This window comes from Scyliorhinus torazame, chromosome 7 (genome assembly GCF_047496885.1).
Source record: "Scyliorhinus torazame isolate Kashiwa2021f chromosome 7, sScyTor2.1, whole genome shotgun sequence".
Lineage (NCBI taxonomy): Eukaryota > Metazoa > Chordata > Chondrichthyes > Carcharhiniformes > Scyliorhinidae > Scyliorhinus > Scyliorhinus torazame.
Genome location: NC_092713.1, coordinates 118,069,996 through 118,358,353, shown reverse-complemented (window position 1 = coordinate 118,358,353; position 288,358 = coordinate 118,069,996). Strand labels below are relative to the sequence as shown.

Genomic DNA, 288,358 nt, shown 5'->3' with positions numbered 1-288,358 from the left:
CAGCGCCCCATGTGCGACCCGCAGACGCCGCCATTTTGGGTCCCGGCTACCACGAGGGGAGGAAGGGCGCCACCATCTTGGACCACCCCAGACCTGTACGACGCATGGGGGCGGCCATTTTGTCCACCCCCGCCGCCACCTTGTGACCCCCCAGCCATGTGCGATGTATGGGGCAGCCATTTTGTTTATCCCCGACGCCATCTTGGACGGCAACAACGGACCCCAGTGTCGACGGTTCAACGGGGTTCGAGGAAGACGCCCCACTACTACAACCACGTCTCGCTTCAATAACGCACGATCAAGCTCGACCCCGGACACTCCAGATGACGACGACAACGGTGCTAATAAACGGGCACGAGACACCATGCCTAGTCGACTCCGGGAGCACGGAGAGCTTTATCCACCCCGACACGGTACGACGCTGTTCCTTGACCACCTATCCCAGCGCACAAAAGATTTCCCTAGCTGCAGGATCCCACTCCGTACAGATCAAAGGTTTCTGCATAGTTACCCTAACGGTGCAGGGGAGGGAGTTCAAAAACTACAAACTACACGTCCTTCCCCAACTCTGCACCCCCACATTACTGGGATTAGATTTCCAGCGCAATCTACAGAGCCTTACGTTCAAATTCGGCGGCCCAATACCCCCACTCACTATCTGCGGCCTCGCAACCCTCAAGGTGCAACCCCCGTCCTTGTTTGCGAACCTCACCCCGGATTGCAAACCCGTCGCCACTAGGAGCAGACGGTTCAGTGCCCAGGACCGGACCTTCATTCGGTCCGAAGTCCAGCGGCTACTAAAGGAAGGCATAATCCAGGCCAGCAATAGTCCCTGGAGAGCACAGGTGGTAGTAGTGCAGACAGGGGAGAAACAAAGGATGGTCATAGACTATAGCCAGACCATCAACAGGTACACACAACTAGACGCGTACCCTCTCCCCCGCATATCCGACATGGTCAATCGGATTGCCCAATATAAAGTCTTCTCCACCGTGGACCTCAAGTCCGCCTACCATCAGCTCCCCATCCGCCCAAGTGACCGCAAGTACACAGCCTTCGAGGCAGACGGGCGATTATACCATTTCCTAAGGGTCCCATTTGGCGTCACAAACGGGGTCTCGGTCTTCCAACGGGAGATGGACCGAATGGTTGATCAACATGGGTTGCGGGCCACGTTCCCGTATCTCGACAATGTAACCATCTGCGGCCACGACCAGCAGGACCACGACGCCAACCTCCAAAAATTCCTCCAGACCGCCAAAGCCTTGAACCTCACGTACAACGAGGACAAGTGCGTTTTCAGCACCGACCGGCTAGCCATTCTGGGCTACGTAGTGCGCAATGGGATAATAGGCCCCGACCCCGAACGTATGCGCGCCCTCATGGAATTTCCCCTCCCGCACTGCTCAAAAGCCCTGAAACGCTGCCTGGGGTTTTTTTCATACTACGCCCAGTGGGTCCCCCAGTACGCAGACAAGGCCCGCCCCCTAATACAGACCACGACCTTCCCTCTGTCGACAGAGGCTTGGCAGGCCTTCAGCCGCATCAAAGCGGATATCGCAAAGGCCACGATGCGCGCCATCGATGAGTCCCTCCCCTTCCAGGTCGAGAGCGACGCCTCCGACGTAGCTCTAGCGGCCACCCTTAACCAAGCGGGCAGACCCGTGGCCTTTTTCTCCCGAACCCTCCACGCTTCAGAAATCCGCCACTCCTCAGTGGAAAAGGAAGTCCAAGCCATAGTGGAAGCTGTGCGACATTGGAGGCATTACCTGGCCGGCAGGAGATTCACGCTCCTCACCGACCAATGGTCGGTAGCCTTCATGTTCGATAATGCACTGCGGGGCAAAATCAAAAACGACAAGATCTTAAGGTGGAGGATCGAGCTCTCCACCTTCAACTACGAGATCTTGTATCGTCCCGGAAAGCTGAACGAGCCGTCCGATGCCCTATCCCGCGGCACATGTGCCAACGCACAAATTAACCGCCTCCAAACCCTCCACGAGGACCTCTGCCACCCGGGGGTCACTCGGTTTTTCCACTTTATCAAGTCCCGCAACCTCCCATACTCTTTAGAGGAGGTCCGTACAGTCACAAGGGACTGCCACATCTGCGCGGAATGCAAGCCGAATTTTTTCAGGCAGGATGGTGCGCACCTGATTAAGGCTTCCCGCCCCTTTGAACGCTTTAGTCTGGATTTCAAAGGGCCCCTCCCCTCCACCGACCGCAACACATACTTCCTTAATGTGGTGGACGAGTACTCCCACTTCCCATTCGCCATCCCCTGCTCTGACATGACCGCGGCCACAGTCATTAAAGCCCTGAACACCATCTTCACACTGTTCGGTTTCCCCGCATACATCCACAGCGACAGGGGGTCCTCTTTCATGAGTGACGAGCTGCGCCAGTACCTGCTCAGCAAGGGCATAGCCTCAAGCAGGACGACCAGCTACAACCCCCGGGGGAACGGGCAAGTAGAGAGGGAGAACGGCACGGTCTGGAAGACCGTCCTACTGGCCCTACGGTCCAGGGACCTCCCAGTTTCACGGTGGCAGGAGGTCCTCCCGGACGCTCTCCACTCCATCCGGTCGCTATTATGTACGAGCACTAATCAAACGCCTCATGAGCATCTCCTTGTCTTCCCTAGGAAGTCCTCCTCTGGAACGTCGCTGCCGACCTGGCTGGCAGCCCCAGGACCCATCTTGCTCCGAAAGCATGTGCGGGCACACAAGGCGGACCCGTTGGTTGAAAGGGTTCACCTCCTCCACGCGAACCCGCAGTACGCTTACGTGGAGTACCCCGACGGCCGACAGGACACGGTCTCCCTGCAGGATCTGGCACCCGCCGGCAACACACACACCCCCCCGACACCATTCACCCAACCCCCCCCCCCTTCCTGCCACCGCCGCACCCCGCGACCGCCCCCTTCCCAGGAGGATCGGTTCCCCTCCCCTCAGGCCCGACCAAGAATAAAGCCCAAGCTGAAACCGTAAGGCTCCCGGAGACGACAACACCGGAACAAGCACCATCACCACCACCGGGGCCGAGGCGATCGACACGGACGACCAAACCGCCCGAACGACTCGTGGCGTCGATCTAAATCAATATATGGACTTTTCACAAGAACATTTTGCTTTTTCTCCCGATACCTTCTGTAAATAGTTGAAACAGGACAAAATTGTACATACTGTATTGCCATATGAATGTTTTCCTCCCAGGACCTGCCCTGCAAACCCTTACCACCATGCGAAGCATCACCCCGCCGGGTTCATTTTTGACAAGGGGTGAATGTGGTAGTATGTATTAGGGGTCATGTGGGACTGGAAGCCCTAATGTCATTGGCTGACAGATCCCGGGTCCTGGTTGGCCGTTGACCTCTAGCTCCGCCCTGAAGGCGGAGTATAAGAAGCCGGAGTCCTCCCCCGCAGGCCATTCTATTATCGAGCTGCGGGGGAACAGACACGCTTAATAAAGCCTCATCGACTTCACTCTATTCGTCTCTCGGAGTCTTTGTGCGCTACACACAGCTTGGTATGGAGCCTGCTCTACCCAAGACCGCAGGAAACTACAAAAGGTTGTGAATATAGCCCAGTCCATCACGCAAACCATCCATTGACTCTATCTATAATTCCGGCTGCCTCAGAAAGGCAGCCAGCATAATTAAGGACCCCACGCACCCCGGACATACTCTCTTCCACCTCCTTCCGTCAGGAAAAAGATACCAAAGTTTGAGGTCACATACCAACCGACTCAAGAACAGCTTCTTCCCTACTGCCATCAGACTTTTGAATGGATCTACCTCGTATTAAGCTGATCCTTTCTCTACACTTTGTTATAACTGTAACATTATATTCTGCAGTCTCTCCTTCCTTCCTTATGTACGGTATGCATTGTTTGTACAGCATGCAAGAAACAATACTTTTCACTGTATACTAATACATGAGACAATAATAAATCAAATCAAATCAGAGATCGGCCTACAAGACCCACACGACTCCGGGTTCTTGTCCCGTTTTAGAATCAAGGAGATGGTAGCCTGCAACATCATCTGGGACAGCACCCCTCTGTCCCTTGCCTCATTAAAAACCTTGACCAGCAGCGGCCCCAATATCCCGGAGAACTTTTTATAAAATTCTACCGGGTACCCATCCGGCCCCGGAGCTTTACCTGACTGCATGGCCTTTCAGCTCTCTAATAGCTCCTCAGCTCTGATCGGGGCGCCCAGCCCTTCTACTAGCTCCCTACCCACTTTTGGGAATGTCAGGCCGTCTAAGAAGCGGCTCGTCCCCTTCGGCCCCGCGGGGGGCTCCGAGCTATAGAGTCTGCTATAAAAGTCCTTGAAAGCCCCGTTCACACGTGCCGCATCCCCTACCAAGTTACCGCCTCCATCCACCACTTTACCTACTGCCCTAGCGCCTCCCTCTTTCTGAGCTGCTGAGCCAGCATCCTGCTGGCTTTCTCCCCATGTTCATATACCGCACCCCTCGCCTTTCTGAGCTGCTCCACTGCCTTACCCGTGGACACCACCCCAAACTCTGCCTGCAGCCTCCTCCGTTCCCTCAAGTGCTCCGCACTCGGGGTCCCCGCATACCTCCTGTCAATCTGCAGGATCTCCGCTAACAGTCGGTCCGTTTCTGCCCTGTCCGTCTTGTCTCTGATGTACCATCAATGACCACGAGACAAAAATGGTGAAACTATTGAGGCTTTATTGCACAAGATATTGAGCCTCTTGCAGCTGGAATCAGAATGGAAGCAGCGCAGGAGAGCATACACTTTTATACAGCGCCTGCTGGGAGGAGCCAGCAGGCTGGGATTTGCTGTGTTACCTGTAGTACAGTGGCAGTACCGTAATACGTGTAGTGTGTTACCAGTGGTGTTTACCACAGTCTCTGTGAGCCCGGATTGAAATCAGCTCCCCTCTCACCACTGCCTTGAGCGCCTCCCACACCACCGCTGCTGAGACTTCCCCCGTATCGTTGACCTGCAGGTAGTTTTGTATACACTTCCTGTTCCTCTCGCACACCCCTTCGTCCACCAGCAGTCCCACGTCCAGCCTCCACTGCGGGCGCTGGAAGCTCTCTTCACTCACCTGTAGCTCGACCCAATGCGGGGCATGGTCGGAAATGGCGATTGCCGAATACTGCACATCCACCACCCCTGTCAGTAGATCCCTACTCAGTATGAAAAAATCGATCCGGGAATAGACCCTATGGACGTGCGAGAAAAAGGAGAACTCCTTCTCTGTCGGCCTTCTAAACCTCCACGGGTCGACCCCCGCACCCCCTCCCATCTGCTCCATGAACCCCCTCAGCTCTTTTCCCATTGCTGACACTCTGCCCGTTCTTGAGCACGACCGGTCCAGCCTGGATCAATAACTGTATTGAAGTCCCCTCCCATGACCAGCTTGTGGGATTCCAGGTCGGGTATCTTCCCCAGCACCCTCTTTATGAAATCCGCATCATCCCAGTTTGGCGCATATATGTTGACCAGGACCACCTTCCTCCCTTCCAGCTTACTGCAAACCATAACTTGCCGTCCTCCCCCGTCCGAAACAATACTCCCCACCGCAAACTGCACCCGCTTGTTCACCAGAATCGCGACCCACCTGGTCTTAGTATCTAGCCCTGAGTGGAATACCTGACTAACCCAGCTCTTCCTCAACCTAATCTGGTCCGCTACCTTCAGGAGTGTCTCCTGCAGCATTATCTCGTCCGCCTTTAGAGCCCTAAGATGCACGAACACCCTTGCCCTCTTCACCGGCCCATTTAGCCCTCTGACGTTCCACGTGACCAGCCTAGTTGGGGGGCACCGTGCCCCCCCCCCATGCCGGTCAGCCATCCCCTTTCCTGGGCCTGCCCCCAGCCCCTGCCCCGCACCTCTGTAGCCCCACCTCCTGGCAGTGCCCATCCCCGACCTCTTCTCCGCTTCTAAAATCAAATCCCTCCCTCGTCAGCCGAACACCGCCCCCCCCTCCCCCTAGCACCAACACTCTGTCACCTAACCCCATCCCTAATCTGATTGTATACACACCCCCCACTGTGCTCCCGCAGACCAACTCACCCAGCTAGCCTGGTGGCCCACAGCTCCGGCGCCAGCATGTCTCCCACCTATTGTTGCCAACTGCCCTCCCCGCCCATCGAAACCATCGCCTTCATCAACCCAGCCCCGAAAACCATCCACTTTAAGAAAAAGATGCCAACCAAAGTCAGTGTAAAGAAAAACAAAGCCAAACTCTCGCCATAATACAGACCAAAGTAATACTACTCAAAATAATACAAAGTCAAAAATTCCGACCACCATCCCCCTCCCAACACAGAAAACCGACCGAAATCGAATAATTTTTTGAAAAAAAACAATCCCCCTACTTTCCCCTTCTTAAACAGAGCACAGTTATTGAAGAGAAAAAGCCAAGAATGAAAATGAACGAACGAATAAATCAGTGCAAACAGCATTTAAAACGAACAGGAAAAACAGCTTCTCAAACTTAGAGCAGAATGTTCTCAAGTTGGCACCAGTCCTTTCCTCCTGGCGAACTCCATTGCGTCCTCGGGCGGCTCAAAGTAATGATGTTGGTCCTCATGTGTAACCCAAAGTCGCGCCGGATACAACAGTCCAAACTTAACCTGCTTCTTGAACAGGATCGACTTGACTTGATTAAAGCCTGCCCTCCCAGTTCTCCCAGTGATCCAGAGAAGACACAGCCAGAGTGAGACACAACCAAGAGTGAGTTTGGGAATTTGAAGCTAGGTGGGAATTCGAAGCTGGGTTGGGAGGAGGTGCTTTTTATCCCTGGTAAGTAGTTTTTCTTTTTTTTCCCTTTTCATTGTCTAATTTATTTATTTTTTCTTTCGTTTTTTGGAATTGTAGTTGTATATGTTTACCTAAGGTTTAAGACATGACAGGAGATCCCAGACCCGTGTCATGCTCCTCGTGTGCGATGTGGGAGCTCAGGGACATGTCCACTGTCACTGGCTCCTTCACGTGCAAGAAGTGTGTCCAGTTGCAGCTCCTGTTAGACCACGTGACGGCTCTGGAGCTGTGGATGGATTCACTTTGGAGCATCCATGATGCTGAGGACGTCGTGGATAGCACGTTTAGCGAGTTGGTCACACCGCAGGTGAAAGCTACTGAGGGAGATAGAAAATGGGTGACCAAAAGACAGAGCAAGAGTATGAAGGCAGTGCAGGTGTCCCCTGCGGTCATCTCCCTGCAAAACAGATATACCGCTTTGGATACTGTTTCGGGAGATGGCTCACCAGGGGAAGGCAGCAGCAGCCAGGTTCATGGCACTGTGGCTGGCTCTGCTGCGCAGTTGGGCAGGACGAAGAATGGCAGGGCTATAGTGATAGGGGATTCAATCATAAGGGGAATAGACAGGTGGTTCTGCAGATGCAATCGAGACTCCAGGATGGTATGTTGCCTCCCTGGTGCAAGGGTCAAGGACGTCTCAGAGCAGCTGCAGGACATTCTTGGGGGGGGGGGGGGGGGTAGGGTGAACATCCAGCTGTCGTGGTGCACATAGGCACCAATTATATAGGTTTAAAAAAATGGGACGAGGTCCTACAAGCTGAATTCAGGGAGTTAGGAGTTAAACTAAAAAGTAGGACCTCAAAGGTAGTAATCTCAGGATTGCTACCAGTGCCACGAGCTAGTCAGAGTAGGAATGTCAGGATAGATAGGATGAATCCGTGGCTCGAGAGATAGTGCAAGAGGGAGGGATTCAAATTCCTGGGGCATTGGAACCGGTTCTGGGGGATGTGACACCAGTACAAACCAGACAGTCTGCACCTGGGCAGGACTGGAACCAATGTCCTAGGAGGGGTGTTTGCTAGAGCTGTTGGGGAGGGTTTAAACTAATGTGGCAGGGGGATGGGAACCGATGCAGGAAGTTGGAAGGTAGTAAAACAGAAACAACAGGCAGTAAGGGGGAAAGTGTAAGGCAGAAAAGCCATAGTCAAAAATCAAAAAGGGCGACAGTACAAGGTACAGTGACTGAGGGGAGCTCAGTGAATAGGCCCGGTAATACTAAAAGGAATAAAACAGGAAGTAAAAACATTAATCGTAAGCAACGCGGCAGGTTGTTACATGAAGATATGGGTTCAACAGCAAAGAAAATTAGGAGAAAAGTTAAGAGGAAATATTACTTAGGAGAGGTTACTGATCGAGGTGTTAAGATTCAAAACAGAGGTAAAAAAGCCAACAGAAGTGTACTTTACCTGAATGCTCATAGTATTCGGAATAAGGTAAATGAGTTGATGGCGCAAATCATCGTGAATGACTGATTTAGTGGCTATTACTGAAACATGGTTAAAGGATGGTCACGACTGGGAGTTAAATATCCGAGGGTATCAAAATATTCGGAAGGACAGAGTGGATGGTAAGGGAGGTGGTGCAGATCAGTTATTTAAGGATGACATCCGGGCAATAGTAAGGGATGACATCGGTGCTATGGAGGATAAGGTTGAATCCATTTGGGTGGAAATCAGGAATAGTAAGGCGAAAAAGTCACTGATAGGAGTAGTCTATAGGCCACCAAATAGTAACATTATGGTGGGGCAGGCAATAAACAAAGAAATAACGGATGCATGTAGAAATGGTACAGCAGTCATCATGGAGGATTTTAATCTACATGTCGATTGGTTTAACCAGCTCGGTCAAGGCAGCCTTGAGGAGGAGTTTATAGAATGTATCCGCGATAGTTTCCCAGAACAGTATGTAATGGAACCTATGAGGGAACAAGCGGTCCTAGATCTGGTCCTGTGTAATGAGACAGGATTGACTCAGGATCTCATAGTTAGTGATCCTCTCAGAAGGAGCGATCACAATATGGTGGAATTTAAAATGCAGATGGAGGGTGAGAAGGTAAAATCAAAGACTAGTGTTTTGTGCTTAAACAAAGGAGATTACAATGGGATGAGAGAAGAACTAGCTAAGGTAGACTGGGAGCAAATACTTTATGGTGAAACATAAAGGTGAGGAACAGTGGAGAACCTTCCAAGTGATTTTTCACAGTGCTCAGCAAAGGTTTATACCAACAAAAAGGACAGTAGAAAGAGGGAAAATCGACCATGGATATATAAGGAAATAAGGGAGAGTGTCAAATTGAAGGAAAAAGCATACAAAGTGGCAAAGATTAGTGGGAGACTAGAGGACTGGGAAATCTTTAGGGGGCAACAGAAAGCTACTAAAAAAGTTATAAAGAAGAGTAAGATAGATTATGAGAGTAAACTTGCTCAAAATATAAAAACAGATAGTAAACGTTTCTACAAATATATAAAACAAAAAAGAGTGGCTGATGTAAATATTGGTAATTTAGAGGATGAGAAGGGAAATTTAATAATGGGAGATGAGGAAATGGCTGAGGAACTGAACAGGTTTTTGGGGTTGGTCTTCACAGTGGAAGAAACAAATAACGTGCCAGTGACTGATAGAAATGAGGATGACAGGTGAGGACCTTGAGAGGATTGTTATCACTAAGGAGGTAGTGATGGGCAAGCTAATGGGGCTAAAGGTAGACAAGTCTCCTGGCCCTGATGGAATGCATCCCAGAGTGCTAAAAGAAATGGCTATGGAAATTGCAAATGCACTAGTGATAATTTACCAAAATTCACTAGACTCTGGGGTGGTCCCGGCGGATTGGAAATTAGCAAATGTGACACCACTGTTTAAAAAAGGAGGTAGGCAGAAAGCGGGTAATTATAGGCCAGTGAGCTTAACTTTGGTAGTAGGGAAGATGCTGGAATCCATTATCAAGGAAGAAATAGCGAGGCATCTAGATGGAAATTGTCCCATTGGGCAGACGCAGCATGGGTTCATAAAGGGCAGGTCGTGCCTAACTAATTTAGTGGAATTCTTTGAGGACATTACCAGTGCGGTAGATAACGGGGAGTCAATGGATGTGGTATATCTGGATTTCCAGAAAGCCGTTGACAATGTGCCACACAAAAGGTTGCTGCATAAGATAAAGATGCATGGCATTAAGGGTAAAGTAGTAACATGGATAGAGGATTGGTTAATTAATAGAAAGCAAAGAGTGGGGATTAATGGGTGTTTCTCTGATTGGCAATCAGTAGCTAGTGGTGTCCCTCAGGGATCAGTGTTGGGCCCACAATTGTCACAATTTACATAGATGATTTGGAGTTGGGGACCAAGGGCAATGTGTCCAAGTTTGCAGATGACACTAAGATGAGTGTTAAAGCAAAAAGTGCAGAGGACACTGGAAGTCTGCAGAGGGATTTGGATAGGTTAAGTGAATGGGTGAGGGTCTGGCGGATGGAATACAATGTTGACAAATGTGAGGTTATCCATTTTGGTAGGAATAACAACAAAAGGGACTATTATTTAAATGATAAAATATTAAAACATGCTGCTGTGCAGAGAGACCTGGGTGTGCTAGTGCATGAGTCGCAAAAAGTTGGTTTACAGGTGCAATAGGTGATTAAGAAGGCAAATGGAGTTTTGTCCTTCATTGCTGAAGGGATGGAGTTGAAGACTAGGGAGGGTATGCTGCAATTGTATAAGGAGTTAGTGAGGCCACACCTGGAGTATTGTGTTCAGTTTTGGTCTCCTTACTTGAGAAAGGATGTACTGGCACTGGAGGGTGTGCAGAGGAGATTCACTTGGTTAATCCCAGAGCTGAAGGGGTTGGATTACGTGGAGAGGTTGAGTAGACTGGAACTGTACTCGTTGGAATTTAGAAGGATGAGGGGGGATCTTCTAGAAACATATAAAATTATGAAGGGAATAGATAGGTTAGATGCGAGCAGGTTGTTTCCACTGGCGGGTGAAAGCAGAACTAGGGGGCATAGCCTCAAAATAAGGAGAAGTAGATTTAGGACTGAGTTTAGGAGGCACTTCTTCACCCAAAGGGATGTGAATCTATGAAATTCCTTGCCCAGTGAAGCAGTAGAGGCTTCCTCATTAAATGTTTTTAAGATAGATAGATAGTTTTTTGAAGAATAAAGTGATTAAGGATTATGGTGTTTGGGTGGGAAAGTGGAGCTGAGTCCACAAAAGATCAGTCACGATCTCATTGAATAGCGGAGCAGGCTCAAGGGGCCAGATGGCCTACTCCTGCTCCTAGTTCTTATGTTCTTATGTTCCTCTTGGCCACCTCCCCGCTTAAATCTTGGTACACCCGCAAAATGCTGTTGTCCCACTTACAGCTCCGCATGCGCTTGGCCCACAGGAGAACGCGCTCCTTATTCAGGTACCTGTGGAACGTGACCACCATCACCCGCGGGGGGGGGGGGGTCTCCCTGCCGCGGCTCCCTCGCCAGCGCTCTGTACGCCCGATCCACCTCCAACGGTCAGGGGAAAGCCCCAGCTCCCAGCAGCTTCTGGAACATGTTCGCCACAAACTCCCCGGCATCAGCCCCCTCCACGAGGCCAACAATCCTTAGGTTCTGCCTATGGGACCTATTCTCCAAATCCTCTACCTGTTCCAGCAGCCTTTTTTGCCGGTCCCTCAGCATCTCCACCTCCATCTCCTCCGCCGTCTGGTGTTCCTCCTGTTCAGCTAGCGCCTTCTCCAGTTTCTGGATCGTCCGGTGCTGGGCATCTAGCCTCCGCTCCATCCTCTCCACCGTTTCCTTAATCGGGTCCAGACATTCCCGTTTCTGTCTGGCGAAGCGTTCCCGGATGACCTGCATCAGCTCCTCCGTTGATGGTTGGGCCCAAACCCCGGGGGTCTGGACACCGGCCATCTTGTCCGCTGCTGCAGCCAACACCCAGCTCGAGCCTGTCTTTTTGTTTCTTCCCTTTCGATCCCTTCGGGCTCTCTGTTCCATAAACCAATATATACAACAGACACTTGTTCACTGCTTCTTCAAGTCCAGCGCTTAAAAACGCAAAAAAAGTCAGGGGGAAAGGTCCAAATGTCTAGCCAGAGCGGGAGCCACCAAATGTGCGACCTACTCCCTCATAGTCACCACCGGAGGTTGACGAGTTAAACAGATTTTTGATAAACAAAGGAGTCAAGAGTTAAGGGCAGCAGAGAGGATAGTGGAGTCAAGGCCTCAATCACACAATCAGATCAACCATGACCTTATCAAATGGAGGAGCAGCCTTGATGACTGAATGGCCTACTCCTGCCTTTATTTCACGGAAGTTCCAGATCTCACAGGTGAATCAAATGCATCCATTAATCGATAAAGTATTATAATAAGAGGCAATAAGTGAACATCCCATCACTTGCTCTTTACAACAAATTATTCTGTGCAGTTTCTGCAAAAAATACAATTGCAATATTTTGGAGAAATCTGATTTTATATGTTGTGGAAGTAGTGACAACCTCTAGTTCTTTGAAGAATGAAGACTTCATTCTATTTGACTTGTTTCCTTTCACCCTAATCAGGAAGTCCATGATTAGGAACTTCCCCCTATTGTTCCATTCTGTTATATCATTACAAACAGCCACTGACACTGGCATGTTTCTTGTATTTTGTTCTCTCTAGGTTCCAGGAAGCCTCTTTACATAATGCTATTTCACGATCATTTCGTAGGAGATGTGCCTCTGAAACTATCAATGTGCTATGTCTTTACTTCAGCCTCTCCGCAATGCATTCCACCATTCCTTCTTTAAAAGCATATTGCAAACATTCAATTTCTTTTTCTTTTAACTTCATATTTTGTGTTTTTCCTGAATTTTGGAAAGCTGCCATTAACTTTCATTGAATAAACAAGCAAGCAGCCAAAGGCAGAAACATAATGGCTGGAATTTTCAATGGGAAACCCCATGGAAAATGGTGGGGCCAGCAGATCCCACCGTCTGCCACCATGAAACTCGCGGTGGGTTGCATGGAAATCCTGCCTGATATGGCTGCTGTACTTGTTAAGATTTACTTTGGGCGTGATTCTCCAGCCTTGTTCCACTCACGCTCAAGCGAAACAAGGTCAGTGAATAGGGGGAGAGGCCAAAAACAAGAAGCACGCAAGGCGGCAAACAGTTCGCGGGCCAGACGAGGCTGAGGAAAGGATGGGTGGGACAGGTGTTTCACTCGGGGTTAGACTCCAAGACCAGAGGGGTGGCCATTTTGGTCAGTAAACGAGTGGTGTTTGAGGCAGGGAGCATCGTGGCGGACAAGGGGGCAGGAATATAATGGTGAGTGGCAAGCTGCGGGGGGCCCGGGTGGTGTTAGTGAATGTATATGCCCCGAACTGGGACGATGCGGACTTTATGAGGCGCGTGTTGGGAAGGATCCCGGACTTGGAGATAAGTCACCTGATAATGGGAGGGGACTTTAATGCGGTCTTGGATCCGAGCTTGGACCGTTCCAAGTCCAGAACGGGAAAGAGGACGGCGGCGGCCAGGGTCTTGTGGGAGTGTGGTATTATAGGTATTACGGTACCTGATAGGCTGGAGCACCATTGGTGGAAGCTGTATGCTTTCTATTGGTGGGGATGTATGGTAGCTCCGCCCTGCTATGCGGGGTATAAGAACCCGTGCCGCCCCAGCAGCCTTCATTCTGTACCTGAGCTGCTGGGTGAAACATCTAGCTTATTAAAGCCTTCAGTTGGACTACAACCTCGCTTTAGTGGTCATTGATCGTGCATCAATTTAATAAGCTAGTTTTTTTAAGAAGAAAGGATGGAGCTCCGAATCAAGCCGGAGTGTCTGCAACTCAGCCCCCACGCGGTAAACTCAGCGGCAATCTTCAAGCACTGGCTGCCGTGCTTTAAAGGGTATCTCGGGATGGCAAGTCCTGCACTCAAGGGTGAGCCCGGAGATTTACACCCTCATCGAGGAAGCGGAAGACTTCGATGCAGCACTAGAGCTGCTAAATGGACACTATATTCGCCCGGTAAACCAGGTCTACGCCTGGCACCTGCTTGCAACAAGGCAACAAACCCCTGGGAAATCGCTGGAAGAATTCTGCCGTGCACTCCTGGTGTTGGGGAGAAGCTGAGGCTGCCCGCAAGTTTCGGCGAGCGAACACACTGAACTCTTTGACCGGGTTGCTTTCGTGGCAGGTATGCTATCCTCACAAATCCACCAGCGACTGTTAGAAAAAGATACTCTGGGACTTCCGGGTGCGGCGATGACCAGCTGAGTCGCACGTTTCGGCAGCTCCCGGTGAAACGGACTTTTGGGCTCTTGATAGGAGCCCCAACGGCAATTTTGACGGCTAAAAACACTGTGCGGTAAACCAGAAGGGAATCCCCCCTGGATACGGATGGAAAAAGGAGGAGAAAGTGGCCGCATTGCAGTGGATCCTTCAGAACAGCGGCAAGGAAGGCAAGCAAAAACCAAGATGGCGTCGGAAGGTGGCAGTTTAACATGGGGCCCTGAACAACAAGAGTTCTTGAAATGCTGTGTGGAAGAGCTCAAAAAGGAAATGAAGAAAGAGCTGTTGGCCCCGATACTACAGGCGATCGAAGGGCTAAAGGAGGAACAAAAGACCCAGGAGCGGGAGCTTCGGGTCGTGAAGGCAAAGGCAGCCGAGAATGAGGACGACATACAGGGCCTGGTGGTGAAGACGGAGACGCATGAGGCACATCAGAAACGATGTGTGGAAAGGTTGGAGGCACTGGAGAACAATGCAAGGAGGAACAACCTGAGGATTCTTGGTCTTCCTGAAGGTGTGGAGGGAGCGGACATCAGGGCATATGTGAGCACGATGCTGCACTCGTTTATGGGAGCGGAGGCCCCGGCGGGTCCGTTGGAGGTGGAGGGAGCATACTGAGTGATGGCGCAAGGGCCGAGAGCAGGAGAAATTCCCAGAGCCATAGTGGTGAGATTCCTCCGTTTTAAGGATAGAGAAATGGTCCTTAGATGGGCAAAGAAAACTCGGAGCAGTAAATGGGAGAACGCGGTGATCCGCGTTTATCAAGACTGGAGTGCGGAGGTGGCGAGAAGGAGGGCGAGCTTTAATCGGGCCAAGGCGGTGCTTCATAAAAAGAAGATAAAATTTGGAATGCTGCAACCGGCAAGACTGTGGGTCACATATCGAGGGAGGCACCACTACTTTGAGACGGCGGATGAAGCGTGGACTTTTATTGTGGAAGAAAAACTGGAATGAGCGGGTTATTAAAAAGAACGTTTGAACAGAGTGGTGGGGCGAATGTGGGGGGCAAAGAGGGGGGTTAAAAAGGGGGGAAAGAGGAGTTTTATGTACTAATCCTGCGATGTGGTAACTTTTCTCTCTCCCACAGGTGGTGATGGGGGGAGGAGGGGAGGTGGAGGAGATGGGGTGTTGGCCATTGGGGGCGGGCCAAGGGAGAAGCGCGGACTTGGTTCGCGCGCTATGATAATCATGGCGGGAATAGAGAAGCAGGAAGGAGGGGGCGTCGCACGGTGCGAGCCGAGGTCACGGGGGGAAGCCGAGGTCGGCCAGCGTTTGCTGACTTCTGGGAGCAACATGGGGGGAGTAATTACGCTAGCGGGGGATCTAGCGGGGGGGGGGTGGGAGGGGGGAATTACTGGGTTGCTGCTGCTGGGGAGAGGGGGGAGCTGGTATGGGAGGGGATGGGCGGGGGCGCACCGCCTGGGGGAGATACAGCTGCGTGGGAACCGGGTGAGGAACTGGAAAAAGGTGATGGCTAATCGACAAGGGGGGGGGGGTAGGAAGCCCCCCAACTCGGCTGATCACGTGGAACGTGAGAGGGCTGAACGGGCCGATAAAGAGGGCACGGGTACTCGCACACCTTAAGAAACTTAAGGCAGATGTGGTTATGTTACAGGAAACGCACCTGAAACTGATAGACCAGGTTAGGCTACGCAAAGGATGGGTGGGGCAGGTGTTCCATTCGGGGCTAGATGCGAAAAACAGGGGGGTGGCTATATTAGTGGGGAAGCGGGTAATGTTCGAGGCAAAGACTATAGTGGCGGATAACGGGGGCAGATACGTGATGGTGAGTGGCAAACTACAGGGGGAGACGGTGGTTTTGGTAAACGTATATGCCCCGAACTGGGATGATGCCAATTTTATGAGGCGGATGCTAGGACGCATTCCGGACCTAGAGATGGGAAAGCTGATAATGGGGGGAGATTTTAATACGGTGTTGGAACCAGGGCTGGATAGGTCGAAGTCCAGCACTGGAAGGAGGCCGGCAGCAGCCAAGGTACTTAAAGATTTTATGGAGCAGATGGGAGGTGTAGACCCGTGGAGATTTAGCAGACCTAGGAGTAAGGAGTTCTCGTTTATCTCCTATGTCCATAAAGTCTACTCGCGAATAGACTTTTTTGTGCTGGGAAGGGCGTTGATCCCGAAGGTGAGGGGAACGGAGTATACGGCTATAGCCATTTCGGATCACGCTCCACACTGGGTAGACTTGGAGATAGGGGAGGAAACAGGAGGGCGCCCACCCTGGAGAATGGACATGGGACTAATGGCAGATGAGGGGGTGTGTCTAAGGGTGAGGGGGTGCATTGAAAAGTACTTGGAACTCAATGATAATGGGGAGGTCCAGGTGGGAGTGGTCTGGGAGGCGTTGAAGGCGGTGGTTAGAGGGGAGCTGATATCAATAAGGGCACATAAAGGGAAGCAGGAGAGTAAGGAACGGGAGCGGTTGCTGCAAGAACTTTTGAGGGTGGACAGACAATATGCGGAAGCACCGGAGGAGGGACTGTACAGGGAAAGGCAAAGGATACATGTAGAATTTCACTGCAGAGGCACAATGGAGGAAGGCACAGGGTGTACAGTACGAATATGGGGAGAAGGCGAGCAGGTTGCTGGCACACCAATTGAGGAAAAGGGGAGCAGCGAGGGAAATAGGGGGAGTGAGGGATGAGGAAGGAGAGATGGAGCGGGGAGCGGAGAGAGTGAATGGAGTGTTCAAGACATTTTATAAAAAATTATATGAAGCTCAACCCCCGGATGAGAGGGAGAGAATGATGGGCTTCTTGGATCGGCTGGAATTTCCCAAGGTGGAAGAGCAGGAAAGGGTGGGACTGGGAGCACAGATCGAGGTAGAAGAAGTGGTGAAAGGAATTAGGAGCATGCAGGCGGGAAAGGCCCCGGGACCGGATGGATTCCCAGTCGAATTCTATAGAAAATATGTGGACTTGCTCGCCCCGGTGTTGACGAGGACCTTTAATGAAGCAAAGGAAAGGGGACAACTGCCCCCGACTATGTCTGAAGCAACGATATCGCTTCTCTTAAAGAAGGAAAAGGACCCGCTACAATGCGGGTCCTATAGACCTATTTCCCTCCTAAATGTAGATGCCAAGATCCTGGCCAAGGTAATGGCAATGAGAATAGAGGAATGTGTCCCGGGGGTGGTCCACGAGGACCAAACTGGGTTTGTGAAGGGGAGACAGCTGAACACGAATATACGGAGGCTGTTAGGGGTAATGATGATGGCCCCACCAGAGGGGGAAACGGAGATAGTAGTGGCGATGGATGCCGAGAAAGCATTTGATAGAGTGGAGTGGGATTATTTGTGGGAGGTGTTGAGGAGATTTGGTTTTGGAGAGGGGTATGTTAGATGGGTGCAGCTGTTGTATAGGGCCCCAATGGCGAGCGTGGTCACAAATGGACGGGGATCTGCATATTTTCGGCTCCATAGAGGGACAAGGCAGGGATGCCCTCTGTCCCCATTATTGTTTGCACTGGCGATTGAGCCCCTGGCGATAGCGTTGAGGGGTTCCAAGAAGTGGAGGGGAGTACTTAGAGGAGGAGAAGAACACCGGGTATCTTTGTATGCGGACGATTTGCTACTATACGTGGCAGACCCGGCGGAGGGGATGCCAGAAATAATGCGGATACTTGGGGAGTTTGGGGATTTTTCAGGGTATAAATTGAACATGGGGAAAAGTGAGTTGTTTGTGGTGCATCCAGGGGAGCAGAGTAGAGAAATAGAGGACCTACCGTTGAGGAAAGTAACAAGGGACTTTCGTTACCTGGGGATCCAGATAGCCAAGAATTGGGGCACATTGCATAGATTAAATTTAACGCGGTTGGTGGAACAAATGGAGGAGGATTTCAAGAGATGGGATATGGTATTCCTGTCACTGGCAGGGAGGGTGCAGGCGGTTAAGATGGTGGTCCTCCCGAGATTCCTCTTTGTGTTTCAGTGCCTCCCGGTGGTGATCACGAAGGCTTTTTTTAAAAGGATTGAAAAGAGCATCATGGGTTTTGTGTGGGCCGGGAAGACCCCGAGAGTGGGGAAGGGATTCTTACAGCGTAGCAGGGATAGGGGGGGGCTGGCACTACCGAGCCTAAGTGAGTATTATTGGGCTGCTAATATTTCAATGGTGAGTAAGTGGATGGGAGAGGAGGAGGGAGCGGCGTGGAAGAGATTAGAGAGGGCGTCCTGTAGGGGGACTAGCCTACAGGCTATGGTGACAGCCCCATTGCCGTTCTCACCGAGGAACTACACCACAAGCCCGGTGGTGGTGGCTACACTGAAGATTTGGGGACAGTGGAGACGGCATAGGGGAAAGACTGGAGCCTTGGGGGGGTCCCCGATAAGAAACAACCATAGGTTTGCCCCGGGGGGAATGGATGGGGGATATGGAATGTGGCAAAGAGCAGGAATAACGCAACTGAAAGATCTGTTTGTGGATGGGAAGTTCGCGAGTCTGGGAGCGCTGACCGAGAAATATGGGTTGCCCCAAGGGAATGCATTCAGGTATATGCAGCTGAGGGCTTTTGCGAGGCAACAGGTGAGGGAATTCCCGCAGCTCCCGACACAAGAGGTGCAGGACAGAGTGATCTCAAAGACATGGGTGGGGGATGGTAAGGTGTCAGATGTATATAGGGAAATGAGGGACGAAGGGGAGACTATGGTAGATGAACTAAAAGGGAAATGGGAAGAAGAGCTGGGGGAGGAGATCGAGGAGGGGCTGTGGGCAGATGCCCTGAGCAGGGTAAACTCGTCGTCCTCGTGTGCCAGGCTAAGCCTGATTCAGTTTAAGGTATTACACAGGGCGCATGTGACTGGAGCACGGCTCAGTAAATTTTTTGGGGTGGAGAATAGGTGTGCGAGGTGCTCGAGAAGCCCAGCGAATCATACCCATATGTTTTGGTCATGCCCGACACTACAGGGGTTTTGGATGGGGGTGACAAAGGTGCTTTCAAAAGTAGTAGGGGTCCGGGTCGAACCAAGCTGGGGGTTGGCTATATTTGGGGTTGCACAAGAGCCGGGAGTGCAGGAGGCGAGAGAGGCCGATGTTTTGGCCTTTGCGTCCCTAGTAGCCCGGCGCAGGATATTGCTAATGTGGAAAGAAGCCAAGCCCCCGGGGGTGGAGACCTGGATAAATGACATGGCGGGGTTTATAAAGCTAGAGCGGATTAAGTTTGTCCTAAGGGGGTCGGCTCAAGGGTTCACCAGGCGGTGGCAACCGTTCGTCGAATACCTCGCAGAAAGATAGATGGAATGGAAAAAAGAAGGCAGCAGCAGCAGCCCAGGATCGGGCGGGGGAGGAACCAGAAGGACTCTCAGGGTTGTTAATATATACTGTATAATATGTATAGGTCGTTGCTACAGATAATTATATATTGGACTGTTAAATTATATTTTTGGAGAGTGTTACTTGTGATAAGGCAGTTGCCAATTAGGGTTAGTTTTCATTTTTGTTATTTATTATTGATTCATTCATTTTTTGTTTATAAAATAGGTCATTGTTATTATAATATTGTGTAAAGGATGCACAATGTACTGTGTTGGTTGACCAAAAATTTTCAATAAAATATTTACAAAAAAAAAAATGAAAAAGATACTCTGGGTCTCAGGGAGGAACAGGCCCTTGCAGGCTCCCTGGACTTGGCCTCCAGGAACGCCCGCGCTTACGTTCCCGACCGCGCGGCAGCCCCCTGGGCAGCATGGAACTCCTCCGCGGCCGACCCCGACACTACCCCCATCCCCCCACAGGCCTGCGCTGCAAGGCAGCCTGACAACCCCGGGGGTCCCCGCTGCTACTTTTTCGGGCAGGCCAAGCACCCCCGCCAGCGCTGCCCGGCCCGCGCATCCACCTGCAAGGGATGTGGCAAAAAGGGCCATTTTGTGGGGTTATGTCAGGCCCGTGCGGTTGCCGCGGTCTCCGGCGGCGAATGCGGACCGCAACCACAAACTTCTCCACGGTCCCTGTGCGACCAGCGGTCGCCACCATCTTCCTATTCCAGGGCCACGTGTGGACTCCGGGCGCCGCCATCTTGTTCCGCGGACGCCACGTTGGAGGGATGGGCGTCGCCATTTTGTTCACCCCCAGCCATGTGCGACCAATGGGAGCCGCCATCTTGGATGAACCCCCAGGACCTCAGCTCGGCTGACCACGCACTGCCCGAGAGAACTCTCAACTGCTGCAATTAGCCTTGGTGACCCTGGGTCAGTCCCAGCCTCGAACACTCTCAACTGCTACAACGACCGTATTCATCAACGGGCACGAGACGCCCTGCCTAATCGACTCTGGGAGCACGGAGAGCTTCATACACCCTGACACGGTAAGGCGCTGTTCTCTCCTCATCCACCCCGTTAATCAAAAATCTCCCTGGCCTCCGGTTCACACTCAGTGGAGATAAAGGGGTTTTGTGTAGCAAACCTCACAGTCCAGGGAAGGGTGTTCAAAAATTTCCGTCTCTACGTCCTTCCCCACCTCTGCGCGGCTACACTCCTGGGTTTAGACTCCCAGTGTAACCTCCAAAGTCTAACCTTCAAATTCGGCAGCCCTATACCCCGCCTTACTGTCTGTGGCCTCGCAATCCTTAAGGTCGACCCACCTTCCTTGTTTGCGAACCTCACCCCGGATTGCAAACCCGTCGCCACCAGGAGCAGACGGTACAGTGCCCAGGACCGGATCGTTATTAGGTCAGAGGTCCAAAGGCTACTGAGGGAAGGGGCCATTGAAGCCAGTAACAGCCCCTGGAGAGCTCAAGTAGTGGTGGTGAAGACCGGGGAGAAGCATAGGATGGTCATCGACTATAGTCAGACCATCAACAAGTTTACGCAGCTGGACGCGTACCCTCTCCCCCGCATATCCGACCTGGTAAACAGGATCGCGCATTATAAGGTCTTCTCCACGGTGGATCTCCAGTCCGCCTACCACCAGCTCCCCATCTGCACTAGTGACCGCAAATACACTGCCTTCGAGGCAGATGGGCGGCTCTACCACTTCTTAAGGGTTCCCTTCGGTGTCACCAACGGGGTCTCGGTCTTCCAGCGCGAGATGGACCGAATGGTTGACCGGTACGGTTTACGGGCAACATTCCCGTATCTCGATAATGTCACCATCTGCGGCCACGACCAGCAGGACCATGACACCAACCTCCGAAAATTCCTCCACACCGCATAAATCCTTAACCTTACGTATAACAAGGATAAATGCGTGTTTAGCACCAACCGCCTAGCCATCCTCGATTACGTAGTGCGAAATGGAGTTATAGGCCCCGACCCTGAACGCGTGTGCCCCCTTATGGAGTTCCCCCTCCCTCACTGCTCCAAGGCCCTGAAGCGTTGCCTAGGGTTTTTCAGCTACTACGCACAGTGGGTCCCCAACTATGCGGACAAGGCACGTCCCCTGATCCAATCCACAGCTTTACCCCTGTTGATAGAGGCCCGCCAGGCCTTCAGCCGCATCAAAGCAGACATTGCAAAGGCCACAATGCACGCCATTGACGAGTCCCTCCCCTTCCAGGTCAAGAGCGATGCGTCCGACGTAGCTCTGGCGGCCACTCTCAACCAAGCGGGCAGACCGGTGGCCTTCTTCTCTCGTACCCTCCATGCTTCCGAAATCCGCCACTCCTCAGTCGAAAAGGAGGCCCAGGCCATAGTGGAAGCTGTGCGACGTTGGAGGCATTACCTGGCCGGCAGGAGATTCATTCTCCTCACAGACAAACGGTCGGTTGCTTTCATGTTTGATAATGCACAGTGGGGCAAGATAAAAAACGACAAGATCTTGCGGTGGAGGATCGAACTCTCCACCGACAACTACAAGATCTTGTATCGTCCCGGGAAGCTAAATGAGCCTCCTGACGCCCTGTCCCGCGACAAATGTGCCACCGCACAAGTGGACCACCTCCGAGCCCTCCACGAGGACCTCTGCCACCCGGGGGTCACTCGCTTTTTCCATTTTGTCAAGACTCGCAACCTGCCCTACTCCATCGAGGAGGTCAGGACAGCCACCAGGGACTGCCAAATCTGCGCGGAGTGCAAACCGCACTTCTACTGACCAGAGAAAGCACATCTGATAAAGGTTTCCCGTTCCTTTGAACGCCTCAGCAGGGACTTCAAAGGCCCCCTCCCCTCCACCAACCGCAACACGTACTTCCTGAACATGATTGATGAGTACTCCCGGTTCCCATTCACCATCCCCTGCCCCGACATGACCGCAACCACCGTCATCAAGGCCCTCCATAGCATCTTTGCACTGTTCGGGTTCCCCGCTTACATACATAGTGATAGGGGGTCCTCCTTTATGAGCGACGAACTGCGTCAATTCCTGCTCAGCAAGGGCATCGCCTCGAGCAGGATGACCAGTTACAACCCCCGGGGTAACGGACAGGTAGAGAAGGAGAACAAATGTTCTGGAAGACCGTCCTACTGGCCCTACGGTCCAGGAACCTCCCAGTCTCCCGCTGGCAGAACGTCCTCCTGGATGCCCTCCACTCCATCCGGTCACTGCTTTGTACGACCACCAACCAGACACCTCATGAACGTCTCCTCATCTTTCCAAGAAAGTCCTCCTCTGGGACCTCGCTCCCGACCTGGCTGGCAGCATCCGGACCCATCCTGCTCCGAAAACACGTGCGGGCGCACAAGTCGGACCCATTGGTCGAGAGGGTCCATCTGCTCCATGCTAACCCCCAGTACGCCTGCGTGGTGTACCCCGACGGCCGACAAGATACGGTCTACCTACGAGACCTGCCGCCCGCCGGAACCCCACGTAAACCCCAGCCACCAGTCCCACCCTCCCCTCCACCGCAGCACCTTACAGGAGGATCGGTCCTTCCGCCGGCCCCATCTAGGCCCCACCCCCACCGACGTTCCCGCAGGCGCTCCCTTCCCAGGTCAACCGTTTTCCCCACCAGCGCCGTCTAGGGGTGCCGAAGCTGCCATGGAGATCAAAGCCACGCTCCCGGAGTCACCACCGAAGCTCCGACAATCGCAGAGGACGGCCAGGGCCCCCAATCGACTGATTGCTTCATTTTAAATTGTAAACTGTAAATGTAAACCATCAAATGTACATAGCTATCAGAATTGCAAATAGTTACAAAACGCTGTACGGAGGTATTACGGTACCTCCATAACTAATTCTACCACGTTGCCATGTTTGTAGTATCAGGCCACCACCCCGCTGGACTCTTTTTTAACAGGGGGTGAATGTGGTATTCTAGGTATTACGGTACCTGATAGGCTGGAGCACCATTGGTGGAAACTGTATGCTTTCTATTGGTTAGGATGTATGGTAGCTCCGCCCTGCTAGGCGGGGTATAAGAACCCGTGCCGCCCCAGCAGCCTTCATTCTGTACCTGAGCTGCTGGGGGAAACATCTAGCTTATTAAAGCCTTCAGTTGGACTACAACCTCGCTTTAGTGGTCATTGATCATTCATCAGGGAGTTCATGGGCCAGATGGGGGGAGTGGACCCCTGGAGGTTTATGCGGCCAAGGACGAAGGACACAGTAGCATTGTGGTTAGCACAATTGCTTCACAGCTCCAGGGTCCCAAGTTCGATTCCCGGCTTGGGTCACTGTCTGTGCGGAGTCTGCACGTTCTCCCAGTGTGTGCGTGGGTTTCCTCCGGGTGTTCCGGTTTCCTCCCACAGTCCAAAGATGTGCAGGTTAGGTCGATTGGCCATGCTAAATTGCCCTTAGTGTCCAAAATTGCCCTTAGTGTTGGGTGGGGTTACTGGGTTATGGGGATAGGGTGGAGGTGTGGGCTTGGGTAGGGTGCTCTTTCCAAGAGCCGGTGCAGACTCGATGGGCCGAATAACCTCCTTCTGCACTGTAAATTCTATGAAATCTATGACTTTTCCTTTTTCTCCCATGTCCATAAAGTTTATTCGCGAATAGACTTCTTTGTGTTGAGTAGAGCGTTAATCCCGAGGGTGGAGGGGGTTGAATACTCGGCCATCGCGGTCTCACCATGCCCCGCACTGGGTGGACCTGCGACTGGGGGCAGAACGGGGTCAGCGCCCTCTCTGGCGACTGGATGTCGGGCTGCTGGCGGACGAAGATGTGTGCGGGCGGATAAGGATGAGTATTGAGAACTATGTGGGAGCGAATGACACAGGAGAGGTGATGGTGGCAGTGGTTTGGGAGGCTCTGAAGGCGGTGATTAGGGGAGAGTTAATCTGGATAGTTCGTCCCACAGAAAGAATAAAGAGAGGGCGGAGAGGGAGAGACTGGTGGGAGAGATACTCAGGGTAGATAGGAGGTACGCGGAGGCCCCAGAGGGGGGCTGTTGAACGAGCGCCGGAAATTACAGGCGGAGTTTGACTTGCTGTCCACGGGGAAGGCGGAGGCGCAGCTGAGGAAAGCGAAGGAGGCAGTTTATGAGTATGGGGAGAAGGCGAGTCGGATGCTGGCGCACCAGCTGCGCAGGAGGGAGGCGGCCAGAGAGATTGGGGGAGTGCGGGATAGGGAAGGCAAAATGGTGCTGAGCCCAGATAGGGTGAATGAAGTCTTCAGGGAGTTCTACGGGAGGTTATACGAGTCGGAACCCCCCAGGGAGGGGGAAGGGATGAGGCGGTTCATGGACCGGTTGAGGTTCCCATGGGTGGAAGCAGAGTGGGTGGAGGGACTGGGGGCCCCGATTGAGTTGGAGGAGGTAGTCAGGGGGCTGGCAGGCATGCAGACGGGCCAGGCCCCGGGCCTGGACAGCTTCCCCGTAGAATTTTTAAAGAAATTCTCAGAGCTATTGAGCCCGCTCCTGATGAGAACCTTCAATGAGGCAAAGGAGAGAGGAACCCTCCCCCTGACAATGTCGCAGGCATTGATCTCGCTTATCCTGAAGAAGGAGAAGGATCCACTTCACTGTGGGTCCTACAGGCCGATATCGCTCCTGAACTTGGATGCCAAGCTGTTGGCAAAATTTCTGGCCACCAGAATAGAGGACTGTGTCCCAGGAGTGATTGGGGAGGACCAGAAGGGTTTTGTTAAGGGCAAGCAGCTGAACATGAACGTGAGGAGGCTCCTGAATATTATCATGATGCCCTTGGAGGGGGGGGGGGGGAGGTGGAGGTGGTGGCTGCGATGGACGCGTAGAAGGCCTTTGGCAGGGTGGAGTGGGAGTATCTGTGGGAGGCGCTAGGCAGGTTTGGATTTGGGGAGGGATTTATAGGGTGGGTCAAGCTGCTGTATTAGCCCCTGTAGCAAGTGTGTCCACAAACCGTCTAAGGTCGGAATATTTCAGGCTGCACCGGGGGACGAGACAAGGGTGTCCCCTGTCCCCGTTGCTGTTTGCCCTGGCAATTGAGCCATTGGTCATTGCGCTCAGGACTTCAGGGGATTGGAGCAGGCTGGTGCGTGGAGGGGAGGAGCACCGGGTCTCGCTCTACGCGGATGACCTGCTGTTGTATATTTCGGACCCGTTGGAGGGGGTGGGGGAGGTCATGCGGATCCTGGGGGACTTCGGGAGGTTTTCGGGGTATATGTTGAACGTGCGGAAGAGTGAGCTGTTCGTGGTCCACGGTAGGGGGCAGGAGGAGAGACTGAGGGAGCTCCCGCTCAGGATAGTGGAGAGGAGCTTTCGGTACTTGGGAATACAAGTGGCCAGGAACTGGGATGCCCTGCACAGGCTCAATTTAACCCGGCTTGTGGAGCAGATGGAGGGAGAGTTTAAAAGGTGGGATATGCTCCCGCTTTCCCTGGTGAGACGGGTGCAGACTGTGAAGATGACGGTTCTCCCCAGGTTCCTCTTCGTCTTTCAGTGCCTCCCATTTTCATCCCCAAGTCCTTCTTTAAGCGGGTGAATAGGATTGTTACGGGATTTGTGTGGGCGAATAAAACCCCGCGAGTCAAAAGGGTATTCTTGGAGCGTAGCCGGCAAGGGGGGGGGGGGGGCGGGGGGGGACTGGCTCTGCCGAACTTCTGCAGTTATTACTGGGCGGCCAATGTGGCCATGATCAGGAAATGGATGATGGGGGAGGGGGCGGCGTGGGGGCGGTTGGAGGCGGCATCGTGTAGAGGCACCAGTCTAGGGGCACTTGTTACGGCTCCGCTGCCGTTCTCGCCGGCGTGATACACGACTAGTCCGGTGGTGACGGCAGCACTTAGGATCTGGGGGCAGAGGAGGAGACACAGGGGAGAGGAGGGGGCCTCGGTGTGGACCCCGATACGGAATAACCACAGGTTTGCTCCGGGTAGGTTGGACCAAGGCTGGTACAGGGCAGGTATTAGGAGGATGGGGGACCTGTTTATAGACGGGGTCTTCCCCAGTATGCAGGCGCTAGAGGAGAGGTTCGGCCTGCCCCCGGGGAATGCGTTCAGGTACCTTCAGGTTCGGGGTTTCCTTAGAAAACAGGTGGGGACATTCCCGCGGCTGCCCCCACGCGGGATCCAGGATAGGGTGATATCTGGCGTCTGGGTAGAGGAGGGGAAGGTGTCGGACATATATCAGGAGCTGCAGGAGGTAGAGGAAGCCTCAGTGGGGGAGTTGAAGGATAAGTGGGAGGAGGATCTGGGCGAGGAGCTGGATGAGGGCCTTTGGGCCGATACCCTGGGCAGGCTGAACTCCTCATCATGTGCCAGGCTCGGATTAATCCAGTTTAAGGTGGTGCATCGGGCGCATATAGCGGCGGCAAGAATGAGTACTTTTTTTGGGTGGAGGACAGGTGCCCGAGGTGTGCGGGGAGTCCGGCGAATCATGCCCATATGTTTTGGGCATGCCTGGCTCTTAAAGGATTCTGGTAGGGGTTTGCAAGGGTGATGTCTAGGATTTTGGACGCTCGGGTGAAGGCGAGCCCAGTGGTAGCGATATTTGGGGTGGCAGAGGATCTGGGAGTGCAGGAAGCGAACGAGGCTGAGGTATTGGCCTTTGCCTCCCTGGTAGCCTCCGGAGATGGATTCTGTTAATGTGGAGGGACTCGAAAACCCCGAGTGTGGAGACCAGGGTTAGCGACATGGCGGGGTTCCTCAGCCTGGAGCGAATAAAGTTCGCCTTGAGAGGGTCCTTGATGGGGTTCTACCGGCGGTGGCAATCTTTCCTTGACTTTCTAGGAGTGCAGTAATTGTCAGCAGCAGCAGCATCCTGGGGGGAGGGGGGTACTGTTGATATATTGTGAGTTGGGCATGGAGACAGACACCTTGTTCTGTTTAAAAAAATTGTTTTTGTTTTTTCTGTTGTGTAAGTAGTTTCATTGTAAGCTTTGGGCTATGTTTATTGTTATTTTCTATTACAATTTGTATTTCTATTTTTGTTGTGTAAAAACGCTCATTGGAAAAACTTTAATAAAACATTTATTAAAGAAAAAGGTGATGACTTCCGGGTGCGGCAATGACCAGCTGAGTCGCACGTTTCGGCAGCTCCCGTTGGAACGGACTTTTGGGCTCTTAATAGGAGCCCCAATGGCAATTTAAACGGCCAAAAACACTGTGCGGTAAACCAGAAGGGAATCGCCCCGGACACGCATGGAAAAGGGAGAGGATAGCGGCCGCATTACGGAGGATCCTCTGGAGCAGCGGCAAGGAAGGGAAGCTCAAAGCAAGATGGCGTCGGAAGGTGGCCGTTTGTTATGGGGCCCGGAGCAACAAGAGTTCCTGTGGCGCTGTGTGGAAGAGCTGAAGAAGGAGTTGAAGAAGGAAGTGTTGGCCCCGATATTACAGGCGATTGAAGGGCGAAAGGAGGAGCAGAGGACCCAAGAGCTGGAGCTTCGGGTCGTGAAGGCAAAGACTGCTGAAAACGAGGATGAAATACAGGGCCTGGTGGTGAAGGCAGAAACGCACGAGGCACAGCACAAAAGGTGTGTGGAGAGGTTGGAAGCACTGGAGAATAACTCGAGGAGGAAGAATTTAAGAATCCTAGGTCTTCCCGAAGGCGCAGAAGGGGCGGACGTCGGGACATATGTGAGCACGATGCTTCACTCGCTAATGGGATCGGAGGCCCCGACGGGCCCTTTGGAGGTGGAGGGAGCCTATCGAGTTCTGGCGCGAAGACCAAAGCCTGGAGAAATACCTCGAGCTATAGTGGTGAGGTTTCTCCACTACAATGACAGAGAGACGGTCCTCAGATGGGCAAAGAAAACTCGGAGCTGTAGGTGGGAGAACGCGGTGATCCGCGTATACCAGGATTGGAGTGCGGAGGTGGCGAGAAGGAGGGCAAGTTTCAATCGGGCTAAGGCGGTGCTTCACAAAAAGAAGGTTCAATTTGGAATGTTGCAACCGGCGAGACTGTGGGTCACACACCAAGGGGAGCACCACTACTTTGAGACGGCAGAAGAGGCGTGGACATTCATTGTGGACGAGAAGCTGGAATAGTCTGGCGAGAGAAAGAGCTTCTGAGACAAAGTGATGGGGTGATTATGTGGGGCGAGGAAGGGGAAGGGGGGGTGGGGAGGATTTTTCAATTTGTTAATTCTGTGATCCTGTAACTTTTCTCTCTTCCCCATGTTGGGGGGGGGGGGGGGGGGAGTATGAGGAACTGTGGGTGCCGGTGGGACGGAAAGGAGAAGGAGAAGGGAAATGCACCATTAGGGGCGGGGCCGAGTGGGAAACACGGGCTTTGTTCCCGCGCTATGGTAATTGTGGCGGGAACGGGGACGCAGGAAGGAGGGGGGACTCGCACAGTGGGGGCCGAGGGCAAGGGGGGAAGCCGAGGTCAGCCAGAGTTCGCTGACTTCTGGGAGCAACATGGGGGGTGCAACTACGCTAGAGGGGGATCTAGCGGAGAGAAGGGGGGGTTAACTGGGTTGCTGCTGCTAAGGAGAAGGGGGAGCTGTTATGGGGTGGGGTGGTCGAGGCGGGAGGGCACCGTCGGTGGGATATACGGGTACGTGGGAACCGGGTGAGGAGCTGGGTTAAAAAAGGGGATGGTTAGTCGACAAGGGGAGGGGGTAAAGAGCCCCCCAACCCGGCTGATCACGTGGAATATGAGAGGGCTGAACGGGCCGATTAAAAGGGCACGGGTACTCGCACACCTAAAGAAATTAAAGGCAGATGTGGTTATGTTGCAGGAGACGCACCTGAAACTGATAGACCAGGTCAGACTACGTAAAGGATGGGTGGGGCAGGTGTTCCTTTCGGGTTTAGATGCGAAGAATAGGGGGGTGGCTATCTTAGTGGGGAAACGGGTACTGTTTGAGGCAAAGACCATAGTGGCGGATAGTGGGGGTAGATATATGATGGTGAGTGGCAGATTGCAAGGGGAGGCGGTGGTTCTGGTGAACGTATACGCCCCGAACTGGGATGATGCAAATTTTATGAGGCGTATGTTGGGACGTATCCCGGACCTGGAGGCGGGAAAGTTGGTAATGGGGGGAGACTTCAATACGGTGCTTGATCCAGGGCTGGACCGGTCGAGGTCCAGGACCTGGAGGAGGCCGGCAGCGGCCAAGGTGCTCAAGGACTTCATGGAGCAGATGGGAGGGGTAGATCCCTGGAGATTTAGTAGGCCTAGGAGTAAGGAGTTCTCATTTTTCTCCCATGTTCACAAAGTATACTCACGGATAGACTTTTTTGTCTTGGGAAGGGCACTGATTCCGAAGGTGACAGGGACAGAGTATACGGCCATAGCCATTTCGGACCACGCTCCACATTGGGCAGACCTGGAGGTAGGAGAGGAAAAAGAACAGCACCCATTCTGGAGAATGGATATGGGCTTATTGGCGGGTGAGGGGGTATGTCTAAGGGTGAGGGGGTGTATCGAAAGGTACTTGGAGCTTAATGACAACGGAGAGGTTCAGGTGGGAGTGGTCTGGGAGGCGTTGAAGGCGGTGGTCAGAGGGGAACTGATATCCATAAGGGCACATAAAGGGAAGCAAGAGGGTAAAGAAAGGGAGCGATTGTTGAAAGAACTTCTGAGGGTGGACAGGCAATATGCAGAGGCACCGGAGGAGGGACTGTACAGGGAAAGACAAAGGTTACATGTGGAATTGACCTGCTGACCACGGGTAAGGCAGGGGCACAGTGGAGGAGGGCACAGGGTGTACAGTATGAGTATGGAGAGAAGGCGAGTCGGCTATTGGCCCACCAATTGAGGAAGAGGGGAGCGGCGAGGGAGATAGGTGGGGTGAGAGATGAGGAGGGAGAGATGGAACGGGGAGCGGAGAGAGTGAACGGGGTGTTCAAGGCATTCTATGAGAGGTTATATAAGGCTCAGCCCTCGGAAGGGAAGGAGGGAATGATGTGTTTCCTGGATCAGCTGGAATTCCCGAAGGTGGAGGAGCAGGAGTGAGCGGGACTGGAAGCACAGATTGAGATGAAGGAGGTGGTAAAAGGGATTGGGAGCATGCAGGTGGGGAAGGCTCCTGGACCGGACGGATTCCCGGTGGAATTTTACAGGAAATATATGGACCTACTGGCCCCGCTTTTGACGAGAACCTTTAATGAGGCCAGGGAAAGGGGGAGGTTGCCCCCGACTATGTCGGAGGCGACGATATCGCTCCTTTTGAAGAAGGAAAAAGACCCGCTGCAGTGTGGGTCCTACAGGCCCATTTCCCTTTTAAACGTAGATGCTAAGCTCCTGGCCAAGGTGATGGCGACGAGGATAGAGGACTGTGTCCCGGGGGTGGTCCACGAGGATCAAACTGGGTTCGTTAAGGGGAGACAGCTGAACACGAACATACGGAGGCTGCTAGGGGTGATGATGATGTCCCCACCAGAGGGGGAGGCGGAGATAGTGGTGGCGATGGACGCCGAGAAAGCATTCGACAGAGTGGAGTGGGACTATCTGTGGGAAGTGCTGAGGAGATTTGGTTTTGGAGAAGGGTATATTGGATGGGTACAGCTGCTGTTTAGGGCCCCGGTGGCGAGTGTGGTCACGAATAGGCAGAGGTCTGACTACTTCCGTCTTTATAGAGGGACGAGGCAGGGGTGTCCCCTGTCTCCGCTACTGTTTGCATTGGCGATTGAGCCCCTGGCCATAGCACTGAGGGGCTCCAGGAAGTGGAGGGGAGTACTCAGGGGAGGAGAAGAACACCGAGTATCATTGTATGCAGATGACTTATTGCTGTATGTTGTGGACCCAGTGGAGGGGATGCCTGAGATAATGCAGACACTCAGGGAGTTTGGGGAATTCTCAGGGTACAAATTGAATATGGGGAAGAGTGAGTTGTTTGTGGTGCATCCGGGGGAGCAGAGCAGGGGAATAGATGATTTACCGCTGAGGAAGGTAACAAGAGACTTCCGGTACTTAGGGATTCAGATAGCCAGGAGTTGGGGAACCTTACATAGGCTTAATTTAACACGATTGGTGGAACAGATGGAGGAGGATTTTAAGAGATGGGACATGGTGCCCCTGTCACTGGTGGGTAGGGTGCAGGCGGTCAAAATGGTAGTCCTCCCGAGATTCCTTTTTGTGTTTCAGTGCCTTCCGGTGATGGTCACGAAGGCTTTTTTTAAGAAAATCGAGAAAAGTGTCATGAGTTTTGTGTGGGCTGGGAAGACTCCGAGAGTGAGGAGGGGGTTCTTGCAGCGTAGCAGGGATAGGGGGGGACTGGCACTACCGAGCCTAAGTGAATACTACTGGGCCGCCAATATCTCAATGGTGTGTAAGTGGATGAGAGAAGGGGAGGGAGCGGCGTGGAAGAGATTGGAGATGGCGTCCTGCAAAGGAACCAGCCTACAAGCACTGGCGATGGCGCCGTTGCCGTTCTCCCCGAAGAAATACACCACAAGTCCAGTGGTGGTGGCAACACTGAAAATTTGGGGGCAGTGGAGACGGCATAGGGGAAGGATGGGAGCCTCGGTGCGGTCCCCGATAAGAAATAATCATAGGTTTGTCCCGGGGAGAATAGATGGGGGATTTGGAGCATGGCAGAGAGCTGGGATTGTGCAACTGAGAGATCTGTTCATAGACGGGACGTTTGCGAGTCTGGGAGCGCTGACGGAAAAATATGGGTTGCCCCAAGGGAATGCATTTCGGTACATGCAACTGAGGGCTTTTGCGAGGCAACAGGTGAGGGAATTCCCGCAGCTCCTGACGCAGGAGATTCAAGATAGAGTGATCTCAGGGACATGGGTGGGGGATGGTAGGATGTCGGATATATACAGGGAAATGAGGGACGAGGGGGAGATCATGGTGGATGAGCTGAAGGGAAAATGGGAAGAAGAGCTGGGGGAAGAGATTGAGGAGGGGCTGTGGGCTGATGCCCTACGTAGGGTAAACTCGTCGTCCTTGTGCGCCAGGCTAAGCCTGATACAATTCAAGGTTTTGCACAGGGCACATATGACCGGAGCAAGGCTCAGTAAATTTTTTGGGGTAGAGGATAGGTGTGGGAGATGCTCGAGAAGCCCAGCAAACCACACCCACATGTTTTGGTCATGCCCGGCACTGCAGGGGTTCTGGGTGGGGGTGGGAAAGGTGCTTTTGAAGGTGGTGGGGGTCCGGGTCGAGCCAGGCTGGGGGTTGGCTATATTTGGGGTTGCAGAAGAGCCGGGAGTGCAGGAGGCGAGAGAGGCTGATGTTTTGGCCTTTGCGTCCCTAGTAGCCCGACGAAGGATATTGCTTATGTGGAAGGAAGCCAAACCCCCGGGCGTGGAGACCTGGATAAATAACATGGCAGGGTTTATAAAACTAGAACGGATAAAGTTCGTGCTAAGGGGTTCGGCTCAAGGGTTCACCAGGCGGTGGCAACCGTTCATTGACTACCTCGCAGAACGATAAAGGAAATGGGAAGGTGACAGCAGCAACCCAGGGGGGAGGGGGGGGGGGGAGGGAGGGCTTGGGTGGGTCCTCCGGGGTGGTTTTTGTATAGATATTTGTACTTGGTTATGTATATTGGATTGTTTGATTTTATTATCTGGAGAGTTATTATTTTTGTTGTGGCAGTTGCCATTTAGTTTATATATTATTTATTTACTTGTTAAAACGGTCACTGTTATTTATATTGTTTTATTGTTGTAAAAAGGGAAAACCTTTGTATTGTTTTGTTTGGCCGAAAAATTTGAATAAAATATATATATTTTTTAAAAAGGTGATGGTCTCTCTAAACTTTTACGCTAGTGGGGACCTGTCCGGCATCCAACAGACCTTGTTGTACAGGTGTGTCCGCGCTGTCACGGAGGCCCTGTATGTCCAGTCGGCGCAATACAACTGTTTCAATGGTAGCATGGTAGTACAGTAGTTAGCACTGATGCTTCACAGTTCCAGGATCCTCAGGTTCGATTCCCAGCTTGGGTCACTGTCTGTGCGGAGTCTGCACGTTCTCTCTGCGTATGCGTGGGTTTCCTCCGGCTGCTCCGGTTTCCTCCCAAAGACGTGCGGGTTAGGTGGATTGGCCATGCTAAAATTGTCCTTAGTGTCCAAAAAAGGTTAGGTAGGGTTACGAGGATAGGGTGGTGGTGTGGGCTTAGGTAGGGTGCCCTTTCCAAGAGCTGGTGCAGACTCGATGGGCCAAATGGCCTCCTTCTGCACTGTAAATTCTATGACTCTATGACTGAGCCCACCAGGATGCCCAAGCAGCTGGGTTCGCCGCCATCAACGATATGCCCTGGTTCCAGAGGGTGATCGATGGGATGCATGTCCTCCTACGAGTACCTGCAGATGACAGGCCACTCTACACAAACTGAAAGGGAGCCCACTCGATGAACGTGCAGTTGTTATGTGACCATTAGCTGCGCAACATGTATATCTGCACCCGACACCCGGGCAGTATGCAAGACATCTTCATCCTGGCACACTCGACGATTCCTGACATGTTTGAGATGCTGGGAGGTTGGCTCCTGAGTGACAGGGGTTGTCCACTGCAGTCTCGGCTGATGACATCTTTCCGAAGGCCACAGACTGACGCAGTAACCCACTACAACGACGTCCATGCAGTGACCAGGGAGGTGATCGAGCGGTGCTTTGGCATCCTGAAGATGCGGTTCAGGTTCCTGGACCGCTCTGGAAGGGCCCTCCAGTATGATGCTGAGAGGGGCGCACGCATCGTGGCGGTCTGCTGCGTCCTTCACAACTTTGCACAGCAGAGGTGCGACGTGCTGGAGAAGGATGAACACCAGTCCCCGTCCAACGACGAGGATACGGGGGGAGAGCAAGGATGGATAAGACATGAGGCACAGGCAGGCACGAGAGGCCGCACAACGTGTGTGCCAGGGCCAACGCGCACGGAACGCTCGGATCGCTTTCAGGTTCATCGACGTGGGGGAGGGGGGGTGGGGGAGAACTGGCTTGGGGCACAGACACCACCTCCCAACCCCCTCACCTGCAACCCCCTCCATGATACATACCAGTGTACAAAACAAGGTCATGTGTGGCCTCAGCCGCTTGTTGCCACCTGAGGCCCCATATACAATGCGAGTTGTGTTGTGGAGCCATATGTATCTTGGCACTGCGAGCGCCAGGAAACATGCGGTTAAACACGCTCGCAACGGGACTTCCTTCCCAATTAGTTAATCGAGCCCCATGTCAAACCATTTACTGCACACATCCTGGTAGAATTTTGTCACACCGAATCGAACCGCTAAGCCCTCCTTCTCAATCTGGGCATTGTTTTGTTCTGCGTCAGAAAGGATCTTTGAGGCAAAGGCGTTCTGAACTATCTACCGTCTTGGAGGTGAAAAGGGCCCCAATTCCGTTAGGGGATGCATCCTAATGTGGACTGGTCCATATTGAAGAACTTAACTTAAATGAGTATGCCACCACCGTCACAGACTTCAGCAGCAAATGTGTGGTCGACTGCGTGCCAAAGAAAGCAGTTTGTACGTTCCCCAACCGGAAACCATGCCTCAATCGCGAGATTGACTCCCTACTGAAGGACAGATCTGAGGCATTCAAGTCAGGAGACCCTGACCTATACAAGAAATCCAGGTACGACCTCCGCAAAGCCATCCAAGATGCCAAGAGAGAGTATCAGATAAAGCTAGAGTCACAGACTAGCGTTACAGACTCTCAGCGGTTGTGGCAAGGCCTAAACAACATAACGGGCTACAAAGCGAAGCCGAGCAGTATCTCCAGCATCAGCGCACCTCTCCCCGATGAACTCAATGCATTCTATGCTCGGTTCGAGCAGGGAACCAACGATCCACTGTCGAGTGCCTCAGCAGCCCATAACACACCCATACCCACCATCACAGCTTCCGAAGTCAGATCGGCTTTCCTGAAAGGGAACCCTCGGAAGGCAACGGGTCCGGACGGGATCCCTGATCGTGCATTCAGAGCCTGCGCGACCAGCTGGCAAATGTGTTCGTGGACATCTTTAACCTGTCCCTACTCCACTCCGAGGTCCCCACCTGCTTCAAGAAGACCACCATCATACCGGTGCCAAAGAAGAACCAGGCAACGTGCCTCAACGACCACCGTCCGGTGGTCCTGACTTCAGTTGTAATGAAGTGCTTCGAGAGGTTGGTCATGAAGCGCATCACCGCCATACTCCCAGAATGTCTTTATCCACTGCAATTTGCATACCACCGCAACCAGTCCACAACAGACACCATCTCCCTGGCACTACTCTCATCCCCAGAGCATCTCGACTACAAGGACTCCTACATCATTTATTGACTACAGCTCTGCCTTCAACACCATAATCCTAGCCAAGCTCATATCAAAGCTCCAAAACCTAGGACTTGGCTCCTCACTCTGGAACTGGATCCTCGACTTTCTAACCCACAGACCACAATCACTAAGAATAAACAACAACACCTCCTCCACAATAATCCTCAATACCGGGGCCCCGCAAGGCTGCGTACTTAGCCCCCTACTATACTTCCTGTACACACATGACTGTGTGGCAAAATTTTGATCCATCTCCATCTACAAGTTTGATGACAATACGACCATAGTGGGCCAGATCTCAAAAAACGACGAGTCAGAATACAGGAGGGAGATAGAGAACCTAGTGGAGTGGTGCAGCGACAACAATCTATCCCTTAATGCCAGCAAAACTAAAGAGCCGGTGTTTGACTTCAGGAAGCAAAGTACTGTACACACCCCTGCCAGCATCAATGGGGCCAAGGTGGAGATGGTTAGCAGTTTCAAATTCCTAGGGATAAACATCTCCAAAAATCTGTCCTGGTCCACCCACGTCGACGCTACCACCAAGAAAGCACAACAGCGCATATACTTCCTCAGGAAACTAAGGAAATTTGGCATGTCCACATTAACTCGTACCAATTTTTACAGATGCACCATAGAAAGCATCCTATCGGGCTGCATCACAGCCTGGTATGGCAACTGCTCGGCCCAGGACCGCAAGAAACTTCAGAGTCGTGAACACAAACCTGCCTCCCGTCCATTGACTCCATCTACACCTCCCGCTGCCTGGGGAAAGCGGGCAGCATAATCAAAGACCCCTCCCACCCATATTACTCACTCTTCCAATTTCAACTTCTTCCATCGGGCAGGATATACCAAATGCCTGAGAACACGCACGAACAGACTCAAAAACAGCTTCTTCCCCGCTGTTACCAGACTCCTAAATGACCCTCTTATGGATTGACTTCATTAACACTACACCCTGTATGCTTCACCCGAAGCCGGTGTTACCTAGTTACATTGTGTACCTTGTGTTGCCCTGTTATGTATTTTCTTTTATTTCCTTTTCATGTGCTTAATGATCTGTTGAGCTACTCGTAGAAAAATACTTTTCACTGTACCTTGGTACACGTGACAATAAACAAAATCCAAATCCAAATATGTCACCACGATTGGATTCCTTGGGTCAAAATGCATCAAGAGATTTGATGACTGTAATGTTAATTTCACAACTCAGAATGTTTCCTCTTGAGACTCCCCTCCATTGCCACCACTAATTCTCCCTTAATGGCTGGTGTAGTAGTGCCAATTCTTTAGCTAGATCTAAAGTATGCTGTTCATAGTAATTGACCATGCCAAGGAAGGACTAAAGCTCGCTGACATTTGTGGTTGCAGGGACATCCTGTATGGCCATGACTTTTATTTCTAATGGGTACAACTCTGTCGCATCAACGCGAAATCCTTCAGGGACCTGATAAGTACATTATTCGCATTTTAGGTGGACCCGTGCATCACAAAACATCTTTATTACTTCCTCTAGGCTGTCCTTGTGTTCTTCTGGTGTAGTGCCGGTGACCAGCATGTCCTCAGGTAAACCATCACTGTGGGAATTCCCTGGAGCAGATTTTTGTTCATGCGCTGGAAGACAGCGCAGGCTGAAGCGATGCCCAACAGCAGTCTGATATGCTGGAAGAGGCCTTTATGAGTATTGATTGTTGCAAACGTCTGAGATCCTCATCAAGCTCTAGTTGTAGGTAGGCGTGACTGAGGTCCAACTTTGAATAGGTGAGTCCTCCTGCCAGTTTGGTGTAGAGGTCTTCAATTGGAGGAATTGGATATCGATCGACTTGGGCAGCCTGGTTTATGGTCAGCTTGCAGTCCCCCAAAATTCCTTATCAACGAATCAGGTTTAAGGGCGAGGACTATCGTCACTGCCAACTCTGAAAACTGAACTGGCTTGATTATACCCAGCTCTTCCAATCTCTTTAGCTCTGCTTCAACCTTCTGGTGCAATGCGTATGGCACTGGTCTGGCTCTGAAGAACTTGGGTGTCGAATCTGGATTGACATACATCTTGGCTTAATCTTGCCCAATTCTTTGTGGAAGTCAGTGTCATGTCTCCTTAAGACATTTCGGAGGATTCTGTCAGATATTTTGAAGATTTCCAGGCAGTTGAGCCTAATCTCCTGTAACCAGTCTCTTCCCAACAGACTGGGTCTAAGTCCTTCCACCACATCCAAAGGCAGATTGGCCTCCTGCCCTCTGTAAGCCACTGGGATATTGGCTGTTCTGAGAATTTAAAAAATCTCCCCAGTGTATGTCAAAACTTTAGCTGTAGTACTCTTCAAACTTAAAGACTGTGTTCCTACATGCAGGTATTGGACGGTCCGTTCACCCACTGCATCGAAGTCCTGGTATCCACTTCCATTTTAAGGGATTTTTCTGGATATTAAGTTTATGGATCGCACAAACCAGCCGGTCGTGTACATGTCACGAAGCGCGGTCCAAACTCAGTACTCAGCACGCTGGCGAAGCCTGGCTAGAAAACTGAGAGAGACTCTTCATGGTCCCTCACTACAGAGTTCAACTTTTGTTTTTATAAATTTAGAGTACCCAATTCAATGTTTTTCCCAGTTAAGGGGCAATTTAGCGTGGCCCATCCACCTACCCTGCACATCTTGGGTTGTGGGGGCGAAACGCATGCAAACATGAGGAGAATGTGCAAACTCCACACAGACAGTCACCCAGAGCCAGGATTGAACCTAGGACCTCGGCACCATGAGGCAGCAGTGCTAACCACTGCCCCACCATGCTGTCCAGAGTTAAACTTCTAACATTTGAGGATAATCGAGGACCTTGAGTTATAATGTTCTTTAACCAATTTCACGATCCAGTCAAAGATCTTTCAGTCAGATGCCTCCAGGGACGTGAGGTTCCTAATCAAATTGTAGGTCTGGGAGCTCGCAAACTGTCAGAAGTATCACCTTCTGCTTGTCCTAGCGTGTGATCTCTTTTGCGGTAAAGAATAAACTGAGCCATTCGATGTACATGACTCAACCCCTTGGTCAAATGGGTCTAGTTTCCCAATGATAAGCCTTCCCACTCACGGTTTAAAAAATGTCGACTCTTGCTGAAGCTTCACTTACTCAACTGTTCCTTCCTTCCACACACCCCCCCACCCCCGATTTACGTTGACTGTCGACTGTGATAGAAAACTATTACCTCATCGCCAATGTGGTGGTTCGAGCCATACACTGGAGGCTTCCAAAAGTAAAACAAAAGGCTTTATTGATGAAATGCAAAGGCAGTAAGAGGACAGGCACAGAACACTATACATTTTTTTAAAATATATATATTTTATTGAAAATTTTTTTCCCTGAGCAACATTTTTCCCGCTTACAAAACAAGCGAAAAGATAACAATAACAAAACAGAAATGTTTTAACTTTTTAACAATAATAATAATATACAAGTAACAAAACCTCGTACTCTATTGACCTATACTCAACTAAGCCTCCTCCCCCACCTCCCCCCCCCCCTCCCCCCTGGGTTGCTGCTGCTGGTCATCTGTCTTCCCTCTAACGTTCCCCTAGGTAGTCGAGAAATGGCTGCCACCGCCTGGTGAACCCTTGAGCCGATCCTCTCAGGGCAAACTTTATCTGCTCCAGTTTAATAAACCCCGCCATATCGTTTACCCAGGCCTCCAGTCCGGGGGGTTTCGCCTCCTTCCACATGAGTAGGATCCTGCGCCGGGCTACGAGGGACGCAAAGGCCACGACATCGGCCTCTTTCGCCTCCTGCACTCCCGGCTCTTCCGCAACTCCAAATAGAGCTAACCCCCAGCCTGGTTTGACCCGGGCCTTCACCACCTGCGAAATCACTCCCGTCACTCCCTTCCAATACCCTTCCAGTGCTGGGCACGCCCAAAACATATGTGCGTGGTTTGCCGGGCTCCCGCCACACCTCCCACATTTGTCCTCCACTCCAAAGAACCTGCTCAATCTTGCCCCCGTTATGTGTGCTCTATGTAGCACCTTATCAGAACACTATACATAAGACCCACACTGCCTGGGGTCCTGCTCCCAGGGACATGTACAACTTCCCACTGGCTGGGGTTCACACTCTCCCGTGCGATTGGCTCCAAGACAGTCACATGGTCCATGGTGCCCACCTCCTTAAGGGACCACCCTACCACAATGGTCATAACTTATTGTAATGCCTGTTGAGTTACCTTGTTATTAGTTATCTAATATTTCTTTTTTTTCTATTTTTATTCAAGGTCTTTTAACAAAAATATACAGAATATCAGAAGAACAACATATTAACCCAATAAACAACCATAACCCTTCGGCCCCTTGACCCCAACCCCATACCATATCCCACCTTCCCCATTTTAACTCCCTTACCCGCCCTCCCCACCCCAGAACCTCCCCTGCCCCACTTCCTGATCCCTCAATCCTGCTTGACAAAGTCAATGAATGGTTTCCACCTCCAGGTGAACCCTTCCTCCGACCCCCGCAAAGCAAACTTGATCTTCTCCAATCTCAGGAATTCTGTCAGGGTGGTCACCCACACCCCTGCCTTTGGCAGCTCCGAGTCCCGCCATCATAACAAAATCCATCTCCGGGCTAACAGGTAGGCCAATACATCGGTCTCTCTCCCTCCCTGGGCACCCGTGTCTTTCAACACACCAAGTATTACCAACTCCGGACTCGGGGCCACCCCACATCCAGCACCTTGAACATAATATCCGAGCCACTGCCAGAGCCCCCTCAGTCTTGGACAGGCTCAGAACTTGTGGGCGTGATTCGCGGGCCTCCCCGCACACCGCCCACACCTATCTTCCACCCCTCTAAGATCTTACTCATCCTCGCCACTGTCATGTGGGCCCTATGTACCACTTTAAACTGGATGAAGCATTGCCTCGCACACAAAGAGGATGTGTTCACCTTCCGCAAGGCCCCAGCACATGTCCCGGCCCCCATCTCCCGTCCCAGCTCCTCCTTCCATTTGCGCTTAACTTCCTCCACCAGGGAGCTCTTCCTCTCCAGCAATTCCTTATAAATATTCAACACCTTTCCCTTCCCTATTTCGTCCTCCGACAAGAGCTTGTCTTGCAATGCCGGAGGCTTTTAAACACAAATATACAGAAAGTCCTCACAAAATCCTGAACCTGCAGGTACCTAAAACCATTCCGTTTGGGCATAGAGTCATAGTCTACAGCATGGAAACAGGCCATCTCCCCTGCTTGTCCATGCTGCCCAGCTTCTATCACTAAGCTAGTCCCACTTGCCCGCATTTGGCCCATATCCCTCTATACCCACCCTGCCCATGTAACTGTCTAACTGCTTTTTAAAGCACAAAGTTGTACCCTGCTCTGCCACTACCTCTGGCAGTCTGTTCCAGATGCTCACCACCCTCTGTGTGAATAAATTTTCCCTCTGGTCTCTTTTGTATTTCTCTCCTCTCATCTTAAACCTATGCCCTTTGGTTCTAGACTCCTCTGCCTTTGGGAAAAGGTGTTGACTATCTTCCTAATCTATGTTGCTCATTATTTTATAGACCTCTATAAGATCACCCTTAAGCCTCCTACGCTCCAGGGAAAAAGGTCCCAGCCTATTCAGCCTCTCGTTATAACTCAGACAATCAAGTCCTGGTAGAATCCTCGTAAATCTCTTCTGCACTCTTTCTAGTTTAACAATATCCTTCCTATAATGGGGTGACCAAAACTGAACACAGTATTCCATGTGTGGTCTTACCAAAGTCTTGTACAACTTCATCAAGACGTCCCAACTCCTGTATTAAATATTCTGACCAATAAAACCTAGCATGCTGAATGCCTTCTTCACCACCCTGTCCACCTGCGACTCCACCTTCAAGAAGCTATGAACCTGTATTCCTAGATCTCTTTGTTCTGTAACCCTCCCCAACCTCCTACCAATAACTGAGTAGGTCCTGCCCTGATTTGATCTACCAAAATGCATCACCTCACATTTATCCAAATTAAACTCCATACAATTTGTCCAACTCCTCTTGCCCTGCAAATTTGATCCCGATAAACAATCCCTGAAGTACTCAATCCTCACCTGCCGCCACGCCGGGAAACCCGCATGCAGTCTCACCACCATGAATCTATGGTTGTCACAGACGATGTTCACAACGACCTACCCTCCAACCCCAAGTGCTGCCTGCACTGCCCAACACACTTAAAGCTGACACCACCCTGGGCTCGTGGAGTACCTGGCTGGTGAGAATGGCAAAGGTGCCAACAACAAAGCCCTCAAACTCGTTCCCCTCCAAGATTCCGCCTCCACCCATCCCTAGACCGACCTCTCCGCCACAGCCCATTTTCTCACCATTGCAATATTTGCCACCCAATAATAATTTGGGCAAGGCCACACCCCCCCCCCCGCCCCCCCACAGAAACCTGGGCAGCACCGTCATTTTCACTGTCTGCACCCGCCTAGCCAGCAATAGCAGCAAAACATCCCACCTCTTAAAATCCGCCCTCATCCCCTCCAACAATCGGGCCAAGTTCAATCTATGCAGCTGTGCCCAGCTTCATGCCACCTGAATACCAAGGCACCTAAAGCTCGTCCTCACCACCCTGAATGGTAACTCCCCTAACCTCCTTTCCTGCCTTTGATCAGGAATACCTCATTCTTTCCCATGTTCAATTTATATTGAAAAAAAATGATAGGCCTGCTCGTCCTCATGGTTCTTAAAAATTCTTAATTTCTTATATGTGCCACATCATCAGACTAAATGGGCAGCATCTAAATCAATGCAATCCAAAGTCCCAAGCTATTTTATAATTTCAGGTTTTGCTAATAAGTGGTATTGAATTCTTATTCTGCCTTGAAAGAGCCTGCATTCCTGCTGCACTGATTGCTCACTTTGTTGTTATTTCCAATTGATACTTTACCTATGAATATTTTTCAGACTCTGTATTTGAGCAAAATATAGCTAATTCAAAAGTTTAATAAGCAATCCTGACAGAGAGGGAACTTAACTGGCTGACAAGGCAAAAGTCCCTGTGCTTGATGATTTGATCAAATAAGGAAAACAATGTAATGTGTTCTTCCTGACATTTCCGGCATTTCACGAAAAAAACCCTAACTAAACAAAATACTTATTTAGGAAACATTGCTTCCTTTGAGGATTCATGTGTTCAGAGAATTGAATACAGCAAATACGCCCACCTCCCCTCCATTCCCGCCCCACACGCACAAGGACACAATGCCAATGAAAATTAGTATAAGCTGGGATTTTCCAAGTAAAGCTTATGAAAACATACTTTCTCAGGACCCTAATTCTCAAGACGCGCCAGCCTGCTTTTGGATAGCATCCGTGCAGAGCACCTTTATTAATTGTTTTAATTAAGTGTATCCAATTCTTTTTTTTCCCCAATTAAGGGGCAATTTAGCATGCCAATTCACAGTGCATCCTCAATGCAATCAAAACTTTTGCAAAAATCTTGTTTTAATGTTTTATCATTTATAATTGTGGTGGGCACTTGTGGAATTTCAAGGAGCTGTCGCATTCTGGAGGTGGGCCCTCGGTAAAGCAGCAATCATAGATCTCATAGAATTTACAGTGCAGAAGGAGGCCATTCGGCCCATCAAGTCTGCACTGGCCCTTGGAAAGAGCAACCCACTTAAGCCAACGCCTCCACCCTATCCCCATAACCCCACCTAACCTTTTTGAACACTAAGGGCAATTTATCATGGCCAATCCACCTAACCTGCACAACTTTGGACTGTGGGAGGAAACCAGAGCACCCGGAGGAAACCCACACACACATGGGGAGAACGTGCAGACTCTGCACGGACAGTGGCCCAAGCCGGGAATCGAACTGTGAAGCAATTGTGCTATCCACTGTGCTACTGTGCTGTACACGCAATTATAGAAGTGGGCTAACTACACAATGGCCATGGGATGTATTTTTAGGGTGGGGGTAGTGTGGTGGTTGGGTGCCTGTGGCATACCCCTCACAAACATCTGATGCTTGACACTTTATGCATTTTCCAATTTTTAAAGTAAACTTTTTATACGTAATTAACATTTTCAGATATGTCCAATGTTTGATGTAAAATAATATGCCCCACTAAGCTGGATTGCAAACTATAATAGTGATGTAATGTTGTAGTAATTTACTGCACTATCAACTAGAATCTTGTTTCTTGCTTCGAACCATAGAATCATAGAAAGCTACAGTGCAGAAAGAGGCCATTCAGCCCACTGTGCCACACTAATAGAAAAAATAAACTAGCTGCTCATTTTAATCCCACTTTCCAGCAACTGGGCCGTAGCCTTGCACGTTACAGCACTTCAGATGCAGATCCAGGTATCTTTTAAATGAGTTGAGCTTTTGGGCCTCAACCACCAAGTTAGGCAGCGAATTTCAGAGACCACCCACCATATCGGTGAAAAGATTCTTCCTCATGTCCCTTCTAATCCTCCCACCAATCACCTTAAATCTATGACGGTGGTAATTGACCCCACAGCAAGAGGAAACAAGTCTTTCCTGTCTAGGCCCCTCATTATTTTGCACATCTCATTTTAGTTGTGTTCTGAAGAAAACAACCCTAACCTTTCCAATCTCTCCTCATAGCTGCAATTTTCAAGCCCTGGCAACATTCTTGTAAATCTCCTCTGCTCTCTCTCCAAAGCAATTATGTCCATCCTATAATGTGGTGACCAGAACTGTACACTAACTTCCAGCTCTGGCCTAACCAGTGTTTGTTACTGTTCCATCATTGCATCCCTGCTTTTGTATTCAATACCTCACCCAAACTCTGCGCTAATCACTCACAACTGACCATGCATTCTTCTGCACGAAGAACCTCCTCTGAGCACTATTTAAAGGATCAATCATCCAACTTTCAAAGAACAAAGAACAATACAGCACAGGAACAGGCCCTTTGGCCCTCCAAGCTTGTACCGGTCATGATACCAATCTTGGACGAAACCCTCAGCACTTCCTTGTGCCGTATTCCTCTATACCCAACCTATCCATGTATTTGTCAAGATGCCTTTTGAACGCCGTTAATGTGTCTGCTTGCACAACCTCCCCGGCAACGCGTTCCAGGCACTCACAACCCTCTGCATAAAACAATTGCCTCGTACATCTCCTCTAAACATTGCCCCATGGGCCTTAACCTTATGCCCTCTAGTGACTGACCCTTCCACCCTGGGAAAAAGTGCCTGCCCATCCATTCTTTCCATGCCCCTCATAATCTTGTAGAGCTCTATCAGGTCACCCCTCAACCTCCGTCGTTCTAATGAAAACAGTCAGAGTCTATTCAGCTTCTCTGCATAGCTAACACCCTCCAGACCAGGCAACATCCTGGTAAACCTCTTCTCCGCCCTCTCCAAAGCCTCCACATCCTTTTGGTAGTGTGGCGACCAGAATTGCACGCAATATTCCAAGTGCGGCCTTACCAAGGTTCTATACAACTGTAGCATGACTTGCCAGTTTTTATACGCGATGCCCCATCCAATGAAGGTAAACATTCTGTATGCTTTCTTGACTACCTTGTCCACTTGTGTTGCCACTTTCAAAGATCTGTGGACCTGAGCGCCCAGATCTCTCTGACTTTCTACATTCTTAAGGGTTTTGCCATTTACAGTATATTTCCCCTCTATGTTAGACTTACCAAAATGCATTACCTCACATTTGTCTGGACTAAACTCCATTTGCCATTTCTCTGCCCATCTCTCCAACCTATCTATGTCCTGCTGTATCCTCTGACAATCCCCATCACTATCTGCCGCTCCACCTACCTTGGTGACCAAACCAGTTCTGTATCCATCTCACCACCTCATCTCTGATCCCAAAGAACAAAGACCAAAGAAAAGTACAGCACAGGAACAGGCCCTTCGGCCCTCCAAGCCTGCACCGACAAATGTGACTTTTGTACCAGTCTGCCATTAGGCACCTTGTCAAAGGCTTTACTGAAGTCCATGTAAACAACATCCACTGCCCTCCCCTCAACAATCATCTTTGTCACCTCCTCAAAAAACTTGATCAAGTTAGTGAGGCACGACCTCCCCTTCACAGAACCATGCTGTCTATCACTAATCAGTCCATTTGTTTCCAAATGGGTATAAATCCTGTCCCTGCGAATTCTTTCCAATAATTTACCTACTACCGACGTGAGGCTCACCGGCCTATAGTTTCCTGGATTATCCCTGCTACCTTTCTTAAACAGCGGTACCACATTAGCTATTCTCCAGTTCTTTGGAATCTCACCTGTAGCCAATGAGGATACAATGATGTCAGTCAAGGCCCCAGCATTTTCCTCCCTTACATAATTTAGTATTCTGGGGTAAATCTCATCTGGCCCAAGACTTATCTACCTTAATATATTTTAAAAGACCCAATACCTCCTCCTTTTCGATGTCAACATGACCCAGACTGTCCACACATCCTACCCAAGAACCATCTTCCACAAAGTCCTTTTCTTTGGTGAACACTGATGCAAAGTACTCATTTAGTACCTCACCCATTTCCTCTGGCTCAACACACAGGTTCCCCCCACTGTCCTTACGTGGTCCAATACTTTCCATGGCCATCCTCTTGCTTTTTACAAAATCTTTGGGATTCACCTTAACCCTACTTGCCAAGGACTTTTCATGACCCCTCCTAGTCCTCCTAATTTCCCACTTCAGTACCATCCTACTTTCTTTATATTCAAGGGTTGCGACTGATCCCACCCTTCCATACCGTACAAAAGCCTTCTTTTTCTTTCTGACAAGGTTCAAAATATCCCTCATTATCCAAGGCTCCCTAAATTTCCCACACTTAATCTTCATTCTCTCAGGAACGTGACTGTCCTGAATCCTAATCAACTGTCGCTTGAAAGACTCCCACATGTCCGATGTTGATTTACCCTCCAACAGCCGCACCCAGTCAAAGTTCTTCAATTCCTGTTCAATGTTATCGTAATTTTCCTTTCCCTAGTTTAGCACTGAGGGTTACCCTCATCCCTATCCAAAAGTATCCTAAAAAGTGTGGAATTGTGGTCACTACTCCCTGTCCAGGCTCATTCCCCAATACCAGATCCAGTACTGCCCCTTCCCTAGTTGGACTATCTACATATTGCATCAAGAAGCCTTCCTGCATGCACCTTACAAACTCTGCCCCATCCAAGCCCCGAGCACTAAGTGAGTCCCAGTTAATATAGGAGAAATGAAAATCCCCTACCACAGCAACCCTGTTACTTTTGCACCTATCCAAAATCTCTCTACCTATCTGCTCCTCAATCTCTCCCTGGCAGTTGGGGGGGCCTGTAATAAACTGCCAACATTGTGATTGCCCCCTTCCTGTTCCTGAGCTCTACCCAGATTGCCTCATTGTATGAGCCCTCCAAAGTGTCCGCCCGCAGTACGGCTATAACATTCTCCTTAACCAGTAATGCTACTCCCATACCTCTTTTACATCCCCCTCTATCTCTCCTGAAGCATCCATATCATCCAACGTTCAGCTGCCAATCCTGCCCTTCCTTTAACCACGTTTCTGTGATAGCCACAACATCATAATTCCAAGTACCAATAAGTGCTCTAAGTTCATCTGCCTTACCTGCTGTAGAAATATACTTCAGACCACTGTGTTTGAGCAGACAGGGTGATGTTGTTCTCTTATTTATGTGCTCTATTTCCCCTTCAGATTTTACACCATCTAAGCTAGTGCTCTGGTGCCCACCCCCCTGCCATACTAGTTTAAATCCTCCTGAGTGACTCTAGCAAAACCTCCCAGCCAGGATATTGGTGCCCCTCCAGTTTAGATGCAACCCGTCCTTCTTGTACAGGTCACACCTGCCCTGGAAGAGATCCCAATGGGCCAGAAATCTGAAACCTTCCCTCCCACACCATCAATTTAGCCACGTGTTTAGCTGCCCTATCTTCCTATTTCTAGCCTCACCAGCACGTGGCACAGGAAGTAATCCTGAGATTACAACCCTAGAGGTCCTGCTTTTTAGCTTGCTACCGAACTCTCTGAACTCCTTCGGCAGGACCTCATCACTCTTCATTCCTATGTCATTAGTACCTATGTGTACTTGGCATTGTCCTTGACCTTGGCACCAGGGAGGCAACATTCCATCCTGGAATCTCTTTCACGTCCAGTGAAGCATCTATCTGTGCCCATTACTATAGAGTCCCCTATAACTATCGCTCTTGTGCACTCTGCCCTCTCCTGCTGAGCAACAGAGCCAGTTGTGGTGACACTGTTCTGGCTGAGTTGTTTCCCCCTGATAGATTATCCCCCCCAACAGTATCAAAAACGACATACTTGTTAGAGAGGGGGACAGCCACAGGGGATTCCTGCACTGACTACCTGCCCTTTCTAGCGGCCATCCATCTGTCTGCCTGCACCTCGGGTGTGACCATGTCTCTATAACTCCTCTCTTTGACACTTTGCCTCACCTGCATGCTCCTAAGTGCCTCCAACTGCTCCTCCAACCGAACCACGCGGTCTGTGAGGAGCTACCATTGGTTACACGTCCTGCAGATGTAGTCGACTGGAATGCTGGATGAGTCATGGATCTCCCACATCTCACAGTTAGAGCACTGCACCCCGCTAAGTGACATTTAAGCACCAGTTAATTCAAAATAAATACTCAAATTGTTATTAGATTAAGTTACAAATAACTATATGGCCCCTGGCACTAGGGTTTTACTGTAAAATTAAATGCTAAATACTAATTTCTGCCCTCATGTTGAATCCCAAATTTCTTTATCCGTCAGTCTGGCCTCAATAAAAGTCGAGATGGATTTGCAGGTATAACATTAGTTATTTTATTCAGCTTGCAAGCTAAACTTAGTCCACAGTGATACAGATAACATGTTGCTCTCTGCAGCTCCGGGACTAAGTGAATGTCCCAGACAAAGAGATCAGTACTGATACATTCAAATGGCATCAAGTTTCACATACTCGACACCCATAGGTCATCCTATGTCCCTACTGACCTGTTTGATCTATTCTGATTGGCTCACTTCCAATCCCTTTCTCCGGCCCCTATCAATGCAGCATCACTCTCATAGACACACCTCTTCCTGCTTTTTTCCATGCGGTCTAAGATCCTTTGTCTCTACTTGCCAGAATCAAAGTGGTTTATTTCTACATTACATTAACTAATATCTCTAAAGTAACTATTTTATATCACATTCGTCACTCAGGTTTAGTTATTCCTCTACCTGGTTAAGTAATTAGTTTAAATTAGTTTTTTCAATGTTTTTTTTCAAATTTCACACAGATCCCCTACCAGGCAATCGGGTCACAGCTTTACTGTGACGTCACTTCTCAGCCCCCCACCCCACATACAATTTGAAAACACAGAGACATAGAAACAAAATACCACTTACCTTCCCAGACTGCACTCAGGATTTCTCCTGCTCAGCTCCCAATATGAAGGACTTTCCTACCTTACCCGCTGCACACCAATCAGCTCTCTCCCTTGTAGTCACCTGCAGCAGGGCAAAGCCGCTCACTGGTAATTTGAGTGTAACAAATTAAGGCATAAAAGCACCTCCTCCCACCCAGCCTCGAATTCCCACCATCTTCAAATTCCCAGCTCCCAAACTCATTCTTCGATACTTTTGACTGAACCGCTACTCTGCTAAGGTTTGTGGAAATACGGTTGTGTACTTTAGGAGTTAGGTGAGGCTTACGTGCTGGATTTGGAAGGGAGTGTTGCAGAAGAGTTTTGTGACCTATGCACAGAAAGGCTGTTACAATTATGGGCTGCAACATTAAGGGGCATGGCGTCGAATGGAGGTACCTCATGGAGGTGCTGGAATGGCTAGGGTTCACCTTGTGGATGAAACTGCTATACAGCGCTCCCGTGGCGAGTGTACAGACAAACACCACCAGCTCTGAAAATTTCCGGCTGCACTGAGCTACAAGGCAGGGTTGTCCATTGTCCCCGCTGTTACTTGTCCTGGCAATCGAGCCACTGGCTATTGCTCTCAGGTCAGCGAAAGAATGGAGAAGCATCCAGAGTGGAGCGAGCACAGAGTCTCACTCTATGCGGTTGACCTGCTCCTCTGTGTCTCAAACCCCTTGGCCGGCCTGGAAAAGATAATGGAACTCTGAAGGGTTACAAACTTAACCTGAGCAAGAGCGAAATATTCCCCGTGAACCCCCATGGGGAAGAACCAGAGCTGGAAACGTTGCCATTCAAATGGTCCAAACCAAGTTCCAATACCTGGGGATCCAGATAGCCCATGACTGGACACGGATCCACAAGTGGAACCTGTCGAGTCTAGTGCAAGAAGTAAGAGAGACCTGAGGAGTTGGTCTCACTCCCGCACTCCCTGGCGGAAAGAGTGCTGACAATAAAAATGAACGTGCTGCCAAGGTTCCTTTCTTATTCAAATCCCTCCTGATCTTCATCCCCAAAGCCTTCTTCACCATGGTAGATAAGTTAATTATAGCGTTGCTTGCGTGGTTCTCACCCCACCACCCAAAATGATGTGCAGGGTCGGTGGATTGGCCATGCTAAATTGCCCCTTAATCGGACAAAAGAAAGAATTGGGTACTCTAAATTTATAAAAATAAAAGTTAATCATGGCATTTGTGTAGGTTAGAAAAAACCCCGGATCCGCAAAAGCATCTTACAAAGAAGGCAGAGCACGGGAGGCCTGGCACTGCTGAACCTCCTACTCTCCCACTGGGCAGCGAATGCAGAAAGGGTGCAGGGGTGGCTGGGAGAACAGGGGGCGGAATGGGTGCAGATGGAGGAGACCTCCTGTATTGAGCCATCCCTCCGTGCACTGGACACGGCTAAATACTTGTGGAGCCCGGTGGTCGTGGCCACACTAAGGACTTGGAACCAACTAAGGCACCATTTCAAACTTGGTGGCATGTCCAATGGTGACATTGCGGCCCCCATCTGCAAAAACCATAAATTCGTCCCGCCAAAAATAGATGCCACCTTCAAAATGTGGAGTCAGGACAAAGGGGTACAAGATGGCAGAGGACGGACCGCATGGTGGGGCCGCACTACTTACGGTGGAAAAGATGACTGAGGTGATGGCTGTGGAGCTGGAGAAGCGGTTTGCGAGGCACATGAGTGGCGTTGAGGAAGGAGATGGCAGTCGCACCGAGATGGAGGAGGCAATCGTCGCGATGAGGGTAGCTGTGGCAAAGGCATTGCCGAGGTGAGAGAACAAGGTGAAAAGATGAAGAAAGCGGAGGAGGCCGTGTCACAGCATAGCGATCAGCTCACCTCGGTGGGGGTCAAGCTGCGGAGGGTGGTGTGGGTCAACAGAGGGCTTCGAGCAAAGCTTGAAGATTTGGAGAACCGCTTGAGGTGCATAACCTCTTCACCAATCCCACCGTCAAGTCCTGGTATATCCGAACTCTAGCACCAGCCCATGGCACCTCCCGCTTCTGTTTTGCCCAGCTTAACACCCTTTCCTTCAAGCAATATTTATGGAAGCAGATAATTACTGCTCTTGGTGGCTCATTTACTTTGGGTTTCCCGAGGGTGTGGGATCACCTGGGATCTGTTCACTGACAGCAGCTTTCCGAGCCTGGAGGAGTTGGAGGAGGAATTTGAGCTACCCGTTGGGAATGGGTTCCAGTATTTGCAGGTGAGGGACTTTGTTCGGAGGCAGGTATCGTCCTTTCCTCACCTGCCGCCCCAGGGGCTACAGGACATGATGGTGTCAAGAACAGGGGTAGGAGAGGGGACAGTGTTGGAAATTTACAAGGCACTAATGGACTGGGAGGGAGCCCCGCTAGGGGTAGTGAATCACATGTGGGAGGAAGAGTTGGGTAGGGAGTTGGAGGCTGGGTTGTGGGAGGATACCCTGAGGAGAGTGAATGCATCGGCGTCGTGCGATAGGCCTTAACCAGTTTAAGGTGGTACACAGGGCGTGGTCAAATTGAAGGGGTGGAGGATAGGTGTGGGCAGTGTGCGGATGGGCCTGAAAATCATGTCCATAGGTGTTGGGTGTGTCCAAAGCTTGGGGGATTCTGGCAGCGGTTCGCCGATGTTATGTCAGAGGTCCTGAAGGTGAAGGTGGTCCCGAGTCTGGAGGTGGCAATCTTTGAAGTGTCAGAAGACCGGGAATCCAGGGGACGATGTCTTAGCCTTTGCCTCCCTGGTAGCCCGGAGACGGATATTGTTGGAATGGAGGGACTCGGGGATGTGAGTGAGTGACCTGGCGGAGTTTCTCAGGTTAGAAAAAATAAAGTTTGCCTTGAGGGGTTCTGTTGAGGGGTTTGCCCGGAGGTGGCAGCTGTTTATCAACTTCTTCGAGAGAAGTTTTTTTAAATACATTTCGAGTACCCAATTGTTTTTTTTCCCCCAATTAATGGGCAATTTAGCGTGGCCAATCCACCTAACCTGGATATCTTTGGGTTGTGGGGGTGAAACCCACACAGACATGGGGGGAATGTGCAAATTCCACACGGACAGTGACTCAGGGCCAGGATTCGAACCAGGGTCCTCAGCGCCACAGTCCCAGTGCCACATGCCACCCTTTTCTTTAAGAAAAGTTAAGATGTCAGCAGTAGTTTGCATTTCAAACTCCATACCAGGTTTTCCAAATGACAATTTTAAACAAAGTATCCACTCCAGTTCCAACAGCTAATCCAGCCTTGGATTTTACACCAACCCCTTTAAGATTTATTTGTCTTGACTGCTGTGAAAACTGCTCACAATAGTTTTAACTCTTGATTCCCAGACTGTATTAAAATGGCATCAGATGTTTGATTTAACTTTGTAGGCTGCTGTCCCACTTTAAATCTTCCTACTACAATTGTCTCTTTAACTCAGAATATTACGCTTCGTTGAATTCATAGAACATTACAGCGCAGTACAAGCCCTTCGGCCCTCGATGTTGCGCCGACGTGTGAAACCACTCTAAAGCCCATCTACACTATTTCCTTATCATCCATATGTCTATCCAATGACCATTTGAAAGCTCTTAGTGTTGGCGAGTCCACTAATGTTGCAGGCAGGGCGTTCCACGCCCTTACTACTCTCTGGGTAAAGAACCTACCTCTGACATCTGTCCTATATCTATCTCCCCTCAATTTAAAGCTATGTCCCCTCGTGCTAGACATCACCATCCGAGGAAAAAGGCTCTCACTGTCCACCCTATCCAATCCTCTGATCATTTTGTATGCCTCAATTAAGTCACCTCTTAACCTTCTTCTCTCTAACGAAAACAGCCTCAAGTCCCTCAGCCTTACCTCATAAGATCTTCCCTCCAGACCAGGCAACATTCTGGTAAATCTCCTCTGCACCCTTTCCAATGCTTCCACATCCTTCCTATAATGCGACGACCAGAATTGCACGCAATACTCCAAATGCGGCCGCACCAGAGTTTTGTACAGCTGCAACATGACCTCATGGCTCTGAAACTCAATCCCTCTACCAATAAAAGCTAACACACCATACGCCTTCTTAACAACCCTCTCAACCTGGGTGGCAACTTTCAGGGATCTATGTACATGGACACCGAGATCTCTCTGCTCATCCACACTGCCAAGAATCTTACCATTAGCCCAGTACTCTGTCTTCCTGTTATTCCTTCCAAAATGAATCACCTCACACTTTTCTGCATTAAACTCCATTTGCCACCTCTCAGCCCAGCGCTGCAGCTTATCTATGTCCCTCTGTAACTTGTAACATCCTTCCGCACTGTCCACAACTCCACCGACTTTAGTGTCATCTGCAAATTTACTCACCCATCCTTCTACGCCCTCCTCCAGGTCAGTTGTAAAACTTACAAACAGCAGTGGCCCCAAAACAGATCCTTGTGGTACACCACTAGTAACTGGGCTGAATGGCCTCCTTCTGCACTACAAGGATTCTATAATTCTTTATTTTCCTAAAACCTGGCACTGTTCCAAGAAGAGCAGGGGAAGTCTGCCTGATGACCTGGCTAACATTTAGCACTCATCTAACAGCACTAAAACCAATTATGCAATCATTATTCAATTGCTATTTGTGCACACATTAACTGCTGCGTTTCCATGCACTACAACATTGACAACATCTCAAAAGTACTTAATTAGCTGTAAAGTACTTTGGGCCATCTTGACATTATGAACACTGCTAAATAAATACAAGTTCCTTTTTGTCTTTGTTTTGGACTATGAATGATACAGTAGATTGCTCACACATTGTGACTGTGATGAGTCATAGGCAATTATGGTCTGGTGTCGTCTGTAACTGTGTTTAGGAATTAGAGGGGAATATCCTGTGTTTTACCTGAATCGGCCGATGGTTTTTAAAATATTTTCCCACCTCTTTCAGGCAGACAAGGTTGCATATAAACAGTGCCTTTCACAACTACAGAACGTCCCGAAGTGCTTCACAACCAATTAAATATTTTTGAATTATAGTCTAATGTAGGAAACACAGCTGCCAATTTGCACACATCGAACTCTCACAGTGACGTGATCCTACCAAATAACCTGTTCTGTGATACTCATTGAAGCATATATATTGCCCAGGTCACTGAGAATACGTCAACTGTTGGTCCTCATAATAAAGCCAGGGATTTGTTTTTACATCCACATGAGGGGGGAGATGGAGTCTCAGTTATCTGCCAATTCGATAGCTCTTACAAAAAGCTGACCCAGGCAAAATGGGCTGAGCGGACCCCTTCAGTGCTGTAGTCCACAGATGTGCAGGTTAGGAGGGTTGGCAATATCTTTTTATTAAAAACAGTAAAAAAATATATACAAGGCCAATCGGTACAAACACTAATTTTGTGTTGGAGAAACAGGGTACCTCCCCTCAGTACCAACGTAGGGGGAGGGGGGTAGGATACTCTGATTATTAAAACAGTTCACAACACAGTTGTACAAAAAACAAATGGTACAAGCACTAAACTTTGCGCTGGAGAGACCAGATACCCTCGCCTCTGTACCAACAGAAGCGAAAGGAAGGGGTGGTGGTGGGGAGAGAGGGGAAAGGAGGGTGGTGGGGAGGGAGGGTGTCGGGATGTTGGTGGGGGGGGGGGGGGGGCAATAGGACACTGCCTGAAACATCAACGGAGGCAGAAAAACAAAAGATTCTTCAATTATGATGTGCCTGATTCCGGGAGTCCCTCAGAGGGGTGAGAGGCGACACAGTGTCAGGCACGAGTGAGCCCTGCACCCCACTGCAGAGAGCCTCATGAGCAGCCTCCGCTCCCGACACTGGGCAGCTGACAGTCTTTGTCTAGAGATGTGCAGGTTAGGTTCTGGGTTACGGGGATAGGGCTGGGTGGAGGGGGGAGTGTAAATGGGTAGAGTGCTTATTGGAAGGGTCAGTGCAGACCCGATGGGCCAAATGGCCTCCTTCTGCACAGTAGGGATTTGATGATTCTATAAGAATCCAAAAGACAAGGGGCAGCATGTGGCACAGTGGTTAGCACTGGGACTGCGGCGCTGAGGACCCGGGTTCGAATCCCGGCCCTGGGTCACTGTCCGTGTGGAGTTTGCACATTCTCCCCATGTCTGCGTGGGCTTCACCCCCACAGCCCAAAGATGTGCAGGTTAGGTGGATTGGCCACACTAAGTTGCCCCTTAATTGAAAAAAAAAATAATTGGGTACTCTAAATTTAAAAAAAATAAATCCAAAAGACTAAAGCCTCAAGTTATTGCACTCAAATACTGGGGTGAGATCTGAACCCTTAAACTTCGAATTCAGAGACAAGTCTGTACCCAGCTGAGCCATTGCTGACTTGTACCATAGTATAAAGGGTATATTCCTTATGAATATTGGATGAATGAATGGGGTGAGCTTGATAGGCCCAGTAGCTTCAGTCATCCTCCTTTTTGTAGGTTTGTATTATCTTTAAGAATTGTAGGAATCATTTATTGACCTACCTGCTCACAATTTTAGCATGTGATGTTATTCATTTTGTTCTTATTAAAAGTAGGAAATTCAGAAACTATGATGAGCTTGCGTGCTGGGCTAGGAGTGCTGTAATTTGATTCTATCTATTGAGGAGGAATGCAACAGCCAAATACCCTCCCAAACACTTCAGTAATCAGATTGAACCTACTGTTCATGTGGTCTTTTTCCATATTAAACTGGAATAAAATTTTATTGACTCCATTTTTCTAAGTAAATAATTGATTAAGCATTCTCTAATTCTTTCCAAAAAAGTGTTGATGGAAACGGATATTTTGTTTGGAGTTGAAGTGCTTGCGTGGGCTTTATTTTAGTCAAACATTCACATTCAGCGCAATCCACTCATAGCCAGAAGGAATGCAGCAGGAACACATCAACACCTTTAATCATTTTCCTCTTTGCTGCCAATGACTCTTCTCTGCTCTGATGATGATTTTTAACTCTTTGCTGGGGTAAGGTCAGTCACCCTACTTTCCAAGTAGCCATCATTTGTGTGAAACAAGTGTGGACAACAAGAAGTCAGCTATCCATCCATGGCAGGATCACAACAAAACTAAATGCTGTCTTGATCATAAGCGCAATTCCTACTGGATAGCAATCAGGAGCAGATTGTTGGTTTGATTTGTTCCCCCCCCCCTGCCCAGTGCCATACGAGAATTATAGGTGAAGTCGCCATAGTCCCAGATGACCATCGGCTGCTTTCCACTTTGAGGACTGATGGTGATGCTTTAACCTGAGGACCATTGTAACAGGAGAGGGGCAAGGTCGAGAAGGCAGGGCCTTCATGAATAACCACAAACAATTTTACTGCTCTTGACTAAGAGAATGGAGCTAAAGTTTTGAGTTTTGACTTTGACAAAGAATCATCCAGACTCGAAACATTCAGCGGAATTCTCTGCATCAGAAACTAAGCGCTGACGCCAGAGCTGAATCGGTGTTCCATGACAGCAAAGCTGGCGCCGTGCCCAGATCAATCCACCGACCATTAAGAGGCTAGCACCGGCGCCACGTGGAACATGACCGATTCCAATGAAAAATGATGTCTGATTCGCCGGATTCGAGATTGGCACTCAAGAGGCTGACAAACTGCAGCCGCATATAAGCACCCTATACCCCACATACACCATCCCAGCCAACAAGATGGCAGCAAGGAGAGTGGCACTGCGGGCCACTGACGCCGTGCTGGAGACCCCAATAGATGCAGTGGAGCAGAGGTGGGCCACCCTGTACCCCGGGGAGGGGGTGGGAGGGGGTTACCACCCGCCGCCATGCACTGGCCTGGGTGGCAGATGGAAGAGGTTGTGAGCACCATGGGCAAACCACTAAGACCAACCAGCAGTGCCGCAAGAAACTGTACGACCTCCTCAGGGCAGCCAGGGTGAGTAGGCAGCACTGTGCCCCTGGTACTAACTCCCATCCCATACACCTGCAAACACCCCCCCCCCCCCCCCACCTCCCCCACCACCCACCCCTCCCCCACCCTGGCAGCGACCAAACCCCCACTCTGCACCACTTGCCACTGCTCGGTGCCCTGGCTGCCAAGGCCATCAGCCACCCACCCCCTGTGCTGCATGGTGGCGTCCATGGTGGGGGCCTTGGGGGTAAAGGTTTGGGACATGTGTCAAGATGTCCAAGGTTTGGAGCACTCTGTATGGGCAGTGGACAAGGCCCAGGACAGGGCTGCCCCCTCACAGGCAGCCATGTGCCAGGGCCACCTGGATATTCAACAGCATTCCTGAGCATGGTCCAGTCACAGCGGGCCATGACTGATGGTGGTGGCAGCATTGCCCAGGCACTTGTTGACGTGGCAGAGACCCAGAGGGAGGTGGAGCAGGTCACTGGCTGATGTGCGCAGACCCAGAAGGTTGTGGCACAGTCACAGCGTGAAGCGGCGCAGTCCCAGAGGGAGGTGGTCCACACCTTGTGCTTCATGGCCGCGAGCATCGAGATCATGGTTGGGGCGGGCCTCCAGGACTGGCAGTGCCAGGTGGCGGGGGTGCCTCAGGGGTTAGCTCCATTTGCACACGTCCCATGGAGTAGTCCAGGGGCCATCAGGCACCCCAAGGGAGATAGTGGTGCTGGGGCCCGTGCCGGTGACTCCCGCAGGGGAGGTGCAGGACAGCACAGTGCCTCGGACTCTCTCCGCCCCCTCTCCCCTCTGTCCGAGGCACATCTCATGGGAAACAGGCAGAAAAGGGTGGCACCACAATACCTGGGACACCCAAGCAGCGTGGCCCATCCAGGCCCAGTCGCCTCAGAAGACAGCCGCAAAAGGGGACCCATGACATAGGGTAGGAATCACAGCAGGCCGCCTCCACTCCTGATGTACTCCTGAGGATCCGCCGAGGCGTAGCATTCGGCCCTGTAAGGCCAGAAAAGGAGACGCCAGTAAAGTTGGCATGGGTTTAGGGTACAGTATAGCATTTGGGGCTAGGGAATAAAGCTGTATATATTTGTTCACGTTAAAATTCTATGCACAACATTACAACCTGCCTCGGTGCTCTGTCAAATGGGAATGAAGCATGGGCTGGTCTAGGCTGGTGGGGATGGACGGACATTGTGTGTAGGCTTGGCCCAGGGACCACAGTTCAGCCAGCACTCACTGCTCCAGTGTCCCACCCATACGACCAGTATCACACCCAGGGGCCAAGGTGGGGAGTCAGTGGGGTGCGGAGCAAGATGGCTGCCTTCCAGGCTGCGGCAATGGCGGTCTGTGCCTAGACACCTTGGTCCCGTGAGGATCACCTCGACCCCACGGCCCATCCCCTGACCACCACCCTCTGCCCCCCCCCAGGCTTGGCGGAGGCCCCCTAGCCCCCCCTCCCCCGGGGCAATTCGAGGACTGACAGCCTCTGTGTGTCCTACATCCTCCCTTTCCCTCGCCAGCCACGGTGCTAGTTTCCTAATTTTTAAAAGCCCAAGTGACGCTTGCCATCAGGAACTCCCCCCAGCGGTGGTGCAGCATCACGGAGGCCCGGAGAATACCGGGTCAGGTCCGTTAATGATATGCAAACAGCGTTTACTGTAGGTACGGAGTAGAGTAGAACGCATTGATGCTGCTGTCAAGGCGGCAGAGCATTGAAAATTGGCGTGAACCCATTTGGCTTCATGACCGATTCTCCGCCCAATCGCCTTTCCCAATTTCGGCGTTAGGCCCATGGAGAACCCCGCCGGTTATCTCTGTTCCATCTCTACAGATGCTGTCAGACCTGCTGAGACTATCTGCCATTTTCTGTTTCTGTTTCATTTTACATCTGATGTGAGCTGAGGTGTTCACCCAAGTGACCCATTGATAAGGCAAAGGTCCCTGCTTCCACATATCCTTAAATCACACTCATGCACTATCAATTACGACGAGACGAGAGTAGAGAGTAATCGAGGCTTTATTAAGCAGAGATATGTTGCCTCCTGCAGCTGCTGCCGAAATGGCTACAGCTCGGTGAGCACACACATTTATACTCTGCCTAATGGGCGGAGCCAGCAGTCAGGGATCTACCCCCGTACCTGTAGTACAGGAGCCTTACCGTATTACCTCTCATATACGTATTATACAAACAGTAGTGACTACCACATTCACCCCGTTAAAAGAGTCCAGCGGAGGTGGTGGAAAAACTATTTACATGGTATGTGAGCAATTTTAAAGAGTACAGTTTGGCGAAAGTTCACAAATTTAGCCGGTCAGGTGCCTTGATCCTCCGTTGTGAGCGCCGCAGTCCCGGTGGTGATGCAGGTGCCAGCTTGATCGCCTGTGACTCCGGGAGCATGTAGTCCTCATCCTCATCCCCAGGTGGAACCAATGGGAGGACGGATCGTCCTGGAGCGGGGGATGTTGGTGGCGCCAGGGCAATTGGAGGGGGGGTGGGGAACCAGCTGGTGCCAGGTCCCTGAGGGAGACTGTGTCTTGGCGGCCGTCGGGGTACGCTACGTAGGCGTACTACGGGTTTGCATGTAGCAGTTGTACCCTTTCGACCAACGGGTCCGCCTTGTGAAGCCGCACGTGCTTGCAGAGGAGGATGGGTCCTGGGGCTGCCAGCCACGTTGGGAGCGAAACCCCGGAGGTGGATGTCCGAAGGAAGGCAAGGAGATATTCATGGGGGGTTTCATTAGTCGCAGTGCAAAGTAGCAATCAGATGGAGTGGAGCGCGTCAGGGAGAACTTCCTGCCAGCGGGAGACCAGGAGATTTTTAGACCGTAGGACCAGCAGGCCGGCATTCCAGACCGTCCTGTTCTCCCTCTCCACCTGCCCGTTTCCCCGGGGGTTGTAGCTGGTCGTCCTGCTCGAGGCAATGCCCTTGCTGAGCAGGAACTGACGCAGCTCATCACTCATAAAGGAGGATCCCCGGTCGCTGTGGACGTAAGCGGGTAAACCAAACAGAGTGAAGATGCTATTGAGGGCTTTGATGACTGTGGCAGACGTCATATCCGGGGCATGGGATGGCGAAGGGGAATCTGAAGTATTCATCGACCACGTTCAGGAAATACGTGTTTTGGTCGGAGGAGGGTAGGGGCCCTTTGAAATCCATGCTGAGGCATTCAAAGGGATGGGAGACCTTCACCAGGTGCGCTCGGTCTGGACCTGGCAGTCTTTGGTGACTGTCCTGACTTCCGCAATGGAGTAGGGTAGGTTGCGGGCCTTTATGAAGTGAAAGAACCGGGTGACCCCTGGGTGACAGAGACCATCGTGTAGGGCCCAGAATCGGTCTACTTGTGCGCTGGCACATATACCTCGGGATAAGGCATCGGGGGGCTCGTTGAGCTTACCGGGGCGATACAAAATCTTGTAATTGTAGGCGGAGAGCTCGATCCTCCACCTCAAGATTTTATCATTTTTGATCTTACCCCGCTGTGTGTTGTTATACATGAAGGCAACCAACCGTTGGTCAGTGAGGAGAGTGAATCTCCTGCCGGCCAGGTAATGCCTTCAATGCCGCACAGCTTCAACGATGGCTTGGGCCTCCTTTTCGACAGAGGAGTGCCGAATTTCGGAGGCATGGAGGGTGCGGGAAAAGAATGCCATGGGTCTGCCTGCCTGGTTGATGGTGGCGGCCAGAGCAACGTCTGATGCATCGCTCTCGACTTGAAAGGGGAGGGTCTCGTCGACCGTGTGCATCGCAGCCTTGGCGATGTCGGCCTTGATACGGTTGAAGGCCTGCTGAGCCTCGGCCGTCAGTGGGAAAACTGTGGAGTGGATGAGTGGGCAGGCCTTGTCCGCATAGTTAGGGACCCAATGGGCATAGTATGAGAAGAACTCCAGGCATCGTTTGAGGGCCTTGGGATAGTGGGGGAGGGAGAGTTCCATGAGGGGGCGCAAGCGATCGGGGTCGGGCCCAAGAACTCCATTTTGCACCACATAGCCAAGGATGGCTAAGCGGTTGGTGCTGAACACGTACTTCCCCTTGTTATAAATGAGGTTCAGGAGTTTGGCGGTGTGGAGAAATTTGAAAAGGTCGTGGCCGCAGATGGTGACGTTATCCAGGTACGGGAAGGTGGCCCGCAGTCCGTACCGGTCAACCATTCGGTCCATCTCCCGTTGGAAGACCGAGACCCCATTAGTGACGCTGAAGGGAACCCTAAGGAAGTGGTAAAGGCGGCCGTCTGCTTCGAACGCAGTGTATTGGCGTCCGCCTTTCAGATGGGGAGCTGGTGGTAGGCGGATTTCAGGTCCACTGTCAAGAAGACCCGGTACTGAGCAATCTGATTGACCATATCAGACATGCGTGGGAGGGGGTACGCGTCAGGCTGCATGTGATGGTCTGACTGTAGTCAATGACCATCCTGTGTTTCTCCCCAGTCTTTACAACTACCACTTGGGCTCTCCAGGGGCTGTTGCTGGCCTCGGTGATGCCTTCCCGCAGTAGCCGCTGGACGTCTGACCTGATGAGGGTCCTGTCCTGGGCACTGTACCGTCTGCTCCTGGTGGCGACGGGTTTGCAATCCGGGGTGAGGTTTGCAAATAGGGAGGGTGGGTCTACCTTAAGGGTCATGAGGCTGCATACGGTGAGGGGTGGTAGTGGTCCGCCGAATTTTAGAGTTGGACTTGGAGGTTGCACTGGAAGTCCAGACCGAGTAGCAAGGCAGCGCAGAGGCTGGGGAGGATGTAGAGCCGGAAGTTGCTGAACTCTACGCCCTGGATGTTGAGGGTGGCGATGCAGTACCCCCGGATCTCCAGGGAGAGGGATCCGGAGGCCAGGGAGATTCTTTGGGTAACGGGGTGTACCGCGAGGGAGCCGCGCCTTACCGTAGGATGAAGCTCTCCGTGCTCCCGGAGTCGAGAATAAGAAGTCTTGTGGCCATTGACTTTCACCGTCGTTGTCGCGGTTGCGAGGCTGTGTGGCCGGGACTGGTCGAGCGTGATGGAGGCGAGCTGAGGCTAGTGTTGGTGGGCCCCGGGCTGGTCGGCGGCGGTTGCGGGCGATAAGCGGCCAGATGAGGTGCCCGACAAGCAGGGGTCCTGAGGCACCGTCCAAAATGGCGCCGAAGATGGCGGCGCCCACAGGGCGCACGTGGCGGGCGGCATTAAAGATGGCGGTGCTCACGGGCCGCACGTGTTCTGCTGAGAGGAAGATGGCGGCGCCCACGGGCCGCACATGGGCTGCGGGGACGAAAGTGGCGGTGCCCACGGGTCGCACGTGGGGGTGCAGGAACAATGGGCCTGGATACAGCGGCGATCGACCGGGCCTGGCACACCGCAGTGAAATGTCCCTTCTTCCCGCAGGTCTTGCAGATTGCACTCCGCGCCGGGCAGCACTGCCGGGGGTGCTTTGCCCGCAGTAATAGCACTTGGGTCACCCGGGGTTTGCTGGCTGCCGCGCAGCGCAGGCTTGGGGTTGGCTGCGGGCGGCTGCTGGTGGGGCCCACGATGTCCATGAGGGGGGGCCGTGCGGTCGGAGGCGTACGCTTGAACGGGAGGCTACCGTTAGTGAGGTCGCGAGTTTCTTGGTCGCCGCGAAGTCGAGCGTACCCCTTTCCAAGAGACGCTGGCGGGTGTACGCCGACCCTATGTCCGTAACGAAAGCGTCCCTGATTAGGAATTCAGTATGTTCAACGGCCGAAACTGCCTGGCAATCGCAGTTCCTCGCCAGGGCAGGCAGGGCACGGCAGAACACGTCCAATGACTCACCCGGGGAGTTGTTGCCGCGTGGACAGGAGGTGCCTGGCATAGAGTTTGTTGATCGGCTGGGTGTAGTTCTCTTTCAGAAGCGCCATGGCCTTAGTGTAGTTGGGCGCATCCCGGATAAGGGGAAAAATATCGGAGCTCAACTGTGTGTACAGGATCTGGAGCTTCTGTGCTTCTGAGGGTTGTTCTGTCGCTGCTCCGATGTAGGCTTCAAAGCAAGCTAGCCAGTGGTCGAAGGCCGACGTGGCGTTGTCTGCTTGAGGGTGCAGCTGCAGGCGATCAGGCTTGATGTGTAGGTCCATCGCTGTATAATCTCTGCATAATAAATTGATGTATTATCAATTACGACGAGACGAGAGTAGAGAGTAATCGAGGCTTTATTAAGCAGAGATGTGTGGCCTCCTGCAGCTGCTGCCAAAATGGCTGCAGCTCGGTGAGCACACACATTTATACTCCGCCTACTGGGCAGAGCCAGCAGGCAGGGATCTACCTCCGTACCTGTAGTACAGGAGCCTTACCGTATTACCTCTCATATACGTACTATACAAACAGTGGTGACTACCACACACACCCCAAGGGTGCACATAGCTGCCCCAGGCCAGATAACGGACACTTTCGAACTTAGGTTACCTTAGGTCCCTTGCGAACATTTTTGCTGTTTTTTTCTCTCACTCGTGTCTGCTTTTTGTTTGCTGTTCTTGGCTCCACTCATCTGAATGGGAAGTTCCCAGAACGTTTCTGGACAAAAAAAGCAAGGGAGGGTGTTAGGGCACGTGGTTGGGAATTTCTTTCAATATCGAGGAGGAAGGGAAATTCCCAAGTCAGACAAACTGCTCTATAAAAAGGACAGCGCAGCTGAGAGATCCCCTAACTTGTCAGCCTTCTCTGACCAGGCCTGAGCTTCACAACAGCAGCTTGTTTTGAGCGGGCACTATGGCGAACGGAAGATCATTTATGTATCTTGTACTGACTCTCGCAATCCTGCTCACAACTGGTAAGTCTTTTGATTTGATATCCTCATTTTTTACCATAATTAATTTTCATTATAATTAGTTCACAATCAAAAACGAATTCAAAAGATCTGTTTTGGCTTTCTGCTCAATTAAAAATACATTTGTAAAGTTAAAACAAACTTGTAGATTTTCAACATCAAATCATGATTGGAAACTTTCTATGGGCGTTTAAAACATTGCATTTGTAAACTTCTCTCAAATCTAAATTGTCAGTTAATTTTATTAATCCGTGCGTGTTTTTATTAAATTGTAAACTTTTAAACATTACATTTGTAAACGTTTTAAATGAATCTACTGCACGTTTGCTTTATAATGTTGAAAGATTACTTAATGTTTTTATAGTTATTTAAAAAAAATATTTGTGAATATTTTTTGTGAGTTTGTGAAGTATTTTTTTTAAATAAGTTTGACCCCCCCCCCCCCCCCTACACAGGATCTACCTTCAATTTAAAACTGGAACCAAAGTCAGAGATGAGGTGGGCCCGGATCGGAGGGGAGTTGGTGCTCAGCTGCAGAAGCACTGGGTGCTCCACATCTCCTCGCTTTAGCTGGAGAATCGCAACGGACAAGCCTCGTGGGGGAGAGGTCAGCGATCAGGGCGCAGTGTCGACCCTCACCTTCTCCCCGGTGACCTTACACAATGAGGAATTATACATCTGTTCTGCAACATGCGACAACCAGAATCTGCAGAGCTCCCAGGAGGTGAGCGTTTATTGTGAGTATTAACTCATCACTGACTTTTTTAAATGTTTAGTACACATTCTGGGTGATTTATTTTAAAATGATTAGAAACAAATTAAAATCATAGAAAATGCAAAATATTTCTAACCCTTTCAGAAGTAACTGTCACTTCAGAAGTGTTAGTGTCACTTACCAGCGGTTTGAGGAATGTTTTCTGAGTCTATTGGTGAGTGACTGGATTACCAGCACCTCTGGTGGATCTGGAATTAATAGGTTAATGGTCAGGAGAGGGTGCAATCACTGAACACTCTCTGTTTGATTCTCTGACTGCAGCTTTTCCAGATGAGCTGGTCCTGGAGATGGTCAACGTACTGGAACTGGGCAAGAACAACACCTTGAACTGCACCGTTCCTGATGTTTATCAGGTTGGGGTCGAGGTAGAATTGCTGAAAGGAGACACCCTTTTAAATAAGCAAGAGTTTTTCCAAATGCCGGTGACCATCACCAGTGAACTGGTGCCTGAACTTGGGGACTCCGGGAAAGAGGTCAGCTGCCGTGCCCGCTTACTCAGTGAAGAAATACCAAGCAAGACTTTGGAGAGCAAGTTAACTTTACAGGTTCTGTGTAAGTATCGACTTAGAGATTTGAGTTCGCCCTCGGTATTCATCGGGCTCTCACTAAACATTTACAACTCGCTCGCATTGTACTGACTAAGTTATTTCTCACCCTCCCTCCTTTTGTAGATGCTCCCAGAATGACCAACATTTCTGTAACACCATCCCACACTGAGAGAGAGGGCCAGGACATCCTACTGAGCTGTGTTACCAACAGCAACCCCCCTGCCAGCATTGTGTGGAGCAAAGAGTCAGCCCAAGGCTGGTCAGTGATTGCCAAGGGGAAAACAACTCTTCACCTGCCAACAGCTCAGATTGGAGATGCAGGGACCTACCGCTGTGAAGTCAGCAATGAGCTGGGGAGAGAGAGCAGAGAGCTGAAGATTCACGTTCTGGGTAAGTGGATCTCGCTCCAGGTCGATTCGATGATGTTGACTTGAAACAGCCTCTTGTTATTCACTCATTCCTCTTCATGGCCTGTCTTTACAGGTGCCCCCAGAAACACCAGGCTCTCTGTCACACCCCCTGTTGTGAAGGAAGGAGACCGTGTTAGTGTTACCTGCACCAGCCACTCAAACCCATCTGCTCGGATTGTACTGAGGAAGAAGTCCGAAAGTGGACAGGTACAGCTGGGCTCGGAGAATGGAACATTTACAATTGGTGCCGCTCAGTTTGGTGATGCCGGGCAGTATGAATGTGAGGCCATCAATGATCTGGGATCAGACAACGCAACGGCGAAGCTGACTGTTCAAGGTTTGTACCCTTACTATCTCTGAAATACTGGAATTGTATTTTATACAGTTTAATATTGAGAAACACATTATAGGAATGAACTGCCCCTAATAACACTAATCTGTGAAGTAAGACTGGGTTTATCGGGGGAGAGCAGCCTCCTCGGGAAGGATTGAATCCCAGCTAACAATTATATTTTTATAATTGATCAGCTCAACAAAATGGAGGCTGTTAACACTGCCAATTAGAACACATTCACATTGTTATTATCCACTATCGGCATCATATCGGCAAGTTAGTTACAACTTGGGGTAGGTACAAAGTAAAGTCTCCCCTATTTCCCCAAAGAATATGATCATCAATCACAGGAGTGCTCCCTTATTTCAAGTTTCACCGATCCTCAGATTGATATTTTGAGTTTGATATTTTGTGTCAAAGTCAGGGTAGAGTCTGTGATATTGTTTGTGCCCTTTACACAATGGATGGAATATTCCAAACCCATCCAGGCTCTCGCAGAAATGAGACAGGAATACAATTGTATATTGCTGGTCTCAGAGGACCTTCTCTGGTTTTAACGAAAGGCACATGTTCAGGAACACCTGGATTTTATGGTGGTAGCAGAGGTCACACAGCTGGAGCATAAAGTAGGGGAGGGGATGAACCTGTTACAGTGCTCTGCAGAACCCGGGGCAGTACCTTGGCAACCAATGAAGTGCCAGGCGGCATCCATGCCATAGGATGCTGTTGTTACTGGGTGTCTCTCCCTGGATCAAAGAATTCCTGATAAGGAGGCCCTCCCACTCTATTTCCCACCTGACAGCCTCCTGATGAGGCGGAGGACCCACCAACCACTGGTTAAATACCAGCGAGGTGAGGAGAAGCCTTAATTGGCCAACTAAATGGCTTAATTTGTCTCTGGGCAGGTGGCATTGGGCAAAAACATAAGGGGTATGCCAGCAACCATCCTTCTGTGCCAGTTTACTAACCTTCTGGCCTCCCAGTCCATCCTCCAAGGTCTTGACAAATCCATCCCATAAAACCACGGTATGTGGCATTTAAGTCAAACCCACCATCCACAGATGTGGTATTGCTGGGTATTTCTGAATATATCAAGCGCTCGATTAATAATGATTTCAACCAAATCTCTCCAGATGTGAAAATAATGGGAAATATCTTCTTTCTTTACAGGTGCCCCCAGAGACACCAGTCTCTCTGTCACTCCCCCTGTTGTGAAGGAAGGAGACCGCGTTAGTGTTACCTGCACCAGCCACTCAAACCCATCTGCTCGGATTGTACTGAGGAAGAAGTCCGAAAGTGGACAGGTACAGCTGGGCTCGGAGAATGGAACATTTACAATTGGTGCCGCTCAGTTTGGTGATGCCGGGCAGTATGAATGTGAGGCCATCAATGATCTGGGATCAGACAACGCAACGGCGAAGCTGACTGTTCAAGGTTTGTACCCATACTATCTCTGAAATACTGGAATTGTATTTTATACGGTTTAAGATTGAGAAACACATCATAAGAACTAACTGCCCCTAATAACACTAATCTGCAAAGTAAGACTGGGTTTATTCGGGGAGAGCAGCCTCCATGGGAAAGATTGAATCCCTGCTAACAATTAAATTTTAATAATTGATCAGCTCAACAAAATGGAGGCTGTTAACACTGCCAATTAGAACACATTCACATTGTTATTATCCACTATCAGTATCACATCAGCAAGTTAGTTAATATTGATCTTTATTATTGTCACAAGTAGGCTTACATTAACACTGCAATGAAGTTACTGTGAAAATCCCCGAGTCGCCACACGCCAGCGCCTGTTCATGGACACGGAGCGAGAATTCAGAATGACCAGTCATCCATGGCTTTGAAGGTCTGGGTTCGAACCTGGTCCCGGGTCCGTGTCCGTGCGGAGTTTGCACGATCTCCTCACTCCCACAACCCAAAGGTGTGCAGCGTAGGAGGATTGGCCACGCTAAATTGTCCCTTAATTGGAAAAAAAATTAATTGGGCATTCTAAATTTAAGAAAATGTCCAAATCACCTAAGAAGCACGTCTTTCAGGACTTGTGGGAGGAAACCGGAGCACCCAGAGGAAACCCACGCAGACACTAGGAGAACATGCAGACTCCGCATAGACAGTGGCCCAAGCCGGGAATCTAACCTGGGACCCTGGAGCTGTGAAGCAACAGTGCTAACTGTGCCACCCACAACAACCTGGGCTAGGTACAAAGTAAAGTCACCCTGTTTCCTTGAGGAATCCACTGATCATCAATCACAGGAGAGCTCCCTTGTTTCAAGTTTCACTGATCTTCAGGGTCTGAGTTTGAGCTTTTGTGTCAAAGTCAGGGCAGAGTCTGTGATATTGTTTATGGCCTTTACACAATGGATGGAATATTCCAAACTCATTCAGGCTGTGGCAGGAATGAGTCAGGAATGCACTTGTATATTGCTGGTCTCTGAGGACCTTCACTGGTTTTAACTGAAGTCACTCCGCCGGTAACCTAAAACCACAATATGTGAGCCAAACCAAGCATCCCCAGCTGTTTGGTATCGCTGGGTATTGCCAGGTCTAACTGGAGTGTCAGATTGATAATGGGAAATATCCTTTTTCTTTAAAGGTGCCCCCAGAAACACCAGGCTCTCTGTCACACCCCCTGTTGTGAAGGAAGGAGACCGTGTTAGTGTTACCTGCACCAGCCACTCAAACCCATCTGCTCGGATTGTACTGAGGAAGAAGTCCGAAAGTGGACAGGTACAGCTGGGCTCGGAGAATGGAACATTTACAATTGGTGCCGCTCAGTTTGGTGATGCCGGGCAGTATGAATGTGAGGCCATCAATGATCTGGGATCAGACAACGCAACGGCGAAGCTGACTGTTCAAGGTTTGTACCCTTACTATCTCTGAAATACTAGAATTGTATTTTATACAGTTTAATATTGAGAAACACATTATAGGAATGAACTGCCCCTAATAACACTAATCTGTGAAGTAAGACTGGGTTTATCCAGAGAGAGCAGCCTCCTCGGGAAGGATTGAATCCCTGCTAACAATTATATTTTTATAATTGATCAGCTCAGCAAAATGGAGGCTGTTAACACTGCTAATTAAAACACATTCACATTGTTATTATCCACTATCGGCATCATATCGGCAAGTTAGTTACAACCTGAGCTAGGTACAAAGTAAAGTCTCCCCTATTTCCCGAAAGAATATAGTCATCAATCACAGGAGTGCTCCCTTATTTCAAGTTTCACCGATCCTCAGATTGATATTTTGAGTTTGATATTTTGTGTCAAAGTCAGGGCAGAGTCTGTGATATTGTTTGTGCCCTTTACACAATGGATGGAATATTCCAAACCCATACAGTCTGTGGCAATTGAATATTGCTGGTTTCTGAGGACCTTCTCTGGTTTTAACTGAAGGTTTTAACTGAAGAACACCTGGGGCGGGATTCTCCGACCCCCCCCCCCCGCCGTCGGAGAATCGCCAGGGGGCGGCGTGAATCCCGCTCCGACGCCGGCTGCCGAATTCTCCGGAGCCGGTTTTTAGGCGGGGATCGCGCCGCGCCGGTCGGGGGCCGTTGGCATCGGCCCCCCCAGCGATTCTCCATGCCCCGAAGGGCCGAGCAGCCTCCCGTTTTCAGCCAGTCCTGCTGCCGTGGAATAGACAATGTCCATACCAGCGGGACCTGCCTTTGAAGGCGACTTCCGGAGTCCCCGGGGGGGCGAGGGGGGATCTGGCCCCGGGGGGGGGGGGGGGGGCACAGTGGCCTGGCCTGCGATCCGGGCCCACCGACCGGTGGGCGGGTCTGTGCCGTGGGGGCACTCTTTCCCTCCGCGATGGCCGGCGCGGAGAAGAAACCCCCTGCGCATGCGCAGGAATCACGCCGGCGGTTCTGCGCATGTGCCAACTCCCGCCGGCTGGCGGAGGCCCTTCGGCGCCAGTTGGCACGGCGCCAAACACTCCAGTGCCGGCCTAGCCCCCGGACGTGCGGAGGATTCCGCACCTTGCGGGCGGCCCAACGCCAGAGTGGTTCACGCCACTCTTTGGCGCCAGTACGGCCCACCCCGCCGACTGCGGGAGAATCCCGCCCCTAGATTTTATGGTGGTGGCAGAGGTCACACCGCTGGAGCATAAAGTCGGGGAGGGGATGAGCCTGTTTCAGTGCAGAAAAGGGGCAGTATCTTGGCAACCAATGAAGTGACAGGCGGCGTCTTTGCCATAGGATAATGTTGTTACTGGGTGTCCCTCCCTGGGTCAAAGAATTCCTGAAAAGAACGCCCTCCCACTCTATTTCCCACCTGACAGCCTCCTGACGTGGTGAAGGACCCTCCAACCACTGGTTAAATAACAGCAGATGCAACAAAAGGCCTTAATTGGCTAATTAAATGACGTGGTAAGGGAGATCCGGAGTGCAGAACTCATTGTTCAAGGTTTGTAAGAATAATTCTGATTGTATCACAACCTAAGGGCAGCATGGTGGCACAGTGGTTAGCACTGCTACCTCACAGCGCCAAGGTCCCTGGTTCGATCCCGGCTCTGGGTCACTGTCCGTGTGGAGTTTGCACATTCTCCCCGTGTTTGCCTGGGTTTCACCCCCACAACCCAAAAGATGTGCAGGATAGGTGGATTGGACTCACTAAATTGCCCCTTAATTGGAAAAATAAATTGGATACTCTAAATTTATTAATTAAATTTATTAATTTAAAAAAATGAATGTATCACACCCAATCCTATTTTCTTGGGACAATAAAAACTATCACACATATTGTTACTAAAATGTATCTTTCTTTTCTAACCCTACAGTTCTGACTCTTTGGGCACATCCTTCCAAGTCGATCACTGAAGGTGAGAATGTCACCATTGGCTGCACTGTTCACAGCAGTCACTCAGCCAAGTTCACCTGGAAGAAATTAGAGAACAACAGTGAAGCCATTCTATGTTCTACTAATAATTCTTTTACAATCCTTGAAATAACTCAAAGTGATGCTGGATTTTATAAGGTTGAAGTAATCAATGAATTTGGGAATCAGACTGGACTTGTGAAAATAATCGTTTTGAGTAAGTAAAATATACTTATGGCACATTGTTGCAAGAGGTGGTTGGAGCCATTATTTTACTGAAATGTATTTCTAAACTTATTCTGTCTATCTGCAGAAACAACACCATATGTAATACCCGCTGATGAGAATCCTTCAGGAATCCTAGTACCAGCGTGTACTGGGGCATTGGCATCCGTAGGAGCACTTCTTAGTGTTCTGTATTACATCTACCGCAGAAGCAACTGCAAGGGATCATACCAAATGCCAGGAGAACAGATCTTGTGAAGAAAGAAAGGACTGGAGGGATGAACATTCCTATTGCTCTCATTGTTTAATCTCCAATGCTCAACATCTCTCCTGTCAGGAGCAGGATGGCGGACCAGGAAAGAAAAATGAAGCATAAGACTATCCCTGCAATATGTATAAGATTCAATAACATCATTGACAGCTGGCAGCCAGAGAATGGAAGGCAAAAGGACACTTGAGCTCAAGTCACTTTATTGTAGATAGTCCTCAGAATCTATCGAGTATCTTGGAGGGAATAAGTCTGTGACATTTATGGATCCGGAGTGCATGTCATGTTACTGAAAATAATATACAAACTTTAAATAGTCACTGGCTAATAGTAAATAACTTATTGGTGTCTGATCACCCATGGATACCAGATGCCGAATCAGATTCTAGCATTCAATGGTGAAGCAGACATTCCAGCTGCTAACTGGTCCTAGGTTGGCAGGCCGGGTGAAACAATGTTGATTTCCAGTTCATAATAAAATAATTCAATCATCTGCAGGGTAATGCTGTAGATTATCTATACTGGATTTTTAATGTTGTCCAGCATCCCTGCCAATACATATGAAGCTGCTTCTACAATTAGTTCCAAATGTTTGGAGCCAGGCTAAAACCCTCTGTGGCTGAATCGAGGCACTGACTGCTGGATTAGACATGGGTACTGTGTGCTGGGCTGAGACACTGTGCTAGAAACAGTCTCTGTAGCTGGGACTGGAAATCTTGCCCACTGCAATATAAATCAAATTCAGTTTGCATTACAGTCTGCTTTGGGTAATAGAAAAGGTTTTTTTGTACAAAATTTTAAATTATCCAGTAATTTGAACTAAGCAACTAAATGAAAACGGTGTTTGGGCGGCGCAGTGGTTAGCACTGCTGCCTCACGGCACCGAGGACCTGGGGTCGATCCTGGTCCCAGGTCACTGTCTGTGTGGAGTTTGCACATTCTCCCCATGTCTGCGTGGGTCTCACCCCCACACCCCAAAAATGTGCAGGCTGGGTGGATTGACTACGCTAAATTGCCCCTTAATTGGAAAAAGAATGGGTACTCTAAATTTATTTTAAAAATGAAAACAGTGTTTACTTTTATTCACTGAATTCAAATTATGCAATTTCAAATCAGAAGTAAACTTAGCAGCAAAGTGTATTTTTATCACAGCTGCTAAATTTCCTTATAGGCAAAATATGAAAATAATTAGTTTCCAAGTGGGAGATAAGTTAAATAAGGTTTAATTGGATCTATCCTGTATATGTACGGAAGACTCACCAAATGGAATTAATGTTTTGATTGATTCTCAAGGTGATTGAACATCTGGAACTATTGAGTGTGAATGTTTGACAGATTGTACTGACGACAGTTGTGTTTTTAATAAATTGAAGATTTTTTTTTTAAAAGCGCTTGCTGGTGATATTTTGCGAATACTGCTGGGTGAGGGGTAAAATATAAGCTCAACAATATCACTGGGCTCGAAAGGGGCTGTGTCTTAAATGTGACAGGTTTTTGGTTATGGATTTGGCTAAACATTATGTGCAATGATCACATTTAATTTCAGAAAGCAACTTAAAATTTTGAGTTTCAGGTGAAATAAACTATCCCGGTTCCTCAAATATTTCTGAAACTGATATCCCAAAGAAATCATGCATATTTACAAACTGAACAGCTGCTCATGGGTCCAGGGAGTGACAGAGTGAATTATATTTAATGGATGTTCTAATGTCTGGAGAAATAGGGGAAGGCAAAAGTCTTATACACCGGGGGGCGGGATTCTCCGAAATGGAGGCAGAGTGCTCGCGCGCCGGCGTGAATGGCGTCGAGGTTCACGACGGCGCGAAATGGCCCCTATCCCGACCGATTCAGGGCACGATAATGTGCATAGAACAGGGACCGAGCCTTCCAGTTTCAGTCAAAAAAGGTTTGCCAAGCCTTGTCCAGCATTATTTTCTGAGTAAAATGTCTTTCACTTGCCTGGCTCTGTAATGTGCAAAGGAGGCCAAAGTTTTGGTTTCTCTTGGGCTCGGTGGGTTTTTAGGGGGTTACCAAACGTATCTTTTTTTTTAGGGAAATTTGCTTCTACTTTTTTTAAATCAAGGAGGAGGAAGTGTGTCAGCATTTAATGGAATTTAAATTGGGGAGCCACAATACATCAATAGCATGACAACACAGTGACTACAGAAACTAAAAGTAAAAGCAGAAAATGCTGGAAATTCTTAGCAAGTCAGTCAACATCTATTAAATGCAGCAATAATGTTTCTGAGGTTCAGGCTATCAAATGCTAACGTGCCTCCCCACCAGCCGCCACCAGCTGGCTGAACAATGTGGGTGGGGGGGTGGCAGGGAGGAAGGGCTGATTACAGTATGTGTTGGGGGACAAGAGGGGCTTCATGGAGGGGATTGTAGAGAACCTTGCTGAAACACAGACAAGTATGTAAAATATTAACATTTTTACAAAGTACTCTAAAAACAAAGTTTTCATATTTATAGGATATAGGTTGATCTGTAATAGACAGACTTTAATAATTATACAATGAATGTTAGTATCCAGACATCCGGGGTCACATTAATTTTCAAATGCTAAAATGGGGTGACATGGTGAAATAGTTTGGCAAGCAAATTTTAGTCATTCATCAATACCAGAAGAAAGATAAATGAGGCTATAGTTTCCTGGCTTGCTGCTACCTTCTTTTACAAACAGGAAACTCATTGAAGCACACTCCAGTCCTCTGACACAGGATCTAAAATCCAGCTAGGCCATATTATGAATGAGAAAATTAAAGCACAAAGAAATTCAACAGAGTAAAATATTGAAAGAACAATTTTACCAAGGACAATATTGCATTTGGAACATTGAGTAATCAGTTAACAATAGGCAATGCCTATTGTTGTGAACAATGAAGGAAGAGAACAGGACTTGAAGACATGACAATTACAGCACTCGGCTTTTGGCCATGAAATCAATCAAATCCTTTTCCCACCTTACCATACCTCACTCCAAAAAAAAATCCATTAGTTTCTGGTCCTAAACCTACTTGCCATTTTGATGTTGAATTGTTACAGCAGCATTTTCAAGCTTGATGACCAGGTTGCCACCATTTTGAATGATGAGCTCCTCCTAGTTATTAGGGTCAATGCTACCATGCTTAAGGAGAGTCTTTGAATCAATTTCTTTGTCCTCTGGAATTTTGGCTATTTGATAGTCGAGAGAACAGGACACAGCAGAGAGATTATTTTTGTCTATCCAGACACAATCTCCAGTCCATCAAAACTGATATTGGAGGGCTTTTCCTGAAGGTTTGTGGAGGTGGCTTCAAGAAGGACACTAGTGTTTGTTCAGTGGTCCTTCCGTTAAATAGGGAGGATGGGGTAGAGGCATTGGTAATGGAATTTCTCCAATGGTCTAGAATTTCACTGAGTCAATTTTCACCTAGTCCAGGTCTAACTGCAGTGTAGGACCTTGATGACAACACTTGCTCTGTACACCAAGACTTTTGTTGATTTGAGGAGGTCTTTGTTGTCAAACATTTACTGCCGTAGTTTGCAGAAGATTGAATTAGTGTAGTTGATCCAGTGTTGGATCTCCTCGTGAATAGCCGCCTTTTGAGAGAGGTGGATGCCAAGGCATGGCAAGTGCTCAACATATTCCAAAATTGTCTCTTCCTTTACTAAATTAAAAAAAATAAAATAAACTTAGCATATCCAATTCTTATTTTTTTTCCCAATTAAGGGGCAATTTTAGCGTTGCCAAAGCACCTACCCTGCACGTCTTTTTGGGTTGTGGGGGTGAGACCCACGCAGACACGGGGAGAATGTCAAAGTTGTCTCTTCAACATATACGGGAAGTGGAATATTTGACTGAGCAGGTCTGGGTCGATATAGGAGTTTTGTTTTGGCAACATTCAAGGATAGCCGAGTTTCTGCTATGCAGAATTAAAGAGATGAAGAGTGACTTACAAATCTGCTGCAGTTGTCTGCAGACTGTAGGTCATGTATATTGACAATGATCAGTTTATTTTTGGCATGGAGGTGATCGAGATGAAAGGTTTTTCCATCTAGATAGAGGGGAGGTGACCTGATGAGGTAAATAGCCAGGTAGATTGTAACTAGTTCTAGGATTATCACATAGCCAAACGGATGTGAGGAGGCAGGGTGGAGGTGGAGGGGAGGGGAGGTTGGAGGGTTGAGAGCAGAGGGGAAGTGGGATCGGAGGGGAGGGGGCATCCGATTGGAGGGGAGGTAGGATTGGAGCGGAAGGGGGAATCAGAGCGGAAGGGAGGGGCGATCGTTGCAGAGGGAAGGGGTGATCAGAGCAAGGTGGAGGGAGGTTTGGAGCACGTGGGGTTTGGAGTGGAGGGGGGATCAGAGAGGAGGGTAGGGGGGGATTGGACTGGAGTGACCAGTCGGAGTGGAGGAGTGTGGTTTTGAGGGGGAGGTCCCGTGCAAGGCTGGGTCTGGGTTTTTAAATAGTTACTCTGGAGTTAGAAGTGATATTTTTTCCTCTAACTCTTTCAGAATAACTCCGAGTAAAACTGGCAGAGTCATCTGAAGTTAGCGATTTAAATTGCTTCTGTTGGATGGTTCCCAGCCTAGCTCAATTGTCCAGAGGAAGTTAGCACTTTTGGGAAATTGCCAAGTGTCATAATGAGGTCATCTGGATCATAATGGTAACAAGGGACTTTTGGGCTGACAGAAGTTCCTGGCCACAATCCTTATTCAACAAAAACAGAGAACCGGACATTCAATTATCTTCCCTTCAATCATGTTCTAGGAATCAGTGAAAGGCAAAATTAGTGGCAAGTACATCCAAAATAAACACCCTTTTTGCATATATTTCAGGGCAGACAAAACATGAATATGTTTATCGAGGTAGTTGCGGTGGCAATTCTGTCCCGTTTTAACATTTTAGTGGTTCATTTTGTTCACTTATTCATCATTAAAAAACAAATGTTTTAAACTTAGTTTCTTGACTCGAGTTTAAATCAATTAGAATGTTGAAAGTTTTGTCAATCAAATGCAAAGTTTAAGGGAGAACCCAATCTACTTTGGACAGCAATTGAACCCTGATATTCATAAGACCATAAAGAATAGGATCAGGAGTGAGCCATTTGCCCCACAGGCCTACTCTGTCATTCAATAGGGTAATGACTGATCTGATATTCCTAATGTCCACTTTCCTGTCCTTTCATTTTTTATTAAATGTATTTTATTCCAAACATATTAAAAAATACAAAAACATAAATAATCTGGAGAACATTTTCCCCAACTCACAATTTTACAGTCTGTACAGGTTTTCCCCCTTTTTCATTACCCCCCCCCCCCCCCCCCCCCAGCAACGAACAATCCCCATCGTGCCTCAAAGCCCTCCGCTGTACCTCTTATTCAAACTTAAATCTTCGCCAATCAGAGGAAGTCATACAGATACCCCAGCCAGGCTGTCACCACTGACGGTGTTGTTGACCGCCATTCCAGCAAAATTCTTCTCTGGGCAACCAGAGAGGTGAAGGCCATGACATTGGCCTTCCTCTCTCCATCAGCTCTGGCATTTCCGATACCCCAAAACTCGCCACCATAGGGTCCGGCCCGACCTCTATCCCCACAATCTTTGATAGCGTCCCAAACACCCCACCACAGTTTTCCTCTAACTACTCACACCCCCAAAACATATGTGTGTGGTTTGCTGGTCCTCGCCCACACTTCTCACACTCATCTGCCATCCCCTAGTAGAAGCCACTCATCCTCGCCCGAGTTGTGTGCACTCTATGTACCACCTTAAACTGTATCAAACTCATCCTCGCACACAAGGAAGTTGGAGTCACCCTGCGCAGCGCCGCACTCCACACTGTTCCTAACTTTTGCCTTAGTTTAATTGCTCTGTTTTATCACCTTTGCTCTTGAGTCGCCAGGTATCTTTATGATACCGCCACGTGATTCAAGTCCGAGTAATGATCAATAATCCAATACACCGCTTAGTAAGATTTAAATCAAAGCACATTTATTATACACAGTAATCACTACTCATGTACAAATTCTACGTCTAAGCTACTTCTACAACTAACAGGCCAATACTTAACTTGGAACTGGCCCACCAGGTCAGGGAAACGAATGGCCTTTCTTTCGGGTTCTGAGCCTGCGGGATTCGAAGTTGGTACAGATTGGTAGCTAGGAGTGCCTACCTCATAGCGAGCGTTGAAGTAAGACTTACTGGATATCGGCGGCGGCTGGACCGGTCATTGTCAAGGGTTGGTTTGCGTTGCTGAGTGACCCGGTCAAGAAGAACGCGAACTTGGGCTTAATTCTTATAGTCCCCAGGGGCTTCCCGCCTTTCGGGGCGGACCCTGTACCTGGTTCCAAGTGATTGGACTTTGTCCCAATCACTTGGTTTGACTTTCTCCAATGCTGGAACGGTTCCCTGATCGCTGGGCGGTCCTGAGATGGTCGTTCACCTCCCTTTGTGTAGGCTTCTGCTGGCGCCAAAGAGTCTGGTTTTGCTTTATGTGTCTAAATGTTGCTCATTGCTCCCGGGGATTGCTCATTAATATGCAGATGGCTGGTGTTTTGTTATGCTGATGGTTGCTGGTATCGATCTTGTCTGGCCTTTCCAGAGGTAAATACACACTCACGCTGCAGCTGCTCGTTTGTGTCCTGTTGGCTGACTTTCCCATCAGCCTTTGCCGTTTGCCATTTTAAATCGGGAGTTAGCCATTCTAAATCGAGAGTTAGCCATTTTAACTGGCTACAACACTCCCCAACCAATCCCCCTCCAGCTCCTCCTCCCATTTCTCCTTGATCCTCACCACCTGTGCTACCCCCTGCTCCTCCAGCCACCCGTATATGTCCCCAATCCTACCCTCCTGTTCCACGTCCGGAAGCAGCAACCGTTCCAATAGTGCGTACTCCAGCAGCCTGGGAAACTCTTTCCACACCTTCCGTGCAAATTCCTCACTTGTAAATACCTAGATTCCCTTCCCTTTGGGAGCTCCACCCTCTCCTGCAGCTCTTCCAGACCTGCAAACCTCTCCTCCAATATAAATCCCTCGCCCTCACCAGCCCCACATCCAGTACATACCATCCGTCTCCCCCCATTTGAACCTGTAGTTCTCACACAATGGTGTTAACACCAACATCCCCTCCATCCTCTTCCTCTCCATCCTAAAGTGTCTCCTCAGCTCGTTCCACACTCTAATCGTGGACTGTACGACCGGGCTCTCAATATACCTCCTTGGTGCCAGCGTCAGCGCCGTCATCACCATGGCCCTCAGACTGGTCCCCCTACAGAACTGTTCCTCCATCCTAACCCCGCTCCTTCCCACCACCTCCTCACAGTTCTCCACATTCGCTGCCCAATAATGGTGCAGCAGGTTTGGTAAAGCCAACTCCCCTTTCTGCCTCTGCAACAGGGCCCTCTTTACCCTTGGCACATTCCCCACGCACATAAACTCCAAATTTCTGAGTCCAGCTTCCGGAAAAAATGTCTTCGGAGTAGAAATCGGGATATCTGGAATACGAGTAAGAACCTTGCAGGACATTCATTTTCACCACATGGACACTCCCCGCCAGTGTCAGGTGCAGTGTATCCCAACTCCTAAAGTCCTCCTTTATCTCCTCCACCGACTTTGTTAAGTTCCACTTGTTCTATGTCACCCACTCCCCCGTCACCTGGACCCCCGGATACCTAAACCTATCCCTGGCTACCCTAAATGGCAACGTCCCTAAATTAGCTCCCAGACCCGCCTTGTTCACCTGGAACACCTCACTTTTCCCCACATTCAATTTATAACCCAAGAAAGCTCCGTACCTCTCTAATGAACTCATAATCCTCCCCATACTCTCCAGCAGTTCTGACACATATAACAGCAGGTTTTCCACATACAGCGACACCCGGTGCTCCTTACCCCCCCCTCATTACCCCCTGCCACTCTGCTGACGCCCATGGGCCATCGCCAAGGGCTCTATTGTTAGCCCAAACAACAGCGGTAACAGCAGACACCCCTGCCTCATTCCCCAATGTGGCCCAAAACTCCATGAGCTAATTTCATTGGTCCATACACTCGCCATCGGAGCCACGAACAGCAGACGCACCCATGCCACAAACTTTGGCCCAAACCCAAACCTTTTCAGGACTTTGAACATGTACTGCACTGCACCCGGTCAAATGCCTTCCCTGCGTCCATAGACGCCACTACCTCCAGTGACGTCCTCTCGACGGGGCCATGATCACATTGAATAGTCGTCTTATATTACTCGAGAGTTGCCTGCCCTTCACGAAGCCTGTTCGGTCCTCTCCAACCACCCTAGAACATATCCTTTCATCCTCCAAGCCACTATTTTAGCCAACTCTTTCACATCTGTATTCAATAGTGATATGAGCCTGTATGAACCACAATATAGTGGGTCCTTCCCTTTCTTTGGTATTAGCGTAATCGTCCCCTGTCTCATTATCTTCAGCAGCTCCTCCTTCTCCAGCGCCTCCCTAAGATGTGGTGCCAACTATGCCCCAAACTCCTTATAAAACTCCGCCGGGTAACCTTCCTGCCCCGGGGCCTTCCCCGACTTCATCCGTCTTACGTTTTCCGTTACCTCTCTCAACTAGCCTCCTCCATCGCCTGCCTCCTCTCCTCATCCAGCCACAGGAATTCCAGCCCATCCAAAAAACACCCATATCCCCTTCCTCACCCCCGGATTGGCCCTGTACAATACCTCATAACACTCCCTAAACACCTCATTTATCCTCCCCTGCTCCGATACTACTCCCACTTCCCTTTCCGTATCCTCAGGATTTCTCTGGATGTGGCCTGCCTCAAATGCTGATGGACTAGCATGTGGCTCACCTTCTCTCCATATTCATACTTCACCCCATTCCGTAACTGCCCAACAACCCTTCCTGTGGTCAGTTTACAAACTGCCCCTGTAACTTCTTTCTCTTTACCAATCCCTCCACGATGGGGGTTGTCGAATATTCCCTGTCCACCTCAACTACCTCACTCTATAATCGTTCATACACCTCTCTTATCCTCTTAACTCTGTGCACCTGGAATGAAATAATCTCCCCTCAAACCACTGCTGTTGCTAACTTTTGGTTGGCTCTTAAATGTTGCCTGTTGTATCTTTACTTAATTTGCTCTGTTTCTGTAACCTTTGTTCTAGAGTCGCCAGGTATCTTTATGATACCGCCACGAGGTTCAAGTTCAAGTACTGATCAATAACTCAACACACCAATTAGTAAGATTCAAATCAAAACACATTTATTATACACAGTCAATCACTACTCATGCATAAACTCTACTTTCTAGACTATTCTTTATAACTAAAAGGCCTATACTTAGCTTCGGAATTGGCCCACCAGGTCAGGGGAACAAATGGCCTTTTGTTCGATTCTGAGTCTGCAGGATTCAAAAGCTGGTCTGGACTGGTAGCTAGGAGCGCCTATCTCGTAGCGTGCGTTGACTGGAGACTTACTTGGTTGGTGCGGCAGCTAGGCAGTTCACTCTCAAGGGTTGATTCGAGTTGCTGAGTGACCCTGCCAAGAAGAACAATTTGAACTTGGGGACTTTATTTTATAGTCCCCAGGGGATTCCCGCCCTTCGGGGCGGACCCCGTACCTGGTTCCAAATGATTGGACTGCGTTCCGATCACTTGGATCGATTTCTCCAATACTGGGGTTGTTCCCTGATCGCTGGGCGGTCCCTAAATGTCCGTTGGCCTTCCTTTGTCTTGGCTCCTGCTGGCGCCGAGGAGTCTGGCTTGGCCTTATTCACCTGAAGTGTATCAATTGTGCCTGGGAATCGCTCATTACTATGCAGATGGCTGCTGGTTTCAGTGCTGTCTGGTTTTTGTAAGTTCCAATGCACAGGATTTCTGCACTTGCTGGTTTTTTGCCTGTGTTGGCTGAATTTCCCTGCAGCCTTTGCGGGTCTCCATTTTAAGTCGGGAAGTGGCCAACCCAGGTGGCTACACTCCCTCCTTGTGATCCCTTACACGAAGCGTGAAGGATCACATAACTGCGTTGTCTTCTCTTCCTGAACAAGCGAGCACTCTTCCATGGCCTCTACACTGACCATAACTATGTATGAAAAATTTTAACTAACAATTCTAAGAGGCGCTATGTCACAACAGGAACATGCATTACAACATAAAAAAACGGTCACTCTAACTCTCCTCAATAAACTATCCTCACTCAAACAATCAAAAATAATCTACAATACTTTAAATTTACAAATAGCAGCAACACATGTTTTTCTGGCTTGGCAGTCAAGCACAGAGGTTTACATTCTTTATTGAACAAAATGACGCCGAGCGAATGTCCTTTATTGTAGACTGAAAATAGGGGATCTCATCCTGTATACCAGGGTGCCAGAGCGGTAGGCTCTCCTTGACCATTTTCTCATGCGGCTGGCCTGCACGATGCTGCAGAATATCGCCAATACTAGGAGGGATTCAATTACATATGATAGTGAATACCAGGTTAGAAACTTGTCACACCAGGTCGGGGTGTCGGTAACTATCTCAGGGTTAACTATGTCAGGGTGTAGTGTATGGTAGGGGTGGGAATCATTCACGGCCTGTGTGGTAGGGGTCAGGGGGGTAGCATCCGCGCGCAACTGAAGGGATCCTGCAAAGATCCAGGTGAACATGAAGGTTGTCTTCATCTTTCCGTCTTTCTGTCTTCTTCTTTTTCTTCCTCTGGAATTCCTGAGGTTCCGGAGTTCTATGGACACAAGCATAAATCTGTTACTATCTTGTGTAATATCTTGAATGTTAGCATGTCTGTCTTTTAGTGCCAATTTCCCTTTATAATTTGTCACCATGTGTGACTCCCTCATTTTTTTTAAAACCGAAAATTTGGACTAGACATCTGAGAAAATACTGCCGTACTGCGAGCCGTCTCGCAGCCTGTGTGATTTACCATCCTAGTGTTTGAGGATGTAAATAGCAGAGGGAAACAACCATAGGTTGCCAAAAACAAACAAAAGAATTTTGAACATAATGGTCCAAAAATGGGGTGCGTATGGGCCGCGGCGGGTAAGATTTGGATGGACCGTTTCTCCACTGCCTGAGCAACCGGCGAGAACGGGTAAGAACGTGGTCATCGTGGGGGCTGCCTCTCGTGATTACCTTCAAATCAGGAGAGTAGTTATGATTGGTGTCTGCCTAGAGACTAGTTCCTCAACTATTATCTGGGCCGAACCTGTTCCATTAACAGCCAGGGGGTGTTAAAGGAGTGGTGACGTGGGGCCGTGAAAACTTTCGAGTATACGAACAACACTTAACGTTAACACTAATGAACAAACATACAACGAAAATGGTGCAGGTTCCATCAGAAAGGACATCGTAAATCACATTTGGACTGGGGTGGAACTAGCATATGGAGGTAGTGTAGCGTGACCGAAGAAGAGAGGAAGGAGGAGTGAAACAAAAATGAAGTGGCCTTGCTGAGGTGTCCCTGCCAGGAGAAGTGGTGGGTAAGCGCTCACAGTTTGCATGGGGCAGCTGGGACCTTGTAGCTGCTGTGTGTGGTGTTGGGTGCTCTGATGCACAGATGAACCAACACAGTTGTATTTGGTACAACGCTGTTTTATTTCAACTTCTATATACAATTCGGTCTGGATACTCTGCACGTTGTGTCTCCCTGAGTGTGTAGTGTAACAGGTCTGTCCTTGTCCTGGTCTCCAGCTAATACTGGCCACCAGGTGTCGTGTTTGTCCTTTTATACTGTCCCTGTCCTTGTCTGTGATTGGTTGTGGTGTTGTGTGTTCTGATTTGTCTGTTGGTGTGTCTATCATGATGTGTGTGTTTGAATATCATGACACTGTGGATGGTGTTCTCTTTCATATCTGGGGGCTAGTCTAGCTGGTGGGGGTCTCCTGCAATCTCGGGCGAAGTGTCCTGACTGCCCACAGTTGTAACATGACCCCTGGGGCACATAAGGTGGAGTAGGCTCTCTGGTGCATTGTTCCCTTGGGTATGGTTCCCTGGGTGGGGGGTGGGGGCTGTTGGTGTCTTTGCTGGTTCGGGGGGCATTTGTGGGCTGATTCCGTTGCTGTTTCAGGGGGGCTTGACATTCTCGTGCGTAATGTTCTAATTGTCCGCAATTGTAACATTCTTAAGCTTTGGGCTGGGATTGGCTGTTCCTGCCCTCATTTACCCATGCGGGGTTCTGGTGTGCTTTAACTGGGTTCATTGCTACCTGCTCTTCATCGGGTGCTATAAATGCAGTTTTGCGTGCAATTGAATGCTCCCAAGCGCGGGACAATCTCTTCAAAACCCATTTTTAGTTGTGCGCTTCTTCCGAGGGGTCATAATTGGTACAGGCTTTTTGTCCTGCCTCTGTGGCATGGGAGATAAGGGTGAGGATCCATTTGGCCATGTTGTCTGGGGACAAATGGACGCGGTCTAAATTGCCGAAAACGGCTGTAAAATGGATCCACAGGCGTCCAGCAAACGCTGTGGGGTGTTCTGTCTTCTTCTGCCTGCACTTATTCAGGCCTTCTGGGTCACCTCTGTTGGAACCGATCGCGTCTAGGATCGCTGTGTGCTTCTCTGCAAGGGTGCCTCCTCCTACATTCTGTGGGTCGGGAAGGGCTGCTATGACCGAAGGGTCTAAGCTCAAAACTGTGAGCTTCACTTGCTCACACTCGTCCAGGCCATACATGGTCGCCTGCTGCTTTACTCTGACAAAGAAGTGGTGGGGGTCTGAGGTGGGGAGTAACGGTGTGATTTTCTCACACGCGTCCTGTAATTGGGTCACGGTTAAGGGGGTCGTGTACAGGAATTCCGTGTGTCCTTCCGATGTGACTGTGCGGTGGGTGGTTACTGGGTTCATTGGTGCCTGAACTATCTGCTCTGTGGGGGGTTGAGGCGCTTTTCTCTTCTGAGGCTTTCCTTGCGCACAGGTTCCCTGAACATATCTATGCGCAGTCTCATTTCATTCTTCCCAATACGGGCTGTCTTCTGTATCTAACTGGGATCCAAAGGTGCTGTGGAATCCATTCTGAACTGAAAGCAAAGACTGCAGTTCTGCAATCTGCTTCCTGCACTCCGTATGATCTAGTGAGCTCTGTCTGTGCTCCATGGTGGTAGCATGGAGTGCTCGTAATGCTGCTTTCAGGTCGCTACACTGCCTTTGCAATGCCTCTACCTGTTTCTCTGTTTCCTCTCTTACCAGGACTGCACGTTGCGTGTCCTGATAGACCTTTTCGTACTGTGTCTGGAAGTTGCTTAGGTGCGCCAGACAAGACTGGTGTCCCCTCTTGGCATCATCCACCTCTCCGTCCTTTGCTGCCAACTTCCTTCTCAACTCTATGTTCTCTTTCTCAACCTCACTTACATCGACCTTGCTCATTCGATGTATTCCTTCTATCTCTTTACGGAGGGTCCGAACGACCTCCTCTGTGCCTCGCAATTGTGCCAGACAGGACACGATTGCCATCGGCTTGCGAGCTTTTCCCAAGCTTTTCTTATGGATCTCGGACAGGTTCTCCCACCAAGTATGTCCTATACTCCCGGGTCCTGTTTCCTCATTATCACAGAATTCACTCCAAAGGGGCCATCCTTTCCCTTTGAGGTACTTCCTGATTTCCTCTTCCCAAACGGGACACTGTCCTTCTCTGCTGCTGGTCGCTGCGACCACGAATTCTTCAGGGTTCATGAGGCGTTGCATTGCCTGCATTGCCATCTTTCCTCTCTAAATACTCTCTTAAAATTTGGAACGAGGGGTACTAAGGCGGTACTGTAATTACGGGTACGGCTTTCTCTATTTTCCGGAATACAAACTCCCGACTGTTTTTCGCAACAAAAATCTATCATTTTACCTTATAGCCCTGTTAGTTATGCATGCATTAACACACTTCCGAATTACGAGGATTGATCAGAACTGCTTGAACACTTGTGGTTTTTCTGTTCCCAATTGGATTCTCATTCAAATTTTGGGTTATCCCGGAGTAGTTAGGCCACTTCTAAGTCGGGCCCCGTCAGGATGTCGGCAGTAATATGTTGCTAACTTTTGGTTGGCTCTTAAATGTTGCCCGTTGTATCTTTACTTAGTTTGCTCTGTTTCTATAACCTTTGCTCTAGAGTCGCCAGGTATATTTATGATACCGCCACGAGGTTCAAGTTCAAGTACTGATCAATAACTCAACACACCAATTAGTAAGATTCAAATCAAAACACATTTATTATACACAGTAAATCACTACTCATGCATAAACTCTACTTTCTAGACTATTCTTTATCACTAAAAGGCCTATACTTAGCTTCGGAATTGGCCCACCAGGTCAGGGGAACAAATGGCTTTTCGTTCGATCGGAGTCTGCAGGATTCAAAAGCTGGTATGGATTGGTAGCTCGGAGCGCCTATCCCGTAGCGTGCGTTGACTGGAGACTTACTTGGTTGATGCGGCAGCTAGGCAGTTCACTCTCAAGGGTTGATTCGAGTTGCTGAGTGACCCTGCCAAGAAGAACGATTTGAACTTGGAGACTCTATTTTATAGTCCCTAGGGGATTCCCGCCCTTCAGGGCGGACCCCGTACCTGGTTCCAAATGATTGGACTGCGTTCCGATCACTTGGATCGATTTCTACAATACTGGAGTTGTTCCCTGATCGCTGGGCGGTCGCTAAATGTCCGTTGGCTTTCCTTTGTCTTGGCTCCTGCTGGCGCCGAGGAGTCTGGCTTGGCCTTATTCACTTGAAGTGTATCAATTGTGCCTGGGAATCGCTCATTACTATGCAGATGGCTGCTGGTTTCAGTGCTGTCTTGTTTTTGCAAGTTCCAATACACAGGATTTCTGCACTTGCTGGTTCTTGCCTGTGTTGGCTGAATTTCCCTGCAGCCTTTGCGGATCTCCATTTTAAGTCGGGAAGTGGCCAACCCAGGTGGCTACACCGCCTTCAATGCCTCCCAGAATGTGGCCACCGATACTTCCCCATTTTGGTTCAACTCCATGTCGTCTTATCACTGACCACACCTTATTGCAGAACCCCCTGACCACTAACAGCCCCGGGTCTAGCCTCCATCCCGGCCTCTGTCCCTGGCTCGAGCCAAGTCGAATCTCCAACCAGTGTGGCGCGTGGTCCGAGATTATAATTCCCGCATACTCTGACCCCACCACCCCCTCACGGCTCTTGACAAAAAAAAATTGATTCTGGAGTATACCTTATACACGTGCGGGAAGAAGGAGTATTCCCTCTCCTCCGGGTTCTTAAACCTCCATGGGTCTACCATATCAATCCTTTCCATAAACCCTCCCAGCTCCTTCGCCATACGCAGCCTTCCCATTGACCTTAGGCTCAACCTATCCACCCTTGGCTCCAGCACACAATTAAAGTCCCTTTCCATAATCAACTGATGTGTGGACAAGTCCAGAATCGCCGACAGCAGCCCCCTGACGAACCTCATGTCATCCCAATTCGGTGCATATATATTCACCGGCACCATTGGCGTCCCCTCCAACACCCCGCTAACCATAACGTATCTCCCACCCCAATCCCGCACTTCCTTGGCACTTGCAACCCCATCTTTTTAGTCAACAGAATGGCCAGACCCCACGACTTTGAGTGAAATACCTGACCTACCCATCCCATTCTCAACCTAACCTGATCCTTCACCCGGAGGTGCGTCTCCTGCAGAAAGACCACCCCCGCCTTCAGACTTCTCAAGTGCACGAAGACCAGAGACTTCTTCACCGGCCCGTTCAGCCCCTTCACACTCCATGTACTAGCCTTACTGGAGGCTTGCGCCTCCACCTTCCTCTACTGTCCGCCATTATCCCCATCAATTCTATCCCCTTTAATTTCACCCTAAATTGGGCCCATCCAAGATGGCCCCCTTCTCCGGCCATGACGATGCTTCTCCTCCAACCCTGCCACGTCGCAACTGCCTCTCCTTTCCTTGGTGGCCATCTTCCCCACCTCATTTCCGTTCACCATCATTACCAGCCAGCATGGCAGCTCCTTCCCGAAGGCACCTCCTATCTACCCCTCCACCCCGACCCCTTCCTCCTTGATCTGTGTAAACAGCTCCCTGTGGACCTCCCCCACCCAAACAAAGACACATACAAAATCACAGGTCACATCCTTCAAAAAATAAACATCACCAAAGGTGGCGGGGGTGAGGGGGGGGGTCGCAGTTGCCCCCTTACACACTTATTATATAATGACAAATAGTCACCACAATGAAATCCCCTCCCCACCCGAAAAGAAAAGCCCCCTCACCCTCCGACCGCCACATTACCCGCGTCCTTTGAACTCTGATGTGCGAACTCCTCTGTCTCCCATCAAAGCTCAGTTCTCCCCAGTATATGCTCTTTAATAAAGTAATTGGCCTCCTCTGGGGTTTCAAAATAGTACTCACGGCCTTCAAAGGTCACCCACAGTTTCACCGGGTAGAGCACCGCAAACCTGATCTGCCATCGATAGAGAGCAGCGTCGGCCTCGTTAAACCCAGCACGCCTTTTTGCCAGCTCCTGGTATATTCAGACCTTGTTCCCCTCCAATTTGCAGTTCCGTTTCTCCCTGGCCCATCGCAGGACCTTCCCCTTCTCCACAAACTTGTGGAGCCTCACAATCACTGCCTGCGGCGGCTCCCCCGCACTTGGCTTTTGCGTTAGAGACCTGTGTACTTTATCCACCTCTGGGGCCTTGTCCAGTACCCCCTCTGCCACCAGCCCAATCACTATGGTCAGACATCACCCTCTCCATCTCCCGATCTGCAGCTCCTGTGCCTCCAAGCACTTCTCGACTCTGCATTCGCTCCTTCGATGGTCTTCATATCGGTCTTCCTGCATCTCCTTTCTTTGTTGGTGGAACTCCTCTTTGATGAGCAGCATCAGCTGCTCCATGTGGGGTTTTCCAACCTGCGCCGACCCTTCCCCCTCTGCCAACTTTCCAATCGTTGCTGCGCCACAGGTCTCTCCAAGTTCCTTGGCCAGGTCATCTTTAACCTGTCTCTACTCGCTCCAAGGTCCCCACCTGCTTCAAGATGACCACCATCATACCAGTGCCAAAGAAGAACTAGTCAACATTACTCAATGACTACCGTCTGGTGGCCCTGACATCAATTGTAACAAAGTGCTTCGAGAGGTTGGTCATGAAGCGCATCAACGGGCAGCATAGTGGCTCCGTGGATAGCACTGCTGCCTCATGGCACCGTGGTCCCAGGTTCAACCCGGCTCTGGGTCACTGGCCGTGTGGAGTTTGCACATTCTCCCCACGTTTGCGTGGGTTTCCCCCCCACAACCCAAAGATGAGCAGGGTAGGTGGATTGGCCACACTAAATTGCACCTTAATTGGAAAATATGAATTGGGCACTCTAAATTTATGAAAATGAAAAAAAAAAAAATGAAGCACATCAACCCCATAATCCCAGAACGCCATGATCCACTGCAATTCGCATCCCGCCGCAACCGGTCCACAGCAGACTCCACCTCCCTGGCCCTACAATCATCCCGAGTGCATCTCGACAACAAGAAGTCCTACATCAGACTCCTATTTATTGACTACAGCTCCACCTTCAACATCATAATCCCAGCCAAGCTCATAGCAAAGCTCCAAAACCAAGGACTTGGCTCCTCACTCAGCAACTGGATTCTCGGCTTTCTGACCCACAGACCACAATCAGTAAGAATAAACAATACCTCCTCCTACACCATAGTCCTCAATACCGGGGCCTGCAAGGCTGCATACTTAGCCCCCTACTCTACTCCATGTACACACATGACTGTGTGGCAAAATATGGTTCCAACTCCATCTACAAGTTTACTGATGATACAACCATAGTGCGCCGGATCTCGAATAACGACGAGTCATAAGATAAGAACATAAGAACATAAGAACTAGGAGCAGGAGTAGGCCATCTGGCCCCTCGAGCCTGCTCCACCATTCAATGAGATCATGGCTGATCTTTTGTGGACTCAGCTCCACTTTCCGGCCCAAACACCATAACCCTTAATCCCTTTATTCTTCAAAAAACTATCTATCTTTATCTTAAAAACATTTAATGAAGGAGCCTCAACTGCTTCCCTGGGCAAGGAATTCCATAGATTCACAACCCTTTGGGTGAAGAAGTTCCTCCTAAACTCAGTCCTAAATCTACTTCCCCTTATTTTGAGGCTATGCCCCCTAGTTCTGCTTTCACCCGCCAGTGGAAACAACCTACCCGCATCTATCCTATCTATTCCCTTCATAATTCTATATGTTTCTAAAGATTCCCCCTGCATCCTTCTAAATTCCAACGAGTACAGTCCCAGTCTACTCAACCTCTCGTCATAATCCAACCCCTTCAGCTCTGGGATTAACCTAGTGAATCTCCTCTGCACATCCTCCAGCGCCAATACGTCCTTTCTCAGGTAAGGAGACCAAAACTGAACTCAATACTCCAGGTGTGGCCTCACTAAAGCCTTATACAACTGCAGCATAACCTCCCTAGCCTTAAACTCCATCCCTCTAGCAATGAAGGACAAAACTCCATTTGCCTTCTTAATCACCTATCGCACCTGTAAACCAACTTTTTGCGACTCATGCACTAGCACACCCAGGTCTCTCTGCACAGCAGCATGTTTTAATATTTTATCATTTAAATACAGAATACAGGAGGGAGATAGAGAACCTAGTGGAGTGGTGCAACGACAACAATCTATCCCTCAATGCCAGCAAAACTAGAGTGCTGGTCATTGACGTCAGGAAGCAAAGTACTGTTTACACCCCTGTCAGCATCAACATAGGTTGAGATGGTTCACAGCTTCAAATTCCTTGAGGTGCACATCACCAAAAATCTGTCGTGGCCCACCCAATTGACACTACCACGAAGAAAGCACAACAGCGCCTATACTTCCTCAGGAAAGTAAGGAAATTCAGGGGCAGCACGGTGGGGCAGTGGTTAACACTGCTGCCTCACGGTGCCAACGTCCCAAGTTTGATCCCAGTTCTGGGTCACTGTCCGTGTGGAGTTTGCACATTCTCCCCGTGTTTGTGTGGGTTTCGCCCCCACAACCAAAAGATGTGCAGGGTCGGTGGATTGGCTACGCTAAATTTCCCTTAATTGGAAAAATGAATTGGGTACTCTAAATTTATTTTTAAAAAGGAAACTAAGGAAATTCGGTATGTCCACACGGACTCTTACCAACTTTTACAGCTGCACCATAGAAAGCATCCTATCTGGCTGCATCACAGCCGATAAGGTAACATAGAACATGCAGTGCAGAAGGCGGCCATTCGGCCCATCACGTCTGCACCGACCCACTTAAGCCCTCACTTCCACCCTATCCCCGTAACCTAATAACCCCTCCTAACCTTTTTGGACACCAAGGGCAATGTATCATGGCCAATCCGCCTAACCTGCACGTCTTTGGACTGTGGGAGGAAACCGGAGCCCCACGCAGACACGGGGAGAACGTGCAGACTCCGCACAGACAGTGACCCAGCGGGGAATCGAACCTGGGACACTGGCGTTGTGAAGCCACAGTGCTAATCACTTGTGCTACCGTGCTGCCCACTGCTCAGCCCAAGACCGCAAGAAATTTCAGAGAGTCGTGAACACAGCCCAGTCCATCACACAAACCTGCCTCCCATCTATTGACTCTAACTGCACCTCCCGCTGCCTGGGGAAAGCGGGCAACATAATCAAAGACCCCTCCCACCCAGCTTACTCACTCATCCAACTTCTTCCATCGGGCAGGAGATACAAAAGTCTGAGAACTCGCCCAAACAGATTCAAAAACAGCTTCTTCCCCACTGTTACCAGACTCCTAAATGACCCTCTTATGGACTGACCTGATTAATACTACACTCCTGTATGCTTCACCCGCTGCCGGAGTCTATGTATTTACATTGTGGACACTATTTTGCCCTATTATGTATTTTCTTTTTATTTTCTTTTATTTTCATGTACTAAATGATCTGTTTGAGCTTATCGCAGAAAAATACTTTTCACTGTACCTCGGTACACATGACAATAAACAAATCCAATCCAATCCAAAAGACAGACATCTGCTTCTGTACTTTCTGTTTGTTGCCAATCTTCAATGCATGCCATATGTTACCCCCTACACTATGAGCTGCTGTTTTATGCATTCATCTTTGATGTGGCACCTTATCAAATATCTTCTGGAAATCTAATTACAGTACACCCACCGGCTCCCCTCTATCCACAGCACATTTGACTCCTTCAAAGAACTACACTAAATTGGTTAAACATAATTTCCCTTTCACAACACCTGCTTGATTGCCTTCAGTTTTTCCATGTTCCCTGCTATAACCTCTTCCCCACGACAGATGTTAAGGCTAACCGACCTATAGTTTCCTGTTCTGTCACCCACCCTTTTTGAATAAAAGAGTTGTATTCCAGTCTAATGAAACCTTTCCTGAATCTAAGGAATTTTCAAAAATTAAAACAAACGCAACAGACTTCCAGTGGTGGGATATTGGAAGTAGTCGCACACGAGGGGCCTCCAACCAGGGTACTTCATTTTTTAACCCTTTTTGCCCAGTTTTTGGGGGTGTTTGGGTTAAACCTTAACTAATTCAGTGGGATAGGGTTCCCACACAAGAGAAGTGCCCAGAAGATCCAGGTCAAAGAAGCCAGAAGTAAAGAGTCGTCGGCAGATTCGGAAACCTCTCGAGGCTCTTCTGCTGAGAAAATGTTGAAGGCTGCTGCGACGACTCTGGCCACTCAATTGATGGCTGAGATGCTTACATACACCTTGGCAGCGGCATTTCTGAAACAGCGGCGGGCTGTCTCCGAGGATCTCCACAAATCAACAGAAGTGGCCCTGGCTCCCATTCAGTTGGCACATGTCCTGTCCCACCAGGGGCGACAACACTCTTGACCACTGCTACTCATATATCAAGGGCGCCTACCGTTTCATCCCCTAATCGCACTTTGGAAAACAAATCACAAGACAGTGCTCTTTCTCCCGGTTACAAGCAGAAACTCAATCGGGAGAATCCAGCTATGAAGGTCGTGCAGTGCTGGTCCGAGGAAACAGAAGAGCTCCTACATGACTGCTTGGAGACAGTGGACTGGTCCATATTTAAGAACTCAGCGACCAACTTAAATGAGTATGCCACCACCGTCACAGGCGTCATCAGCAAATGTGTGACGGCTGCATGCCAAAGAAAGCAGTACATACGTTCCCCAACCGGAAACCATGGCTTAATCGGGAGATTGACTCCCTACTGAAGGACAGGTCTGAGCCGTTCAAGTCAGGCGACCCTGCCCTATACAAGAAATCCAGGTACGACCTCCGCAAAGCCATCCGAGTGCCAAGACAGAATATCAGACCAAGCTAGAATCACAGACTAGCGGTACAGACTCTCGACGTTTAAGGCAAGACCTAAACAACATAACAGGCTACAAAGCGAAGCCGAGCAATATCTCCGGCAGCAGCGCACCCCTCCCCAATGAACTCAAAGCATTCTATGCTCGGTTCGAGCAGGAAACCAATGATCCACTGTCGAGTGCCCCAGCAGCCCAGAACACACCCATACCCACCGTCACAGCTTCCGAAGTCAGATCGGCCTTCCTGAAAGTGAACCCTCGGAAGGCGACGGGTCCAGACGGGATCCCTGGTCTTGGACTCAGAGCCTTCGTCGACCAGCTGGCAGATGTGTTCGCGGACATCTTTAACCTGTTCCTACTCCACTCCGCGGTCCCCACCTGCTTCAAGAAGACCACCATCATACCGGTGCCAAAGAAGAACCAGGCAACGTGCCTCAATGACCTTCGTCCGGTTGCCCTGACATCAGTCGTAATGAAGTGCTTCGAGAGGTTGGTCATGAAGCGCATTAACTCCATACTCCCAGAACACTTTGATCCACTGCATTTTGCATACCGCCGCAACTGGTCCACAGCAGACGCGATCTCCCTGGCCCTACACTCATCCCTAGAGCATCTCGACAACAAGGGCTCCTACATCAGACTCCTATTTATTGACTACAGCTCCACCTTCAACACCATAATCCCTGCCAAGCTCATATCAAAGCTCCAAAATCTAGGACTTGGCTCCTCACTCTGCAACTGGATTGGCCACGCCAAATTGCCCCTTAATTGGAAAAGAAAATAATTGGGCACTCTAAATTTTTTTTATTTTTTTTTTAAATGAGTGAGATAGAGAACCTAGTGGAGTGGTGCAACGACAACAATCTATCCCTCAATGCCAGCAAAACTAGACTGCTGGTGATTGACTTCAGGAAGCAAAGTACTGTACACACCCCGGTCAGCATCACCAGGGCAGAGGTTGAGATGGTTAACAGCTTCAAATTCCTGGGGGTGCACATCACCAAAAATCTGTCCTGGTCCACCCACGTCGACGCTATCACCAAGAAAGCATAACAGCACCTATACTTCCTTCGGAAACTCAGGAAATTCGACATGTCCATATTAACTCTTACCAACTTTTACAGATGCACCATAGAAAGCATCCTATCTGGCTGCATCACAGCCTGGTATGGCAACTGCTCAGCTCAAAACCACAAGAAACTTCAGAGTGCCGTGAACACAGCCCAGTCCATCACACAAACCTGCCTCCCATCTGTTGACTCCATCTACACCTCCCGCTGCCTGGGGAAAGCGGGCAGCATAATTAAAGACCCCTCCCACACGCATTACTCACTCATCCAACTTCTTCCACCGGGCAGGAGATACAAAAGTCTGAAAACACGCATGAACAGACTCAAAAACAGCTTCTTTCCCACTTTTACCAGACTCCTAAAGAACCCTCTTTTGGACTGACCTGATTAATTCTATACCCCTGTAAGCTTCACCTGATGCCGGTGTCTATGTATTTACATTGAATACCTTGTGTTGCCCTATTATGTATTTTCTTTTCTTTTCATGTATTTAATGATCTGTTTGAGCTGCTTGCAGAAAACTACTTTTCACTGTACCTCTGTACACGTGACAATAAACAAATCCAAGATGAGATGGTAAAGGCACATAGCACGGCATTACAGGGTGTGGAAGCGGCTCTCTCGATGCTGAGCGATCAGATTGTCTTCTTGGAGGCCAAGGTGGCAACGTTGGCCAGCGATAATAAGGCACTGCCAAGATGGATGATCTGGAGAATCGCTCAAGGATATAGAACCTTAGAATTATGGGACTGCCGCTGAGGACCCAGGTTCGATCCCAGCCCCGGGTCACTGTCTGTGGAGTTTGCACATTCTCCCAATGTTTGCATGGGTTTCACCTCCACAACTCAAAGATGGATTGGCCACGCTAAATTGTTCCTTAATTGGAAAAAAAAAAATTGAGTCCTCTAAATTACAAAAAAAAGAGTTGTGGGACTGTCGGAGCGAGTGGAGGGCCCAAATCCAACAGATTACATTATGAAGATGTTTGGGAAGATGGAAGGCGAGAGTGGATCAACATCCCTTCCCGAGCTGGATCAAGCCCATCGGTCACTCAAGCAGAAGCCCCGTTCCGGCAAGCCACCACGGCAATCATCGTGAGGTTCCATAGTTATCAGGAGAAGGAACAAGTCCTGAGCGGGTGAAGGATCTTCGAGACTACAAATGTGAGGGCAATGCCATCAGGCTCTATCAGGATATGGGAACGGAACTGGCTAAAAGACAGGCGTGTTTAACAAGGCCAAGGCCATGCTGTATAAGAGTGGAGTGACTTATGATACGAAGGATACTATTTTGATGTGTTGGAAGAGGCAGGGGCTTTTGTTAAGAAGCATGGACGGGAGTGATTTAATTATAATTTTTACAAGGTCTTTGTATTATTGTGGAGGGAATGTGGTTAAGGACTAGTTGGGGTTTCTTGTACAAGTTTGTATTTTTTTGTTCTCGTGTGGGATGGGTGTTTTTTCCTTGTTTATTAAAGTTGGATGTGGTTGGGGGGCTGGTTGTTATGGCTAATTATTTGTCGTTAATCCAGGCGAGGAATGAAGTGGTGGGGGTAACTGCAGCTCCTTATTTTATTGCAGTTTTAGATAATGGATTTTGTTTTGTTTTGGGTTAGGAGTAGTTGAGGTCGGGGCCAGAGGTTTTTGTTCGCCTTTTTGGTTGTTTATTTGTTAATTTGGGTGTGGTGTTCTTGGGAGGCCGTGAGATGGGCGGGTGGGGGGCAGGGATGGTTTTCTGAACATGACTACAGCTTACTCTTTGTTTTGTCTGGGGTGGAGGCCATCTTGGGTGGGCTCGGTGCTTGAACTTTCTAAGTAGTTGCTGGATTACCTCTCTTGGAGGAAATGGCTGACTCAGGTGTCGGGGGGATGGTGGAATGCCCTCAATTTGGCTGTTCACTTGGAATGTAAGGGGGTTGAACGGCCCAGTAAAATGTTCGAGGGTATTTGCTCACCTGAACGGTGTGAATGCTGATCTGGTGTTTCTACAGGAGACCCATTTGTGGGCCAGGGTCCAGACACGTGTCATGCGAGGGTACCTTTAAGACATGATGTTTAAGCAATGTACCTTTAAGAAAACAGTGATGTCATAGAGTGGGTGGAGCTCAGCTCAGTTCAGCCATTTTGCAGGTTTTTAGTTTCAGTTTTGAAAAAGAGTGTGTGTGTCTGTGTGTTTCCAGAGAGCTGCAAATTTTGCAGTTTAGTTTTGCAGTTGAAGGAAGCAGGTTGTGTGTGTCTGTGTGTGTCCAGAGAACTGCAGGAAAAAAACAAGGGGCTGGAGCTGAAATCAACCAAGCTAATATATCTCTGCCATTCTACAGAAAATATATATATGCTTTAACCTGATGTGATTCTGTTTGAAGGTGTTAAGTCTCTTGGAAGTTTGAAGGAACATTTTAAGGAAGTATTTACTGTTGCAATATTTTCTGAGTTATCTTTGAAGTAAGGGGTGTTAAGAGATCCAATGTTTATTTAAGATGTTAAGTTGAGTTCATGGAATAAACAGTGTTTTGTGTTTAAAAACTCACATGTGACTTCCGGTTGCGGCTATGCACGTTCGGCAGCTCCTGCTAAAAATGGACTTTTGGGCTCTTTTTAGGCGCTTGTTCGACGTTTCCCGGTGTGGGAAGGGGACATTCCCCCGATAGTGTATGGATTGGACCAGGAGTGGGTCGATTAAAAAAGTGGCATTGAAGCAAAGAAAGGTGCGAGGGAGGAGAACCAAGATGGCGGCGGGCGGAGACCAGACAGCGTGGAGGCAGTGGGCGCAAGAGCAGCAGGAGCTTCTCCAGCGCTGTTTTAAGAAACTGAAAGCAGAGCTGCTGGAGCTGATGAAGGCTTCAATCGATAAGCTGCTGGAGACCCAGACGGCCAAAGGGGCGGCGATCCGGGAGGTCCGACAGACGGTCTCGGAGAACGAGGACGAGATCCTGGGCCTGGCAGTGAAGGTGGAGGCGCACGTGGCGCTCCACAAGAAATGGCAGGCGAGGTTCAAGGAGATGGAGAAGCGGTCGAGGCGGAAAAACCTGCGGATCCTGGGCCTCCCGGAGGGGCTGGAAGGATCGGACGTGGAGGCCTATGTGGTCACCATGCTGAATTTGCTGATGGGAGTGGGGGCCTTCCAGGGGTGTAGCCACCTGAGTTGGCCACTTCCTGACTTAAAATGGAGAACCGCAAAGGCTGAAGGGAAATTCAGCCAACACAGGCAAAGACTAGCAAATACAGAAATCATGTATATTGGAACCTGCAAACAACCAGACAGCATCGAAACCAGCAGCCATCTGCATAGTAATGTAGCAGCCATCTATATAGTAATGTGCGATTCCCAGGCACAATGGCAACAGTTAAGATAAACAAAGCCAAGCCAGACTCCTCGGCGCCAGCAGGAGCCAAGACAAAGTAAGGCCAACGGACACTTAGGACTGCCTAGCGATCAGGGAACCGCTCCAGCATTGGAGAAATCGATCCAAGTGATCAGAAAGTAGTCTAATCACTTGGAACCAGGTACGGGGTCCGCCCCGAAGGGCGGGAAGCCCCTAGGGACTATAAAGTAAAGCACCCAAGTTCAAATCGTCCTTCTTGGCAGGTCACTCAGCAGCGAATCAACCCTTGAGAGTGAACTGCCCAAGCTGCCGCATCAAGCAAGTAAGTCTCAGTCAACGCTCGCTCCGAGATAGGCGCTCCTAGCTACCAGTCCATACCAGCTTTTGAATCCTGCAGTTTCAGAACCCGAACGAAAGGCCATTTGTTCCCCTGACCTGGTGGGCCAGTCCAAAGCTAAGTATAGGCCTGTTAGTATAGAGATAGTTTATTAAGTAGAATTTATGCATGAGTAGTGATTTACTGTGTATAATAAATGTGTTTTGATTTGAATCTTACTAATTGGTGTGTTGAGTTATTGATCAGTACTTGAACTTGAAACTCGTGGCAGTATCATAAAGATACCTGGCGACTCTAGGGCAAAGGTTATAAAACAGAGCCAATTGAACCAACCAAAAGTTAGCAACAGGGGCCCTTGGAGCTGGAGGGGGCCCACCGAGTGCTGGCGAGGAGGCCCAAGCCCAGCGAGCTGCCGCGGGCGGTGCTGATGCGGTTCCACGGGTTTGCTGGTCGGGAGTGTGTGTTAAGGTGGGCCAAGAAGGAGCGGAGCAGCAGGTGGGAGAACGTGGAGGTCCGGATCTACCAGGATTGGAGTGCGGAGGTGGCGAAGAGGAGGGCCGGTTACAACCAGGCGAAGGCGGTGCTGCACAGGAAGGGGGTGAAGTTCGGTATGCTGCAGCCAGCGCGTCTGTGGGTCATCTATAAGGATTAACCCCATTATTTTGAGTCCCCGGAGGAGGCGTGGGCCTTTGTTCAGGCCGAAAAACTGAACTCAGACTAAGGGTCGGGGACGAGGGGTCGCGGTGGAGGGATGGGTGGGGATTGTTGGGTTGGGTTTCGATGGGGGTTCGTTGTTTTTTGGGGGTTGATTGGGCATTGTATTGATTAGGTCCGCCGGGTGGGCTCGTCGGGGGGGGGGGGGGGGTAGGTAAACTGCTTGGGGGTTGATGGTCAGTAGGGGAGATAGGGCCCCGCGGGGCAGGGGGTGGGGGGGAGAGGCCTGAGTTGGGGGTAGTGGGACCGGGCCTGGAAAGGGAGCTGCGCCAGGGGAGGCAGGGCCGGGCAAGTGGAAAGCGCGGGCTTTTTCCCGCGTTTAGGGCTGAAGGGGCGGGGCCGGAGCTCGGAAGCGAGGGTTGTTTCCCGCTCTTCGAATGGAAGGGGCAGGGGGAGAGCCTACGGATGGGGAATGGGAGAGGTGGGTGTGTCACACAATGGGAGGAGTCGAAGGAGAGGCGGGAGTGGCTGGGGTCAGCAGGAGTCAGCTGACTTGCGGAAGTGCAATGGGGGGAGTAAATCAGCTAGGATGGGTCCTAGCCGGAGGGGGGGGGGGGGGGGGGGGGATCGAGATGGGCGTATGCCGCTACGGGGAATGGGCCAGGTGTGGGGTGCGGGCGCGTGGCTGGCCGAGGAGGGGTCATGGCTAGTCGGCGGGTGGAGGGGGGCGGGTAGCCCCCTGATCCGGCTGATAACCTGGAATGTAAGGGGACTGAATGGGCCGGTCAAGCGGGCACGGGTGTTCACGCACCGGAAGGGGCTGAAGGCGCATGTGGCCATGCTTCAGGAGACGCACCTGAGGGTGGCGGATCAGGTAGGGCAGGTGTTTCATTTGGGTTTGGATGCAAAAAATCGGGGGGTGGCGATCTTGGTGGGGAAGAGAGTGTCGTTCGAGGCGTCGAGCATTGTGGCAGACAATGGCAGTAGGTATGTGATGGTAAGTGGCAAGCTGCAGTGGGAGCGGGTGGTGTTGGTCAATGTATATGCCCCAAATTGGGACGATGCGGGTTTCATGCGGCGTATGCTGGGCCGGATTCCGGACCTGGAGACAGGGGGCCTGATAATGGGGGGGGATTTCAACACGGTGCTGGACCCGGCATTGGATCGCTCTAGGTCTAGGACGGGCAGGAGGCCGGCGGTGGCCAAGGTGCTGAGGGGGTTCATGGGCCAGATGGGAGGGGTGGATCCATGGAGGTTTGCGAGGCCGGGGGCCTGGGAATTTTCATTCTTCTCCCATCTCCACAAGGCCTACACCCGGATTGACTTTTTTGTCATGAGCAGGGCGTTGATTCCGAGGGTGGAAGATACGGAGTACTCGGCGATAGCCATTTCTGATCATGCTCCGTACTGGGTGGACCTCGAGTTGGGGAGGAGAGGGACCAGCGCCCGCTGTGGCGCCTAGAGGTGGGGTTGCTGGCGGACGAGAAGGTGAGCGGGCGGGTCAAGTGCATAGAGAGGTACCTGGAGGCTAATGACAATGGGGAGGTGCAAGTAGGGTGGTCTGGGAGGCGCTGAAGGCGGTGGTCAGAGGAGAGCTGATCTCCATTAGGGCACACAAGGAGAGGGGGGAGAGGAGAGTGAGGAAGAGGTTGGTGGGGGAGATGGTGAGGGTGGATAGGAGGTACGCGGAGGCCCCGGAGGAGGGATTGCTTAGGGAGCGGCGTAGCCTCCAGGCTGAGTTCGATTTGTTGACGACCAGGAAGGCGGAGGCGCAGTGGAGGAAGGCGCAGGGGGTGGTATATGAATACGGAGAAAAGGCGAGCCGGATGCTGGCACACCAGCTTCGGAAGCGAGAGGCAGCTAGGGAGATCGGGGGAGTTAAGGATGGAGGAGGGAGCACAGTGCAAAGTGCGGTGGGTATCAATGGGGTCTTCAGGGACTACTATGAGGAACTGTACCGGTCGGGGCCCCCACTGGAAGAGGGGGGGATGGGTCGCTTCCTGGACCGGCTAAGGTTTCCGAGGGTGGAGGAAGGGCAGGTGGCGGGGTTGGAAGCGCCGGTTAGGTTGGAGGAGTTGGTCAAAGGGATAGGGAACATGCAGGCGGGGAAGGCACCGGGGCCGGATGGGTTCCCGGTTGAATTTTACAAGAAGTATGTGGACCTGCTGGGCCTGCTGTTGGTAAGAACCTTCAACAAGGCAAGGGAAGGGGGGGCTCTGCCCCCGACGATGTCTAGTGCGCTGATTTCCCTGATCCTGAAGCGGGACAAGGGTCCCCTTCAGTGTTGGTAATATAGGCCGATCTCACTCTTAAATGTAGATGCAAAGTTGCTGGCAAAGGTTTTGGCCATGAGGATAGAGGACTGTGTGCCGCAGGTCATACACGAGGATCAGACGGGGTTCGTGAACTGGAGGCAGTTGAGTACTAATGTACGGAGACTCTTGAATGTTATAATGATGCCGGCGATGGAAGAGGAGGCGGAGATAGTGGCGGCGATGGATGCGGAGAAGGCCTTTGATAGGGTCGAGGGGTGTATCTGTGGGAGGTGTTGAAAAGGTTTGGGTTCGGGGAGGGGTTCATCAGGTGGGTGAGGCTGCTATGAGGCCCCGGTGGCGAGTGTGGCCACGAACAGAAGGAGGTCAGAGTATTTCCGGCTACACCGGGGGACGAGGAGGACCTGTCCCCCCTGCTCTTTCCGCTGGCGATTGAACCCCTGGCCATGGCGCTGAGGGAGTCGAGGAACTTGAGGGGGCTGGTGCGGGTTGGGGAGGAGCATCGGGTGTCGCTCTATGCAGATGATTTGCTGCTATATGTGGCGGACCCGGTGGGGGGAATGCCGGAGGTGATGAGGATCCTTAGGGAGTTTGGATATTTCTCCGGGTACAAGCTTAATATGGGGGTGAGCGACTTGTTCGTAGTGCACCCGGGGGACCAGGAGAGGGGGATTGGTGAGCTCCCGCTAAAAAGGGCGGAGAGGAATTTCAGGTACCTGGGGGTCCAGGTGGATAGGAGCTGGGGGCCCTACATAAGCTTAACTTCACGAGGCTGGTGGAGCAGATGGAGGAGGAGTTCAAGAGGTGGGACGTGCTGCCACTCTCCCTAGCGGGTAGGGTGCAGTCAGTTAAAATGACGGTGCTCCTGAGGTTTTTGATCCTGTTCCAATGCCTCCCCATCCTGATCCCTAGGGCCTTCTTCAGGTGGGTTAACAGGAGTGTTATGGGGTTTATGTGGGCGCAGAAGACACTGAGGGTGAGAAGGGTGTTCCTGGAGCGGTGCAGGGCTGGGAGGGTTGGTTTGTTTTTCTTCAGTGGGCGTGTATTTTTGCTTTGTGTCGATGAAGGCTGTTAATTTATTATTTATGTATATGTTTGTTCTTTTCTTTCTGTATTTTGTTGTTGATATTTTGTGAAAATCTGAATAAAAATTATTTTTTTAAAAACCCACGTGTCCATAATTGTAATACCACACCTAGGGAACAAGCCGTGAGCTCGGAAAAGCAACAAATACATTAAAGGGTGAGGTTGGTTGAACTCCATGATACATTTTGGGGTTCTGAAAACGCCTCGCCCATAACAATTGGGGGTTTGAGGGGGATAAAAGGCTATCTATTGGATTGGCTTTTGTGAACTTAAAGACAGTGAAGAATTGTTGCTTTTCGGGTGTGGTATTTTAGTTTAAGTGGGGAGAGTGTTGTGAACAATGGCTCTTTCAGAGGCTCAGAGGTTTTTGGGGATGGAGAATGTCACACGTAGTACTTTACGGATGGAAACGAAAAGCAGACTGTTAGATTTGGCAAGAACATTGCAGTTAACATTACCTGACAAAATGCGCAAAGGTGAGGTAATTATGGCGGTGGTTAAGCATTTTAAAGTTGCCTGAGATAGAGTTTGACTCATTGGAAATGGCAAAAATTCAGTTGCAAATTGAACAAATGGAACATGAGAAAGAGATAAAGCGGCTTGAATACAAGAGAGGGAGAGAGGAATAAGAGACAGAGAGAGAGAAAGGAAAAAGAAAAGGCGAGAGAAGAAAGGAGAAAAGAAAGAATAGCTCTAGCAGAACAAAAAGAAAAAGAAAGGGAGATACAGATCAGGGAAAAAGATAAAGAGAGGGAATTTGAACTTCAGAAAATGGCCATGAAACATGACAATCAGTTAAAATTGGCAGACGTGAAGGGAAACGTACAGTTGGATGATAGTGAAGAGGATAGTGAGGAAGAGCGTCATAGTCGAAGGCTTGGTGGGAATCTATTTAAATATATTCAAGCACTGCCAAGGTTTGACGAGAAGGAAGTGGAAGCCTTTTTCATTTCATTTGAGAAGGTAGCTAAACAAATGAAATGGCCACAGGACATGTGGGTGTTACTGATTCAAACAAAGCTGGTAGGTAGAGCTAGTGAAGTGTTTGCATCACTACCGGAGGAGGTATCTGGAATGTATGAGGAGGTGAAGAAATCCATCTTAAGTGCATATGAGCTAGTGCCTGAAGCTTACAGACAAAGGTTTCGAAATTTAAGGAAAGAATTTGGTCAAACATACATGGAGTTTGAAAGGCTCAAACAGAGTAATTTTGATAGGTGGATAAGGGCTTTGAAAATAGACCAAACGTATGATGCTCTCAGAGAAATAATACTTTTGGAGGAGTTTAAAAATTCAATTCCTGATGTAGTGAGAACTCATGTGGAAGAACAGAGGGTTAAAACTGCGAGATGAGCAGCGGAAATGGCAGATGATTATGAATTAGTTGATAAATCAAAGATTGGTTTCCGACATCAGTTTCAGCCGGTGAGGGATAGAAACTGGGGACATGAGAAATACTCAAGTGGTAAAGGTAAAGGTGATCTGATGGGAGTCAATAAAGAGAGTGTACCTCAGATTAAAAAAGAAATCCAGGAGGGTGGAAAAGAAATGAAAAGGTTCAGAGATGTTTTCACTGTGATAAACTAGGCCATGTAAAGTCACAGTGTTGGTGGTTGAAGAAAAGCACTGGGAAGGCTGATATGGTAAAACAGGATAAGACAGTGGGGTTTGTTAGAGTGGTAAAGGAAACCCCAAGGGAAGCGAAGGAGGTGCAAACGATTGTACAGCCTGTTCAAAAAGTAATTATTAAGAAGGTGCCAGATGTCTTTAAAGAATTTACATGCGTGGGTAAAGTTTACTCATGTGTATCAGGAGGAGCAGGTAAAGAAGTCACAATTTTAAGAGATACAGGGGCTAGTCAATCTTTAATGGAAAGAGATGAGGAATTATGTAGTTTGGGAAGAATGTTGCCAGAAAAGGTGGTGATATGTGGAATTCAGGGTGAGAGGAGTAGCGTTCCATTATATAAGGTAAGGTTGGAAAGTCCAGTGAAGAGTGGTGAAGTGGTAGTAGGAGTACTAGATAAACTATCTTGTCCAGGAATACAGTTTATCTTGGGTCATGACATAGCTGGATCGCAGGTGGGAATGATGCCTACGTTGGTTGATAAGCCATTGGAAAATCAGTCAACTGAAGTGTTGAAGGACGAATATCCTGGGATTTTTCCGGATTGTGAAGTAACAAGGTCGCAAAATCACAGGTTAAGACAGGAGGAGAAATCAAAGAGTGAAGATTTTTGATCAGATGGTTGAAAAAGAACAAGAACAGGTGGAGGATGAGGCGGATATTTTTAGTTCAGGAAAATTGGCGGAGTTACAACAGAAAGATGTAGAAATAAAACGGATATATCAGAAAGCATATACGGAAAAGGAATCCGAGAGTATACCAGAGTGTTATTACCGTAAAAGTGATGTCTTGATGAGAAAATGGAGACCTGTACATATGCAGGCGGATGAAAAGTGGGCAGAAGTTCATCAAGTGGTATTGCCGGTAGGGTATAGAAAAGGGGTGTTGCGAGTTGCACATGAGGTACCAGTGGGAGGTCATTTGGGAATAAGGAAAACTCAAGCTAAATTCCAGAAACATTTTTATTGGCCTGGACTACATAAAGATGTTGTTAAATTTTGTCAATCATGTCACACATGTCAAGTGATAGGGAAACCTCAAGCAGTGATAAAACCAGCGCTCTTAATACCCATTCCAGCATTTGAGGAACTTTTCACAAGGGTCCTAATCGATTGTGTAGGACCGCTTCCTAAAACAAAAAGTGGGAATCAATATCGTTTGACTGTAATGGATGTGTCTACTAGGTTTCCAGAGGCCATTCCAGTGCATAATATTACAGTTAAAAGGATTGTGGAGAAGTTACTTAAATTCTTTACTAGATATGGACTACCCACAGAAATTCAATCGGATCAAGGAACGAATTTTACTTCAAAGCTATTCAAAGAAGTTATGGATAGCTTAGGAATAAAACAATTTAAATCAACTGCGTACCATCCAGAATCGCAGGGAGCGTTAGAAAGGTGGCATCAGGCATTAAAGACAATGTTGAGGGCGTATTGTCAAGATTATCCAGAGGATTGTGATAAAGGAATCCCATTTGTATTGTTTGCAATTAGTGATGCACCTAATGAGTCTACCAAATTTAGTCCTTTTGAACTAATTTTTGGTCATGAGGTAAGAGGACCACTTAAATTGATTGAGGAAAAATTGGTGGGAGAGAAATCAGAAATTACACTATTGGATTACGTGTCAAATTTTAGGGAACGATTAAATAGAGCAGGTGAATTGGCTAGACAACATTTGAAAGTTGCACAAAATGTGATGAAACGGGTAGCGGACAAGAAATCCAAAGTTCGTAGTTTTGCCAGCGGGGATAAAGGTTTAGTGTTTTTACCAGTGGGATGGGAGCCTTTGAAAGCTAGGTTTTGTGGACCATATCAGATTGAAAGGAAATTAAGTGAGGTGAATTATGTGGTAAAAACACCAGATAGAAGGAAAACTCACCGAATGTGTCATGTGAATATGCTTAAAAGGTATTTTGAAAGGGAAGGAGAGAAAAAGGAGGTTTTAATGAATCTAACTCAAAGTGACAAACCAAATCCAGATGACTGTGAATTTGACATACCTCAAATTAAATTGGAAAATGAGGATGGTCTTAAAAATTGGTATGAATTGTTAAATTACCTTCCAGAGGAAAAACGAACAGACCTGAAAGAGTTATTGATATCACATGGGCAAGTTTGTAGAGATAAATTGGGAAGTACTAAAATGGCTATACATGATGTAGATGTGGGAAATGCTGTTCCTATCAAACAACATCCATATAGACTTAATCCTTTAAAATTGGCACAGGTTAATAAAGAGATTGAGAGTATGCATACAAATGGCATAATTGAAGTGGGTTGCAGCCAATGGAGCTCACCCATAGTGATGGTACCTAGACTAGATGGTACCCAATAGTTGTGTGTGGACGATAGAAAGGTAAATGCAGTTACAAGAACGGACTCTTATCCTGTCCCACCATTGAAGGATTGCATGGAGAAAGTGGGACAATCTGCTTTTATTTCCAACTTCCAGACATGGAAAGAACATTTAAAACATTGCATGGAGTTCTTCGATCGACTTCAGGTGGCGGGTTTGGTGATGAACCTAGCCGAAAGTGAATTTGGAGAAGCCCGAATCACTTTCCTTGAGGAGTGTCCAATACCCTCAAGACGAAGGGAGGCAATGCGATCCCTTAACACGAATGAATTTTATCGAACCTTTGTGCAAAAGATTTGTGGCGTGATCACTCCACTGATGGACTTGCTAAAGAAACATAAACAATTTCAATGGACAGCGGACTTTCAACAGACATTTGACTGCCTGAAAGCTGTGATCACCAATGCTCCTGTATTGGAGAATTGCAAGGGACTCTGTGGTCAGTTTGAACTAAAGTATCTGATTCTAAAAAGAATGGATAGATCATGCAGAGACTTTGTTGAAAGAGACTGTCAATCGAGAAGGATTTTGGTTGGAGGAAGAAGAAGAAAAATGGACTATATTATTATACCTGTTTGCATGTGTTGTTTTTTTTAAAAAACGAAAAAGTATATTTACTGTGTACATTTCTTAGTGGATGGTGCAAAAGTGAAAAATGAAACTATCTTGAAGTTGATGGAGTTTTTTTTCTTGGGGGGAGGTGTCATGTGAGGGTACCTTTGAGACATGATGTTTAAGCAATGTACCTTTAAGAAAACAGTGATGTCATAGAGTGAATGGAGCTCAGCTCAGTTCAGCCATTTTGCAGTTTTTAGTTTCAGTTTTGAAAAAGAGTGTGTGTGTCTGTGTGTTTCCAGAGAGCTGCAAGTTTTGCAGTTTAGTTTTGCAGTTGGAGAAAGCAGGTTGTGTGTGTCTGTGTGTGTCCAGAGAGCTGCAGGAAAAACACAAGGTGCTGGAGCTGAAATCAACCAAGCTAATATACCTTTGCCATTCTACAGAACAAATATATATCCTTTAACCTGATGTGATTCTGTTTAAAGGTGTTAAGTCTCTTGGAAGTTTGAAGGAACATTTTAAAGAAGTATTTACTGTTGCAATATTTTCCGAGTTATCTTTGAAGTAAGGGTTGTTAAGAGATCCAATGTTTATTTAAGATGTTAAGTTGAGTTCATGGAATAAACAGTGTTTTGTGTTTAAAAACCCACGTGTCCATAATTGTAATACCACACCTCGGGAACAAGCCGTGAGCTCGGAAAAGCAACAAATCCATTAAAGGGTGAGGTTGGTTGAACTCCATGATACATTTTGGGGTTCTGAAAACGCCTCGCCCATCACACAAGGTTACACAAGGGATGGGTGGGAAAGGTATTCCACTGGGGCTCAGGGAGCTGCACTTTTGATTAATAAAAGGGTTCCTTTTTCAGCTGCTAGGATCGTGGCGGACCTGAACGGAAGACAACAGTGGGTCTTTAGCGGTCACCTCGGTGGTTCTAGTTCATGTGTATGCTCCAAATTGCGATGATAAGGAATTTATTAACAAGCTACTGGCTTCTATTCCTGACTTGGACTCAAGCTAATTTGGGGTGGGGGGGGGGGGGGCAGAGAACTGTGTTTGAGAGCCCCATTGGACGAATCGAGACACAGGCATGGCAAAGGCATTATTGGCTTTTAAGGAGAAGATTGTAGGGCGGGGGGGGGGAGAGAGCGGATCCATGGCAGCTTTTGCATCCAAGTGGTAAGGACTTTTCTTTTTTCTCCCATGTCCATCAGGTTTATTCTCGGATTGACTTTTTTGTGGTGGGTAGGTCGCTCCTTCCTGCGGTGAAGAGGGCGGGTTACTTGGCAATTGTTATATCAGATTATGCCCCACATTTTGTGTATTTGGTGTTAAGAGCTGAGTCCCTCTCAATGCCTGCCATGGAGATTGGACACGGCATTGTTGGTAGACAAAGGATTTTGCGAGCGCATATCCTCTTACGTTTAATAAGAGTGAGTCTATCTCACTTTCTACATTGTGGGAGACCTTTGAGGTGGTCATTAGGGGGGGTGGGGGGGTGGGGGAGATAATTACCTACAACTCTCAAAAGCAGTTTATGAGTATAGGGAGAAGGCATGTTGGCAGGTTAACTTCGGAGGAAAGTGACGGCGAGGGATATTGTTCAGGTGCGGGATAGGACAAGGAAATTGGTGGTGGCCCCGGATCAGATTAATAGGGTGTCCGAGGAGTTATATGAGAAGATGTATAGGTCGGAGCCACCGGGGGAGGATCGGGAGTTTTAGGAATTCATGAACGGTTTGGAATACCTGAGGTTGGGAGGAGGGGAGGAGGATAGGGACATATTGGAGGGGGCAATGGGGGAACAGGAGATAAAGGAGGCAATTGGGAGAATGCAGTCGGGGATTGCAGCAGGGCAGGATGGGCTCCCGGTGGAGTATTATAAGAAATTTAGGGATAATTGGCACCGCTGATGGTGGGAATGTTTGAGGAGGCCATAGGGAAGGGGGTGCTGCCACAGACTTTGGGGCAGGCCTTGATTTCCTTACTGCTAAAGAAGGATAAGGATCCGACGGAGTGTGGTTCGTACCGGCCTATATTGCTACTGAATGTGGATGCGAAGATACTGGTGACGTTGTTGGTGATTAGGTTGGAGGAATGCGTCCCGAAGGTAATAGGGGAGGACCAGATGGGGTTCGTGAAACGGAGACAGCTACTTTTGAATATTAGGAGGTTGTTGAATGTGGGTAAAGCACTGGCGGAGGGGAGGGAGGCAGAGATGGTGGTTGCGTGGACACAAGAAAAGGCATTTGATCGGGTAGAAGGGGGCATTTGATGGCAGTGTTCAGAGATGGGAGGAGAGGGGAGTTAGGGTATTAAAGAATTTGTTTTTGGGGGGCCATTTTGCGAGGCTGGAGGAATTGGGGGTGAAATATGGATTGGGGCAGTGGGAGGAATTTAGATATCGGCAAGTCCAGGATTTTTCCAGGAAGGAGTTTCGGGGCTTCCTGATAGTGCCGGTCTCCACATTGTTGGAGGAGGTATTTAGAGGAGGGGGGGGGGAATTGAGAGGGGGTGGTATCGGCGATTTATGGGAAGATTCTGGGGGGGATAAGGAATCATTGGAGGGGACTAAAACAAAGTGGGAGGAAGAGTTGGGGGAGGACATGCTGTGGTGTGAGGTGTTCATGTGCAAGATTGGGGCTGATACAGTTGAAGGTGGTAGAAAGGGCGCATCTCACTAGGGTGAGAATGAATCGACTCATTTTTTAAAATATAGAGTATCCAATTATTTTTTTTCCAATTAAGGGGCAATTTAATGAGGCCAATCCACCTAACCAGCACATCTTTGGGTTGGGAGTGAAACCTACGCAGACACGGGGAGAATGTGCAAACTCCACACAAATAGTGACCCAGGGCCGTGATTCGAACCTGGGTTCTCAGCGCCGCAGTCCCAGTGTTAACCACTGTGCCATGTGCTGCCCGATGAGAAGACTCTTTGAGGGGGTGGAGGTGGTGTGTGAGCGATGCGGGAGGAGTTCTGCAAACCATGTTCACATGTTTTGGTCCTGTCCGAAATTGGAGGGGCATTGGGGGGAGGTCTTTAAGGTCATCTCGGGAGTGGTGCATGTGAGGTTCAAACAAGGGCCCCTAGAGACCATATTCAGTCTGGGGTGCAGGCGAGTGTGGGGCAGATGTCTTAGCCTTTGTCTCGCTGATTGCCCAAAGGCGGGTCCTGTTAGGGTGGAAGTCAGCTTCTCTGCCCTGTGCCTCGGCGTGGTAGGGGCAACTGCTGGAATTTTTGATGCTCGAGAAGGTGAAGTTTGAGTTGAGGGGGAGGATGGATGGGTTCTACAATTTATGGGCATCATTTATCCTGCACTTCAAGAGTTGGATGCCATCGAACATTGCGGGGGGGGTGGGGGGGGGGGCGGGAGCTGGGGGTTGAGTGTATTGTTTATTGTTTGCCATGTATGGGATGAACGTGGATTCTCTTTTGGTTTTTCTTGTATTGTATTTGGGATGTAGGGTGATGTTTCGGTTTGTTGTTGAAGGGGATGCTGGTTGGGGGATTGCTATTGTATTTGTTATTGTCGGTTATCTTTTGTTGGGTGTATATTTGATGAAAAAGTGGAAAATGAGAAGAATAAAAAATTTTTTTTTTTTAACTCGCAAAATGAAAAGATTGGGAGTGTGGAGCGGTAGAGGCTGGTGGATTCCATCCTTGAGGTGGATGGCCAATACTCGCTTGCCCCTACACCGGAGTTGCTGGTGAGCAGGAAAAAGCTGCAAACGCAATTTGAACTGCTCTCAATGGGTAATGCAATCAGCCAGCTCACTCGAGGGGAACATTCTATGAACATGGAGATAAGCCAGTCGCCTTTTAGCACATCAGGCTGCCTCCTGGGAGATTGTGCAGGTAAGGGACTCAGTTGGCACTTTGGTTTCCGCCCCATCAAAAGCTGCATTTGAAGTATTTTATTGAGTGTGTATCGATCGGAGCCTCCAGAGGTGAGTTCGCCCCCGATGCAGTTTTTGGAGGGGTTGTCCTTCCCGGTGGTAGACAGGGAGAGCAGTGAGGAGTTTGAATCCCCGTAGGGCCCCGAGGATATATGAAATGTATTGGTTTAATGCAGTTGGGTAAAACTCCTGGCCCGGGTGGATTTCCCATCGAGTTCTTTTAAAAAAAAAATTATTAGAGTGGCCAATTATTTTTTGTCAATTAAGCGGCAATTTAGCATGGCCAATTAATCTATTCTGCACATTTTTGGGTTGTGGGGGTGAGACCCACACAGACATGGGAAGAATGAGCAAACACCAAACGGAGAGTGACCCGAGGCCGGGATCAAAATCGGGGCCTCAGTGCTGTGAGGCAACAGTGCTAACCACTGCACCACCGTGCCATTGAGTTCTATAAGAAACTTGCAGGGCAGTTGATCCCATTGATATTGGACATCTTTAATTCCTTTTCCCGAGGGGTATTGCCAGATACATTGGCGCAGGTCTCCATTTCCCTGTTTTTGAAGGAGAATAAGGACGCAACAGAATGTGGTCGTATAAGCCTATCTCACTGTTGAATGCGGATGCTAAATTGCTGGCTCAAGTGCTGACAATACAGTTGGAGCCCTATCCTTCCAAGGATGATCTCAGAAGAACTGACAGGATTTGTCAAATATCTCCAGCAGTTGGCCAATATATGTTGATTATTAAATATTGTCTGTTCTCCCTCTCCAGTGCCCGGGCCGGAGGTAATTGTTTCAATGGATGCCGAAAAAGTGTTCGATAGGGTTGAGTGGGGTGTTGAGATTCTTGGGAGGTTTGGTTTCAGGCCAAAGTTTATAACTTGGATTTGTCTTTTGCATAGGGCTCCCACCACAAGTGTTCACACAAACACATTGAGCTTGGATTACTTTCAGTTGAATGGGGGTAAGAGGCAGGGTTGTCCATTGTTGCGCTTCTGTTTGCTTTGGCAACTGAGTCACTGGCCATAGCGTTAAGATCTTCCACTGAGTGGAGGAGAAATAAAGCAGGGAGGGAGCATAGGGCGTCCCGGTGTGTGGCTGATCTGCTTTATTAAAGCACGGACCCAGGATGAGATAATGAAGCTACTTAGGAGTTCCAGCTCCTTCTCGGGGTATAAGTTGAATTTGGATAAGAGTGAATACTTTCTGGTGAATTACCTAGGGAGGGAAACTGATCTGGGGATGAGGGGTGGCAAGGCAGCACAGTGGCTAGCACTGTTGCTTCACAGCTCCATGGATCCGGCTTAGATTCCTGGCTTGGGTCACTGACTGTGAGGAGTCTGTATGTTCTCCCCGTGTTTGCTTGCGTTTCCTCTGGGTGCTCCGGTTTCCTCCCACATACAGGGAAACCCTATGCTCCCTCCCTGATTTACTAGGAGTCTTCCTTTTATCTTTAGCAATCAAACTATCCAGGTTTACTGTCACACAGACGGCAGACAAGTCACAGAGCCACCTTCATTTACAATAACTTTAAAAACACCATCCTAAAATACAATAATCTTTGAATATAGACCCAATTTTCTCAATGTCTCTTCCCCTTCATCCAGGGAAAGGATGGGAATGGGTGGATCAGTGGAGGTTTAGGAACCTGGGGAAGAGGGAGTACTCCTTCTTCTCGCACGGGTACAAGGTATATTCCAGAATTCACTGTTTTGTAGTGAACCGAGCGGTGTCGGTGCGGGTGGAGAATGCGGGAACCGTGATCTCAGACCATGCACCGCACTGGCTGGAGGTTAGACTTAGCTCGAGGCAGGAACAGAGGCCGAGATGGAGGTTAGGCTCGGGGCTTTTGGCGGACAAGGGGTTCTGTGAGAAGGTGTGTTCTGTGATCAGAGACCATGTGGAGTTGAATCAGAATGAGGAGGTTTCGGCAACCTCATTTTGGGAGATGTTGTAGGGGGTGGTTTGGTAGGCGGTTATCTCGTTCAAGGCGCTCAGAGGTAGGCGGAGGAGGGAGGAGTATGGACGCTTATTGGACGAGATAGTCGAGGTGGACAGGAAATATTTAGTGCCACCACCGAGGTTGGTGGAGAGAAAGAACTTACAGGGGCAGTTCGATAGGTTAAAGACAGAGAAGGCAGTGGGAAAGCTACGAGGGTGAGGGGGTGCAGTATGAATTTGGAAAGAAGGCGAGCTGTATGCTAGCACATCAGCTACTGAGGTAGGCTGCATCTAGGAAAATCCTGAGATTACAGACAGGAAAGGGGGAGGTAGTGTCGGAGCCGGGGAAAATTAACAAGGCGTTCAGGGAGTATTACGAGAAGTTATATCAGGGCTGAGGAAGGGGATATGGGGCGGTTTTTGAATGAGCTGGAATTCCCAAGGCTGGATGGGGAAAGGAGGCAGGTGCTGGAGGAGCCTTTAAGGTTGAGAAAGGTGATGGATAGCATAAAAGGGATGAAGTCGAGGAAGGCCCTGGGTGGGACGATCACCCGGCGGAGTTCTATAAAGAGTTTGCGATGGAATTGGCACCACATTTATTGTGAATATTTAGCAAGGTGCTGGAGAAGGGGGAGCTGCAGGAGACACTGACCCAGGCAACGATCACGCTAATCCCGAAGGGGAAGGATCCATTGGAGTGTGGGTCCTACAGGCCCATATCATTGTTAAACACGGATGTGAAAGTGTTGGCTAAGTTAGTGGCAGGGAGGGTGGAAGGATGCGTTCCGGGGGTGGTCCCTGAGAACCAAACGGGTTTTGTGAAGGTCGGGCAACTTTGCAGAACATTAGGCAGTTATTAAATGTGATCATGACCCCGGAGGTAGTGGTCTTAATGGACACGGAGTAGGCTTTTGACCGGGTGGACTGGTGGTACCTGTTTGGGGTTTTGGGAAGGTTGGGTTTGAGTCGCTGTTTGTAGCGTGGGTGTGCCTGCTGTACGTGGCCCCAGTGGCGAGTGTACAGACAAATGAGATGAGCACACAAAGCGTTGGGTTGCATCAGGAAACGAGGCAGGGGTGCCCGCTTTTGCCGCTGCTGACAATAGAGCCCTTAGCGATGGCCCTTAGGGGGTCAGTAGAGTGGCAGAGGATTGTGAGGGGGAGTAGGGAATACCAGGTGTCGCTGTATGCAGACGACCTGTTGCTGGTTGTGTCGGATCCATCGGAGAGTATAGGGAGAATTATGAACATATTAGAGAGGTTCGGGGCCTCCTCGGGCTATAAGCCGAATATCGGAAAGAGTGAAGTGTTTCTGGTGAATGCGGCAGGTCGGGGAGCCAATCTTGGGGTGTTACCATTTAGGGTTGCCAGGGACAGGTTTAGGTATTTGGGGGTTCAGGTGTCGGGGGAGTGAGCAATGATGCGCAAATGGAACCAAACAAAGCTTGTGGAGTATGTTCGGGAGGACTTTAGGAGCTGGGATACGTAACAACCGACACTGGCGTTGGGTGAGGGGTGGGGGTCCAGGTGGTGAAAATCAACAATCTGCCAAGGTTCCTGTTTGTATTCCTGGTCCTCCCAATCTTCATTCCGAAGGCCTTTTTCCCAAAACTGGATGCAGTGATTTGAGAGTTTCTATGGACGGAGAAGGTACTTAGGGTGAAGAGGGCCCTGCTGCAGAGGCAGAGAGGGCGGGTGGGTGTTACCAAATCTGTTGCACTATTATTTGGGGGCGAATGTGGAGAAGGTGAAGTGGTGGTGGGAAGGAAAGGGGTTAGGATGGACGAGGAGTCCTGTAGAGGGTCTCACCTGAGGACCATGGTGATGGCAGCACTTCCGCTGGCGCCGGGGAGATATATGGAGAGCCCAGTGGTACAGTCCACAATTAGGGTGTGGAACCAGTTGAGACTTTAGGATGGAGGGGATGCCGGTTCTAACACCGCTGTGTGAGAACCATGGGTTCAAGCCAGGGGAGACGGATGGCATGTACAGGAGGTGGAGAGAGGTGGGGATGGTGAGGGTGAGGGATTTATAACTGGAGCAGAGGTTTGCAAGTCTGGAAGAGCTGCGGGAGAGGGTGGAGCTTCTGAAGGGAAGCAAATTCAAGTAAATGCAAGTGAGCGACTTTGCTCGGAAGAAACGGAATATACCTTATTGGAGCAGTTGCTGCTCCCAGATGTGGAAGGGGAGGATAGGATTGGGGATATATATGGGTGGCGGGTGGGAGAGCACTGGTGGTGAGGATTAAGGAGAAATGGGAGGAGGAGCTGGGGGGGGGGAGAGGGGAGGGAGGAGGAGCTGGGTGGGGGAGGGGAGGTAGGATGGTGAGTGTGGAGTGAGGCGATGCAAAGGGTGAATTCGACCTCCTTGTGTGCGAGGACGAGTTTGATTCAATTTAAGGTGGTGCATAGGGTGCCTATGACTCGGGCAAGGATGAGTGGGTTCTTCCAGGGGATGGCAAATGAGTGTGAGAAGTGAGGGTGAGGACCAGAATATCACCCTCATATGTTCTGGAGCTGTGAGAAGTTGGGGAGACACTGGGAGGGGGTGTTTGAGACATTACCGAAGATAGTAGGGGTAGAGGCCGGGCCGGACCCTTTGGTGGCGATTTTTAGCTGCAGAGATAGTGGATCTACTGGATAGGATTTTCCAAAATTCCTTAGATTCAGCCACAGTCCCATCAGATTGTAAGTTGACATATGTAGCACTGCTCTTCAAGAAAGGAGGGAGAGAGAAAACAGTGAACTACAGGCCAGTTAGTTTAACAACAGTCTCAGGGAAAAATGCTACTATTAAGGAAGTCTTAAAATGCACTTAGAAAAAGCATGGTATGATTAGAACAAGTCACGATGGTTTTAAAAAAGGGAAATCTTGTTTGACAAATTTATTAGAATTTTTGGGGATGTAACCAGTAGGCTAGATAAATGGAAACCAGTAGGTGCAACATACCTGGATTTCCAAAAGGGATTCAATAATGTGCCATACAAACGTTAGTAGGCAAGAAAAGATTTGTGGAGTTGGGGTAATATATTAACATTGTTTGAGCATTGATAAATGGACAGGAGTTGGAGCTGGCATAAACAGGGCATTTTCTAGTTGGCAGGCTGCGACTGGTGGAGTGCTGCAAGGATCAGTGCCTGGACCTCACCTATTTCATATCCATACTGGGGTGACTTAGATGAAGAGGCAGAAAGTAATGTATGTAGGTTTGCTGATTATACAAAGCTAGGTAGAAGATTGAGCTGCAGGAAGGTCATAGAGAGACTGCAAAAAGAAAGAATTAGGTTAAGTGAGTGGACAACAAGATGGCAGATGGAGTATAATGTGATGAAGTGCAAAGCTTTTTATTCTGGTTATAAGAATAGAAAAGCAGAATAATTTTTAAACGGTGAGAAACTTGTAAATGGTGAGAGAGACTCGCGTGTGCTTGTACAAGGAACACTGAAAGCATGCAGCTACAGCAAGCAATTAGAAAAGCAAATAGCTTGTTGGCTTTTATTGCAAGGGGATTGGAATACATGAATAACAAGTCTTGCTACAGTTGATGAGACTACAGCTGGAATATTGTGCAGCTTTGGTTTCATGCATTGGAGGCAGTACAGGTCCCTGGGATAAGAATGTTGTTCGATGATCGGTTGAGTGAATGCTCCGGAATTTAGAAGAACAAGAAATTATCTAATTGAAACATGTAGGATTCTGAAGGGGCTTGATAGGGTGGATGCTGAGAGGTAATTTCTTCTGGTTGGGGAATGTAAAACAGTCTCAATAAAGGGATGGATCATTTAGGACTGAAGAGGAGGAGAAATTACTTCACTCAAAGGGTTGTGAATCTTTGGAATTCTCTAACCTAGAGGGTGGTGGATTCTCCACGGTTTAATACATTCAAGGCTGAGATAGATAAGATCTTTGGTTTCTCAGTGAATCAAGAGATCTGGAGACCAATCAGTAAAGTGATCAGCCGTGATCTTACTGAATGACAGAGCATGCTCAAAGTGCCACATGGTCTACTCCTGCTCCTACTTCTTGTGTTCTTATATCTGCAAAAGAACATCCACATCCCTCTCTCCATTTAAATAATATTCTCTTTTTCTATTCTTCCCGCCAAAGTGGATAACCTCACATTTTCCCACATTATATTCCATTTTCCAATTTTTTGCCCAGTGACCTTACCTATCTATATCCCTTTACAGACTATTTTGCCTTCACAATTTGCTTTTGTACCTTTGTACTGTCAGTAATCATCAGAGGATTAATTTAGACTTTGGTGATCTTATTTCAGAGATGAGCTGTATTATGGTGTAAAGGATTGCTTATTCCAACAGATGGGACTCCGCGGCAGCAGGATTCACTGGAGGGAGACCTGTTACAGGACAAACATATTTCTTGAAGTTAGTCTTACTGATAAACATCCTTGCCACAGGCTATAATCCAGTCACCCTCCATTTCTCAAATTTCAGGATACGGATTGGTGGGGTGAGGTAAAAGGTTGTGGATAAGATGAGCCCCCGCAAAGAGCAGCTGTACAAAGGAGAGGTCTTTCCAACAAATTCCTGCTTGTGTTTGGTTGTGTTAATTTTATTCCTGTATATTTATATTTGATTATCAGTTAATAGAAACAAGACAAGGGCAGCGCGGTGGCGCAATGGTTAGCACTGCTGCCTCACAGCACCGAGATCCCAGGTTCGATCCCGGCTCTGGGTCACTGTCCGTGTGGAGTTTGCGCATTCTCCCCGTGTTTGCGTGGGTTTCACCCCAACCCAAAAATGTGCAGAATAGGTGGGTTGGCCTCAATAAATTGCCCCTTTAATTGGGAAAAATGAATTGGGTGCTCAAAATTTATTTGGAAAAAAATAGAAACAAGACAAAATGATGTTGAATTATTTTTTCCTGAAATTATAGACAGACAGGTAAGTAAAAAGGAGAGAGGATATTCTATGCCAAAAGTTTTTTGCACAGTATTCTCCTTTGACACATAATTAATGCTGTAGATGTGGCCAGTAACTATGTGAAAATGTTGTGCTCAGATATATAACAGCAAGTTTGAATGTGACATCTGAAGGAGCTATTTCTATTGGGCACCATAATATTTTCAAAAGTCAAAATAAACTATTTATGGAATAGGAATGATATTTTTCTCTAACTTTGTAATTAATTTGAGGGGTATCTACTGTATGGAATGTGAATGTTCCACCCTGAATGTGAAGGGTGTTGTGGAGGTGCCGGGGTTGGGATGAAGTGAAATGAAAATCACTTATTGTCACAAGTAGGCTTCAAATGAAGTTACTGTGAAAAGCCCTAAGTCGCCACATTCCGGCGCCTGTTCAGGGAGGCTGATACGGGAAGATGAGGGAGCAAGGTCACCAGTTTACCCACAATGCTCAAAAGATCCGCCCATCAAAATAAAGCACAAAACGCTGGACCAACCTGCATTACTCTCAGATAGCTTTGTCGCTCATTGCTGCAATCAAGGATTTCACAAGAAGCACGCCTGTTCAGAATGCTGGTACTAATTAAAGGCTTCAAAACCCTCACCTTCCCCTCAATGCTTGGATATTTTCACAATGACTGAGAATTTAAAGTTCATGCTAAGGTTACTCACAGCTCCAACACACTTGGACCTTTTACACAGTTGAGTATTTAATTTCTGAGGAGAGTATAACCATTGCAGTAAAGCTATTCATTTATATGGCAGCCTGGAACATGTTTTTGACCCCTGTATTCTTAAAATTATCTAACCAGATGCAAGACCATAAGACCATAAGACATAGGAGCGGAAGTAAGGCCATTCGGCCCATCGAGTCCACTCCACCATTCAATCATGGCTGATTTCAACTCCATTTATCCGCTCTCTCTCCATAGCCCTTAATTCCTCGAGAAATCAAGAATTTATCAACTTCTGTCTTAAAGACACTCAACGTCCCGGCCTCCACCGCCCTCTGTGGCAATGAATTCCACAGACCCACCACTCTCTGGCTGAAGAAATTTCTCCTCATCTCTGTTCTAAAGTGACTCCCTTTTATTCTAAGGCTGTGCCCCCGGGTCCTAGTCTCCCCTGCTAATGGAAACAACTTCCCTACATCCACCCTATCTAAGCCATTCATTATCTTGTAAGTTTCTATTAGATCTCCCCTCAACCTCCTAAACTCCAATGAATATAATCCCAGGAGCCTCAGACGTTCATCGTATGTTAGGCCTACCATTCCTGTGATCATCCGTGTGAATCTCCGCTGGACCCGCTCCAGTGCCAGTATGTCCTTCCTGAGGTGTGGAGCCCAAAATTGCTCACAGTATTCTAAATGGGGCCTAACTAATGCTTTATAAAGCTTCAGAAGTACATCCCTGCTTTTATATTCCAAGCCTCTTGAGATGAATGACAACATTATATTTGCTTTCTTAATTACGGACTCAACCTGCAAGTTTACCTTTAGAGAATCCTGGACTAGGACTCCCAAGTCCCTTTGCACTTCAGCATTATGAATTTTGTCACCGTTTAGAAAATAGTCCACGCCTCTATTCTTTTTTCCAAAGTGCAAGACCTCGCACTTGCCCACGTTGAATTTCATCAGCCATTTCTTGGACCACTCTCCTAAACTGTCTAAATCTTTCTGCAGCCTCCCCACCTCCTCCATACTACCTGCCCCTCCACCTATCTTGTATCATCGGCAAACTTAGCCAGAATGCCAAGGTTCCAAGGAAATACAAAAAATAGCAAAATCTTGGTTGGCAGAGATTTGGACTATGACTTCCAGTGAAGACTCGTATTAAGGATTCAGGATATGTCTCTTTTCCTGATAGGAAAACACTGCAAACACTGCACAAATAACAAACAGCTGAAACCTTTGACCCTATCTCCATGGACATGATTTGTGTTGTACTCTGGAATATTTTTACTGTGTTCATTTAAAAACAAACAACATTTCAGTGAGGGACATGCAAAGGTTTGTGAAGCTTGTTGTCACTGGAAAAGTGATCCAGAGGCTCTGGGGTCGCCAGGTTCGGATCCCATCATGGCAGCGTGCAACTTAAATACAATTAATTAATAATAAAATCTGGAATTGAAAGGTAGTGTCAATAAGGGTGCAGATGAAACAATCATCAATTGCCATTAAAACCCATCTTGTTATTAATGTCCTTTAAGGAAGGAAATCTGCAGTCCTGAGCTGAACTGGTCTCATGTTACACCAGGTCCACAATAAGGTGGTTTACTCTTAAATTCTTTTCATTATTATTCATCCTTGGTTGTGGGTATCACAGGCTTGCCAGCATTTATTCCCCATTCCTAATTACTCCAAATAAGTTGGTGCTGAGCTGCCTTCTGAACCGTTGTAGACCCCCTCTGGTATAGGCACACCGTCAATGCTATTAGAAAAGGGAATTCTTGGGCGGCACGGTGGCGCAGTGGTTAGCACTGCTGCCTCACTGCGCCAAGGACCCGGGTTTGATCTTGGCCCTGGATCACTGTCCATGTGGAGTTTGCACATTCTCCCCATGGCTGTGTGGGCTCACCCCCACAATACAAAAAGATGTGCAGGATAGGTGAATTAGCCACTCAAAATTGCCCCTTAATTGGAGAAAAAAAATTGGGTACTCTTAAATTTATTTTTAAAATGGGAACAATCCCTGATCACAGTGAGCTATAAAATATATGAGCCAGTGGTTTGTAGTTACAGTCTCCATTTCTTTTAGCACCATAATGTAAATACCACCAAGGCCTGTCTACTAGAAATAGGGCTCTAAAAACAATGACTATGTCCATGTGGACTTCTACATATTTTGTTTCAGCATCATCGCTATCCAACATTATTGGTAACTTAGTGCCATATTTAGAAATGAAGACTGATGTATAATGGTAATTTAAACCTCAGCCATATCTTCGAGCTCCACTCAATTCCATTCTCATAGGAACATGTTGGGCCTTTTAAACAGGATTTTATGGAAAATCTGCTTGTGTGCGCATTTTAAGATCATTGTTCATCTGTGAAAAGTCTGGCATCTGCAGTATACGATTGAGTAAGCTGTTGTACTGCTTTAAAGAAGTGAAAATAGATTTATGTAATTTCCACTGGATTTCACACTGAGCAAGTGATGTTTTTTTAACACATAAAATACACAGAAACACAAATCCTTCAGAAAATACTTAGGCATGTTAAAAGATAAATTCACACCAACCTTATCGCCCACTATCTACTTACTCAGTGAGACTTATTCACAAATTGTGCAACAAACATATTTAGAATCATTTCACAACAAAGGGTTATTCTACATATTATCTGTATACTATAAATAGTCACAACATTTCCACAGGAATTGTTCTTGCAGGTTGAACTTTGAAGGTCATCCATGTGCCCTAATGTTACTGGCTTTAAACAGTTTTAACTCATCATTGCGCACCAGTATTTGATCCATGCATCTTCTTTAGTCCACTGGTTGTCTTATTGCCAGAAGCCTGCCTGTGACTGATGTTCATTAGCCTTCTTAGCCCATCAACAGCAAAGAGAAAAGGGCAGAAGTAATGGCCTGACACTGAAAAAGGGTTTGCACACACTAACCATAGAGCGGGTTGCAAAGCCAATGAAGTAACCACTCGATGCACCATTTCAGTTTTTGAGGTTATATACTTAGTCAATAATGGTTCAGAACCTACTATCGTGGTTATCATTTTAATAAATGAGCATAGACAGAAATGGAGGAAATTAAGGCAACATGTAAAAGGGAAGAGAAAAAACACAGGTGACGGAAAGCAGTAATACTAAAGAAGAAACAGCTCGCTATGAATTAGGACAACAGATTAAATTCCTTGGCCTGTTATAATACTCCAGTGGAGCCCAGTGCAAACTGGAGGAGCAGCACCTCATCTTCCGATTAGGCACATTACAGCTTTCAGGACTCAACATTGAGTTCAACAGCTTTAGGCTGTGACCTTTCCTCTCCATCTGAACCCCCTTTTTTCATATCCGATATACTTTTGGCTCAATGCAAAAACACTCCTACCGCCTCCCCCACACCTGGTCACATATCTTGTTCTTAAGATTGTTACATTTTTGTTGCAATTTCTTCCAGCTACAGTTGAATATCCAACAGATTTCCCCACCCTCAATTCTGACGAAGAGTCAAACTGATTCTGTAGGTCAACTCTGTTTCTGCTCCCTACAGCTGCTGCCAGACCCCACACCTTTTTACAGCATTTGTTTGTTTCAATTTCCAGCATCCGCAATATTTTGCTTTGCTTAGCTAAAATTCATCTTGTTCGATTGGGCAGCACAGTAGCACAAGCGAATAGCACTGTGTCTTCACAGCGCCATGGTCCCAGGTTCGATTCCCCGCTGGGTAACTGTCTAGGCGGAGTCTGCACGTTTTCCCTGTGTCTGCGTGGGTTTCCTCCGGGTGCTCCGGTTTCCTCCCACAGTCCAAAGACATGCAGGTTAGGTGGATTGGTCATGATAAATTGCCCTTAGTGACCAAACAAGTTAGGAGGGGTTATTGGGTTACGGGGGTAGGGTGTGTCGTGTTGGGTGCTCTGCTACACAGACAAACCAACACGGTTGCAGATGGTACAACTCTGTTTTATTACTATCAATAACAACATCTGTAAACTTGTTACTGTGGTTCGTTCATTACCCTTTAACCTGTGGACCCAGCCCTAACACTATCTTGGAGAGGCACTCAGCACATGGTGAATGTCTGAGTGGCTTGCTGTGGGCTCTGTGCCCTGAGCTGTCTCCTGCTGGAATGAGCGGGAACTGTGGTGTTCCCCGTTTTATAGTGCGTGTGCCCTTGCTTGTGATTGGCTGTGATGTTGCGTGTGTGTTGATTGGTCCGTTGATCTGTCTATCAGTGTGCATGTCTGTTTGCACCATGATGTTTATCTGAATATCATGACAGGGTGGAAGTGAGGGCTTAAGTGGGCTGAATGGCCTCCTTCTGCACTGTATGCTCTATGTTCTATGATTGTATGTCTACTTGCTATTCCTGCAGTGTTCCAAGATGAAAACTTTATTCCTTCAAGTTGTCAAATCAAGATCCCAGTAAACTAGACTGTAAAACAAAATGCAGAACAAGGAATCATAGAATTTACAGTGCAGGAGGAGGCCATTCGACTCATCGAGTCTGCACCAGCCCTACCAGCCCTTACAAAGAGCACCCTACTCAAGCCCACATCTCTACCCTATCCCCATAACCCAGTAACCCCCACTTAACCTTTCTAGACACTAAGGGCAATTTAATATGGCCAATCCACCTAACCCACACATCTTTGGACTGTGGGAGGGAAACCCAAGCACCCGGAGGAAACGCAAGCAGACACGGGGAGAACGTGCAGACTCCGCACAGACAGTGACCCAAGCCGGGAATCGAACTTGGGACCCTGGAGCTATGAAGCAACTGTGCTAACCAATATGCTACCGTGCTGCCCCGGGCATGTTTGTGTGTTTTGGTTACTAGCGATTGCACAGACCCCAGGAAGGAATGGAACTGAGAGAAAAATGTGGCCATTGAGGAAGGGGCAGAGGGTGTTCCAATTCTTATGCAAACTGTTATGATCCCAGTTGATGTTATAACTGGATGGGAAGATTCCAGAATGGAACCCTGGCTCAGAAAACCGTAACTTTTATTTATTTCATTAAACATTGAGGAACAGAGTCGCAGGACTGCTAATAAGTTTTTTTAAATATAAATGTGTTTTATTCTCCATTTTCACATTTTCCTTCAAACTTTACACCCCACCCACAAACAGTAAATGGTAACAAATACAAAATCAATCCCCTTAACAATACCAACGATCCCATCCTCCCACCACCCCAAACAATGGCCTACCTGTCAATATATGCATCCAATAAAACAAACTCTCCCACAGTGGAAACAAAAAACAAAGGAGAAAAAGAAAAAGGGAGTGTTGTGTCTCCAACTGTTCTGGGCTTCCAGTTAAAACTAAGAATAAAGGAAAACCTTTCCCTCTGGAAAGTGGCCTCCTGTAACCAAGCACTGACTTACTTTACTCTTCATGCCATAACCCTCTCTAAGCACAACAGAGACACAGTTGGAACTGAACCCCCCCCCCCCCCCCCCCCACACAAACACCATTGTTCAACGTGAATCTAACTATAGGTTTTACCCTGCAGGTACAGAAACATTAAATTAAACCCACTTAAAACTGTACCCTGTTTCTAAAGTTTACCAATACAAATATAAATCCCTTAAAACTATCTTTATTTTCCAAACAAAACCAATTGTGAAAGTGGTGAAAAGGACAAATTATCATATGCTTTCTGCTGACAGGAATGCTGCTTTAGAGTGAAGAAAAACAATTAAACTGCATGTAATGTGAAAGGACTCCAGCTTACTCCTTGCCTCTGCCACAGAGTGGATTAACAAACTGACCACAACATCACAGCATCAGAGAAATATAGAACAGTCACAGCACAAAGGAAGACCATTCAGGCCACTGAGACTGCGTCAGCTCTCTTTAAGGACAATTCAGCTCGCCCCGTGCCATGACTTTCCTTGCAACCCTGCACTTATTTCGAATCTTTAGGTGTTTATCTAATTCCCTTTTGAAAGGCCCAACTGAAAGTGCCTCCATCACTTTCGCAAGTAAGTGCATTCCCGATCCTAAATACTGTACAAAATAATGTCTTCTCAGGTCACCTTTGGTTCATTTGTCAATCACCTAAAATCTGGGCCCTCTGGTTCTCCATCTCTCCATCAAAGGGAACAGCTTATCTTCACCTATTGCGTCAAGATCCTCATGATTCTGAAACCTCTATCAAATCACCTTTCAATGTTCTCGAACAATAATCCTGGTTTCTCCCATCTATTCTCATCATTGAGATCCCTCGTGCCTGAAACCATTCTGATAAATCTTTTATGCACACACTCTTAAGCTTTCACATCCTTTTTAAAGTGTAGTGCCCAGAATTGTAGAGTGTAGGATGCCATTCAAGTGCATGCTGTAGAAAGGAATACAAGAGTGATCGGGGACATTACAGGGAACAGGTACTGTTTGTTGCAGTCGTGAATCGGAGCTCCAAAGGTTGCGATGTCTGTTCTATGGCAGGGCTAAGGACATTTTCTTGTGGTTAGGGAAAAGGAATGGAAGGGAAGTTGCCATGGTCCGCATCGTAATGAATAACTTAGGTAAGGATGGCATGTAGTGCAGTGGTTAGCTCTGGGACTGCAGCGCTGAAGATCTGGGTTCGAATCCAGGCCCTGGGTCACTGTCTATGTGGAAGTTTGCACATTCTCATGTCTGCGTGGGTTTCACCCCACAACCCAAGGATGTGCAGGATAGGTGGATTGGCCACGCTAAATTGCCCGTTAATTGGAGAAAAAAATAATTGGGTATTCTAAATTTAAAAAAAAAGAATAACTTGTGTAGAATGTGGCATAAGATTTGGTTGAACAAATTTTGAGGAGCTAGGATTGAAATTAATAAGCAGAAGTTCAAAGGTAATAATCTCTGGTTAACTACCTGAGAAATTTTATACAGGGTTAAAAAGATTAAGGAATGGTATGCATGACTCAAAGAGCAGTGTTGGAGATAAGGGTTTTGATTGATGAGTGACTGGCATCAGTACTGGAGTAAAGGAGAGCTGTGCTAGTGGGATGAGCACTTAAAGTGGCCTGGGACGAGTATTTTGGCTAATTGTACCACTAGGGCTTAGATTGGGCTTTAAACTGAAATGTTGGGGTTGGAGGCTCAAGTAATTTATGAATCTAAAGAGAAGCATCAAGTCCTCAGAACATTGTAGTGAGTTGGATAAAGTGGAATGTGACTGGAAGGTGCAACATGTTTAAGGCAATATGCATCACTGAATAAGGCCAAATTGGTAAAAGATAACAATTAAAGTTGTTTTATCTGAATGCATGAGCATTCATGACAAGGTAGACAAACTAACGTCACAGATGGGGATAAATGGGCTTGATTTAATAGCCTTAACAGAGATCTGGTTGCCTGGTGACCAAGGTTGGAAACTAGATATTCTTGAAGTTAACAAAAAATGGTGATGTTGAACTTAATGTTTCAAAAAGAAAGGCATGATGGAAAATGTAGGAGGGTAGCTCTGGCTATACAGGATGACATGAGCACTATAGTGAGGAAAGATCTTGGCTTGAAAGAACAGGAAGCAGAATCTGTATAGGTGAAGATAAGAAATAATAACGGTCAGAAAACATTGGTGGGTGTAATTTACAGATTTCTCAACAGTAGTACTGCTGGAGTAATCATCAAGAAATAAAAGGAACTTGCAACAAAGGCAATTTTCATAAAGGCTGAACAAATCAAAGTCAGAAAAATAGCTTGGAGGGTGAGTTCATGGAATCCATTCAAAATAGTTTTCTACAGCTAAATATTGTGGAGCCAGACAGGGCTAATTGGCATTCCTATAGTATGGGATACTCGAGGAAATAGTGACCATAATGTGCTAGAATTTCACATTTAGTTTGAATGTCTGAAACTAGAGTACCTGAACTTTAATAAAGCCAATTACATAGTTATGACAGATGAATTGGCTAAGGTAAATTATAAAATTGGATTAAAAGCTATGAAGATAGATGAGCAATGGGCAAACATGTTGTCGTGGGAATGTCACTTTAAGAAATGTTTGACTGCTCAAGTGGCTGCAGTGATGTCAGAGTGTGGGTGGAGCTAAGCTCTGGCTCTGCTTTTTAATTTCGCTTTGAGGAAAAGCTTGGATGTGTCTGTGTTTTTTGGTTTCGTTTTAGTGTCAGAGCTGAAGCAAGCCGAAGAAGGTGTAATTTTGATCTCTCTGCAATCTAAAGACTATCTCAAGATCATTTGGTGAATTCAGAGTGATAACTGCTCTCAGTAGAGAATTTAATCCTGATGTGCTTCTGTTAAAAGGTCTTTTGTCTTATGGACGTTAAAAGGAAAGTTAGAGTTTTGCATTCTTTGGGGGGTGTATTTCAATTGATGGTTGCTGAGATGTTCACTGTATGTTTTAAAAAGGGCAACTGAGTTCATAGAATAAACATTGTTTTGCTTTAAAAATTACTTTTAAATTTCTGCTGCACCACACCTATAGAGTGGGCCGTGTGCTCCCCATACCACAATTTAGTAAAAGTCGTGGGTCAGGTGAACTCCATGATACACTTTGGGGTTCTCTAAACCCTGGCCTATAACAAATTGGGGGCTTGAGGCGGATAAAAGTCTATCTATTGGATTGGCTTAGTGAACCTAAAGACAGAGAGGGGTGAGCATATTGTGGTTGCTTTTCAGGTGTGGTATTTCAGTTAAAGTAGGGAGTGTGTTGTGGACAATGGCTCTTTCAGAGGCTCTGAAGTTTTTGGGGGTGGAGACGGTCACACGCAGTACCTTACAGACAGAGGCTAAAAGCAGACTGTTAGATTTGGCAAAAACATTGCAGTTAACATTACTTGACAAAATGCGAAAAGATAAGATAATTATGGCGGTGGCTAAGCATTTAAAATTGCCTGAGATACAGTTTGACTCATTGGAAATAGCAAAAATTCAGTTGCAAATTAAACAAATGGAACATGAGAAAGAATTCAAGCAGCTTGAATAGGAAAGAGAGAGAGAGGGAAAAAAAGAGATAGAGAGGAAAAAGAAAAAGAGAGAGAAGAAAGGATAACAGAAAGACTAGCCCCAGCAGAACAAAAAAGAGAAAGGGAGATACAGATCAGGGAAAAAGATAAAGAGAGAGAGTTTGAACTTCAGAAAATGGCCATGAAACATGACAGTCAGTTAAAATTGGCGGACGTAAAGGGAAACGTACAGTTGGAGGATAGTGATGAGAATAGTGAGAAAGAACATCATAGTCAAAGGCTTGGTGGGGATCTATTTAAATATGTCCACACAGTGCCAAGGTTTGATGAGAAGGAGGTAGAAGCCTTTTTCATTTCATTTGAGAAGGTAGCTAAACAAATGAAATGGCAACAGGACATGTGGGTATTACTGATTCAAACAAAGCTGGTAGGTAGGGTTAGGAAGTGTTTGCATCACTACCAGAGGAGGTATCTGAGACATATGAGGTGGTAAAAAAAATCTATCTTAGGTGCATATGAACTAGTGCCTGAAGCCTACAGGCAAAGGTTGAGAAATTTAAGGAAAGAATTTGGTCAAACATACATGGAGTTTGAAAGGATCAAACAGAGTAATTTTGAGAGGTGGATAAGGGCTTTGAAAATAGACCAAACGTATGAAGCTCTCAGAGAAATTATACTTTTGGAGGAGTTTAAAATGTCAATTCCTGATGTAGTGAGAACTCATGTGGAAGAGCAGAGGGTTAAAACTGCGAGATTAGCAGCGGAAATGGCAGATGATTATGAATTAGTTCATAAATCAAAGCTTGGTTTCCAACATAAGTTTCAGTCTGTGAGGGATAGAAACTGGGGACATGAGAAATACTCAAGTGGTGAGGCAAAGGTGATCTGATGGGAGATAATAAGGAGAGTGTACCTCAGATTAAAAAAGGAATCTAGGAGGGTGGAAGAGACATGAAAAGTTTAAAATGTTTTCACTGTAATAAACTAGGCTATGTAAAGTCACAGTGTTGGTGGTTGAAGAAAAGCACTGGGAAACTGATGTGGTAAAACAAGATAAGACAGTGGGGTTTGTTAAAGTGGTAAAGGAAAGCCCAAGTGAAGCGAAGGAGGTGCAAAAGATTGTACAGCCTGATCAAGAGGTGATTGATAAGAAGGTGCCAGATCTCTTTAAATAATTTACTTGTATGGGTAAAGTTTACTCATGTGTATCAGGAGACCAGGTAAAGCAATCACAATTTTAAGAGATACGGGAGCTAGTCAATCTTTAATGGTAAGAGATGAGGAGTTATGTAGTTTGGGAGGAATGTTGGCAGAAAAGGTGGTAATATGTGGAATCCCGGGTGAGAAGAGTAGTGCTCCATTATATAAGGTAAGGTTGGAAAGTCCAGTGAATAGTGAAGTGGTAGTAGGTATAATAGAGAAACTATCTTGTCCAGGAATACAGATTATCTTGGGTAATGATATAGCTGGATCGCAGGTGGGAGTGATGCCGACTGTGATTAATAAGCCAGTGGAAAATCAGACAACTGAAATGTTGAAGGACGAGTATCCTGGGATTTTTCCCGGATTGTGTAGTAACAAGGTTGCAAAGTCACAGGTTAAGACAAGAGGAGAAATCAAAGAGTGAAGATAAAGTTGAAGTGCAATTATCAGAAACTATTTTTGGTCAGATGGTTGAAAAAGAACAAGAACAGGTGGAGGATGAGGCAGGTATTTTTAATTCAGGAAAACTGGCGGAGTTACAACAGAAAGATATAGAAATAAAACGGATGTATCAGAAACCATACACGGAAGAGGAATCTTTAATTTACCATTACCGTAAAAGTGACGCTTGATGAGAAAATGGAGACCTTCACATATGCAGGGGGATGAAAAGTGGGCAGAAGTTCATCAAGTAGTATTGCCGGTAGGGTATAGAAAGGAGGTGTTGTGAGTTGCACATGAGGTACCAGTGGGAGGTCATTTGGGAGTAAGGAAAATTCATGCTAAAATACAAAAATATTTTTATTGGCCTGGACTACATAAAGATGTAGTTAAATGTTGTTGATCATGTCACACATGTCAAGTGATAGGGAAACCTCAAGCAGTGATAAAACCAGCGCCCTTAATACCCATTCAAGCATTTGAGGGACCTTTTACAAGGGTCCTACTTGATTGCCTTTTACAAGGGTCCTAATAGGACCGCTTCCTAAAATAAAAAGTGGGAATCAATATCTTTTCCATAATGGATGGGTCTACTAGGTTGTCAGAGGCCATTCCAGTACGCAATATTACAACTAAAAAGATTGTGGAGGAGTTACTTAAATTCTTTACTAGATATGGACTACCCACAGAAATACAATCGGATCAAGGATCAAATTTTACCTCCAGGTTATTCAAAGAAGTTATGGATAGCTTAGGAATAAAACAATTTAAATGAACTGCGTACCATCCAGAATCACAGGGAGTATTGGGATAAAGGAATTCCAGTCATACTGTTTGCAATTAGGGATGCACCTAATGAGTCAACCAAATTCAGTCCTTTTCAATGGGTTTTTGGTCATGAGGTAAGAGGACCACTTAAATTGATTAAGGAAAAATTGGTGAGTGAGAAATCAGAACTTACATTATTGGATTACGTGTCAAATTTTAGGGAATGATTAAATAGAGCAGGGGAATTGGCTAGACAACATTTAAACATTGCACAACGTGTGGTGAAAGGGGTAGCGGACAAGAAAGCCAAAGTTCGTAGTTTTGCCTGTGGCGATAAAGTTTTAGTATTGTTACCAGCGGTAGGTGAACCTTAAAAAGCAAGGTTTGTGGACCTTATCAGATTGAAAGGAAATTAAGTGAGGTGAATTATGTGATAAGAACACCAGATAGAAGGAAAACTTACCGAGTGTGTCATGTGAATATGCTTAAAAGCTACTTTGAAAAGGAAGGAGAGAAAATGGACGAGGTTTTAATGATTCTAACTCAAAGTGACGAACCAAATCCAGATGATTGTGAATTTGACATACCCCAAATTAAATTGGAAAACGAGGATGTTCTTAAAAATTGGGATAAATTGTTGGGTTACCTTCGAGAGGAAAAACGGACTGACCTGAAAGAGTTATTGATATCACACTGGCAAGTTTGTGGATCTAAGTTGGGAAGCACTAAAATGGCTATACATGATGTAGATGTGGGAAATGCTGTTCCAATCAAACAACATCCATATAGACTTAAGCCTTTAGAATTGGCACAGGTGAACAAAGAGATTGAAAGTATGCTTAAAAATGGCATAATTGAAGTGGGTTGCAGCCAATGGAGCTCACCCATCGTGGTGGTACCAAAACCGGACGGTACCCAACGGTTGTGTGTGGAATATAGAAAGGTTAATGCAGTTACAAGAACGGAATCTTATCCTAGCCCACATTTGGAGGATTGCATTGAGAAAGTGGGACAATCAGCTTGTATTTCCAAATTGGATTTACTCAAAAGGTTACTGGCAGGTACCTTTATCCGAAAGGGAGCCCGGAGATTTCAGCTTTTGTGACTCCAGATGTTATATACCAATTCAAAGTTATGCCATTTGGCATGAAAAACGCTCCAGCCACATCAATCGTTAACTAACAAAGTCGTTTCAGGATTACTCAATTGTGTGGTGTACATCGACGATCTGGTAATTTTTAGCCAGAACATTTAAAACATCTGATGGAGTTATTCAATCAACTTCAGGAGGCGGGTTTGGTGATAAACCTAGCCAAAAGTGAATTTGGAAAAGCCCAAGTCACTTTCCTTGGCCATACAATCGGACAGGGTCGAATGGTCCCACTGGATGTGAAAACAAAAGTTATTGGGGTGTTTCTGAGACCCTCGACACAACGGGAAATAATGCGATTTCTGGGTATGAGTGGATTTTACCAGAAATTTGTACCGAATTTTAGCAGTGTAGTTGTTCCACTGACGGACTTGCTGAAGAAGCGTAACAAATTCCAGTGGACATCGGAGTGTCAACAGGCATCTGAAGGCTGTGTTAACCACTGCTCCTATGTTAGCCATCCCAAATTACACAAAACCATTCAAAGTGGCTGTTGATGAGAGTGATGTGGGCGTAGGTGCGGTGCTTCTACAAGACGACGACAAAGGGCTAGAACGGCCTATTAGTTATTTTTCAAAAAAAATAAATAAATTGAATTCTCACCAGAAGAGGTATTCCACGATTGAGAAGGAGACTTTGAGCTTGGTGCTAGCTTTGCAACATTTTCAAATTTATGTGACCAGCAATCCATCTGACACAATTATCTATACTGATCATAATTCACTGACGTTTTTGGCGTGATTCCGGAATAACAATGCAAGGCTGTTTCGATGGAGTTTATTGTTACAGCCATTTCATTTAAAAATAATACATGTGGCAGGATGAGAAAACGTGATAGCCAATGCTTTGTCAAGAATGTGATTCAGAGTTACAGGAAGAAGAACTGAAATGGACTAAGTTATTATGCCTGTTTGCGTGTGTTGTTTATTTTAAACTAAAAAGTAATATTTACTGTCTGCATTTCTTAAAGGAAAGTGAAAAGGTGAAAAATGAAACCATCTTGAAGTTGATGGGTTGTTTTTTTTCTTGGGGGAGGTGTCATGGGAATGTCACTTTAAGAAATGTTTGTCTGCTTAAATGGCTGCAGTGATGTCAGAGTGTGGGTGGAGCGGAGCTCTGGCTCTGCTTTTTAGTTTCGCTATGAGGAAGAGCTTGGGTGTGTCTGTGTTGGAGCTGAAGCCAGCCAAAGAAGGTGTAATTTCGATCCCTCTGCAATCTAAAGACTATCTCTAGATCATTTGGTGAATCCAGAGTGATAACTGCTCTCAGTAGAGAATTTAACCCAGATGTGCTTCTGTTAAAAGTTTTTTTTGTCTTATGGATATTTTAGAGTGTTGTATTCTTTGGGGAGTGTATTGGAATTGATGGTTGCTGAGATGTTCACTTGTTCGCTGTATGTTTATGAAAAGGTTAACTAAGTTCATAGAATAAACATTGCTTTGCTTTAAAAATTACTTTTAAATTTCTGCTGCACCACTCCTGTAGAGTGGGCCGTGTGCTCCCCATACCACAATTTTGTAAAAGTCGTGGGTCAGGTGAACTCCATGATACCCTTTAGGGTTCTCTAAACCCTGGCCCCTAACAATGTAAATAAATATTTCATAATTCTCAATGAATCTGTGCTCCTAAGTTACATAATAGCTCCCTGGGAAAAGTGTTCCATCTGTGGTTAACTAAGGAGATTTAGATAGCAGCAAAGGATAACCAAGAAGATGGATAAAAAGGGAGTTTATAAATCAACAGTAAATATAAAGCAGTAAAATCTCTGACAATCATGCAAAATGAAAGAATTAAGTAAACTTGGCTCCGCAAGTGGCTGAGACGGGAGAAATTATAATGAAGAATATGGAAATGGCAGACAGTAAACAAATATCCCCTATTTAATAATTACATGGCTGAACAGTGACCTCAATTCAACTTTCCTGTCTGATCCCCATATCCCTTGATTTGCATAGGAATTCAGAAATCTCTCAATTTCAACTTTAAACTTATTCAACAATTGAGCACCCTTTGAGGTACAGAATTCCAAAGATTAAAACCCTAATGAAGAAATGTCTCTTCATCTTGGATCTAAATGGCCATACCCTGATACTATGTCCCCTGCTTCTTAACTCTCCTGGTCAGAGAGATAACCTACAAGCATCTATTCTGTCAAGCCCTCTCCGAACCATTTGTGTTTCAATGAGATCACCTCGCCTTCTTCTAAACTCCTGAGAGTATAGGCCCATTCTACGCAAACCCATCTGGTAAAGATAAAAAGATAAAGAACCTTTATTGTCACAAGTAGGCTTACATTAATACTGCAATGAAGTTACTGTGTAAAACCCCTAGTCGCCATGTTCCGGCACCTGTTCGAGTACACAGAGGGAAAATTCAGAATTCTCAGCTGGTACAGGAATTGAACCCGCGCTGTTGGCCTTGTTCCGCATCAGGACAGCACTCTAATCTCGTATTTCAATCTAAAGAAGCTTTGTTCCACCCCATCTAAGGCAAGTACAACCTTTCTTTGGTACAGAGACCAAAACTGCACACAATACTCTAGGTAGGGTCTCACCAAATCTCTGCACAATGACAGCAAGACTTCTTTACTCTTGCACTTAAACCTCCTTGCAATAAAGGTCAACATATAATTTGCCTTCATAAGTGCTGGTTGTAACTAGAATCATCTTATTTGGTAAAGACAAATGCAAAGTACATATTGCGTACCTCAGGCAGGCCCTCTCATGCTCAATTATTTCAGAATCTGAGACTTGAATGTAGTAGTACATGTACTCCACTCTACCATGATTCAAATGTAAAAGTGCTTGAAGGTAAGACACATGACTTGCGGAGGAAGCAACTTTGATGGGTCAAATTAGTTTTCCTTGTTTTCCTAAGTTCCTTTCAAATTACTAATTTTAGAAAAGCCACAGCTATTCTGTGAATGAGTCGTCACATTATATGATTCCTAGAATTCCACCCAAACAAAAAAGCCAAGCATAGACATTTAAGAGAAAATGAAACCAGTGCCAACTCCGAGTTAATTTCAGTCACCTGTCCTTTCTCCATATCCTTTTAATTTTATTTTTTCTGAATTCATTCATTTCCTTTTCAAAGACTTTCCCAAGTCTATTTGAAATGCAGCTTCTGATGGGGACTTCCACAAACAACTCTGTGCAAGTATGTTTCCCTTAACTTCTCTCCATCTTGCATGTATCCCCTCCAGTTCCTAACTCACTGGTATCTATTTTATAAAAACCCTCCTTAATTTCCAATTCCTCAGTCAGAGCTCCTCTGAACCTTCCTTGTTCTCATGAAAATAGCCCCAATTACTCTGACACTGATATTGCAACAAAACCCCCTCAAAACTTCCATCAAAATACCCATGGGTTTTATCAGGTTCTTTTCTTGCTTACAATCAGGCCTCAATGTATCACAAACAATTAATAATTTTAGCATAACTGCTTGATTTCATGTGAATCACACACACCAGTGAAAACATATTTCTCTCATCTTTTTGCGACTAATTGATCTTTCAAGTTTCAATCTTTATTTATCTCTGTTAAATTTCTTTCTCTGCCCAGGACTTACATTCTGATAGCTTAAGCAGCTTCATTACAACTACAGAAAGATAATTTTAAAAATAGACAACATTTATGACTTATCTACTGTTGGAACAAATACAGGTAGCTAAGGGTGTGGGATGGAATCGTATTCCTTTCTGCACATTATCTCAGTAACGTATAGCACTGCTCTCCATGAACTATATTCTCCCCCTGATTTTCTTTCCTTCTTCATGGATGTGCTGACTCAAGTTGCCATTTTGTTTACAGAGTCTCAAAACTCTTTGGTATCTTTTTCAAGTGGTTATTCTTCAGGGTGACCCATGTCCAGCAAATCAAAATAAACCATGTATTACAAAAATCCATTGCAAATGTTCACAATGTGTGAAAGGATAAAGTTTGATGGGCTAAATTATCTTTCCCTGTTCCTTGCTTTCTTAAATTCTGTCAACTGTAAGCCTTAATAAAAGCAGACTTAAATTGATTGTTTGACTCTTTATCAATCCACGTAAATGTGAATAGCCAACAAATTTTTCAACAAAAATCCCCAGACGTTTATACCAAAATTCAAACAGATTGTCGTAAATCTTTTTGTTTCTGTAAACAATGAGAGTTAGCAGTCTGTTTGACCTAGGCACCACTCCTATGTCTTGTTCTGTTCTTATCCAAAAGCCAAGAAGTTTTGCCAAACCAATGTCAAACAGTTCAACCCCACTGTGACCATTGTTCTCAATTCGAGGTACTCGAAGGATGTGAGGCGGAGGGTTAAAGAGTGGGGGGGGGGGGTTCCACAATTTCTCTCCCTGACCCTGCCCTCGAGACCATTGCCGCCAACTGTACTTAATCTTTAACCCATTCTGTTCCTTGCCATATTCTGCTCCTGGCCACTAAGGCCCTGGCCTCAGTCCGCATGCTCTCCTTCTGGCCCTTTTTCTTGACTCCTTCACTGTAAAAGGGTAATTTACAGAAATTACCAACTTCTTTAATCATAAACAAAAAAGGTTACAAATCAGTTTTGTGCCTCAATGTTACGTTATGGCTCCTATTAAATACCAGATGGACCTCCTGTGGTCAATGCTTGTAATACAAGCATTCTAGTCATTGCACAAGTCAAACATCAAAATTATGAATCATTTTCATTTAATCTGCACAGAGCTTCCCTCCTTACCTTAACCATCTATTGCTTACTTTTGTTTCCAATTCCTGCATGGTCAGGAATGGATGAAAATCATCAGGAATGTTAAGTCTGTGACATGAAGAATCTTCTGAAAAGTTTTGCATTATTTGTAATATTCAGAGAACCACTTTGAAATCATGATGCAATATTTTGATTCAACTTAGTTTTGAAACACGTTTAAAGTAATGCTGTTCAAACTGTTATCAACAACTGTCTCGTCTTCAAAACCAAGATTAGACATGGGGCAGGACGTTGCAGATTGTGGTGTTTCCTGCCCCACCATCCGACGGGTTGTGCCGATACCGGCCGACCTATAGCCATTCAACATTAAATGGGGAATTAATTGGTTATGAGCAAGGCTGCTGCTCCGATCTGGTGAAATAGTCCCAATTTAAGAGAGATGCCAGTCATTGAAACGCCAGGTTTGAGTGGTGGCCTCAGCTGGGACTACTGCCAGCTTCCAAAGAACAGGAGCCAAATCCGGGCCTGGCTGGCAGGCTCCAGTTGAGGGGAAGAAGGGTCAGTGCCCTAGAAGCTGGGGGATTGCAGCTGATGGGCACAGAGGACCCCAAAGGAGGTAGCCAACTCCTTGCCTGACACCAGCCCCCACAACTAAAGTTGTCAGACTACCCATTTTGCAAGGCTCTCCATCAGCAATAGGTAAAAGAGCGAGCTGCCCAAAGCCTCCACCGTACCCACTAAAATGGGAGACAGATTTGGGCATGGGGGGGGGGGGGGGGGGGGTTGTAAGCACGAGAAGAGAAGCAGCAACATGGTCCACAATTTCTCTCCCTGACCCTGCCCCCAAGGCCATTGCCGCCAACTGTACTTAATCTTTAACCCATTCTGTTCCTTGCCACTAGTGCCCTGACCTCAGTCTGCATGCTCTCCTTCTTCTCTTTAGATAGACTGCAGGCAACCACAAGTTGCATTTTAGAACTCCAAACAAACACCTACCCCACCTTCAAACACATCTGTGGGGGCCATAACATTTCATCTATAGTTTCAATATTAAAGATACTGACACACAGTAAAGGGCCTCAGCTCTGAGATGAAATGAATTTGTGCATTGATGAAAATGAAAGGTGTGACATAGTACAGGAGGCATAACTAGTTAGCAGGCGGCAAAAATAATTTTCTTAATCGGAATGGATACAACTCAGACAGCAAATATCAGTTATCCAAAATACATTCATTTTTCTCAGCAATGCCAAACCAATCCCTATTGGGACTTCAGCACACATTTTCCCAGAATTGTGTTTACTGCCCATATTATCATTCATGATCATTCAATATAGTGTCTGGATTGTGCATTATCAATTCTACTACTACTACATGATCACCAATAGTCTCATCATGATACAAGATTTGCATTTTGTTTCTATCATTACCAATATGCTTCCAATTTAACACAAATTATCTTGTCAAAATGCAAACAATTTGTAACTTCCGGTGGCGGCGATGAAGGAGTAAGTCGCACATTTGGTGGCTCCCGCTCGGGCCGGACTTTTGGACTTTTTCCCCCGATTTTCTACCGGACTTGAACTGTAAAATTGAAGACAAGGGCAATTGTGTACTGAATTCCCATATCGGTGAATGGAGAGAAGGACTAGAAGTGCTCGTAAAGGCAGAAACAGAAAGACAGTGAAGGCTTGGGCTGAAGCTGCAGCGGGAGACAGCATGGCGGAGGACCGGACCTCTGGTTCGTCAACCCAGCGGTCAACTGAGCAGCTGATGCAAGTTATTCAGGAAGGCTTCGCTAAGCAGAAACGGGACTGCTTGGACCCGATAAAAGAGTCGATTGAGCGGCTGGAGCTTAGATTGGACGCCCAAGATCGGGCGATCCAGAAGGTGGAGAAGGCGCTGGCTGAGCAGGAGGAACATCAAACTGCGGTAGAGTTGGAGGTGGGGTTCCTGAGAGACCAGCAGAAGAAGCTCCTGGAGAAGGTGGAGGACCTAGAGAATAGGTCCCGCCAGCAGAACTTGAGAATCATTGGGCTCCCAGAGAGGTCCGAAGGAGCAGACGCTGGGTCATACATCGCAGATATGTTTGAGAAGCTGCTGGGGGATGGGGGATTCTCCCGACCCTTGGAGGTGGACAGGGCTCACAGAGCACTCACGAGGAAGCCGCGAACGGGAGACCCCCCCCCCCCCCCCCCAACCCCCACCCCCACCCGAGGGCAATGGTGGTGAGATTCCACAGGTACTTGGATAAGGAGCGCATTCTACAGTGGACCAAGCAGACATGGAGCTGTAAGTGGGACAATAGTATCCTGCGGGTCTACCAAGACCTGAGTGTGGAGGTGGCCAGCAGAAGAGCAGGCTTCAACCAGATTAGGTCGATCCTTTTTAAGAAAAAGGTGAAGTTCGGACTTTTGTATCCAGCCCGTCTCTGGGTCACGTACGAGGAACAGCACTTTTATTTCGAGTCGCCTGAGGACACGCTGGACTTCGTGAAAAGGAAAGGACTGGTGGTGGACTGAGAACTTTTGAACTTGGCTGCAGCGTTCATGTTTTTTTTTCTTTTTGTTTCTCTGTTCTTTAAAAAAAAAGTTTCTTGTTTTCCATTTTGTGGAAGCTGTTTGTAACGCCTTCTGTATTGATTTGGGACCAGTGGCAGAGCTGAGTGAGTTAAGGTTTTCATTTGCACTGTTGGGGGATGGAGGTGTGCTTGTTTAGATCTTGGTGTTTTTCTGTCGGGTAATTGTGTGGGGATTGTTTGATGTTAGAGTATGTTTGTATGAGGGGGGGGTAACAATAGGTGGGAGACTATCTGGCACCAGGGATGGGGGCCACCAAACTAGCTGGGTGGGCTAGCTCACGGACGCGCAGTGAGGGGTGTGCATATGTTCGGTTTACAGAGTGGTGTTATTAGAGGGGGGAAGGGGGGAAAATGTTCTGCTGACGAGGGAGGGACTTGGGCCAAGGGACAGAGGGGTTGGGGGCGGAGGCTGCCTGGGGACGGGCCGGTGGAGGCGCGGAGCATGGGCTGGAGGCAGGCCCAAAAAAGGGGATGGCTGATCGGCGAGGAGGGGTGGGGGGGGGGGGGGGGGGCAATGAGCCCCCCAACTAGGCTGATCACCTGGAATGTTCGAGGATTAAATGGGCCGGTCAAGAGGGCGCGTGTGTTCGCGCATCTTAGGGGACTGAAGGCGGACGTGGTAATGTTGCAGGAGACGCACCTTAAGAGTAACTGACCAGATTAGACTGAGGAAAGGCTGGGTCAGTCAGGTCTTTCACTCGGGACTGGATTCAAAGACTCGAGGGGTTGCAATCCTGATCAATAAGCGGGTGGTGTTTGAGGCGGGTAGAATAGTCTCGGATGTGGGAGGTCAGTACATTATGGTCAGTGGGAAACTGGAGGAGGTGCAGGTGGTGTTAGTAAATGTGTATGTGTCAAATTGGGATGATGTGGAGTTTAAAAAGTGGATGCTGGGGAAGATACCAGACCTGGACTCACACAGGTTGGTCATGGGAGGGGACTTCAGCACAGTTATTGACCCTGGTTTAGACCGGTCAAGCTTGAAACCAGGCAGGGTGCCAGCAATGGCAAAGGAACTAAAAGGGTTCATGGAGCAGATAGGTGGCGTGGATCCATGGAGATTTGGGCAGCCGAGGGTGAAGGAGTTCTCCTTCTACTCACACGTGCATAAAGTGTACTCCCGGATCGATTTCTTCATTTTGAGCAGGGCCTGACTGGCAGGGGTGGTGGACGCGGGGTACTCGGCGATCACAATCTCAGACCATGCTCCGCACTGGGTTGACCTGCAGGTTAGTAAAGACAGTAACCAGCGCCCGCAATGGAAGTTAGATGTGGGACTTTTGGCTGACGAAGGGGTGTGCGAACGGCTGAGGAAATGTATTCAGAACTACCTGCAGGTCAATGACACGGGGGAAATTTCAGCAGCCGTGGTCTGGGAAGCACTGAAGGCGGTGGTTAGAGAGGAGCTTCTCCACAGGGAGAAGGTAGACAGTGCAGAGACGGACCGACTGGTGAAGGTGATACCACAGATTGATAGGAGGTATGCGGAGACCCCAGAGACAGGGCATTTAAGGGAACGGCAGAGGCTGCAGGCGGAATTTGGCTTGTTAACCACAGGGAGGGCGGTGGAGCAGCTGAGAAAGGCGAGGGGGGCGATCTATGAGTATGGAGAGAAGGCCAGCAGAATGCTTGCACAGCAGCTTAGAAAGAAGGAGGCAGCCAGGGAGATAGGGAAAGTAAATGACGGAGATGGGAACCTGGTTGGAGATTCAGCAGGGGTGAAAAGGGCGTTTAGTGATTTCTACAGTAGGCTGTATCGGTCAGAATCCCCTATGGGGCCAGAGGGGATGAGGCACTTCTTGGGGGGGGACTGAATTTCCCAAAGGTGGACGGGGAGCTGGTAGAAGGGCTGGGGGCCCCGATCGGGTTGGAAGAGATAGTGGAGGGTCTGAAGGCCATGCAGGCGGGTAAAGCCCCGGGGCCAGACGGGTACCCAGTGGAGTTTTATAAAAAGTTCTCTGGGATATTGGGGCCGGTGTTGATGAGGATGTTCAATGAGGCAAGGGAAAGAGGGGTGCTGCCCCCGACGATGTCACAGGCCATGATTTCGCTGATTCTGAAGCGAGACAAGAACCCGGAGCTGTGTGGGTCCTGCAGGCTGATATCCCTGTTGAATGTGGACGCCAAACAACTGGCCAAAATCTTGTCCTTCAGGATTGAGGATTGTGTTCCGGACGTTATTGGGGAGGACCAGATGGTGGTAAGGGTTAAGGGTAGGCAGATGGTGGCCAATGTTAGAAGGCTGTTAAATGTGATCATGATGCCCCCGGAAGGTAGGGGTAGTGATCGCAATGGATCACTAGAATGGGATTATCTGTGGGAGGTACTGGGACGGTTCAGATTTGGGTGGGGCTTTATTGGCTGGGTCAGGTTGCTGTATCAGGCTCCTGTGGCAAGTGTACAGACGAATAGGACAACATCGGGCTATTTTAGGCTGCACCGGGGGGGGGCGAGACATGGATGCCCCCTCTCCCCACTGTTGTTCGCGGTAGCTATAGAGTCGTTGGCTGTTGCTCGGAGACCCCCAAGGGGCTGGTCCTGGGGGTGTTGGGGGGGGGGGGGGTGGAGCACAGAATCTCACTCTATGCAGACGACCTGCTTCTGTATGTATCGGACCCATTAGAGGGAATGGAAGAAATCATGAGCATTCTAGGGGAATTTGGCCGGTTTTCGGGGTATAAGCTAAATATGGGAAAAAGTGAGATGTTTGCGATCCAGGCGAGGGGACAGGAGAGGCGAAAAGGGGAGCTGCCGTTTAGGTTAGTAGGGGGAAGTTAGTGTGTGGAAAAGACAAGTCGGATGCTGGCGCATCAGCTTCGGAAGCGGGACGCAGCTAGGGAGATTGGGGGAGTTAAGGATAGGGGAGGGAGTGTGGTGCAGAGTGGGGTTGGCATCAATGGGGTCTTCAGGGACTTTTATGAGGAATTGTACCGGTCCGAGCCCCCACTGGAGGAGGGAGGGATGGGCCGCTTCCTGGACCAATTGAGGTTTCCGACGGTGGAGGAGGGACTGGTGGCGGGATTGGGGGCCCCGATTAGGCTGGAGGAGCTGACCAAAGGGATAGGAAGCATGCAGGCAGGGAAGGCACCGGGGCCGGACGGTTTCCCGGTCGAATTCTATAAAAAATATATGGACCTGTTGGGCCCGTTGCTAGTTAGGAACTTCAATGAGGCAAGGGGGGGGGGGGGCTTTGCCCCCGACGATGTCCCGGGCACTGATCTCCTTGATCCTGAAGCGGGACAAGAATCCCCTGCAGTGTGGGTCTTACAGGCCGATTTCGTTGCTAAATGTAGATGCCAAGGTGCTGGCGAAGGTCTTAGCCTCGAAGATTGAGGATTGTGTGCCGCAGATCATCCACGAAGACCAGACAGGGTTCGTGAAGGGGAGGCAATTGAACACGAATGTGCGGAGGCTTTTGAACGTTATCATGATGCCGGCGAGGGAGGGGGAGGCGGAGATAATGGTGGCGATGGACGCTGAGAAAGCCTTCGATAGGATAGAGTGGGGGTACCTGTAGGAGGTGCTGAAGAAGTTTGGGTTTGGGGAGGGGTTTGTCAGGTGGGTTAGGCTGTTGTATGAGGTCCCGATGGCAAGTGTGGTCCGAGTACTTTCGGTTGCACCGTGGGACGAGGCAGGGGTGCCCCTGTCCCCGCTGCTCTTCGCACTAGCGATTGAACCCCTGGCTATGGCACTGGGGGAGTCGAGGAACTGGAGGGGGTTGGTGCAGGGTGGGGAGGAGCATAGGGTGTCGCTCTATGTGGACAACTTGCTGCTATATGTGGCGGACCCGGTGGGGGGAATGCCGGAGGTAATGAGGATCCTTAGGGAATTCGGGGATTTCTCGGGGTACAAGCTCAACATGGGGAAGAGCGAGCTGTTCATGGTTCACCCAGGGGACCAGGAGAGGGGGATTGGCGAGCTCCCACTAAAAAGGGCAGAGAGGAGCTTCAGGTATTTGGGGGTCCAGGTGGCCAGGAGCAGGGGGGCCCTGCTTAATTTCACAAGGCTGGTGGAGCAAATGGAGGAGGAGTTTAAGAGGTGGGACGCGTTGCCGCTGTCCTTGGCGGGTAGGGTGCAGTCAGTCAAAATTACGGTGCTCCCAAGGTTTTTGTTCCTGCTCCAGTGCCTCCCCGTGTTTATCCCAAAGGCCTTTTTTAGGCGGGTCAACAGGAGTATAATGGGGGTTGTGTGGGCGCGAGGGACTCAGAGGGTGAGAAGGGTGTTCCTGGAGCGGAGCAGAGATTAGGGAGGGCTGGCACTGCCCAACCTCTGTGGGTGCTACTGGGCCGCCAATGCGACGATGGTGTGCAAGTGGGTGATGGAGGGGGAGGGGGCTGCATGGAAGAGGCTGGAGACGGCGTCTTCGTGTGGGTACGAGTCTGGGGGCGCTGGCAACAGCGCCGCTGCCGTTCCCTCCAAGGAGGTATACCACGAGCCCGGTGGTGGCGGCTGCCCTCAAAATCTGGGGACAGTGGAGGCGGCACAGGGGGGATGTTGGGGCCACGGTGTGGACCCCAATACGGGGAACCACCAGTTTGTCCCAGGGAGAACAGATGGAGGGTTTTAGGGGTAGCACAGGACAGGGATACAAAGGTTGGGGGACCTGTTTGTGGACGGGAAGTTCGCGAGCCTGGGTGAGCTGGAGGAAAAGTACGGGCTCCCCCCGGGGAACACCTTTAGGTATTTACAGGCAAGGGCGTTTGCCAGACGGCAGGTGGTGGAATTCCCGCGGCTACTGCCACACACAGTACAGGACAGGGTGCTCTCGGGGGGGGTGGGTTGGAGTGGGGAAGATCTCGGAAACTTACCAGGTGATGCAGGAGGAGGAGGTGAAAGGTAAGTGGGAGGAGTTGGGAGAGGAGATTGAGGAAGGGATGTGGGCAGATGCCCTAGGGAGGGTGAACTCTTCCTCATCGAGCACGAGGCTCAGCCTCATACAGTTTAAGGTGCTGCACAGGGCAGACATGACCAGGACAAGGATGAGCCAGTTTTTGGGGGGTGAGGACAGGTGTGTTAGGTGCTCAGGGAGCCCAGCAAATCATACCCATATGTTCTGGGCATGCCCAGCGCTGGAGGAATTTTGGAAGGGCATAGCGAGGACGGTGTGGAGGGTGGTAGGATCCAGGGTCAAACCGGGCTGGGGGCTCACAATATTTGGGGTGGCAGAGGAGCCGGGAGTGCAGGAGGCGAAAGAGGCCGGTATCCTGGCCTTTGCGTCCCTGGTAACCCGGTGAAGGATTCTTCTTCAGTGGAAGGATGCGAGGCCCCCAAGCGTGGAATCCTGGATCAACGATATGGAGGGGTTTATTAAGTTGGAGAGGGTGAAATTCGCCTTGAGAGGATCGGTACAAGGGTTCTTTAGGCGGTGGCAACCGTTCTTAGGCTTCCTGGCAGAACGGTAGACATTGGTCAATGGCAGCAGCAACTCAGAGGGGGAGGCGGGGGGTGGGGGGGTTACTTTATTTTTGTTTTTGTTATTTACACTGGAGGGTCTGAGGGGGTGTATATACCTGTTGTGTTAAGTCGGGGTGTCAATGTTAATTTATTATTTATGTACGGGGGGAGGGGGTATGGAGGGTTGCGTTTCTAGACTGTGTTTTGTACTTAACCCTGTTGGGTTCCTTTTTCATTTTGTTATTGATATTTTATGAAAACCTTAATAAAAATTATTTTTTTTAAAAAAAGGTTAGTAGGGGGAAGTTTTAGGTACCTCGGCATTCAAGTGGCGCGGGAATGGGACCGGCTGCATAAATTAATTCTGGCCCGGCTAGTAGACCAAATGAAGGATGTTTTTCGGAGGTGGGACGCGCTCCCGTTGTCATTAGCTGGGAGGGTGCTGACGGTGAAGATGATGGTCCTCCCGAGATTCCTGTTCGTGTTTCAATGTCTCCCCATCTTTATTCCGTGGTCCTTTTTTAAACGGGTCAATAAAGTGATCTCTGGCTTTGTTTGGGCGGGCAAGACCCCGCGGGTAAGAAAGGCAATGCTTGAGCGGAGACGGGGAGAGGGTGGGCTGATGTTGCCAAGTTTTAGTAACTATTACTGGGCGGCGAATATAGCCATGATCAGGAAGTGAGTGATGGGGGAGGGGTTGGCATGGGAGCGCATGGATGTGTCTTCATGCAAGGGCACCAGTTTGGGGGCATTGGTAACTGCGCCTCTGCCGTTCCTGCTGGCACGGTACTCCACCAGCCCCGTGGTGGTGGCGGCCCTGAGAGTCTGGGGCAATGGAGGAGACATGTGGGAGCAGAGGGAGCATCGGCCTGGTCCCCAAACTGTAATAATCACCGGTTTGCCCCGGGAAGTGTGGATGGGGGGTTCCGGATATGGCGGAGAACAGGGATTGAGAGGATTGGGATATGTTTATAGAGGGGAGCTTTCCGAATAGGAGGGTGCTGGAGGAGAAGTTTGGATTGGTGAGGGGAAACAAATTCAGGTATCTGCAGGTGCGGGACTTCCTACGTAAACAGATGTCTACCTACCACTAAGGGGGATTCAGGACAGGGTAGTTTCCAGAGGGTGGGTAGGAGAAGGGAGCATCTTGGATATTTACAAGGAACTTATGGGGTCAGAGGAGACGCAGACCTAGGAGCTGAAGCGCAAGCAGGAGGAGGAGCTGGGAGAGATAGAGGATGGTCTATGGACGGACGCGTTGAGTAGAGTCAACGCGTCCGCAACATGTGCCAGGCTCAGCCTGATACAATTTAAGGTCGTTCACTGGGCTCACATGACAGTGGCCCGGATGAGCAGATTCTTTGGGGTGGAAGACAGGTGTGCAAAGTGTGCGGGAGGGCCAGCGAACCATGTCCACATGTTCTGGGCATGTCCAAAGCTTAGGGGATTTTGGCAGAGGTTTGCAGATGTCATGACCACGGTGTTAAAAACAAGGGTGGCACTGAATCCAGAGGTGGCGATTTTCGGGGTGTCGGAGGAGAAAGAGGCAGACATTCTGGCCTTTACTTCCCTGGTAGCCCGGAGACGGACACTATTAGCTTGGAGGGACTCAAAGCCCCCAAATCGGAGACCTGGCTATTGGACATGGCTAGCTTTCTCTGTTTGGAGAAAATCAAGTTCGCCTTGAGAGGGTCACTGTTAGGGGTTCACCCGGACGTGGCAACCGTTCGTCGACTTCTTCGCGGAAAATTAATCGTCAGCAGGAGGGGGTTAGTTTAGCTTCGAGTAGGGGGTTAATAAAGGTGGGACCTGTAAGGGAGGGAGACGGCTTTTGCACTATGTTTATAGTTTCATGTACATTTTGTTATAATACCAAAAAATACCTCAATAAAATGTTTATTAAAAAAAAATGCAAACAATTTGGGCAGCAAATGCTTCAACCATTCTGTAACTCCTAATTATCATAGAATCATAGAATTTACAGTGCAGGAAGCTGCCATTCGGCCCATCGAAAAGTGTTTTTTTTCTAATTAAGGGTAATTTAGCATGCTAATCCACCTATCCTACACATCTTTGTCGTGGAGGTGAGACCCATGCAGACATGGGGAGAACGTGCAAACTCCTCACAGACAGTGACCTGGGGTCGGGATCGAACCAGGGTCCTCGGCGCTGTTCGGCAGCAGTGCTAACCACTGCACTACGGTGCCGCCTTGCAACTCCTAATTGTACAGATGTTGAACAATTCAATAAGGCAGTTTGTTTGCAACTAGAAGTTACATCATAACCTTCGATGACTAAATGCACCACAGGAGTTACCTGATCTCTTAATACCATTACAATTAGAGATGGGTTGTTAAAATATCGACAAGGCTTTCAGTTACTAGCTCCGGAGGGAGGCGGTAAGGGAAATTGTTCAGGTGAGGGATAGGGCAGGGAAGTTGGTGGTGGCTCCGGATCTGATTAACAAGGTTTTTGAGGAATTTTATGAGAGGTTGTGCAGTTCAGAGCCGCCTGGGGGAGACCGTGAGATGCAGGAATTTCTAGATGGGTTGGAGTACCCGAGGTTAGGGGAGGGGGACAGGGCTACATTAGAAGGAGTGATAGTGGAGCAGGAGATAAAGGATGCGAATGGCAGGATGCTGTCGGGGAAGGTGGCAAGGCCGGATGGGTTTCCGGTGGAATATTATAAAAAATTCACGGATAAGCTGGCACCCCTGATGGTGGGGATATTTGAAGAGGCGATAGGGAAGGGGGTGTTGCCACAAACTTTGGGGCAGGCATCGATTTCCCTGTGCTAGAAAAAAATAAGGATCCAAAGGAGTGTGGGTCGTATCGGCCCATATCACTTCTGAATGTGGACGCAAAAGTATTGCCGATGGTACTGGCGGGTAGGCTGGAGGAGTGCCTCCCGAAGGTGATAGGTGAAGATCAGACAGGGTTCGTGAGAGGGAGGCAGCTCTTTTCGAACATTAGAAGGGTATTGAACGTCGTTATGGCACCGGCAGAGGGGAAGGAAACAGAGGTAGTTGTGGACGCTGAGAAGGACCGGGTAGAATGGGGGTACCTGATGGCAGTTCTGGAGCGGTTTGGGATTCGACCACGATTTGTGAACTGGGTAAAGCTACCATATAAAGAGCCGAGGGCGAGTGTCCGCACAAACAACATCAGCTCGAGATACTTTTCTCTCCACCGGGGGACTCAGCAGGAATGTCCAATGTCCCCCCTGCTGTTCGCACTTGCGATTGAGCCGTTGGCCATCGCATTAAGAAGTTTGGGGGTATAGAAAGGAATAGTGTGGGGGTGGGGGGGGATAGAGCACAGGGTGTCCTTAAATGCCAATGACTTGCTGTTATATGTGTCGGAACCGAGTGTGTCGATAGGGGGAATATTAGAGCTGCTTCGCATGTTTGGGTCTTTCTCGGGGTACAAACTAAATCTATACAAGAGTGAGTATTTTGTGGTGTCTCGGCCGGGGTTGGGGGCAGGGGGGGCTGCCATTCCGTAGGCCAGCGACTCACTTTAGGTACCTGGGGATGCAGTTTGCCCGGGAGTGTTGGGGGGGGGGCTCCGCAGGTACAACATTTCTAGTTTGGTGGGGAGAGTGAAAGCTGATCTGGCAAGGTGAGATGGTCTCCCTCGGTCATTGGCGGGGCGGGTACAGGCGGTTAAAATGAACGTGCTGCCACGATTTCTGCTCATTTTTCAATGCCTGCCGATTTTCCTGCCAAAGGCTTTTTTCAGAGAGATTGAGGGAATGATTACTTCGTTCATATGGGGAGGGAAGGTGGCCAGAGTTAGAAAGGTGCTGCTACAGAGGGGAAGGCAGGCAGTGGGTTTGGGTGTTCCAAACCTGATGTATTACTACTGGGCGGCGAATTTGGAGAAGGTGCAGAGCTGTCAGAGGGGTTGATTCACAGTGGGTCAGAATGGAGGAGAGTTTGTGCTGGGGGTCGGGAGTGAAAGCACGAGCAACAGCGCCGCTCCCGATAGCCCCGGGGAAATACTCGGAAATACTCAGGGAGTCCGGTAATAATAGCTTCATTGAAAATCTGGAGGCAGTTTCGCCAACATTTTGGGTTGGGTTTAGGGTCAAGGGAAATGCCGATTCGGGGGAACCACAGATTTGAGCCAGGGAGCTGGGATGGAAATTTTCAGAAATGAGAGAAGGGAATTAAGACACAAAAAGATTTGTTTCTCAGGGGTCGGTTTGCAGGATTGAAGGAGCTGGAAGCGAAGTATGGGCTGGAACAGGGGGAAGTGTTTAGATACATGCAGGTTCGAGATTTTGCCAGAAAGGAGATACAGAGCTTCCCGGTGGAGCCGGCCTCCACATTGCTGGAAGAGGTGCTGACGACAGGGGGACCTGGAGAAAGGGGCAGTGTCAGCGGTTTACGGAGCTATTTTGGAAGAGGAGAAGGCACCACTGGAAAGGATCAAAGCAAAGTGGGAGGAAGAGTTGGGAGAGGATATGGAGGAGGGGTTCTAGTGTGAGGTGTTCTGGAGAGTGAATGCCTCCACCTCGTGCGCGAGGTTGGGGCTGATAAAGCTGAAGGTGGTATACAGAGCTCACCTCACGAGGGCGAGGATGAGCCGATTCTTTGAAGGAGTAGATGTGTGTGAACGTTGCGGGGGGGGGGGGGGGGCGGGGGGCTAATCACATTCATATGTTTTGGTCCTGTCCAAAGCCAGAGGATTACTGGAAGGAGTTTTTCTAAATTTCTAAACTGGAACTGGGCCCCCGGGAGGCCATATTCGGGGTGTCGGACCAGCCGGGGTTGGAAACGGGTGCGGAGGCAGATGTTGTCGCCTTCGCCTCGTTGATCGCCCGAAGGCGGATCCTGATAGGTTGGAGAGCAACCTCTCCACCCTGTGCCCTGGTGTGGCGGGGGGGGGGGGGACCTGTTGGAATTCTTGACTCTTGAGAAGGTTAAGTTTGAACTGAGAGGAAGGATGGAGGGGTTCTACAATTCATGGGCATTATTCATTATGCATTTTCAAGAACTGGATAACGTTGAACATTAGTTGGGGCGCGTGGGTGGGAGGGTTGGGGGGGAGGGGGACTGTGTGAGTTAATGGCGGCTATGGGTGATGCCTAATTCCTTTTTGTCGTTTGTTTGTGTGAACATGCGGGCTAATGTTTGGGGTTTGATGGGAGGATGGGATCGTTGTTATTGATATGGGGATCGACATATTTGTTACTGATTATTGTTTATTGTTGGTGGATATAAATTTGGGAGAAAATGTGAAAAAGGAGAATAAAAATATATATTTTTAAAAAAGGCTTCCAGTTACTGATTGACGCATGATAACTGCACACATGTAAAGGTCAAAAATAGACACAATAGCACTGCTGAAAAATACTCTCAGCTGAATAGCCAGAAAACACTCCAGCATGAAGGGTGGCAATGGGCTACAACAGGAGGATTGCTAGAATCAGTGAAATTTTACCTCAAATAAACATTGCGTCCAGCAGGACAGATGGAGAAGTGGAAATGAAAAATAAATCTGAAAAAATGTATGAAGAGATTCATTTTACAAAATTATCTTTAGGATTTTCATCGTTCCCAAGTTTTACCTGATCAGTCAAGTCGCCATAGTCCCTGATTTCCCCTTTGGGGGGGGGGGGGGGGGGGAAAGAGAGCTGACTGGTGGCGATTTAACCTGAGGACCACCAAACCTCAGGCGAGGGGCACGGTTGAGAAGGCTGTGCCTTCATGAATAACCTCAGCGGGTACAGGAACTCAAAGCCACGCTGTTGACCTCGTTCTGCATCGCAAACCAGCTGTCCCGCCAACTAAGCTAAACCGGCCCCCATGAGCTGTACACAAACCAGGATAAGAACATGAGACCCAGGGCAACGAATAAAGGACTTTGGGAGTGACAGTGGAGAAGGGAGAACAACATAGAAATCAATTTCAAAAACTGAAAAGTATTTCCCTCCTTCTCGCAAACAGCATGAAGCTAGCAGGTATGGAGAGAGGGAGGGGGGCAGAGGGAGAGAACAGCGAGAGAGCGGGGCAGATTGAGGGGGAGAGTGTGGGGAGAGCGAGGGAGAAGAAAAAGAGTACGCTGTGAGTTATTCTGAGGTTTATTCATTGAAGTTGTGCACATCATAGCGTCCTGAGAATGTACAAGCACATCAACATAAAGTCACAGCAATCGTCAAAAATATAAAGGACAAGAGTGAAGCAAAGCAGATTTACAGCAGAGTTTTGCAGACATAACCTTTTCGAAGCGTTCTGGTGGGTGAGACATATCATTAGTCACTTGGAAAGGTGCCGATATTGTAACAGACTCCACAGCCTACAAATTGGCTACTCCAGTCACAAGTGGCAATAGTTGATCAAGACGCGACCGCCCTTTGGAAACCCAAAAAACACAATTTAACAAAAAGTACACAATTGCAGACTGTTACTCAACAGCTGTAAAAATTAAAAATAGCAACACGTGACAGTTTCAATAGCGGCGCCGGAACAGCGGAAGCAAAAGATTCATTCCTATTGCATCACCCTCTGCTGGTCAGGCAGAGGAAACGCAGCGAAATCAGACCAATCTCGCCTCCTTGTATAAATAGTCTGTAATAGCAGTTGATGCACCAGCATCTGTCCAGTGCATTCTTCAGCTCTTTGTTTTGTGATTTGCATAGTTAGGAAATCCAAATTGCGAGATCATAATGTTGGAATATTTCAGAGGCATGCCGCCATAGATGGCAGCCAGCTGATTCAGACACCAAGATCTTTGAAGCAAGTGCTCTGCCCGGTGCCACATCCCATTGAAGCCACTGTTGGAATCTTTTTCCAGATTCCTCATATCCACCGGCTTCACAAACACTCCCGACGGCTTCCCGGTATACTTTGCAACTATAAAATTCATGGCAATGTCGTCACAGTTCTGGGTCTTGTCTATTAGGCTGTGTACAGCTGGGAGTTGGACTTTAAACTTCTCGAGGTAACTGGCATGGAAAAATGCAGCTCCGATTAGCACCATGGAGTAATGATCACCACTTCCACCCAGTGCGTTTTGAAGTTCAAAACTGCCATAGCTGTAAATTCCCGAGGAAGTTGTGACATGCTTCCGTGGGACAAAGCCGACTATTTGATCTGGAAATTGCTGAAATACAAAACAGAGTGAGGAAAATCTTCCCTGTATCAGTTTTAACTTTATTCCATACTGTTTAAGACAACGTTTTCCAATACCACATTTGTTATTTATCCATTTAATATATCTTGATGAGGTTTGCTCTTAATTACCATCTTCCTAAATTCTACAGCTCGACATACAGCTGGAATCTGGAAGGGCAGCACGGTAGCCTTGTGGATAGCACAATTGCTTCACAGCTCCAGGGTCCCAGGTTCGATTCCGGCTTGGGTCACTGTCTGTGCGGAGTCTGCACATCCTCCCCGTGTGTGCGTGGGTTTCCTCCGGGTGCTCCGGTTTCCTCCCACAGTCCAAAGATGTGCAGGTTAGGTGGATTGGCCATGATAAATCGCCCTTAGTGTCCAAAATTGCCCTTAATGTTGGGTGGGGTTATGGGAATGGGGTGGCAGTGTTGACCTTGGGTAGGTGCTCAATCTAAGAGCCGGTGCAGGCTCGATGGGCCGAATGGCCTCCTTCTGCACTGTAAATTCTATGATAATCTATGATACAGCAATCACTCTCTTTACAGCAGAAATCAGTTCTGTTGCTTTTCTTTGGATGGACACAACAGTCGCTGGACTGACTTACATTATTTAGAGTATTCGAGTCAGATTCAAATCTCTCCATGGCCTCACCCCTTCCTATCCCTTTTGAACTCCTCCAGTCCTATAATCCTCTTGAGATTCTAGCAATTTTCCAATTCTGGCCTCTTGAGCATCCCAAATTGCTTCACTATTGCCATGTCTTCCAACATCAGGGCCAAAATTCTGAATTTTCCTCTCTAAACACCTTGCAACCCCCTCCTCCTTTCTTCAAGTTTTTGTTTGATAACACTCCGGTGAAGTGTCTTGGGGGGTGTTTTGCTACATAAAAGTGCCACATAAATGCAAGTTGCTGTTATAAATTTACCAGAGGACATGGCAGATTTCCAGGTTCAATTCCTAATCTGTGCTTGAGCTAATCTTTGTCAGAGTACACAAGTTAGGGTTTGAAGAGAATAAAAATGACAGACTTTGTGCTCTTGATTGCTATCAAGTATGTCCTGCTCAAATGTGCACTTGTGCGAAAATCAGACAGGGACAAGATAGAGTTCAGCTTGCTCTTTTTAAATATTTTATTCAAATAAGGATATAAATAACAACATACAAACAATCAATCAATAACAAAATGAACAAATTACAATTCTCCCCATTTTGAGATTTTTTTCCTCCTATTTCCATTAAACCTTGCCCTTTTTCTCTCTTCTTCCCCCCCCATCCCATCTCCCCGACCCCCCTTCCTTTCCCTGCTGGCAAACAGATCTGTAAATAAAGACAGGAACAATTTCCACCTCATCCAGAATTCCCCATCTGAGCCACAAAGGGCAAGCTTAATTTTCTCAAGATTAAGGAATTCCCCCAACCATGTCGATATTTTTGGTGGATCTTTTGACTTCCATTCCAATAAAATGTGTCTCCGGGCAATCAATGTGGCAAAGGCCACCACATCGGCTCCTTTCCCTTATATTAGTCTTGGTATTTCTGAACTCCAAAAATTGCCTAAAGAGATACTGGTAATACTTCCACCTCCACAGTTTTTGATATTGTTTGAAATACCGAGATCCAAAATCCATTAATTGTGGACATGACCAGAACATGCGGACATGGTTAGCTGTTCCTCCTTTACACCTCTCACATTTATCTTCTAGCTCTGTGAGGAATCTACTCATTCTTTCCTGTGTCAGATGGGCCTTATGTACGATCTTGAATTGTTTTAAACTCATTCTAGCACATGAAGATGTAGTATTGACCCTGTGCATAATTTCACTCCATATTCCCCACTCCAATTCCATATCCAACTCTTCCTCCTACTTTTGTTTTATTTCTTCAATCAGTTTTTTCTTTGTGTCCATCAGCTATCTATAAATGTTAGTAATTTTCCCATCTCCGAAATCATCTGGCAAGAGCAATTTATCAAGGAGGTTGTTGTCTTGTAGTCGAGGGAAAGAGGACAACTCCTTTTCCCCAAATTGAAGATATTTAACCTTCTCCTCCCTCTGCATTTTGTGTTTCTCCCTCAATTCTTGAAAGTTCGCAAAACTACCTTACACAATGTTTGCTCCACCTGTACCAATTCCGCTTCTTCCTCTTTCCAACATTGTCAAATCTTCTCTATATTAGCTGCCCAATATTAATACAAAAGATTGGGCATTGCCAACCCTCCCACCTGCAAATTCCTTTGTAAAAATACCTGTTGAATCGATGGAATTTTATTAGCCAATATAAAATCCAAAATTATTATATCCATTTTATAGAAAAATACCATGGGTAGAAATATCAAAAGAGATTGGAGCACAAATTAAAATTTTGGTAGGATGTCCATTTTGATTATTTGTACCCGCCCAGCTAATGAAAGTGGACGGGTATTCCACATTTTAAAATATTCTTTTATCCCCGTCACCACGCCTGTCAGATTCAATTTATACATTGTGGCCCAGTCACGATTCACCTGAATATCTATGTACCTGATTTTATTTTTGGTTAGTTTGAATGGAAGGATACTTGAATCTGTTTCCCTCCCCAGGGTATTTATTGGAAATGTCATTTTTTGTTCTATTCAATTTGTAGCCTGAGAAGGTTCCAAACATTTCCAATATATTTATAATCTTACCCATACATCTCAATGGGATAAATATATACAATAAAGTGTTCGCATATGGTGAAACTCTATGTTCTCTAACAATACCTGTCCATTCCCGAGAAGCTTGGACAGAAATACCTAGAGGTTCTATTGCGAATGTGAACAGAAGTGGGGATAATGGACAGCCCTTCGTCATGTCCCTAAATAGTTGGAAATACCCCGAGCCAACCAAATTAGTCTTAACACTAGCTGTGGTGCCGTTAACAACAATCTAACCCATGAGATGAATGTTGGCCCAAATCCAAACTTACCCAAAACCTCCAGCAAATAACTCCACTCAAACCTTTCAAAAGCTTTCACTGCATCCATCACCACTACAACCTCCAGCATCCTATCCTGAGGCAATATCATAACATTTAACAGGCGTGTGATTTTATTAAACATCTGCCTCCCTTTCACAAAACCTACTTGATCTTCCACCATCACGTCTGGAACACACCCCTCGAGCCGTAGTGCTAAATCCTCAGCCAAAACTTTTACATCTGAATTCAATAAGGCGATGGGTCTGTATGAACCACTGGGTCTCTTTCTTTCTTGGGGATTAATGAAATAGATGCCTGAGTAAGCGCAGTCGGCAATTCACCCCGTGCCAAAGAATCAGAAAACATCTTTAAGAAATGTGGGGCCAATATGGTTGCAAACTGTTTAAAAAAATCAATCGGGATTCTCTGGACCCGGCCCCTTCCCTGACTGCATTGCGCCAATTTCATCCATCACTTCCTGTAATTTCAGCAGAGCATTCATTCATTCCCTACCGTTTCTCTTCTTCAACCTTTGGGAAAACCAATTCCTCGAAAAACTTCTTATTTCATCCCCCCCCAGGTTCAGACTTGTATAATCTCTTATAACATAAATGAAATACTTTATTAATAGTCCCTGGTGTTGGTACCAGTTCTCTTCCTTCTTTCCTCACTTGTATTATCTCCTCATGGCAGTTGTCGCACTTAGTGTGTTAGCAGGTGGCTCGCTTTTTCCTCATACTCATATAAAACACCCTTTGCTCCACCAAGCTGATTCACCACCTTCCTTATTGTTACCAAACTGAATGCCCCTTGTAGTTTTAATTTCTGCCACGAGTTCCCTGTGTCAATCAATCGTTCTCTCTCTGATCTTTCCATATCATCCCTATGTATTTTAAATGCAATCATTTCCAATTGTACCAGGGCGGCACGGTGGCGTTTGGACATGGACTGCTTCAGTATCCAAAGATTCATGAATGGTGAACATTCCCACTTCTGAACTTTAAGATGGATGGAAAGTCATTGATGAAACAGCTGCAGATGGTTAGGCCTAGAACACTACTGAGGGACTCCCGCTGTGATGTCCTGGGACTGAGATGAGCTGCCTCCCACAACTACAATCATCTTCCTTTGTGCGAGGTATGAATCCACCAGTGGAGATATTCCAGGATTCCCATTAATGGTAATTTTGCCAGGGTTCCTTAATGCCACTCAGTCAAATGCCTTGATGTCATGGGCAGTCACCCCACCTCACCTCGAGTTCAGCTCTTTTGTCCATGTCTGGACCAAGGCTGTAAAGAGGTCAGGAGCCGAGTGGTCATGAACCCAAATTAAATGACAATGAGCAGGTTAGGTTACTGCTGTGTAAATGCCACTTGATAGCACTGTTGGAAACAACTTCCATCACTTTGCTGATGATTGAGGACAGACTAATGGGCAATACCTGGACAGTATTTCATATTGTCAGGAGATGACAGCGTTGTGGTTGTATTGGAACAGCTTAGCTAGTGGCTGGCTAACTCTGGAGCACAAATCGTCAGTCCTCATGCCGGGATGTTGTCAAGGCCCACAGACTTTGTAGTATCCAGTACCTTCAGCTGTTCCTTGAAATCACGTGGAGTAATTGAATTGGCGGAAAATTGACACCTGACAGGTTAGGGATTTCAGGAGGTTTTAAAAAAAATTTAGAGTACCCAATCATTTTTTCCCCAACTAAGGGGCAATTTAGCATGGCCAATCCACCTAACCTGCACATATTTGGGTTGTGGGGGTGAAACCCACGCAGACACTGGGAGAATGTGCAAACTCCACACAGATAGTGACCCAGGGTCCTCAGCGCTGTAAGCAGCAGTACGAACCACTGTGCCACCGTATCGCCTGGGATTTCAGGAAGTTGTTGAAATGTACCATCCACTTGGCACTTCTGACTGAACATGTTTGCAAATGCTTCGGCCTTGTCTTTTGCATTGATCTGCTTGGCTCAATTATTTAGGATGGGAATATTTGTGGGGCCTCCTCCTCTAGTAACTTGTTTAGTTGTCCACCATCATTTACGACTGGATGTGATAGGATTCAGAGCTCAGATCTGTTTGTGGATTGTGAGATCGTTTAACTATCTATTGCATGCTGCGTCCATCATTTTGCATGCATGTCGTCATGTATTGTAGCTTCACCAGGTTGACACCTCATTTTAGGCATGCCGGGTGCTGCTCCTGGCATGCCCCTTGCACTCCTCATTGAGCCCAGGATAATCCCTTAGCTTACTGGTAATAATAGTGAGGAACATGATGGAAAATCAAAGGTTTAGTGAGAGGGAAGAACTGAGGGAGATCAACATTAGCAGAGAAATGGTGATGGGAAAATTGATGGGATTGAAGGCAGATAAATCCACAGGGCCTGAGAATCTGCATCCCTAAGTGCTTAAGTAGGTGGCTCTGGAAATAGTGGATGCATTGGTGGTCATCTTCCGGGATTCTAGAGACTATGGAACTGTCCCTGCAGTTTGGAGGGTGGCTCCCATCACTCCAATATTCAAAAAGGGAGGTAGAGAGAAAGCAGGGAAGTATCGACCAATAAGCCTAACATCGGTCGTGGGGAAAATTATTGAATCATTATCAAGGACTTTATAGCAGAACATTTAGAAAGCAATGGCAGGATCAGTCAGACTCAGCATGGATTTATGAAGGGAAAATCATGCTCAACAAATCTGTTGGAATTCTTTGAAGATGTAACTAGTGCAGTTGACAAGGGGGAGCCAGTCGATGTGGTATGTTTGGACTTTCAGAATGCTTTTGACAAAGTCCCGCATAAGAGATTATTGTGCAAAATTTAAGCGCATGGGATTGGGGGAAATGTCTTGAGGCGGACAGAAAACTGGTTAGCAGAGAGGCAACAAAGAGTAGGAATTAATGGGTCCTTTTCAATTGGCAGCAGTAACTAGTGGGGTACCACAGGGATCGATGCTGGAACCCTAGCTATTCACAATATATATTAATGATTTGGATGAGGGAACAAATTTAACATCTCAAAGTTTGCATATGATACCAAGTTGAGTTGGAGGGTGAACTGTGACGAAAATGCAGGGATCCTACAGCATGATCTGGACAAGTTGGGCGAGTGGACAAATCAATGGCAGATGCAGTATAATTTAGATAAGTGTGAGGTTATTTACTTCAGAAGCAAAAACAGGAAGGCAGATTACTACCTGAATGGTTGTAAATTGGGAGAGGGGAATGTGCAGCGAGACCTGGGTGTCCTTGTGCACCATTCGTTGAAGGTAAGCATGCAGGTGCAGCAGGCGGTAAAGAAGGCTAATGGTATGTTGGCCTTCATTGCGAGAGGTTTTGAGTATAGAAGCAGGGATGTGTTGCTGCAATTATACAGGGCCTTGGTGAAGCCACACCTGGAGTATTGTGTGCAGTTTTGGTCTCCTCCTTGGAGGAAGGATGTTCTTGCTCTCGAGGGAGTGCAGCGAGTGCAACTGATTCCAGGGATGGCGGGACTGTCATACGAGGAGATACTGACTAGGTTGGGATTGTTCTCGCTGGAGTTCAGAAGAATGAGGGGGGATCTCAGAGACATATAAAATTCTAACAGGGCTCGACAGGGTAGATGCAGGGAAGATCTTACCAATGATGGGTGGGTCCAGAACCAGGGGTCACAGCCTGAGGATTCTGGATAAACCATTTTGGACAGAGATAAGGAGACATTTCTTCACACAAAGAGTGGTGAGCCTGTGGAATTCATTGCCACAGGAAGTAGTTGATGCTAAAACTTTGAATATATTCAAGAGGAGGCTGGATATAGCACTTGGGGAGAATGGGATCAAAGGCTATGGGGAGAAAGCAGGATTAGGCTATTGAGTTGGATGATCAGCCATGATCGTGATGAATGGCGGAGCAGGCTCGTAGGGCCAAAAGGCCTCCTCCTATCTTCTAGATAACTATGTATTTGGCAGCTCCCGCTCAAGGTGGATTTTTTTGGAACTCTCCCCATTTGTAGGGTGGAAGTTTTGATGGAAAAAGGTGTAGGAGTGCTAGGAGAAAGTGAGACTCCACTGGTGTGGCTGGTGGATGGAGCTGGGAGCTGAACCTTTGTGCGCCACAGGTCAAGATGGCAGAGAGTAAAGGACCTGTCCCACCCGCCGCAGCTGGTGGACTTCTTAAATGAGAAGTCCAACCAGCAGAGAAGGGAAGCCCAAGAGGACCTAGCCTGGGTGGTAGAGCCACTTAAAGCCGGGACTGACCGTGTGGAGCAGAGGCTGGAAGTCCATGGGCCAGGCAATCCAGAAAGGGGAGACGGTGGGGGAGCACGAAGAGCAGCTGGCCTCATTGGTGGCCGAGATGGTAGTGATGAGGGAGCCCCAAAAGCAGCTGAAGGAGAAGGTGGAGCATCTGGAGAACTACTCCAGAAGACAAAACATGCGGATCGTGGGGATGCCCGAACGCATTTAAGGATTGGGTGCTGGCACATATGTGGCCAAGCTGGAAAAGTTGATGTAGGAGGGCGCCTTTAACCTAGCGCACAGGGCGCTGATGAGGAGGCCACAGGCGGACGAACCGCCGAGGGTGATGGTGGTGCGGTTGCAGTTTCCTGGACAAAGAGAAGGTTCTGCAATGGGCGAGGCAGACAAGGAGGTGTGCCTAGGAAGGGAACGAGCTGCGGGTGGGCGCAGAACTGGCGAAGAGGAAGGCCGAGTTCAACCGGGTCAAAGCTGCCTCTTCAAGAAGGGGGTGAAGTTTATGGTGCTGTACCCTGCCTGCCTCTTGGTGACTTTCCAGAATCGGGAACATTATTTTGGTATACCAGAGAAGGCAACGGAATTTTTGAGGGACAATGGATTGGCAGGAGGACATTGCACATTTGAGGAGGTGGTTTCTTTTGATGGTTGCTGGAGAGCTATTCCTTTGAAATGATTTGTTGGGGGTTGGTGGCGGGGTGCTTGGGGAGCATCAAGGGTGAGTGCACCTTTTTTCTGTTTCTTTGTTTCGTGAGGGAGTGCGAACGGGAGGGGTGGGGGGGAATCAGCGGGGGTAGGGGGCTTGGAAGCCTTTGTAAAGCAAAATGGGAAAGATGTAATTTGAAACATGAAGGTCTGATAAAACCGAAGGAATATGAGAAAAGTAAGCAAAAATCCCACAAAGGGTTAACAGCATTCAGAAATTAGGGTTTGAAATGCAGACAGCCTTATCACACGGGCGTTAAGAGAACAGCTCTAAAACACCTTATGCTGTAATTTGATACCTTTCTTTCTAGTTAGAGAAATTCCAACAAATATAGTTACATAAAGGGAATAGTATTCCACCCTTTTATAGAAGTTAATTAGTTTAGCAAACAATTGATTAGAATTGCCAGAATCTTAAGTGAATTGCGTGAAATAATGTGCATTTGTGAATTATAGAAACTTCATGTCATCAGTTAAAAGTGGAAGTCTGGAGATTGCGGTTGAGTCTACTAAGGCATAAATGAACACCAAGCAGGAATCAGTTTAAACATGACGAGAACCGGATGTATCACTCCTCGAAGATTTGACAAGCATCAGAGCATTTTTTACCAATGCTTATCATTGAAACATCCTCTTGTTAAGACATGATGGAAACTAGATGAATACAATGGACAAACAAAATTACATAAATGAGAAGATATTACTTGAAGTTAACGTCATGTAACCAGCATGGCTGTTAGAAGGGTAATAAATATCCTGAATCGCTAGCAGCCAAACACTTCCAGCTCTCAGAGCTGCTATGGTAGATGGGAAGGACTGAATGCAGGAGCCAAACAGGTGATCAAAGTTATTGAGAACACCCACAGATAAGAAGAGAGATTATCAAGGGGGCCACGAAGGTCCAAACAACCGGAACGGAAATTCCTGAAGCAAGATTTTTTGTTTTACTTGTTGTAAAGACAGTGATGTTATATTCTGAAGTAAAATAAAGTTAAAAACTCACTTTAACCTGAAATAGTGGTGATTACAAAATATAGAAAAGTCTACTGTGCTATTACCTCAGAAAGGCTGGACTCAGGATCGAAGCTACTGAGTGGTGAGTAGATAAAATCTTCTTTATATAGGTTATACTGTGAATAACTTGAAATATCAGTTTGACCTGAATAGCACCTACTTAAGTCTGCATTAAGGAGTCAGGGAGTGAAAATCCTTGTACACCATTTAGGAAATCTTTTAAAATTAAAAAAAAAAATTAAAACATTGAGTACCCAATTAATTTTTTCCAATTAAGGGGCAATTTAGCGTGGCCAATCCACCTACCCTGCACATCTTTGGGTTGTGGGGGCGAAACCCATGCAAACACGGGGAGAATGTGCAAACTCCACACGGACAGTGACCCAGAGCCAGGATCGAACCTGGGACCTCGGCGCCGTGAGACAACAGGGCTAAACCACTGTGCCACCGTGCTACCCTTAGAAAATCCTTTTGACCCTTTTTGGTTGAGGGGAAGATTTCTAATAAAAGTGGTGATTTAAATTCACCTTGGGCAGGGGTTGCCAGGCTCGCTGGGCGGGCTAGTTAATGCGAGCACAGTGGGGGGCAGTCAGGTGGTTTGTGCAAGAGAAGGGAATGGAGTTGTTGTTTTGCTTGGGGGAGGGGGGGGGGGGGTGCAAAGGGTGTGGTTGTTGTGGAGCAGCGGAAAAGGGAGTGATGACGGTGGACATCCGAGGGTGGGGCTGGAGGGTCGCGTGACATGGGCCGGGGGAGCTGGCCCAAAAAGGATATGGTTGATTGGCAGGGGAGGGTGGCGGGGAGCTCCCCAACCAGTCTGGTCACGTGTAACGTGAGGGAGCTGAATGGGCCGGTCAAACGGTCATGTGTGTTCGTGCACCCGAGGAGTCTGAAGGTGGATGTGGCTTTTTTTACAAGATGTGCATGTAAAGATAGGGGATCAGACAAGGCTGAGGAAGGGTAGGACAGGTGTTTCATTCGTGACTGGACATAAAGACGAAAGGGGTGCGGTGTTGGAAAGTAAGCGGGTGGCGTTCGAGGTGGGGAACATTGTGGCGCGTTAGGGGGTGGGGAAGAGGTTTGTGATGGTGAGTGGGAAGCTGGAGGGGATGCCAGTGGTTTTGGTGAATGTTTATTCCCCAAACTGGGTCAATGTGGAGTTTATAAGATGGGTGCTGGGGAAGATCCCAGACCTGGACTCACACCGGTTGATCACGGGGGTCGGGGGATTTTAACACGGCCATCGAGCCAAGTTTGGACCGGTCGAGCCCAAGATCAGGGAAGGTATTGGTGATGGTGAAGGAGCTGAAGGGGTTCATGGAACGAATGACAGGGTAGACCCGTGGAGGTTTGGGAGGCCGAGGGCAAAGAAGTTTCCGTACTTCTTTCACGTGCACCGGGTGTACTCCCGGATGGACTATTTTGTGCTCGACAAGGCGTTGCTGGCGGGGGTGGTCGACTCGGGAGTATTCGGCAATTGTGGTTTCAGACAATTCACTGCACTGGGTGGATTTGCGAGTGCACTGAGGGGGCCAGTGCACGTAGTGGAGGCTGGATGTGGGGTTGTTGCCGAATGAGATGGTCAGCGATAGGGTGAAAGCTGCCATCCGGAGGTATGGGAACTCAATATTATGGGGAGGTTATGGCTGCCACACTGTAGGAGGCAGGGTTGTTGAAGGAGAGGCAAAGGCTCCAGATGGAGTTTGGGCTGGTGTCTATGGGGATGGTGGTAGGGCAGTTGTGGAGGGCCAGGGTGACAATGTACGAGTACGGGGAGAAGGCAAGCAGGACGCTGATTCACGAACCTAAGAAGCAGGAGCCGGCGAGGGAGATTGGAAGAGTGAAGGATGGGACGGGAAGGGTGGTACTGGACCTGGTGGGGGTGAATGGGGTGTTCGAGGAGTTTTATAGGAAACTATACGAGTCGGAGGCCCCGGTTGGGGCAGGGTGGGAATGCGGGCGGTTCCTAGATGGATTGGAGTTTCTCAAGGTGGCCGAGGACCTGGTGGAGGGACTGGGGGTCCCCATTGGGTCGAGGGAGGTGATGGAGTGTATGGGAGCGATGCCGGCAGGGAAAGCCCTGGTCCCGGACGGATTCCCGGTGGAGTTTAATAAATTTTTTGGGGGGGGGGGGGGGGGAGATCTGGGGCCACTGCTGGTGAGGATATATAACAAGGCTAGGAAGAAGGAGGAGCTCCCCCTAAACTTTCGCAGGCGTCCATCTCCCTGACATTGAAGAAAGACAAGGATCCGGAGCAGTGCGGATCCTAGCGTCCGATATCGTTGTTAAATGTGGATGCGAAGCTGCTGCTGAAGGTGTTGGCTTCGCAAATCGAGGACTGTGTCCCGGGGGTGATAGGTGAGGATTAAAGTGAAGGGGAAGCAGTTGTTAACAAATGTAAGGAGGTTACTTAACTTGACTATGATGCCCCAGAGGGACAGGAAGTGGAGGTGGTGATGGATGCAGAGAAGGCCTTTGACCGGGTGGAGTGGGAATATCTGTGAGTGGTGTTGGGACAGTTTGGGTTCGGGCAGAGGTTTGTGGATTGGGTCTGGCTGCTGTATAAGGCGCCGGTAGCAAGTGTGCGAATGAACCGGGTGAGCTTGGGGTATTTCAGGTTGCACCATGAGACAAGGCAGGGGTGCCCGCTCTCCCTGTTGCTTTGTGTCCTGGCAATAGAGCAATTGGAAATGGTGCTCAGAGCGTCGAAGGGTTGGAAAGGGATCGTGTGGCTGGGGGAGGGGGTTGTCAAGCAGTGTTTCACTGTATGCGGACGACCTGTTGCTATGTATTTTGGACCCATTGGGGGGCATTGGAAAAATTGCATTTGGGAGAACTTTAGCTGGTTTTCCAGATACAAGCTGAACATGGAAAGAGCGAGGTGTTCCCGATTGAGACCAGGAGAGGAGGTTGGGGGAGCTGCTGTTCAATGTGGTGGGGGCAAGTATCAGGTATTTGGGAATTGAGGTGGTGCGGGGCTGGGCGCAGCTGCATAAGTTGAATTTGGCTTGGTTGGTGGAGCAGATGAAGGGGGATTTTAAAAGGTGGGATGTGCTGCCAATGACGTTGGCAGAAGATTCTTGTTTGTATTTCAGAACCTCCCGATCGTCATTTTTTAAAAAACGTCAATGTGTTTGTGTCAGGGCTTGTGTGGGCGGGGAAGATCCCGCGGGTCAAGAGGACGTTTTTGGAATGGGGGCAAGAAGGGGAGTGTTGGCATTACGGTTAGGTCTTGAGAGGTCGGTTGAGGGGTTCGGCCAAAGGTGGAAGCTGTTCATTGACTTCTTTAAGGAGGATTGAAGAGGGGAAAGGGACTGGGGGAATAAGGGGGTTAAAATGGAGAGGGCAGGATGGGAGGAGAGGAAGGGCAAGGGGTGTGTGGGTGCTGGTTATATATTCTGTAGCACAATTTTGCTTCTGCTCTTTCTTGTGTTTGTTTGTTTTTTTAAAGTATTTTTTATTCTCCTTTTTCACATTTTCTCCCAAATTTACACCCAACAATAAACAATAATCAGTAACGAATGTAATGTCAATCCCCATAACAACAACGATCCCATCCTCCCACCAAACCCCAGACATTAGCCCGCATGTTAACATAAACAAATGACAAAAAGGAATCAGGAATCACCCATAGTCACCATTAAAACACAGTCCCCCTCCCCCCAACCCTCCCAGCCCCCAATCCTCCTAATGTACGATGTGATCTAATTCTCGAACATGCATAATGAATAATGCCCATGAATTGTAGAACCCCTCCATCCTGACCCTCAGTTCAAACTTAACCTTCTCAAGAGTCAAGAATTCCAGCAGGTCCCCCGCCACGCCAGGGCAGAGGGTGGAGAGGGTGCTCTCCAACCTATCAGGAACCGCCTTTGGGCGATCAACGAGGCGAAGGCTACAACATTTGCCTCTGCATCCATTTCCAACTCTGGCTGGTCCGACACCCCGAATATGGCCATGTATCATGGAGTTCAACCAATCTCTCCCTTTAATGGATTTGTTGCTTTTCCGAGCACACGGCTTTTTTCCTCGGTGTGGGATTACAATTATGGACACGTGGGTTTTTAAACAAAAACACTGTTCATTCCATTAACTCAACTTAACATCTTAAATAAACATTGGATCTCTTAACACCCCTTACTTCAAAGATAACTCAGAAAATATTGCAACAGTAATAACTTCCTTAAAATGTTCCTTCAAACTTCCAAGAGACTTAACGCCTTTAAACAGTATCACATCAAGTTAAAGGATATATATATTTTCTGTAGAATAGCAGAGATATATTAGCTTGGGTGATTTCAGCTCCAGCACCTTGGTTTCTTCATGCAGCTCTCTGGAAACCCACAGACAAACCCACGCTGCTTTCTCAAACCTGTCTTTCTCCCTTCAAGCAAATCACAGCAAACCAGAACTTCTCAAGCTGCTGTCTCAAACTGGCTTTCTTCGTTTAAACTGCTCTCAGCAAAACCAGCCAGGCACTTTTTAGCTGTTCTCAGCAAAACCAGCCAAGCACTTTTTAAACAAACTAAAAACCTGCAAAATTAAACTGCAAAATGGCTGACCTGACCTCAGCCTCACCCACTCTCTGACATCACTGTTTTCTTCAAGGTACATTGCTTAAACATCCATGTCTTAAAAGTACTCTCACATGACACCTCTCCCCAAGAAAAAAAACCCCCATCAACTTCAAGATGGTTTCATTTTTCACTATTGCACCATCCACTAAGAAATGTACACAGTAAATATACATTTTCATTTAAAGAAAACACACTCAAACAGGTATAATAATATAGTCCATTTTTCTTTGTTCTTCTTCCTCCAACCGAAATCCTTCTCGATTGACAGTCTCTTTGAACAAAGTCTCTGAACGATCCATCCATTCCTCTACTCCTCGGCATTTCTCTTTAGAATCAGATACTTTAGTTCAATCTGACCACAGAGCCCCTTGCAATTCTCCAATACAGGAACATTGGTTACCACAGCTTTCAGGCAGTCAAATGCCTGTTGAAAGTCCGCTGTCCATTGAACTTTTTTACGTTTCTTCAGCAATTCCATCAGTGGAGTAATCACCCCACAAAATCTTTGCACAACTGTTTGATCAAATTCATTCATGCTAAGAAATCGTATAATGTCCCTTCGTCTTGAGGATAACGGAAACTCCGCAAGGAAAGTGATTCGGGCTTCTCCAAATTTACTTTCGGCTAGGTTCATCACCAAACCCGCCTCCTGAAGTCGATCGAAGAACTCCATACGATGTTTTAAATGTTCTTTCCATGTCTGGAAGTTGGAAATAAAAGCAGATTGTCCCACTTTCTCCATGCAATCCTTCAATGGTGGGACAGGATAAGAGTCCGTTCTTGTAACTGCATTCACCTTTCTATAGTCCACACACAACCATTGGGTACCATCTGGTCTAGGTACCATCACTATGGGTGAGCTCCATTGGCTGCAACCCACTTCAATTATGCCACTTTTAAGCATACTCTCAATCTCTTTGTTAACCTGTGCCAATTTTAATGGATTAAGTCTATATGGATGTTGTTTGATAGGAACAGCATTTCCCACATCGACATCATGTATAGCCATTTTAGTACTTCCCAATTTATCTCTACAAACTTGCCCATGTGATATCAATAACTCTTTCAGGTCAGTTTGTTTTTCCTCTGGAAGGTAACTTAACAACTCATCCCAATTTTTAAGAACATCCTCATTTTCCAATTTAATTTGAGGTATGTCAAATTCACAGTCATCTGGATTTGGTTTGTCACTTTGAGTTAGATTCATTAAAACCTCCTTTTCCTCTCCTTCCCTTTCAAAGTACCTTTTAAGCATATTCACATGACACACTCGGTGAGTCTTCCTTCTATCTGGTGTTTTTACCACATAATTCACGTCACTTAATTTCCTTTCAATCTGATACGGTCCACAAAACCTAGCTTTTAAAGGCTCACCTACCATTGGTAACAACACTAAAACTTTATCCCCACTGGCAAAACTACGAACTTTGGATTTCTTCTCCGCTACCCGTTTCATCACATTTTGTGCAACTTTCAAATGTTGTCTAGCCAATTCACCTGCTCTATTTAATCGTTCCCTAAGATTTGACACGTAATCCAATAGCGTAATTTCCGATTTCTCTCCCACCAATTTTTCCTTAATCAATTTAAGTGGTCCTCTTACCTCATGACCAAAAATTAGTTCAAAAGGACTACATTTGGTAGACACATTAGGTGCATTCCTAATTGCAAACAGTACAAATGTGATTCCTTTATCCCAATCCTCTGGATAATCTTGACAATACGCCCTCAACATAGTCTTTAATGTCTGCTGACACCTTTCTAACGCTCCCTGCGATTCTGGATGGTACGCAGTTGATTTAAATTGTTTTATTCCTAAGCTATCCATAACTTCTTTGAATAACGTTGAAGTAAAATTTGATCCTTGATCCGATTGAATTTCTGTGGGTCGTCCATATCTAGTAAAGAATTTAAGTAACTCCTCCACAATCCTTTTAGCTGTAATATTACGTACTGGAATGGCCTCTGGAAACCTAGTAGACACATCCATTATAGTCAAAAGATATTGATTCCCACTTTTTGGTTTAGGAAGCGGTCCTACACATTCTATTAGGACCCTTGTAAAAGGTCCCTCAAATGCTGGAATGGGTATTAAGGGCGCTGGTTTTATCACTGCTTGAGGTTTCCCTATCACTTGACATGTGTGACATGATTGACAAAATCTAACTACATCTTTATTTATTTTTAAAAAATATATATTTTATTAAAGTTTTTCGATCAAACAAAGATTTCCCATTTTACAACTTTATAATAATATATACATTGATCGTTTTTTAAATAAATAATATGCTGGCTATTGGCAACTGCCAATAACAAAATAAGAAACAACAGAAATAATAACTAAGATAGTAACTTTGTGAAATCAAATATAAATAACTAATATATAAACACACACATAAAACCCCTGAAGACCCAAGTGAGCCCTCCCCCCACCCCCCCTCCCTCCCCCTGGGCTGCTGCTGCTGCCTTTCCTATTTTCCCTTATCACTCTGTGAGATAGTCAAGGAATGGTTGCCACCGCCCGGTGAACCCCTGAGCCGAACCTCTTAGTGCATATTTTATCCGCTCCAGTTTTATAAACCCTGCCATGTCGTTGATCCAGCCCTCCACACCCAGGGGCCTAGCTTCTTTCCACATAAGTAGAATCCTTCGCAGGGCTACTGGGAAGCAAAGGCCAACAACGTCGGCCTCTCTCGCCTCCTGCACTCCCGGCTCATCTGCAACCCCAAATATAGCCAACCCCCAGCTTGGTTTGACCCGGACTCCCACCACCTTCGAGATCACTTTTGCCACACCCACCCAGAACCCATGCAATGCCGGACATGGCCAAAACATGTGGGTGTGGTTCGCCGGGCTTCCCGCGCATCTCCCGCACCTATCTTCCACTCCAAAAAACCTACTCAGCCTAGCTCCTGTCATATGCGCCCTGTGTAGAACCTTGAATTGTATCAGGCTGAGCCTGGCACACGAGGACGAAGCGTTTACCCTACTTAGGGCATCTGCCCACAGCCCCTCCTCAATCTCTTCCCCCAGCTCCTCCTCCCATTTTCCCTTCAGCTCCTCTACCATCGTCTCCCCCTCGTCTCTCATTTCCCTATATATATCTGACACCCTACCATCACCCACCCATGCCCCCGATATCACTCTGTCCTGGATCTCTTGCGCCGGGAGCTGAAGAAATTCCCTCACCTGTTGCCTCACAAATGCCCTCACTTGCATACAGCGAAATGCATTCCCAGGTGGCAACCCATATTTTTCTGTCAGTGCTCCCAGACTCGCGAACGTCCCGTCTCAGAACAAGTCCTGCAATTTCGCAATTCCTGCCTAGATTTAAATCCCCCATCTATCCTTCCCGGGTCGAACCTATGGTTGTTCCTTATCAGGGACCACACTGAGGCACTCCCTTATGTCGTCTCCACTGCCCCCAAATTTTCAGAGTTGCCACCACCACTGGGTTTGTGGTGTATTTTTTCGGGGAGAACGGCAACGGCGCCGTCGACAGTGCATTTAAGCTAGTTCCCCTACAGGACGCCATCTCCAGTCTTTTCCACGCCGCTCCTTCCCCTTCCCTCATCCACTTACATATCATGGACACGTTGGCGGCCCAATAATAATCACTTAGACTCGGCAGTGCCAGTCCCCCTCTGTCCCTACTGCGCTGCAGGAACCCCCTCTTTACTCTTGGGGTCTTTCCAGCCCACACAAAGCTCATAATACTCTTGTCCACCTTCTTAAAAAAGGCCTTTGTAATCAGTACAGGGAGGCACTGGAACACAAAGAGAAACCTCGGAAGGACCACCATTTTAACCGCCTGCACCCTGCCAGCCAATGACAGGGGCGCCATGTCCCACCTCCTAAAGTCCTCTTCCATCTGCTCTACCAGTCGTGCCAAGTTAAGCTTATGCAAGGTTCCCCAATTCCTGGCCACCTGGATCCCTAAATACCGGAGAAAATCTCTTCTTACCCTCCTCAACGGTAAATCGTCTATTCCCCTGCCCTGTTCCCCGGGGTGCATCACAAACAGTTCACTCTTCCCCATCTTCAATTTATATCCTGAAAATTCTCCAAATTCCCTGAGTGTCTGCATTATCTCAGGCATCCCCTCCACTGGGTCCGCGACATACAGCAACAAATCATCCGCGTATAATGACACCCGATGCTCTTCTCCTCCTCCAAGTACCCCCCTCCACTTCCTAGAGCCCCTCAGCGCTATGGGCAATGGCTCAATTGCCAATGCAAACAGTAACGGGGACAGGGGACATCCCGGTCTTGTACCCCTATATAGTCGGAAGTGGTCAGATCGTTGCCTATTTGTAATCACACTTGCCACTGGGGCCCTGTACAGGAGCTGAACCCATCTAATGAACCCCTCTCCAAATCCAAATCTTCTCAGTACTTCCCACAGGTAGTCCCACTCCACTCTATCAAATGCTTTCTTTGCATCCATCGCCACCACTATCTCCGCCTCCCCCTCTGGTGGGGGCATCATCACCCCCCCCCCCCCCCAACAACCTTCGTATATTAGCATTCAATTGCCTCCCTTTAACAAACCCCGTTTGATCATCATGCACCACCCCAGGGACAGTCCTCTATCCTCATCGCCATCACCTTGGCCAAAAGCTTGGCATCTACGTTCAAGAGGGAAATAGGCCTGTATGACCCGCACTGCAGCGGGTCTTTGTCTCTTTTCAGGATCAGCGATATCGTCGCCTCCGACATCGTCGGGGGTAGTGTCCCCCTTTCCCTAGCCTCATTAAAGGTTCTCGTCAGAAGTGGGGCCAGCAGGTCCACGTATTTCCTATAGAACTCCACCGGGAACCCATCCGGTCCCGGCGCCTTCCCTGCCTGCATGTTCCGAATTCCTTTTACCACCTCCTCCACCTCAATCTGCGCTCCCAGTCCAGTCATCTCCTGTTCCTCAACCTTCGAGAACTCCAGCTGGTCTAGGAAACGCATCATTCCCTCTTTCCCTTCCGGGGGTTGAGCCTTACATAGCGTCTCGTAAAATACCTTAAACACCCCGTTCACCCTCTCCGTTCCCCGTTCCATCTTTCCCTCCTCGTCTCTAACCCCTCCGATCTCTCTCACCGCCCCCCTCTTCCTAAGTTGTTGGGCCAGCAGCCGGCTCGCCTTCTCTCCATATTCACACTGCACTCCCTGTGCCTTCCTCCATTGTGCCTCCGCCTTACCCGTGGTCAACAAGTCAAAGTCAGTGTGCAATCTCCGTCTTTCCCTGTATAGCCCTTCATCTGGAGATTCCGCATATTGCCTATCCACCCTCAAAATCTCCCCCAACAATCTCTCCCTTTCTTGACACTCTTGTTTCCCCTTATGGAGATCAGCTCCCCTCTAACCACCGCCTTCAGCGCCTCCCAGACCACTCCCACCTGGACCTCTCCGTCATCATTAATCTCTAGGTACCTTTCAATACATCCCCTCACCCTTACATATACCCCCTCGTCCGCCAACAGTCCCATATCTAATCTCCAGAGTGGGCGCTGCTCTTTTTCCTCTCCTACTTCTAGATCTACCCAATGTGGGGCATGATCTGAAATGGCTATAGCCGAATACTCCGTTCCTGCCACCTTCGGGATCAGCGCCCTTCCCAGGACAAAGAAGTCTATCCGGGAGTACACTTTGTGGTCATGGGAGAGGAAGGAAAACTCTTTACTCCTTGGTCTGGTAAATCTCCAGGGATCCACTCCTCCCATCTGCTCCATTAAGCCCTTAAGCACCTTGGCCGCTGCCGGCCTCCTCCCGATCCTAGATCTGGACCGGTCCAGCCCAGTGTTGAAGTCCCCCCCCATTACCAACTTTCCCATCTCCAGGTCCGGGATGCGCCCCAGCATACGCTTCATAAAGTTCGCATCATCCCAGTTCAGGGCATATACGTTCACCAGCACCACCGCCTCACCTTGCAATCTGCCACTCACCATCACGTATCTACCCCCACTGTCCACCACTGTGGTCTTCGCCTCAAACAATACCCGTTTCCCCACCAGTATTGCCACCCCTCTATTTTTCGCATCCAAGCCCGAGTGGAATACCTGTCCCACCCATCCTTTTCTTAATCTGACCTGATCCACCAGTTTCAGGTGCGTCTCCTGAAGCATGACCACGTCTGCCTTTAGTTTCTTTAGATGCGCAAATACCCTCGCCCTCTTAATCGGCCCATTCAACCCGCTCACGTTCCACGTGATCAACCTGGTTGGGGGGCTCTTTACCTCCCCCCACCCCCCCCCCCCCCCTCGCTTGTCGACTAGCCATCCCCTTTTTTAGACCAGCTCCTCACCCGGTTCCCACGCACCCGCTTATCCCCCGGACGGTGCCCTCCCGTCCATCCCATCCCATCCCGTAACAGCTCCCCCTTCCCCTTAGCAGCAGCAACCCAGTTAACCCCCCCCCCAGATCTCTCTCTAGCTTAGTTGCTCCCCCCATATTGCTTCCGGAAGTCAGCAAACTCTGGCTGACCTCAGCTTCCCCCGTTTATCCTCAGCCTCCCATTATGTGAGGCCCCCTCCTTCCTGCGCCCCCTTTTCCCGCCACAATTTCCATAGCGCGGGAACAAAGCCCGCGCATCCCTCTCGGCCCCGCCCCTAATAGCGCAGCTCCCTCTCTCCTTCCCCCTCCCCTTCCCCACCGGCGCCCACATTTCTTCATGTCCCCCCCCTTCGAGGGGAAAGAAAATTTGCCCCCATCTGATTCACAGTCCCTTGCCACCACCTCGCTACTTCATTTCAAACACTCATTCTCAAATCTAGTCCAACTTCTCCTCTTCAATAAATGTTCACGCCTCCTCTGCCGTCTCGAAGTAGTGGTGTTTACCCTGGTGTGTAACCCACAGTCTTGCCGGCTGCAACATTCAGAATTTCACTTTCCTCTTGTGGAGCACTGCCTTGGCCCGATTGAAACGCGCCCTCCTTCTCGCCACCTCCGCACTCCAATCCTGATACACGCGGATCACCGAGTTCGCCCACCTGCTGCTCAGTGTCTTTTTCGCCCATCTCAGGACCATCTCCCTGTCCTTGTAGCGGTGGAACCTCACCACTATTGCTCGAGATATTTCTCCTGCCTTTGGTCTTCTCACGAGGACTCGGTACGCTCCCTCCACTTCCAGGAGGCCCGTCGGGGCCTCAGCTCCCATTAAGGTATGGAGCATCGTGCTCACATACGCCCCAACGTCCGCTCCCTCTGCCTCTTCGGGAAGACCCAAGATTCTTAAGTTCTTCCCCCTCGAGCTATTTTCCAGGGCTTCCAGTCTCTCCATACACCTCTTATGCAGTGCCTCGTGCGTCTCCGTCTTCACCACCAAGCCCTGTATCTCGTCCTCGTTTTCGGCAGCTTTTGCCTTCACTCCACGGAGCTCCATCTCTTGGGTCTTCTGTGCCTCCTTTAACCCCTCAATCGCCTGCAGCATCGGCGCCAGCACCTCCTTCTTGAGCTCCTCCACACATCGCCGGAGGAACTCTGTTCCAGGCCCCATACCAACTGGCCGCCCTCCGCCGCCATCTTGCTTCTCACTTCTCTTCTTTGCCGCTGCTCCAGAGGATCCTCCACAATCTGGTCACTATGATCTCTTCTATCCATTCACATCCAGGGAGACTCCCTTCTATGTCGCCTCACAGTGGGTTTAGCCTTCGAAAATTGCCGTTGGGGCTCCCGATAAGAGCCCAAAAGTCCGTTATAACGGGAGGTGCCGAAACGTGCGACTTAGCTGGTCATCGCCGCACCCGGAAGTCTAACTACATCTTTATGTAGTCCAGGCCAATAAAAATGTTTCTGGATTTTAGCTTGAGTTTTCCTTCTTCCCAAATGACCTCCCACTGGTACCTCATGTGCAACTCGCAACACCTCCTTTCTATACCCTACCGGCAATACTACTTGATGAACTTCTGCCCACTTTTCATCCGCCTGCATATGTACAGGTCTCCATTTTCTCATCAAGACATCACTTTTACGGTAATAACACTCTGGTATACTCTCAAATTCCTCTTCCGTATATGCTTTCTGATATATCCGTTTTATTTCTACATCTTTCTGTTGTAACTCCGCCAATTTTCCTGACCTAAAAATATCTGCCTCATCCTCCACCTGTTTTTGTTCTTTTTCAACCATCTGATCAAATATAGTTTCTGATAATTGCACTTCAACTTCATCTTCACCCATTGATTTCCCCTCGTCTTAACCTGTGACTTTGCGACCTTGTTACTACACAATCCGGAAAAATCCCAGGATATTCGTCCTTCAACACTTCAGTTGACTGATTTTCCAATGGCTTATCAACCACAGTAGGCATCATTCCCACCTGCGATCCAGCTATATCATGACCCAAGATAAATTGTATTCCTGGACAAGATAGTTTATCTAGTACTCCTACTACCACTTCACCACTCTTCACTGGACTTTCCAACCTTACCTTATATAATGGAACGCTACTCCTCTCACCCTGAATTCCACATATCACCACCTTTTCTGACAACATTCTTCCCAAACTATATAATTCCTCATCTCTTTCCATTAAAGATTGACTAGCCCCTGTATATCTTAAAATTGTGACTTCTTTACCTGTTTTACTGATACACATGAGTAAACTTTACCCACACAAGTAAATTCTTTAAAGACATCTGGCACCTTCTTAACAATTACTTCTTGAACAGGCTGTACAATCATTTGCACCTCCTTCGCTTCCCTTGGGCTTTCCTTTACCACTCTAACAAACCCCACTGTCTTATCCTGTTTTACCATATCAGCCTTCCCAGTGCTTTTCTTCAACCACCAACACTGTGACTTTACATGGCCTAGTTTATTACAGTGACAACATTTGAAACTTTTCATTTCTTTTCCACCCTCCTGGATTTCCTTTTTAATCTGAGGAACACTCTCTTTATTGTCTCCCATCAGATCACCTTTACCACTTGAGTATTTCTCATGTTCCCAGTTTCTATCCCTCACCGGCTGAAACTGATGTCGGAAACCAATCTTTGATTTATGAGCTAATTCATAATCATCTGCCATTTCCGCTGTTAATGTCGCAGTTTTAACCCTCTGTTCTTCCACGAGTTCTCACTACATCAGGAATTGAATTTTTAAACTCCTCCAAAAGTATAATTTCTCTGAGAGCTTCATACGTTTGGTCTATTTTTAAAGCCCTTATCCACCTATCAAAATTACTCTGTTTGAGCCTTTCAAACTCCATGTATGTTTGACCAAATTCTTTCAATAATTTTCTAAACCTTTGTCTGTAAGCTTCAGGCACTAGCTCATATGCACTTAAGATGGATTTCTTCACCTCCTCATACGTTCCAGCTACCTCCTCCAGTAGTGATGCAAACACTTCATTAGCTCTACCTACCAGCTTTGTTTGAATCAGTAACACCCACATGTCCTGTGGCCATTTCATTTGTTTAGCTACCTTCTCAAATGAAATGAAAAAGGCTTCCACTTCCTTCTCGTCAAACCTTGGCAGTGCTTGAATATATTTAAAGATTCCCACCAAGCCTTCGACTATGACGCTCTTTCTCACTATCCTCATCACTATCATCCAACTGTACGTTTCCCTTCACGTCTGCCAATTTTAACTGATTGTCATGTTTCATGGCCATTTTCTGAAGTTCAAACTCACTCTCTTTATCTTTTTCCCTGATCTGTATCTCCCTTTCTTTTTCTTTTTGTTCTGCTAGAGCTATTCTTTCTTTTCTCCTTTCTTCTCTCTCCTTTTCTTTTTCCTCTCTCTCTCTGTCTCTTTCTTTTTCCTCTCTGTCTCTTTCTTTCTCCTCTCCGTCTCTTTCTCTTTCTTTTTCCTCTCGCTCACTCTCATATGGAAGCCACTTTAATTCTTTCTCATGTTCCATTTGTTTAATTTGCAACTGAATTTTTGCCATTTCCAATGAATCAAACTTTATCTCAGGCAACTTTAAATACTTAACCACGGCCATAATTACCTCATCTTTGCGCATTTTGTCAGATACGGTTAACTGCAATGTTCTTGCCAAATCGAACAGTCTGCTTTTCGTTTCCGTCCGTAAAGTACTACGTGTGACATTCTCCACCCCCAAAAACTTCTGAGCCTCTGAAAGAGCCATTGTTCACAACACTCTCCCCACTTAAACTAAAATACCACACCGGAAAAGCAACAATCCTTCACTGTGTTTAAGTTCACAAACGCCAATCCAATAAATAGACTTTTATCCCCCTCGAGCCCCCAATTGTTATGGGGGAGGCATTTTCAGAACACCAAAATGTATCATGGAGTTCAACCAACCTCTCCCTTTAATGGACTTGTTGCATGTCCTAGCACACGCTTTGTCCCGAGGTGTGGGATTATGGACACGTGGATTTTTAAACACAAAACACTGTTTATTCCATTAACTCAACTTAACATCTTAAATAAACATTGGATCTCTTAACACCCCTTACTTCAAAGATAACTCAGGAAATTTTGCAACAATAAATACTTCCTTAAAATGTTCCTTCAAACTTCCAAGAGACTCAACACCTTTAAACAGTATCACATCAGGTTAAAGGATATATATATACTTTCTGTAGAATGGCAGAGATAGATTAGCTTGGGTGACTTCAGCTCCAGCACTTTGCTTTCTTCATGCAGCTCTCTGGAAACCCACAGACAAACCCACGCTGCTTTCTCAAACCTGGCTTTCTCCCTTCAAGCAAATCACAGCAAACCAGAACTTCTCAAGCTGCTGTCTCAAACTGGCTTTCTACTTTTAAACTGCTCTCAGCAAAACCAGCCAGGCACTTTTTAGCTGCTCTCAGCAAAACCAGCCAGGCACTTTTTAAACAAACTAAAAACCTGCAAAATTAAACTGCAAAATGGCTGACCTGACCTCAGCCCCACCCATTCTCTGACATCACTCTTTTCTTAAAGGTACATTGCTTAAACATCCATGTCTTAAAAGTATTCTCACATGACAGGGTGCTCTCAAACCTATCAGGAACCGCCTCTGGGCGATCAACGAAGCAAAGGCTACAACATCTGCCTCCGCACCCGTTTCCAACCCTGGCTGGTCCGACACCACGAATATGGCCTCCCGAGGACCCGGGTCCAGTTTTCTGTGCACCATTTTAGAGATTACCCTAAACACTTCCTTCCAGTAATCCTCCAGCTTTGGACAGGATCAAAACATATGAATGCGGTCTGCTGCCCCCCCCCCCCCCCCCCCCCCCCCCCCAACGTTCACCCATATCTTCTACCCCCTCAAAGAGCCGGCTCATCCTCACCCTTGTAAGGTGCGCTCTATACACCACCTTCAGCTGTATCAGCCCCAACCTCGCGCACAAGGTTGATCCCTTCTAGAAGTGCCTTCTCCTCCTCCAGAATAGCACGGTAACCGCGATACTACCCCCTTCTCCAGTCCCTCTGTCATCTGCACCGCTTCCAGCAATGTGGAAGCCGACTCTACTGGGAAGATCTGTATCTCCTTTCTGGCAAAGTCGCGATCCTGCATGTATCTAAATATTTCCCCCTGCTTCAGCCCATACTTTGCTCGCAGTTCCTTCAATCTCCCAAAACGACCCCCAAGAAATAAATCTTTTAATGTCCTCATTCCTTTCTCCTCCCATCTCCGAAAATTTCCAACCCACTTCCCTGGCTCAAATCTATGGTTCCCCCGAATCGGCATTTCCCTTGACCCTGCCCCAAACCCAAAGTGCTGTCGAAACTACCTCCAAATTCTCAACAAAGCTATTACTACCGGACTCCCTGTGTATCTCCCCGGGGCTGTCGGGAACGGCGCTGTCACTATCGCCTTCAATCCCAACCCCCTACCCAAACTCTCCTCCATTCTGACCCACCCCCTCTGACCCAGCTCCTTACCTTCTCCATATTCACCGCCCAGTAATAATACATCAGGTTCGGAAGTCCCAAACCCCCTGCCTGCCTTCCTCTCTGTAGTAGCACCTTTTTACTTCTGGCCACCTTTCCTCCCCATATGAACGAGGTAATCATCCCTTCAATCTCTCTTAAAAAATGCCTTTGGCAGGAAAATCGGCAGGCATTGAAAAATAAACAGGAATCGCGGCAGCACATTCATTTTAACCGCCTGTACCCGACCCGCCAGTGACAGAGGGAGACCATCCCACCTTGCCAGATCAGCATTCACCCTCCCCACCAAACTAGAAATGTTGTACCTAAGGAGCCCCTCCCAATCTCAAGCAACCTGCATCCCCAGGTATCTAAAGTGAGTCCCTGCCTTATGGAATGGCAGCCCGCTCACCCCTGCCCCCACCTCTGGCCAAGACACCACAAAATATTCACTCTTGTCTAGATTTAATTTGTACCCCGAGAAAGACCCAAACACCCGATGCAGCTCCAATATTCCCCCTATTGTCACACTTGGTTCCGACACGTATAATAAGTCATCAGCATATAAGGACACCCTATGCTCTATCTCCCCCACACTATCCCTTTCCATACCCCTGAACTTCTTAATGCTATGGCCAATGGCTCAATCGCACTGGCCCTCGGCTCCTTATATAATAGCTTGACCCAGTCCACAAATCTGGATCCAATTCCAAACCGCTCTAGAATTCCTATCAATTCTACCCCCATTCTATCCTGTCAAACGCTTTCTCGGCATCCAATGCCACAACCCACCTCTGTTTCCTTCCCCTCCGCCGGTACCATAACCACATTCAATACCCTTCTAACGTTTGAAATGTGCTGCCTCCCTCTCTCGAACCCCGTCTGATCTTCACCTATCACCTTCGGGAGGCACTCCTCTAGCCTACCTGCCAGTACCTTTGTCAATATTTTTGCGTCCACGTTTAAAAGTGATATGGGCCTATACGACCCACACTCCGTCGGATCCTTATCTTTCTTAAGTAACAGGGAAATCGATGTCTGCCCCCAGAGTTTGCCGTAACACCCCCTTCCATATCGCCTCATCAGCGGTACCAGCTTATTTTAGAAATTTTTATAATATTCCACCGGAAACCCATGCGGCCTTGTCACTTTCCCCGACTGCATCCTCCCAATCGTATCTTTTATCTCCTGCTCCAGTATCGCCCCCTCTAATATAGCCCTGTCCCCCTCCCCTAACCTCGGGTACTCCAGCCCATCTAAAAATTCCTGCATTACAAGGCCCCTCAGAGAATTCCTTAAAGACCTTGTTAATCTGATCTGGAGCTACCACCAACTTCCCTGCCCTGTCCCGCACCTGGACAATTTCCCTTGCCACAGCCTCCCTACGGAGCTGACCCGCCAACATACGGCCCGCCTTCTCTCCATGCTCATAAACTGCCCCCCCTTGCTCGCCTCAATTGGCATACCGCCTTCCTGGTAGATATTCGGTCAAAGCTCGCCTGGAGTTCCTTCCTTTTTTCCAACTGCACTGGGTCCCTATCTTCTGCATACCTCCTGTCTACCTCCAGCAACTCATCTATTACCCTCTGATGTTCCAACCTCTCCTCTTCGTCTTGCCTAGCCTTGAACGGGATCACCTCACCCCTCATCACCGCCTTTATAGCTTCCCAAACAACCGCCTTTGACACCTCACCTGTGCAGTTAAAACCTACATATTCGATTACTTTTTCAATTTTGTCACAGAACCCTCGGTACTTGTTGTGTTTGTTGTTTATATAAATGCCGTAATAAAATATTTTTTCAAACAAAACGGCCACCGCTAGTAACTTTGTCAAACCCAGAGTAGAATACCTGTCCCACCCATCCCTTCGCCAACTTAACTGATCCTTCACCTGTAAGAAGCTCACCTCCGCCTTCAAACTCCTCAGGTGCTCAAAAACCCGGGACCTCTTAATCGGCCCATTTAACCCCACGATGTTCCACATTACAATTCTTACTGGAGGCTCACGTCTGAACTCCCCTCTACCATCCACCATCATCTCCCTCTGGCTCTGCCTCCTGGAATGCCATTCTAAATCAGGCCCATCCAAGGTGCCCCCCACTTTGTCTGTGACCACGCACAGTCTCCAACTCTGCCACGTCGCAATTCCCCCACCCCCACCCCCACCACCTGACCACCTCGCCCAGTCTCCTCCACCACCTCACCTCCGTTCACCAGCATTACCAGTGTGTCAGCTTCCGCTTGAAGGCCCCCCACCACCCATAGATAAAAAACAATCAAAGTCAGAGACCACCCTGTGATGATATGCTTAAGTAATCATGTAAACAGTGACAGATACGACCTCCAACCAGCAGGTGGCAGTAGAAAACAGCCACTTCACCTCGGGGAGTCTGGAGATAGTTGTCATATTGGATATTCACATTTGTAGTAGCTCTTAGATAGTTTATAACAGTTAGTAGATTTTGATAATTTTCTTATGGTTATCTAGCCCACGTTATTGTTTAGCAATAAAACATTTTTAAAACATTTTTTTATTATGGCATATAGAATTTTCAAGAGGTAAAAGAACAACAGAACAAATAACACCCACCCAACCAACAACCAAACCCAGCCAACGTGGCTTACATACACAGTTCCCCAACCAAAAAACATTTAAGTAGTCACGGACTAGACGTTCTCCAAAGCACTTATTCCAACCGGCCAAGCACCAGAACGTAACAACCCCTCAAAAAGAAAAAGATCACAGACGGTGGGGGGAGGGGGCAACCCCAGTACAAACTTAACTCCCCGAAGTACAATAATATAAACAAACTAAAGAAAAGAAAACCTCCCACCCTCTGGCAACACACAACAATCATAACCTCCAACCTTTACAGATGCAGCTCCTCCATCTCACACCAACTCTCAGTTCTTCCCCAGTTTATGATCCCTTGTAAAGTCATTAGCCTCTTCTGGTGTTTTGAAATAGTACTTCCAGCCTTCAAAAGTGACCCACAGTTTCGCCGGGTACAACACCACACACCAGATATGCCTTCGGTACAACACCGCCGTGGTCCTGTTGAATCCTGCAAGCCTCTTTGCCAGCTCCGCACCAATATCCTGATATATTCGGACACTGTTCCCCTCCCATTCACAGTCTTGCTTCTCCCTGGCCCATCGTAGGATCTTTTCCTTCTCCATGAATTTGTACATCCACACAATCACTCCCGCTCTCGGCCTCTGCCTTAAAGACCTGTGGGCCATGTCCACCGCTGGGTGCTTATCCAGCACTCCCTGCTCCACCAGCCCGGAACACATCCTTGACATGTATTTTGTGGCACTTGTTCCTTCCACACCTTCTAGCAACCCCATAATCTTTAAGTTCTGCTACCTGGATCTGTTTTCTTGCTCATCCACCGTCACCCTCAGCAACTTACGTAAGTCCCCCAGGACCCCCACCTCCAAGGACACGGTCCGGTCACTGGTCAGCCACCACTGTCTCCACCTCTCGTACTTTCATTCCTTGTGCTTCAAGGCACTTCTCTACACGGTCCATCGATCCTCACAGAGGTGCTAATGCTCCCTCGATAGCCTTTGACCAATCCCCAAACATCTCCTTCCTTTGCTGTCGAAATTTATCTTCTTCTCTGTATTGTTCCAATTTTAGTATATGTGCTGCCGAAGCAAGCACTGTCAAAATTCATCTTTGATGAAGGCCATCAAACTGTTCCATCTGGGACTTTCCTCACTGGCCCCCTCTGCCATATTGACAATTGCTGCTGCACCACAGGTCCTCTCAAGTTCCTTAGCCAGGTCTTTGACTGTTGTTTGCTGGGTCTGGTAGTCAGTACACATCCCATTCCTGGGGAGAACCTCTCCCTCTGCACCTTCAGCACCAATTTCCTTCCAGAGCTACTCCACTAACTGGTATAAAGTGCCCAAACCAACGCCTTTGAGCCGGAGATGCCGTGTGCAACCATGCGTTCCATGGCCGCCACCGCAAGTTCCCAACATTCAATGTTATTTGGGAACAACGGGCATCTCAGAGTTCAGGAAACGTAGGTACTTGGGAACAAACAGGTAACTTCTTGTAATACTGTGTGTGTACAGTCATCAGCATAGTTAAGTGTACTGTTGTAGTGTATTATAGTCCTGATTGTGTGTTTAAAAGTTAATAAATATTCTTTTGATCACAAAACAACTGGACTATTCCTCCTTGGCTTACATATCTTTTCTTGCAGTATATCAAATTAGAAATATTCACCACTAAGAACCGGTGTTCCAAATTACCCTTCAGGCTTTTGAGATACCCTTGCATTTAACATCAGTGAGGTTCTTAACAACACTAAGCAAGATTTGTTGTTAAATCAAGGTGAAAGAACTTGGAAAAAGTTACCTTCAAATAAGCAACTATCAAACAAGTCAGGAAAATATTTAAAAGCAAACCTATTGCACTGAGCAGGCATTAATCAGCAGAGATGTCTAAAACTGACGCCTCACTCTTTTTTAATATTATCCAGACCATCACTGGATAAAATTGATTTATGGTTCCTCACAAAATTTATTTTATTCCTTGGTGCATTCTGCTGCCTGAAACAGCCACCCACCCAGTCCAGAAAACATTTGGTCACATACCTGCCACACTGAGTAGGCAAAATCAAGATCATAGGCGCTAATTAAAATATCATCATCAAGCATCAAGACAGCTGGAAAAAAGGGAAATTACATGAAAATGTTGCTTTATAATCAAACAAATAATTCTACAATAGATTTAGACAATAGTTCACAAAAATATTCCAAAAGGATCAAGGAGAAAATGCAAGTATTTGAAATACAGAAGTACAGAAGACCATTTTCCAAAAAGTTGGTCTAGTTTTCACTGGTCTCAGCTTGATTTACTCATCAATCAATCAATCTCGAATAACGACGAATCAGAATACAAGAGGGAGATAGAGAACCTAGTGGAGTGGTGTAACATCAGCAATCTCTCCCTCAATGCCAGCAAAACTAAAGAGCTGGTCATTGACTTCAGGAAGCAAAGTACTGTACACACCCCTGTCAGCATCAACCGGGCCGAGGTGGAGATGGTTAGCAGTTTCAAATTCCTAGGGGTGCACATCTCCAAAAATCTGTCCTGGTCCACCCACGTCGACGCTACCACCAAGAAAGCACAACAGCGCTTATACTTCCTCAGGAAACTAAGGAAATTCGGCATGTCCACATTACCCTTAGCAACTTTTACAGATGCACCATAGAAAACATCCTATCTGGCTGCGTCAAAGCCTGGTATGGCAACTGCTTGGCCCAGGACCATAAGAAACTTCAGAGAGTCGTGAACACCGCCCAGTCCATCACACAAACCTGCCTCCCATCCATTGACCCCATCTGCACCTCACGCTTCCTGGGGAAAGCGGGCAGCATAATCAAAAATCCCTCCCACCCGGCTTATTCACTCTTCCAACTTCTTCCATCGGGCAGGAGATACAGAAGTCTGAGAACACGCACGAACAGACTCAAAAACGGCTTCTTCCCCACTGTTACCAGACTCCTAAATGACCCTCTTATGGACTGACCTCATTAACACTACACCCTGTATGCTTCATCTGATGCCGGTGCTTATGTAGTTGCATTGTATGCCTTGTGTTGCCCTATTATGTATTTTCTTTTATTCCCTTTTCTTCCCATGTACTTAATGATCTGTTGAGCTGCTCGCAGAAAAATACTTTTCACTGTATCTTGGTACACGTGACAATAAACAATTCCAATCCAATCCAATCTTTGCTCTAGAAATGCATTTACTTTTTGAACACATTTATACTCCCCATTTAATGGCCTCCTGTGACAGCAGTTTTTGTTTAGTTATTCGTTCACAAGGTGTGGCATCACTGGCAAGATCAGCATTTATTGCATCTGTCTAACCTTTTTATGTGAAAGGTTTTTGCCCTGCTTACTCCAAACTATCTAAACCTTAAATGTATGTTCTTGTTCTTGGATCTTTCACCGTAGTGAAACAATTTGTTTAAATTAACTTTTGTTAATTATAATCATAATGTTGAAAACACAAGTTTGGTGACATTGAACCCACTTCTGCAAAAATAAACATCTCTACATCACCAACTATTTCTCAGAAATTAAATTAAAATACGATGAAAAACAGATGTGGACTGTAACTGAGGAAAGATTAGAAAGACACCTTTAGAGAGGGAGTCCAATGCAAAGTTTTCATTAAACACAAGTTACAAAAATACACTCTAATTTAGTTTTTAAGAGCACTGGGGAAAGAACAGGTAAAAACCAGATGTAGCTAATTCAGCCCAACAATAACATAATAACGTTTTAACATTTCACAAAACCTTACCTTTGGTTTCCAGTTCCAGAATCGGCTCCAGTCGGTTCCGCATTCTATTCACAGTCTGTTCCTTAAAAACTACAGGGATGGGATGTGGCCCCAGTGAATCCCACAAGTCTTTGGGGACTTTTATTCCAACGCTATTCCATACCACAATGATTTTGTGTAGATTTGGAATGGCCTGATAATGATTCAGCAGTTTAAGAAGCAGGTCTGTCCTGTTGTAGGACTGCATGATAATGGTGAAGGAATTTTGAGCATCAGTTCTCTGGTCAACCTGCTCCCTACGGTCAACAACAGCTCCACTTTCCACAACTTTGGGCAATAACATGGTCAGAGCAGCTCCAACAATAAAGACAATTAGGACAGCCATCACTAAATAAGAGGGAAGTGTTCTGCCACCAAACAGTCGCCTTGTAAATCTGTGGATATCAAGTACAATATTGAAAATAATTGAATGGTAAACTGTGCAGGCTCCTAACCACCCATCTGCTGCATCCAAGATAAAATTCCTAGACCTCTTACCATTTTGCTGAAAGACAAAGAGAACATAAGTAATTCAATAGACAAAATCATTATGGATAATAAAAGTTTACTTTTTAAAATATCTTAATCCTCTTCAGCCCCATCATCAAAAATTAAAACATAGGAATATGTTACAACAGCGGGTCCCAAACTTTGGATTGCAAGGTCCCCCCTCTTCCAGGGCAGCAATGGTGATTGTGGAGAGAGCTCTCTGGTAGGACAGTCCTGAACTCACTGGATCGATGCTGACAAACAGCAAAGGGGTATATGGAGAGCTCAAAATGCCCTTTAACCTTAGGAAGCACTTCCATTGGTGAATGCCAAACAGACCTGGGATGTTTATGTACCAACTTGGCACAGGCCGAGACAGACACCCAGTCACTGTGTAGGAAAATCGAGGAAGTCATGCGGCTGAGCCAGGAAGGTGAGTGGAAGCTTCTAGAAGGCAGTTCACCACAAACGTCTCAATGGCAAGTGGGGATGAGCAATAAAAGGTCCATTAAATATTTATTTTAAATGTTCATAGCTCAACTCGGGGTCAAGTATGACAACAAGATTGTGAACAGTCTGGTTTAGCTTCAGACAGTTGCCAGGGAATGAGATGGGATTAGTGATGAGGGAGTTTGTAGTGGAGACTGAAGACAATGACTTTAGTCTTTGCAATATTTAAAGGAAATTTCTGCACATCCAGTACAGGATGTCAGAAAGGCAGTCTGATAATTTTAAAGACAGTGGAGGAGGTGAGAGGTGTGGTGAGGTAGTTGGGTGATCTCACTATTTGTGGAAAGTGACATTGTTTTCAGATGATTTTCCAAATGAGCAGCATGTATTTGAGAAATAGTAGGGGGCAACGGATAGATCGATTTGTGGGGGGGGGGGGGGGGCGCAGCTGAGGTAACAGTGCACAGATGGGATGAGAAGTAATTGCAGCCAATTCTCAGATTACAATTAGACAGAGAAGAATAGATACAGCATTGTTTGGCAGGCTGTTTATAAAGATAACTCTGATGGACTGTTATGGAACTGAAACATTAACACCTCTTCTGTCTACATAGATACTGCCTGAACTGTTGAGTGCATCCAGCATTTTCAGTTTGTGAAAGATCACCATCAACATGTTCTCACCCAACATCCACACGTGTTGCAGCAGGAGTAGCTGTGCTGTCTAGTTGAAATCACTGACCAGCCATAGCTTGGGTACAATGAGAGTTTCAACCACATACAGACATTTTTTGAAGTGCATTTACTTGTCTTGCATGAATGAATGCAAGGCATTTTCTACTAAAGCTAGTGCAGATGGCTGAAACAATGTAAACTGTAGCCACGCTTGGACATAGAGGTATTTTTATTGGATGACATTGGTGGAGGGGAGAGGCTAAGTAAAGCATAGAAGCCAGTAACAGTTTATGGCCGAGTACATAAAGCAATGATTGACTTATCAAGCCGCCATAGTTCCTCTACCTGAATTTCTACGGCATATTTGTTTGTAAATAAGCTTTCAAAGAAACATGGCTTGTTGCACTGGGATACAAGCAACCAAAACCACCCAAGACGTGAAAATGGAAAAATAAACTCAGGTTATGTACAGGAAAAGCAAAAATAGAATAAAAATCGTGGGGCTTATTTATCGACAAGGACGCGCAGCAATTAGTTAGAGACCAGAACAACCCTCTCAACATAGCCGAAATTTCCCGTCTCTCTGCAGCCTCCATAGCAGGCCTCAGCCCCGCGGCCCTTAAACCCACTCCTCTGATCTTGAGTAACGGCGAGAGCTTCATCCGTGACAGGCCGAAATCTCGAACTGGAGGGAGCGATGTTACAACGGAAAGCCATGTCTGTGCTTCCACCGCACAAATCTGGCAGCCGCGGTTCTCACCTCATTGCAGCAGCGACCCCGGCCTACACTCACTGCCAGTGAGGCGACTGCCACCTGAGCCGGCAGCGCGCACGCGCGACAGCTGGCACGGGGGGGGGGGGGGTGTCTCACCTGGTCCGATAGCGCGCATGCGCCGCAGCCAGCCGGCGCAGGTCTCTCACCTGGACCGACAGCGCGCACGCGCGTCAGCCAGCCGGCGGAAGACTCACTTGGACTGACAGCCCGCACACGCGACAGTCAGCCCCCAGGTATCTCACCTGAGCCGGTAGGGCGCATGCATATTCCATCTCAATTCCCAATTCATTTTTACCAATTTAGGCGCAATCTAACAAGGCCAATCCACCTACCATGCACATCTTTGGGCTGTGGGGCCGAAACCCAGGCAAACACAGGGAGAATGTACAAACTCCACACAGACAGTGACCCGGAGCCGGCATCGAACCTGGGAGCTGTGAGGTAGTAATGCTAACCACTGCGCCACTGTGCTGCCCATTCCACCTCAATTCCAGCATGGGGGCAGCACGTAGCATTGTGGATAGCACAATTGCTTCACAGCTCCAGGGTCCCAGGTTCGATTCCCGGCTTGGGTCACTGTCTGTGCGGAGTCTGCACATTCTCCCCGTGTGTGCGTGGGTTTCCTCCGGGTACTCCGGTTTCTTCCCACAGTCCAAAGATGTGCAGGGTAGGTGGATTGGCCATGATAAATTGCCCTTAGTGTCCAAAATTACCCTTAGTGTTGGGTGGGGCTACTGTGTTATGGGGATAGGATGGAGGTGTGGACCTTGGTAGGGTGCTCTTTCCAAGAGCCGGTGCAGACTCGATGGGCCGAATGCCTCCTTCTGCACTGTAATTTCTATGATTCTATAATTTCAACTTCTTTGTTAAACTTCATGGAGTAGTTAGACCACAGAAGGAGGCCATTCGGCCAGTTGTGGCCCTCTTCAAGAGCAACTCACCTTTCAAATTCCCTTTTCAAAGGCATGATTGAATCTGTTTTCATCATACTTTCAGGCAGCACATTCGCTATGTAAAAAGGGGGTTTCTCATTTCTCTGTTACTTCTTTTGCCGTTCACCTGAAATCAATATCCCCTTTCGATCCTTCACACTTCTATGCATTGAATTTCATCTGCTATTCATCCACCCATTCAACCAGACTGCCTCTGTTCTCTTTAAGTCTCCATGCAGTTCATCGTACTTCCTAGAAAATAGTAAAAATACATAAATCACAATTTCACACTTCGATTCAGTCCACAGACAACAAAATTCTCTGCAGTGCATCGTGGACACATAATATATTATTTAAGTATATATGTTTCATTCTTTGTTATAGTTTTATAATCCCCTCAAAGAAGTGGCCACTGTTGTCTAATCTTTGGTGAGTGACACTGGAGCAACCCAATGCATCCTTCTTGGTTATTCTAGAAAAGACAGGTGACTAATCTTAAACAATGAATGGAAAGTTATACTGGAAATACCTAAACCCACCATTTAGCTACCCATTTAACTCTTCATTGGGGTTCCAGGTTTTGTCAGGGGAAATTTAAAGAGGTATTTATCCTAATAACATTGCCCCAAGCAAAATTAACCAAACCAAAATTGTTAACAATATTCTGTGATTGCACCTGTGGTGCTTCATCCCTCCTTATCCGACATTTAATTTATTGTCCAACTATCTTGGACTGTTCTTGCTTGGTTTCTTTTCTACCTTGCCATTAATAGCTGATGCATCTCCAGCAATGGCTTCTCTTCCACTCCTGCATCATTAATGCTCTCCAAGAAACAACTTTTGCACCCCTTCCCTCTTCATCGACAAGTGTTCCTCAGCGACAATAATAACTCCTCCTCAGTTAAACCTGCAATTATCCAATTAACTACTGTGATTTTCACAAAGTTGCTTCTTCGAAAATGTAAAATGGATGCATTCAATGTTAGGAAATCTATTAAACTTCAATGCAGTGTTAATGTAAGCCTACTTGTGACAATAATAAAGATTATTCAATTAGATATGATACTGGCTCAGACAATTTTGCTTTCTGGTTCCTTTGGCTCTGATCATGAAAATATTTAGGTTTAATCCTTTTGTTTATTGGCTTGTCTTTTTTTTCTTTCTGTGTTGTAAATGACTGCTTTCTCGAGTACAAAAAACATGTGTGCTACCTATGAGTAAAACTCAGAAATTTACAACTGGACTAGTAATCCAGAAATCCAGACTAATAATCCAGAAAGCAGGAGTTCAAATTCCACCTTGGTAGTTTGGGAATTAGACTTGAATCAATAGCAGGTATCTGTAAAAGTGACCATGAAGCTGTTTGATTGCTGTAATACCTCACCTAATTCATTAATGCCCTTTAGAGAGGATGATCTTTGTAATGCAGTGAGATTGCAATCCGTAAGATTTATCTCAATTGTATCTGTCATTTTACATGTAATTTATAGTTTATATTTGACAATTTTGCTGTTAATTCATGTTTAATTCATGGTTATTGTGGATGTTGGCGTATAGGACAGATGGTATTAAGTGGTTGCTTTGTTGACTCTTGTACAGTAAAATTCTCCTGTTTTAACTCATGGAATTCTGAGGCTTTATTCTTTTAGTAAATAACTGGAATTTTGAATTTAATCTACATTAAAACAAAATATGGGTCTCGACTGAGATCATAACCAATCCCTTCCCATGGTGTGATGCCAGCACTGAATGCACTACACTAAATGGGTCCAACTTGAGCCTTATATAACTATAGCGTAACATTTAACTCTTTACTTTCCAATCATCTTGAAATAAACCCCAAATTCCTATAGCCATTTATTTTTTTATTTAAATAAATTCAGAGTGCCCAATTCATTTTCTCCAATTAAGGGGCAATTAGGCGTGGCCAATCCACCTACTCTGCACAATCTTTGGGTTATGGGGGTGAAACCCACACAAACACGGGGAGAATGTGCAAGCTCCACAAGGACAGTGACCCAGAGCTGGGATTGAACCTGGGATCTGGCGCCGTGAGGCATCAGTGCTAACCACTGCACCACCATGCTGCCCTCCTATAGCCTTTTAAACTATTTTTGTACCTGCCCAGTAGCTTTTAGTGATTTAAGTTCTTCGGACTACAAATCACTGCTTCTTTGCAGTTTAAATTTGAAACCATCTTTTTCGGTGAAAAGCGGATGACCTTAAATTCCCTTCAAGGGCAATTAGGAATGGGCAATAAATACTAGCATTTCTAGTCATGTGGCATGAATCAATCAAATTGGAAAGTTGATATTTTTAACCATTTCCAGTTCCTAACTTGAAAACCTTGAATCTGTTATTTAAAAAAACAACCATAGGGCAGCACAGTGACTCAGTGGTTAGCACTGATGCCTCATACCGCCGAGGTCCCAGGTTCGATCCCGGCCCTGTGTCACTGTCCGTGTGGAGTTTGCACGTTCTTCCCGCGCCTGCGTGGGTCTCACCCCCACAACCCAAAAAATGTGCAGGGTAGGTGGATCGGCCATGCTAAATTGCCCTTAAAAGGAATAAAATAATTGGATACTCTAAATTGATATTAACATAAATAAAAAAATACAACCAGAACAGATCATTGTAAATGTTGGAGTCTTATCTTGTGGATGAACTCTACTTTGCTAGAAGTGTGATGGAACTTCTATTCATAACACTTGATTTCTTTTGACACAGTTCCCCCTATCAATTCTGCAGGAAACAGAACCATTTTCTATTGCAGAGGTAGGTTTGGCATGTTAATTCTTGATAGTGCAAAATTGAAAAGCATACAGTATCTTCCAGTAAGTACTTTGATTTTAATATTTAAGCAGTGTACATAAAACATTTCCAAAATAAATTATTATTGGCTTTGACTGCTCCATTGTTGTACATTTCAAAATGGCAGAAAATGAATTTTAAAAATGTCATAATTCTGCATCTTCGAGAGGTGCGTTTCAGTTCTACCCTCAGGAAATAAATGTTGGTCTTTTCCCATTCAAATATTTTTAAACCCGCAATTATAAAAATTGGATTTGTGTTTTATTTCGTGATAAAATACTGTATGGAGCTGCAGTTTAAGTTATGTCAAGGTCATGCTCCTCTGCATTCCTATTGCAGTTGCATTCAGAATGAGCAGCAGGCTTGAAAGTTGAATGGAAAGACAATGGTAGCATTGTCTGTTGTACGGCATTGTACTGCTCCGCCGAGTACTGCCGTACGGCACTGCGCTTGCGTTCTGCTCGCTGTACGGCACTGACCGGAAGTTGCAGCAATCTGCGAGAGTCAGTGCAGTTGCCGTGGAGCGGCAGCCGCGGCCTTGACTTCACCATGTTACCCCTTTCTATAAAGGACGATGAGTATAAGCCACCCAGACTCAATTTGCTGCGGAAGGTCTCGGGCTGGTTCAGGTAGGCACCTGGAGCGGACTGGGGAAGGAGGCGCGGGGAGGACCGTTGGACACGGTGAGCGCGGCCGGCTTCACTGGCGGGCCGTGCGCCTGGGGTCTGGGTGCCAGGCTGCCTGTGTCTGTCCCACTGACTCCATTTCCCTTCGCTTCTCCTAGATCCATCCTGTCGGACTCCACATCCCGGAACCTCTTCTTCTTTCTGATGCTGAACCTCTCCTTTGCTTTCGTCGAGCTGCTGTACGGGATCTGGAGCAACAGGTGAGAGCCGTGGGCAGAGTGGGCCCAGCCCCGCTGCATTGCCACGTCGCGTTTCTTTGGAGGAAGTGGGGGGAAAAGCTACGGGCCGACTGTACTTCCCCATTGCCAGGAACGAAACAATCCCGTCCACACACCGGTGGGATCTGTTGCTGGACCAATAATGACAATATAGTGTTTCACTTGGTTCTGGCATATATGTGAGATAATTATTAGATGTGTAAGAAATAGATTTAATTTAGTGCTTTCTTTAATAATCTTATTGGTATCACAAGTAGGCTTACATTAACACTGCAATGAAGTTACTGTGAAAATAAATGTCATTTCAATGTTCCACAATCCATCATAACTAGTTAGTCACTTGTGGAACATAGTCACTGATTTGGAGATAACCCTGGCAACTTAATTGTATATAGCAGCCATCTAATCTGTTTGGGTTGAGGAATCCGTGCTGGCCTGGCCACATGAAGTCTAGATGTCCCAAAAAGCATTATGACCTTTTGAAGGGTGTTAAATACCTTTTGAAGGGTGATGGTCACTGTTGTGATGTCAGTAACATGGCAGCCAAGTTGCACATAGCATTGATGTAACAAATTTATGATATTGATTGAAGTGTAAGTATGGTCTGGACACCAAGGAGCACTTTCCTTCGCTCCTGTGAATTGGTGTCAGGGATCATTTATGTCCCCCACTTGACCGATCAGGCCTGGTTCAATATCTGATCAGAAAGAATAAAACATTCTATTAGTCATCAGCATTGCACTGAAGTGTCATCCTAGACATCTGATTAGGTTCCTGGAGTTGGGCTTGAACTCACAATCTTAAGGAAAGAGTGTTACCAAATGAACCACAGCTGCCATCTGATTTTTCTTTCCTTGTTTGCGAAGCATTAAAATACAAACAAATTACAAAATAGAAACATACAGAACGTAGAACATTACAGTGCAGACCATTGAGCCTAGCTAGCCTCTGGTGGAACTTAACCTCACTGGGAGCAGACAGATCCAACCATATTTACCGACCTGCTCCTGTATCTGTTTGTCAAAGTAATCTTGAATATGGAGAGGGTGGGAAATTATCAGAAATTAATGAAGGCCAGAATTTATAAAAAGCGCAGTGCACAAGAACATCCTGCAAGGGAAAGACCAATCAGTAGGCCATATTTAAAAGCTTTGTACCTAAATGCATGTAGTATTCAGAATAAGGTCAATGAGCTGACTGCACAAATAGAGACACGTGGGTATTATCTGGTGGGAATCATTGAAACATGGTTGCAGAAGGACCGGACTGGGAGTTAAATGTCCAAGGGTACTTATTCTGAATGAATAGACAAGATAGAACAGTAGGTGGAGTTGCTTTATTGGTTAAATATGACATCAAGGGCAGCATGGTGGTGCAGTGGCTAGCACTTCTGCCTCACGGCACCGAGATCCCAGGTTCGATCCTGGCTCTGGGTCACTGTCCGTGTGGAGTTTACACATTCTCCCCGTGTTTGCGTGGATTTCGCCCCACAACCCAAAAGATGTGCAGGGTAGGTGGATTGGCAGGTTAAATTGCCCCTTTATTGGAAACAATGAATTGGGTACTCTAAATTTATTTTTAAATGACATCAAGGCTGGATTAAGAAATTATCTTGGCACTAAGAGGCAAAATGTTGAATTGGTCTGGGTGCAAATAAAAACGAGGGAAAAAATCCATGGGAGTAGATTTCATAGAGTGTATGACATATTGTTTCTTCGAGCAGTATGTTATGCAACCAACCAGGAAGTAGGCTATTTTAGATTTCGTATTATGTAACAAAGATGGGTTGATTAATAGTCTTCTCGTTCAGGACCCTTTTGGAAGGAGTGATCGCAACATGCTAGAATTCAGATTAAGTGAGAGGGGACAGAGTGCCATACTAGTGTTTTAGCATTGGTCAGAGGTAACTATACAAGCCTGAGGAAAGAGTTGGCCCAAGTAGACTGGGCACAAATAATTGAGGGTAGGAAAGTTGAGGAATAATGGCGGATGTTCAGGAAGAAATTAAATACCTCTCAACGTATATTCCTGAAAGAAAGCGGAATTGTAAAAGGGAGAAAAATGTTTTGTGTGTGGCTAAGCAAGGAAGTCGAGGAAGGCAAAAACTAGTGCATACCATACTGTAAAAGCCAGTGGTAAACTGGAGGATTGGAAGAACTTTAAGATTCATCAAAAGGCTGCTAAATATAAAATCAAAAGAGTGAAAATGAACTTCAAAAGGAAACTAGCAGAAGACCTAAATACTGATACCAATAGCTTCTATAAGTATATAAAGAGGAAGAGAATAGCTAAAGTAAATGTTGACCTTTTTAGAGAACGATACTGGTGAGGTAATAATGGGGAACACCGAGATAGTGGAGGCACTGAACCAATATTTTGCCAAAATCTACAGTTAATGCAAATGAACTTGGTGCAATAACCATCATTAGGGAGACGGTATTGAATAAACTAACGGGATTAAAGGCAGAAAAGTCTTCGGGACCTGATGGCCTGCACCCTAGGGTATTAAGAAAGGTGGCAACAGAGACAGTGGTGGATGCATTGGTTATGATATTTCAGAAATCCTTGGATTCTGGAAAGGTCCCGGTGGATTAGAAACTTGCCAATGTGACGCCCCTATTCAAAAAGGGAGAGAGTCAAAAAGTAGGAAACCAAAGACCGGTGGTGGGGAAGTTGCTAGAATCAGACATTTAAGGAGGAGATGACTGGACATTTGGAAAGACCAAGCTCGATCCACCAGTGTCAGCATGGTTTTATGAAGGGTAAGTCATGCTTGACAAATTTGCTTGAGTTCTTTGAGGATGTAACCAGCAAGGTGGATAAGGGGAAACCTGTGGATGTGGTATGTCTAGACTTCCAGAAGGTGTTTGACGAGGTGCCGCACAAAAGACTGATCCAGAAGGTGAGATCGCAGGGAATTGAGGGCAGAGTACTCGATTGGCTGACTGACAAAAAGCAGAGGATCGGGATGAATGAGTCCTTCTCTGGCTGGCAAACTGTAACTAGTGGGGTGCCGCAGGGGCCAGTGCTTGGACCCCAACTGTTCAAAATCTATATAAATGATCTGCAAGCCGGGACAGAGTGTAACAGCATAATTTGTGGACGGTATTAAAATAGATGGGAAAGCAGGCAGTGAAGAGAAGATAAAAGATTTTAAAGACTGATATAGAGAGGCTAGGGGATTGGGCCAAAAATTGGCAGATGGAATTTAATGTAGGTAAGTGTGAGGTTATCCATTTTGGCCCCAAAAATAGAAAGGCAAATTATTATCTAAATGGAAAGCAGATTCAAAATGCTTCTGGGCAGAGGGACCTGGGTTTCTTTGTTGATGAATCGCAGAAAGTCAGGTCAGTATGCCGGTGCGGTATATAATTAAAAAGGCAAATGGAATGTTAACATTTATTGCAAATGGACTGGAGTATAAAAATAGAGAAGTGTTGTTGCAATTGTATAGGGTGTTGGTGAGACATCTGGAGTATTGTGTCCAGTTCTGGTCTCCTTATTTGAGGAAGAATGTGGTGGCATTGGAGGCAGTTCAGAGGAGATTCACCAGATTGATCAGGGAATGAAAGGGTTGACATATGAGGAGAGATTAAACTGTTTGGGCTTATACTCGTTGGAGTTTAGAAGGGTGAGAGGAGATCTGATCGAGGTTTATACAATAGTAAAAGGGATTAATAAAGTAAACATAGACAAAATGTTCCCCCTTATAGGGCAGTCTAGAACGAGAGGTTGTAGATCTAGGTTGAAAGGCGGCAGATTTAGAACTGGGATGAGGAGCAACTACTTCTCGCAGAGCATGGTGAATTTGTGGAATTTGCTACCCCATAGTGCGGTGGAATCTGAGTCATTAAGTGGTTTCAAGAAGGAGATAGATATATTTCTGATTTTTAAAACAAATGGGTTAACAGGACATTGGGAACAGATAGGGAGGTAGATTTGAGACCAGGAAGAGATCAACCATGATCGGATTGAATGGCGGAGAAGGCTTGAAGAGCTGAATTGCCTACTTATGATCCTAGTTCCTATGTATTGACATTGGAGCTGTATTCCACAACTCTTGAAAGTAATTTGCCCAATGTATTTATAAATTTATTGCATTTAAGCTTGTAACTATGTCCCCTTGTTCTTGGCTCCTCCACTACTGAAAATGGTCTGTTCCTACATATCAAAGACTCTGCTTCTACCACCTTTTGAGAAAGAGGATTCCAAAGTGCCTCAACCCTCAGAGTAAGAAATTCCCTGCGTCTCTTTCTTAAATGGGCGACCCCTTATTTTTAAACCGTGACCCCGAATTCCAGATTCTCCTACAAAGAGGAAACATTCTCTCCATGTCGACCCTGTCAAGACCCCTCAAGGTTTGGTATATTTCAATAAAGTCCCCTCTTATCCTTTTAAACTTCAGCAGATACATGCTTGGCATGTTGAACTTTTCTTCAGAAGACAACTCTCCCATTCCAAGTATTAGTCTAGTACACCTTTTCTGAGCTGCTTCCAGCGCATTTACATCCTTCCTTAAATCAGAACACCAATACCGTACTCCTTACCCCAGATGTGGTCTCATTAATGCCCTGTATAACGGCAGCAGAACCTCCCTACTTTTGTGTTCAATTCCCCTTACAATAACAATTCTATTAGCTTTTCCAATTATTTGCTGTACCTGCATACTAACCATTTGTGATTCATGCACTTGGACACCCAAATCCCTCTGCTTCAAAGTTCTCTGCAATCTCTCACTATTTAGATTATATGTTATTTCTTATTCTTCCTGCGAAAATGAAGTTACACATTTTCCCACATTATGCTCCATTTGCCAGATCTTTGCCTACTCACTTAACCTATCTATAATCCCCTTTAGCTTCTTTATGTTCTCCTCATAACTTTTCTAACTATCTTTGTGTCATCAGCAAATTTAACAACCATGCCTTCAGTCGCTTCAGTCAGGTTATTTATATAAATAATAAAAGGTTGAGGCCCCAGCACTGATCCCTGTGGCAAACCACTCATTATATCTTGCCAAACAGAAAAAGACCCATCAATGCCTACTGTTACCTGTTAGCTAGCCAGTCTTCTGTCCATGACCATGTTTTATCCCCTACATGGTGGCACAGTGGTTAGCACTGATGCCTAGCAGCACCAAGGACCCAGGTTTGATTGCTGCCAAAGATGTGCAGGATAGGTGGATTGGCCATGCTAAATTACCTCTTAGTATATAATGGTTAGGTCTGGTTATGGGGTTGCTGGGGGTCGGCCTGGGTGGGGTGCTCTTTCAGAGGGTCGGTGCAGACTAGATTGCCAAATGGCCTCCTTCTGCATTGTATGATTGACCATGGTTTTTATTTTCCATAATAATCTTTGATCTAGTACCTTATCAAATGCTGTTGGAAATCTTCTGCCCATGACACTATTTTATCCCTAAACAGTGGCAGTGTGTGAAACTGCTTGCTCATAGCACCAAGGACTGGGTTCAATTCCAGCCTTGGGTGACTGTCTGTGTGGAGAGTTTGCACTTTCTCTGTGTCTGTGTGGGTTTCCTCCTGGTGCTCCGGTTTCCTCCCACAGTCCAAATGTGCAGGTTAGGTGGATTGGCATTGATAAAATTGCCCCTTAGTGTTCAGGAATGTGTAGGTTGGGGGTTATGGGGTTGCGGGTCTGGGACGGGAGAGTAGGCCTAGTTAGGGTGCTCTTTCAGAGGGTCGATGCAGACTCAATAGACCGAATGACCTCCATCTGCACTGTAGAATTTCTATCCAAGTACTGTACATCCACCAGTTTCCCATTATCCACAGCACGTTACGTCAAATAACTCCCAATATATTAATTAAACAAGATTTTTCTTGCCCAAAACCATGTTGACTGCCAGGTTACCATAATTTTTTCCAAATGTCCTGCTGTAACGTCTTTAATAATAATTTTAACATTTTCCATAGATATTATGCTAAATGGCTTGTAGTTTCCTGATTTCGACCTCCCTCTTGAATAAAGGAGTTACATTCACTATTTTCCAATCTAATGGAACCATCCCCAAATTTAGGTGATTTTGGGAAAATAAAACTAACCCTCCATTATCTCATGAGCCACTTATTTTAAGACCCTAGGATGAAGTTCATCTGGATCTGGGGTTTGTCAGCCCAGCAATTTGCTTTTCACTGGTGATTGTAATTTTCTTGGGTTCTTTGCTCCCTTCCATTTCCTGATTTATAGCAATTTCTGTGATGTGAATTGTAAGCTCTATAGTGACTGATGCAAAATACCTGTTCTCTTTATTTTCCATCATTAATTCCCCAGACTCACTTTATATAGGACTCATGCTCACTTTGTTAACTTTTAAAAACAATCTCTCTCCCTCTCTCTTTAGCTCCAACTCCTTGAAAACATATAATCTTTTGCCCTCAATCCTGCATCTAACCTGTCTAGCCCTGTTCGAATTTTGTCAGTTTCTGTAAGATCCCCCCTCATACTTTTAAATTCCAGCGAATATAACCCTTTTTCTAAAATTTGAAGTACCCAATTCATTTTTTTTCCAAATAACGGGCAATTTAGCGTGGCAAATCCACCTATGCTGCACGTCTTTGGGTTGTGGGGTGAGACCCATGCAGACATGGGGAGAATGTACAAACTCCACACGGACAATGACCTGGAGCCGGGATCCAGTGCCGCCCCCTAGCGAATATAACCCTAACTGACTCAATCTCTCTTCCTACATCAGTCTTGCCATCCCAGGAATCTGTGCGGTGAACACTCTTCGCACGGGGTTGTGGGCGTATGCCATTATTTATTGACAATCCCTATTTGCCCTTCAGAAAGTGGTGGTGAGTTGCCCTCTTGACCCGCTGCAGTCCCTAAGGAGTAGGTACACCCACAGTGCTGTTCGGGAGTTCCAGTATTTTGCCCCAGCGACTGAAAAGGCAATATATTTCCAAGTCGGGGTGCTGGGTGACTTGAAGGAGAACCTCCAAGTGGTGGGTATCTGCTGCTCTTGTCCTTCTAGGTGGTGGTGGTCCGTTTGGAAGGTGCTGCCTAAGGAACCTTAGCAGTACCTGCAGTGCATCTTTTGGATGATCCATACGGCTGCCACTGTTCATCGGTGGTGTAGGGATTGAATGTTTGTGGAAGGGGTAACAATCGAGCGGGCTGATTTGTACTGGATGATGTTGTGCTTTTTTTCATAAATTTAGAGTACCCAATTATTTTTTTTAAATTTAAGGGGCAAATTAGCATGGCCACTCCACCTACCCTACACATCTTTTTGGGTTGTGGGGGTGAGACCCAAGCAGACACTGGGAGAATGTGCAAAATCCACACGGACAGCGACTCAGGGCTGGGATCGAACTCGGGTAGCTGGCACCGTGAGGCAGCAGTGTTAACCACCGTGCCGCCCTGGTGTTGAGCTTCTTGGGTGTTGTTGGAGCTGCACTCTTCCAGGCAAGTGGAGAGTATTCCATCACACTCCAGACTTGTGCCTTGTAGATGATGGACAGGCTTGGGTGGCCCGTAGGTCAGTTACTTGCTGTAGGCTCCCTAGCCTTTGACCTGCTCTGGTAACCACAGTATCAATATGGCTAGTTCAGTTCAGTTTAGTTTCTGATCAATGGTAATCCCCAGGATGCTGATTGAGGGGGAATGTGATGGCAATGCCATCGAATGTCAAGGGGCGATGGTTAGATCCTCTCTTGTAGGAGATGGTCATTGCCTGGAACTTGTGTGGCGAAAATGTAACAAGCCTGGATATTGTCCACGTCTTGCTGCATTTGAACACAAACTGCTTCATTATCTGAGAAGTCGTGAATGGTGCTGAACGTAGAATCATAGAATTTACAGTGCAGAAGGAGGCCATTCGGCCTTTGGAAAGAGCACCTCACTTAAGCCCTAAACCAGTAACCCTACCAAACCTTTTGGACACTAAGCGACAATTTAGCATGGCCAATCCAACTAACCGGCCAATCTACCTTACCTGCACGTCTTTGGACAGTGGGAGGAAACCGGAGTACCTGGAGGAAACCCACACAGACATAGGGAGAAAATACAAACTCCACACAGACAATCACCCAAGATCGGAATTGAACCCGGGTCCCTGTAGCTGTGAAGCAGCAGTGCTAACCACTGTGCCAGCTATTTAATCCAACTTAATTATCCCCATGAGCTTCACTCTCTACCTACATTGTGCAGTCATCTACGGATATCCCCACGTCTGACCTTCTGATGGAAGGGAGGTAATTGATGAAACAGCTGAAGTTTATTGGGTCTAGTACACTACCCTGAGGAACTACTGCAGTGATGTCCTGAGCTGAGATGATTGACCTCTAACCACCAGAACCATCTTCCTTTGTGCCAGATATAACTGCAACCAACGGAGAATTTCCCCCCGATTCCCATTGGCTCCAGTTTTGCTACGGCTCCTTGATGCCATACTCGGTTAAATGCTGCCTTGATGTCAAGGGCAGTCACTCTCACCTCACCTCTGGCATCCAGCTCTTTTGTCCATGTTTGAACCAAGGCTGTATTAAGGTCAGGAGCCGAGTGACCCTGACGGAACCTAAACTGAGCATTCGTGAGCGGGTTATTGCTGAGTAAGTGCTGCTTGATAGTACTGTTGATGACTCCTTCCATAACTTTTCTGATAATGGAGAGTAGTCTGATAGGGAAGTAATTGGATTTGTTCTGTTTCTTGTCTACAGGACATAACTGGGCAATTTTCCATATTGGCAGGTAAATACCGGTGTTGTAACTGTACTGGAACAGCTTGGCTAGGAGTGCAGCAAGTTCTGGAGCACAAGTCTTCCGTACTATTGCCGGAATATTGTCAGTTAGCACTGCTGCCTCACCGCCAGGGACCCAAGTTTGATTTTGGATGATTGTGTGGAGTTTGCATGTTCTCCTTGTGCCTGTGGGGTTTCCTCCTGGTGTTACGGTTTCCTCCCACAGTTCAAAGATGTGCAGGTTAGATGAATTGGCCGTAATCAATGCGCACGGTTATGGCTTGGGGCATGGGAATGGGCCTAGATGGAATGCTCTTTCAGGGGGGGTCAGTGCAGATTTGATGGGCTGAGTGGCCTCCTTGTGCACTGTAGGGATTCTATGGATCCTTCCTCGGATAAGGAGACCAAAACTGTGTACACTATTCCAGGTGTGGTCTCACCAAGGCCCTGTATAACTGCAAGACATCCCTCCTCCTATACTTGAATCCTCTCACTATGCATGCCAACATACCATTTGCCGCCTTCACCGCTTTTACTTTCAGCAACTGGTGTACTAGGACACCCGGGTTTCTGCACATTCCCCTCTCTCAATCTATAGCCATTCAGATAAACTACCTTTGTGCTTTTGCTACCAAAGTGGATAACCTTGCATTTATCTACGTTGTATTGCATTTGCCTGGCGTTCACCCATTCATTCAACTTGTCCAAACAACACTGTAACATCTCTGCGTCCTCTTTATAGCTCAGCCTCCCACCCAACCTTCTGTCATCTGCAAATTCTTTGACATTACATTTAGCTCCCTCATGTAAATCATTAATATACATTGTGAATAGCAAGGTCTGAGCACTGATCCCTGCGGCATCCCACTAGTCACTGCCTGCCACTTTATTCCTGCTCTTTGTTTCCTGTCTGTCAACCAGTTTTCTAAAAATCTCCATACTACCAATTCCATGCGCTTTAATTTTATATGCTAATCTCCTGTGTTGTACCTTGTTGAAAGCCTTCTGAAAGTCCAAATAAACCACATTTGCTGGCTCCCCGTCATCAACTTTACTAGTTACATCCTCAAAGAATTCCAGTAGATTTGTCAGGCATTATTTCCCTTTCGTAAATCCATGCTGACTCTGTCCAATCCTGACACTGTTTTCCATGTGTACTGACCATAAGACATAGTAGCAGAAGTAGGCCATTCGGCCCATTGAGTCTGCTCTGCGATTCAATCAGATCATGGCTGATGTGATATAATCCTCAACTCTTTTTTCCTACCTTATTCCCTTGATTCCCTTACTGCTGTCTGTCTCAGCCTTTAATGACCCAGCCTCTGCAACCCACTGTGGTCAAAAATTCCACAGATTCGCCATCCTCTGAGAGAAGTAATTCCTCCTCATCTCTATCTTAAATGGTCGATCTCCTACCCTTGAGATTGTGCCTTCTGGTCCTAGACTCTCCCACAAGAGGAAACATCCTCGCATCTACCCTGAGAATCCTATATGTCTCAAAAGGTCATCTCTTATTCTTTACTCCAATAGGTACAGGCCCAACCTACTTAGCCTACCCTCCTAAGAAAATCCCGCCATACCCGGGGTCAACCTCGTGAGCCTTCTCCGTCTTCCTCCAATGCCAATATATCTTCTCTTAGGTAAGGGAACCAAAACTGTTCACAGTATTCCAGGTGTGGTCTAACTTGTGCCTTGTATAGTTTTAGCAGGACTTCCCTATTATTAGACTTTTTTCATTTAAATAATATTCAGCTCTTAAGTGCATAACTTCATATTTTCCTATGTTATATTCCATCTGTCAAGTTTTTGTCCACTCAAAATCTTTGTTAGTGTCACAAGTAGGCTTGCATGAATACTTCAATGACGTTACTGTAAAAATCCCCTAGTCGCCATACTACGATGCCTGTTCGGGTACACAGAGAATTCAGAATGTCCAATTCACTTAACACACCTGTCTTTCGGGTCTTGTGGGAGGTAACCAGAATACCTGGAGGAAACCCACGCAGAAACTGGGAGAACGTGCAGACTCCACCCGGGCGGTGACCCAAGCTGGTAATCGAACCCGGGACCCTGGTGCTGTGAAGCACAGTGCTAACCACTGTGCTACCGTGCCAAACATTTCTATATCTCTCTGTAGACTCTTGTGTGTGATCCTCACCACGTACCTTCCCACCTAATTTTGTGTTATCCGCAAACCTGACAATAGTAGATTCACTTCCCTCCTCCAAGTCGTTAATATATATTGTAAATAATTGTTGCCAAAGCACTGATCCCTGTGGTGCTCCACCAGTTACAGGTTTCCATCCTGAAAATACCTCAAAGAATTCTACGAAATTTGTCAGGCATGATTTCCCCTTCAGGAAGCCATGCTTAATTATATTGTGCATTTCTAAAGCTCTACTATTACATCCTTTATAATGGACTCGGTAACACTTCCCAGTGACAGAAGATAAACTAACTAGCCTATAGTTTTTTTTTTTTTTTGTCTCCCTTTTTGAATAAAGTTCTTACATTGACAGTATTCCAATCCTCTGCGACTTTTCCAGAATTTAAGGATTATTGGGAAATTACTACTAGTGCATTCACTATCTTCGTAACTACTTCCATTAATATCCTGGGATCCAAGCTATCAGGCCCAGCGGACCTATCAGCCGTTAGCCCCATTAGTTTCGCTAGTACTTTTCCCCTTGTGCTTGTTTTTTTTTGGTAAAATATTTTTATTCTCCATTTTCACATTTTCTCCAGAATTTACACCCCACCCACAAGTAGTAAACGGTAACAAATACAAAGTCAATTTCCTTATCAACAACAATGATCCCATCTTCCCACCACCCCAAGCAACGACCCACCTGACAATATAAGCATCAAATAAAACAAACCCTCCCACGGTGGGACAAACAAAGGAGAAATAAAAGGAATTAGGAATCGCCTATGGTCACCATTAACTGATAGAGTCCCCCCCCCCCCCCTTAACATTCAATGCCATCCAATCCCCGGAGGAGTACCGTAGATGACACCCCTCCCCTCGACTTTTCCCCCCCCCCCCCCACAAATCTTTCCACCCCAGCTAGACTCATCGGGGCCTATTCTGCCAGGCTCCGATGGCCGCAGCCACTCCCCCCACCTCACTCCCGTTCACTGGCCGGTTTAAACTGGCCAGCGCGGAGGCCCCCGTCGGGGTCTCTTTACCCCTTGCCCGGCCCCAGGAAAACCAAGAAATCCCCTTTAGCACACACACCCTGCATACACACCCAAGCTCCAAAGAACCATCATTGCAAGTGAAAGTCCCCTCTCTTCCCTTGTCCAAGTATATACAACGTTGACTCATTTAGCACATACACCCGCCGCAGTGAAAAAATACAGCTACATGAGGCTACATCGGTACATGTCCACTTCTCAATTCAGCCACAGTCCTTCTGTCTTCGCAAACTCCTCTGCTGCGCCGTCCCGATATAAATGTCCTTGAATTTGTAGGTCGCCCTTAACCTAGCTGGGTATACTATGCCGCACCGCACCTTACTGATGTACAGCGCCTTCTTCACCTGGCTGAAGGCAGCCCACCTCCTCGCCAGCTCCACCTTAAAGTCCTGATATATGCGTATACCAGCCCACTGCACCTCCCGCTTCTGCTTTGCCCAGCTCAGGACCTTCTCCTTCACACTGTACCTACGAAAACACAGAGTCATTGGCAGCTCACTCTCCTTTGGTACAGGCCTCCACGACCGATGAGCCCGATCCAGTTCATATCGGGAGGGATCATCACCCTCCCCCCAATAGCTTCGCCAACATCGTGGCAAAATACCCAGTCGGCCTCGGGCCTTCCACTCCTTCGGGAAGACTCACAATCCTCAGATTCTGTCGCCTGGATCTGTTATCCAAGTCATCCACTTTGACTCGCAGACCCTCGTTGATCTCTATCACCTTCTGCATCTCCATCTCCTTGAGGTAAATTGATCGCTGTGCTGCAATAATGTTTCTTCCACTTCCTTCAGCGCCGTGCCTTGCTCCCGTACCTCCGCCACTGCTCTCAATACCGCCACCCTCACCAGGGCAATCGCCTCCTCCACCAGCACTTTCAATACCGCCCCCATCTCCTTCCTCATCGCCTCCATGTGTTTTGTGAACTGCCTTTCGAGTTCCGCGGCCATCACCTTAGTCATTTCTTCAACTGTGGGCAATGCGGCCTCCCCTGGTGCCCCAGCCTCCATTTACTTGCCATCCCCGCGGTGACCTTTCCATTCCCCAACGGACTTTCAGCTGCTTTTTTCATGGCCGTTTTTTTTACTTGTTCTTGACATCTCCTTCACTGTGCCTTCTCCCTGCTTTTTCCGCCTCTGTTACCCCTGGGACCGGGCGTTAGACCCTGAAAATGCCATTCCCGAGCGGGATCCCTCCAATGTGCGGCTGCCTCCGCCCGCCAACAATGGAAGTCCCCCCCCCCCTTGTGCTTGTTATTGTATTTATTTCCTCTCTTTCTCTCCTCCCCCCCCCCACCCCTTGATTATTTAATACTTTTGGAATGTTATTAGTGTCTTCTGCCATGAAGACTGACACAAAGTATTTGTTTAACTCCTCTGCCATTTTCTGGTTCCCCATTATTATTGCCCTAGTATCATTCTCTAAGGGCCACGTTCACTTTGGCCTCTCTTCCTTTTTGTATATTTAAAGAAGCCCTTGCTGTCTGATTTTATATTACTTGTTTGTCTACTCTCATAGTTTATCTTCTCCCTCTTTATTATATTTTGGTCCTCTTTTGTTGGTTTTTAAAACTTGCCCTATCACTAATCATGGCAACATGATTTTTCTTTCTGTTTAAGACTATCCTTCACTGCTATTAAATTGCTTATAATGAACTCTAGCATTTTCCCCCATTACCAACGTCAGGCTGACTGGTCTATAGTTCCCTGTTTTCTCTCTACCTCCCTTTTTAATAATGGAGTTACATTAGCTACCCTCCAATCCATAGGAACTGTTCATCGATCTTGATTTTTTAATTCTTCACTTACTCCTCGTTGCTGGCCTCAACAGGTTTTGGAACAGGCCAACAAACTGCCCCAAGTATCCAGGAAGCCTTCCTCCGAACCTCTGATGGCGTACTTAATCTTCTCCAGGTGGAGAAATTCCAAAAGGTCAGCGAGCCAGTCTGCAGCTGTGGGTGGTGTTGCTGATCGCCAACTGAGCAGGATTCTCCGGCGTGCGATTAGGGAAGCGAAAGCAAGGGCGTTAGCCCCCTTCCACATGTGTAGTTCTGGCTGCCGGGCCCCTCTGGCACCGTTCACATTTGTCCTCCACCTCCGGGAAGAACCTGCTCATTCAGGCTCTGGTCAGGTGCGTTCTGTACACTACTTTGAGCTGCATTAGGCTGAGCCTTGCGCAAGAGCAGGTGGAATTAGCCCTGCTCAGTGCTTCGTTCCAGAGTCCTCACCCTACCTCTGTCCCCAGTTCGTCCTCCCATTTTTCTCTGGTCACGTCCAGTGGTGTTTGAGCTCTGTCCAGTAACTGTCCGTATATTTTCCCACATAGTCCCCCACTTCTTGCTGCTTGTGCCTATCAGGTCTTCTAGTAGTGGGGTTTCTGGGGCCCTGGGGTACCCTATTGTTTCTTTGCGGAGGAAATGTTTTATTTGGAGGTGACTCCTTTCTTGTCCTTTAGCTAGTTTCCACTTCCTCGGCAGTTTGTCCAGTATCACCATCTGTGCCCTACGTAGAGGTCCCCGACCGTCAGTGTGCCTCCATCCTGCCTTCATCTTTTGAAGGTGATATCTAGCATGGCTGGGGGGAATCTGCGATTGTAGATGAGGACCATGGGGGACATTTTAGTTATCCCGAAGTGTTGTCTCAGCTGGGTCCACGTTCTCAGCGTGGCTGCTACCACTTGGCTCGTTGTGTATCTTGTTGAGGGGGATGGGAGTGCTGCTGTAGCTAGGGCCTGGAGAGTCATTCCTTTACAGGAGGCCTCCTCCATTTGTACCCAGTCTGTGCCGGGTTCTTGTACCCAAACTGCCGGGTTCTTGTACCCATCCCCTCACTCTTTCTGCCGTTGCTGCCCAGTGATAGTATTTGTAGGTTTGGTAAATCCAAGCCCCCTTTGATTTTGCTTCTTTGCAATGTCGGTTTGGGAATTTTCGGGTTCTTACCCCCCTCCACACACACACGCCATGATTAGACTGTCTATGTTTTGGAAAAAGACCTTGGGGATGAAGATCGGTATGGAGAAAACGAGCTTCCTCTTAATGTTTTAGTAAGTCTTTGTTATTTTGAATACCGTGAGCAAACATCTGACCTGCCATTCATCTTTGCGCAATTACATGCATTTTGTTTCAGTTTGATACTATCATCAACTTCTTTAGTTAGCCACGGATAACGGGTCCTCCTCTTGGAATTTTATTTTCTGTTGGAATGTATCTGTTTTGTGTATTCTGAAATGTCCCCTTAAGCCTGTCACTGCATCTGTATTGACCTATCCCTTAACTTAATTTGTCAGTTCCGAGCTTTGCTAACTCAGTTTTCATGTCTCATAATTGTCCTTATTTACATTTAATATACCAGTCTTGGACCCACTCTTGTTTGGGGGGCATGGTAGCACAGTGGTTAGCACTGTTGCTTCACAGCTCCAGGGTCCCAGGTTCGATTCCCGGCTTGGGTCACTGTCTGTGTGGAGTTTGCAGTTTCTCCCCGTGTCTGCGTGGGTTTCGTCCGGGTGCTCCGGTTTCCTCCCACAGTACAAAGATGTGCAATTTAGGTGGATTGGCCATGATCAATTGCCCTTAGTGTCCAAAAAGGTTAGGTGGGGTTACAGGGTTACGGGGATAGGGTGGGGGTGTGGGCTTAAGTGGGTGCTCTTTCCGAGGGCTGGTGCAGACTTGATGGGCCGAATGGCCTCCTTCTGCACTTTAGATTCTATGATTCTCCACCAAACTAAATGTAAAGTTCAGTCATATTATGATCACTGCTACATAAGGATACCTTCGCTTTGAGGTCATTATTTGATCCTAACTTGTTGCACAATACCAGATCTAATATAGCCAGATCTCTGGTTGGCATCAGAACATGCTGCTAAGAAACTAGCACCAAGACATTCTATGAACTCCTCATCTAGGCTATCTTATCCAATCTTATTTTTCCAGTCGAAATGTCGATTAAAATCTCTGATGATTATTGCTGTATCTTTCTGTCAAGCTCCCGTTATTTCCTGTCCTAACATTTGGTTACTGTTAGGGGGCCTGTACACCACTCCCACAAGTGACTTGTACCGTTACCATTTCTGATCTCCATCCAAACCGTGGCTATACCCTGGTTCCCTGAACTTGGGTCATCCTTCTCTCCTGTGCCAATATCGTTACCAATTAGCACCTTTTCCTATCTCCCAAAATGTCATGTGCCCTTCAATACTCCGGTCCGGATCTGAGCCACCCTGCAGCTGTGTCTCTGTTGTCATTTGAGAGTCCTTTTAAGAAAAGTGTCTTTTATCAAATGGCTGCAGTGATGTCATTGTGTGGGTGGAGCTGGAATGTGATTCTGCTTTTTACTTTCGTTTTGAGCTGGAAGCTCTTTTTGGCTCTGTGTTTTAGTTTTGCTTTCAGTTGGAGAGCTGCATTCAAACCAAGCAGATGTATACTGGCCTCTCTCTCTATGTTAAACAAGGTATTTAGATCACTTGATAATTTAAAAGTGATAACTGTTCTCCTTAGAGAATTCAAACCTACTGTCTTTGTTAAAAAGTGTTTTGGCTTATGGATGTTGTTAGGAAAGTTACTAAGGGTTACCTATAGAGTACTGTATCTTTTTGGGGGGTTATCAGTGTTGGTAGTTGGTAAGATATTTACTGTGGATTTATAAAATGTTAACAGGATTCATAGAATAAATATTTTTGTTTTAAAAATACTTTAGATCTCTGTTGCATCACACCTGTAAAGTGGGCCCTTGTACTCCCCATAACCAAAATCTATTAAAAGTTGTGGATCAGGTGAACTCCATGATATACTTTGATGTTCTCTAAACCCTGGCCCATAACACTGTAATGGCCATCAGATCATATTTATTTTTATTTGCATAGATCATATTTATATATATTTGCACTATCCGTCCATCTGTTTAGTTTTGAACGCTATTTTCCCTTGTTCAAGTACCCTTCATAATAGTAAACAATTAAATTACAAAAGCAAAATAAGTGTGGATACTGGAAATGTGAAATAAATGCAGAAATAACTGGAAATGCTCAGCAGTGTGTCGGCGTCTGTGGAGAGTGAGACAGCTAAAGCTTTAAGTTGATGGGCTTTGGTCAGAACACTTCTTGTCTAGTAATCCCTGTTCTGCTGACTAAAAGGATCAGTTTTCCTAGTTCTTTGTATTTGCAAACCTCATACAGATGGCATTCTAGTGGATCTGTGTTGAACCCTTGTTGAACCTAAATCCTTCCTAAAGTGTGGAGCTCAATATTGCACAGAATACACTTACCTAGGGTCTTATTCATATTTTATTGCATCAGTTTATGGTAAACAAATCTGTTGATACTCATCCATGAAAAGATATGTTTAACATTTTGTCTCATTGCATTTGCAACTTTTATCCTTGAGGCAATTCAAAAAGGCAGCTTACCACAACCTTTTCAAGAACAATTATGAATGGGCAATAAATGTTGGCCTCGTCAGTGACACCCAGATCCCATAGATGAGCATAAAGAGAGAACTCTATTTCATTTAATTAAGAAACCATGGGATCCACTCCGCTATAAGTACATTGTTGCTGCTCACACTATTGCTCCTATATTTTATTTATGTCATCTCCGTTTTTATGTTCAGTAAACCTTGAGAATTCCATGATCTTATGGACCAGAAATCATTAATGTCTGTAGACCTGTACCCCTAAATTGTCCTGCCCTTCCACCGAACTGAGACCATCATTATTAGCTTAAAAACATTTCTGAAAAAGTCTGTTGAAAAACTTTGATCTGGTTATAATCAAATGTTCATCATTTTTAGATATTACCATTATTCTCTTTCCATTTCATCTCCAGCCCCCTCCTGACCCAAATCCTAAAGGCAATGGTTCCTCCCTGAGATGAGGTTTTGGAGGTGCTGAGTGACTTCTGGCATTTACAAATGTGATCATTATTCGCGCATATATTTTGACCATGCGTATCTGTGACTTTTTGACCTTCAAATCTCAACCTATTATTGACTGATTTAATCAAACCACTTCTAAAGCTCTACCTACTACTTTGAGTGAGATCACAAAACTCAGCACAGATTCATGAGCAAACCTGGACCTGGCTGTTGTGATTATTGGTTATTTGCATATGTGCTGAGTTTGGTTGAGTATTCAGCAACCACTTTTAGGAGCAATGATAGCAAAAGTAATATACTTGCCTTGATAGATAGCAACAGTAACGTATTTGTAAAGCATGGATCCCTTGGTGCCTAAATAATGGACTTGGCTGTCTTTTTATATCCAACCATGGGACCTGGGTGTCACTGGCAAGGCCAGCATTTATTCCCCATCCATGATTTTCCTTTGAAAAGACGGTGGTGAGGTGCCTTCTTAAACTGCCTCAAGGATAAAAATGCAGATGAAATATTAAGAAATATTAATGTTTTGGGAACGATTTCCTTGTAAAGCAGGAGGCAAGTCTGCAGAGTTGTTCACCATAAACTGATGCAAATCAATCCTCCTTTGTATGCTGAGCTTTAATGCTTCAGCGCAGTTTTGAATTGGTAATTATTACAAAGGATTTAAATGCCATGGTGCTTGGTTTAATAAATAAGAAGCTAAATTGAGTGACCACTATGTTAAAAACAAATTGCATTTTTATAGCACTGTTTGCTATATGTATTTATGATGTGGAGATGCCGGTACCGGTTGGACTAGGGTGAGCACAGTAAGAAGTTTTACAACACCAGATTAAAGTTCAAGAGGTTTGTTTCAAATCACTGTATGCATCTTTGACTTTGTCACTATATATGTTTCTGGAACATACCTCTTCATTCACCGAGGAAGGAGCAGTGCTCCGAAAGCTAGTGATTTAAAACAAACCTGTTGGACTTTAACCTGGTGTTGTAAGACTTCTTAATATGTATTTACAGTATGGATGCAGGCTATGCAGTCCAACAGGTCCATACCAGTGTTCTCTAAATGGAGAGAAACGTCAGGGTGAAAGCAAATCACTGTGGATGATGGAATCTGAAACCAAAAGAGAAAATGCTGGAAAATCTCAGCAGGTCTGGCAGCATCTGTAAGGAAAGAAGTGAGATCTCGTTTTGAGTCCAGGTGACCCTTTTAGCTTTGACAAAGGGTCATCTGGACTCGAAATGTTAGCTCTTTTCTCTCCTTACAGATGCTGCCAGACCTGCTGAGATTTTCCAGCATTTTCTCTTTTGGAAACTTCAAGGTGCTCTGGTGCAGAGGGGTCTGGATGTCCACGTGCATGAATTTCAGAAAATTAGTATGCAGGTACAGCAAGTAATAAGAAAGGCAAATGGAATTTTGGCATAATAGCTAAAGGGGTAGAGTCTAAAAGCAGGGAAGTGTTGCTGCAACTGTACAAGGCATTGGTGAGACCGCACCTGGAGTACTTGTGTACAGTTTTGCTCCCCTTACTTGAGGAGGGATACACAGAAAATAGAAGCAGGTGGCGGCTACTCAGCTCTTCGAGCCTGCTTCACCATTCATTATGATCATGGCTGATCATCAAATTCAATACTCTGATCCAGCCTCCCTCTCTTCTTCTTCTTCTCCCCCCAATATCCCTTGATCCTTTAGCCACAAGAGCTAACTCATTGTGTAATTTCAATGTTCTGGCCTTAATTACCTTTTGTGGTAGTGAATTCCACAGATTTATCACTCTCTGGGTGAAGAAATTTCTCCTCGTCTCAGTCCTAAATGGTTTACCCCTTATCCTCAAACTATAAGCCCTCGTTCTGGACTCCTCCAGCATTAGGAACATTCTTTCCGAATCTACCCAATCTATTCTTGTTGAATTTTATACGTTTCTATGAGATCCCCTCTCAACTTCAATGAATATAATCCTAACCGATTTAGCCTCTCCTCATATCACATTTAAAAATTTTAAAAAATTTAGAGTACCCAATTCTTTTTTTTTTCCAATTTAGCGTGGCCAATCCACCTACCCTGCACATCCTTGGGTTGTGGGGGTGGCACCCACGTAGACATAGTGAGAAGGTGCAAACTCCACACAGACAGTGACCCGGGTCCTCGGTGCTGTGAGGCATCAGTGCGAACCACTGTGCCACCCTGTCCTCGTATGGCTGTTCCACCATCCCAAGAATCAGTGTTGTAAACCTTCACTGTACTCCCTCCATAGCAAGAACATCCTTCCTCAGATAAAGACACCACAACTGCACACACTACATCAGGGGCGTCATTCTCCGACCCCCCGCCGGGTCGGAGAATGGCCGTTGGCCGCCGTGAATCCCGCCCCCGCCGAAGTCTCCGGTACCGGAGATTGGGCGGGGGCGGGAATCGGGCCGCGCCGGTTGGCGGGACCCCCCGTTCAATTCTCCGGCCCGGATGGGCCGAAGTCCCGCCCAGAAATTGCCTGTCCCGCCGGCGTAAATCAAACCTGGTATTTACCGGCGCGACCAGGCGGCGTGGGCGGGCTCCGGGGTCCTGGGGGGGGGGGGGGGGGCGCGGGGCGATCTGACCCCGGGGGGTGCCCCCACGGTGGCCTGGCCCGCGATCGGGGCCCACCGATCCGCGGGCGGGCCTGTGCCGTGGGGGCACTCTTTCCCTTCCGCCTCCGCTACGGCCTCCACCATGGCGGAGACGGAAGAGACTCTCCCCATTGCGCATGCGCGGGAAACGTTCTGCGGCCGCTGACGCTCCCGCGCATGCGCGGGGAAACTGTCAGCGGCCGCTGACGCTCCCGCGCATGCGCCGCATTTCCGCGCCAGCTGGCGGGGAAACAAACGCCATTTCCGCCAGCTGGCGGGGCGGAAATCCCTCCGGCGTCGGCCTAGCCCCTCAATGTTGGGGCTAGGCCGCCAAAGATGCGGAGCATTCCACACCTTTGGGCCGGCGCGATGCCCGTCTGATTGGCGCCGTCTTTGGCGCCAGTCGGCGGACATCGCGCCGTTGGGGGAGAATTTCGCCCCAGGTGTGTCCTCACCAATGCCCTATACTATTGCCGTAAAACAGCCCTATTCCTATACTCCAATCCTCTCGCTATGAAGGCCATCATACCATTCCTCCTCTTTGCTGCTTGCTGTACCTGCATGTTTATTTTCAGGACTGATGCAAAAGGACACCAAGGTCTCGCTTACTATCTACTTCTCTCAATTTACACCCATTCGAATAATATTCTGCCTTCCTATTTTTGCTACAGAAGCAGATAATCTCACATTTATCCACATACTACTACATCTCCATGCATATGCCCACTCATTCAGCCTGTCCAAATCCTGCTGAAGCATCTCTGCATCCTCCTCGCAGCTCACACTCCCACCCAACTTTGCATCATCTGCAAATTTGGAGATAATATATTTAGTTCCCTCGTCCAAGTCATTGATATATAATGTGAGCAGTTGGGGCCCTAGTACAGATCCCTGCGGTATCCCACGAGTCACTGCCTGCCAATTGGAAACCCAGTTTTCCCAACTTTTTGCTAACCAGCTTTCTATCCATCTGCAATCCCATGAGTTTTAACTTTACATAGTAATCTGCTACGTGATACCTTGTCGAAAGGCTTCCGATTCCAGCCCCCCCCCCCCCCACCCCAGCAAATGTCAGGCTCTCTTCTCGCGCCCCCACCGCCCACCCAAAACGCCCAGGTCTCTTCCCCTCCCCCGACATCTGGCACCCTCCCCCCCCCCCCCCCCTTTGTTTTTAAAAAATATTTTTTATTCTCCTTTTTCACATTTTCTCCCAAATTTACACCCAACAATAAGCAGTATTCAGTAACGAATGTAATGTCAATCCCCATATCAATAACAACGATCCCATCCTCCCACCAAACCCCAGACATTAGCCCTCATGTTAACATAAACAAATGACAAAAAGGAATCCGGAATCACCCATAGTCACCATTAAAACATACAGCCCTCCCAGCACCCCCCCTAATGTTCGATGTGATCTAATTCTCGAAAGTGCATAATGAATAATGCCCATGAGTTGTAGAATCCCTCCATCCATCCCCTCAGTTCAAATTTGACCATTTCAAGCGGCAAGAATTCCAGCAGGTCCCTCCGCCACGCCAGGGCACAGGGTGGAGAGGTTGATCTCCACCCTTACAGGATCCCCCTTCGGGCGATCAACGAGGCGAAGCTACAACATCTGCCTCCGCGCCCGTTTCCAACACCGGCTGGTTCGACACCCCGGAAATGGCCTCCTGAGGGCCCGGGTCCATTTTCAAGTGCACCACTTAGAGATTACCCTAAAAACCTTCCAGTAATCCTCCAGCTTTGGACAGGACCAAAACATATGAGCGTGGTTTGTCCCAGGTTCATTATCTAGATTATTCTCATGGGAAACAGCATCTCTCACTGTCTGGTATGAAATGTGGGTATTTTACAAGAAGCCATTTTAAATCTTGGGCCATTTTTTCCTTTAATTTGTTATATACTAAAAGGTAGATTCTTTACTAAAAGGGTAGATTCTATCACCTTGTGAGGTGTGCTTGTTGCTAATTTTCTCCTTGGTTCAATTGCTCTGTTTTATTACCTTTGCTCTCGAGTCGCCAGGTATCTTTATGATACCGCCACGAGGTTCAAGGCTGAGTAATGATCAATAATCCAATACACCGGTTAGTAAGATTTAAATCGAAGCACATTTATTATACACAGTAATTGCTACTCATGCACAAATTCTACGTCTAAGCTACTTCTACTACTAACAGGCCGATACTTAACTTTGGACTGGCCCACCAGGTCAGGGGAACAAATGGCCTTTCGCTCGGGTTCTGAGCCTGCGGGTTTCGAAGTTGGTACAGATTGATAGCTAGGAGCGCCTATCTCGTAGCGAGCGTTGAATTAAGACTTGCGAGTGTCGGTCTTCACTGCACCGGTCACGGTCAATGTTGGTTCGTTGTTGCTGGGTAACCCGGGCAGGACGCAGAGCTGAAGAGGAGCTGCTGAAGAGTGAAGAGCTGAAGAAGAGCGCGATTTGAACTTGGGGCTCAATTCTTATAGTCCCCAGGGGCTTCCCGCCTTTTGCGGCGGACCCTGTACCTGGTCTCAAGTGATTGGACTTTGTCCCAATCGCTTGGTTCGATTTTCTCCAATACTGGAGCAGTTCCCTGATCGATGGGCGGTCTTGAGGTGTTTGTTCACCTCCTTTGTTTTGGCTCCTGCTGGTGCTGAGGAGTCTGGCTTTGCTTTGTGTGTCCAAAATGTTACTTATTGTTCCCGGGGATTGCTCATCAGTATGCAGATGGCTGCTACTTTGTTATGCTGATGGTCGCTGGTAAGGTTGTCTGGCCTTTGCAGAGGTAAATACACAGCAAACCTGCAGCTGCTGGTTTCTGTCTTGTTGGCTGACTTTCCCATCCGCCTTTGCCGTTCGCCATTTGAAATCGGGAGTTGGCCACTTTAAGTGGCTACATGCTCTACACACCACCTTCAGCTGTATCAGCCCCAACCTCACACACAAGGTGGAGGCGTTCACTCTCCGGCGCACCTCACACCAGAACCCCTCCTCCATACCCTCTCCCAACTCTTTCTCCCACTTTGCCTTGATCCATTCTAGCGGCACCTTCTCCTCCTCCAAAATAGACCCGTATCCCACAGTCCAAAGATGTGCCAGTTAGGTGGATTGGCCATGCTAAATTGCCCTTAGTGTCCAAAAAGGATAGGTGGGGTTATGGAGTTACGGGGATAGGGCGGAGGCAAGGGCTTAAATGGAATGCTCTTTCCAAGGGCCGGTGCAGACTCGATGGACCGAATGGCCTCCTTCTGCACTGAAAATTCTATGATAAACCGCCGATACTACCCCCTCCTCCAGTCTCCCTGCCGTCAGCAACTCCTCCAGCAATGTGGAAGCCGGCTCTACTGGGAAGCTCTGTATCTCCTTTCTGGCAAAGCCTCAAACCTGCATGTATCTAAATATTTCCCTCTATTCCAACCCATACTTCGCTCCCAACTCCTTCAGTCCTGCAAAATGACCCCCAAGAAACAAATCTTTTAGTGTCCTAATTCCTTTCTCCTCCCATCTCTGAAAATTTCCATCCCACTTCCCTGGCTCAAATCTATGGTTCCCCCGAATCGGCATTTCCCTTGACCCTGCCGCCAACCCAAAGTGCTGTCGAAACTGCCTCCAAAGTCTCAACTAAGCTATTACTACCGGACTCCCTGAGTATCTCCCCGGGGCTGTCGGGAGCGGCGCTGTTGACTTAATTCCCAACCCCCCTACACAAACTCTTCTCCATTCTGACCCATTGAGAGTCAACCCCTCTGACCCAGCTCCGTACCTTCTCCACATTCGCTGCCCAGTAATAATACATCAGGTTCGGAAGACCCAAACCCCCTGCCTGCCTTCCTCTCTGTAGTAGCACCTTTTTAATTCTGGCCACCTTCCCTCCCCATATGAACGAGGTAATCATCCCTTCAATCTCTCTAAACAATGCCTTTGGCAGGAAAATCGTCAGGCATTGAAAAATAAACCGGAATTGCGACGCACATTCATTTTAACTACCTGTACCCGACCCGCCAGTGACAGAGGGAGAGAAATCCCACCTTGCCAGATCAGCTTTCACCCTCTCCACAAAACTAGAAATGTTGTAACTACGGAGCCCCCCCCCCCCTCCCAATCACGAGCAACCTGTACCACCAGGTATCTAAAGTGAGTCCCCGCCTTATGGAATGGCAGCGCCCTCACCCCTGACCGAGACACCACAAAATATTCACTCTTGTCTAAATTTAATTTGTACCCCAAGAAAGATCCAAACACCCGAAGCAGCTCCAGTATTCCCCCTTTTGACACACTCTGTTCCGACACATATAATAACAAGTCATCGGCATATAAGGACACCCTGTGCTCTATCCCCGCCCGCACTATCCCTTTCCATACCCCCCAAACATCTTAATGCGATGGCCAATGGCTCAATCGCGAGTGCAAACAGCAGGGGGGCCAAAGGACATTCCTGCCTAGTCCCACGGTGGAGAGGACAGTATTCTGAGCTGATGTTATTTGTGTGGACACTGGCCCTCGGCTCCTTATATAATAGCTTTACCCAGTCCACAAATCTGGGTCTAATTCCAAACCGCTCTAGAACTGCCATCAAGTGCCAGACAGGCTTTGTTAAGGGTCGGCAAATGTCGGTCAATATTTGGCGGTTGTTGAATATTGTGTTCTCCCCCGCCGCTGGGCCCCGAGCCGGAGGTGATTGTGTCTTTGAATGCTGAGAAAGCATTTGATGGGGTGGAGTGGAGGTACCTTTTTGAAGTCCTAGAGAGGTTTGCTCAAGGCCAAAGTTTATTTCATGGGTGCGTTTACTGTATAGGGCTTCCACGGCTAGTGTCAGTACCAATGCCTTGAGCCCGAGGTACTTATTGAACAGGGGGAACAAGACTGGGGTGTCCAATGCCCCCTCTCATATTTGCTTTCGTGGATAATGAAGTGTGGAGTGAGGCCCTTCTTAGTTCAAAGTCTACGTCTTCGTGTGCACAGCTTGGCCTGTTGCAGCTGAAGATAGTGCAAACGGCTCATCTGACCAAGGTTCAGATGAGCTACGGCTCTCCGGGGGTGGAGGACAGGTGTGAGCAGTGCCCCGGGGGGGCTGGCCAATCACGCTCATGTTCTGGTCGTGTCCCAAACTGGTAACCTTTTTTACGTTGTCTTCTTTAGCACCATGTCAGCGATTCTGAATAATGATCTGGAGCCTTGACGTTTGGTGGCCATTTTCAGGGTCTCAGACTCACTGAGTCTGCAAACAGTCCTCACCTTCGCCTCATGGATTGCCCGCAGGTGGGTTCAGCTGGAGAGGAGGTCTTCTCTGCCCAGCGCCTTGGTGTGATTGGGTGACCTGATGGAATACTTGTATCTGGAGACGGTCAAGCACACCATCCGGGGGTCGGTTGAGGGGTTCTGTCTGAGGTGGCAGCCATAGCCTACTTTAAGGAATTAGTCACAGTCAGTTGCTGGGGAGAGGTATTGGGTTTTATTTTTATTTTCTTTTATGGGTGAGGTGCATATGTATGGTTGTGTTTTTGCTATGTTGTACTGAGTTACACCCAATTTATTTTACATGTAAAATCTTTAATAAAATTTTATAAAAAATATTTTAGATCCGGTAAATTGGTACGGACTGACATTCTGTAGGTGGAAGCTATGTCCCATAGTGTCCAGGTAACTTTTCCACCTCTCTGATGAGTTGCAATGCTTGTAGCTGAACCTCCAGCTCATTAACTCTGCACCAAAGTTCCTCAAGTTGCACTCTTTTTTTTTTTAATAAACATTTTATTGAGGCATTTTTGGTATTGTAACAACAAGAAAAACAATGTACATGAAACTATAAACATGGTGCAAAAGCTGTCTTCCTCCCTTACAGGTGCCACCTTTATTAACCCCCTATTCTAACCCTCCCTTCTGCTGACGATTAAGTTTCCTCGAAGAAGTCGACGAACGGTTGCCACTTCCGGGCGAATCCTAACAGTGACCCTCTCAAAGCGAACTTGATTTTCTCCAAACAGAGAAAGCTAGCCATGTCCGATAGCCAGGTCTCAAACTTCGGGGACTTTGAGTCCCTCCAAGCTAATAGTATCCGTCTCCGGGCTACCAGGGAAGCAAAGGCTAGAACGTCTGCCTCTTTCCCCTCCTGGATTCCCGGGTCTTCCGATACCCCGAAAATCGCCACCTCTGGACTCAGTGCCACCCTTGTTTTTGACACCGTGGACTTGACATCTGCAAACTCCGACCAAAATCCCCTAAACGTCAGACATGTCCAGAACATGTGGACATGGTTCGCTGGTCCTCCCGCACACTTTGCACACCTGTCTTCCACCCCCAAAATCTGCTCATCTGGGCCACTGTCATGTCAGCGCGATGAACGACCTTGAATTGTATCAGGCTGAGCCTGGCACATGTTGTGGACACGTTGACTACTCAACGCGTCTGCCCATAGACCATCCTCTATCTCTCCTCCCAGCTCCTCCTCCCACTTGCGCTTCAGCTCCTCGGTCTGCGTCTTCTCTGACTCCATAAGTTCCTTGTAAATGTCAGAGACGCTCCCTTCTACCCACCCTCTGGAAACTACCCTGTCCTGAATCCCCCTTAGTGGGAGGAGCGGGAAGGTTGACACCTGTCTACGTCAGAAGTCCTGCACCTGCAGATACCTGAATTTGTTTCCCCTCGCCAACCCAAACTTCTCCTCCCAAACTCGGAAAGTGGTGGTTTAGCACACTGTGCTAAATCGCTGGCTTTTAAAGCAGGCCAGCAGCACAGTTCAATTCCCGTACCAGCCTCACCGAACAGGCGCCGGAATGTGGCGACTAGGGTCTTTTCACAGTAACTTCATTGAAGCTGACATGTGACAAGCGATTTTCATTCATTTTTCATCCCTGCTCTCCACCATATCCAGAATCCCCAATCCATACTTCCCGGGGCAAACTGGTGATTATTACAGATTGGGGACCAGACCAATGCTCCCACATGTCTCCTCCATTGCCCCCAGACTCTCAGGGCCGCCATTCTGGCGGGAACGGCAGAGGTGCAGTTACCAACGCCCCCAGACTGGTGCCGTTGCATGAAGTCACCTCCATACGCTCCCATGCCGACCTCTCCCCCACCACCCACTTCCTGATCATGGCTATATTCGCCATCCAGTAATAGTTACTAAAATTTAGCAGCGCCAGCCTGCCCTCTCCCCGACTCCGCTCAAGCATTACCTTCTTTAATCGCAGGGTCTTGCCAATCCAAACGAAGCCAGCGATCACTTTGTTGACTCGTTTAAAAAAGGACTGCGGAATAAAGATGGGGACACACTGAAATACAAACCGGAATCTCGGGAGGACCGTCACCTTCACCGTCTGCACCCTCCCAGCCAGTGACTATGGAAGCGCGTCGTATCTCCGAAAATCGTCCTTCATTTGGTCCACTAGTCGGGCCAGATTTAATTTATGCAGCAAGTCCTATTCCCGCGCCACTTGAATGCCTAGGTACCTAAAGCTTCCCCCTACTAATCTAAACAGCAGCTTCCCCAATCGCCTCTCCTGTCCCCTCGCCTGGATCGCAAACATCTCACTTTTCCCCATATTTAGTTTGTACACCGAAAACCGGCCAAATTCCCCGAGAATCCTCATGATATCTTCCATTCCCTCTATTGGGTCTGATACATACAGACGCAGGTCGTCTGCATAGAGCAAGACTCTGTGCTCCACCCCCACACTCAGACCAATTGCCAACGGCTCTTTAGCTAGCGCGAACAACAGTGGGGAGAGGGGGCACCCCTGTCTCGTCCTCCGGTGCAGTCTAAAATAGCCCAATGTTGTCCTATTTGTCTGTACGCTTGCCACAGGAGCCTGATACAGCAACCTGACCCAGCCAATAAAGCCCCACCCAAATCTGAACCGTCCCAGTACCTCCCACAGATAATCTCATTCTACCCGATCGAAAGCCTTTTCTGCATCCATTGCGATCACTACCTCCACCTCCCTACCTTCCGGGAGCATCATGATCACATTTAACAACCTTCTTACATTGCCCATCAACTGCCTACCCTTACCAAACCCTGTCTGGTCCTCTCCAATAACGTCCGGAACACGATCCTCAAACCTGGAGGACATAAATTTGGCCAGCAATTTGGCATCCACATTCAACAGGGATGTCTGTGCAGCTCCGGGTTCTTGTTCCGCTTCAGAATCAGCAAAATCATGGTCTGTGACATCGTCGGGGGCAGCACCCCTCTTTCCCTTGCCTCATTGAACATCCTCATCAACACCGACCCCGATATCCCAGAGAACTTTTTATAAAACTCCACTGGGTGCCCGTCCGGCCCCTGGGCTTTACCCGCCTGCATGGCCTTCAGACTCTCCACTATCTCTTCCAACTTGATCGGTGCCCCGAGCCCTTCTACCAGCTCCCCGTCCACCTTTGGGAAATTCAGCCCCTCCAAGAAGTGCCTCATCCCCTCCAGCCTCGTGGGGGGTTCCGACTGATGTGTTATGTACTCTGGGATAACACTGGATGCAGCTTTGACCAAAAGATACTCCAGACTTTGAAGTTAGTTTAATCAGATTTATTGAACTAATAGCACAGTTCTTAATGAGTTCGACTCTGCTAACCTAAGTGTGGTACTCTGTCTGACTGAACCAGACTAGCTCGTATCCACGTGCTGGAGGTGTAATACTGTACATACACCCTGACTCACTCTGCAGAATCTGTAGATGTTCATCAATGGAAAGAGGCGGAGTGTGAGTGCCTCATGCCTTTTATAGTGAGGTCCCACCCCTGAGTGTCCTGCCTGCTCATTGGTCATGTCCTGTTCTCTGTGTTCATTTGCTGCTTGTCTGTATATCATTGTGCATGTTTGCATATCATGACACCGACCTGTACAGCCTACTGTAGAAATGCCTAAACGCTTTATTCACTCCTGCTGAATCTCTAATCAGGTTCCCATCTCCGTCATTTACTTTCTCTATCTCCCTGGCTGCCTCCCTCCCTCTTTCTAAGCTGTTGTGCAAGCATTCTGCTGGCCTTCTCTCCATGCTCATAGATCGCCCCCCTCGCCTTTCTCAGCTGCTCCACCACCCACCCTGTGGTTAACGAGCCGAACTCCACCTGTAGCCTCCGCCGTTCCCTTAAAAGCCCTGTCTCTGGGGTCTCCGCATACCCCCTATCGATCTGTAGTATCTCCTTTACCAGTCGGTCGATCTCTGCCCTGTCCTCCACCTCCCTATGGGCCCGTATCGAGATCAGCTCCCTCCTGACCACTGCCTTCAGTGCTTCCCAGACCACCGCTGCTGAAATTTCCCCCGTGTCATTGACCTGCAGGTAGTTCTGAATACATTTCCTCAGCCGCTCGCACACCCCTTCGTCAGCCAAAAGTCCCACATCTAACCTCCATTGCGGGCACTGGTTCCTGTCTTTACTAACCTGCAGATTAACCCAGTGCGGAGCATGGTCTGAGATTGTGATTGTCGAGTACCCCGTGTCCACCACCCCTGCCAGTAAGGCCCTGCTCAAAATAAAGAAATCAATCCGGGAGTACACTTTATGCACGTGTGAGTAGAAGGAGAACTCCTTTACCCTCAGCTGCCTGAATCTCCATGGACCCCCCCCCCCCCCACAATTTGCTCCATGAACCCTTTTAGTTCCTTTGCCATTGCTGGCACCCTGCCCTTTTTTGAGCTTTTCCTGTCTAAACCAGGGTCAATAACTGTGTTGAAGTCCTTTCCCATGACCAACCTGTGCGAGTCCAGGTCCGGTATCTTCCCCAGCATCCTTTTTATAAACTCCACATCATCCTAATTTGGCACAGACACATTTACTAATACCACCTGCACCCCCTCCAGTTTCCCACTGACCATAATGTACCGACCTCCCACATCCGAGACTATTCTACCCGCTTCAAACACCACCCGCTTATTGATCAGGATCGCAACCCCTTGAGTCTTTGAATCCAGTCCCGAGTGAAAGACCTGACTGACCCAGCCTTTCCTCAATCTAATCTGGTCAGTTATTCTTAAGGTGCGTCTCCTGCAACATTACCACGTCTGCCTTCAGTCCCCTAAGATATGCGAACACCTGTGCCCTCTTGACCTGCCCATTTAAAGCTCGAACATTCCAGGTGATCAGCCTAGTTGGGGGGGGCTCATACCCCCCCCCTCGCTGATCAGCCATCCCCTTTTTTCGGTCCACCTCCAGCCCATGCTCCGCGCCTCCACCGGTCTGCTCCCAGGCAGCCTCCGCCCCCAACCTCCTCTCTGTCCCTTAGCCCAAGTCCCTCCCTTGTCAGCAGAACATTTACCGCCCCCCCCCTAGTAACAACACTCCGTAACCCAACCCCTTTAATAAACCGAACATATGCACACCCCCCACTGCGCTTCCGTTAGCTCTCCCGCCCAGCTAGCTTGGTGGCCTTCATCCCTGGTGCCGGATAATCTCCCACCTTTTGTTCCCTCCCCATCCTCCCTCCCACTCATACAAACATACTCCAACATCAAACAATCCCCACACAATGCCCGACAGAAAAGCGCCAAGATCTGAACAAGCACACCTCCATCCCCCAACAGTGCAAATGAAAACCTTAACTCACTCGGGTCTACCGCTGGTCCCAAATCAATGCAAAAGGCATTACAAACAGCTTGCACAAAACGAAAAACAAGAAATGTAATAAAAAAAAATAATAGAAAAGCAGAAAAAATAAAACCAGAACGTTGCAGCAAAGTTCAAAGTTTACAGTCCACCACCAGTCCTTTCTTTTTCGCGAAGTCCAGTGCGTCCTCAGGCGACTCGAAATAAAAGTGTAGTTCCTCGTGTGTGACCCAGAGATGGGCCAGATACAACAGTCCGAACTTCACCTTTTTCTTAAAAAGGATCAACCTAATCTGTTTGAAGCCTGCTCTTCTCCTGGCCACCTCCACACTCAGGCCTTGGTAAACCCGCAGGATACTGTTGTTCCACTTACAGCTCCGTGTCTGCTTGGTCCACTGTAGAATGCGCTCCTTCTCCAAGTATCTGTGGAATCTCACCACCATTGCCCGGGGGGGGGGGGGGGGGGGGGGTCGTCTCCCATTCGAGGCTTCCTCTCGAGTGCTCTGTGAGCCCTGTCCGCCTCCAAGGGTCATGAGAATGTCCCCTCCCCCAGCAGCTTATCAAACATACCTGCTATGTATGCCCCAGCGTCCGCTCCTTCGGACCCCTCCGGGAGCCCAACGATTCTCGGGTTCTGCCGGCGGGACCTATTCTCTAGGTCCTCCACCTTCTCCAGGAGCCTTTTCTGCTGGTCTCAGCATCCCCACCTCCAACTCCACCGCAGTTTGATGTTCCTCCTGCTCAGCCAGCGCCTTCTCTATTTTCTGGATCGCCCGATCTTGGACGTCCAATCTAAGCTCCAGCTGCTCAGTCGACTCTTTTATCTGGTCCAAGCAGTCCCGTTTCTGCTTAGCAAAGCCTTCCTGAATAACTTGCATCAGCTGCTCCGTTGACCGCTGGGTCGACAAACCAGAGGTCCGGTCCTCCGCCATGCTGTCTCCCGCTGCAGCTTCAGCCCAAGTCTTCACTGTCTTTCTGTTTCTGCCTTTTCGAGCACTTCTAGTCCTTCTCTCCATGCACTGATGTGGGAATTCAGTACACAATTGCCTCTGTCATCAATTTTACAATTCAAGTCAAGTAGAAAATTGGGATCATGGTTGCCATGGATTGCAGTGGTATCGAAGAACTCCCACATAATGCAGCTGTAACGCCTCGCCTGTCCTGACATCTGTATTGTGTTAATTGAATTAAGAAGTATACATTTCATTTTTTTTTAATAAGCGTGCCCAATTCATTTTTTCTAATTAAGGGGCAATTTAGCGTGGCCAATCTACCTACCCTGCCCAACTTTGGGTTGTGGGGGCGAAACCCATGGAAACACTGAGAGAATGTGCAAACTCCACACGGAACCTGGATCGAACCTGGGACCTCAGTACCGTGAAACAGCAGTGCTAACCACTGCACCACCGTGCCGCCCTGAGAAAAATACATTTCATTAATAGTTCCCCTCCACCGAACTCCAACACTCCCCAAACTCCATGCTTGAGACACTGTGCAATCAAAGCAGCCCTCAATGCAAACCAAGCAGCACTGAGGAAACAGTGTTATTATGCTTTCTCTAAAACAAATGAATCAAGTTCTGAAAACCAGTTTAAGGTAGCTACCTAACTAACGAGTTGCAGCTACTCTTTGAGTGCTTGTACAGCCTAGATTCAGGCTGGAATAAACTTTTCTTAACTTAAACGAGTAATTTTTAATTGATTGCTGAATTACTTTCAAGAGAAATTAACCCAAAACTCCCTCACTCAGCAGTACTCGGTGTAGGCCCCTTAAATCCCACCAGCTACCAAGGTGGGATTTAAACCCATGCCCCCTTAGCATTAGCCTGGGTTTCTGGATTGCATGTCCAGTGACATTGCCATTCTTGGAGGGTTGTTAGACTTTGGAATTCTCTTCCCTTCTCCAGAGAGCAGTGGAGGATGGGTCATTGAATATATTCAAGGCTGAGATTTTTATAGATCAGCAAATTGCCGGTTGTGGCAGGAAGGAAAGTGATGTTAGAGCCACAATCCGATCTTATTGAATGGCAGAGTAGGTTCAAGGGACTGAATGGCTTGCTGCTGCTCGTATTTCTTGTGAACTTATGAAATTTCATATTTCCAGCTTCTGCAATATTTGGCTTTTGTACTAATGAAGGTCTTACATTAAGAAACTGAGTGTCAAGCTCAGATAGATGGGATTTCAATGAAGTGAGGGAGTGGAACAAGACCAGATGTTCAAAGGGGAAGAAGATGTGGAGGAGTAGAACACAGACCGGGCTGTGTTTTTGATGCTGTCTGCTATGAAGTCACCACAGCAGCTAAAGTCTGGCAAGTGCTGTCATTCATAGTGAGCTTGTGAAAGCCAAGAGCCTTGCTCACAAATGAATGGACAATTAAAGGGAAACTTCGAAAGGTACAGTGATAGCCAATTTGCTGTTGGTGCTGGGCAGGCTGATTGGGGCAGGCAGGAAGGATGTTGATGAGATGGATAGAGGGAACGCGTGTAGGATGGGGCATTCGGACTTGCTGCTAGTAGGAAGGTGACTATAGGTGTCTCTGGCTTTCAGGTGAGAGTGGCACTCGGGGAAGTTGTAGGCTTATCTGAGAAAGAGGCCAACTTGGCATGAGAGTAAAAGAAAGACTTGCATCCATTTGTGATTTTCATAACATGGGACACCGCAAAACACTTTGCAGCTACTGAAGCATTTTTGAAGTATAGTCACACTGTTGTAATGTAGAAAATGCAGCTGCCTATTTACACGCTGCAAGCTCCCTCAAATAGCAATGTGATAATGACCAGGTAATCTGTGTTTTAGAATACTGATTGAAAAATAAATGTTTGCTCGGACATGGGGATAAGTCACCTGATCCTCTTCGAAATAGTGCCTTGAGATCTCTTATCTCCACTTGAGAGGTCTGATGGGACCTCCAAATGTGAAATACTCCCTCAGCACTGGAAGACGTTGCAGCGTGTGGGAGGCTTGCAGTGGAGATTTGGGAGAACTGAGTATCCAAGGGGGAGATGGAAACCAAGCACAATGAGAGGAGCTGAGGATGGGTTAAAAAATTGTAAGGGGAAATAGAAGTGATTGTCTTTGCTGATTGTGGTTGATCTGTACCACTGAATGTGAATTTTATTAACTCTGAAGTTCTGTTGGCTTTGCTGACGTACATTCGAATGACATTTCTTGAAACTTGCTTAGTAATTGTGTTGCTACGGGTTTCTTTGCAGACAGTCTCCACTTTATCCATCATGCTGTCCCCTAGTTCAGCTCTTTTATCTTCATGAATACTTGATAAGTGATCAGTGATATTTCTCTTAACTAAAAATGTTGCATAGATCCAGTAGCATCTGTGGAGAGAGCAAGTTTTAACGAAGGGTGTAAACCTGATCTGTTGAATATTTCCAGCATCTGCCGTACTTGTTCTTAATCTTCTTCCTGTTTCTCTTTCTTACCACTGTAACTTTGATACTCAAGATTGTGTGTAGTCCTTTGAGAAGTTGGTGGGAAGGGTTAAACAAGTTATATCAGATGAATATTTATTTTGTGCCACACCTTCTTGGTTATTCACTTTAATTTGGAAGATTTCACTCTTCACCCATTTTCACCGTTCTGGACCTCGGGACTAACCTGAATGAAGGAAGACAGGTGTTTTCTCAAGGAAAGGAAATAACCCAGAGCTATCCCTTGCTTTGGAACTTTTGAGAAGGCTTTAGAGAGGCTGCAGAAAAATTTGAGTGGTTCCAGGGATGAGGGGCATCAGTTAGGTGATTATATCAGAGAAGCTGGGCTGTTTCTCCTTTGAGAATACCTTGATTGAGGTTTTTAAAATCATGCAAAATAGACGGAAACTGTTCCCTTTGGAAGAAGGGTCAGCAACAGGCGGAAGCTGCTGATTTTATGGTGATCGACAAAAGAACCGACTGCAACATGCAGATCAACATTTTGAGCACCAAGTAATTAGGGTCGAGAATGCACTGTATGAGAGTGTGGTGGAGGCTGTTTCAATCATGGCTTTCAAAAATAAATTGGATAATTATCTACAAAGAGGAAAATTTGCAAGGCTATGAGGAATGGGCAGAGAAAGGACTGATTGAGTTGCTGTTGCGAAGAGCCAGCACAGATGGATAAGGTGGGGGCCGATTGGCCTCCTGTGCTGGCACCATTCAATGATATAATCATATGAGTAGGCCATTCTGTCCTTCAAACCTGTTCAGCCATTCACTGAGACCCTGGCTGACCTGTATCACGGAATTTGAATTTTATTGTATTAACTCAAAGTTCTGTTGGAAATGAGTTGACTTTTATCTGTTCTGCTTTAGTTTAGGTCTTATTTCAGACTCGTTCCACATGTTCTTTGACTGTACTGCTCTTCTGGCTGGACTGGCAGCATCTGTGATCTCCAGGTGGAGGTCAAATGATACCTTTTCCTACGGGTAAGAGTTGGAGGGTGTATTGATATTTAATTGAATAGAGTTACACATTTGGCAGTCAAGCCTTCCTCCTGTCTTCTCTCCAATTGACTGGCTTTTAGGATGGTTGCTGAACTGCTACCTATTAATGGAATCGACCATAAACCAGCTCAAAGTTTGCCTTGATAAGAACATAAGAACTCTGAGCAGGAGTAGGCCATCTGGCCCTTCGAGCCTACTCTGCCAATCAATGAGTCCATGGCTGATCTTTTGTGAACTCAGCTCCACTTTCCCACATGAACACCATAACCCTTTATTCCTTTATTCTTCTAATAACTATCTATCTTTATCTTGAATTTAATCTCTTGAATAAATTTTAAGATCTTCCCTTGCATCTCTTCAAAAGCTATTGATCTGTTGATTTCTTTCTCTTTATTTATAAATTTAGAGTACCCAATTCATTTTTTCCAATGAAGGGGCAATTTAGCGTGGCCGATCCACCTAGCCTGCACATCTTTGGGTGGTGGGGGCGAAACCCACACAAACACGGGAGAATGTGCAAACTACACCCGAGCAGTGACCCAGAGCCGGGGTAGTTCCTGGGACCTTGGCACCGTGAGGCAGCAGGGCTAACCCACTGCGCCACCGTGCTGCCCCTAGCAAAACAGGATTTTGACATTTTCCTCCCACCCACCCCCCTTCTGTTTCCCCTCTCTGATCCTATCTTTCCAGCTGAATGACAGCTGAATGTTGTTGCTGCTTTGTCTTCTTCTAACTTTATTTTTCATGTTTCTCTTTTTTCCCCAAACATATAAATGAGGTATTCACCACTCTGATGCATGTCCTGAATTGCAGCTACCGTTCTAATTGAAGGCATTTGGGCTCTGTGAACAGCACAAATAAGACAATGTGGCAGATTCTTTGCTTTTTTTTTTAACAGGAGAATTTTGCTTGGGGTTTCAGTCTGATGCTATTATTTTTTATTTTTATTTTTTGAAATTTTTTATTTAAAACAGATTTGTAACATTTACAGAGGAAAAAAAGGCCATATACAAAAGCCTTAACATATTGAAAACGAACAGTGGGAGAGAATAAACATAATAAAGCACTTCCCCAACCAGCTCTATTTACCCATGCCCCACTTGTGGCTCTAAACCCCCCCGCCCCCCCCCCCCCGGTGCTGCTGCTGTCGGTTTCCTATGCTATTCCCTGCAAGCGACTATCTCCCCCGGGGATTTCTGATCTCCCCCCCCCCCCCTCCTTACCCTCTTAAATCTTCTCTGCTCCTACTCTCCCTGGTGCCCCCCGACCTACGCTAACTACGTTGACCCCTGCCCTTAGCGCCTGGCTGTCTCCCGCCCGAATGCTCGGGCCCTCCCCCCACACCCCAAAGACCCATTAACCTGACTGTATCTCCCTGTGTCCTTTCAAGTCCCTTACCCAGCCCCTAGCCCATCCCCCTATCAGAGGCCCCGGTCTCCCGCCAAAAGGTACCAAGCACGGGACCCCCTTTGCAGCCCCCCCCCCCCGTTGCAAGCTCCCAAACTCGCCCTAAGCAGTGCGCCCTCCAGTCCCCGTTCTCTGTCCAGGCTGAATACAATCTTAAATAAAACATTACAGTGCAGAATAATTTAACGGACCGCTGCCACACAACAGCTCTGTGAGCCCAGAGTCCTTTAGTTCAAATCCAGCTTCTTCCTTTAATAAAAGTCCATTCCTAGTCAAAACAAGTTAGGTTAACATACCGCCGCCACTGTAGAGCATTGAAAAACAAACCAAATGTCCGTTAGTTCAAGTCCAGCTTCCTCTCTCTAATAAAGGCCCAAACCTGTTCTGGTGTCTCGAAGTAGTAATGAAGTTCCTCAAACGTCACCCAAAGCTTCGCAGGATACAGCATTCCAAATCTCACCTGCTTTTTGAAGCGGGTTGCCTTTACCTTGATGAATCCTGCACGCCTCTTGGCCAGCTCAGCTCCCAAGTCCTGGTAGACGCGCACCTCGCAGTTCTCCCATCTGCTACTCCTCTCCGCCTTGGCCCATCGCAGCACCCGATCCCTGTCGGCAAGCCGGTGAAAGCGAACCACCAAGGGCCTCGGTCGGTCAACCGTCCTGGGCTTCCTTGCGGGGGCTCTATGCGCCCTATCCAACTCCAGGGGTCGAGGGAAGGCCTCCGGTCCCATCAGCGCCTCGAGCATACCCATCACGTATGCGCCTGCATCCGATCCCTCACAGTCCTTGGGGAGGCCCACGATCCTCAGGTTCTGCCTCCTGGCTCTGTTCCCCAGCTCTTCAAGCTGCTCCTGCATCCTCCTCTGGCGGGCGTTCAGCTCCTCTACCTCATGCTCCAGCTCCGTTACTGTGTCCGCCTGGGTGGAGAGCTTCACCTCGACCTCCCTGAGCGCCTTCTCTTGGACCGCCTGCTCCTTGACCATTCGATCCATCACCGCCCTCATCGGGTCCAACCTGTCCCTCTTCAAGTCGGCGAAGCAGCTCTGGAAAAACTCCATCTGCTGCTCCCTTGGCCAGTGAGCCTCCGCTCCCTGTTCCCTGCTGGCCGCCATGCTTCGCCGCCTGGTCAGAGGTCCCCGCTGCTCCTACTTCGAACTTCGCCGCTCCACTTCTGGTCCGACTGTCCATACCCCGGGAGGAAAACCTCTTTTCGTCTCCTCCGCCGATTCAGGCCGCCAGGTCCCGAAGAAATCCTGCAAAACAGGTCCGTTTGCCCATCGCGGGCGGGAGCGATCCGACCTGCGACCTGCTTCCTCGAGGGTGCCACCGGAAGTCCCTGATGCTATTATTATTATATGCTGGTGCAATGCATCCAGGTTTGGGGTCAAGAAATGGTTACATTTAGTAGACAAATTGGAAACATTACTAGAAATTAAAACACAATTCAGGGTCAACATTGCATTGCTATGATTGTGGCAGTGCAAACAGTGTGTAGACAGCATGGGGAAGAATTACAAAATGGGGCAGTTGGAGAAAAATGCATTATCACACTCTGGTTATTTTTTAGCAATAGTGTTTAGCGATTTTGAAGAAACCAGTTCATGCTCCTGGTCATGTGGTAGCAAGGTATTATCCATTTCTTTCATCTTTTTTGTTTCCTTTGGCAGATATGTGCGAGCAGAAGTTTTGGCTGGATTTGTAAATGGACTATTTCTGATCTTCACAGCCTTTTTCATTTTCTCAGAAGGAATAGAGGTTGGTTGGTGAAAAACATTATGGCTATATGTCAGCTGTAGATTTCACTTGCAGCAAATTCCTTTCTGCTCTAAAAAGGAATACATTTCTCGTCCAATCTGAATAGTAACTAAGATTCTGAATGTCTGTTTGATTTTAATGGTTTTTACAATGGTTGCTTAGTGAAGGGATCTTTGCTGGGGATTTCTGGATTTTAAAAATGGGTGATTCCAGATTTTGGAAATGGCGACACATGCAATACAACCCTGACCTTGGAAGTGGAATTTCAGCAATGTCACAGGCCAGCTCGTACCTCACTGTACAGATTCAGTTATGGCATCTTCAGAAATGATCTTATTTCTTTACTCCCATCATTCTCTCTTGAAGACATTACTTCCCTGCTTGTGAGCATCTGCTCCCTATAGTACTTCAGTTTTCTTTGCGATTTTAGACAGTATATGTGGGTGAGCTATTTGATTGCACGGCCATCACAGCTCAACCCAATTCTGTATACTGTCAGTAGGAGCTACTGAATAAGAATCCGAAGCTGAAACCGCTGTTAAGTATTTTTTTTCCCCACACCAGCCCCCTCCCAACAAATACTGAAGCGAGTTGAATTCCAGTCCTACCACCCCAGTTGAGTACAGCAACCTCCACAAACATCCAGAATCAACTTGAGACCATCTGACCTATGTAGGTCAACTGCTTGTTGCCATATCCATTTGAGCACCAATGTGGCCTGTATATTATTTGTTCCTCAAAAACAAATTGTCTCAAAGATGGGTTTCAGATGTAGCTTGGGTGCTATATAGAATACTGCTGGGTCTACAATCACAACTGGGTCATTGCAGGAACAAATCATCGGGCATTAGCACGATAAAGTATACTTCATTGTATTGTATATGCCAATGCTTTCTCTTTAACTTTTTTAAAATAAATTTAGAGTACCCAATTCATTTTTTCCAATTAAGGGGCAATTTAGACTGGCCAATCCACCTACCCTGCATATGTTTGGGTTGTGGGTGCGAAACCCACACAAACACGGGGAGAATGTGCAATCTCCACACGGATAGTGACCCAGAGCCGGGATCGAACCTGGGACCTCTGCGGCGTGAGGCAGCGGTGCTATCCACTGTGCCACCATGCTGCCCTGCTTTCTCTTTAACTAATATCTACTTTAATTCCATTCCCAGAATTTGGAAATTATTTTATATATTAATATATATCATATTTTTTGTAGTCTCTTGCTCCATAGCCACTTGTGGCAAAGCATTTGAATGACCCTCTGAAAGTTTTGTTTTAGCTTCCTGCTCCTAACTTCTATCTTTCTTAGAGTAAGGGCTGATCCACAGGTGAATCATTCCATAGAGAATCATGGCAGTTGCATTGACAACTTGTTCACGCGTGCTCTCTTTCTCTTTTGCTGCGAGGGAGGAGAGTTAATTGACCAGATAAAGATCACTGCAGGATTTTTAAAAATAACCCAGTTTAAGTTGTAATTCAGTTGCATTTTTATCCTTCCGATACAATCATTTTTTGGTGAAGATCACTCGCTTGCAACAAGGACAGAAACATTCCGATAAAAGTGTTTGTTTACATATATAACCGAATGCAGCTCCCTATCCGTGTTTTGTATGCTTCAATCCTCTCTTACACCACAGAAACAAATCTTGATTGTCACTACTCCCTGGTCTTCTGTGATAACTTATTCCACAAATCTATCATCATCTAGGCAACATAAAAAGTTCTGCTTGGCAAAACTATAGGAGATGGAATACAATGTGCAGAAATGTGAGTCACATTTAAGCCCAAGAATTTGCTAAATGATGAGAAGATAGGAACTGGAGGAGCAAGATTTAAGGGTCCAAGAACAGAAACCCTTAATGTTAGTGGACAACTACAAAAAATAATGTGAAAGAAATCTCTGATTTGACCCGATTTAGCGTTCTGGGCCACCACACCTGGGGAAGGATATATTGACTATTGCAATATATATAAGGCAATGGCTGTGAAGCAGGAATTATTTTCCTGTGCAGTGAGTTGATATTTAAATTAAACCACCAACAACTTGTATTTGTATAACACCTTTGACATCATCAAACATCCCAAGACACTTCACAAGAATATTGTAAAATAAAATTTGATACTGAGCCACAAGGTGATTTTAGGGCAGGTGGTAGAATAGCCACTCTTAAGGAGACAAGTTGAGGAAGAGAAGGCCAGCTTGAAGAAACAAGAGCAGGATACACTTTTTCATTTGGAGCAGTCTGCCTCGTACAGGAAATAGAGAGGAAGGAGTTGTTTTGCTATGTGGAAACGGATTACAACCAATCTGAAACAGCTTGCCAAAGGCATCAACCAACACCCCATGAGCTGCCCCCTTCCCCTGCCAACAACGCAGGAGGCAGGTGGCCAAAAAATTTGGTCAATAAAATAGGTTTTAAGGAGCATCTGAAAAGAAGAAAGAGAGTTAGAAAGGAGCAGTGGTTTAGGGAGCAAAAAGCAACAATGATGAAGTTTGAGATTGCCAGAATTAGATATGTGTTTGTGGAACTGGAGGGGATTACCGAGATGGTGAGGAGGTGAGATCATGGAAGGATTTGAAAGCAAGGATGAGGCATTCTTTGACCAGGAGCTGGTGTAAATCAACAACCATGGTGAAATGGATGAACAGAACTTGATTTGAATAAGGACATGGGCAACAGACGTTTGGATGACATCCAGTTTATGGAGGGTGAAATGTGGAAGGCCACCAGCAGTGCATTGGAATAGTTGAGCCTAGTGGTAACAAAAGCATGATTGAGGCCTTTGGCTGCTGATGAACGGAGGCAAGGGTGGATTTGAACAATATTATGAAGGTTGAAATAAGTGGCCATTGTGATGGCAGGGACATGTAGTTGGAAGCTCATCTGAGTCGGATATGGCACCAAGTTTGTGAACAGTCTGGTTCAGCCGAAAGAGCGAGATGGAAGGAACAGAGTTCATGGTGGGGACCAAAAACAATAGTTTTGGCCTTCCTGATTATTAAATGGTGGAAATTTCTCTCCTCCGTAATGGATTTCTAACAAGCAGGGGGAACTGTTTAAAGACAGTCAAGAAAGGTGATAATGAGGTAGAGCTGGGAGTCATCAGTGTACGTATGAACATTAAAATAAATCCTTTAATAACTTTGCTGGAGAAAGCAACCACTTTCTGATGCAGAATTTATCTTGTGTTTTGTCAGTTGGTTCTCAAACAAAAAAAAAAAGCTCTTTTTTCCAAAAGTGAATAATAAAGGCCTTCAGACTGCAGTTGAATGGTATAATTGAACCCAGTGTGGCAGCATACTGGAGATCTGACACCCTTAATGTGGGATGGAACTTGTCCCCTCCCACTAGTCTTCTACCAATAAGACTGTATCAAGCTTTGGCCCTCTTTCATCTCTGATTATTTGTCTTTCAGAGAGCTCTGGAACCCCCTGAAGTCCATCATGACCGCCTGCTATCTATTTCTGTGCTTGGGCTTCTTGTGAATTTGGTTGGCATTTTTGTATTTAAGCACGGTGGCCATGGACATTCTCATGATGGTGGTAAGGAACAGTTCTGTTAACTTGCAAGGAGCCTGCAAATATTCAAATTTAGTTTCTTTGTGTAAAGACACTAGCATGGGAAAGAACATTTTTGAGGGACACTAATAAATGGAGTTACTTTCAGTCGGAAGTGTTTAGATATATTTAATATTTTAGAAACTACTATTTGTCATTTCTGACTTTCACAAATTCCTGTTTTTTGTCCTTTTTAATTTTTCCTTCTTGTGCCCAGGCCTACTTCCCACCCGCCCCACCCCCAAAACCAAATGGAAGCCCCTATTAAACATTTAACTCAAAATCAGTAAATTAGATGCGCTGATTCTTGCTGGCTTATGCTTGCATCTCCATCAACAACCTTCCCTCCATCATAAAGTCAGAAGTGGGGATATTCACAAATGATTTGTTCAGCACCATTCACAACTCCCTTGATATTGAAGCAGTCAGTGTCTATATGCAGCAAGAGCTGGATAATAATCAGACCTGGGCTGATGCGCAGTAAGTAACATTTGCACCACACGTACCAGACAATGATCATCTCCAACAAGAGAGAATCTAACCATCATCCCATGAAATGTAATGGCATTACCATTGCTGAATGTCAATGTTCCCATTGACCAGAAACAGACTGGACCAGCCATATAAAAACTGTGGGGCTACAAGAGCAGGTCAGAGGTTGGGAATTCTACAGTCACCACCTGACTCCCTAAAGCTTATCCACCCATCTAAAAGGCTCAAGTCTGGGGTGTGATGGAATACTTTCCATCTGCCTGGATGGGTATAGCGCCATCAACAGTCCAGAAGTTTGACATCATCCAGGACAAAGCAGTCGCTTGATTGGCATCCCATTCACCACCATAAACATTAATTTCCTCCACCACCGCTTCACAGTAGCAGCAATGTGTGCCATCCACAAGATACACTGCAGCACCTTCGACAGCACCTTCCAAACCAGTAACCTCTACTCCCTTGTAGGACAAGGGTAGTGGATGCATTGGAACCCCACCACCTGCAAGTTCCATTCCAAGCCCGCACACAATCCCTACTTTGAACTATATTGTTTTCCTTAAATGTCGCTGGTTCAAAATCCTGGAATTCCCTAACTGCTGTAATTCAAGAAGACGTCTCGCCACTACCTTCTCGAGGGTATTGAGGATAGACCAGAATCATTGAATGTATCATAGAATCTCTACAGTGCAGAAGAAGGTCATCGGCCTATTAAGTCTGCACCGACCCTCTGGAAGAGTACCTAGTCCCATTCCCAGTCCCCCTCAACCTTGGAACGCCGTTTAACCTTTGGACACTAACAGACAATTTAACATGGCCAATCCACCTAGCGTGGACCCCTTTGAACTGTGGGAGGAAACTGGAGCACCCGGAGGAAACCCACGCAGACACAAATTCCACACATTCACCCGAGGCTGGAATTGAACCCGGGTCCCTGGCGCTGTGAGGCAGCAGTGCTAACCACTGTGCCACTGTACCGCCCCACAATAAACCTATAAATGTTGGTTAAGACAACGGGGCCCACATCTCGTGAACAAATGTTTTAAAAAGACAGGCACTGGTGCCATAGTGTTATGATTCTCCATCCACGGGCAGCATGGTGGCGCAGTGGTTAGCATTGCTGCCTCACGGCGCTGGGTCACTGTCCGTGTGGCGTTTGCACATTCTCCCCATGTTTGCGTGGGTTTCGCCTGCACAACCCAAAGATGTGCACGGTAGGTGGATTGGCCACGCTAAATTGCCCCTTAATTGGAAAAATTAATTGGGTAGTATGTTCAAGTGGGCATTATCACCCAGAATCGTTAGCCTCCCTGCAAAAATGAGTATTTTTCACAGGCAATGTGATGTTAATTATTGTTTACACTAAATCTTGAGGGCATTTATTAGAATTGAATATTCTTTAAGTATGAGGCAATCCAGCATTTTAGGGCATTTATACACCAATAAGTGATAAGATGTACAAGAACCAACCATTCAAGATGCAGGGATGTTGTGTGAGGGAGAGCCTTTTTAATACAACAAGTGATAATGACCAGGAACTTACTGCCTCTGGTGGTAATGGAGTTGATGAATGACTTCAAGAAGGAAATTGGACGGGCACTTGAGGAAAATAAACTTGCAGGGCTACAGTGAAATGGGGCTGGCTGCATTGCTCCATTGAGAGCCTGCATGGACTGGGTCTGCCGAATGGTCTCCTGTGATGTAAAGATGTTATAATTTTTGACATTTCACATGTGCTCTTGGACTGAGTTGTGCATTTAATCATTGCGCCACTAGAAAGAATCCCAAAGTTTAACCTCAGTAAATAATTTCTCTTTTTTGCTTCTCCTCCTATAAAAATGTTCATACTCCATTCCACTGACATCTTCCCTCTCTGGCGAGTATTCTCTTTCTACTCCTAATATTCATTTTTGTTTATTGTTTGCAGCTAAAAAGATGAATTTGTTTCAAATGTAAATCTGCATTCAACCATTCCATAAGATCATAAGAAATAGGAGCGGGAGTAGGCCGTTTCTCCTCCTCCCCACTCTTTCTTTCCCCTCTTCCCCCCGCCCCCCAAATTACCTTTGCCTCCTTTGCAGATCAAAAATCATTCTAACCCAGACTTTAATACATTCATTGGCCCAGCCTCCACTGCTCTGCAGAAGAGAATTCCAAAGATTAAAGACCCTCCTAGGGTCTCCTCATTCTGTCAGTTGAAGACCCCTTATTTTAAAATTGTACCTTGTTCTAGATTCTCCCATGAGAGGAAACAGTCTCTCTGCAACTACACTGTCAAACCTGCATAACATCTGATACATTTCAATAAAATCATCTCTCAATCTTGTTCCTCCAATGAGTATAGGCCCAACCTGTTCAACCTTCCTCATAAGACAACCCCTTCTTTCCAAGAATCTGAGCTGCTACCATTGTTAGTATATATCCCTCCTTAAGAAGACCAGAGCTATACACTATACTCTAGGTCTCACCAATGCACTGTAGAAGTAGCAAGACTTCCCTATTTTTATACTCCAGCCCCCTTCACGGTAGCACAGTGGGTAGTACTGTTGCTTCACAGCTCCAGGGTCCCAGGTTCGATTCCCGGCTTGAGTCACTGTCTGTGTGTAGTCTGCACGTTCTCCCTGTGTCTGCGTGGGTTTCCTCTGGGTGCTCGGGGTTCTTCCCACATCTCCCGAAAGACATGCTGTTAGGTGAATTGGACATTCTGAATTTTCTCTCTACCCGAACAGGCGCCGGAATGTGGCGACGAGGGGCTTTTCACAGCAACTTCATTGCAGTGTTAAATGTAAGTCTACTTGTGACAATAAAGATTACTTTTGTAATTAAGGCCAACATTCTATCTGCCTTCCTAATTATTGGCTGCTGCTACATATTGACTCTTTGTGATTCAAGTATAAGAGCACCCAGATCCTTCAATATGGCAACGTTCTGTACTTTCTCTCTATTTGAATAATCTGCTTTTTTGTTCTTCCTGCCGAATTGGACAACCTCACATTTTCTGACATACTCCTGCCAAATATTTGCCCACACACTTAACCTACCTATACCCAATTGCAAACTTTTTGTATCTTCCTCACAACTGGCTTTCCTACCTATCTTTGTATTGTCAACAAATTTGGCGACAATAGTCGGTCCCTTTACCCAAATCATTAATATACACCATCAATAGGTGAATCCCCAGCACTGAGCCCTGTGGCACTTCACAAATTAGTTTGCCAACCTGAAAATGTCCTATTTATTCAACTCTCTGCTTCCTATTAGCTATCCAATCCTCTGACCTTGCTCATATATCACCCTCACACCATGAGCTGTTAGCTTGTGCATTAACCTTTTAAGTGATACTTTATTGTAAGCCTTTTGGAAATTCAAATGCATCTTGTCTCCCTTTATCGACCCTGCTTGTTACATCCTCAAAGAACTCTAATAAATTTGTCAAATATGATATCCCTTTCACAAGACCATGTTGACTCAGCAAGATTGTTTTCTGATTTTCGATATGTCTTCCTGCCTCAATAATGGATTATAGCACTTTCCCAATGCCTGATGTTATACTAACAGACCTATAGTTTTATGTTGAATCATAGAATTTACAGTGCAGATGGAGGCCATTCTGCCCAGCGAGTCTGCACCAGCCCTTGGAAAGAGCACCCCATTTAAGCCCACACCTCCACCCTATCGTGGTAACCTGACCTAACCTTTTGGACACTATGGGGCACTTTAGCATGGCCAATCCACCTAACCTGCACATCTTTGGGCTGTGGGAGGAAATCGGAGCACCCAGAAGAAACCCACGCAAACACTGGGAGAAAGTGTAAACTCCACACAGTCACCTGAGGCCGGAATTGAATCTGGGCCCCTGAGGCAGCAGTGCTAACCACTGTGCTACCGTGCCACCAGTATCCCTCCTCTCGTATAGTGGTATTACATTTGCTGTTTCCTAATCTGCTGGGATCTTCCCAGAATTTAGGGAATTTTGGAAGATTACCTCTCTGTTGTATGGATAGCTGGATCAGGAGTGGCTGGGTGATGCATCGTCCCAACAGACAGAAGCGTGCAGAGCGGGCGCCGAGGCACGGCATGGGTGCCGGTGTAGACTAGGATGCATGGGCGCAGTGGTCACAGGAGCAACCAGTTCCTTAGGGGCTGCTTTGCTGATCTTAAAAAGGACATGCTGGCCCCGATGAAGGCATCAATAGACCAAATGATCCCAACTCAGGCGACACAAGGGAAAGTGATTAAGGAGATGGAGAAAAAGCTACCCGACCATGAGGATGAGTTGGTCGTATTGGCCCTTAAGATGGAGACGCAGGATGACCTCTACAAGAAGTGGCAGGAGAGGCTGGAAGACCTAGAAAACAGGTCCAGGAGACAGAACTTGAGAATTGTGGGCCTCCCCGAAGGTGTGAAGGGGTTGGATGCGGGAGCATTTGTGTCCAAGATGCTGGAGACGCTGATAGGGACGGGGGTATTCCGGGGGTATTCGACCCCTGGAGCTGGACGGGGCGCACAGAGCACTCGCAAGGAAGCCCAAGGCGAATGAACCGCCGAGGGCCAAGGTGGTGAGATTTCATCGCTTCTCGGACAATAAACTTGTCTTGCGGTGGGCAAAAAAAGAACGGAGCAGCAGGTGGGAGAACAGCATGATACGCATCTACCAGGACCTGGGTGCGGAGCTGGCCAAGAGGCGTGCTGGATTCAACCGGGTGAAGGTGACCCTCTTCAGCAACGGGGTGAAATTTGGGATACTACACCCAGTGAGGCTATGGGTCACGTACAAGGAACTGCAACTATTTTGAGACGCCGGACGAGGTGTGGTCATTCGTCAAACAAGAAAAGCTGGACTCGAATTAAAGGACAGTTCAGCTTTGGTGGAATGCGGCGGTGGGGCTGGGTAACACGGTACCGTTTCTAATATAAGATTGAATACAATGTTTGGTGCGTGTAAGGGCTGTGGTGGTGGCTGGAGGGTGCAGTGTTTTCGGCGAAGTTGAGATACGGAGGGGGTCGGGGGCCCTGTACTTAGTGCGATTTTTCAGCAAGTTGGAGCCTTGGTTCAACAAGTGTCTCCTCACGGGGCAATGTTAGTGTCTTCTGCTTATTTTTCATTTCGTATTACTATTTACTCACTGGGGCTGGAGAGGGGTCCGGACAATGAGGCGACAGTCTGATTGGCGCCAGGTGCGGGAGCTGCCGGGGTCAGCGTGGGTCAGCTGACTCTCAGGAGCATAGTGGGGGGTGAGCAAATGCTCAGCTGGTGCTTGGCGGGGGTCTTTAGGTCGTGGGGCTGTTGGGGGGAGGGGGGGGATGCTGCTTTGCTGACAGAGGGGAGGTATCAATTTCAGGGTACCAATTTAGGGTCGGGGCGGTGGCTCCCTGTGGGGGCGCTCGAGGAAGCAAAGGGTGCGGGCTCAAGGTTGGCCAAAAAAGGGCGATGGCTAGTTGGCAGTGGGGGGGTTAGCCCCCCCCGTCCAGGCTGATCACGTGGAACGTGAGGGGTTTGAATGGGCCGGTCAAAAGAGCGTGCGTGTTCGCGCATCTAAAGGGGTTAAAGGCAGACATAGCAGTGCTTCAGGAGACACATTTAAAACTCGCAGATCATACGAGATTGAGAAAGGGATGGGTAGGCCAGGTGTTCCATTCAAGGCTGGATTCGAAGACCAGAGGGGTAGCAATTCTGATCAGTCCGGGTGTGGTATTCGAGGCTGGGAGAATTGTGGCAGATGGGGGGGGGGGGGGCAGGTATATAATGGTGAGTGGAAAGTGGGAGAGGGTCTGGGTGGTGTTTGTGAATGTCTACGCTCCGAATTGGGATGATGTGGAATTTATGAGACGCATGCTAGGCAAAATCCCGGACTTAAAGAGTCACACAACCTGATCATGGGGGGGGGGAGACTTTAACACAAGTCATTGACCCCGAGCTGGACCGGTCGAGTCCAGGACAGGGAAGCGACCGGCTGTGGCTAAGGAACTGAAGGGTTTTATGGAGCACATGGGTGGGGGGGGGGGGTCCCTGGAGGTTTGCGCGGCCGAGAGCAAAGGAGTTCTCTTTTTTTCTCCCACGTTCATAAGGTTTATTCCCGCATAGACCTCTTTGTCTTGAGCAGGGCGTTAATCCCAAAGGTGGTGGGGACAGAATACTCAGCAATCACAGTCTCGGACCATGCCCCGCACTGGGTGGACCTGCGGCTTAGTGAGGAGAGAGGGCAGCGTCCACTCTGGAGACTGGATGTGGGGCTGCTGGCGGACAAAGACGTTTGCGGGCGGATTAGCAGGAACATCCAGGATTACTTGGAAACAAACGATACGGATGAGGTAGCAGCGGCAATGGTCTGGGAGGCTCTGAAGGCAGTTGTCAGAGGGGAGCTCATCTCAATTCGATCCCATAGGGAAACGAGAGAAAGAGCGGAGAGGGAGAGACTGGTGGAGGAGATACTCCGAGTGCACAGGAGATACGCGGAGGCCCCCGAGGCGGGGCTACTGAGGGAGCGGCGGAGTCTGCAGGCGGAGTTTGAACTGCTGACCACCGGGAAAGCGGTAGCACAACTGAGGAAGGCAAGGGGGGCAGTCTATGAGTACGGGGAGAAAGCGAGTAGAATGCTGGCACACCAACTGCGAAAGAGGGAGGCGGCCAGGGAAATCGGGGGAGTAAAGAATAAAGAGGGTAACATGGTCTTGGATCCAGGGAGGGTGAATGGGGTGTTTAAGGAGTTCTATAGTAAACTATACGAGTCTGAGCCCCCAACGGGAGCGGAAGGGATGAGGCAATTTTTGGACCAGTTGAGGTTTCCAAAGGTGGAAGAGGACCTGGTGGAGGGGCTGTGGGCCCCGATTGAATTGGAGGAAATTGTCAAGGGTATAGAGGGCATGCAATCGGGTAAAGCCCCGGGGCCGGACGGTTACCAGGTAGAATTCTATAAGAAACCTCCAGAAATATTGAGCCCACTCCTGATGAGGACCTTCAATGAGTTAGAGAGAAAGGAACCCTCCCCCCAACAATGTCATAGGCCTTGATCTCACTCATTCTTAAACGAGGGAAGGACCCGGAACGTTGCGGGTCATACAGGCCGATTTCGCTTTTAAACGTGGATGCCAAATTGCAAGCTAAGTTTCTGGCCACAAGAATTGAGGATTGCGTCCCAGGGGTGATAGAGGAAGACCAGACTGGGTTTGTTAAAGACAGACAACTCCATACCAATGTCCGGAGACTTTTGAATATTATTATGATGTCCTCAGAGGGAGGGGAGGCAGAGGTGGTAACAGCGATGGACGCAGAGAAAGCCTTTGACCGGGTGGAGTGGGGGTACCTGTGGGAAACGCTGGGGAGGTTCTGGTTTGTTGAGGGCTTTATTGGCTGGGTGAAATTGCTGTACCAGGCGCCAGTAGCAAGTGTATGTACAAACTGGCTGAGGTCAGGGTACTTCGAGCTTCACCGGGGAACGAGGCAGGGGTGTCGCCTCTCCCCGTTACTATTTGCCCTAGCTATAGAACTGCTAGCTACTGCGCTGAGAGCCTCGAACTGGCGGGGACTGGTTCGGGGGGGGGGGGTGGGTGGAACATCGGGTCTCGCTATACGCGGATGATTTGCTCCTGTACATTTCGGACCCTGTGGAGGGGACGGGGGAGGTTATGCGGATCCTGAGGGATTTTGGTAGTTTTTCAGGGTACAAACTGAACATGGGAAAGAGCAAGTTGTTTGTGATCCAGGCCAAGGGGCAGGAGGAGAGACTGAAAGAGCTGCCGCTCAGGATGGTGGAGAGAAGTTTTCCGTACCTGGGTATACAGGTGGCCAGAAAATGGGATGCCCTGCACAGGCTCAACCTGACCCGGTTGGTGGAGCAAATGGAAGGGGACTTTAAAAGGCTGTCACTGGCAGGGAGGGTGCAGACTGTGAAAATGACTGTCCTCCCCAGATTTTTGTTTGTCTTTCAGTGCCTCCCTATCTTCATCCCTAAGGCCTTTTTTAAGCGGGTGAGTAGGATCATTTTGGGCTTTGTGTGGGCGAATAAGACCCCGCGAGTAAGGAGATCGCTGTTGGAATGCAGTCGGGGGGGGGGGGGCACTGCTGAACTTTCGCAACTACTACTGGGTGGCCAATATAGATATGATTAGGCAGTGGGCGAATGGAGGGGGGGGGGGGCCTTTAAATATCTGCAAGTACGAGCCTTCCTGAAAAAACAGTTAGTGGCCTTTCCGACGCTGCCGCCACTGAGGATACAGGACAGGGTGGTTTCCGGCACCTGGGTGGGGGAGGGGAAGGTGTTGGATATCTACCAGGAACTACAGGAGGCGGTGGAAACCCTGGTGGAGAAGCTCAAGGGCAAGTGGGAGGAGGAGCTAGGTGAGGAGTTGGAAGCGGGTCTGTGGGCAGAGGTCCTGGGCAGGGTTAATTCCTCCTCATCATGTGCCAGGCTCAGTCTAATTCAATTTAAGGTGGTCCCACCGGGCACACATGACAGCAGCGAGAATGAGCAAATTTTTTGGGGTAGAAGACCGTTGTATGAGGTGCAGCATTTAAGAGCAGCACGGTAGCATTGTGGATAGCACAATTGCTTCACAGCTCCAGGGTCCTAGGTTTGATTCCGGCTTGGGTCACTGTCTGTGCGGAGTCTGCACATCCTCCCCGTGTGTGCGTGGGTTTCCTCCGGGTGCTCCGGTTTCCTCCCACAGTCCAAAGATGAGCAGGTTAGGTGGATTGGCCATGATAAATTGCCCTTGGTGTCCAAAATTGCCCTTGGGGAGCATGCATATTCCATCTCCATTCCCAATTCATTTTTTCCAATTTAGGCGCAATTTAACAAGGCCAATCCACCTACCATGCACATCTTTGAGCTGTGGGGCCGAAACCCAGGCAAACACAGGGAGAATGTACAAACTCCACACAGACAGTGACCCAGAGCCGGCATCGAACCTGGGAGCTGTGAGGTAGTAATGCTAACCACTGCGCCACTGTGCTGCCCATTCCACCTCAATTCCAGCACGGGGGCAGCACGTAGCATTGTGGATAGCACAATTGCTTCACAGCTCCAGGGTCCCAGGTTCGATTCCCGGCTTGGGTCGCTGTCTGTGCGGAGTCTGCACGTTCTCTCCGTGTGTGCGTGGGTTTCCTCCGGGTGCTCCGGTTTCCTCCCACAGTCCAAAGATGTGCAGGTTAGGTGGATTGGCCATGATAAATTGCCCTTGGTGTCCAAAATTGCCCTTAGTGTTGTGTGGGGTTACTGGGTTATGGGGATAGGGTGGAGGTGTTGACCTTGGGTAGGGTGCTCTTTCCAAGAGCCGGTGCAGACTCGATGGGCCGAATGGCCTCCTTCTGCACTGTAAATTCTATGATAGATTTTTTTTTTAAATGCAGCCCTGCAAACCATGTCCACCTGTTTTGGGCATGGCCGGAGCTTCGAGAGTTCTGGCAAGGGTTTGCCAGGGCAATGTCCAAGGTGCTTAACACACGGGTGGTGCCGAGTCCAGAAATAGCGATCGTTGGAGTGTCAGAAGACCCGGGAGTTCAGGGGGCGAAAGAGACCGACGTCTTGGCCTTTGCCTCCCAAGTAGCCTGGAGACGGATTTTATTAATGTGGAGGGACTCGAAGCCCCTGAGTGTAGAAACTTGGGTTAACAACATGGCGGGGTTTCTCAGCCTCAAGAAAATGACAAATGTTATTGTATATTCTCTTTTTGCACTATGTTAATGTTCACTCTAGTTTGTTTTGTTATTATTGTTACTACTGTTTTATTATGAAACATTCTGCAAAACTTTAATAAAAATACTTTAAAAAAAAAAATTATAGGATTCAGGGAACTTATCAGTTATTAGTTTTCCCTGTACATTTTCTCTATTGATGGTGAATATTTCAAGTCCTTATCCCCTTTTGCCTCTTGATTTACTACTATTCTTGGGATGAATTTTGTGTCTTCAACTGTGAAGACAGATGCAAAATGCTTATTCAATGTCTCTGCCATTTCCTTGTTTCCCATTATTAATTCTCCAGTTTCACCCTCTTAAGATACAACACTCACTCTAGCTACTCTTTTTTCAAAATAACTTGTAAAAGCTTTTACTGGCCTATTTATATTTCTTGCTACTATTCTCTCGTACTCTAATTTCTCCCTCTACTTTTAAGCCCTCCTTTGCTGGCTTCTAATATTTTCCCAATCTTCTGCCCTATCACTAATCATGTTTTTTCTTTCAATTTGATGCCACCCGTAACTTTTTTAGTTAGCCATGGCTGGTGCTTCTTCCTGTATACGGTCCTGCTATCTCCTTAAATTCTATCACTGCGTGTCTACCATCTACCTGTAATTTATTTTCCAAGTCCACTGTGGCCAATTCTGGCTTCATACCCTTGTAATTGTCTTTATTTATGTTTACTACTTTAGTTCCATAAACTGAATGAAAAAAATGAAATGAAAATCGCTTATTGTCACAAGTAGGCTTCAAATGAAGTTACTGTGAAAAGCCCCTAGTCGCCACATTCCGGCGCCTGTTCAGCTGGTACGGGAATTGAACCGCGCTGCTGGCCTGCCTTGGTCTGCTTTAAAAGCCAGCGATTCAGCCCAGTGTGCTAAACCAGCCCCTATATCTATCATGTTTTGATCACTCTTACCTAAAGGATCCTTTACTATGAAGTAATTAATTAATCTTGTCTCGTCTCGTCATATATTACCAGATCTAATAAGAAACTGTCCCAGATACACTTTATGAACTTCTCCTCCAGACGGCTTTTGCTAATTTGATTCATCCGAACTATATGAAGATTAAAATTGACCACAATTGTTCTAGTACCTTTCTTACAAGCCCTCGTTATTTCTTGATTTATACTCTGTCCTGTAATGTAGTTACTGTTTTGTGACTGCTTCCGAGAACAAAATGTTCCTCCCTGATCCATTTCAGTATTCGAATCTCGCATTGCATCAACTCTGAGCCACGGTTCCTTGAGCTGCAGGCACATACTGCAGATGAGATATCATACTGGTATACAGAAGTTCTCACATGCTGCAGCCGCAACACATCACCTGTCCTTCTGTTTTTTATTTGACTAATTAGATTTCAAGTTTAGAACTATCACGCAACGTTTATTCATATTTATTCAGGAGTTTAACTAGTTAAGCTACAAATGTAATAAATACTTTTATCTCATCGATACCAGTTTAAACTATTGCCTCTATTTGGAGAAAAGAAACCTTAAAACTCAGGAATCAATCAACCAACTGATTAATACCTCTGAGCTTCAGCTCTTGGACTCGGCACCACCCGTGTGTTAAGCACCTTGGACATTGCCCTGACAGTCTTGCTGTCTCGGGCTCCCTCTCTTAACCACTTTTGTTTTGTTGAACAGCTCCTTCTCCCTCAGTCACAAAATTCCCAGAGCTAAGCATTCCTGCAGCCAGTCAAGCTGCACCTTAGTATTGCTTAGTTTGTATGTCCGCAAAATCTCCTGTATTTATACTACCTGAAATTCCAAAGACCTGAGTCAGGCCTGTGATACAGGTGTTCAACATGCCACTGTGTATTTAAGCAGGTCTGGTAAAGTGACTCCTTGTGCTTATGTTTTTTTTTCTAGTTTCATTTTGCAGTGTGAAATTTCCATACATAGAGAGGTTTGCAAGTCAAATGATTTTCTACATTTTAATGTAGGTTTGAAATTAAGTTCAGTCGTGTAGTTTTTAAGAAACTTCAATCTGTTTTGTTTGTTGCATTAGGTCACGGCCATAGTCACTCACTCTTCAATGGAGGAATTCCTGGACTGAATCAAGGACACAGTCATGGAGAGCATGGGCACAGTCATGGAGAGCATGGGCACAGTCATGGACACAGATCTTTACATAGCCATGATCATAGCCATGGGCATTCCCATTCTCAGGAGCACTGCCATGGTAAGTTATCCAATCCCAATTCTCTATGCATCTACAGTTGCATGAGTGAGTACTTTATTTTGCCATCCTGCCCTTGGATTTATCCCTGGTTATGTATCTTACTAAGCTCATCTCCATTATTATGCAATGTTTGGGAGAAAATGTGTACTGGAAAAGCTAAATATAGTTTGAAGCTAGTGATTTGAAGCATATTTCCAAAAATTATTTTACCAGTGTTTAGATCATTTAGGTTCTGTTATCCCAAGGGAAACATCCCAGTCCTTGGGCTCCAGGGCTCAATATTGGTGAAAAAGCCTGTCTATTTATTTACATTTGTAAACCACTTTTTCCTTTTTTTTGAATTTTGGTTTTTAAATTTTAGAGTGCCCAATTATTTTCTTTCCAATTAAGGGGCAATTTAGTGTGGCCAATCCACCTACCCTGCACATCTTTGGGTTGTGAGGGCACGCCAACACTGGGAGAATGTGCAAACTCCACACAGACAGTGACCCGGGGCCTTTTCGAATCCGGGTGCTCAGCGCTGTAGGCAGCAGTGCTAACCACTGCATCACCGTGCCGCCCTATTTGTAAACCACTTTCGTAAAACAACCTGGTTCTTAATCGTCCTGTTGCTGGCACTGCATTTACTTAAAAAGCTGATTGATTACAGAATGCATTAAACTGTAAATCCAGTTGGCACCTGCAGTTATTTGTTTAAGGTAACAACTAAGTGCAAATTTAGCTTAATTTGAGGGACCAAATTTAACAATTTTAACTTAAAATATTCCTGCACTTTTCACTTTCTAATCGTAGGGCATGATTGAATGGAAATGTTTCTGATATGGTAGCAAGCGGGAACTGCCGCGAGCTTCCCGACGCTCGACCCGGCGAGGCTGTCAATGGTATCTAACGTTAATTGGTCCACTTAACGAGGCCCCATAGATTTCATGCCGCAAATGATGGTCCCGCCGGAAGATCAGTAATGTGCACATGCTGATATCCATAGTTATATAGCATACCCTTTGATTTCATTTATTGTTTTTTAATTACCATCTGAGTAAGTGTTTCAGAAAATAACTACTGAAGATATCATTAACTTGTTACAAAACCAGTGATAAAGCTAAGAAGATGGACAAAGATGTATTTGCCACAGAAGCTGTTCTTTGATATCTCCTGAAACTCTCAATTATGCTTCCGCCTTGTAACTAGCTTCTATCAATGCATAGATTGTAGTTTTGTAATTATCAGTACAATATTTTTCTGTACAGACGATCACCAGTGTGATACACTACAAGCAAAAGGACCCAATAAACAGATTTTAGAAGGTTTGTGAATGCATCATTTTGCAGTAAAATTGCCACTATTTAAACTGAACATCATTATTTCTTCATTAGAAACACTGATCAGCAATCTAAAACTGTTTTACTTGCTTTTTGTTCTATAAATGTAGGAGGCAGTCAGTAATAGTTAGATATCAAAAATGGCATTTCTTGAAAGCATAAATAATCCCTTCCACTTTTTTTCATTCTAGGGGTTTTTCTGCATATTGTAGCAGACACACTTGGCAGTATAGGTGTAATAATATCTGCCCTACTGATGCAGAACTATGGCCTTATGATAGCAGATCCTATCTGCTCTATGTTGATTTCTTTCCTTATAGGAATAAGGTGAGTGAGTAACTTTCTATTCTTCTAGTTTGTTGGGTGTTTGTGCGTACTGTCCATACAGATCATTTCATACATGGAAAAAAACATCAAGCAAGCCTTTACTTGATGACAAGTTCACCTTTAAATATGCTTGAAGTCAATGTATGAGGATGGCGGGGGAATGGTGCTATCTGGCCACTTCCAATAAATCCTATCATTCCTTTTTTCTTCACTATAAAAAGACATTCTGTAAAAAAGCACAATGAACTCTTCTTCTTTCTCGCACCTTGATTCACTTCCCAGCATTGGATAAAAGGTACTTGGACCCCATTGTCCTTTGCCGTTTGCCCTCCAAAATAACACCCAACTTCCCCATGTCCCACAGAAATCTCCTCTAGTTACTTGCCCTCCAGAACTTCCTTCTCCACTTGCTCCTGCCCTCCACACCAATCACAATTCCCATCCACCCATTTTCTCTTTGACTGGACACTTCTGCCAATTAGATTTTTCCTATCTTATTTATAAAGTTGCACAAAGAGCTTTGAAAAGTTCATTGTTGGTGAAAGTTAGTAGATAGCTGTAAGGGCAGAGGTAGCAATAAGAAAGCGTATTCATTTGCTTTAGTGATCTTGCATGATGTTGCTGAATGAGTTCCATTATTGTAACCATTTGTAATTTACTTTCATCAGTAACTAAAATTTCTAATGTAAAATAACATGTTAAATATTATATATTTCACAATGGAATTAAACTTAGCTATGCTTTCCATTTTCCTGGAATGCTCAATTATCTCTACTCCCCACTCCCCCATATTGCCTAGTCATCTCCCACTCCCCCATATTGCTTAGTCATCTCCCACTCCCCCATATTGCCTGGTCATCCATTGCTATGCATTTTCAGGTACTCTCCACTCCTTGCTTCTTCCATTGTAAAGCCTTGGGCTTTCATCAGACCCACCTTACTTATAGACCTCGTGCCAATTTTCTTGCCATCAGCTTCTATGCTTCTCCCCAATCCAAGATATAACTTTCCTGCTGCTTTTTTTTTGGTCTCCCCATTCTAAAGTATAAACAACTTGTATTATTTACCTCAACTACTGTACTCTGTTCCCACATTGAAAACAAAAATATATTAATGTGGGAGATGACCTGCAGGAGAGCAGTTTTGCTAACAGCAAAAATGGTTGTTACCACTAGGAGATGCCCAAAGCTGAGGTTTGATGGATCAAAATAAAAACTAAATATTTGAAATACACAGCAGGCCCCTTCCATCTGTAAAGAGAAAGGAAGTTAATGTTTTAGTTCTGGACCATCGGACTTCAAAGACATTTTACTGGTTAGACTGAAGTACTTACTCTAGGTACTTTAAACTATTAATATTGTTTTTTTTGTTGGTCTGTTGCTAGCACTTGCTCTGCTCTGGTAACAGTCCATTGTTCTATGCTACTTTCTGACTTTTGCTATTCTTAATTTCCACCCATACTGATTCTATTTTATGATCTTCTGAGACCAGATCCTTTCATACTAATGACTTTATGGCATCCCTTATTATCAGGGCTACCCCACCTCCTTTGCCAGTCTGTCTGAATCTCCAAAATATTGTGTACCCTCGAATATTTATATCCCAACCGTGATCACCTTACAGCCATGTCTCTGTAATGGGGACAAGGCTGAACCACTTAGCTCTATTTGTGCCACTTTATCACTGCTGGAATGTATTATTAAGGAAGTAGAGGGACGGGTAGTATTGAGGAAGCAAGAAGGACTTGGACAAGCTAGGAGAGTGGGCAGTGAAGTGGCAAATGAAATACAATGTGGAAAAGTGTGAGGTTATGCACTTTGGAAGGAGGAATTTAGGCATAGACTGTTTTCCAAATGGGGAAATGCTTCAGAAATCAGAAGCACAAAGGGACTTGGGAGTCCTTGTTCACGATTCTCTTAAGGTTAATGTGCAGGTTCAGTCGGCAGTTAAGGAGGCAAATGCGGTGTTAGCATTCATGTCAAGAGGGCTAGAATACAAGACCAGGGATGTACTTCTGAGGCTGTATAAGGCTATGGTCAGACCCCATTTGGAGTTTTGTGAGCAGTTTTGGGCCCGGTTTCTAAGGAAGGATGTGCTGGCCTTGGAAAGGGTCCGAGGAGGTTCACAAGAATGATCCCTGGAATGAAGAACTTGTATGAGGAACGTTTGAGGACTCTGGGTCTGTACTCGTTGGAGTGTAGAAGGATGAGAGGGGATCTTATTGAAACTTACAAGATACTGCGAGGCCTGGATAGAGTGGACGTGGAGAGGATGTTTCCACTTGTAGGAAAAACTGGAACCAGAGGACACCATCTCAGACTTAAGGGACGATCCCTTAAAATAGAGATGAGGTGGAATTTCTTCAGCCAGAGGGTGGTTTATCTGTGGAACTCTTTGCCGCAGAAGGCTGTGGAGGCCAATTCACAGTGTGTTTAAGACTGAGATAGATAGGTTCTTGATTAATAAGGGGATCAGTGGGGATGAGAAAATGTCAGCCATGATTGAATGGTGGAGCAGACTCGATGGGCCGAGTGGCCTAATTCTGCTCCTATGTCTTATGGTCTAAGTTTATGCACTTAGAAAGCATAGTATGATTAGAACAAATCAACACGCTTTTACAAAAGGGAAATCACATTTGGAGTATTTTTGAGGATGTGACTGGAAGAGTAGATAATGGAGAACCAGTAGAAATAATATACCTGGATTTCCAAAAGGCATTCGATAAAGTGTTTTACAAAGGGTGATGAGCAAGAGTCGGGATTAATATATTAGTATGAATAAAGGAGTGATTAATGAACAGGAAGCAGAGTGGGCATAAATGAAGCATTTTCAACTTGGCAGGATGTGATGAATGGAGTGGCACAAGGACCAGTGACTGGGACCTCTGCTATTTACAATCTATACTAATGAGTTAGGTGAAGAGACCGAGTAATATATCTAGGTTTGCTGATGGTACAAGGTAGGCGGAAAGGTTAGCAACCAAGAAACTGCAAAGAACATATGGACAGGTTGAGTGAATGGACAACAAGATAGCAGATGGAGTATAACATAGAGAAGTGTGAAATTATTCACTTGGTCATAAAGAAGAGAAAAGCAGATTATTTTTTAAAAGGTGTGAAACTTGTAAATTTGATGTTCAAAGACACTCTGGTAAATTTGTACATGGAACGCAGAAAGTTTGCATGCTGGCTCAGCAAAAAATTAGGAGGGCAAATGGCATGCTGGCCTTTATTGCAAGGGTATATCCCTGGAGTACAAGAGTAAAGAAGTATTGTTACAATTGTATTGGGCTTTGGTGAGACCATGTCTGTAATATTTTGTGCAGTTTTGGTCTCCATATTTAATGAAAGATATACTTACATTTGGAGGTGATCCAGCAAAAATTCACTAATTTGGTTCCTGGGATGAGGGGTTGTCCTGTGATGAGAGACTGAGTAAATTGGACCTAAGGGTCTGGAGTTTAGAAGAATTAAAGGAGATCTAATTGAAACATCATCAGTTATGGGGTTTGATGGGATAGGTGCTGAGAGATTATTTCCTTTGGTCTGGGAATGTAAAACATGAGGACACAGTCTCAGGATAAAGGGCTGATTATATGGAACTGGGATGAGAAGAAATTGCTTCACTCAAAGGGTTGTGAATCTTTGAATACATTTAAGGCTGGGAGAGATAGTTAGATTTTTGGTGTCTCAGGGAATCGTGTAATATGGAGAGCGGGCAGGAAATTGGAGTTGGAAGCTCAGATCAGCAATGGTCATATTGAACGGCACAACAGGCCATGTGTTCTACTCATTTCTTGTATTCCAAAGTAAGTTGAATCTGTATTTTGATTTTGTGTATTTGGTAGATGAAGATAGCACTCTTTCGTCTTCATCTACAGGATGCATGTTCAAACTCCTTTACTTGAATTAAGCATGTATCTAGGTTGATACCACAATGCAGTACTGAAGGAGTTCTGCATTCTCAGATGTTGTTTCAAGGGGATGTTAAACTGAGGCCCATTTCCTTATAGAGGTGGTCGTATAAGATCGCATGAAGGGAAGGCAGCACGGTGGCAGAGTGGTTAGCACTGCTGCCTCACTGCGCCGAGGACCCAGGTTCGATCCTGGCTCCGGGTCACTGTCCAATGTGGAGTTTGCACATTCTCCCCGTGTCTGCATGGGTCTCACCCCCACAACCCAAAGATGTGCAGGGTAGATGGATTGACTACGCTAAACTGCCCCTTAATTGGAAATTTTTAAAAATTAAAAAAATTAAATTTTTTGAAGATTGCATGAAGCAATTTGAAGGGCAAGTAGCCCTTGGTGTTCTGACCAACATTCATCCATCAACAAAAACTACCACAAAATAGATCTACTAATACCTTCTGCACTGTTTATGGGATCTTGCTGTACATAAATTGGTTGCCAGGTCACATAACAGTGATGACTTCTTGAAGAATTGAAAGGGGCCAAATTATTAGGTTTACCGGGTCTGTTTAGTATTACCATATATGGCCACTGTGATGACCATCTTAATCAACGTGTGCTCTGCAGAAGTCCTCAACAATCAGTTATCATGCTGGTGTATAAATTAAAATAATTTCTAGAAAAAGTAATTTACATTTTGAACAGCACAATTTTTTGACTACTGCCAGATGATTTTCAGTTCCAACAGATGGATAAAATGCACTCACTTTTAATTCATTGAAATCCTATAGACAATATTGAAATTTAAGAATAGAAACTGGACTGAAATTGCCTCACTTAAATTTTTTGAAAAATTGCTGAATGTGTTCTGTTTCTTGACTAACAATATTCTGTCATGTTCCTGCTTATCTGGTTGCATGTTGTTATGTTGCTGTATACTTGAGTCATACAGGTGGCAGTCTTGGATAGTCTGGTGAAGGTTTGCATTTTCCTTTTACATTCTTCTTTAAAGTCAAAAAAAAAATTGAAGTAATAAAAGTTGTGTCCTACCTAATGTGTTGAGACTTCTTGGGCAATCTGCCCCCACCCCCCATATTTAAAGTAAATCTGTTCTATATTTTGTCCGTGTGGAGTTTGCACATTCTTCCAGTGTCTGCGTGGTCTCACCCCCACAACCCAAAAGATGTGCAGGGTAGGTGAATTGGCCACACTAAATTGCCCCTTAATTGGGGGGGAAAAAAAAGAATTGGGTACTCTAAATTTAAAAAAAAAATCTGTTCTATATTTTGTTTGAAGACATATTCTGAGACAGGAATGGCAAGTTGGTGGAGGTGAGACCGTTTCTGTGGATTTCTTTCCCTTTACCAAGCAGCCTTCACTTTATTGCAAAGTGTTGGAGGTTAATTGTGTCCCTGAAATAGGTTTTCTTTTTTTAAAAATTGAAATGGAAACCATTCTGGGAACCTGACATTTGACTTGTAAAATGTATTCTGCTTCCTTAAGAATTAACTAATTTGCAAGTATCTTAGCCAAAAAACCCTCCCACCATCTCTTTTTCTCTCTCCCACCATTCCCAACTGCAATTTTTCTCACATGCCCAAAGCCAAACTGGAATCCTTGAGCTCAGTTAAGGCTACATTCACAGGATAAATTACTTCCAGCTGTTGCACACACACTAGAGTGGCCATATCCTTGCAGCACTTTCCCATGTAGAGATCTGCAAGTCCCTGTTGTGACTGGTCAGAATGATTTTATAATGTATGGAATTTTCCTGTAAATTGTGGCCCATGTTTGTAGAGGTGGAACGCAATTACTACACAAAAGTAGCAGAGTGCTGTGGTGTGGATCTCACTCTTTGACCATGCACACTGGTGAATGCTTCTGACAGTGTCATGGAATCTCGAAACTTTTGTAAAAGCTGTGTTAGCTTTGATTTTCTTAAATAGAACAAGTCAACATGGGAGTAGACGTATTTTCAGGCCTTTTGGCTAAAGAGTGAATAGCAAGGCACGAGTGAGACAATAACAGCCTTGTGTGTCCATAATAACATTCTAAATACATTGAACAATACTCATTTGTTATCTAAGCCCCTATCTGGGATCTATGTGACAATTACATTGTTGGGTACTTTGGTGCGGCAACCGATTTTCCTCATGCTTTCTTCAGCATTTGTATAAGTTAACGGCAATGTATGCAGCTTAGTAAATGGAATAATTGAAACTAAGGTCATTCATTATTCATTTGAAATATTTAAATAAGCTGTTAAAATGCACTTTATAATTTTTATTTCTCTTGTGAAGATTGTCCACAATAACCAGCTAACCACCAGGTGAGCTTTAAATTCCAACCTCTTGTGTGGTCAGGAAAATAATTTTGCACTTAAATTTTATTATTCCATACCTTGCATCATTTAAGCTTTGTTTCATAACCACTTGTAGATGTTCAGAGCCAGCTCCAATTAGTTAATGGCACGATGAGATATTTACCCGAACACTAATTCAAGTTTGGTAAACTTTAACATTTTTGTGAATTTTTCTACTATAATTGAGATATCACAAACATGATATATATTCCTGTGTTTTAACATTTTACTGTGCAGCATCCTTGCAAAAAACATTTTATTCAATGTCACTTCAGAGAAAGCTTGTGTGGCACAAATCCGTCTTTTCCGCTTGTTTATGAGCCGCCTACAGTATTACAACATAAATGTATGAAACTTTTTATTCCCTCAATTTATATAAAATACAAATTGTGAATTGCATCTATAAAGTTGTACCTTGTGTCTATACATATCTTTGTCAAATCTTACAAAGATGCTGCTCCTGAAGTGTGGGTTAGGCAGCATTGGATTTACAAACTGTCACATATCCATAGACTGAAATTTACAAACAGTTCATGCAACCACTTACCTGTAACCTTTACTGGTCAAAATGATTGTCATTGACCTACCTGGCTCCTGGTTCCCAACACCACCATAAAATTTTACATTACCACCTTGGCCTGGTCTGTTCATCTGCCTTCCGTTTGCTGCACAATTGGTGGCCATGTCAGTCATCTGAGTCTTAGGCTCTGGAATTCTCTCCCTCAAACTCTTTTTGTCTCCACCTCCCTTCAGACTTCATAAAATCTAGCTCTTTCGCCAAACTATTGGTCACAGTTCCTAATATTATCTTTGGCTCAGTGCTCTATGCATCTCTGAAGCATTTTGCATCTTTTTTGAAAATTATTTTCCAAGTTGAAAAGAATTGCTGTTTTTATGGTGATGCAATATCAGCTCTTGATTATGATCTTCCCTTCCCAGCACCTACCATGTGATTTGTTTTCACCAGTTTTAATAGTCCTATGATAGCTAATGCATTGCCTGTGTAATTTTATATTTAATTTGAATAGCTTTCCAGTCTGAAATAATATTATTTTATAAATCCAAAGATGAGACAATATAATCATAGAATCCTGAATCTTTAAAACCTGTTTGGAAAAAGTGGAACATGCAGTTCCATTTCTACTAGTGCTATAAATCTAAGTTGTTCTACATTTTGAGCAGTTTCACATCATACTCTGGTCTTGATTTGGAATGAAACTTGTAGTTCCTCTGCTGCTGTTAAATCTGATTACACGTGTGCCTGAGGAAGTCAGACTAACATAAACAATGTAATTGGAATTCCTAGGCACCAGGTGCCTGGGGATGGGAGAGGGAAAAGGCACTGCTCGTGCTTGGCTGGTGACTTTAAGCTGTCTGTCATGTGAAGTAGGTTGACACAGCTTTTTGTGCGTAAATGCTTACACTATTCCGTTTGAATCAAATCCACTTGACAGAAATCCAGGGGCCTCCATATGATAGAATTTGCCCTGCAGTTTGAGAGGGAGAGGCAGGAGTCAGATGTAATGGTATTACAATTAAATGAGGGTAACTAAAAAGACATGAGGGAGGAGCTGGCCAGAGTTGATTGGAAAAGGAGACTAGCAGGGAAAACAGTGGAACAGCAATGGCAGGGGTTTTGGGGGATTATTCAGGAGGCACAGCAGAAATTCATCCCAAGGAAGAGGAAACATGCTAATGGCAGGACAAAGCATCCATGGTTGACGAGGGAAGTCGAGGACAGCATAAAAGCAAAAGAAAACGCATACAAAGTGGCAAGGATTAGTGAGAAGCTGGAGGATTGGGAATCATTTAAAAGCGAGCCGAGGACAACTAATAAAGCAATAAGGGGAGAGAAGATGAAATATGAGGCAAGTTAGGTCTTAATATGAAAGAAGGTAGGACGGGTTTCTTTCAATATATAAAAGGTAATCCCAGGTTCGATCCCGGCTCTGGGTCACTGTCCGTGTGGAGTTTGCACATTCTCCCCGTGTTTGCCTGGGTTTCACCCCCACAACCCAAAGGATGTGCAGGCTCGGTGGATTGGCCACACTAAATTGCCCCTTAATTGGGGGGGGGAAAAATGAATTGGGCACTCTAAATTCTTTATTAAAAAGGCAGACGAACTGAATAGTTACAGAATCAGGGGGCAGAGGTGAGTGCAGTGGCCATCACTAAGGAGAAGGTTATGGGGAAACTGAAAGGCCTGAAGGTGAATACGTCACCTGGACCGGATGGTCTATACCCCAGGGTCCTAAATGAGATAGCTGAGGAAATTGTGGAAGCATTGGTGCTGATCTTTCAGGAATCACTGGAGGCAGGAAGGGTCCCAGAGGACTGGAAGGTGGTGAATGTAACACCGCTGTTTAAGAAGGGAGGGAGGCAGAAGACTGGAAATTATGGGCTGGTTAGCCTGACTTCGGTAAGATTTTAGAGCCTGTTATTTTTTTTTAAAAAATATATTTTATTGAAATTTTTTTCCCCTGAGCAACATTTTTCCCGCTTACAAAACAAGCGAAACAATAACAGTAACAAAACAGAAATTTTTAAACTTTTTAACAATAATAATAATAATATACAAGTAACAAAACCTCATACTCTATTGACCTATACTCAACTGAGCCTCCTCCTCTCTCTCTCTTTCCCCCCCCCCCCCCCCCCCCCCCCCCCCCCCCCCGGGTTGCTGCTGCTGGTCATCCGTCTTCCCTCTAACGTTCCCCTAGGTAGTCGAGAAATGGCTGCCACCGCCTGGTGAACCCTTGAGCCGATCCTCTCAGGGCAAACTTTATCTGCTCCAGTTTAATGAACCCCGCCATATCGTTTACCCAGGCCTCCAGTCCGGGGGGTTTCGCCTCCTTCCACATGAGTAGGATCCTACGCCGGGCTACTAGGGACGCAAAGGCCACAACGTCTGCCTCTTTCGCCTCCTGCACTCCCGGCTCTTCCGCAACTCCTCCAAATAGAGCTAACCCCCAGCCTGGTTTGACCCGGGCTAGAGCCTGTTATTAAAGATGAGATCGCAAAGTACTTGGAAGTGCATGGTAAAATAGGACTGAGTCAGCACGGCTTTGTCAAAGGAGGTCATGTCTGACAAATCTGTTAGTTCTTTTGAGGAGATAACAAGGAAGTTAGACAAAGGAGAGCCAGTGGACATGATTTATTTCGATTTCCAGAAGGCCTTTGACAAGGTGCCGCATAGGACACAGTTAAATAAATTTTGAGCCCATGGTGTTCAGGGTAAGATCCTGGCATGGATAGAGGATTGGTTGACTGGCAGAAGGCAGAGAGTGGGGATAAAGGGGTCTTTTTCAGGATGGCAGCTGGTGACTAATGGTGTGCCTCAGGGGTCTGTGCAGGGACCACAACTTTTCACAATATACATTAATGATCTGGAAGAAGAAACGGAAGGCACTGTTGCTAAGTTTGCAGATGATACAAAGATCTGTAGAGGGAACAGGTAGTGTTGAGGAAGCCGGGGCCTGCCGAGGGACATAGACAGGCTAGGAGAGAGGGCAAAGAAGTGGCAAATGAAATACAATGTGGAAAAGTGTGAGGTTATGCACTTTTGAAGGAGAAATTTAGGCATAGACTATTTTCTAAATGGGGAAATGCTTAGGAAATCAGAAGCACAAAGGGACTTGGGAGTCCTTGTTCCCGATTCTCTTAAGGTTAATGTGCAGGTTCAGTCAGCAGTTAGGAAGGCGAATGCAATGTTAGCATTCATGTCAAGGGAGCTAGAATACAAGACCAGGGATGTACTTCTGAGGCTGTATAAGGCTCTGGTCAGACTCCATGTGGAGTATTGTGAGCAGTTTTGGGTCCCGTATCTAAGGAAGGAGATGCTAGCCTTGGAAAGGGTCCAGAGGAGGTTCACAAGAATGATCCCTGGAATGAAGAACTTGTCATATGAGGAACAGTTGAGGACTTTGTTTCTATACTCATTGGAGTTTAGAAGGATGAGGGGGAATCTTACTGAAACTTGCAGGATACTGCGAGACCTGGATAGAGTGGACGTGGAGAGGATGTTTCCACTTGTAGGAAAAAATAGAACTAGAGGGCACCATCTCAAACTATAGGGACAATCCTTTAAAATAAAGATGAGGAGGAATTTCTTCAGCCAGGGGGTGGTGATTCTGTGGAACTCTGTGCTGGAGAAGGCTGTGGAGGCCAAATCACGGAGTGTCTTTAAGACAGAGATAGATAGGTTCTTGATTAATAAGGGGATCCGGGGTTATGGGGAGAAGGGATCTGGGATTATGGGGAGAAGGCAGGGGAATGGGGATGAGAAAATATCAGCCATGATTGAATGGCGGAGAAGACGCGATGGGCCGAGTGGCCTAATTCTTCTCCTATGTCTTATGGTCTTATGGCCTGAATGGTGTAAGGATTAGATACTAATATTCCACTTCAAGGACTTTGTTTTAAGTCCACACTGAGAGCATGAAAGTCTTCTGTGCCGATACGAATGTTGTCTGACATTAGTTTAGATCAATTCTCCATGCAATTTTTTTGACCATGGCACAATAAAGCCTCAAGAATTTTGGAGCACTCTCATGTAGTTCCTTCTTGGTATAGATATCCAGTAAAAAAAATTGACCCTCATGAACACAGGCCACAAATGACTTTTGTGAAAAATGTTAGTGTCATGTTAATGTAGTACAGGGCATTTGTCTGAAAATGGGTTAAGGCATGTTGTTTGGACATTGTGGGAGGGATCTTTAACTGTATCCAATATTGTGGAAATGGCAGCGTTCTCCATGAAAAGGGCCACAGCAGTTTAGAGACATGAGTTTCTCAGAGCGCAAAGGGGTAGAAGACTGCTGTGCCAGTTCACCCAGTGCTCTGAGAACAAATTATATTAAATAAAAAACAACTTTACCACAGAGTGGTTAATACCGACATCAGTGTATAAAATGTTATGTATCCAAGTTTGCTGCTGATACAAAACTGGATGGGAAAGTAAGCTGTGGGGAGGACACGAGACTGCAGAAGATTTAGACAAATTAAATGAGTGGACAAGACATGGCAGGTGGAATATAATATGGCAAAATGTGGTGGGGAAAATAGAAATGCAAAATACTTTTTAAATGGTTGAAGGCTGAAATGTTGATATTCAGAAAGATCTAGGCATTCTTGTACGCAAATCACAAAGTTAAGATGCAAGTACAACAAGCAATTATAATAATCTTTATTGTCATAAGTAGGTTTACATTAACACTGCAATGAAGTTACTGTGAAAAGCCCCTAGTTGCCACAGTTTGGCACCTGTTTGGGTACATGGAGGGAGAATTCAGTATGTCCAAATTACCTAACAGCGCGTCTTTCGGGACTTGTGAGTGGAAACCGAAGCACCCGGAGGAAACCCATGCAGACTCGAACGTGCAGAATCCGCAAAGACGGTGATTCGAACCTGGGACCTTGGCGCTGTGAAGCAATAGTGCTTGCTACTGTGCTGCCCATGAATCATACCTGGAATGTACTGTGTACAGTTTTGGTTTCCTTACTTAAGGACTGGTCTACTTGCTTTCGAGGGAGTCCAACCAAGATTCCCTAGATTGATTCCAGGGGTAAGAGAATTTTTCTATGGGGGAGGGGGAATTAAATAACAAGGCCTATATTTCCTTTAAGTTAGAAGAATGAAAGGTAATTTAACTGAAATGTAAAGTTCTTGACAAAATAGGTGCTAGGAGGATGTTTACCCTGGCTAGAGATTTTTGGGTATTAAGAAATATAGAAGTAGCGTGGGAAAATGGGGTAAGAGCTTATTGAATGGTGGAGCATACTTGAAGGGCCAAATACCAGCTAGATCAGCTCGAGCTCTGAGTTTCTGAGCTTGAGGGACAGCTGAGGTCTCTGCACATGGAACATACAGTGCAGAAGTAGGCCATTTGGCCCATCAAGTCTGCACCGACTCAGTTAAGCCCTCTCTTCCATCCTATCCCCGTAACCCAATAGCCCCTCCTAACCTTTTTAGACACTACGGGTAATTTATCATGGCCAATCCACCTAACCTGCACGTCTTTGGACTGTGGGAGGAAACCGGAGCACTCGGAGGAAACCAACGCAGACACTGAGAACGTGCAGACTCCGCACAGACAGTGACCCAGCGGGGAATCGAACCTGGGACCCTGGTGCTGTGAAGCCACAGTGCTATTCACTTGTGCTACCGTGCTGCCCGAAGTTCATTTACAAGGTTCAGATTTTCATGGATACCACATTTCTGGATGTGTTCACTCTGCGGTTGAAGAGAGTGTATGCGGAGAGGGGAAATGGGTGACTGCTAGCTAGGTAGTCAATTAAAAGGTAAGTAGTGCAGGATTTCCTCAGAGAGCATCTTGCTCTCCAACTTGCATTCAGTCCTGAATACTGGTGAGAGCGATGGTTCCTCTGAGAATGCAAGCAGAACTAACTCAATGATACTTTGGTGATTCACCTCCATGGGGAGCTGGTGGGGTGCATGGTGAAGCAGACGAATGGAAGAGCAAAAGGTAGGAGCAGAATGTAAACCGTGAACAGCCAGAGGTTGTCCATATTAGCTCCAGTGGCACAGGCTCAAAGCGGATGAGATCCTGCTGGTAGAAGTTAAGGTGCTGGGTGAGAGATTGAACAGCAGGATTTCCAAGATAGTAATCTGCAAATTACCCCTTTATCTTCGTGAGTACAGAAACCGAAGATAAAACTGATGAATATGTGCCCGGACAGGTGATGATGTGGATAAGAGGGTTTTGGATTCCGAGGCACAACTTCTCTGGGAAGTGGAACCTGTGCAAGCCAGAGACGTTGTACCTGAATAGGGACAGAGGCTAATATCCTCGTGGGACAAAGTGGGGAATGCTAATGTTGTTGGGGAGGGTGTAAAATAGCTCGGCGGTGGTGAGAATTTGAGAGTTGATTCAAAAGGGCAAAAAGGAAGAGTTGGAAATGGAAGACAGAAATGTATTAAGCATGTTTGGAATGTAGAAGAAACAAAGTCCAAGGGTGTTTGGCCGGGCAAAAATGGTATATACTTCAGGACAACAAATCTAGGGAATAAGGCAGCTGAGCTGAGAGCACAGATTGGCACATGGGAGTATGATATAGCTTTTACAGAGCATGGCTGAAGGAAGGGCAGGAAACGATAGCTTAATATTGTTAATTACCAGGTTTTCTGACCAGATAGAGAAGGGGGATAAAAAAGGGGATTACAATATTTATTGAAACAACCTTTATAGCTGTGAAAATGGATCATCAAAAGAGGCCATAGGGGTTGAACTGAACAAAGAGGCTATCAAAATACTGGGAACGTATGATAGACCCCCAAGGAAAAGGGTGGACACAATGAACTGAAAGGCCTCTTTGCTCACTAACTTTCTATGGTTCTATGATTTTAGTGTTAAAGGTGCTATAAAAATGCAAGATGTTTTATATTTAAATTACATTATAGTGTGGTGTAACTGAGTATCAAACTGGCTGCAGTAAATCAACATTTAATTCCAGTACTGGTTGGTTGTGAAGTTCATACTATTTAGCAGATTACACTTGTACATTTTGAAAAATCTCTTATTACTGGGCTCTGATGGCTGACTATGTGCTTGAATTGCTGGAGTTGATGTTGAATGATAAAGGCAAAAGGAATAACATTACCAAATTACTTTTAATTCGGAATGGTACCCGGGGTGGCACCGTGGTGCAGTGGTTCGCACTGCTACCTCATGGCGCCGAGGATCCGGATTCAATCCAGGCCCCAGGTCACTGTCCGTGTGGTGTTTGCATATTCTCCCTGAGCCTGCATGAGTCTCACCTCCGCAACCTAAAGATGTGCAGGGTAGGTGGATTGGCAACGCTAAATTGCCCCTTAATTGGGGGAAAAAAAGAATTGGGTACGCTAAATTTATAATTAAAAAAATGTAATGATACCAAAAGTTGTACCTAATTTCATAGTTTGCGTTTCCACTGTGAGGGCAACTTGGTTTGTTTTACTGGATCATATACATTTCGTGACTATAAGCTAGCTTGTGACTTCCGAGCTTTTAACTACAAAAGAGTCTAAAAACACTTCCTCTTGTGGTTAATTGGTTAGGCAACACCCATTGTTTCAGATTTGTAAGTTTGAAAGTCCTTTGCTATATGGCAATGGTGTTCTCAGTTTTAGAAAAATATCAGGGTATTTGCAGTTTTGAATAAATGACAATTATATTTATCTTTTGTTGACTGAAGATTAATATTACACAAAGTTTTAAAAGTAACCTGTTGACAGCAATCACCTTGTTTAAAAATAATTTGCTGTTTTTATAAAATATCGCTTTCTCATAATTTGCGTTCCTTTAGCAAGGTATTTATATGAAATGAAAAATGAAATTAAAATCGCTTATTGTCACGAGTAGGCTTCAATTAAGTTACTGTGAAAAGCCCCTAGTCGCCACATTCCGGCGCCTGTTCGGGGAGGGTGGTACGGGAATTGAACTGTGCTGCTGACCTGCCTTGGTCTGCTTTCAAAGCCAGCGATTTAGCCCAGTGTGCTAAACCAGCCCCTATACATACACGATTGATACCAGAATAGCACTTTATACATCAATCAGTTCATGCAAAGGGTAAAGTGAAACTTGCTTTTGACCACCTTTATTTAAAAAAAATAATAAATTTAGAGTACCCATATCTTTTTGTTTCCAATTAAGGGGCAATTTAGCATGGCCAATTCACCTACCCTGCACATCGTTTTGGGTTATGGGGGTGATACACAAGCTTCACACGGACAGTGGCCCGGAGCTGGGATGGAACCCTGGTCCTTGGCAGCATGAGGCAACAGTGCTAACCACTGCACCAACGTGCTGCCCAAGATTCAAGTTGATTTTTTAAAAAAGTCACCATAGTCCCAGATGATCATAGGCTGCGTCCCCCTTTGAGGGGTAGAGCTGACTGGTGGTGATTCAACCTGAGGATCACCATATGTAAGCCTACTTGTGACAATAAAGACCTGCGGGTGAAGAGGGTGATGCTTGAAAGGAACAGAGGGAAAGTGGGGCTGGCATTGCCGAACTTCAGCAACTACTACTGGGCGGCCAACATAGCGATGATCAGGAAATGGATGGTGGGTGTGGGGTCGGTTTCGGAGCGGATGGAGGCTGCTTCGGCAGGGGCACTAGCTTAGCAGCCCTGGTCACGGCGCCTCTGCGCCACCATACTGCCCTACAACCAGAGATCATTAAGAAGCATTTATCCAACTTTGTATTCTATGGCAAATAGCCGCAACTCAAACGATTCTGCAATAAATGTACAATAAGCCCAACATGGATACAAAGAAGTTCATCATCTCATCTTTTGTACCCATCGTTTTTGATCACAAAATTTTAGGAATTTAAAAATGTTTTCATGTTCTCCCCTGATCTCTGCAGAGGTGTAAGAACTATTCTTCAGGGCAGCACTGTGGCGCAGTGGTTAGCACTGCTACCTCACGGCGCTGAGGACCCGGATTCAATCCTGGCTCCGGGTCACTGTCATGTGGAGTTCGCACATTCTCCTCGTGTTTGCGTGGATCTCACCCCCACAACACAAAGATGTGGATTGGTCATGCTAAATTGCCCCTTAAATGGGAGAAAAAATTATTGGGTACTTTGTATTTTTTTTTAAATTCTGATTATTAGGGACTGTTCTGATCTTCCCACCGGAGTACTTATCTACTGCACTAACAACTGTCCAAACACTGCACCAAATGTTGGTATTTGATTCCTACTCTATAGTGTACGATACACGTTGAGACATAATTAAGCAATTTCATTGTAGCTTGTTTATTACAGTTCTGAGAAATTAAAACTTGTGCGAGGGAGAGAAAGTGATACCCAACATGCTGAAACAAAAATGAAGCAGTGCATTCTGTATTTGAAGCCGTTTCTTTTTTTTTAATCAAACATTTTTATTGAGGTATTTTAGGCATATAAAAAAAGTGACATTTTACAGTACAAAAAAAAGAAGTGCAGTACAAAAAAAAGAAGTCAAGACACAAATTAAACATAGTGCAAACCACGACTCTGTTCACGCACAGACCTCCCTCAATATCTCTCTACTCTACACTACCCTAGCTCTCTTCCCCCCCGCCCCTGCTGACGCTAACTCCTCTGCGAAGAAGTCAATAAATGGCTGCCACTTTCGGGCGAACCCTAGTAGCGAACCTCTCAAGGCGAACTTGACTTTCTCTAGGCCAAGAAAGCTCGCCATGTCCGATAGCCATATCTCAGCCCACGGCGGCTTTGAGTCCCTCCATGCTAACAGTATTCGTCGCCGGGCTACCAGGGAAGCAAAGGCCAGAACGTCGGCCTCCCTCTCTTCCTGGAGTCCCGGGTCCTCCGAAACCCCAAAGATTGCCACCTACGGGCTCATTACCACCCCAGTTTTCAATACCCTGGACATGACATCTGCGAATCCCTGCCGATACCCCATGAGTTTAGGGCACGACCAGAACATGTGTACATGGTTAGCCGACCCTCTGGCGCATCTAGCACACTTGTCTCCAGCCCGAAGAATCTGCTCATCTGGGCCACCGTCGTGTGGGCCTGGTGCACAACCTTAAACTGGATCAGGCTGAGCCTGGCGCATGTTGCGGTCGTGTTTACTCTGCTCAGGGCTTCCGCCCAGATACCGTCCTTCCCCCCCCCCCGCCGCATGTTGCGGTCGTGTTTACTCTGCTCAGGGCTTCCGCCCAGATACCGTCCTCCATTTCCCCCCCCCCCCCCGAGCTCCTCCTCCCACTTAAGCTTCAGGTCCTCGGTCTGCGTATCCTCCGCTCCCATTAGTTCCTTGTAGACGTCTGACACTCTACCCTCTCCCACCCCTCCCCTAGAAACTACCCTGTCTTGCCTCCCCTTCGGCGGGAGACGTGGGAAGGACGGCACCAGTCTGCGTACAAAATCTCGCACCTGTAAGTATCTAAAGTCGTTCCCTCTCGCCAGCCCAAACTTCTCCTCCCGCGCCCTCATGCTCGGAAAGCTCCCTTCCAGGAACAGATCCTCCATTCTCACAATCCCCGCCCTCCACAGTCGATACCCCCCGTCCATGTTCCCCGGGGCGAATCGGTGGTTGCCGCAGATTGGGGTCCACACCGATGCTCTTACCTCCCCTACATGCCTCCTCCACTGGCCCCAGATCCGAAGTGCCACCACCACTATCGGGCTGGTGGAGTACCATGCCGGCGAAAGCGCCGGGGACTCTGGTTCGATCCCGGCATTGCGTCACTGTCCGTGTGGACTTTGCACATTCTCCCCGTGTCTGCATGCGTCTCACCCCCACAACCGAAAAGGTGTGTAGGGTAGCATTAGCCATGCTAAATAGCCCTTTAATTGGGGGGAAACAAAAATTGGATACTCTAATAAATTTGTTTTAAAATAATCTCTGGTTGTGCTGCCTTAAAAAAGAACTGCTTTAGGGGATGGTGATGAGAGTTGACCCCATTGGTAAATTTGAATTTTTAAAGACTTTTGATGTCATATTGCACCTGTTCACATACACCATGCAACCCAGTATAGAAGAGTTATAATCTAATGCAGTACACTGGAATATTGAAATCTCAATAGGGCGGGAATACAATAATCCATTTAGGAAGGCTACTACTACATCTTGTGGTTTAAATATAGGCAATGCCAATAAACACGCGGAACATACTACACTTGATCATCTGCTGATGCACAACCTTCATGTGACAATGACTCAGACTCGAGGGTAGATCAGAGGAATTTCTAGATTTCTGTTTACATATTTTGCACTTCAAAGTAACTTGCTGTTATGAAATTTGAGGTCCTATTTCAAACTATTCCTAGTTCCATTTTTAAAAATCAGCTATTTAGAAATACTGGATTTAGATTTAAAAATTGCCAACATGCCAGTCATTTCTGATGTGTAAGTATGGTACTTTTGCATTAACGCAGAGTGCGAAGATTACAGTGTACCTCTCTGTTTGGCTTGGCCCTGTCATTCAAAGACCGTTTTTGAAATTTCAACAAAGTACTACAGAACATCTAACCATTTCACTGTAGTAATGTCTTATTAAAACTGTAGCAGGGTCCTTGCAAAGACTAAATAATGTGATAGAAATTTGTGGGAGACAATAGCATATTAGTATTGTCACTTGAGGAATAATTCCGAGACCCTGGTGCTCCAGGCACCTAGATCGAATCCCATCAAGGCAGATGGAATTAAAAGTCTAATGATGACCATTGTTGATTGTTGTAAAAAACCATCTGGTTCACTAATATCCTACATGTGACTCCTGACCCAAAGCAATGTGGTTCCCTCATAAATGCACTCTGAAATGGCCTAGCAAACCACTCGGTTTGATAGTCAATAAGGAATGAAATAGGACAGAGCATTCAGAAATGGCAAAAATGACCAGAAACGACAACAGAAAACTCAGCCCTGTTGACCCTGCAAAATCCTCTTCACTAACATTTGGGTCTTGTAGTAAAATTGGGAGAGCTATCTCCGAGACTAATCAAACAACAGCCTACTATAGTCATTCTCACTGAATCATACCTTACAAATTCTGGACACCACCATCACCATGCCTGGTATGTCATGTCCCACCAGCAATAAAGTTTCATGGCATCACATCTAGCTGGGTGTACAGCAGGTGGGTTGGTGAGTACGAGATCAAGTATGCTTTTTCCTCTTGTTGGTTCCCTCACCACCTGCCGTAGATGCATCTGTCCATCACAGTACTGATGGGAGTGACCACTGCACAGCCCTTGTGGAAAAACATTCCCACCTTCACGTTGAGGGTACCCTTCATTGTGTTTTGTGGCACTATCATTGTGCTAAATGGGATAGATTTTAAGCCAATCTAGCAACTCTAGATTGGGAAACCATGAAGTGCTGTGGGCCATCTGACGCAGAATTTACTCCGCTACAGTCTGAACCTCATGGCCCGGCATATTCCCCTTACCACCAAATCAGGGCTCAACCTTGGTTCAATAAAGAGTGCAGGAGGACATACAAGGAGCAATACTAAGCATATCTTAAAAAGGAGGTGCCAACCAGGTGAAGCCATAACCCAAGACTACTTGCCTGCAAAACCGCATAAGCAAGAGCAAGTGATAGAGCTCAGCAATTGATTAAACCTAAGCTCTGCAATGCTGCCACATCCAGCCATGAATGACAATTAGACAACTTACTGGAGGAGAAGGCGCCATGAATATCCCCATCTTCAATGCTGGAGGAGCCCAGCACATCAGTGCAAAAGATAAGGCTGCAACAATCTTTAGCCAGAAGTGTCAGGTGGATGATCCAGAGGTCCCCAGCATCACAGATGTCAGTCTTCAGCCAATTCGATTCACTCCACGTGATATCAAGAAACTGCTGAAGGCACTGGATACTTCAAAGGCTATGGACCCTGACAATATTCCAGTAATAGTATTGAGGATTTGTGCTCCAGAACATTCCGCACACCTAGCCAAGCTGTTCCATGTTACAACGCTAGCACCTACCCTGGCAACGTGGAAAATTGCCCAGGTATGTTACGCACACAAAAAGCAAGACTGAACTGACATGGCCAATTGCCGTCCGATCAGTCTATTCTATCAACAGTAAACGGGTCATAATTACTGCAATCAAGCGGCACTTGCTTAGCAATACATTTCTCGCTGAAGCATTTTTTGGTTGTGCTGAGGTCATTAAGCTCCTGAGATCATTCTCGCCGTGGTTCAACCAGATCAAAAGAGCTGAACACCAGAGGTGAGATGAGAGTGACTGCCGTTGACATCAAGACAGCATTTAATCAGGTGTTGTATCAAGGAGTCCTAGAAAAACTGGTGTAAATGAGAATCATAGGGCAAACTCTCTGCTTGATGGAATCCTAACTAGCACAAGGAAAGTTTGTTGTGATTGTTGGAGGTCAATCATCACAGTTGCAGGACATCACTGCTGAGGTTCTGCAGGGTATGTCGGCATGGTAGCACATGATTAACACTGTTACTTCACAGCGCCAGGGACTCTGGTTCGATTCCCGACTTGGGTCACTGTCTGTGCGGAGTCTGCACGTTCTCCCTGTGTCTGCGTGGGTTTCCTCCGGGTGCTCTGGTTTCCTCCCACAAGTCCCAAAAGACTTGTTAGGTGAATTGGACATTCTGAATTCTACCTCCGTGCACCAAACAGGTGCCGGAAAGTGGCGACCAGGGGATTTTCACAGTAACTTCATTGCAGTGTTAATGTAAGCCTACTTGTGACACTAATAAAGATTGTTATTATTATTCAGTTTTATGTTGGGATCAAAGGAAATGTCCATCCATAACAATCTAGTTAAGATGGAGCAAATTGCAAGTTTATTCACGACTGTTTGCATGCAAATCATTGAAACTTCTGTTGTCGCAATACCTGTATTTCACACTACTCTCAGTCCTATGTATATTGCACTTTGGTCAGAAGATATAGAAATTATTAACTTTGAATAGAACCAACAAATTAGTTCCAGGCCTGAACTAAAATAAAACTATTAATCAGTCCAGTTCAAACCCAGAGACCTGCCGTTCCATTGCAATACACTCGCCGTTACCAGATCATGCAAAGCCACCTGAAAGCCCAGACCACCGTTTTGTCTCCAATGCAAGAAAGGCCTGACTTAGTTGCCCAAACAAATGGTGTCAAACGTTTACCCTTAAAATTATTAGTTTAGAAAGTTTATGGAAATATGATTGGAACAAGCATTAATTCAACTGCACTCCTTTATCACATCATGAGATTGGTGTTTGTATGTCTATACATTACGCAGTGGCATTACTTCACCCATAGTTATCGAAGTATCAAATATCCAAGAGTGGAATATTTTTAGCTCGTTGGGAATAGCATATAAGACCTTGATTCACAATGGAGTTCAATGAGCATAGTAGAAATTCATTTTTTTTGAACAAATCATTTTATTAAGGCATTTATGGTTTTATAACAACAAAAGATACAAAATGTAAACATGATTCAGTGCATAACACCCCTCCCCACCCCCAACCAACAACCACACCTCGCCAACATAGCTTATACACACAATTCCCAAGTCCCTCTATCTCCTCTCATAGTAGAAATTCATTTTCATTCTGTCCATGATGCAGATAAACAATATGTCTATAAGCTTTGTTTTTCATCTGTGATAATGGACATCCTCTTTGGCTCAAATCCAACACATTTTTTAAAAAAAAGTTATTTTCTGCTGACTGAGATGCATAAAGTTCCTGTTTTACAAGATGTGATTCTATTGCAAAATTTTAAGTAATTGAGCAATTATTAATTATATAAATGACTATTATATACCTATATTGGCATGCTTTTAAACATTTAATGTATATCATATAATATAGTTGATTGTATTATTTGTAATTGAACGTGAAGCATTTGGGCTCCTGAGCTACATGGTTCATGGTGTGTGTAGAGTGATGTTTGAGAAATCACAGTTGGGTGTTTTTTAAGTTTGATGAAGAACAGTTTGTGCTATAATATCTACTTGCGGATTGGCTGATTAAGGGGAATCAGGAGATCACAGTCTACAAGTGAATAGGAGCTTTGATTTTTAAATTTGAGATAAAACTGCATAACTTTTTGAAAATGGAAACGTCGCCACAGTCCCAGAGGACCATAGGCTGCTGTCCCCTTTGAGAGCTAACAGATGGTGATTTAACCGGAGGGTCACCAAACCTCAGACATGGGGCCAAGTTGAGAAGGTGGGACTTTTTCTACTTATTAAACTGAATGTGGATTTCATAAGTTCTCTTTCTGTCCTTCCCAACTCAGTTATTCTGCAATTTTATACAGATATGAATATAAATATATGAATACAAGGAAGTAGAATCTGTGCTTCAACCTCATTTGACCATGCAACTCTTAGGAATAATATGTATTAGCTTTAGAGGGAGTGCATTGTAGATTTACCAGAATGATATCTGGACACTAATTAGGAGGGAGATTACATGACTCAGGGTTGTATTCCCTTGAATTGATTAATATATGAAGAAGGGGTTGTGTTATAATATCTACTTGCGAATTGGCTGATATTCGTCCTTTTAGTTCCATATGTAATTGTAAGGGGACGTTAAGGGAAAGCAGTTGGGTAGATAGGAATAGATTATTTCTGCTGGGTGAAGTAGAACTAGAGGGCATAATCTAAATATTAGAGCCAGTCCTTTCGGGATTGAAATTAAGAAACACTTCTACATGTAAAAGGTGGTAGACATTTGGATCGTTCTTCCATAACTGCTATTGATGCTAGGTCAATTATTAATTTCAAAACTAAGATTGGTAAACTTTTATTAAACTGAGATATTAAGGATATGGGGAAAGGCGCAGATATGAATTTAGGTTGGAAATCAATTATTGAATGGCGGAACAGACTCTGGCTAAAATACTGGAGAAAATTCTGAAAGAGCGAATCTATCTCCACTGGGAGAGGCACGGTTTGATTAGGGATAGTCAGCATGGCTTTATCAGAGGGAGGTCATGCCTAACAAATTTGATTGAGTTTTTTGAGCATGTAACCAAATGTATAGATGAGGATAGCGCAGTTGATGTAGTTTACATGGATTTCAGCAAAGCCTTTGACAAGGTCCCACATGGGAAACTTATTAAGAAGGCAAATTCATGTGTTATACAAGGTGATTTGATGAGGTGGATTCATAAATGGCTCAGTGGTAGGAGACAGGGTAATGATAGACTGTTGCTTTAGTGTCTGGAGGCCAGTGACTAGTGGCTTACCACAGGGATTTGTGTTGGGCCCCCTATTGTTTGTCATTTATAGAAATGATGTAGATGACTATGTGGGGGATAGGATCAGTAAGTTTGCAGATGACACAAAGATTGGCCGGGTGATTAACAGTGAGATTGAGTGTCTTGGGTTGCAGGATGATCTAGACAGGATGGCAGGATAGTCAAATGGGCAGATAAGTGGAAGATGGAATTTAACCCTGAAAAGTGAGAGGTGATATACTCTGAAGGAATAATTTAACAAGTCTATTATGAAATTTCTGACACTGGAAAGTTCCGAAGAACAAGGGAACGTGGCATGTTTGTCCATAGATCTCTGAAGGTAGAAGGGCAAGTTAAATAGGGTGGTGGAAAAGCATATGGGACACTCCCTTTTATGAATTGGGGCATAGATTACAAAAGCAGGGATGTCATGATGGAGCTGTATAGAACATTGGTGAGGCCACAGCTGGAATACTGTGTGTAATTCTGGTCACCACATTATAGGATGGATGTAATTGCACTGGAGGGGATGCAGAGAAGATTCACCAGAATGTTGCCTGGGATGGAACATTTTAAGTTATAAAGAGAAGTTGGATAGGCTTGGGTTGTTTTCTCTGGAGCAGAGAAGATCGAGGGGTGACCTGATTAAGGTGTACAAGATTATGTGGGGCTTGGGCAGGGTGGATAGGGATCAGTTGTTCTCATTGGTTGAAGGGTCAGTTGCGAGGGGACACGAGTTCAAAGTGAGGGGTGGAAGGTTATGGGGAGATTTGAGGAAAATCTTTTTTATCCAGAGTGGTGACGGTCTTGAATGCACTGCCTGGGAGGGTGGTAGAGGTGGGATGCCTCGCATCCTTTAATAGGTACTTGGATGAGTACTTGGCATGCCATAACATTCAAGACTATGGGCCAAGTGCTGGCAAGTGGGATTGGTGAGCCGGTCAGGGCCTTTCATGCGTTGGTGCAGACTCGATGGGCCGAAGGACCTCTTCTGCACTGTAGTATTCTGTGTAAATGACCACCTCCTGTTCCAATGTTTCATTACAATTACTGCTTCCCATTTCCAGGATGAACTATCTACATTTAGTTACATTTTTAAAAATCCTGCAATTATGCATTTTTGTAATCTTTTTCTTTCTGTCTTCAATTTTAATCTCATAATTTTGTTCAGTTGTTAGCTTGTAGGCAGCCAATTGTTCAGACTAGTTATGGAATCTGGATCATAAAGCGAAAGAAGTGTTTGTAGTGAAGCATCACATTCCAGATTTTTATTTTGACTACTTTTCACCCTGAATGATTTTTCCTTCTCAATTTATGGGGCCAACGATTGGTTAGTGACTCAAATAAGTAGGTTCTTGTGTCTGTCTGAAAGCCAAAAGAACACCCCATAGTGCATTACAATCAATTCAATACTTCTAAGTGTAGTCAGAATTATAGTGTATGAAATGCTGCAGCCAACTTGTAAACATCAAGATTCCACAAACAGCAATGTGACTGCATAATCTGTTTTGGTGATGTTGGTTGAGGGATACATATTGGTCAGAACACCAGGAATGAAAACTCTGCTATAATAAAAACAAAATACTGTGGATGCTGGAGATCTGGGAACTCTGCTATTTTATATCAAAATTGTATAAAGCCCAAACAACATTTTGAGAGATTTTTGCCTGTGCCTTTAATTAAATTTCCAGTTTCCGAGTTCATAAAATATTGGGAATATTCGCAGGCATATATTGGAAATATTCTCAGGCAGACAATTCAGTTCTGCTGCAGAGAAAAGCTCAAAGTGCATCATGATAACAGCTTTGTCGATTCAAATTGCCATCATGGAAAATCTTATCAAGTCTGCAGGCTAACTATAGCCAGCATCAAGCAGAAATGGGACCGATGCCAATCAATGGAAGGTCGTCAAAGTTGCGGCAAGGGGGTTCCCATATTTAAAACAGTTTTGTATTAAAATTAGTTGAGTTCTTTATCTTCTAATGTGACAAGAAATTAAAGTAGTTAATTTCACCAATCCAATCTGAAAGTGTGTAAAAGACTTTAATTACCATATGAACTTACAAATACTCGATGGCTTCATTTGAAAGAAGAATTACAAATACTTTGACGAACAGAATAAAATAATGAGCTGATTTTCTTCCGATCACTCAAATTGTTTCGCAAGAGTTATTTGTTCTGAAGCAAACATAAAAAACACATTTTTAGATAGTGAGTATTAAAAATGAGGTACTTTTGGGGGGGGGGGGGGGTCGGTGGCGGCATGTGGTGCAGTGGTTAGCACTGGGACTACAGCGCTGAGGACCCGGGTTCGAATCCAAGCCCTGTGTCACTGTCCGTGTGGAGTTGGCACATTCTCTCCGTGTCTGCGTGAGTTTCACCCCCACAACCCAAAGATGTGTAGGTTAGGTGGATTGGCCAGGCTAAATTGCCCCTTAATTGGAAAACAAAAATAATTGGGTACTCTAAATTTATAAAAGAAATATGAGGTACTTGGGGATTACAGTTTTTTAATTGGGGAGGAAGAATACAATTCTTCAATAATGTGGAATTGAAGAGGTATGGTTTAGGTTCAGATATTGCAGGATAGATATAGGACAGAGGTCAGAGGTAGGTTCTTTACGCAAAGAGTAGTGAGGCCGTGGAATGCCCTACCTGCTACAGTAGTGAACTCGCCAACATTGAGGGCATTTAAAAGTTTATTGGATAAACATATGGATGATAATGGCATAGTGTAGGTTAGATGGCTTTTGTTTCGGTGCAACATCGTGGGCCGAAGGGCCTGTACTGCGCTGTATTGTTCTATGTTCTATGTTCTATAACTACTTTGGCAATGCAGACTGTATTTATTGCCTGAATCCAAATGACTTTGTTTGCATTTCTAGGTTTAAAATTTTACTAAAACTAAAGGTTTTTAGAAGTTGTGAAATGTTCATTCTGGATGTTGTGTAAATCAGGAATTGTACCTATTTGACAACACAAAGTAGTTTCTAATAATTGAATCCACAAAGTTCAGAGCAGATATTTTCCATTTCCTCTACTTTGCAGAATGGACTCATACTTGCTTACAATTAGACAAATTCGGCATCTTATGGTGTAAACTGTGCAAATGTGCGGCTCCAGTCCCACGGCTCCAGTCCTTGCACCACCTGAGGTGACCTCGCAGGCACTCCATTGTACTTGAGAAGGCAGCTGAACAAACTGTCTCAGGGCAACTAGGGATTGGCCCTAAAAGAATAAAGGCCTGGGCTCTTATAATTACAATAACTTTACTTTTTTATTCTATTGCTCTTGAGCCCATTCTCCCATTGGCTTGTGATCACACATTTCAGTGCAGGCACTCGTTTAAATGACTTAAATTGCTAGACCCCAAGACCTTTTATTTATCCTTCTTCCCACATATATTCCAATGTAATCTTGCGACTAAAGTGTACAACTTAAGACTTTCCTTTTTTGCTGATGTTCTACCTAAATGCTTTATCTTATTTCCTTTTGATCTTTCTATTTACAATACTTTATCTCAATATGATCTGTAAATTGGACAAAACCTCCTCTATCCAAATCCTGGTTATTTTTGCGTATTTTACCTAGTTTTTATTTGACATTTATTTTTTGAAATTAATTTGGAGTACCCAATCTTTTTTTCCAATTGAGGGCAATTTTGCGCGACCAATCCACCTAACCTGCACACTTTTGGGATTGTGGGAGTGAGACCCATGCAGACACTGGGAGAATATGCAAACTCCAAGCGGACAGTGACCCTGGGCCAGGATCAAACCTGGGTCCTCAGCACTGTGAGGCAGCAGTGCTGATCACTGCACCACCATGCAGCCCCTTTATTTGACATTTCTGAACGTGGACTCCCAGTGCTAAACATTCTCGATATCCACCAATTCAAGAATGTTCGTTACCTCAAATGTCTCTTTCGTACCTCCCAAATCAGTATCTTAACTGTCCCACAATGTTGTCTCCATGCCCGTGCAACATCTTGTGTGGAACCTAGTCAAATTCCATGTATTTAATATCCATTAATCCTCTGTCTGTCCCCTCAGTGACTGGCATGTTAGATTAATGAAATATGGTCCGTCTTTCAAGGCACTTGATCATCTTAAATCTCACTTCCTGCTGCCACCAAAGAGAACATGCTGGAAAATCTCAGCAGGTCTGGTAGCATCTTTAGGGAGGGTAAAGAGCTAATATTTTGAGTCCAGATGACCCTCGCTTCCTGCTGTCTGTTATCAAACTGCATGGAGACTGCCTGAAAAGAAAACTAAGTTAGGGAAAACCCACAGCACACCAAGTTAAGAGCTGGTACATATGTATTCTTCTAGATGTTCACCAGTCTCGGTAGGATGGCTTTACAGATGGAAGCAATGTAGACCTACACATGAATCCTTTCATTCATGGCCAGGCTAATGATGTATTCCTGAAAGAGCATTAATCAATCATGAGAAAAGAGGTGGTATCCTATAATAAGTTCATGCCCTCACATTAGTGCCAATTGCATAACGCAAATCTATAATTTACACATCTGTAATTGAAACAAAATCCATGTAACATTTTCATGTGTATTGTGACCAGGAAAGTGGTCATGTCATCTGGTAAAAGAGCACTATTCTTAAGTGAATTGATGTTCACTAAAAGTAGTTTTATTTGAAACAGTAAATACGAATCCATGCTAAGCAAGTTGTCGTGGAAGCTAAATTGTAACAGTGCATTTTAAGCAGTGATGTGCCAAGCATAATTTAATGGTGTTGTACAAAAAGACCATTCTTCTGATTATGATCTCTTTCTTTGATAGTGTTATTCCACTCTTAAAGCAATCCATTGGGATTCTAATGCAACGCACTCCTCCACCTTTGGATCACGTGCTGCCCCAATGCTACCAGCGGGTATGTAGAATGCGCGTTATATGCAGTATTATGGAAAGACACATTTAGATTGCAGTTAGTATTTTACTGAACTGGAACTCAACTCTTTCTCATTTGTTCTTCCAGGTTCAACACTTGCAAGGTGTTTATAGCATAATCGATCCCCACTTCTGGACCTTGTGTAGTGAAGTTTACATTGGCACAGTAAAGCTTCTAGTAGCACCCGATGCAGATGCACGATGGATTTTGAGTCAAACACACAACATTTTCACTCAGGTATATGAAGGAAAAGCTTATGCTGTTCTATCGTGAATGTTTCTCTTTACCAATCTCCAAGGTTCAAAAATTGCCTGTGACTTTTTAAGAATTATTTGATAACGCCAAACTTAAGGCTTTCATGAAATTTAATCTTGCACTCTTAGGAAATGCTTCTTGCTGACACTGCAAACAATATTCTGTCATTTGTGTGCCTAAAGAAATGCACACTAAACTTGAAGAGTTTTGCTGTAACTTAAAGTCACATGATGGTCTTCACAAACTCAAAGGAAGCAACCATTCAGTACCCATGTTGAGAGGTTACTGGAGAATGTATTTGCTGTTTGGATTTGACACATCTTTAATGAGTCTATTACATCAACCAATCGGAACACTACTGCTACTTCAGTCTTATTATCTTAGCATATTTCTTGGAAACAGAAAAACGTTCTTTAGTTTTTGGTTTGCTTCAGAAAAACGGTTAAAATGTGCTAGTTAATCTTCTTTGATATTCACTGGTACTTGCAGGGTCTTTAGTGTGGAGGCTGGGTAATTTACACGTGATGCTTGAGGGCAGTCACACATTCATTATACACAGCAAAGGGAAAGGAAAAATTGTTAACTTCCCATGTTTGGTCTGCTTTGGGCTTTGAACCAGTTGTTCCTGAGGTCAAGTGGAAAAGCGACTCCAGTGCTGCTAATGGCAGGTTTTTGAAAGGGTCCCTATCAGTAATGTTGCCTCTTATTTTTATAATTTGATTAGTTGTACACATGAAAAAGGTAGGAAAAGTCCAGCTGGTCCCATCACAATGATAAAAGCTATGCATGTTGCCATTTCAACCTCCTAGTTATGGGGAGTTTCTAATGCATAATTCATTATTTTGAAGACCTCCACAATATTCCACTTAAACTCCACATTTTTCCCTAAGCTTGGACTGATAACTAACTGCTTTTAAACCGGGCCAGTTGAATGTCTGTCTCTTCTCTGGATCTTTTTCCAGCACTTTGAAATATAAAGTCTGACTCTAATTTTCTTAAGATAGAACATTATTTTTGCGCCTTCGTGTGGCACTTTACGAGGGTACACGGTGCTTGCCAAACTTTCAGCATTCACCACCTTTGTTCATGGAAAAATTATGTTGATATTATGTAAGCAGTTATGGATAGCAAGTTAAATTATACAAACTAGTGGCTCTCAGCAGTCTCTAATTTCTTTTCGAGCATTTGGGAAAATACCCTGAGGACTTGGAGCCTGATTGAAGAACTGTCATCCTGGCCAGGGCCATTCTGGATACACATCTACACTTCCATAACGGACAGATGCAGTGGAGACCTATGGAGAGATTATTGGAGAGAGATTAAATGCAGACTGGGTGACCGCTTTGCAGAACGACATTGGTTTGTCTGCAAGCAGGACCCAGACCTTCCTGTCACTTGCCATTTCAAATCACCGTCCTGCACTCATGTCCACGTGTCTGACCTTGGCCTGCTGCAGTGTTGCAATGAAGCCCAGCGCAAACTGGGGCAATAGCATCTCATATTGCGATTAGGCATGTTGCAGCCTTTTGGACTTGACGTTGAGTTCAAGACCTTCGGATTGCAAGCTCTTCTCTTCCATCTTCACCCCATTTTGCTTTCTATCAATTCACTTTCACTTCTTCCATTCATCCGTTTTCCCCTCAGCATTGTTTCTCTCTCTTCCCCCCCACCGGGCAACCTGGTCCCTGTTTCTGATTGTCCTTTGACACGCTGTTAGCTTTTGTTCTGCCATTAACACATTCTAATCTCTTAATGTTCCACTATCCATGATGTGGAGATGCTGGCGTTGGACTGGGGTGAGCACAATAAGAAGTTTTACAACACCAGGTTAAAGTCCAACAGGTTTGTTTCGAATCACTAGCTTTCCTCAGGTGCCTGAGGAAGGAGCAGTGCTCCGAAAGCTGGTGATTCAAAACAAGCCTGTTGGACTTTAACCTGGTGTCGTAAGGCTTCTTACTGTTCCACTATCAGCATCCTTCTTAGCCTTGATCACCCCTATTTACATTCTCTTTCTCTTTCTGTCCATGGCATCTTTGTCAATCTCCACCTATCGCTGACCCTCTATCCAGCCCTACTGCTCCATGCCAACCCCCCACCAAACAGTATAAATCTGCCCCTATTCCCAATTCTCTCTATGACAAAGAGTCATCCAGATTCAAAACGTTAGCTCCCTTCTCCGTCCATAGATGCTGTTGTTGTGTTGGGCGCTCTGGATCCGTGGAACACATACCGGTCACCAACACTTGAAATAGTGCAACACTATTTTATTGAATCATTAACTGTTTAACATACTCTCACTGTGGGTTAACATGATACTAGCTTTAACTAAAGACCTTTGCCTTGTCCTAACCAGTCGATGCACTCAGCACATGGTGAATGTCTGTACTGCAGGCTGTGAGCTCTGTCCTATCTAGCTGCAACTCGAATGAGCGGGAACTCTGATGCCCCCTGTCTTTATAGTGCGTGTGCTCTAACTGGTGATTGGCTGTGGTGTTGTGTGTTGATTGGTCCCACTGTGTGTCCATCAGTGTGTGTCTGCACCATGATATACTGGTGTATACTATGACATCACCCCCCCCCCCCCCCCCCCCTTTTATAAAAGAATGTACATGTGTGGCAATAAATAGTGTATGGTGAGAATGTCTCTGACTACGCGTGTGCGAAAGACATATTTACAGGACTATGTACATAAGAACTAAGCTATTTACATGGGAAGGTGCCTGGTGCAGAAAAACAGTATGCAACAAGAATAACGAGATGAACACTATATACAAACCATGTAAACGGTCAAACGGAAGAACCGAACAATTCAGAAAGTCTATAAGTTCACAAATTAAGCCTCTGAGGTGGGCGACAAATTCTGGTTGACCGCCTCAAGGGTGGGGCGGGATGCACCGGCTGAGGAGCGAGCTGGATTGCGTCAGAGTGACGAGGATGCAGTGTGACCGGGATCTCTGCATAGTCCATGGCAGGGTCAGCAGGAGGGCAAGGCGACAGTGGAGGATCACGTAGCGAGCGTGGAACGAGACGAAGGGCACATCGATTGTGGCACAGAATGGAGTCATCTGGTAGACGAACGAGCGGGGAACCACCTGCCGAAGGACAACAGCTGTTGCAGACCAGCCACCATCTGGAAGATGGATGCGGATGTTGTCATCTGGAGCCAGAGCAGGGAGATCAGCTGCACGGGAGTCATGAGCCGCCTTGTGCTGTGCACTAGACAGCTGCATCCGTCGAAGGACCGGAACGTGGTCGAGGTCTGGGACATGAATGGACGGCACTGTCGTCCTCCGGGTACGACCCATGAGCAATTGGGCTAGCGACAGGCCAGTGGACAGTGGGGCGGAGCGATAGGCCAGCAAGGCGAGGTAGAAATCGGACCCAGCACCGGCAGCCTTGCAGAGGAGCCGTTTGACTATGTGGACGCCCTTCTCCGCTTTGCCGTTGGATTGGGGGTACAGGGGACTGGATGTCACGTGTGCAAAATTGTACCGCCTGGCAAAGTTGGACCATTCCTGGCTTGCGAAGCAGGGGCCATTGTCCGACATAACCGATTTCGGCGTGAGAACAGCTGGTGAGTCAGTTTCAGCGGGAGCAGTGCGGAAGTGGCTGCTGGGAGGTAAGTCTGTCCTTTAAAAGCACTTGTCTTTGCAGGGGCAGGCCAGTCGATTTCGGCGGGAGTTGTGCTGGCTGGTTAGTCAATTTCAGCAGGAGCTGAGAATTTTTTTTTAAAAATTAGTCTTTTAGGCGGGAATAGGAAGTCGACCCGCGGACGTCTGGGAAGACCCTCACCAATAAATTCTGGTGGAGAGGAAACCCGAGACACTACACGTGTAGTGTCTCCCACCCGCCCTCCTCCTCTAACCTAATAATAAAACCCATTGGTCTGAGGTAAGTACCATATTTTATTATATTATTATTATTTTTTATTAAAAAATTTAATTTAGTTGTTAGCCAGATCTTGGTAGAAAGTTAGAGGAATGGCAGGGAAGGGAGTGCAATGTTCCTCCTGCAGGATGTTTGAGGTGAGGGATGCAGTTAGTGTCCATGCTGATTTTACCTGCAGGAAGTGCTGCCATCTCCAGCTCCTCCAAGACCGAGTTAGGGAACTGGAGCTGGAGTTGGAAGAACTTCGGATCATTCGGGAGGCAGAAGGGGTCATAGATAGCAGCTTCAGGGAATTAGTTACACCAAAGATTGGAGATAGGTGGGTAACTGTAAGAGGGACTGGGAAAAAGCAGTCAGTGCAGGGATCCCCTGCGGTCGTTCCCCTGAGAAACAAGTATACCGCTTTGGATACTTGTGGGGGGGGGGACTTACCAGGGGTAAGCCATGGGGTACGGGCCTCTGGCACGGAGTCTGTCCCTGTTGCTCAGAAGGGAAGGGGGAGAGGAGCAGAGCATTAGTAATTGGGGACTCTATAGTCAGGGGCACAGATAGGAGATTTTGTGGGAGCGTGAGAGACTCACGTTTGGTATGTTGCCTCCCAGGTGCAAGGGTACGTGATGTCTCGGATCGTGTTTTCCGGGTCCTTAGGGGGGAGGGGGAGCAGCCCCAAGTCGTGGTCCACATTGGCACTAACGACATAGATAGGAAAGGGGACAAGGATGTCAGGCAGGCTTTCAGGGAGCTAGGATGGAAGCTCAGAACTAGAACAAACACAGTTGTTATCTCTGGGTTGTTGCCCGTGCCACGTGATAGTGAGATGAGTGGCTACAGGGATGGTGCAGGCGGGAGGGATTCAGGTTTCTGGATAACTGGGGCTCTTTCTGGGGAAGGTGGGACCTCTACAGACAGGATGGTCTACATCTGAACCTGAGGGGCACAAATATCCTGGGGGGGGAGATTTGTTAGTGCTCTTTGGGGGGGTTTAAACTAATGCAGCAGGGGCATGGGAACCTGGATTGTAGTTTTAGGGTAAGGGAGAATGAGAGTATAGAGGTCAGGAGCACAGATTTGACGTCGCAGGAGGGGGCCAGTGTTCAGGTAGGTGGTTTGAAGTGTGTCTACTTCAATGCCAGGAGTATACGAAACAAGGTAGGGGAACTGGCAGCATGGGTTGGTACCTGGGACTTCGATGTTGTGGCCATTTCGGAGACATGGATAGAGCAGGGACAGGAATGGATGTTGCAGGTTCCGGGGTTTAGGTGTTTTAGTAAGCTCAGAGAAGGAGGCAAAAGAGGGGGAGGTGTGGCGCTGCTAGTCAAGAGCAGTATTACGGTGGCGGAGAGGATGCTAGATGGGGACTCTTCTTCCGAGGTAGTATGGGCTGAAGTTAGAAACAGGAAAGGTCACCCTGTTGGGAGTTTTTTATAGGCCTCCTAATAGTTCTAGGGATGTAGAGGAAAGGATGGCGAAGATGATTCTGGATAAGAGCGAAAGTAACAGGGTAGTTATTATGGGAGACTTTAACTTTCCAAATATTGACTGGAAAAGATATAGTTTGAGTACAATAGATGGGTCGTTTTTTGTACAGTGTGTGCAGGAGGGTTTCCTGAAACAATATGTTGACAGGCCAACAAGGGGCGAGGCCACGTTGGATTTGGTTTTGGGTAATGAACCAGGCCAGGTGTTGGAATTGGAGGTAGGAGAGCACTTTGGGGACAGTGACCACAATTCGGTGACGTTTACGTTAATGATGGAAAGGGATAAGTATACACCGCAGGGCAAGAGTTATAGCTGGGGGAAGGGCAATTATGATGCCATTAGACGTGACTTGGGGGGGATAAGGTGGAGAAGTAGGCTGCAAGTGTTGGGCACACTGGATAAGTGGAGCTTGTTCAAGGATCAGCTACTGCGTGTTCTTGATAAGTATGTACCGGTCAGGCAGGGAGGAAGGCGTCGAGCGAGGGAACCGTGGTTTACCAAGGAAGTGGAATCTCTTGTTAAGAGGAAGAAGGAGGCCTATGTGAAGATGAGGTGTGACGTTTCAGTTGGGGTGATGGATAGTTACAAGGTAGAGAGGAAGGATCTAAAGAGAGCTAAGAAGAGCAAGGAGGGGACATGAGAAGTATTTGGCAGGAAGGATCAAGGAAAACCCAAAAGCTTTCTATAGGTATGTCAGGAATAAGCGAATGACTAGGGAAAGAGTAGGACCAGTCAAGGACAGGGATGGGAAATTGTGTGTGGAGTCTGAAGAGATAGGCGAGATACTAAATGAATATTTTTCGTCAGTATTCACTCAGGAAAAAGATAATGTTGTGGAGGAGAATGCTGAGCCCCAGGCTAATAGAATAGATGGCATTGAGGTACGTAGGGAGAGGTGTTGGCAATTCTGGACAGGCTGAAAATAGATAAGTCCCCGGGACCTGATGGGATTTATCCTAGGATTCTCTGGGAGGCCAGGGAAGAGATTGCTGGACCTTTGGCTTTGATTTTTATGTCATCATTGGCTACAGGAATAGTGCCAGAGGACTGGAGGACAGCAAATGTGGTCCCTTTGTTCAAAAAGGGGAGCAGAGACAACCCTGGCAACTATAGACCGGTGAGCCTCACGTCTGTAGTGGGTAAAGTCTTGGAGGGGATTATAAGAGACCAGATTTATAATCATCTAGATAGGAATAATATGATCAGGGATAGTCAGCATGGCTTTGTGAAGGGTAGGTCATGCCTCACAAACCTTATTGAGTTCTTTGAGAAGGTGACTGAACAGGTAGATGAGGGTAGAGCAGTTGATGTGGTGTATATGGATTTCAGTAAAGCGTTTGATAAGGTTCCCCACGGTAGGCTATTGCAGAAAATACGGAGGCTGGGGATTGAGGGTGATTTAGAGATGTGGATCAGAAATTGGCTAGCTGAAAGAAGACAGAGGGTGGTGGTTGATGGGAAATGTTCAGAATGGAGTACAGTCACAAGTGGAGTACCACAAGGATCTGTTCTGGGGCCGTTGCTGTTTGTCATTTTTATCAATGACCTGGAGGAAGGCGCAGAAGGGTGGGTGAGTAAATTTGCAGACGATACTAAAGTCGGTGGTGTTGTCGATAGTGTGGAAGGATGTAGCAGGTTACAGAGGGATATAGATAAGCTGCAGAGCTGGGCTGAGAGGTGGCAAATGGAGTTTAATGTAGAGAAGTGTGAGGTGATTCACTTTGGAAGGAATAACAGGAATGCGGAATATTTGGCTAATGGTAAAGTTCTTGAAAGTGTGGATGAGCAGAGGGATCTAGGTGTCCATGTACATAGATCCCTGAAAGTTGCCACCCAGGTTGATAGGGTTGTGAAGAAGGCCTATGGAGTGTTGGCCTTTATTGGTAGAGGGATTGAGTTCCGGAGTCGGGAGGTCATGTTGCAGCTGTACAGAACTCTGGTACGGCCGCATTTGGAGTATTGCGTACAGTTCTGGTCACCGCATTATAGGAAGGACGTGGAGGCTTTGGAGCGGGTGCAGAGGAGATTTACCAGGATGTTGCCTGGTATGGAGGGGAAATCTTATGAGGAAAGGCTGATGGACTTGAGGTTGTTTTCGTTGGAGAGAAGAAGGTTAAGAGGAGACTTAATAGAGGCATACAAAATGATCAGGGGGTTGGATAGGGTGGACAGTGAGAGCCTTCTCCCGCGGATGGAAATGGCTGGCACGAGGGGACATAACTTTAAACTGAAGGGTAATAGATATAGGACAGAGGTCAGAGGTAGGTTCTTTACGCAAAGAGTAGTGAGGCCGTGGAATGCCCTACCTGCTACAGTAGTGAACTCACCAACATTGAGGGCATTTAAAAGTTTATTGGATAAACATATGGATGATAATGGCATAGTGTAGGTAAGATGGCTTTTGTTTCGGTGCAACATCGTGGGCCGAAGGGCCTGTACTGCGCTGTATTGTTCTATAACCGTGAGTGGGATGCCGTGTTGAGCAAAGGTGTCCTTACAGGCATGGCTGACTGCAGACGATGTGATGTCGTGCAACCGTATCACCTCCCGGGTAATTTGAAAAGTAGTCCACGATCAGGACATAGTCTCTGCCCAGCGCGTGGAAAAGGTCAATACCCACCTTGGTCCAAGGTGACGTGACCAACTCATGGGGCTGCAGGGTCTCACGTGGTTGGGCCGGCTGGAAGCGCTGACAAGTGGGCAGTTGAGCACTGTGCTGGCTATGTCTTCATTAATGCTGGGCCAATACACTGCCTTTCGGGCCCGTCGGCGGCACTTTTCACGCCAAGATGGTCCTCGTGTAGCTGTTCCAGGACGAGCTGGCGCATGCTATGCGGGATAGCAATGCGGTCCAGTTTCAGAAGAACCCCGTCTACTACCGCCAGATCATCTCTGACATTATAGAACTGAGGGCATTGGCCCTTGAACCACCCGTCTGTTAGGTGGCGCATGACACGCTGTAGCAAAGGGTCAGCCGCTGTCTCGCGGCTAATTTGGACGAGGAGTTCAACTGAGGCAGGTAGATTGGAGGCCACGAAGGCCACATGGGCGTCAACCTGGCAGACTAATCCCGCTGGGTCACATGGAGTGTTGACTGCCCTGGAGAGAGCGTCAGCAATGATGAGGTCTTTGCCTGGGGTGTATACCAGCTGGAAGTCATATCGCCGGAGCTTGAGAAGAATGCGCTGGAGGCGAGGCATCATGTCGTTCAAGCCTTTCTGTATTATATTGACCAGCGGGCGATGGTCTCGACGGTGAATTGAGGAAGTCCGTACACGTAATCGTGAAATTTAACCGCACCGGTCAGAAGGCCCAGGCACTCCTTTTCTATCTGCACGTAGCGCTGTTCCGTGGGGGTCATGGCGCGTGACGCATGTGCAACGGGGGCCCATGATGAGGCCTCCTCACGTTGCAGGAGCACTGCCCCCATGATGGATTAGATGGCATCGAAATTTTGGTCTCTTTTGCTGGATCAAAGAAAGCTTAAGACCGGGGCCGTGGTGAGTTTGGTTTTGAGTTCTCTCCATTCGCGCTCGTGGGCAGGGAGCCTTTGGAAGTCTGTCGTCATCCTGACCAGGTTCCTAAGAGCCGTGGTATGAGAGGCGAGGTTGGGGGTGAACTTCCCTAAAAAGTTGACCATGCTCAGAAATCGGAGGACCGCCTTCTTGTCCTCTGGCGTTTTCATGGCTGTGATAGCAGCCACCTTGTCCTCATCCGGCCGCACACCCAACTGGGAGATGTGGTCCCCGAGGAACTTGAGTTCCGTCTGACCAAAAGAGCATTTGGCCCTGTTGAGGCGTAGGCCCTGCTCACGTATGCGTTTGAATACGCACTGGAGGCGACTGACATGCACCTGCGGGGTGGTGGACTAAATGATTATGTCGTCGACATAGACGCGAACACCTTCAATGCCTTCCATCATTTGTTCCATAATCCTATGGAACACTTCTGAAGCAGATATGATCCCAAACAGCATCCTGTTGTAACAATATCTGCCAAAGGGGGTATTGAATGTACACAGTTTCCTGCTGGATGTGTCAAGCTGGATTTGCCAGAATCCTTTTGAGGGTCGAGTTTGGTGAAGAGCTTGGCGCGAGCCATCTCGCATGTGATCTCTTCGTGCTTGGGAATTGGGTAATGCTCCCTCGTATTGCGATTTAGATCCTTGGGATCAATGCCCACTATTTCAAAAAGTAGGATGGCTTTGAGTGACTTGTGCGTCATTTCAAGTTGGCACAAACCACTGGCTGCAATGGCATTGCCATTCTAATCCAATAGCTGGCAGGTTGATGGAAGGATGGCTGGTTTGACACGAAGGCTTTGGAAGTCAGACCGCGCAATGAGATTAGTGGAGGCACAGTGCCCAGGCAGAATCTTATTTGGGACCGGTTGACCGTCAGAGTGGCACACCACTCATCGTCTGGATCGATGCTGTATACAGACAGCGGCTGGTGTCTTTGCTTCGGGGACACCCTGTTTTTTGTTACGATACCGACTCGGAAAGGCGCCTTCGGGTCCTCGGTGTCACTGCTGTGTGGGAGGTCCGCATCGGACTCGGTGACCGTGGGTTGAATTACCCGGACATTCCTGCGAGGCTGGCTGAAGCGATATGAAATGGCAGGCTGAGCTGCTCAGCAGAAGGCAGCGGCAGGCTGAGCTGCTCGGCAGAAGGCAGCATAGTGGCCGAGTCTGCCACATCTTGGGCATTGTCGAGATTTGGCAGGGCATTGCCGTTTTAAATGGGTGGAGCCACAGTTGCCGCACGACGTAGCGTCAGCACGTTCGTTGCGCCACCGCGCATGTGAGGTGCGGTCGTGCGTGGTGCGCCTCTGCGCATTACATTCCTCAATGTCGACGTCCCCTCGTTTGGTGCGCACAAGCACAGGAGTCCGCGAAAAGCGTGCAAAATGGCCGCCTCATCCAGGCTGAGGCCCTGGAGTTGCTCAATTGCTTCGACCCGTTCCGCCTCGTGGGGACCTTGCCGCGCCGTTTCAGCCGCTTGGATGTGGGAATACCGACTCGTGGCTTTTCGTGTAGGACACAGGTCTCCGTGGCGGTTGCTAGGGTGAGCTGCTTTACTTTGAGGAGCTGCTGTCGTAGGGGGTCCGACTGAACACCGAAAACGATCTGGTCGCAAATCATGGAGTCAGAGGTGGGCCCGTAGCTGCAAGATTGCGCAAGGATGCGGAGGTGCATGATTAAGGATTGGAAAGGTTCATCCTTATCTTGCAAACGCTGCTGGAACACGTAGCGCTCGAAACATTCACCTCTACACTGCAGTGAGTGTCAAACTTGAGGAGGACCGTCTTGAACTTTGTTTTATCTTCATCATCCGCAAAGGTGAGAGAATTGAAAATGTGGATGGCATGGTCCCCGGCCGTGGAGAGGAGAAGAGAAATCTTCCTGGTATCCGAGGCGTCCTCCCTGTCTGTGGCCTCGAGGAAGAGCTGGAAGCGCTGTTTGAATATCTTCCAGTTGGCCCCTCGGTTGCTGGCGATGCGGAGCGGCGGCGGGCAAATGTTGTCCATGTTGCAGGATGACGGAATGCTGGCGGAAGGCAGATCACTTGCAGGTAGGTCTAAGAAGTGCTGATATCCCTCAACTGGTATCATGTGTTGGGCGCTCTGGATCCGTGGAACACATACAGGTCACCAACACTTGAAATAGTGCAACACTATTTTATTGATGTGGAGATGCCGGCGTTGGACTGGGGTGAGACAGGTTAAAGTCCAACAGGTTTGTTTCGATGTCACTAGCTTTCGGTGCGCTGCTCCTTCCTCCGGTGAATGGAGAGGTATGTTCCAGAAACATATATATGGACAAATTCAAAGATGCCAGACGATGCTTGGAATGCAAGCATTAGCAGGTGATTAAATCTTTACAGATCCAGAGGTGGGGTAACCCCAGGTTAAAGAGGTGTGAATTGTGTCAAGCCAGGACAGTTGGTAGGATTTCGCAGGCCGCCTCTGATCTCCGGGTAAGCGTTCTTCAAGGCGGCCTTTAGGACGCGCGACAACGCAGAATCGCCGAGCAGAAACTTATGACCAAGTTCCGCACACATGAGTGCGGCCTCAACCGGGACCTGGAATTCATGTCGCATTACATTCATCCCCCACCATCTGGCCTGCGAAATCCTACCAACTGTCCTGGCTTGACACAATTCACACCTCTTTAACCTGGGGTTACCCCATCTCTGGATCTGTAAAGATTTAATCACCTGCTAATGCTCACATTCCAAGCATTGTCTGGCATCTTTGAATTTGTCTATATATATGTTTCTGGAACATACCTCATCATTCACCTGAGGAAGGAGCAGCGCTCTGAAAGCTAGTGATCCGAAACAAAACCTGTTGGACTTTAACCTGGTGTTGTAAGACTTCTTACCGTACTATTTTATTGAATCATTAACTGTTTAACATACACTCACTGTGGGTTAACACAATATTGGCTTTAACTAAAGACCTTTGCCTTGTCCTAACCAGTCGATGCACTCAGCACATGGTGAATGTCTGTGCTGCAGGCTGTAAGCTCTGTCCTACGAGGAAGCTGCAGCTCGAATGAGCAGGAACTCTGATGCCCCCTGTCTTTATAGTGCGTGTGCTCTAACAGGTGATTGGCTGCGGTGTTGTGTGTGTTGATTGGTCCCACTGTGTGTCCATCAGTGTGTGTTTGCACCATGATATACTGGTGTATATTATGACAGCTGTCAGACCTGCTGAGATTATCCAGTATTTTCTGTTTGTTTCAGATGCCAGCATCTACAGTAATATGCAATCTACCCATTTAAAAGTTTAACTATATCTTTAGCTCCACTAAAACTACCCTGCAGCATTACTCATGGCCTTATACAGTCCTTGATGGCTCTCTTACTCTTAACATAGACATTAGAATTTACAGTGCAGAAGGAGGCACCAGAGTCCGCACTGGAAAGACAAACCCACATAAGCCCACACCTCCACCATATCCCCTCAACCCATTAACCCCACCTAATCTTTTTTTGAACATTATGGGCAATTTGTCATGGCCAATCCACCTAACCTGCACATCTTTGGACTGTGGGAGCAAACCGGAGCAGCCTGAGGAAACCCACGCAGACACAGGGAGAACGTGCAGACTCCGCACAGACAGTGACCCAAGCCGGGAATCAAACCTGGGACTCTGGAGCTGTGAAGCTACTGTGCTGCCCAACTAACCTAACTAATAATGTCCTTGCTATCACTGTCATGCCCACATTGACTAGAACTATGGAAAGAATGATACATTATACCTATCTTATTATCTTCAGAGTCGCTTACTCTTTAGGCAAAGTTGCTTACTCTTTAGGCAAACAAATGATTTTAAAAGTACTCTATTTTTTAACTGTGCTGCAATTATCCAATCTACTAGTTCCCACACAATCTTGCTCCAGTCCATTGTCATTTTTGTAAATGTTGGGCTCTCCTTACAAACTGGCACTAGCATTACATTTTCAATATCATTGATCGGACTAAGTTAAATCTTATTAATCTGATCAGCGTCAATTGAAGAATGTCAGAACTTTATTAGAAAGATAGATTTAACCTGATGAAATGATTTGTATGAGGCATTTAACTTCAATCCATTCCTTCCTTCATGAAACCTGTACATTATTTATTATTGAAGTGGGTAGTTCCAGCCTCCCCCCTGCCCTTTTATTATCTGGTGGGTAGTGGATTAGGAGCTTATTTTGTGCCTTCTTACTCTTGATATCCTCCTGGGTGCATAGCTTTGACTGTTTACTGAGTGAAACATTTGCCAAGGCAGGTTCGCAGAATCATGTTGCACAAAAGTAATACATATCAAGCCATTCATGTAATGGAACATGATGTGGTGAAACATTTAGCACAACAATGTACATTCACAAAATGTAGGTTATTAAACATTTTTGAAATGTTGTTTTTGTTTAAAGTAAAAAGGAAAAATTGAATTATTTACTAATACTTAGAAATGTTGGGGACAAGGAAACACATTCCTGCTTCATTTCAATGGGTGAATAAACATTTTTTTTTGTCCCTTTCATTCACAGGCAGGAATAAGACAACTTTACGTCCAGATTGACTTTGCAGCTCTGTAAAGTGGTCTAAAAACAAATGGGTCCAAAACCCTGGTGCTGGGATCAGGGAATAAATTTAACTGCTGTTGGGTTGCTGGATTGAAACACCACTACTATACAGTGCGCTTGAATGTGTACAGAGCACTATTTATTTGCATCTTTGGAAGGTTCTCCTCAAAGGAGTCGAGGAATAGTGAAGTAATCTGCATAGTCACTACCTACTAGATCTGGAACCACCTTTTATGTCAAGGCCTAAAGTGTCTTATTTCATCTCGACTTTATCAAGGAATTAAAGCTGTGTCAGTGTTCTGTTGTCTGATGAGCTAAAACATTGTGTGGTATAATCCTGCATCCTATTTGGCAGACGCGTTCCCACATTTCATTCTATTCCTGTTTTTGTAAATATTGTTGTCCTGACTATCATTCTGCTATGTGCTCATTATTTTCTAATTGGTTGTATGCTGTACAGGTTAAATGAAATGAACCATATTCAGTTTCTGAAGTGCCTTTTTACAGTTGACAAGAAGTAATATGTAAAGGAGGGAAGGTGGATACTGGACACATTGGGAAAAATTTGTAATCATTGACCAGTAGTGTACATCATGGCGAGCAGCATGGTTCTAATGCATTTTAATAGATTTTTTTAAAGGGGGGATTGGTGGGTGGGATGTTAATCTTATCCTTTTCGTAGTAGCGGGATACCAATCAATAGTGCATTCTCAACATCGCCCTTTTTTTCATCCTGTCGATTATATGCTGCTGGATATTTTAAAAATCCCACTTTCATCATGGCAATTTTGCACACTGGTGACTATTGTGCGTTCATCTGGATTGGGCAGGGGTGGAATTCGGGCAACGCAGCCAAGGATCCATGCAGAGCTTGTATGGCTAGACATTAATGTCCTCCGAAAACAAATATTCTATCAGAAAATGTTGACAGTAATTTTTTAATTTGTGTCCTCATTCCTCCTGGATCTGATTGTTTACAAGTGATCTGATCTGAATGGCATTTGGTTAAAATTACAGATTTAAGCACTGAGCTTTATTAGTTACTTACACAAAGGTTAAGTACTACAGATGCTGGAAATCTGAAATACAAACAGAAAATGTTGGAAGTACTAAGCAAACCAGGCAGCATCTGTGGGGATGGAAACAGATTTAATGTTGTATGCCAGTGACCTTTCGTCAGAATTGGAAAAAGCCACTGCCTGAGCTTTTTAGCCCTTTCTGTTTCTGTTTACAAATTGCTCAGCTAACCATAGAAGATTCAAAGAGGGACCTTTTATAGTATCTAGTTTGCCAGAAGGGCGGGTTAATTGTGAGTTTAGTGAATGGTTTCTCATTAATGTTTGTGCTGGTCCCGTTTAAACAGGTGTTGTAGACCAACCAAAGTCCAGCTTTTTGCTGTTGAGCAAGAAACTAGATAATTTGATTTATTTTTCGTTAAATGGTTACATTAATGAGGCTGCAAGAAAACTGTGATTCTAATGGAACTTAACACTGAGTTCATTAAGTTGTAGGGTAATGATGAGAAGTCTAACAAATAATCAGTACACAGCGCCACATCAGGAGAAATTGCCCAGAGTCATTTTGCCTGTGCATTATTGATTGGAGTAAGACTGAATTCCACTAGTGTCGATGATAGGGTAGTGTGCAAAGCAAAAGACTTCAGTCTGATTGCATTTTAGAAAATAGATGAAGATATTATTTTGTTTTGGCTGTTTCAGTAGTGAACAGAATCTACTTTTGTAAATTATTGGAATTCATCTAGCAACGAAGCTGTTTGGTGAAATCAGCTGCATAGGGAAATTTATTTGGAATATGATACAGTATCTTTCCATGGTTGCCAAACTGCATTGTCCAAAGCAAATGTTTACAGCTTGGAAATCTCCGTATGATTGAAATGTTTACACACAAAAGCTACAATCAAATCCTGTGTATCGGTGCAGGATAAAATGATGGTCGTGCACAGACATTCCTTTCTTTCTCCTTCCCCCTCCCCAGATGCTATCTATAAAAACAATTATGTGGTTTGCTTAAGTTCACGTCATTCGAGGTCTGTATCTCTCAATTCACATGCTACATGCGTGTTCAATTTCCAAAATGTGAGAGTAACTCGTGTAGGGCAAGTTCATCTTATAAACTTCAATAAATAAATACTTCTGCATCAAAGCGAAAGTATTTATATTGTGTTGGTGGGGAAGCATTGCTGTTCACTTTAAACAAAATAGAGTCTCACTGGCTGTATAATGCATTGTTGCTGCTTCTGGGAAAATTTTCAACAGTAAATCAAAGGGGTTCTTTGTTCTGTACCAAACCTTTGCCTCTACCCATAAATGAATTGGGCATTTGAGGAAAGAAGAGAGTTGTATTATTTTGTTAAAAAATATGGTTGTCAGACTGTAGACGTCTTTTTAAGTTTAGCGACTTTGAACAGAACTTTCTGGAAGCGCCACTTGAAGGCCTTGAGCTGTTCAGTTGATTTTTAAAATCATTCTAGATAAATCTCTTGAGATTCTCAGAAAGCCTCAGAAAAGAGATTCAGTACAGTATTTTTAATAATTTGAAGCAGACTTGTAAATGTCACCAAAGCAATTTGAAGTACGCACAACTATGAAGTAAAGACTCTACAGTAAATTGTCTGATCAAAAAACTTGTCTGATTTACAGAAATATACATAATAAATATTTTGACAACTACAGCATTTTGTACAAGTTTTTAAAATGTTCACTTTGTTTTTCCTCACAGGAATAACTAGATTACCAAGCTCCTTCCGGTTTATTGCTAAATTATTGAACATTGCTCCCTATTTCTTTCGCCACGTTTTTTATAAAATCCTAAAATAACTAATAACTTTGGAAGAACAGTTGGTAAACTCAAGAACTTCAACAGAATGTAACTGAGCTCCATAAATCTCTTCATAGGCAAACGCTTCTCTGTTTCATGAT

At 46.9% G+C, this 288,358-nt stretch overlaps 3 protein-coding genes across 6 annotated transcripts; 2 read left to right on the top strand and 1 right to left on the bottom strand.

Annotated features, from left to right (window-relative positions):
• The first annotated feature begins 63,347 nt into the window (after window positions 1-63,347).
• Window positions 63,348-72,262, top strand: LOC140426508 (vascular cell adhesion protein 1-like). Its single transcript, XM_072511372.1, has 9 exons — window positions 63,348-63,482; window positions 63,935-64,216; window positions 64,516-64,806; window positions 64,926-65,192; window positions 65,286-65,549; window positions 66,717-66,980; window positions 68,155-68,418; window positions 70,344-70,598; window positions 70,695-72,262. Exons 1-9 carry the CDS (start codon window positions 63,422-63,424, stop codon window positions 70,862-70,864), a joined length of 2,118 nt encoding a protein of 705 aa, XP_072367473.1. The 5' UTR covers window positions 63,348-63,421; the 3' UTR covers window positions 70,865-72,262.
• Window positions 72,263-148,064: 75,802 nt separating this feature from the next.
• Window positions 148,065-183,223, bottom strand: extl2 (exostosin-like glycosyltransferase 2). Of its 2 annotated transcripts, none has more exons than XM_072511371.1 (4): window positions 183,135-183,223; window positions 180,743-181,155; window positions 179,020-179,090; window positions 148,065-149,104 (listed from the first exon to the last, which is right to left on the bottom strand). In XM_072511371.1, exons 1-4 carry the CDS (start codon window positions 183,137-183,139, stop codon window positions 148,613-148,615), a joined length of 981 nt encoding a protein of 326 aa, XP_072367472.1. In that variant the 5' UTR covers window positions 183,140-183,223; the 3' UTR covers window positions 148,065-148,612. The 2 variants fall into 2 exon arrangements, with proteins under 2 accessions (XP_072367472.1, XP_072367471.1); XM_072511370.1 differs by lacking the exon at window positions 183,135-183,223 and adding an exon at window positions 182,927-182,985.
• Window positions 183,224-187,367: 4,144 nt separating this feature from the next.
• On the top strand, window positions 187,368-288,111 carry slc30a7 (solute carrier family 30 member 7). 3 transcript variants are annotated; one of them, XM_072511366.1, is made up of 11 exons: window positions 187,368-187,521; window positions 187,677-187,778; window positions 223,000-223,113; window positions 226,205-226,292; window positions 229,713-229,839; window positions 242,038-242,211; window positions 243,459-243,515; window positions 243,722-243,857; window positions 271,609-271,699; window positions 271,805-271,954; window positions 285,384-288,111. In XM_072511366.1, the coding sequence occupies exons 1-11, from the start codon at window positions 187,442-187,444 to the stop codon at window positions 285,429-285,431; spliced, it is 1,167 nt and encodes a 388-aa protein (XP_072367467.1). In that variant the 5' UTR covers window positions 187,368-187,441; the 3' UTR covers window positions 285,432-288,111. The 3 variants fall into 3 exon arrangements, with proteins under 3 accessions (XP_072367467.1, XP_072367469.1, XP_072367470.1); XM_072511368.1 differs by lacking the exon at window positions 187,368-187,521 and adding an exon at window positions 198,026-198,135; XM_072511369.1 differs by lacking the exon at window positions 187,368-187,521 and having other exon boundaries at window positions 223,005-223,113.
• Window positions 288,112-288,358: the final 247 nt, after the last annotated feature.

What these genes read in the sequence shown, in the direction of transcription:
- LOC140426508 (XM_072511372.1), top strand. Translation starts at nt 63,422, where the DNA reads ATGGCGAACGGAAGATCATTTATGTATCTTGTACTGACTCTCGCAATC. An exon ending in CCAGGAGGTGAGCGTTTATT is followed by an intron (nt 64,217 to 64,515) that starts GTGAGTATTAAC and finishes CTCTGACTGCAG; the next exon opens with CTTTTCCAGATGAGCTGGTC. An exon ending in GTTAACTTTACAGGTTCTGT is followed by an intron (nt 64,807 to 64,925) that starts GTAAGTATCGAC and finishes CTCCTTTTGTAG; the next exon opens with ATGCTCCCAGAATGACCAAC.
- slc30a7 (XM_072511366.1), top strand. Translation starts at nt 187,442, where the DNA reads ATGTTACCCCTTTCTATAAAGGACGATGAGTATAAGCCACCCAGACTC. An exon ending in TGGACATTCTCATGATGGTG is followed by an intron (nt 229,840 to 242,037) that starts GTAAGGAACAGT and finishes TTGTTGCATTAG; the next exon opens with GTCACGGCCATAGTCACTCA. An exon ending in TCTTTCCTTATAGGAATAAG is followed by an intron (nt 243,858 to 271,608) that starts GTGAGTGAGTAA and finishes TTTCTTTGATAG; the next exon opens with TGTTATTCCACTCTTAAAGC.
- extl2 (XM_072511370.1), bottom strand. Translation starts at nt 182,970, where the DNA reads ATGGAGGCTGCAGAGAGACGGGAAATTTCGGCTATGTTGAGAGG. An exon ending in TCTGGAACTGGAAACCAAAG is followed by an intron (nt 179,091 to 180,742) that starts GTAAGGTTTTGT and finishes CCTTTTTTCCAG; the next exon opens with CTGTCTTGATGCTTGATGAT. An exon ending in TTGCCTACTCAGTGTGGCAG is followed by an intron (nt 149,105 to 179,019) that starts GTATGTGACCAA and finishes TTTGTATTTCAG; the next exon opens with CAATTTCCAGATCAAATAGT.